We start from the raw sequence: 288358 nt of genomic DNA on the forward strand, positions 1-288358 counted from the left end.
AAGAGAAAGGATAGCAAATTCTAGAGTTGGATTAAAGTTTAAGCTTAGACCATACTATGAAAAGCCTTGATTGTAGAGTCTTTTCAATGGACAAGGAGAAACCATTAAGGCATTTAAGTTTGTGAATAAATGTCAGTGAACCAAGGCTAGGAAAAAAAAGCAACGACCTGAAACTATCCTTTGTAGGAGTTCAGAATAGATGTGACTTTGGGTGAAAAAAAATAATAATTTACAGATGCAATATGTAAACAAAGGGGCACTTCATCCTAGAAAAATGCCTCTTTTGCAAAACCAGAAGCAGTAACTTTTACCCAAAGACCATAGAACTCTCTCTAGTAAAAATGGTTATTTATATCATTAGACCATAGACATAGTCTTGGAGAAGTACAAAACACATAAAACAAATTTTTAAAAGGCTATTAGAGACAGGTCACTCAAAAATTCCCCCTAGCTGATTACATAAAAATATATTCAAGTTAGGCTCCAGTGAGTTACAGTGTGCCAACCTGGTTTGACTTCTGAATGGTCACAACTAAGATGTGCTTTAAAAATAGATTTTTACAACAGATGCTGGAGAGGATGTGGAGAAATAGGAATGCTTTTACACTGTTGGTGGGAGTGTAAATTAGTTCAACCATTGTGGAAGACAGTGTGGTGATTCCTCAAGGATCTAGAACCAGAAACACCATTTTACCCAGCAATATCATTACTGGGTATGTACTCAAAGAATTATAAATCATTCCAATATAAAGACACACGCACACATATGTTTACTGCAGCACTGTTCACAATAGCGAAGACTTGGAACCAACCCAAATGCCCATCAATGATAGACTGGATAAAGAAAATGTGGCACATATACACCATGGAATTCTATGCAGCCATAAAAAAGGATGAGTTCATGTCCTTTGCAGGGACATAGATGACGCTGGAAACCATCATTCTCAGCAAACTAACACAAGAACAGAAAACCAAACACCGCATGTTCTCACTGATAAGTGGGAGTTGAACAATGAGAACACATGGACATGGGGAGGGAAACATCACACACTGGGGCTCTCAGGGAGTGGGGGGCTAAGGGAGGGATAGCATTAGGAGAAATACCTAGTGTAGGTGATGGGTTGATGGGTGCAGCAAACCACCATGGCACATGTATAGCTATGTAACAAACTTGCACGTTCTGCACGTGTGTGTGTGTGTGTGTGTGTATATATATATATATATATATATATACATGTGTATATATAGGATATATATTTCATATCCTAGAACTTAAAGCATAATAAATTTTTAAAAGATAGGTTTTTAAAAATTGGATGCCAAATCAAATAAAATCTCATTAGATACATAACTATAGTGCTGCTAATCTTAAAATGATATATTTTTAAATAAACTAATAAATGGTGGGTGCTTGCATAGTTCATGCTCTGTATGGCACAGATGGTATCACACTTTTCAGTCGCCACCTGCCCAAATGCAGGTAGATGCTCCTGTTACCATTACTGAAGAAGGAACAACTGGAAGGGCCACATCAGATGCAGGTGTGGATCCTAATAAAACAAACAGATCCCTGGTGATCCTCTTCTGAGACGGCCGAACACCCTGTAGATATCCCAATGTGGTTTACAACATGAACACATTCTACATCTTTTCTACCAACTCATTAACCAGTAAGAACATACTAAGCAACTCCCCCAACACACACTTATTTTTACTCATTATTCAAGGCCCAACTCAACTGTTAGTCTTTGGCCTGTTTCCCAAAGCTGCAGTGACTAATTAGCTTTCCAAAACAATCATGCCATGGTCCTTTGACCTTTATTATCAAAATTGCTCTAGCTGTAGACTCTGTCCTTGTTTTCGAAGTGTGGTACTCAAGCCAGCCATGTGGATATCACCAGGGAGGCTATTAGAAATGCGGAATCTCAGGCCCCACCCAGACCTACTGAGTTAGAATCTGCAGTGTGACAAGATTGAGCTGTTATGCATACATTCAAGTTTGAGATGCAGTGCATATTGTCTTGTTCTTAGGAGAGTACATGGTGAAGATCAAATGCTCACATATTTGTAAATAAACATACTTGAAAAAAATTGTTTTGTTTTGGTTCAGTTGGATTGTTGTTGTTTTTGAGAAAGGGTCCCACTCTGCCTCCCTGCATGGATTGCAGTGATGTAATCGTAGCTCACCATAGCCTCAAACTCCTGGGCTCAAGCAATCCTCCTGCGTCAGCTTCCCAAGTAGCTAGGATGGCAGGTGTGCCCCACCATCTCCAGCTAATATTTTATTTTTGTAGAGACAGCATCTTGTGATGTTGCCCAGGCTTGTCTAGAGTTCTTGGACACAAGCAATGCCCTCATCTCAACTTCCAAAAGTGCTGGGATTACAGGTGTCAGCCACTGAGTCGGCCTAAACAGTTTTAAAATTTTGAAATATTAGCAATGTAATATAAAAAATTATGCAAATGTTTTTATATTGAGGAACACCTTTGCCTCTGAGTGGTAAAGACAAATGAGATAATTATATACAAAGCATTTATCCTAAGCAATAATATTTAAGCATCTGGAGTGGCTATCATGTAGTCAGTTAATTAATGTTCGTTAATATTGTTATCTAGATCACTATGCCAACATGTTTCTTTACCTGTATAGTTATGATCTCTGTGTTTTGGTCAATGTATTCCAGTTTAATTTGGTAGAATTTAGCTTTCACTGTAGGGCAGAGAAATGAAACAATATCATAGAGCCATTATTTTAAAAAACAGTAAGAACATGATGCAGAAAGTGAGCTTTTTCTCCTGCAGCAAAATGACTGTGAGCCTTATTGTGAGGAATACAATTATTACGGCCATTGTATAGAATATTTCCTAAGTAGCTACTGGGTATTTGGGAAAATTCAGAGCCCACTGAAAACATATGTTCTATTCATCATAGTGCTATGAGAATAAAATTGTTTAGTTGTTTTGTTTTAAGATCTTCCTTTAGCCAAAGCAAATTTCAATTTTCAGCCATTTCCTTGTAATCTTACTTTTAAAAATCTCTTTAAAAGAAGATATTTCATAAAAGGAAAAAAAAATCCTTTGTGTTGTAAAAAGTATTCACTTCCAATTTTTGAACTGATACTTGAAGTAAGGACCTATGAAAAGATGGAGTACATAGTTTAATTGTCCTTTTATCAGATTGGGGGTGAGGGCGTATGATAAGATTCCCTTTAGCAGCCTGTTGACTCTTTCAACCTTGCCTCTTGAAACCTTTCTGAACATAGGAGCTGATACTGCAGGTTTTATATTTATAATGATTAATTAATTCCGCACTAAGCAATGTTCTTGACTGCAAGAACAAAATCCACTTTAGAAAGCCTAAATGACAGCTTGCCTAAAATAATTAACACCCATACTGATAGAATTGAAATGTTCTTACTTGACTTTACACAGGCAGATTTCAGCAATTTAATTACTACTATTTCTAATTGTTCTAGAATTATAATAAAAATAAGGAGAGTTTGATAAAGCAATAGTGTAGATGAAAAAAAGTCAAGCAAGGGATATAAAATAAGGAACTAACCTATACAAGTGTATACACCTAAGATTGTTACATACAATTCAGGCACAAACATGTATTTTGGTTGCTTGACCTATGAACATAAAAACGGAGCTTGTTATTGTTCAGGTTTTTTGGAAGGTGCTGTTAGGTAACCACTGCTGCTCTCTGGAACTATTAAACATTCTAGTAAAGTATTACATAAGTGTGGCTTCTGAATGACAGATGTTTAGCGTTTTCTTGAAACTCTTTAGTCCTTACTGTCAACTTTAACTATTATCTAGTTCATCATGGGACTTAAAAATCTCCAAATTTAAGAGTTCTGACATCTGATTCTAGTGACCAGTAAATAAAAGAGGAAGAAGCATGTGATATAGTCTTTTGCCTTTTCTCATGAATTTCTGAGTTGAGTTCATAAAAATCACCTTATAAGTGGAAGCTCTCAACCAAAGCAAACTCAACGTAGTGCCTGTCAGATTACGTCTCTATAAATAGTGACAGCTTTGCTGATAAAAGGCTTTGATGACATCCTCACAATTCTCATTCTGCCATCTCCCTATTTTGTATTCCCTAAATATCCGGTAAATGAATTCTAAATGTTTACTTCTGTTCCACATGAAATCCTACATTTTTAAAAAAATGTAGTTACAAAAATAAAAAAAGAACCAAAGTCCTGTCCTGAGTGAATAAAACACTTTTTTTTTCTTTAAGGGCAAAATAAGTTAGCAAGTGCAGTTCAAAATTTCATTGACATGATTAATTCGTGAAATCTTTGATCACATTTTTCCTTTTTGTTATACTATGACAATCTTGCTGTGGCTTCCAACTTCAGTGCCTTCCATAGGCTAGAGAAGCATCAAAATTGACAAAGCAATTGTCTAAAGCTACACAATCCAACATGGTGCCACTGTCCACGTGTGAACTGTGAGCACTTGAAATGTGGCTAGTCTAGACTGACACACGCTATAAGTGTAAAACACATACTGAATTTCAAGGACTAAGCACAAGAAAATAAGGAATGTAAAGTATCTCGTGAGTCATTTTTATATTGAACATATATTTAAGTGAAAATACTTTGGCTGTATTGAGTTAAGTAAAATACATTATTAAAAGTAATTTCACTAGTTTCTTTTTACTTTTTCAATATGGCTACTAGAAAATTTTAAATCACATACACAGCTCCTTTTGGGCTGACATTATATTTCCATTAAATAATACTGGTCTGCAGAGGGTTATATACTTAATAGTTTATGTAATACTCATGCCTACGTGGAGAGGACGCACTGAAATCTCAGAATTATGGATAGATCATTGATATGGTTTGAATCTGTATCCCTGCCCAAATCTCATATGTCATTGTAATACCCAATGTAGGAGGTGGGGCCTGGTGGGAGGTGATTGGATCGTGGAGGTGGGTTACCCCCTTGGTACAGTGAGAGCTGGTTGTTTAAAAGTGTGTAGCACCTCCCTCCACCGTATCTCATGCCTGCTTCCCTTTCACCTTCCATCATGATTGTAAGTTTCCTAGGGCCTCCCCAGAAGCCAACCAGATGCCAGCACCTTCCTTCCTGTACAGTATGTGCAATCGTGAGCCCATGAAACCTCTTTTCTTTATAAATTACCCAGTCTCAGGTATTTCTTTATAGCAATGTGAGAACAGACTAATACAATCATCCTTCTGGGATGTTCTATAGAAGAAAAGCAGAATACTCACCTCACAAGGTTATTATAGACTATAAATAAATAAACTATTAAATATCGATGAGCCAAAGGTGGTACCTGGCAATGTTGCAGGAAAAAGAACATTCACATGTCTAGCTACACAGAATAACATCTTTGAACACATACTTTCCCAGCAGTAAGGTTGTGGGTCGGTTTACTTTTACGCCTCAGTTTTTTTCACCCATAAAGTGGATGTCATAATCCAACCTTGCCAGGTTGTAGTGCTTAATAAATAGAGGTCATTATTAACACATTATCAATCAATGTTTTTTGCTACCATTTTCTGCTTACCAGGTGCCAGAAATTGCTTAAGAATTTCAGATTCATTTTACATTTAATCCTCACAACAACAACAGCAATTCTAATAACAGCTAAAGCCTGTAGAGATGTGACCAGGCTCTTAGTGAAGTGCTTATTTGTGTCACCTTATAACATTGCAATGAGGTAAGAAAATAGACACAAGGTATTATTAGACACACTTTATGAATGAGAAAACTCAGGCTCAGAGAAAAAAGAAACTGCCCAAAGTCACACAATTAGGAGTATATCACGACAGACCTGAGCATCAAATTCATGGATTCAAAAGCCATTCATTCTCTTAGTCACAACAAAGTCCATCTGTACCCTCCTTCCCTTCATGGCTTTGTTCCTTCCCATTTTCTTTCCACCCTATTCTCTCTCCCTTTATGTTTCCTTTTCTTTTACTCTCTCTTCTCTCCAGCCACTTTTAAGATGACAGTGTATATATGCTAATATGATTTTTTTCTCCCAGCAATGTCTACTTTGATGCGTTAACCGACTGTTTTTTAACTGTTTGTTTTTCTAAGGATCTCAACCATAATTGTCTCTGCCTGTGATGTTGTATTTGCACTTTCAGCTGTGAATTAAAGTCTAGTGTGTTCCTTTTCTAGTACTGCTCCTCTAGTATATTAATCAGTGGATCAGTACTGCCATGTAGATACTTCTTGTGAGTTACATTTGAGGAATGTCAGATGTCCAGGCAAAACAGTCATAATAGCACTTCTGGTGAATTCCTAACTGACAAATATATATATATCCCACATTATAAATCATAGAATTCAGTACTAAACAGAACCTTGGAGATGGTCTAGTCTAGCTCTCTACATTTTACAAAGAAGGATATTTTATCCCAGAGATATTCTGACTTGATTTTGTTTTTCACACTGCTATCTGTCCATTAAAGTCTAGATCCAATGAAATGTAATTTTTACCATACTATTCTCGACCCCAGACTTACTTATTTTTAGTAAATCGCTCAAACTATGTTAAATACAAAGCCCCATCTTAAAAAAAAAGAAAATCAGGAAAAGCAAAGCAATATTAAAATTTGTATGTTAAAATTCTATTATTACTATTTTACAATCTGTTTATTTAAGTCTCTTGGCTGTGTATTATCTGTACTTATGTTCCCATAGTCAAGCTTAATTGGAACAGAACTTCAGTATAGAAAAAAGCAACTTGCCTTCTTCCTCATGCTTGACTGTTCAGCAGCCAATGCAAGAATCAATGCTTAGTATCAGAGTTGCAAACCCAGCCTGCCTAATGTTGTACAACTCAAAACAACAAAGATACTATCTTAGTCTGTTCAGGCTGCTATATAACGGAACACCATAGACTGGGTGACTTATAAACAACAAAAGTTTATTTCTCATAGTTCTGGGGGCTGGAAGTTCAAGATCGAAGGGCCAGCAGAGTCAGTGTCTGGTGAAGGCCTGCTGCCTGGTTCACAGACAGCTGTCTTCTCACTGGTCTTCACACAGCAGAAGGGAGGAGGAAGCTTTCTACAGTCCCTTTTATAAGAAGGACACTAATCCCATTTAATTCCTAAGGCCCTATCCCCTAACACCATTACCTTGTGGGTTAAGAGTTAACACGTGAATTTGAGGGGGACACAAACATTTAGTCTATTGCAGATGCCGAGTTGTTTGGCTCACTTCTCAGATGTACTTGTCTACTTGCACAGATGTAAGTCCTCAGTACATGTTAGGTATTATTTATACTCAAGGCCTCGAGTTTTATTGTTTTAAAAATTGTTATGGGAAATTTTTGCTCTGGGAAGGCTCAATGAAACTACCAGCATTTCTCATCCAACCTTACTAATAATTCCACGTATACCTGTATTAAAGCTTTTCAAACATGGGGGCATCATTTCCAGTTTATCTACCCTCAATAGCAGTGAGCCATTGTATCACACCAGGGACTGATGAATATTTGGAAGCAACTTCACAGGTAAAGTTTTCTCAATCTGATAGAATATTCACAAACCCTCACTGTAGCAGCTAACTCCTATCATGTTTTATACAATCCTGCCGCATCTTTGTCACATTCCAGAACCAATTGTTGTTCTGGAAAGGGGACTGAAAGAAGGGGAGAGAAATTAGTGTTTGCTGCCCTACATCTTTAGTATGCCAATGAAACATTGACTACAAATTTATTAATCTTGACCAGACTAAAATAAATTCGATAGAAATAACATTACTTTGTGGCAACCAAGTACATGTTGACATCCCTCTACCCTCTGAAGCTGGTTATGTGTCCTTCTGATCCATGTCTCTAGCAGAGGAATCTCAATCTTTCCCATCTCATAGGGTCATTTGTTCTTGGGAGAGTTAGATATATTTTCCAAATGTACTCTCTAGTGAGTGACTGGAAGAAATCACTGGCCTCGTTATCTTCAAAGAATATCAACAGAGCATCCATCTACAACCTGCAGGATTCTGGGCATCATATAAAACCAGATAGGCAGATGCTGACCTGTCCTCACTCTTGGAGGTAACACAGATGCCCATACTGAGGATACATACAGGTTCCAAGCATATGCCTCTGTTTCTAAATGATGGATACACCAGTCAGTTAAATAACTAAAATATTGATTTTTAATAACATTGATTTTTGTTCTTTATTTATATAGTAAATCCCACAGAACAGCACCAGGAACTCTCCTAAGAAAATATGTTTTCAAAATCTGCGTTGACTACTATTTTGTGTAAAGATTGAGCCATAAATTCAACTTGAATTACAACTTGGTATCTGTCTATAGCTTCCACCTCTCAAATCAATCAAACTTTGGTGCAAGAAGACAGATTTCTGAGGGATATGAGGTGGACGTCCCAGGGAATAAATACTATACAATATATCAGGCATATCCCTTTCATAAAATAGAGAGAATAGCTTAATTGGAAGGAAATAGATCCATATTTCTCCTATTACCCAAGGCCTAATAGCCTGTTTGAATGTGTTCCCTTTGAGGGCAGTCACTCTTGGATGCCTGTTCATCTCACCCACATGTTAACAGTCTCCTGGTTTCCCAATTCTAAATTCTCTATTTCTAGCAGTCCCCAGGGTGGGCCACATGTTCTCATAAAGGGTTTTCTTGTTTCCCTTCAGCATGCTGGTTGAAATCCTATTCCTTTAAACAGCTTCTGCACATTGTTGCCTCCAGAGTTCTCAGTGAGAACAAAGATATCCACCCAGGGGCTCAAGGTGGAACCTAGTTCCATCCTCCCCAAACTGTGAGCTGAGGGGCTTGGGGGTGCCAAGATAGCACTGTGATCCTCTCAGGCCTCATGGAAGTGGAGCAACAATGGTATGTTTTACACAAAAATAGGAAGCCTCAGTTTCCTCGGGCTGGCCATACAAGTGGACTCTGAAATAGTACTGCTCATATCCCAAATATTCCAGAATCCTCTCATAAAGCAAGACAAACCAGTCATGAAGCTGCACCTACCAAGCATTGGTTGGTTTCTCCTCTGCCAGGCTTCACCCCCTCCCTACATCCTCTTACACAAAGTGAGATGATGAAAAATAGATGCCTGACTGTTGAACCACCAACTACAGCTAGGCAGCGATTACCCAGGAAATTGCAGAATAAGGTCTAATGTGTGTTGAGTACCTAAGTTAAACCAGGCACTAAGTAGCTGATGGGCTTGAATCCTGGCTCTGTCACATCTAGCTGTGCGACCTTAGCAAGTTTCTAACTCCTCTATGCCCCCTTTTCTTCAGCTGTAAGATAGAGATAATAATAATAACAATGATCCCTGTTTCATAGGGTTGATGTGAGGACTAAAGGATTCAGATACAAAGCGCTTAAAATAATGTCTGATACGTAATAAGCATGATATTTTCAGCTGTTATTGCTTCTCTCAATAACCCTCTAAGGACTAATATTATTTTCAATTTAGAGATGAGAAAACTAAGGTATAGAGAAGTAATGTAACTTATCCAAGGTAACCCAACTAATTGATAATAGAGCTGGGAGTCAAATGCAAAGATTCCAGCACTAGAGTCCAAGCTCTTCACCACCACCCTCTTGCCCTGTTATGTTCTCCCGCCCTCCACCTCCACCGAAAATCAATTCTATTAAAAGTTTTACATAATTCCCAGTTGAATTTTCTACGTGATTCTCTTCAGTTTCCTCTAGTGGGGCAGAGAAGGAACAAGAAATAGTAAATAAGCCGGGCACAGTGGCTCACGCCTGTAATCCCAGCACTTTGGGAGGTGGAGGCGGGTGGATCACGAGGTCAGGAGATTGAGACTATCCTGGCCAACATGGTGAAACCCCGTCTCTGCTAAAAATACGAAAATTAGCCGGGCATGGTGGTGGGTGCCTGTAGTCCCAGCTACTGGGGAGGCTGAGGCAGGAGAATCACTTGAACCCAGGAGGTGGAGATTGCAGTGAGGCGAGATTGCGCCCCTGCACTCCAGCCTGGCAACAGAGCGAGACTCCATCTCAAAAAAATAAAATAAAATACAATAAAATAAACAACAACAAAAAAGAAATAGTAAATAAAGAGTCCCCACTCACCAAAGCTTCTAGCAGTACCCTTTGCAAAGATGTCTTCTCTCAAGGGCATTTATTATCCATTTTAAAACAACTAATGCTACGTTTCTAACACCTGTAATCACCAGTGACCATTCCTCTAATTTTTTGTCCTGTGTCATTTTATTTATTTAATGTCCAGCACTAACACTGCCTTCCCCTCTGGCTTCCCCACTGTGGCTGGGCGGCTGTCCTTAACTTTGTTCTTTTGGACTTCATTCCATCAGGTAAGCTGTAACCAAAGCTCTGAACCATAAAACTTGGGCAGCCCTCCCCCTAGTGGTGATGCAGAGAATATCAAAAAATTTCGTGGTTTACAAAAGATTCACCATCAAAACCTACCTATTCCTTTGAAAGTCATTACAGAAAGAAGCAGCAGACGAGTGGGGAATACCAAGTGACAAGGATGGAATAGGTTTTGATGCCCCCTAAAAGCTTAGGCACTTCAGTCACCTGGAGGATGAATAAAAAACAAGATTGAAGAGGGAGGGGGGAAAAAGCTCAAGTTTACAAGGGAGGTACTTGTCATACATACAAAGTTCTTAAGTCAAAAGGGAGCAAGTTGTGTTAGGAAGTCGGATGAGAAATAAAGGAAGGCCACTGAGACTGGAATGCAGACAAGAGAGAATTAGGCCAAGCCAGCACATGCAAGCTCTTCTTGGCAAAGTTTCGGATTGGAGTCTCATGCCTAAAAGCAGTAGGAAGCAAGTAAAGGTCTTTAATCAAGGAAGCTACACGACCAGACTAGAATTTTTTGCAGATTCCTAAAATCATATCTAATCATGCTGAGGTAGAAGTAAGAGTCATTTCTAATCCAGTGATTTTGTTTTCCCCATTATCTTCATTTTATATTTCAGGGCACAGGCAAGACTAAACCAACAGCAGTAGAGACCTGCTGTCTTAGCAGAGACACAAAGAGAAATTCTTTTACTGGGAAGCAAGGGATATTTCTAACTCAGCATTCCCTACTAGGTAGCTGTCAGCTCCGTCTGGAAATGGTGAAAGTTACTGATCAGAATAACAAGTAATAATTTCTTGGTAATCTTCCCTTCTGTGAAGGGAAAAACGATAAATGCTTCTCTGTAGTTACAACACATTTGTTTATCCATTTACTTATCCAAATGGCTTGGGAGTCTCAGAGGAGCCTGACATTTGATGGTGCCAAAGCTCTCTATCCATCCTTAGCCCCTTCTCCATGAAACCTTCCCAGCTGTGATCTGCCTCTTTTTTCTCTGCTCTCCTACAGTAACTGCTATCACTGCTTTGAGTCTAACAGTCAAATCTTATTTAAAATGACCAAAAGAGAAACTGTGAGTTCCCCTCCCCACTCAACCTGCTCACATAGGAAGAGCACCAGGTAGAGATGAAGGCAGAAATGGGGCGATGCATCTACAAGCCAAGGGTGGGCATGGATTTCCCGCAACCACCAGAACCTAGGAGAGAGGCAGTGTCCTAGTCCACTTGCGCTGCTGTAACAGAATACGAGTCTCAGTAATTTATGAAGAACTGAAATCTATTTCTCACCATTCTGGAGGCTGGGAAGTCCAAGATCAAGGAACCAGCAGGTTCAATCATCTGGTGAGGGCAGCTCCTCCGGAGGGGAGGAGTGCTGTGTGCTCATGTGGCAGAAGTCGCATGGGACTGAATGCTGTGTGAAGCCTCTACCATAAGGGACTTAATTGCATTCACGAGAGGAGCCCTCAGGGCCTCATCAGCTCTTAAAAGCCTCACCTCTTAATACTGTCACATTGGTGGCCGGGCGCGGTGGCTCACACCTGTAATCCCAGTACTTTGGGAGGCTGAGGCGGGTGGATCACAAGGTCTGGAGATAGAGACCATCCTGGCTAACACGGTGAAACCCCGTCTTTAATACAAATCCAAAAAATTAGGCTGAGGCAAGAGAATGACGTGAACTCGGGAGGCAGAGCTTGCAGTGAGCCGATATCGCACCACTGCACTCCAGCCTGGGTGACAAAGCGAGACTCCATCTCAAAAAAAAAAAAAACAAGTAAATAAATAAATACCATCACATTGGCAGCCCCTCAATTTTGGAAAGGATCCATTCAAACCATAGCAGGCATGAAGCAGATTCTCTCTCACAGCCCTCAGAGGGCATCAGTCCTAGCAACAGACAGCTAGATTTCAGACTTCTAGCCTCTAGAATTATGAGAATAAATTCTGTTGTTTAAGCCACATAGTTTGTGCTACTTTGTTAATATAGCTCTAGAAAGCTAGTACAGACTTTTGTCCCAGCCTCCCACATCTAAGGAAATGTCACCACTCTGTCCAAAAAAACAAGGTCAGAAAGTTAACAGTCATCCTTGACTTGCCAGTTCCCTTACACACACACACACACACACACACACACACACACAGCTCCCCCACAACCAAACCATTAATAAGTAGTCCATCAATGAGTAACATTGACCCTTTCCTTCCATTTCCATCCCTACCCCTTAGTTTAAGCCTCTATTACATTTTTCCTGAACTACTACAAAAGATTGTGTTAGTTTCCTGACTTCCTGTTTAAAACCTTCCAGTGGTTTTCATCACATTTAAAATAAAATCCATACTCATCCTAATGGCCTGCTAGGCCACACGTAACATTGTCCTGTTCATTTCTTTGGCTTTATCTCTTATCCTCGTAACTCCCCACCCTTCAGGACACTAACTCTTTTCTTTTTGGCTAAAGACCATCAAGCCTATTTTCACCTCAGGGCCTTTGCCCTAGCTGTTCATTTGAGTCTGGGGTGTTATTTATCCAGATATTTGCATGGTTGTCTTCTTCTAGTCCTTCAGACCTTGGTTCAAATGCCAATCTCTTCAGTGAGGCTCTCCCTGATTACCTAATCCAAAGTAATTCATCAGTCCCCCTGTGTCACATCATCATTTCACTTTCTACTCGGTACTTTCTGTTACTTGCTATTTTATTTTTGGTCAATTGAAAGTATTGATCGAGCTCCTGCTCTGTGCTGAAAGCTCTTTCAGGCACTTGGGCATATAATGCCAAAAAGACAAACACCAACTTTGTTCTCAAGTTTACATTCCAATAAGAGAAAACACATAAATCACTTTTCCCTCTGTTTTTCTGGTTTATTCACTTTTTAATTGTCTGCCCATTCCTCTTCCACTAGAATATAAACCAGAAGACATCAGAGTCCTTTTCTGCCTTGTTCATCTCTGTGTCTCCAAGACCTTAATTAGGTCCTGGAACATGGTTATTCCTCAGTAAATATCTATTGAATAAATTAAAGCAAAAAAAAAGAATGGATGATATGGTACTTGCAACATGGCATTGCAAACTTAGATCTCAACAGTACCATTGAGCAAACCAGTTTGCATACCAGAATCTCAGTTAACTTATATGCACATTTGGGAATAACTTCTAAGGTTAAGGTTACCATGTGAATAAAAGAAGATTCTGTTTGTAATATTTTGCATGGTGTGCCGCACATGAAGAGTGGGCATAGGGCATAGTAAGTAATTAATGAATTACAATTTATGAAAGTAATAAGGAAGACTTTTTTTTGAAACCTAAAAATTATGACTAGTTTCTTAGGTAAATGTTTAGTTTTACCTAGTGTCTTAATTTCCCAGACATCTTTCCTTTCTCTGCACTGCTCTACAGTACTTCTTCCAGGACTTGTGATTTTTCTAGTTTAAATCGTAGGTATTCCAAAACATGCCCCATCTGTAATAAGAAACCCCTTGAGGGTAAGATCCACTTTTTTTAATAAAGAATTACATACAGCCTTATATTAACTATTTCTCTTGGTTATTGACTATCTCCTCAACCCCATTGCAATCTCCTTGCAGAGAAAATAACTCTCGGCCATCTTTCAGCAGCCATACAGCCAACTCATCACTGCCACACAAAAATCTCCTTATCAATTCTAGGTACATAATTGGTCCTCAGTCATCAAATACTTGTTAACTGAGTGGGACTGACTTTGGTAGGCAGCTTCTCAGATAGCTCTCAATACTCCCCACTGCTTGATATTCCCGACTTTTGTTATCTTCTCCTATTGAATGTGGGCCTGGACCTAGTAACTTGCTTCTAAAAAACGGAATGGGGAAGAAGTGATGTTATGTCACTTCCAATATTAGTTTACAACAAAACCCTGTGACTCCTATCTTCTGCATTCTCCCTCTCCACCCTTCCTCTAGGGAAGGCAAGCTGCTATGTTGGGCAGCCCTCAGGAGAGGCCCACATGACATGGGACTGAGGTCTCCAATCAATATCCAGCTAGGCCTCAGGCCTTATGTCAAGAGAACATGATCCTCCTGACTTGAACCTTGAGAAGACTGCAGCTCTGAAGGACACCTTGATGGCAGTCATGTGAGAGGCACTGAGCCATGCATGCCTAGTGAATACATTCCTAGATTCTGAGATAATGAACTTCTCTTAAGCCCCTAAGTTTGGAGATAATTTCTTACATAGCAACAGATAAGTGATGTAGAGCATTGAGTAGTTGCTCAGTAAATATTCTTAGCGTGATCAAATAAATATCTTCTGGTTCCTTACAGATAATTAAGATGTACAAATTTAGAAACTTAGCAAAGTACCTTCTTCGATTTTATTTTGCAATCTAAAACTACAGAAACATAAATATAGAAGTCAGTGATATTTTAGTCAAGTAACTTTTTGTGATGACAGTATGTGTCAGGAAATGAATGTGATAGTGTCCAACTCCAAAATGGAGCTTCCAATCTAGAAGACACACACTCAATTTTCTTTTATCATGGTTGTCTCCATATGACTCATGTTGCCTGTATCAAGTTCAGGGTAAAAGAAAACTTAATATAAACCTGATAATTATTTTTAAAAGAGGATCAAGCCAGAAAAACCTGTATATAAGTCCTGGCTGTCTACTGACAAAGAGACCCAAAGGAGTGGGTAAATCTCTTCAAGTCCTTAATTTCTTCAACAGGAAAATAGGCGTCATGATACTGACTTTGTTAAGGATTTCTATCCCAGCTTGCAAATTACTAATCCAAAGAAACTAAGTAATATTTATGGTCTCATTTACCATGCCTCCAAAAACGGAATCATCAAATAGGAAAACTCAGGTAAGGTCAACTATGAGGATCCCACAGGAAAGTAAGTAACTTGGGGTAGAAGAACGGAAGTCTACGGGCAGGAATTCCTGGCTGAGCATGACTATAACCAAACCTATAAAATGAATTCCAATATGCATAGGTCACAGACTTTTTCTCCGTATCCCCTAAACACATATGGAAATAAGAATCATTTATAGTTTGAGAAACGTAAACTTAAAACACTAATTAATTCATAAAACAGATAATAAACATAAGAAACTTGTAAACCTGAGAAATGTATGGAATGAAATGAAAATATAGAAATATATAACTGAAGGGGGCTTTAAAAATCCAAAGCTTATCTGAAAACCTTTTTTAAAAAACTCCAGCAAAAGGCAAAATCAGTGTTACAAAGTTTATTCATCAACACTTGTATGTTTCAGTCTTTTGGTGCCCATGTATGTACCTTCAGTTTACACATGATTCTAACAAAGATGGGAATTTGATTTTCCAGTCCTCTCTTGTTTAGGCTCAAACAGCCACACAGTCAGACAAGCTGAAAGTAAAGAGAAGCAATAATCCAACAGAAAAAACATAATTGGCAAAAGCCTTCAAAAGTAGCAATCGGAGGCCATTAGATAAAGAGAAAAGAAGACCTGTATTTCCCAATAGCATCAATGTATGCATCACCATTTTATAGAAGTGGGTAAGTATTCTTATTAAACTAAATGTTTCCAAAAATGCTAAAATTATGTTTTGCATTTTATTTCCCTACACTTGGAAATGTTCCATAACTTTTAAAAAAATGTTCTTATTTGGCCTTGAGAAATATATATGATGTCACATTTCAGTCATCTATTGAATTCAAATATCAATTCTTCTAACTTGGTGGCAGCAGACAAATAAAATATTAAATAAATGCATATAAAGGGATTACAGACACCTAATGAGTCACCGTGGGACACAAGGCTGTGTAAAGTAGGCCCTAACCTTTGATGCTGACATCGAGAAAGATGAGCATGGCTGTGCTCAGCAGTCCCCTTGGGACTCTCAGGCAGAAGGTTCTGCAGTTGGACACATAACCACCTGAGAAAGTAGTTTCAAGCTGCCAGCATCCAGATTTTTCTTTCTAGGTGTGTTGAGAGGAAAGAGAGGGATACATCATGGATTATTTTTCTGCAATATCACACTGTACTTTCCTAGTATAGACGGGGTCCTCAATCAATTTGACCTATGTTGTCAATTGTCCTATTTGCAAGTCTGTTAACCAAGAGATACTTTCCTACCTAATCATTTTCTCCCAGTGGTTTGTTAAGGGACTCACACTGCACGGAAACAATCTGAAGGACATTCTCCACTGGCTTCTAGAGATCTACTCTCTACTCTGCTCTGGGCTCTGAAAGGCTGATCTTAAAAGCCTGCCTTAAAACACATCTGGCTTCCAGGTGGGATAGCCATGAGAGATAGAAGCAACAGAATAGAGGGCAGGAGGGAAGGACACTGGCATCTTGTACCTCTGGTTTTTATTTTCTGAACTACTTGTTGGAGGTGGCTTCTTAATTGTTATTAACTAATCTATTTGCATGCAGTAAAATCCATTTTACTCATACCATTTGATGACTTTTGACAAAAATGTACCCCTGTGTAACCACTGCCACAATCAAGAAAGAAAGCTTTCTATTACCATAAAATGTTTTCTACTTCTTTCTTGCCACAAGTCCCTATCTCCCCAGCCCCGTGCAACAACTGATCTGATTTCTGTCATTATGGATTAGTTTTACCTTCATTAGAATTTAATATAAATGGAATCATAGAGTATGAACTCTTTGTTTCAACATAATTATTTTGATATGTATCTGTGTTGTTGAGTCTATCAATAGTTCATTACATTTTATTGCTTTGCAGTATTCCATTTGGCCTATCACATCAAAGACTGTGACTACTGTCATTAGGTCTTCTCCTACAACTAGCATTCTCCCCACTTCCACCATCCTTGTTGATTGCCCTTCAGTCTGACACCACCTTTGTAAATAGGACCTATACTGAACTCTTCTCTATGATATGTTCTGTCTGTCTTCTGCTGGGTCTTTAACTGACCCACAATCACTTAGGAAATACAGTATTAGAAGAGTATATAAACTTTATTCTCTAAGGAAATAAAAGCTTTTATAGACATTATCTTAGTCTATTTGGTGCTGCTATAATGAAATACCACAGACTGGGGAATTTGTAGAGAGCAAAAATGTTTCCTTATAGTTCAGGAGGCTGGGAAGTCCAAAATCAAGGTACTGGCATTTTGTGAGGACCTTCTTGTTGTGTCCTCACATGATGGAATGCAGAAGGGCAAGAGATAGCTGATTGCTACAGGAAGCCTCTTTTATAAGGACCTTAATCCCATTAACAAGAGAAGAGCCCTCATGGACTAATCACCTCTTAAAGGCCCTACCTCTTAAGAGCATCACAATGGCAACACCTGACTCTCGGAGACAACACATTCAAACCACAGCAGGCATGATCCTGACATCTTTTGTTATGTCCCACTGTGGCAAAGAAGTAGGTATCAGCCTTTTTTTTAACCACAAAAAGAAGAGAAATGTGGCGATATCCTGCTCCTTGCCTGTGATAGTTGGAGGTAAAATGGTCTAAAACCTTAAATGTCTAATCCTTTAATGTTCTTCTAATCATTTAAAAATAGTTTATTTCTTCAGACTATAAAAGATATGTGTGTTAAATGAATATTTTTGATACTTGGAAAATGTAGAAAAGTATAAAGAAAAAATAAAAATCATCCATAAACTCATGATCCTGTAATAAACATAGAATATTTCTTTTAAATCTATTTTTATTTAATGATGATCCATATGCACCTATTTTAAATAAAATTAGATTCCCAGGGTAGTTTTGTATCCTGCCCTTTTCCAACTAAATATATATTGCCAGCATTTTCATTATCATTAAATATTATTTCAGAGCATTATTTTTAATGGCCATATAAATCTTACATTGTCTAACATATGTGCTCGATTACTTTCCTATTGTTTGTAATTTACTGCTTCTAACAGGGATCTAAATTTTGTAGAAAGCAAACCAAGATTCAGTTCACTCTTTGGCCATTATGATGGTGTTCTTTGACATTTGGGGCCAGCCTAGTTCCTAAATAGAATTTAAAATCAAGGGATTTAACAATTGAGAGAAAGGTGCTTGACAGCTAATTGAGGTGAACAGTCATTTGGGGAATATTCACTGGGCCTAACAAGGAAAATCGTGGGGTTCTCAGTCTCCACCTCCAGATAACTTCTAAAGCCTGCCCTGATAAGGTTCAATTAAGATGAGAAAGATCAGGTAACTTTGCAGGAAGACCATAATTCCTGCAATACCAAATGTCAAATGTTGCCATTTTAGCTGTTCTGAGTGACTGCCTTGTTATTTCTGAGGGTTTTAAGGGTAGTATTTGTCAATGGCAGCATCACTGACTTTTCAAAGTAATTAACTTTGTACCCAAAAATAAACTTAATTGTTTAACCACTGGTGTATTAAGCACCACGGGAGGGATGTACCATTTTCTTTGGAAATAAATCTGATTTCTTCAGTCTCCCGAGTTATTTCTCCAGGAACCATGTTATTGTCCTGTAAAATGGTCCACCCCTCCCATTATCTCCTAAGTAGCAGTTAGCTGGGGAGAAAACAGTTATATTGATATATGAAGTTGGAGGCAGATGCCAAGCTAATTGATCTGAGTAGGTTAAATGGGAGGAAATACTTCCAAGAATCAATAGAGGTACTAATTCGACTAATTGTTGGATAGTGTTTCTTTTTTAAGTGAGCGATTTTCCCAATTACTGTTTATCATGTTGATTTTTTTTTTTGCCCTGAATTTATCAGTTTTAACTTCACTAAACCTTCTATAATATTGGCTTCCAATGTGTCTTTACCCCTAAAGTTTTAATTGGCCATCTGGTGACAGATTGTTTTCCTGGATGTGCTGATCTATGGTACAAAAACTAGGCCTGGCCTGTTACCAAGATGACTCCAGCAGAGAAAATTTTCTACCAATGGAATTGAAAACAAAAATGAGAGTTCTCATTTTATTAGAGTTGAAGGACCAAGGAATAGAAGCTTAAGCATACTATTTAAAGTTACAAGGACAACCGATAGACAAATTAAAGATGAACCCCTTATTGATTTACAAACTAGGAAGAGGAATGTAGAAGGGGTGGATAGTAAACTATTTCCATAACTTTCCAGAGGTGTGTGTATGGGGGGGCATCAATAGATATTGCTTATGACTGATGATTCAGAACACGGTCAACAATGGATGCAAGGAGTGGAAGTGAGAAGGAAGGAGGGAGAAAAGGAGAGAGATTTTTATTTTTATTTTTTTAACTCCACTATGTAATTGTATTAGTCTATTTCCATGCTGCTGATAAAAACATACTCAAGACTGGGTAATTTATAAAGAAAAAAATGGTTTAATGGACTCACAGTTCCACATGACTGGGGAGGCCTCATAATCATGATGGAAGGCAAAAGGCATGTCTTACATGGTGGCAGACCAGAGAGAATGAGAATCTAGCAAGAGAGGAAACCTCCTATAAAACCATCAGATCTCATGAGAATTATTCACTATCATAAGAATAGTATGGGGGAAACTGCCCCCATGATTCAATTACCTCCCACCAGGTCCCTCCCACAACATGTGGGAATTATGGGAGCTACAAATTAAGATGAGATTTGGGTGGGGACACAGCCAAACCATATCAGTAATAATTTTAAAATAATAATAACATAAACAAAGGTGTTGGGGGTTTAGAAAGAACGGTGAGGAAATAAGAGCAAATGGGGAATCCTAGAGTCTTATAACATAAGGGCTGAAAGAGGCCTACAAGAACAAAGTTCCATTCTCTCCCTTTACAGATAACGGACTAAGAGACAGATAGTTGAATAATAGAGAATATTAGAAACACCAAAACTCAAAAAAGACAAAAGAGAGTATATTCTACTCATATGCATGATATTTTCTTGGAATAATACTTGGAAAGTTCTTCTTGCTAACCCCCACCTCCCAAGAGTCTAAAGCCTGCTCACTAATGCCTGAAATTCTCTTAAGAAGGGACTAAGCTTTTCATTCCAAAATGAAGGACACCCTAGGGAAAAATTTACACATTAACTCAGGGTTCTGCTTGAGTGATTTTGACCTAAATTGGAACAACAGTTTAAATGTCTTACATTAGAAGAGTACAAAGCTCTGAACACTGAGATAGAGGAAACTCTGTCAATATGAGCTTTAAAAGGGATGGCCAAAAGCACCAGATACAAATATTTTGCATCCTAACTGTTTCCTGCTGTGTTTCCTGCTGTCCACTCTCTTTCTTCGGCCTTCTTGTTTCTATCTGTGAATTGGTCCATGATGTAGTTGTTTCATGGTTAAAATCAGCATTGGAATTGGATTTTCAAATAGCTACTGTTCAATTTTGGCTGGAATCATTGGCAGATCTTCCTACTGGAGTTTTTACTGTCATATCAGGGTGGTAACTTGAATCAACACACTGGCTGGTGGCTAACTGGAAAGAGAGATGTTTTCAAAGCCTTCCCCCAGGAAATTCATTGGTTAAAAGAATCCACAAAAACATCAGGGCATGAATAAATGTATCCCTGCCAGTAATGTGTCAATATTGTCATCATCATCATCATTGTCACTACATTTGGGTTGTCATGGAATCTAGAACAACTTCTTTCACTTCTCTGAAGATCAGCCTGATCCTCTATAAAATGGGGAGACTGAATATTTCTCTGCCCACCTAGTAGAGTTAGGAGACACAAATATGGGAAAAGAAGTGAGGCAAAGATGCACAGAAAAGCCATTAGAAAGCAACAAGCAAATATGAACATAATCAGAAATGACTCCACGGTCATGAGCTCTTTGAGGTCAGCTGTCCCACAGAGTATAGCATAAAGTGCTGCTCATCATGGACATTCAAATGTGCTTTATGTATGTGTAGCAGAGAAAACAGGGCAAAAATAAACAAAAATGGAAATTGACAATGTAACAGATTCCATAAGGCAGCATACGACTAGCCAGGGGTATGTATAGACAGTGCCATAATTTCAGAGGACACTGAGACCTCCAGAGGGACTCTGGAGTAATGTTGTGAAGGAGAAACTTCTGCTGGGTCTTGAAGGACAGAGTGGGTTTAACTAGATACTAAAAAAGAGAGAAGTCAATAGAAGATAAGAGCCCAATATAATTGGCAAATTTATCAAGTGTTTACAATGCATCCAGATATGATTGTCTGGTAGCCCTTTACGTGTAATTTTTAGTCTTCCCAAGAACTTTCTGAGGCATAGGTATAAATCATGTAGATGAGGCCTGCCAGAGAAACTCTCAACATGGTTTTTAAAGCTAAGCAATAGCTTTCAGGATGTGTCACTGACAGGCTTAAGGCCTCGAATGGGAGAAAAGAGAAAAAAGAGGCTGATAGACAATGGTGGTGAAAGAAACAAAATGGAAGAAAGTAAAAAATAAAATTAGCAAGTGGATGGAATAGAAAAAGCAAAATGGATAGATGGAAGATGGGACAGAAAGGAGGTGAAGTGATGTATGAGCCTGAGCATGGTAAAGGGGAACAATGATGCCAAAGGCATCATGCCAAAGGCTCCATGAGGTTACCATTCCCACATGGGCTGGGCCAAGCTCAAGGTTAATTATTAGAAAACAAGAGCTCTGACTCTGGGTTCACTACTAATTAGTCAAGAAGCCCTGAGCAATCTGACCAACCTGCAATTGACCTCCTCACTTTATCCGTTTCTTATTCTGGTATGTCACCTCTCCTAAGCACTGCATTAAATGATTGGGAGAGGAAAATGAGCATATATTATGTGAAAACATTTGGAATTAAAAATGCATCAAGCAGAATATTTCATTGTACTTCAAGAAAGCATTGAACATCAACCAAGATCCATATTAGGTTTTAAAGATTAGAGATACGCAATACCTAGCCTCTACCTTCAAAGACCTCACAGACCACGGATGGAGACAAGATGTATTAACAAATGTATTGCAAAAACAGTATGAAGAGTGTAATAAGAAAAACACATTCCAGGAGTACAGAATGGTTAACTCTATCAGGGGAGGTCAGGGAAAGCTCAGGGAAAGTGTCATAGGAAGAAAATGCGGATGTCAGTATTTGTTTTATGGGAAAAAAAATAAAAGGAAGGTAACGAAGGGAAAGATAAGAAGTAAATAAAATGTCCTATTTTAAATCTACCTAATTCAGTATCAAATGAACAATGTATTTGTTAATGCCCAACTTTCTTTCTCTGCGATTTTAATCAAGTCCAAAACGATACTTAGGAGATTAAATTACCACCCACAAGACCTTGATTTATCCAGGGAAAAATGGACTGTTTGAGCCTCTATCCCCTGAACAGAACAGACAAGCCAATTTTGCCTTGAAAAAATCAACAGGTAGAGGCATAACAAAGGTCATATATTATGAGGCTGCAGATGGAAATTCTGCAGCAGTTACACTGACACAGTTATTACTGTTATTACAGCTAAACATCCTCATTCCGCTGACATTATTAACCAAGACAAACGTGGCCCTGCAGTTTTATTTCATGGGGCAGATCACCTATTAAACCAAGAACAATATCATTGTCTTTTGCAGCACTTCCAAAATTGTTCCCTGCCTCTAAGAGGTTTCCTGGGCTTTTTTCCCTTACCATCAAAATAGACACCATCCATCTCCTACATGCTGTTATATGGCCAAGTTCTGTTTTGCATTTCCCAGTTTATTCCCACAATAGTCACTCAGGTAAGAGGCGTGCAACAGTTGTAAAATGAAATCATTATGAAATCATCAACATGCTCTCTAGCAATCTCATTTAGATACGTACAGAGTCAATCAGTCCCTTAAGAAGCCCAAAATTTATCAGGCTATTTTTTCCCTCTGCCCAAAAATGCAGGCGTCAGGATCCATTAGTGAAATTTATCACAGAACTTGAGAGTGCTCCCTTAATCTGGAGAAAGAGACAAACTCTCAGAGAGGATGAGTGATCTAACAAAGATTATGTGAATATATGTGACTGCACAAAGACTAAAACTGAGGTATCTAAACATATTTTCACCTGTTTATCTAGAGGAAATGGCTACTCTTTTTGAAACAAGAATGCAGATCATTATTTGCTATGTGGGTGATGAACCAAAATTCAAACACCTTTATTGAGCTTATGAGTTGGGCTGATTTTTGCATGACAGTTTTCCTCATTTAATTATACCTTTCTTACCTCAACTAATTTACTGAGTCAATGTAAATATCATTTCCACACTCCATGTCCCTTGGATTTATTTCAATCTGATAATTTTCCCTTCTTGTCAAAAGGGGAAGAAATCCCCTGTAAGCATTGATGCCCCTAGAACTGACATTAGTGACTATTTTTTTATGGAGTCTTAGAAGCATTGTGTAATTATAAACTCGGACAGAAATAATTATGGTAATCATTCAACAGCATCCTCTGTTCTCTTGTGAATGGTAACCTCAAGAGTCAGGGTCCAACAAGAAGTTCGGGACAATGTAATCCTTAAGAAAAAAGAAATAGCTTTTAGGTTTTGTAAAACTCCAAATAATCAAGTCTGTCCAAGGAGATTTGCCATATGGTTTGGGCTTTTGCATGCCTTTTCTTGAAATTTCTTATCTAATAAAATACACTGACGTGTTGCTGTTGAACAACAACAAAATAGCAGGACTCAATGTTCCAGTGGCATCAAGGTCAAGAGCCTGACCTGTGAGGGCCTCTGTGGTCTGTCTCTCCCGTGGCCTCCACTCTCGCGGCCAACCTGGCCGATGGCAAAAGAGATGAGTGGAGGCAGAACCCTGTTGTTTCGGTGGTTTCTCTGGTCTGTGGGCAGTCGGACTGATCCAGGGCCAGACCCGGCTCCCCAGCTCTTTGCCTTTTGGCGACCAGCCACCTGGAGTCTGTTCAAATGAACAAGCTGCCTTTTCTTCCTACATATTGGTTTCTCCTCCATTTGAAAACAAAACTCTTCCCCATCTGCTTGCTTCTGGGATCACCATAATTGCATGGAGGATAATTGGCGGCAACTCAATCTGAGGAAAACCCTGTTGATTCGAAGCACAGTCTCAATAAACGTTTGTGTTTCATCGTTTAGCTAAATGGAGCCTGCGTCCCAGCCAGCTCTGCTAATGCAAAAGTGGAAATTAATAGGAGGCATATGAGAAGGAGGGGAAGCATTCAACAATGCTCTGCCATGACCCCTTTGTTTCTAAGGAGCCTCTATTATCAGGGGATCCATTGATTTGTCTGGATCATGTCCCCAAAACCCATAAAACACCAAAGTAAATGATGCACCCCTAAAACCAATGGGACTGCCAAGAGTAGGGCCATTTTCCTGACTCTGTGTACTAAGCTATGGCTCTGGATCTGAGAACTGAGCCAGTCAACCCCCACAAAAAGGAAAAGAGCATTGCTTCGATACCTAACATTTGCCTTGTAAAATGGTCATTGCCTGCCATGAAAGAAGCCACTAGCGTTTGTGCACAATCTATGAGCAGAGAGCATTGAAGCAAGAGAACAAACTTGTCATTCACATACCTGGGTTCGAGTCCTGCCTCTGATACTTATTAGTTATGTAACCTTGGGCGTATCCTTCAATCAATCTCAGCTTTAGTGTCTCATCTCCGACACTCGGATAAAGAATCATTTCTAACTCATAGGGTTGCTGCAAATAAGATTATTCATGTAAGGATTAGATCAGTACCTGATGCACAGTCAGCTCTGGAAAACTCGGCTATCACTTATAAAGTTGGTGTTTATTCACCCAGCCTTTACTGAGCATTTACTATCTAGCAGACACTGAATTATATGCTGGAAAATCACAAAGAAAAATATGGACAAGGTTTTTGCCCTCACAATCTTAGAGAGTTATAAAGGAGACAGGCAATAAACAAACAAAAAAACCAAATTGTAAACAACATAATTTGAAATAGTAACAATTTCTATGATGAAAATAAAACCAAGTAGATTGGGTAGAGAGAGGCTGTGGTGATGCTACTACTTCAGATAGGTTATTCACGGAAGGCCTTTCTAAGGAAGAACTTTCTGAGCTGCCACCTGAATGCTTAAGCATAGAAAAAACTAGTACAAAGGCCCAGTGATGGACGTGGTCTTGCCATATTCAAGGGGAAAAAAAAAAAAGAAAACCAGGGAGGTTGTAACATAGTGGACAAAGGGTAAATGAGACATGAGATGAAGTCAGAGGGATTGCAGGACTTTGTGGTTCAAGGTACACATTTTTTTGTGTGCAGTTGAAGGCTCTGAAAGGAACTGTTGTCATGTGATTTACATGTTTAAATGTTCAGTCAGGCTGCTTTGCCAACCAACTGGCAAGGGTAAGAGCAGAAGCACCCACAGGAGTTGGCGCAGTGGGTTCAGTGAAAGATGATGGTGACTTTGACTAGGGTGGTAGCAGCGGAGATGAAGAGAGGTGGGCAGCATTCAAGCCATACACCATTTCGGCTATGTAAGTCAGCTCGGCACATGTTTACTTTCACTGATGGGATTAAGTTTTTGTGTCAAACCCAGAGTTCACCTGTACAGCAACACACAGGATTAAAATGAGTTATCTTCCGAGGACTTCTTTTCACTCTGCCAGGCTGGCAGGGTGGGGTAGTGGAAAGTTCCCTGAACTTTTAGTCAAAAGAACTGAGAATGAGCTGGGCTCTGCCATCCACCAGCTGTGTCATTTTGATCAGGTCACTCAACACCCAGCCTCAGTTACCTCATCTGTAAAATACAGGGGTTCTTACTAAACTCATAGAATCGTGAAGATAATATACATGAAAACTGTTCTGTGAACTTCAACATTATATTGGAATGTAAGGAAGTATTTCTAAACAGAGAGCTAGAACAGATGCTTCTGTTCTTGATGTCCCCAGCCCAACCATAAGGGCCAACCGGGCTGCATCCTGTTTGAGTTTCTATATCAGTTTCCTATAGCCATGGTAACAAATTTCACAATTCTCTCACAGTTCTGGAAGCTATAATCCCAATATTGAGATGTGAACAAACCAAGCTCCTTCCAAAGCCTCTAGGGAAGAATCCTGCCTTGCCTCTTGGAGTTTCCATTAGTCCCAGGTGTTCCCTGGCTTTCAGTAGCATGACTCCAGCATTGCCTCCATCTTCCCATGGCCACCTTCCTCTGTGTCTGTGTGTCTCTGTAGTTTCACCTGACATTCCTCTTTCTGTTTCTCTGGTTTCTTTTCTTATAAAGACATCAGTTATATTGGATTAGGGCCCACCCTAATTGTGGATGATCTCTTCTTCACTTGATTACATCTGCAAAGATCCTATTTCTAAATAAGGGTACCAAATACCAAAAGTAAGGATTTTGGCCAGGCACATTGGCTCATGCCTGTAATCTCAGCCCTTTGGGAGGCCAAGGCAGGCAGATCACTTGAGTCCAGGAGTTCGAGACCAGACTGGGCAACATGGCAAAACCCATCTCTACAAAAAATACAAAATTTAGCCAGGCATGGTGGCATGCACCTGTAGTCCTAGCTACCTGGGAAGCTGAGGTTGCAGTGAGCAAACAGCGTGCCACTACACTCCAGCTAGGGTGACAGAGTGAGACCCTGTCTCAAAAAAAAAAGAACTTTAACATTTCTCTTTGGGCAGGACACACACAAAAAGAAATATTCAGATCTAGACTGCCCTGGTGTCTTGCTAAACAGAAGAGCAATAACCAGTTTTAAGTTTCAGGAGGTGTCTTGGCAAGAGGGCAAAATCAAAAATCCAAAGGATAGAATCATAAGGAGATGGGACGAGATGGGCTAAGCATTATGTTAAAACCAAAAATTAAGCTGGAGCCATCTGGTGGCCCCAGGCAGGGAGGTTCAAGGTGGAAGAAATATGGAAAAAGAGAGAATAAGTCGGCATTGTTATCGGGAAAGAAAGCATTAAACTGGTACAACTGGAAATTAAGCTGGTACAACTGGGAGCAGTGAGGGCAGTTGTAGAGTTGTTGGCACACACAATGGATACTGCCTGGGCATTTCATTTGCCCGGCAAAGAGTAGGTTGCCCAACAAGAAACAAAGAAAACGATTCAAAAAAAGCAGTTTTCATGTTCTGCAGGTCCTTAATTGAGCACAGGTGGAAGCCCTAAAGAAATTAGGCTGTAAGTCACTGCAAATCGTATATGTGTTTGACAGTGGCTCAGGCTGGCAGGTAGCCATGTTCCCAGGCAGACAAATTGAAGAATTAAAAATATCTTCTTTTGTTGGGCTCCTTTTTTGTTTGTTTTAATAAAACTTCAATTTAAAACTTTCATTAATATATACTCAATTTTACAAAACAGAGATAGTAAGTAATAATTCCAACATCTTAACACTTTTCTTCCTTAGCTAGGGGAGGGACTCTAATCCTGGGATTAATCAGGTACATTAAAAAAAAAAACTCAAATGGAGCTTTGTGGGATGTCATCTGAAAGAAATTAATTCAAAGAATGTTGAATTTTATGTAGAAAGGAAATAATCAGAATATTCTCTTTCCACAAGAAATCATAGTGGCTTCCAGGGATCAAAGCAGTGGGCAAATCATTATCCTAGACTTGGTGAAATAAAATGTGGACTTTGAATCCATAAAGTGGAACTGACAGTGCTTCTTCCGTGGCATCAAGTACTGCCATGTGAATTTTACTATATACTATTTCACTGACATATGTCATATAAAACCACATTAGCACACATTTATTAGCATCAACACTGTGCTACACTCTTAGAGATATATGAATATGTTAATGTAGTTGTCTGTCTCTGAGTTTATATATTTACTCATCTAGCACTCACACTAGACTGAAAGCCCCCCCCAAAATCAGGAGCTGTCTGTCATCTCCATATCTGTGGACCATCGTGTAATCATAGCCCCCAAAAATACATGTATCTAAGATACAAATAGCTCACTTTTCCTTAAATCTATGAAGAAAAACTCTCCTGGTGAGTGACATTTGAACCGAGGCTTGACAGACGAATAGAAGGACATTCTAAGCAGAGAAAATGAAAGCATGAAAGTAGGGAGTCATTCAGAAAAAAATTAGAAAATGGCAATTTTGATGTTAAGTTCAAAAAGTTAGCTGGTGCCATATGGTGACCCCAAGAGAGTGATCCCAAGCCTGCTTTCCAGAACTCAGTGTCAGTTAGGGTTTAATCTAGAAAGAGAAATAACACCAGGTATTTCCGTCGGGAAGATATTTAATATAGGTAATTGGGAGCTTAGAGAATTTAAAGAGCTGCTGGAAGAGATGGTTCCAGGCTGATCCTCCAGGAAAAGCTGGATCAGCATAGAATTGAGCCACCAGGAGAGCTACTGCATTGGAAAGCACTGGGGCGGTGCCAGGATCAAGAACCCACTTGTATCTATTATCCCACAATAACGGCCTCCAGATGCCCAGGAAGCTGAGAGTGGACAGTGAATGCAGCTGCAGAAACATCTACCTATCCATGCCCTTGGTCCAAGAGGAAGGGCAGAAAGATGCCCTCCACTTCACTGGCACCTCCCAGATATTGCACAGAACCACTCATTGGTGGAAGCTAATTCAAATCCAGAGCCCTATCTAGAAAGAATTCAAAGAAACGCAGTTTAAGATAGTTTTCACCTTTCTAATGTCTCCAACAAGAAAGAAGGTAGAGATTTAAATTATTCAAACCAAAATATCCACAAAACTATATTACAGTATTAAAGCGAAGATGATAAATGTGATGGTTTGGGAATTTTTGCCTGGCTGCCATATGCACGAGGAACTAACCAGAGTCTGAAACAGGGAAACCAATGTAAACAAATAAAAAGGTTTTAATTTATATTGTCAATAAATATTTATCAGATATTTTATTAGATTAAACAACAAAAATGTTGTTTTTAAATATTAAATATTAAACAACAAAAATGTTGTTTTAATATTTTTCCTGCTTTGGAGAGTGTGTGTGTGTGTGTGTGTGTGTGTGTGTGTGTGTGTGTGTGTGTTTTAAGAAAACTGCTTTATGACTGATAAGGGCATTTATCAGTAGGGAACAATGAAATACTGATAAGGAAAAAGCATCTCTCGGCTCAGAAGGGCTGCCCACAGTTGTCATCTTACACTGTGCCTTGCTGAATCCTGGAGCCATCCACGAGATTTCTTGAATTAGTTTGGCCTTTTAAATATTAGCTGCAGTTTTAGGTCAAGCAATGGTTTACATTTCTATGGGATTTGTTCAATATGGTGCCTTAGGTTTGGGTATTTGTGAACTGTCATTGTAATTGTGCATCTAATTTGATGTGACTTCAGTATGGACCTTACACTAAAACCACCCAAGCAGCTTTCAGAATCCCTCATTAGTTTAGGGAAAAAAAATTCTCCATTTAAAAAAAAGAAATAAAAATGGCCACATTAGCAGTAAGGCTTTCAAGATTTGTGACTGTGAGAAAACAAAGTCTCAATCACTTTATGGCTACTAAGCTTCTCTCTAATGCACCAATAAAGCAGCAAGGATGTATGTATTCAAACGGAGCCGGATCCCAGTTCTGTTCCTTATGAGCTGTGTGACCTTGGGCTAGTTACAACAGCTCTAAATCTCAGTCTCCTTGTCTGTGAAATGGACACTTGATAAGGTGGTTGAAGAACTTCATAAGATATATAATTTCTGGGTCCAGGCACAGTAGCTTATGCCTGTAATCCCAGAACCTTGGAAGGCTGAGGCAGGTGGATTACTTGAGCCCAAGACCAGCCTGTGCAACATAGCAAGACCCTGTCTCTAAAAAAAAAAAAATTAAAAAAGATATAATTTCTGGCATATGGTACGGTTCTAATAGATGTTAATAGATGTTACTTCTCTCTCTATCTCTCTCTCCCTCTCTCCTCTCTCTCTTTCACATTTTCTACTCAAGGGTATGTTTAAGGAGCATACCTTGTGTCTCCTTGTTCCTTGTACCTATGTATTTACCTGGCACATAGTAGGTTCTCAATAATATTTTGAATAACTAATTAATGCCAGGATGGGTTGATGAATTGATGGATGCGTGGATTGTTCATAACAGCCACTCTTACTATGATTTATTGCTGGATGATCACCTGGGCTGTGCTTACATCTCTGTAATGCCGTGGTGAGGTTACACTGCACACACTAGCCGATGCTGTGCAATAGAAGCCACAGTCATTTTCATTCCTGACTAAAACCGAACAAGACCCTCCCTCTCACTGCCACGGGAGACTTGACTTGCATTTGAGGACCCAGGAGTAATTGTCCTTTCCAAGGGGCTTATTTCACAGTCGATTATGCAGTGGCAGCCCTAGACATACCATTTTAAACATGGATAGCATGTCCTTGAATTGCCCAATTGCTCTGACAAGATGCAGTCACTCAAAATATTAAATATCACTCAATCTTCAAAACAACTTATCATTTCAGCTCGCCCCTCCTGTGGCAGGATTTGCCATTGTCACAACATAAAATAAAATAAAAATAGCCTGACTTAAAATTTAGGCTTGGAGATGCAATCGGTCAATTACTGAGCCACAGTATCCACAGTGCCAGATACTACCAAGGAAACATCACTTGGTGAAAGGCTCAGACACAGCTGTTTGGCTGGCAACAGCCAAGCAAGTACTCTAAACCAAGTGAATGTAGGGCTCCAGTTTTCTGCAATCTTGAAGGACTTCAGTGTGCCACCCCATCCCTCTGGTGGAAGTCCTATGGCTCACTCTCATCTCTCAGTGCCTCCAAGTAGTATTTTTACCTTGGCTGCCTAAGCCACCGCTGGTATCACTAGTGACTGCAGAAAGAAACACCAGGTCCTCTTCCTTGCTTCCAACTCACTATGGACAATAGAGGCAGGGTGGTTTGAATAACTCCTGGAAAGCAGGCTGCTAGCAGAGGCTTTCTCTCCCCCTGAAAAGTGAAATTATATGAGCCTTTGATCTCACTTTTATGTTCCTTCTCTGAAGTGAATTTTATGCCTGTGGAAAGTGCCAGAATAGGGGGCCAGGAAAATGAAAGATTGTACTTGCCAATCAGAGAGGTCAGAGAGCAAAAAGAATCCCGCCCTTAACGGTCAATTTTGTCCTCCCATGTTTAGGGGGTTTAGGAGAAAGCAGTCTAGTTTGAAAGCTTAGTCAACTTCCTTGTACTGCCTTGATCTTCCCTTCTGTTGAGTGGGCACCGCCATGAGTGTCCTTTTCCTTCCTCAGATAGAGATTTGAGAGTAAAGGTGTCTGCAGGTCTGTAACGCTTCTGAGCTTACCAGAGCCCAAGCATGATTCAATCAACTCAATCAACTGAGAACCAAAGCAACTTCTGGGCAATGATGAATATGCAAGTGCTCACAAAGTTTCCACTGTGCCCTCCAGACTGTGCCCACCTCTGTGTGAAGCAGACAGAGAAGCAGAATGGGATCCTGCCCTCACCCAAGCATTACCTATGCAGTTTCTTGATTTCTCTAGGAATGAAAACACAGAACTATTCAGGAAAACAAAAACAAGCCAACATATAATTGAGTTTTTTTTAAAAAAGTGTAAAACTGACCATAGCCACTTATGCCTTCTAAAGGAGTTGAGAGTGTGGAGAAGTTTAGTATAACTCAATAACTGTAAAGTATTATGGAACTAGCAATTGCATCAAGGGGCTACCGCCGCTAGGACTGGGAAAACTAAGGGGGAAAGTTGGCATCAAAACAGTGAAAGATCCAGGGAAGCTGAAACTCAGACTTTTGAGGAGGGGGCGCTACTTGGCTGGAACTGGTGTCCCTGAAGGTACATAGTGAGGGTGTTCTTGCAAGTTTTGGAAAAACTTCAACATGCATTCAGCTGCTAGGGTGAGGAAGCATCCCCTGAGTGATACTGACATGAACTGAAAGTTGAATAAGCAAAGAGGAAAGAAACAGGAAGAAGCGAATCCCTTCTCCCCTCCAGCATGGCTCATTATCTCTCTCTAGCACCTCCTCTTGGCAGAACTTAGGGAGCAGAGGGCAAAGCCAAAGGTGGTGGCTGAGTCCAGCTTTAGCCCTGCATCACAGAAAGGAATAGAGAAGGGTCAATTTCGAGTGGAGAGACAATTACTTAATAACTGACACTGGGGGTAGGGAGGATAATCAAGGAGAGATAAAGGTGTGTACCACGTTGGAGCTAGTGCTATAAAGATACAGGGTAGAGAATAAAACTCAAGGGAAGCAGAAAACTGGAATGAGAAGTAAGTAGTTAAAAAAAATGTAAGCCCTTGGAATTTACAAGCAAAATTTGAAATGAGATTAAACATAACACAGACCACAAAATCAGGGTGAGGCAGTTGGGGTGCTGGGGGCAGGTGCTAGTGAGCCAGCCAGCCTGCCTGGTGGCAGAGCAATACTCTATCTAAAAAAAAAAAAAAGGAGCATAGACTTTGACTTTGACTTAAATACAAGTTTCACTAATTACTCGATGTACGACCTTGGGCAACTAGCTTAAACTCTTTTTTTTTTTTTTGAGATGGAGTTTTGCTCTTGTTGCCCAGGCTGGAGTGCAATGGCACGATCTCAGCTCACTGCAACCTCCACCTTCCAGGTGCAAGCAATTCTCCTGCCTCAGCCTCCCGAGTAGCTGGGGTAACAGGCATGCATCACCATGCCCAGCTAATTTTTTGTATTTTTAGTAGTGATGGGGTTTCACCATGTTGGCTAGGCTGGTCTCGAATTCCTGACCTCAGGTGATCCACCCGCCTTGGCCTCTGAAAGTGCTGGGATTACAGGCATGAGCCACCGTGCCTGGCCAACTTGCTTGAACTCTAGGCTTCATTCCACATCTGCAAAGTGGGAATTATAATGCTGTCTCTGTCATAAGGTTATTGTGATGACTGATTGAGAAAATTTTGTAAAAGAGCACAGTGAAACACCTGCATAAAACAAGTACTAAATTTTTAAAATCTTTTCAAGTCTATTTATATGTATTATTCATACTTATTAATGATGCTATGGCAGAAACTTATTTGCTCCCCAATATCTGCTTTTTCTTTCAAGCACAATAGTGGAACTTTTAGCTGGGCATATGGCTGCAGAGTAAAGAATTTATTTCCCAGCTATCTTTGTTCTTATAGCCAGGTGACTAAGTTGTGACCAATAAGATATTAAGCCAAGTGATGCATTCAACTTCTGGGTGGTACCTTTAAAAGGAAGGTGCCTCCTCTGCTTCTCCCTCCTCTTTTCTGCTGTCTGGGATGCAGACGCTGTGGGGAGCCATCTTGTACTTTATAGATGAGGACAGCACCCCATGGATGGCAGAGCAACGTGATAAAAGGAATCTATTCACATGACAAGAGCACAGAGCCATTATAGCAGCCCAGACTGTGTGTAAAAATGAAAAAAAATTTTCATCATGTTGAAGTCACTGTAATTTGGAGTGACATAGACTTGATCTCTGCCCTCATGGAGCTTATATTCTAAAAAAAGTGTAACTTTTAAAAAGGTGTATCTGATAGAATGTTTTTGGTTTCAAGAAACATCTTAACAAAAAACAAAGAGGCTTTGAGATAAAGGTTTGCTTGCTCACATAAAAAGGAGTCTGGGTGGCTACAGGGTTCATTCAACAGTTCAGTAATACCAAGGCTCTACATCAGCTTCTCTGTGATGCTCTTTGATCCTCATCCTCATGGTCTAATGATTGCTGCCATAACTCTAAGCATCACATCCTCTGATATGGTTTGGCTCTGTGTCCCCACCCCAATCTCATGTTGAGTTGTAATCCCCAATACTGGGGCAAGGACCTGGTGGGAGGTGATTAGATCATGGGAGCATGTTAATTAGTCGGGATTTTCTAGAGGGACAAAAATAATAGGATATATGTATATATGAAAGGGAGTTTATTAAGGAGGATTCACTCATATGATCACAAGGTGAAGTCCCACAGTAAGCCATGTGCAAGTTGAGGAGCAAGAAAATCAGTGGTGGATCAGTCTGAGTCCCAAAACCTCAAAAGTCGAGAAGCCAACAGTGCAGCCTTCAGTCTGTGGCCAAAGGCCCGAGAGCCTCTGACAAACCACTGGTGTAAGTCCAAGAGTCCAAAAGCTGAAGAACTTGGGGAGTCTGATTTTCAAGGGCAGGAAGCATCCAGCACAGGAGAAAGATAGAGGCCGGAAGACTCAGCAAGTCTAGTCCTTCCATGTTCTCCTGCCTGCTTTATTCTAGCCATGCTGGCAGCTGATTAGATGGTGCCCACCCATATTGAGGGTGGATCTGCCTCTCCCAGTCCACTGACTCAAATGTGAATCTCCTCTGACAGCACCCTCACAGACACATCCAGGAACAATACTTTGCATCCTTCAATCTAATCAAGTTGACACTCAATATTAACTATCACAGGGAGGATGTCCCTTATGCTGTTCTTGTGATAGTGAGTGAGTTCTCACGAGAACTGATGGTTTAAAAGTGTCTGGCAGTGCCCCCTCACTCTCTCTCCTGCTACCATGAGAGACGCGTTTTGCTTACCACCATGCCATGCCTCGCCTTCTGCCATAATTGTAGGTTTCTTGAGGCCTCCCCAGCCATGCTTCTTGTACAGCCTGCAGAACCATCAGCCAATTAAAATTCTTCATAAATTATCCAGTCTTGGGTAGTTCTTTATCACAATGTGAGAACAGCCTAATACACCCTCAGACACATATAAAAAGCAGGGAAAATGGGGAAAGGTGTGTTACCTGTTTGTCTTTCTCTTATATTAGGGCGGAAAGTCTTTGACAACATCCTCAGCTGGTTTGGTCTTAGGTCCTATTGGTCAGGATTGGAACCCAAGCCAATGCCCTGGCAGCAAGGGAGGCCAGGCAAGCAAGGAACTGGCTTTTTAGCCTCTGTAGGCTTTGGAAGGGTGGCTCCACAACATAGGAAGGAGGCTGGTGATGCTGTTGGGTAGGCATCAGTCTTTCCAGTAATTTTTTTTTTTTTTTTTTGAGATGGAGTCTTGCTCTGTCACCCAGGCTGGAGTGCAGTGGTACGATCTTGGCTCACTGCAGGCTCCGCCCCCCGGGGTTCACGCCATTCTCCTGCCTCAGCCTCCCGAGTAGCTGGGACTACAGGCACCCACCACCTCGCCCGGCTAATTTTTTGTATTTTTAGTAGAGATGGGGTTTCACTGTGTTAGCCCGGATGGTCTCGATCTCCTGACCTCATGATCCACCCGCCTCGGCCTCCCAAAGTGCTGGGATTACAGGCATAAGCCACCGTGTCTGGCCACTTTCTGTAATTTTTATGTGGTCAGGTTAGTGCTGAAGTTTTTCTCGAAGTATACATATTTAACTCCTGACTTGAAGTATACATATTTAACTCCTGACTTCCCATTGAATTGTCACTTTGTATTACAGAGGAAATAGGGTAAGATTAATTAATTTTTAGAAAACATATTTGTAACTATTTAATTCAATTCTACCAAGTGTCAGGTTCTGTGTTGAGTACTTGATACACATTATACTATTTAATAAAGCATGGTTTCTGAAAACTGCAGGTCATCTTCTTGTTACCTTCCAAAGCACTGCATTTTAGTATGAATAAAAATAAAGCTGGATGATAGAAAGCACTGTGAATCAATTTTCAATATGCTCAAGAATCAACATTACAGAAAGCAGACATCTTATTATCTTGGCCAAACTACATAAAGTGTTGACTTAGCTTTTAGCTATGGCTTCAAATCGATGCTGATAATGGTGACAGAAAACACAATGGAAAACTAAAACATATCTGGCATTTTCCTGTCAAATGAAGCAAACACTCCTTGGGAAATGAAACGTTGGTCAAGAATTTAGATAAATTCACCAGGACTATTCCAGGACTTATCAAAATCTCTCCAACTCCTTCTAATTTACTTAAATATTTGCTGCAGAAGTAGCGCACTCTGCCAGTTATTTGTAATGCATAAATTGCTGTACATTCTACTTTGGAACATGGGCTTGCCTGTAAATCTGCTGAGCTTAAAGAATTAATGTTTGGAAACTATGTTAAAACTGTCACAATCACATTCCATCACTCTCAAGCAAATGGCCAGACTACAGATATAATAGAAGCTACTACGGATGTAGTAAAGAAAGTTATTGAAGGAATTGTCTAATGAAACTAGACAGATGCCACATCACACACATGGCCAAAGATGGAGCCAGGTCTGTTCTTTAACCAATTGTGCAGGACTTCTCAATACTTGGCTACATCTATACTTCTCGATGTATAGGCTCAATAGATTTCAGCATCCTTTGTTATCAAACTTGGGTGGCCAATGAATAACATAAGGAACATGTGAAAAACAGATTCTTGTAACTTTTTTCAAAATGTCTATTCAAATGTCTATTCAGTATTCAGTAGATCTGTGTTAAAGTAAATTAATCTGCCTTTTTTTTTTTTTTTTTTTTTTTTTGAGATGGAGTCTTGCTCTGTCGCCCAGGCTGGAGTGCAGTGGCACAATCTTGGCTCACTGCAAGCTCTGCCTCCCGGGTTCACGCAATTCTCCTGCCTCGGCATCCCGAGTAGCTGGGACTACAGGCACGTGCCACCATGCCCGGCCAATTTTTTTTTTTTTTGTATTTTTAGTAGAGATGGGGTTTCACTGTGTTAGCCATGATGGTCTCGATCTCCTGACCTCGTGATCCACCCGCCTCAGCCTCCCAAAGTGCTGGGATTACAGGTGTGAGCCACCATGCCTGGCCATGAATCTGCATTTTTAACACACGCTCCATGTAGTTTTGATGTAGATAGACCACAAACCACAATTTAAGGAACACTGGTCTAGCTGCTGCTTGCTTAACATTTGCTTTGCAATTTTAAGTTATAAAATGTCTTTGCAAGTAACTACGAATTTGGCCTAAAAGAGGACTCCTTTAAAACTGAGAGTACAGAGGCTAAGCTATACAATAGTTAGATATCAGATAAACGAAGGTGACATTACCATGTTGACCGGCATGAGGTTTGTACATGCAAGCAAATATACACATACACACACACCAGCCAGGTGACTTAACAGAGGCAGAGGCTTTGTATCTATCCATATTCATGCTGCTAATAAACACATACTTGAGACTGGGAAGAAAAAGAGGTTTGATTGGACTTACAGTTCCTCATGGCTGGAGAGGCCTCAGAATCACGGTGGGAGGCAAAAGCCCCTTCTTACATGTTGGCAGCAAGAGAAAATGAAGAAGCAAAAGCAGAAACCACTGATAAACCTATCAGATCTCCTGAGACTTACTTGCTATCACGAGAATAGCATGGGAAAGACTGGCCTCCATGATTCAATTACCTCTTCCTGGATCCCTCCCACGACACGTGGGAATTCTGGGAGATACAATTCAAGTTGAGATTTGGGTGGGGACACAGCCAAACCATATCAGGCTTTAAGAAAAATCTCATCTTCGACCACGGTGAAACCCCGTCTCTACTAAAAATACAAAAAAATTAGCCGGGCGTGGTGGCGGGCGCCTGTAGTCCCAGCTACTCGGAGAGGCTGAGGCAGGAGAATGGCGTGAACCCAGGAGGCGGAGCTTGCAGTGAGCCGAGATTGTGCCACTGCACTCCAGCCTGGGAGACAGAGCAAGACTCCGTCTCAAAAAAAAAAAAAAAGAAAAATCTCATCTTCATCACTTAGCAAATGAATTATCCAGTGTAACAGAGACATAATTTAAAGAAAATTATAACTATCTTAATACCATCCCAAATTTCTGTAATCAAGCCACCTAATAGTTCTTTACCATGGTATAGCAAAGATAAACCGAAGGCACCCTCTTCCAGAACATTTTATATTAATGTTAGGGTAAATGTTGAATAGCCAAGGACTTAAGAATGCTTACACATTGCCCTGAAAAATATCCCTATTTCCCAATACAGTTTCCAAGAAAGATAAGTGCAAAATATAGGAGCAGGTGTTTAGAATAAAAGAACCACTAAGTGAATGGCACCATGAGATCCTCATTCCATTTAGCTCTGTTTCATGACAGAATTGGAACAAGTAAGCTTTTATCTGGAGAGCTAAACTGGACCTGAAACTTTCTTCCTATAAATCGAAATGTTGAGACAATTATACTTGTTAAATACATAGGAGGAGGGAGGGAGGAAGAGATGCAAGACAGAGAGGAGGGTACAGAGAAGACAGAAAATGAATGAGAGGTAAAAATGGAGAGTAGGCCCTGACCTGAAATACTTGCCATATTCTAAGGGAAATTGAAAAATAAGGAACCTAATTATTTAGGATAATAGGCTCCTCCTATAATAAATCTACTTATTATATAAAGAGAAATCACAGGGGAGAGGGGCAGATGCTATTTCCACCTTTATGGACTTTAGCCATGCCATAACAACAGTGTGGCCCAAGCAGCACTTTAGAATCTGAGCAGTCTTACTTAGCACCTGCTTATTGGCAGCAAGTACGAAAGAGATGGAAAGTGGAAGAGAAGTGCAAGTTTGTTCCTGTTATGGTTTCCTTGATCATTGGTTTTGACATTGAGATGGAATGTCCCATCTCTTTCTTCACCTCTATCCACCTTTCTAAAGCTTACCCATCATTAAGGGTTCAGCTCAAACCCCCTCTTCTGCCTGACATCTGTTCACACACTTTTTTCCAGTCTGATCTATGCCATTCATTTGCCAGCTCACCATTGGACAGATTTTGAGTATTACACTTCGGTGAAAGTAATCTAACCCTTGTATAAATTCACAGAATAATCAGAAGGGGATCTTAGAAATGCGATTATGTCTTGTCTTTTAACTGAATTCTCTATTTCTTAAAGACAGCAACTGTGCTTTGAATATTTTTGTCATCTTTGTATCTCCCATAATGTATAATTCAGACGTTTCCTTTCTTATGAACATTCAATTTACAAACTTTCATAGTCAGAAAGGTTCTCATGAAAAGTGAAGCAATTTGCCAACCAACCATAGCTCTCTGGGTGTGGTCTCCTGAGATGTGACCATCAAGTCCCTTATTAAATAATAGCGGCCGGGCGCGGTGGCTCACGCTTGTAATCCCAGCACTTTGGGAGGCCGAGGCGGGCGGATCACGAGGTCAGGAGATCGAGACCACGGTGAAACCCTGTCTCTACTAAAAATACAAAAAATTAGCCGGGCGTAGTGGCGGGCGCCTGTAGTCCCAGCTACTCGGAGAGGCTGAGGCAGGAGAATGGCGTGAACCCGGGAGGCGGAGCTTGCAGTGAGCCGAGATCGCGCCACTGCACTCCAGCCTGGGCGACAGAGCGAGACTCCGTCTCAAAAAAAAAAAAAAAAAAAAAAAAAAAAAAAAAAAAATAATAGCATATCTAAAGTACGATCACACTGCAACTTACTAGTGATTTCTAAAAATCAAAAAGAAGGAATATTTAGAAAATGTTTTAGAAGGTTAAAAAAATCAGAAATTTCAAATAGTCACAGTTCTTCTACAAAACTTACTTTTATATAAATCGGCTCATAAAGATTGCTTGTAAAGTATTCCAAAACTTTTTATTTTTATTTTATTTTTTAAAATTTTTATTTATTTTTTGAGACAGAGTGTCTGTCGCCCAGGCTGGAGTGCAGTGGCACAATCTATGTTCCCTGCAACCTCTGCCTCTCGGATTCAAGCAATTCTCATGCCACAGTCCTCCAAGTAGCTGGGGCTGCAGGCACGTGCCACCACGCTCGGGTAATTTTTGTCTTTTTAGTAGAGATAGGGTTTTGCCATGTTGGCCAGGCTGATCTTGAACTCCTGGCCTCAAGAGATCCACCTGCCTCAGCCTCCCAAAGTTTTGGGATCACAGGCGTGCGCCACCACCCCCAACCTCAGTAATCCAGGACTTTTAAATAAATAAACTAATAAACAGCCTTTTGGATCCTGATTTGATAAAAAGTTAATGAATATTTGGTACCCTGTACTCCATATAATAATTACCCAGTACATTTGATGTGATTTTATTTTAACTGCTTTGACTCTACAACTACATTTTAATATTTTCAAAGCTGAGCACCACATTCCCTGTTTCTTTTACAAATCCCTCAAAAGACCAACCCCTGTGCTAAACAGCATTGTCAGCCATGGACAGAGAACCAGTTAACAAATCAGCATCAAAACAAGTCCACAGCACATACATGTGTGTGTGACTCTACATGCGAATGCAGACATTCAGATTGGTACTTAATGCATTTCAACAGACCAGAAAATTCAGATTGGTACTTAACACAATTCAAAAGTCCAAGTGCTGCAAACAGCCACCACCTTTTGGGGCCATTTGGAGACCCTGAGTATCAAGCAGATGGCAAGCGGCAGAGTCCCTTACAGATTTGTGTTTCTGGCAACACTTTGTAATAAGGAACAGGAAAGGAATGTTGAATGGCCAATACTTCCTAGAAAGCATTCTGGGACAAGAAAGGAAGGAAAGAACCTTGTGAAGATCCTCAGGCACTCGAATACAGCAGAGTGTGCAAGTTCAGGTCCAACAACCCGTTTTATTCAGCTAGAGTCACCCAGGAAGTGTATCACCTTGGGTATGTACCCTAGACTTTCTGTGTCTCAGTTTACTCTACTATGAAATGGGGGTGACAAGAATAGCAATACCTATCTCATACAGACACTCTGAGGCTTAGAATTGTTTGTGCGTGCAAAATGTTTAGAGCTTCTGCCTGTCACCTAGCAAATGCTCAGTGAGTGTCAGCTACTGTTTTCATGGTGTTAGGTCTAGACTTTAGTCCTGGTTCTGCTGCTATGTTGCCTTGTGACGTATTTTACCTCTCCTGAGAAATTAAAATATTTAAACGAGACGAGCTCTAGTGCTAATTCTAACTTGGGTTATTAAAAAAAGAGAATGCATATGGTATTTGGGAGAAGAATACAGATAAGAAAAAAAACAGAGCAGAATAAATTAATTGACAGAAATGATTCTGCCCCTCTTTCCATAGCCAAAATACACAGCAACTAAGAGAGGAAGTAGGATATAGGAAGAGTTAGTGACAATCTAAAAAGAAAGAAGAGGCCATATTTCATTTAGGGCTCTATTACTTTTATTAACTGTGATATAAATTCACCCAGAACTTTTAATTCTTCAAATAACAAGAGCATCATAAACACCATTACCTGTTTGCTTGTGCCTGTAGCATTTACTGTAATTCCTTGGATTAAAACCACAGCCCCTAATGTTACAGGACAAAGATGGAGTGAGAAAGGCTTAATGCAGTTCAAGATATTCAAAGGTAAAAAGCTGCAAATGAAAATTATCACAATGAGCAAGAATAAAGTTATTATAAAACTGTCACACTTCTAATATTTCATATCACTTCTGACCATAAGCTCTGCAGCTATAAAAGCAATATCTTTTACTCCCCAGTGTGCAGTAGTGATGGTTTGCATTCTTCAATGCTTATGATGTTAAAATGCCTTTAATTATGTTCTGGATAGCTATTTGTAAGGCATTCTTAAACCTCTCCAAGGTCAGTGTCTTTCTTCTCACTGATTCTCAGATCATCACTCTATGATTCTAGCTTCACTGACACAATATTCATTTTATCCCTGGGAAAGACACAATTGCTGGATTGGTCACACTGGCATTCGGGACGGGAGCAACTATTGTCCCGAAAGGTTGCTTTGCTGAGCACTTGATGTCTGCATTGGTCTCCTCTGTCATTCTTTAGAGGTCAGCCAAATAGAAAATTCAGATTGGTACTTAATGTAATTCAAAAGTCCGAGCGCTGCAAACAGCCACCACCTTTTGGGGCCATTTGGAGACCCTGAGTATCAAGCAGATGGTAAGCGGCAGAGTCCCTTAAAGATTTGTGTTTCTGGCGACACCTTGTAATAGGGAACAGGAAAGCAATGTTGAGTTGCCAATCACAGTACTAGGTAGGCACCTTGAAAACTGAAAATGTAAGTCTATCCATAGTTTATTCTGAATTTAAACAATTGCTGGCTATGCTGCATACAGTAATAGACTTTACTCTCAAACCATTAATTTAAATGTTCCGGCACCAAAACCCAAAAAAGAATCAACTTCATGGATCACTGGCCTTGTTAGCAAGTAGAAAATGGGATAAGTTATATTTCAGAAGCACTGGCTCACCAAGTTCTGTGTTAAGGGCACAGCAACATTGGAAATGTCCCTGTTTTCAGGGATTTTCTTTTTATTCACACACACACACAAACACACACACACACACACACACACAAACCAGACATCTGTTTTCCCTGTGTGAAATTTCTGAAAGGCTGTGAAAAGCTCAAAGCCACACAGAAAGAAGACCAAGTACAGAGTGGGGTATAGATACATTTCCAGGGGGCTACCCAGGTAGTGATGAATGACTTTTCTTTTAATAATTTTTAATAATAATTGTATTGTGATTTTTCTGATTATTAAGAAAAGTTTATGCTGACTATAGGAAATTTAGAAAATACAGAAATATTATGAAATAAGTTCTACTACTCAGAAACTACCACTGATAACATTCTGTTGTATCTTTAATGAGTCGTTTTTCTAAGTGTTGCTGCATTGTTAATTTGTTTTGCACCTGTTCACTTCTAGCCTAGCTCTAATCATAACCTTTAATTACTTTGCATATTTACTTGTTTATTGTCTGTTACCCAGCCCTGTCCCAAAACCCTCTTCCTGCACTAGAATGTATGCTCCCAAGAGGAAAAGAGTTTTGTCCTATTCTTTGATTTCACAGAACCAGGGACATATCTGTCACTCAATAGATTACTGAATGTATGAATCAATTGAGATACTATTGAGCACGTAACTTTAGCTCCTAGTTTTCTCTCACAACATTATAACAATACAATGAGTGCATCTTGGAGCTAATGGAGAATCTATATCAATCCACTATCCCCTCAATCTCACCACTAACTCCAAGCACTGCAAGAGTGGCAAGTTCCATGCAGGCTTTGATGGGCTTCAGGCAGGCACAGTTGGAGGGGGTCTCATGCAGACTTTTGCTTCTAGCCTGAAGGTTTCTCTGATTCTACAAACAGGGGCACTTGTGGGGACCCTATGTACAAACCGAAGTTTTGTGCATGAGGCCACTTTTGACCAAAGAGAGGCAGGATCTCCCCATTTTGTTACTAAGGAAGATAGTTCTGACCTCTGTTTGACAAGACACCTCTGAAGGTCCTGGTGGGTTTGAACTCCAGTCAGCCATGAACAACACAGAAATACATCCTTATTTTGGCTCTTTCTATGCCACTCTCTTGTGTTCTGCATACTTGCACCATGGAATCTCATCCTAAAGACAAAAAAAAAAGACCTGCACACAAGCCTTCACCTCAGATTCTCCTTCCTAAAGGACCAGCCTAAGAAAAACAGAATTTTATACATTATTATAAGCTATTCTAAACATAATTTAAATGGATGTATAGTACTATACTAATATGAATTACTATAGCCTATGTAATCATATTTTAATATTTCTGGACATTTAGGTGGTGGATGGCTTCTTAAAAATAAAGTTGTGATGAGAATTTTCACATGTAAAGCCTTTTCCGTCATTTAGGAAATTAAGTCGACAGTAAGAATGCTTTTTCAGCTTTTGATCACATTGACAAATTACTTTTGAACAAAGGTTGTACCACTTCATGGTCTCAGTAGCAAAAATGAGCCTGTTCCTTTTATTGCACTCTTGCCAGTACCGAGTATTATCTTAGTTTTATTTTTGATAATTTGAGAGGGAGAAATAATTTTTATTTTCATTTTTATTGCTCTTATTTATATGATTTTCTCTCTTGGTAATTCTGTTCTCTTCTCAAAGAACAACACTTTTGGAATTTTGTGAGACTCTGAGTTACACATACTCAATGACTTGGGCCAAGTCACCTGGGAGATGACCATCAGAGTAAATGAGGGTTGGAGAGGAAATCTAAGGGAAGTTGTAAGTTGCAACAAAAAGGAGAAAAGAACTCTTCAATTTAATAAATATGGATGCCTACTACATGCTGGGCATATTGGGAGATATTAGAGATCCACAGATGAAAAATGCACAGAACTGTCATTTTGAAGCTAATAGTCTAATGATCATGCTGAAGAGAGAACTGAATGTCTGAACTGAAATCATTTTAGAGGAAAATTACAGAGAAACTTTCATTATGTTTGGTTTGACTGGATAGGGGAAAAACTAGTCCCAAATCCGCCTCCGCACCCCCACCATAGTAGATTAGAAAAAGTGGATTGTTCAGTTTCCATTTAGTTTAGCATTGAAAGAAATTAGATAATGCTGGTGGTTTAGAGCTGGATACAGCTGAGGCTCAAGTGATACCAAAAAGGGTAGAAGGCAATGTGATATTATGATAAGAAAGCCTGAGCATAGGAGATCAGGATTCAGGCAATTCTGGTTTCAAGACTAAATTTAACCACTTCTAGCTTAGGGCCTTGGGCAAGTTAACTTCTCTAGTCTTCTATTTTCTTATCTGTAAAGTGAAACTTATAATACCTTCCTGCTAAGGTTGTTATGAGGCTTTAAATAAGATAGTATGTGGAAGAGATTGGCAAATTTATAATGGCACAAAATAACCAATAAAAGTCATTAAGAAAACAGTTAATTTTCAAAATCAAAGACAAAAAATTCCTCCTAAGGATAAGAACTGCCTTTGTTATACAAAATAGATCAATATCACAATATCAATGTTATACAAAATATATCAATATTTATTTGGGTATTAAAAAATAGACCTAAATCCAGAGGCTAAAAACTGGGGGAAAGACCGCAGAAGACGGAAACAATGAAGAAGGTAAGAAGCAGGAACAAAGAATTAAAAAGGATTGACTAAAGAGAAATCACCCCACAACTTTTTCAAGAATGAAGGATGTAAAACAGCCACTTAAAAGTTGTTTGCTGGGCAATGCTGAGATATAACCCTGCCTTCTTATCCCAAACTACAACAAAATTAACACCTCCAAGAAATATTCTATACACATAGTCTACTACAAGTTAACTAAAATGTACATCTAGAGCGAAGGTTATTAGAAGATCTCTTTTCTTGTAATTATAAAAGTGATGCATACATACCTAAGATATTAGTAGCTACAAATCTTTGGATGTGAATCCAATGTCTTCTCTTCAAATTAAGTTTCTCAAGTTGACTTCCTTGTCATCTTTCTTACATAAACAATACCAGTAATGCAGCATTAATTTCCATTTTGGTTTCCTTAAAGTGCTTATAGAAAGTTAAAACCCAAGCATTGTTTTAAATCTTAGAAGCATTTTTTTTTAATCCAGGTTCGTATTTTCTTTGCCAATAAAGCTTTCCTATAAATTTAATAAACTTCTGATTTATTTGCTTCCAGTCATTTACATGTGCCAATAATGATATCATAAGTGCTCTTAGAAACTTTGTTTTTAGATATAATTTACTTCTTTGTTTTCTTGTCCCCCACCTTTCTCTCTCTCTCTCTCTCTCTCTCTCTCTGTCTCTCTCCCTCCCTCCCTCTCTCTCTCTCTGTTTAATGGTAGATATTTTAATATTATCTGGAACAATGAATGTGGTAGCCACACCATTAATGTGATTTTATCCTCAGTCATTTTATCCATTGACAGGCTTTGCTAGTTGCTGCTTTCAGATCTTTTGGCTTTCCCAATTCTGCAAGATTATGAGTTTCTAGAGCCTCTATATTCCCTTTTAGTGTGCTTTGAAAGTAATCCTATCTCTCCTGAACAAATCGTATCTTTTAAAATATTGTTGTAGGCCTCTGCATACCTAGAGAAGACCTGGGCCCTAGGAAGAAGAATGAGCTCTGGCAGTTAACTGCCCCACTCGAGCTCTTCTTATTTTCTTTAAAACTCTCAACATGCCCTCCTCCCTGACATCACCTTATTAAAATATAATAATAAGTGCTTTTTGTATGGCATTGGTAAAACATTAAGTTTCAAGAAAGAGGAATAGGAGATTAAGATGGTGGATAGGAGATTAAGATGGTGGATAGGAGATTAAGATGGCCGATAGGAGATTAAGATGGTGGATAGGAGGCAGGACTTGCAGCTCCTGCTCTGACAGACATAGTAAACTTCTGCTTTAAGTGAACACACATAGTGAACTTTTGTTTTAAGAATCACCTCAGGAAATACCAGGAAAGCTGAGAGAATCCACAAACCATTTGAAGGAACTGAATTAGTGCTGCAGGCTTGCTGAGGTGTTGAAAAACTAAGTTGGCTTGCTTTGTCAATGGGGAGGCTCATAGTCTGGAGCAAGTTCTCAATCCCAGTCAACAGCTCCCTGGAAACAGACTTGGTGCTGTTGGCGAGCCACAGTGGGAGTGAGACCAGCCTTTGGGACTGCGGGCTGCATGGAAGTGGGGTGAGGTCTGAGACTGCAAGCTTTCCCCAACTTCCCTGGCAACCTCTATGGCTCAGCAGAAGCAGACATAGTACCCCTGGGAATATAATGCCATTGGACTGGGAACCGCATCCCCATCCTCCACAGCAGCCACAGCAAGCCCTGCTCAAGGAGTGGCTGAGCTCAGACATGCCTATCCCTGCCCCCACCTGGTGGTCTTTCTCTACCTGCCCTGATAGCAGAAGACAAAGGTCACAATCTCTTGGGAGCTCTATGGCCCTGCCCACCACCTGAGAAACCTGAACACTTACCCAGATGTCCCTAGGGTAAGTTTGCATCCTCCCTATAGGATCACAGCTGATGAACTCCTGAAAGCACCACCTCCTGGCTAGAGGCCAACCCACACAAAACAGGTGCACTAAACAAAAACACAACCAAAGACCCTTACAGAGTCCACTTCACTCCCCTATTACCTCCACTGGAGCAGGTGCTGATATCCATGGCTGCAAGACCTGAAGATGGATCACATCACAGGACTCTTTGCAGACACTCCCCAGTACCAGCCCAGAGCCTGGTAGCTCCTCTGGGTTGCTAGACCCAGAAGAGCAAAAACAACCACTACAGTCCGGCTCTTAGGAATCCCTATTCCTAGAGGAAGGGGGAGAACACCACATCAAGGGAGCACCCCATAGGACAAAAGAATCTGAAGAGCAGCCCTTGAACTCAGATCTTCCCTCTATCAAATGAGAAGGAACCAGAAAAATAATTCTGGTAATATGACAAAACAAGTTTCTTTAATACCCCCAAAATATTATACCAGTGCACCAGCAATGAATCCAAACCAAGATGAAATCACTGAATTGCTAGAAGAAGAATTCAGATGGTCAATTATTAAGCTAATCAAGGAGGCATCACAGAAAGGTGAAGTGCAACTTAAAGAAATCAAAAACATGATACCAGATATGAAAGGAAAATTCTTCAGTGAAATAGATAGCATAAATAAAAAACAATCACAACTTCTGAAAATCAAGGACACACTTAGAGAAATGCACAATGTACTAGAAAGTCTCAGCAATAAATTCAAATAAGCCAAAGAAAAAACTTCAGATCTTGAAGACAAGGTGACCCAATCTATCAAAGACAAAGAAAAAAAAAATTTTTAATGAACAAAGCCTCCAAGAAATTTGGGGCTATGTTAAACATCCAAACCTAAGAATAATTGGTGTTCCTAAGGAAGAAGAGAAATCTAAAAGTTTGGAAAACATATCTGAGGGAATAAACAAGGAAAACTTCCCTGGCCTTGCTAGAGATCTAGACATCTAAATACAAGTAGCTCAAAAAACACCTGAGAAATTTATCACAAAAAGGTCATCACCTAAGCACATACTCATCAGGTTATCTAAAGTCAAGAAGAAGGAAAGAATCTTTAAGAGTTGTAAGGCAAAAGAATCAGGTAACCTGTAAAGGAAAACCTACCAGATTAACAGCAGATTTCTCAGCAGAAACCCTACAGCTAGAAGGGACTGGGGTCCTTTTTTAGCCTCCTTAAGCAAACAATTATCAGCCAATAATTTTGTATCCAATGAAACTAAGATTCACAAATGAAGGAAAGATACAGTCTTTTCCAGACAAGCGCTGAGAGAATTCGCCACTACCAAGCCAGCACTACAAAAACTGCTAAAAGGAGCTCTAAATCTTGAAACAAATCCTGGAAACATGTCAAAACAGAGCCTCCTTAAAGCATAAATCTCATAGGACCTATATAACAATAACACAACGAAAAAAAAAACCAAGGTATTCAGGCAACAAATAGCATGATAAATAGAATAGTACCTCACATCTCAATACTAACATTGAATGTAAATGGCCTAAATGCTCCACTTAAAAGATACAGAATGACAGAATGAATAAGAATTCACCAACCAACTTCCTTCTGTCTTCAGGAGACTAACCTAAAACACAAGGACTCACATAAACTTAAGGTAGAGGGGTGGAAAAAGGTCTTCCATGCAAATGGACACCCAAAGCGAGCAAGAATAGCTATTCTCATATCAGACAAAACAGACTTTAAAGCAACAGCAGTTAAAAAAGACAAAGAGGGACATTATATAATGACAAAAGAACTAGTCCAACAGGAAAATATCACAATTCTAAATATATATGCACCTAACACTGGAGCTCCCAAATTTATAAAACAATTACTACTAGACCTAAGAAATGAGATAGATGGCAACACAATAATAGTCAGAGACTTTAATACTCCACTGACAGCACTAGATAGGTCATCAAGACAAAGTGAACAAAGAAACGGACCTAAACTATACCCTACAACAAATGGACTTAAGAAATATTTACAGAACATTCTACCCAACAACTGCAGAATATACATTCTTTTCATCAGCACATGGAACATTCTCCAAGACAGACCATATGATAGGCCACAAAACAAGTCCCAGTAAATTTAAGAAAATCAAAACCATCATTCTCAGCAAACTGTCGCAAGGACAAAAAACCAAACACTGCATGTTCTCACTAATAGGTGGGAATTGAACAATGAGAACACATGGACACAGGAAGGGGAACATCACACACCGCGGCCTGTTGTGGGGTAGGGGGAGGGGGGAGGGATAGCATTAGGAGATATACCTAATGATAAATGATGAGTTAATGGGTGCAGCACACCAACATGGCACATGTATACATATGTAACTAACCTGCACGTTGTGCACACGTACCCTAAAACTTAAAGTATAATAAAAAAAGAAAAAAAATCGAAATTACATCAAGTACTCTCTCAGACCACAGTGGAATAAATTGGAAATAAAAACCTCTCCAAAGGAGACAATCAGATATGCATTTATCTCAGTGAGCAGAGGGATGACTTTGAATAGAATGGGAGGCAGGTTGGCCATAAACAGTTCCTAGCTTGACTTTTCCCTTTAGCTTTGTGGGGAGCCCCAAGATTTATTTTCCTTTCACGGTATATACATCTATTCGGATGTGTTCTCTCTGAGGCAGAGAGGAGAGGAGAGAAGACCTAGTAGAATTGAGTGCTCCTGGTTTGATTTATTGTAGGCTGCTCTGGATCTTGGATATGGGTTTGTCTGACAGCAATGCCTGCATTGTTAAGACAGTGTGTTAACTCCCTTAGTACTTGTGCGCATAAAAAATTTCATTCTTTATGGGCTATATCTCTTCCCATACAGCACTTTTCCACCATGAAAAGCAAAGCAACAGGTTACTGTTTAATAAAAAGATGACAGTTAATAAGGCTTGTATTTATTTTAAAGTTGCCTGAATAGTGTCTGCTCAGCCTCTGAAGAAAGCAGGATAAAATAATGGTATACAGTTTAATAAAATATGCAAGGAGTTTGAGCATTAAAATTGTTATTATCAGTATTACCATTATCAGTAGGGAAGTTGTATACCTAATTCTCCATACATTATGTAAAAAAAAAGCATTATGTATAATACAATACCAAAGACAATGTTAATACAAAAATTAACTACAGGAAATTGTTAAAGGGAAAGAATGGAATTTTACAAGGACAGATCTGAAAGATGGTAGCAAGAAGATATTGTCAGCTTCTAGAATTAATACAGAGAGTTCTCTACTATAGAGATGTGAAAAATTTCATTCATGGAAATTCTATCTATAGTCTTTTGCATTTTCATAAGTGATGTGTACAAAGACTAGTTGTTAAAATGGAATATTGACTTTAGGTTGATGACAAATCAACAACTAAGAGATGCCCAAGAACATATTCATGCAAACTATCATAACTTGCCAGACATTTTACTTTGCCAAAGAGAAATACAAGAACAACATGATCAGGATTCCTGCCCAGCTGGATGAGTGAAGAAAACAAGTAAAGAGGTTCCATGTTTGCATAGTGAGTCCCTGTCTCTCAGTTCTGTCTCGTATTACTTGCATAATGAAATTTTAGTTGAATGATGACTATGAGGTTGGTTGGGTCAAAGTATTTTTTTAAATACCAAGGAGTACGTAATATTTGAGCTAAATCTTGAAGGAAAAATGAGGGCATTTCCAAGTGAAGAAATATTTATCTAGCAGGGATGAATGAAGAGAAAGATTGTTTTCTCCACTCAAAGTTTAAGGTAATGCACAAGTGATGAATATGTAAATCCTAAGAAGTTTTGAGTGCTTTCATTGAGGGTGGAGATGAGACTTGGAGGTAGATTGAGACATATTATGAAAGATATCTATTCCAAAATGAAGAGCTTGCACTTTCTCCTACAGAAGATCCTGAGCCTTCAGGGGGTTTTTTGCAGGGAAGTGTTGGATGCAGGTTTGGTTCTTTCAGGAGGAGAGCTCATGGAACAGCATGGAGGATGGATTGGGAGAAGGGTACCACATCCTAGGCCCTGTGTTTGTAGCCACACCAAGAAGAAGACACTGTCACTACCTTCTAGGTACTTACAGCCTAGTGGAAGAAGAAGGTAAAATCAGAGGACAAAATTTTGTTATACAAAGTCTAGTAAGTGTTACGATAAAGGTAAGCACAGTAGTGCTTTGGAACTACAGATAAGAAACACCTACCTTCTAATGGAGACGTTGTAGAGGGTTTCCAGGAGAAAATGTCAACTAAACTGCCTCTTGGAACTTAAATAAAGGCATATATACTGAACTTTAATTTACTACTCCGGCCATATCACAGGGTTAAGAGATCATAACTGAATTGTATTCAACTGCATGTATTTCTTTTGGAACATAGCAGGGTAAAAATACAAGGATAATTAATTTAATACATCATTAAAGTCACAAGAACAGTATTTAATCTTGTTAAACACAGGAATGTTTAATTGTTAATCATGCACAGAAAGTGCTTATCAAGGTCCAGACACCAAAGAAACTTCAAGAGAATTAGCAGAAGTGCCTGAACTGTGGCCGGTGGAATTCCCACATTGGGAAAATTGTTAGAATGGGTGATATACATCTCTAAGCCCCTTTGAGTGCTGATACCTTCCAACTCAAGAAGCTTATAGCCTAATTGGTGAAGCAGATTTCATGCCAGAAAAAATAAAGGGCTATAGCAAGGCTCAAAAACAGCAGGAATAGCTGGGTTGGTACAAACTGAAACTTACATGAAGGTTCTGAGAAACAAACCTAGAAATATAAGCCAAACGGTTTTGGGCAGAGAGAACAGTCTGCACTGAAGATGTTGAAACAAACAAAAGTATGGTTTCTCTTTTTCTCCCTCCTTTTATTCCTTCCTTCCTTCCAACTGATATTCACTGAGCTTAGAATTTTTTTTAAAAATTGAAATCATATTTCTTCTCTGGAAGTGCTTGCAGTTGAGTGAAAGAACACCTGAAGGAAAACCCTCCCCCTCCTAAGCTTCATTCTACCTTCTGGAGACAGGAACAGGGGTCGATCAGGGAGTACATCCCAAAAGAGGTAATGCCCAAGCTAAATCCTGAAGGAGCTTAGAAAGTATTCCAAACAGAAAAATAGCTCATGCCCAAGCAGGATACAGAGTGTGGTGTCTTCAAGGAACTGCAAGGATTTGCCTATAGAAGAAACTTGGAGTGTGTTGGAGAGGGATGAGGGGTAACATCAGAGGGGCAGTTTAATGATAACTTCCAAGACAGGAGAGTGACCTGGCTTGTAGTAGGGAACAGTAGGAAATCAGGTTGAGTAGGTCATTTAAGGTCCTGCTAGCTAGAGGACAGCAGATGGACTTTACATAAAAATGGTTCCTGATAGTCCTTCAGAACTGTGTTTGCTAAGCAGTTTTGCACACTTGAAAGCAATCTGGGTACATTTAAGCCTTCCAACTATAGTTTGTGTTACCTGTAATTATTATTAATTAAGGCAGAGGCTTGTGTATATGAAAGGAGTCTGAAAATCTACAGGGTTCATTTTCGTATTTGTCAACTTTTATTTGAAAACAGCAGGTGAAATTCTGATTTGAGCAACGTTTAGCCTCAAACTATCATGCAGATTGTTTTGGTAACTATGTAATTGCAAAAGACTGCTTTGGTCGAAGCTCCTGAACACTTTTTATTGCTAATTTTGGCAATAAACCTGTTAATTAGTTAATTGTAAAACATTAGTGAATCAAGCAAAAAGAATCCATCTGTTTATAAAATTTCAAAGATCTCTTCTGGGCATAACATTTAAAAACAAGAGCTGGCTTGCCCTGTATTCCCTGCTAACTACAAACCATCGCTTTTGAATATTTGCACAGTCTCCTCCTAGGGATAAAAGGTGATATTTTAATGCAATCATTTGCTGTACTTTAAGGTAATTTTGTAGGCTCATGGTGCTGCAAACAATTTGTTTGGGGACTGTTGGAAACTGAAAAATTGGTAAGAGATATACAACTTCTTCATCTATTTCCCAAGCTGAAACTAGAAATAATTAGCCAAGCAGAAAGGAAGCAGGAGGGGATTCAACATAGAGAAGAACAATTTTAAAAGGAAGGAGAAAAAATGGTCAAAGAACTGTACAAATTCCTAAGCAAACAGTATGTACACCTAGGAGAAGGGCAAGAGAGAAGACAGGTGAACCTGGCAGGAACCAGACTGCGAAAAAGTGGAATTTCCATACTTAGGGTCCTTTCTGCAATTGTGCCATCAAAGTTACGGGAATCCATTGAAAAATCTTCCATCTAGAAAGCATGATTAAGAAAAAATTTTTTGGACTGGGCACGGTGACTCACACCTGTAATCCCAGCACTTTGGGAGGCCAAGGCGGGCGGATCACCTGAGGTCAGGAGTTTGAGACCAGCCTGGCCAACAAGGTGAAACCCCGTATCTACTAAAAATACAAAAAATTAGCCAGGCATGGTGGTGCATGCCTGTAATCCCAGCTACTTGGGAGGCTGAGGCAGGAGAATCTCTTGAACCTGGGAGGTGGAGGGAGGCAGAGGTTGAGCTGAGATGGCGCCACTGCACTCCAGCCTGGGCGAGAAGAGCGAAACTCCGTCTCAAAAAAAAAAAAAAAAGAAAAATTTAAGGAAACGCTGGTGTCAGGCCAATCACCCATTTGGAAAACTGGGAAAAGTTCTAAGGCCTCTTCTTAGTGCCCAAAGGAAAGTATAGTAAAGCTATCCAGGAAAAATCCAAGAATGAAGGAAGGTAAAAAGCCACCTAAATAGAAGCTGGAGATTTGGGTTCTAGTCTTAGCCCTACTGCTAACTAGCTGATGAACAAAGCCACATAACTTATCTGCCCTGGGTCTCTGCTTTTCTTTATAAATTGAAAAGTCTTTGGGGGGCACAATTAGTCTGAGGTTAGAGGGATAGATTTAGTATCTCTATTCACAGTCACTTCTATTGATAGTTAAGTTACTGATAGCTGTCTAGATGTATAAATGGCTTTAAGGAACTCCCGCCACCTAAAGCACCGACTAATCTGACTTTATGACATAAAAGGTACAGGTCCAAGGGTCACATGGCAACATGAGCTGAGACACCCATAACTGAAAGTGTGTAGGCATTAGAAAATAAACAGGGTTTGAAATGTCAGAAACCAGAAGCTAGTCTGTTAAGAATTCTTCCAGTCATCAAACATACAAAATCATAAACAGCAGATTTAATTTTCATGGACGCCTAATCATAATGGAAGTCATTGCATGTGTTATAATCTGAATTTTTTGTGACATTTGCTTCTCAATATCAGAATGATTTCTATTGATTCCTTTTACTGCTGATTTTCATGGCTTTTGTTTTGCATTCCATGATCTGCTTTTTTTCTCAGATCTTTAAAAATGAATTTTAAAATAACAGACAGTACCCTTTAGATGCATCTAAATACAAAAACTTGTTTTTGCTTATTTAAACATTCCAAAACATCTAAATATCTTTGTAAAAGGCAATTAAAATAAATATAGATTAGACTTCTGAACAGGAGCATCCAAGGATTGAAAACCTTTAAACATCTCACCTCTTATTCCTGCTTTCCCTTTCTGTGGACCTTTTCTGTCTTAACGCCACCACTCATGTCAACACCATGGAAGACTTAGTCACCACTATCTCGCATGCTCATATCTCTGACTTTACTATAGCAGACCTACCTACAAGTTGTGGGTCAAAATTACATTTATTTCATTACTTTAAGGTCTTCTTTGCTTTAATATTCCTACCGGGGTTCCTAATGGGCATCTGTTACTAAGAACTGTGATCTGTTCACAAAGTTCTCACTTAACTATTCAGGAAAACTTAAACAAGAAGAGGCACCACAATGTGATGAGTTGGAAAGAGCACTGAGCTGGGAGTCAGGAAATCTAGACTCTAGCAAGTATTAAGAGCCATGTAGCTTTTAATTTTATTTGATCTCTTTAAGTCCTAGTATGTTCAACTCTAAAAACAGACAGCTGGGCCAGATATCATTTTAGGTTCCTTCCAGTTAAAATATTCTGGATTTTATTTCCCAGGTTGCTTTGCGGGGCATCATTTGCTTCCAACCCAGGCAAGCAGAGGCCAATGCTATTATGACTTGACAGCTGGAGCAATAGACAAAGAATTAAAGCTTCCCTAAGTGCTCTTGATCCTCCTTTTTTTCGTAAATAGATGAAAAGACTTCATTTTCCAAAGGAAATCCTAAGTTGCAGATATCATTTTTTTCTTCATGGGGAGGTTAAAAAAATAGCATTTAAAAATATGTCAGCATGTAACATTTCATTTGTTTCCATACTGTCTGATTTAAGGATAGAGATCTTATTTCAACACTGAAAGCAAAACCTCCTAAATTCATCTAGCTCACAGGATCATTTACATATCCAATGAAACATTTACTTTATCTGACCAGAAATGAAGATGATACAACATTCTTGGCGGAGATTAAAAATATATAAGGATGGAATATTGATGGCAATACACAATATAGAGAAGAACAGCCCAGATGATGCACTGTGGATGCTGATAAGAATGAAATGCTTCCTAGCTAAAGTGAAATGATAACCTCAAAAGATATAGATTAATGACAGTAGTCTCCAAGATTGAAAAAGGAGAGGCGAGGATAAAAGAGGAATAAATTTAAGCATTTCAACAAAGGATGGAGAAATTTAAAGGATAATGTTAATTGAATTATGTGTTGTAACCAGATAATACTCTATTATACAAAGATGAAAGCCACAGTCATATCAAACCATCTAGTGGAAAGACGTCAACTTGAATCTGCAAGGGTTATTTTTAAAGTGGCAGACTCTAATAGAAATCTGAATTTCAGAAGCACAATTCTAGTTTAATCTTCATCATTTATAATGGTGATAAACTTAGTTTGATTGCTCAGGAACATATATCTAGATTTATGGCCACATTGGGAAAACTGATTGCATTGTTACTTTTCATCCAGAATTCATTGATTCACTCTGTCTCTCTCTTCATATATATTTGGGATTATAAACACAGAGGGGAATTTTCTCTCCCCACGAGAGAGAGAGAGAGACAGAGACAGAATTCTTCTCTGTGTCTATAATCCCAAATGGTTCAAAGGGTTCAAACAGCTCCATTTTATTTGTTCTTCATTCATTCAATAGACCTATCCCGAATACCTTCTGTGTGAGAAGCACTGTGCTAAAGTTCAGAGCCTAGAAGAAATTAATATGCTTTTTGAGGACATAAGCTATATCATCTTTACCTTTCCATGCCTAGCAAGAGGGCCTAGCCTAATGCATGTACTTGGCAAATGTTTGTTAAAATGAACTAAACATTGTAGGGAGACAGATATACAGGAAAATATTAACTGTTGGTTAATGAAACCAAATACCATCTTACATGTCTAGAATCATTAACTCTAAAAGTCAGAAGAGATCTTACATATCAGTTAATCTGTTGTTTCCTAACATTGTGCAATGGAACGAAAGTAAGGGGTGTTACTACAACCAAAGGGAATGGGAGATTCCTTGGTCAAATAAGTTTGGAGAAAACAAAATCAAACAAATTTTCTTACTTCTTAGAGACTTTGATATGCCAATAGTTTGTGTTTCTCTCAAAATGAAATATAGTAAATACATTTCCAACTTTATTTATCCAGAAGGTACTTTTATTGAGACATATCTTTTGAAATTCATTTTCTGGGAAGAGTTCAACTGGTCCATTTCTTCCTGCTTTATCTCTCAATTCCAACTATCCTTCATCCAGTGTGAGAGAACTAGATAATTCTGCTTAAATAATCCTATGGATAAGGCAATCACCTTATTTTGGGGGTAAACTGGTTCTATCATTGGATAGCCTTAATTGTTAGAGCTCTTTTGAATTCTGAGCTAAAATCTGCCTCACAGTCCACTAGAACAGGTATTGCCAAACTATAATGTCTGTATAAAATCTGGCCTGTTGCCTATTTTTGTATGGCTTTCAAGCTGAGAATGATTTTTACATTTTTTTACAAGCTGTTAAAGAAAATATTCAACAGAGACCACATGTGGCCCATCAAGCTTAAAATATTTATAATGTAGACCTTTACAGAAAAGAGATGGCCCATTTATGCTCTAGGGAAGGGGTCTCCAGACTTTTTGATTATGTGCTGTGTGGTGAGCCGCCTGAAAGATACTCATCAATACAAATATGAGGCTGGGTGCAGTGGCTCACGCCTGTAATCCCAGCACTTTGGGAAGCTGAGGCGGGAGGATCACTTGAGGTCAGGAGTTCGAGACCAGCCTGGCCAACATGGCAAAACCCTGTCTTTACTAAAAATACACAAATTCGCCAGGTGTGGTGGTGTGTGCCTGTGATCCCAGATACTCAGGAGGCTGAGGCATGAGAATCACTTGCATCCAGGACTTGGAAGTTGCAGTGAGCTGAGATCACACCACTGCACGCCAACCTGGGTGACAGAGTGAGATCCTGTCTCAAAACAAAAAACAAAAGCAAAAAACAAAGATGAATGCATCCTTTTATTCACACCCTTGTATAATCCACTCCCTTTGAGCATGGGCTGGATTTAGTGGCACACCTATTCTATCCCATCCCATGCCATCCCATGCCATCCCATCCCATCCCATCCCATCCCATCCCATCCTATCCTATCCCATCCCATCCTATCTTATCCTAATCTATCCTATCCTATTTCTATTCAAATTGCTTCTATTTTATTCTGTTGAATAGAATATGGCAAAAGTGATGTATGCCTCTGCTAAGATTAGTTATTAAAAGATTTTGGCTTCTGAGTTGGATGTTCTCTCTCATTCATTCCCTCTCTCCTCTGTTACCCACTCTGAGGGAAGACAGCTGCCATATTGTGAGCAGCCCTATAAAAAGACAAGGAAAGGAGGAAGACCTCTAGTCAATAGCCAGTGAAGAACTGAGGTTCTCAGCCTATCATCAACAACCAGGTGGGTGAGCTTGAAACAGATTTTTCCCCAACTGAGCCTTCAGTGTGACCACAGCCCTGGCCAGGATTATATGAGAAACCTTGAGCTGGAGGCAGCCAACTAAACCGCACTTGAAGTCCAGACCTACAGAAATTGTGAGATAATAACTGCTGTTGTAAGCTGTTATTTGGAGTTGGGGGGTGGTGGGGCAGTAATTGCTATACAGCAATAGATAACTAATACATATTCCCAATAGTAAAAATTTTTAGAGCATGCATTCTCCTTCCTTCTTCCTGTCTCTCTTTATATACTCTCTCTCTCTCTCTCTCTCTCTATATATATATATATATACATATATATATATCTTTGAGTTAAATATGTGCTAAATATTCAAACTAAATATTAGTAAAGATTGCATCTTTTCTTAATATTATTTTATTCAGCTCTATAAAGGTACAATTGGAAAATAAAATTGCATAAATCTAAAGTGTACAATGTGATGATTCGATATATGTATATATTATGAAATGATTACCACAATAAAATTAGCACATCTATTAATTTAATTACCATTGTGTGTGTGTGTGCATTAAGAACATTTTGTATGTACTCTTTTAGCAAATTTCAAGCATACAATACAGTATTGTGACTATAGTCATTGATTCTGTACATTAGATCCCCAAGACTTTTTCAGTCTTTCAACTAAATTTGTACCCATTTCCCACAAACCCCATCCCTTGAAAACCATGATTCTACTGTGTTTCTGTGAGTTTCACTTTCTTATATTCCACATATATACTCGCTTATTGTGAAGTATTTGACTTTCTGTCTACGTCACTTCACTTAGCGTAATGTCCTCAAGATTCATCCACGTCGCAATGTCTTGTTTCCTTTGGATATATACCCAGAATTGGGATTAATGAATCATATGGCAGTCATATTTTTAACATTTTGAGGAACTGCCATACATTTTTGCATAATGGCTTTACCAATTTGCATTCTTGCCAGCAGTGCAAAGGGTTTCCTTTTCTCCATATCCTCACCAACACTGGTTGTCTCGTCTTTTTGATAATAGCCATTCTAACAGGTATAAGGTGTTATCTCATTGTGGTTTTAATTTGCATTTCACTAATGATTAGTGATGTTGAGCACTTTTTCATACACCTGTTGGCCATTCGTGTATCTTCATTTAAAAAAGTCTGTTTAAGTCATTTCCCCATATTTTAATTAGATTTTTTCTGCTATTGAGTTATATAAGTTACTTATAGTTTTTCTTAATTATTAAATAAAAATGAATATAGAGAAAAGTTTTAATAACTTGTTCTCATACCCACTAAATTGCGTTGTCCATCTCCAGATGTGACCACACTTACTTTGGAGAACACTGCAATAGAGAGGCACATAAAATTATAACAATATCAATACTCCCAAAATTTGTACACATAGGATAATTTTATTTATCTGATTACTATATCCTTCCAATAAAGTCAGATCTCTTTGTCTGAAATATTTTATTTGTTCAGAAGGGTTAGCGCTTCATTTATATTAATCAACAGACGACTCATCACAGATGTCACCTTGGAAGCCTATACTTAGGTCTGCAGAAAATTTTCAGATGTCTTAGAGAGTTTCTTTCTGTCTTAAGGGTTGCTTGGCTACTGAAGAGAAATGTTAACAGCTGTGGGAGAAGCAATTAGTGTCCATTCTGTCCTGATTGACAATTCTGCAAAATGCCCAGTAGCATTTTCTCTGGTTTTACAAAATGGCGACCTTCTGTTTCAGAGTGCTGGGTAGCTATTGAGTTCTGGTACAGTTATCATCATGCGGATGCCCCATGTGGCTCCCAATTAGGGAATCAAGCTTAATTTCACTCCCTGACCAGACTGAAATATTAAAGAGAAAGATAAGACCTTCATAGTGAGGTACGAACAGAGATTTCTGGCAAGCAGAATACATGAATATAAACTTTTAGGAGTATTCAATTAAAAATGCAAAGGCAGAGCTCTTTGAGAAACTGGGAGGCACTGGATGAAAGGAGAGAGATTAGTGAGAACCCGGCAATGAATGCACTGTTTTCATACAATGCCCTAATCAGGAGGACAAGTGGTAGTTGTTATGAAGCAGTAAGATTCAGAACAATGCCTTTCCCAGGGAAGCAGTCACCACAAAACAAGACAATACTGACTTATACACATGAAAGAGAATAATTGCTTAAAGACCTTATGCCTGACATCTGGTGAGCCTCCTCAGTCCAGAAACAAAAATACTAAGAACTGGAAAATAGTGGGTTATTTTTCCTTTGGCTTCCAGACTTCCTATTTTTCTATGTATTTTATATTATCCCAATTATCTTAGTTAGTGCATTAATATAGAAATAGTATGGTTTTCCATTTTCCCTAATTAAGACTATTAGGAAGACATTTCATGCTCTTATTTTTTAATGAAATACAATTTAAAGTCACTGTATCAGATCTTATTAACTACTACATTATAATACATAATATTTCATTGGGGGCGAAGTGCCTAAATCAAAAATTAGATCCAAACCTCAAGAATATAAACTCTGATTGTGACATAGCCATGGTCCTTTGCATATATTTCATCCTGTGTAAAATAAAAACTTTGCTTATGTCAAGTTTTAATCAAGTATGTCCCCAGGAAAGACTAAGACATGGAAGATCTGTAAAGAAATTTCACCATTTTATTTTTTAAATAATAAGGTGTCCAAATTAAAGGTTGCACATATTTTAGGGGAGGATGAGATGAAAATAAAGGAGTTGACCCACACTGTACCATTTTATTTTAAAGAAGCTAAATAGAAGTGTTTATTTAATTAATTAATCAAGTATATGTAAGTGCTGACTGCATGCTGACCGTTGAGCTATTCATACTGGGATGGAGTAGGCAGCTGGAGGCAGACAGCCCCAGTCTCCAGCACATTGTAGCTTCTCCAAACAATATGTATTAATAAATGGACAGAGACCTTGTTCTCTTTGGTTTTTTGTTTTGTTTTGTTTTTTGAGACAAAGTTTCGCTCTTGTTGCCCAGGTTGGAGTGCAATGGCATGATCTCGGTCACTGCAACCTCCGCCTCCTAGGTTCAAGCGATTCTCCTGCCTCAGCCTCCCAAGTAGCTGGGATTACAGGCATGCACCACCATGCCTGATTAATTTTGTATTTTTAGTAGAGACAGGGTTACTCCACGTTGGTCAGGCTGGTCTCAAACTCCCGACCTCAGGTGATCCACCTGCCTCGGCCTTCCACAGTGCTGGGATTACAGGCATGAGCCACTGTGCCTGGCCTGTTCTCTTCTTTAAAGGAACAAATAATCTAGTTGAAACTAACAGATATTATTCCATTAATCTTCACCATACATATGTGAGGAAGGAAATATTTTAAGCTAATTTTGTGAAGGAGGAAACTGAGGCTCTGGAAGGTTATTTACTCAAGGTCAGAGAACTAGAGAGAGATGGAACAAAGAATTCAGCCCCATCTGTCTGACTCTAGAGTCCCAGCTATTGATTTAGACTTGAATCTTACAGCTGCTGATGGGCCACTCTTCTAAGATCTAGGGACTGTTCTCAAGGATCTCCTGTTAATCCTTCAGTCCTTTACTCTTTTAGATATGTTTTCTTCCCTTATCTGTCATTCACTCCTAGAAATGCTATTGAACAATTCAGACTCCTATGGGAAATCTTCCGGCTATAATTATGAAAACACAAGAAAGCATGTACCCCCAAAGCTTAAGGGAAAACCATATTTCAAGTCAAACCTTGAGGGCTACCTGGCCAGTCATTTGGCATTCACCCAGGGCTCAGAACAACCATGACCGGGACAACCAATATGCAGGGATGTTTTCTTTGTCATTGCTGAACAGAAGGAATCTTTCTCAATGATTTTTCGTCGCCACTTGAAATGATAAGTTTTATGAACAGTTTAATGGCCAAATAAAGGATTTCAGGATACCTCATGGAAAGGATTCTCAATTTTGCAGTTCTCCCAGGACATTTCACACATTTGCTTCGAGGACACATTGATGTTCCAATTTTCACCAGCGTTCAGAGTTGCCCATTTCTCCTGGAACAGCTCAGGTCAGGGAGGGCCCAGCTGAGACTAGAGATAAAGCACATTAGATAGTTGACAGTCAATAAAATATGGAACCTTGATTTTAGCTGATAATAATAGAAAGGTTTTTGGTTTACAGTTTAATTTTTTTTCAAAATCCTAATACATTTGGATGAAAGTGACTGTACAATAGGTAAATATGCCAGAGAATAAAAACGGCAGCTGGGATTTTTAAAGCTCATCAATAAAAGTGAGTTGCTTCACAAAGCCAGAACAGCTTGTTTTTGTTTTTGCTCTTGTTTTGGTTTTTACGTCATTTAATACTTAAACAATACCATTCTTTCTTGATACCCTATCACTCTTGAGGGATGTTCAATTATACTTGGCCAGGAGGCTTCATCCATTCACCCAAAATTGGATCAGAGAGCTCTGATTTCTAAAATAACTGACATATTTCCAAAGGCAACAATGACAGGAGCTTCCAGAAGCACCACACAATTGGTCACAAGTAAATTTTTCAGGAATGTCTAATTTGTAGCGTATCAACAGTCACTGTATTCTTCCTCCCACCATACCTGTTGGAGGTCAGAGATTTGCTCTTGCAGCCCTCTAGGACACCCCCAATTTTTGAAAATTGTTCATCAGAGACACTATCCAAACATATATGATTATGATGAGAGCTAAGAAAAAGTTTTAAATCTCAGGTTTTTTTTCAGTTTACAAAATACTTTTGCATATATTGTATAATATATACACTCTCTAGCTCTATGACAATGTTATTGTAAAACGTGCATCCTACGGTTGAAGGAAGACATTTAATGACAAGATTAAAATTAAGATTGTCAAGACATTTATATGGTGGAGCTTAAAGCTCTACTCAGGTCTTCTGATTTTTAGGGCAATCCTCTTTAACCTCCCATCATTAAAGTTAGTTGACTCACTGGCATGCTCAAATGGGCAGAAGCAGCAGCAGCACCTGGAAACTTATTAGAAATGCAAATCTTCTGGCCCCACACCAGACCCTATGAATCAAAAACTCCAGGGTGGGGCCCAGTGACCCATAGTTTAACAAGCTCTCCAGGTGACACTGATGCCCACTGAAACTGAAGACCACTGCATATGCTAAATATAGTAGCTTATCATACTGTGATTGACATACAATTTTATATCAAACTTTCTAGAGACAATCTAAATTAATCTTCCTGCTTTGGTACCATGAAGCTATCATAGAAATAGTTTCGATAATCAAGGCTCCAAAAACCTGACAGTCATGAGGTGTAAAATGTTTCAAGCTTATCCATACAATGTGAAGTGGCCATTGCTGGCAGCTTCTCTTCCCTATATTCCTACCAATGGAAGGTAAAGGAAATAATTTTCCCTTCTAAAAATCAGGATTGTCCAACTATTCAATCTTGTTAGAGTAACATATCTTTACCCTATCCAACTCCTGTTTCAAGGCTTTCAATTTTTTGTTCAGTTCATGGGCAGCCAGATGGGGTGATTCCCACCCCCAACCCCTCGTGCATATCAGGCTTCTGAACACCAACTCTTTCAAGAGCTTTCTTGCACTACACTTGAAAATGTATATGTCTTGGACTTCATATGGAAAAGAAAAGGAACGTTAGGGTCCCCTTGTCATTTGTTCCTTAGCACTCTGTGTTTCTCCTTTACAGTACTCATCACACTTCTAATTAGTCGTTCAATGTCACTGTCTAATTACTTGTTCCCCGCATGTTCTCTATTAAGACTTCAGAGGCCCTAAGCTCTGACAAGATAATGGTGTGTCTCTTCCAACACCAGATGAATTTTGAAATTTTTTTTAAATCAAAACTTGAAAATAAGTTCAAGAAATCCAATAAGGTTTCCATTTTACCCATCGTGAGTGCTTCTCTGCTTTACTCCAAATATCGTATACTAAACTTTATTTTAATGTTTTAAATAAATTTTAGTGTGTATAATTAAGATACATCACATTGTGTTATGGGCTACATGTAGATAGTAAAAAGGTTACTATAGTGAAGCAAATTAACATATCCATCGTCTCACATAGTTACTCATTTTAAAAATTTTATGACAAAGAGCAGCTAAAACCTACTCATTTAGGGTGAATCCCATATGTGATACAATTTTATTATCTGTGGTCCCCGTGCTGCCTATTAGATTTCCAGACTTGTTCATACTACATGTCTGCTACTTTATATCCTCTGATCTACATCTCTCCATTTCTTCCCTTCTCCTCATGCCCCCACTCCTAGTAACTAATTTTTTTAAATTTCACATATAAATTTGAGATCATGCAAATTTGCATGATCTCAAATTTATATGTGAAATTAAAAAAAAATTAGTCTGGGTTATTTAAAAAAAAAAATTTCCGGGTCTGGGTTATTTCACGCAGCAAAATGCCCTCCAGGCTTATCCATGTTGTGGCAAATGGTAAGATTTTATTTTTAAGGCTTGAATAATATTCCATTATGCATATATGTACTACAGTTTCTTTATCCATTTGTCTATTGGCAGACACTTAGGTTTCTTCCTGCATCTTTGCTATTATGAATGATGCTACAATAAATATGAGATTGTAGATATTTTTATGAAGGGGTGATTTCATTTGCTTTGGGTATATTCCCAGAAGAGGGATTACTGGATCATATGGTAGTTCTATTTTTAATTTCTTTAGTCCATACTATTTTCCATAATGTCTATAACAGTCTACATTCCCACAGACAGAATGTAAGAGTTCCCCTTTCTCTACACTCTCACCAACATTTATTATCTTTTGACCTTTTGCTAGTAGCCATTCTAAAGAGTGTGAGGTTGTATTTCATAGTGTTTTTGACTTGCATTTCCCTGATGATATGATGCACAGCATCTTTTTGTATATGTTGGTCATTTGCAAGTCTTCTTGGTAGAAAAGTCTATTCAGGTCTTTTATCTATTTTGTATCCAAGTTATTTGTTTCTTGACTATTGGGTTGGGTTGTATGAGTTCTTGATAAATTTTGGATGTTAACCCTTATCAGATACAGGGTTTGCAAATATATTTTTTCAATTCATAGGCTAATGTTTTATTTCATTGTTTCTTTTTCTGTGAAGAAGCTTTTTGGTTTAATATAGTCCCAATTATTTATTTTTGCTTCTGTGGCCTGAGCTTTTTGTAATGACATCCAAAATATCATTGCCAAGGCCAATGTCCAGGAGCAGGAGTTTTATGGTTTTTGTTCTTATATTTAGGTCTTTTATTCATTTTGTAGTTAATTTTTGTGTATGGTATAAGGTAAAGGTCCAATTTCATTCTTTTCCTTGTGAAAATCCAGTTTTCCCAACACCATCCATTGAAGAGACTATCCTTTCCCCATTGTGTCCATTTGGTACCTTTGTCAAAAATGAATTAACACATTTATTTTTGGGTTCTCCATTCTGTTCCACCAGTCTACGTGTCTGTTTTTATGCCACTACCATTCTGTTTTAATTACTATAGCTTTGCAATGTAATTTTAAATCAAGAACTGTGATGACTCCTACTTTGTTTTTCTTTCTTAAAATTATTTTGGCTATTTATGGTGTTTTATGCTGCCACATAAATTTAGGATTGTTTTTTATATTTTTGTGAAGAATGCTATTTGGATTTTGATAGGGATTGTATTGAATCTGTATATTGCTTTGGGTGTATAAACATTTTAAAAATAACAATTCTTCTGCTCCATAAGCCATGAATATTTTTCCATTTATCTGTTTCTTCTTTAATTTTTTTTCCATCCATTTATTGTACTCAATGCACAGATCTTTCACCTCTTTGGTTAAATTTATTCCCAGGTGTTTTTTTTTGATACTATCATAATGAGATTACTTTTTTGATTTCTTTTTCAGTTAGGTATTTTTGTATTAAAATGCTACTGATTATTGTATGTCCTACTATTTACAGAATTTATTTATTAATTCTAAAATTTTTTTGTGGAATATTTAGAGTTTTTGCATGTAGAATCATGTCATCTGCAAATAGAGGTAATTTCACTTCTCCTTTCCAATTGGGATGCCTTTTATTTTTTTTTCTTGTCTGATTGCTTTAGTGAGTATAGTTGACACCCAAACAACACAGGTTTGAACTGCACAGGTCCACTTACATGTGGGTTTTCTGCTTCTGCCACCCCTGAGATAACAAGATCAACCTCTCCTCTTTTTCCTCCTCCTCAGCTTACTCTATGGAAGTTGACAAGAATAAAGACTTTCCTGGTGATATATTTCAATTAATGTGTAGTAAGTATACTTTCTCTTCCTTATGATTTTCTCAATAACATATTCTTTTCTCTAGCTTATGGATATAATACATATAACATACAAAATATATGTTAATCAACTATTTATATTATCTGTGAAGCTTCCAGTCAACAGTGAGCTATTATTAGTTAAGTATGGGGGAAGTCATTTTCAACTGTATGGGAATTAGTGTCCATAAACTCCACATTGTTCAAAAGTCAACTGTCTACTTCCAGTACTATGTTGAATAGAAATAGTGAGAGTGGGTATACTTTGCTTCCCTTGTACCAGATCTTAGTGGAAAAGTTTTCAACTTCTCTCCATTTATTTTAACACTTGCTGTGGATTTTTTCATAAATGACCTTTCTTATGTTGAGGAACTTTTCTTCTATAACTAAACTGTTGAGAATTTTTATCAAGAATGGGTGATGGGCTTTGTCTAATGCTTTTACTGCATCGATTGGAATGATAAGTGATTTTTAAAATTCTATTAATGTGATGCATCACATTGATTTATTCATGTATATTAAACCAGCTTTGAATGCCAGGGATGAATCTCATTTGGTCATGATGTATAATCTTTTTAATGTGTTGTTAGATTCAGTTTGCTAATACTTTATTGAGAATTTTCACATCAATGTTCATTAAAGAAATTGGCCGATAGTTTTCTTTTCTTAGGATATCTTTGTCTGTCTTAAGCATTTTTATAGTTTGGATATTTGTCCCCACCCAAATCTCATGTTGAATTGTAATCCCCAGTGCTGGAGGTGGGCCCTATTGGGAGGTGTTTGGATCATGGGAATGGATCCCTTAGGGCTTGGTGTTGTCTTCATGATAGTGAGTTCTCACAAGATCTGGTCATTTAAAAGTGTGTGGCACCTCCCCTCCACTCTCTGTGTCTTGTTCCTGCTTTTGCCATGTGATATGCCTGTTTCCTCTTTGCCTTCTGCCAGGATTGAAAGCTCCCTAAGGCTTAACCAGAAGTTGAGCAGATGCCAGCACCATGCTTCCTGTACAGCCTACTAAACCATGAACCAATTTCACCTATTTTATTTATAAATTACCCAGTCTCAGGTATTTCTTTATAGACAAGCAAGAATGGACTAATACAGGCATCAAGGTGATACTGGCCTTGTAAATGTGTTTAGAAGTCTTTTCTCTAGTTCTATTTTTCGGAAAAGTTTGAGTATTGATGTTAATTATTTGAATATTTGATGGAATTCAGCTGAGAAGCCATCTGATCCTGAGCTTTTCATTTTGGAGAGATATTTTACTACTTCTTAACTCTCTTTTATTTGTTACTGGTCTCTTCAGGCTTTCTATTTATTCCTGACTCAATCTTGGTAGATTGTATTTTTCTAGGAATTTATCCATTCTCTCTTGGTTAGCCAATTCGTTGGCATATACTTCTTTATAATAGTCCCTTATAATCTCCTTATTTCTCAAATGTCTGTTGTAACATTTGCTTTTTCACTTTATTTGGGTCTTCACTCTTTTTTTCTTAGGATAGCCGAAGGTTTGTCAATTTTGTTTATTTATTTTAAAGAAACAACTCAATTTTATTAATTCTGTCTATGGTTTTTCCATTATTTGATTTGTTTCTGTTCTAATGTTTATTATTTCCTCCCTTCTGCCAATTTTTGGTTTAGTTTTTTTTTATATTTTCTTGAGGCATAATGTTAGTCTATTTATTAGGATTTTCATTATTTTCTAATGTAGGCATTCTTTGCAATAAACTGTCCTCTTAGAACTCCTTTTGTTGCATTCTGTAAGTTTTTATTCATTGCCATTTGTCTCAAGTTATTTTTTAATTTCCCTTTTGATCTTTTAACCCATTGATTGTTTAGACGCATGTTGTATAATTTTCACGTATTTTAAACTTTTCAAGATTCCTCCTGTTATTGATTTCCATAACATTGTGGTCTGAAGCAATAGTAGGTATGGTTTCAATTTTCTTAAATTTGTTAAGACTTGTTTTGTGGACTAACATGTAGTCTATTCTGAAGGATGTTCCATGTACACTGGAGAAAAATGTTCATTCTACTGCTATTGAATGAAAATATTTTTCATATATCTATTAGGTCCATTTGTTCAAAAGTGAAATTTAAGTTCTGTGTTTTCTTATTAATGTCCTCTCTAGTTGATTTATTCATTGTTGAAAGTGGAGTATTGAAGTCTCCTGTTATTATTATATTGCTATCTGTTTCTCCCTTCATTCTGTTAGTATTTCTTGATGTATTTTGGTACCCTAATGTTGAGTGCATACATATTTACAATGGTTATTCTCCCTTGATGACTGACCCTTTTATCATCAAATAATAACCGGCTTTGTCTCTTGTGAAAGTTTTTGACTTAAAGTCTATCTTATCAGATATAATCATAGTCATTCCTACTCTTTTTTGGTTACCATTTGCACAGAATATCTTCTTCCATCCCTTCACTTTAAGTCTTTGTGTGCCCTTACAGCTTAACTGGATCTCTTATAGGCAGCATATATTTAGATCTTGTGTTTTGTTCATTTAGCCACTCTAGGTCTTTTGATTAAATAATTTAATGCATTTACATTCAAGGTTATTATTGATAAATAAGGACTTTTTATCAATAATAACCTTGAATGTAAATGCATTAAATTATTTAATCAAAAGACCTAGAGTGGCTAAATGAAATTGCTTTTTACTTTATTTCACCTTGATTTCTGAAGTACAGCTTTACTGGATATAATATTCTTGGTTAACAGTTTTCTTCTTTCAGCATTTTGAATATATTATCGCATTCTCTAGTGGCCTGCAAGGTTTCTACTGAAAAATCTGCTGATAGTGTAATGGAGATCCCCTTACATGTAACTTGATACTTCACTTTTCAAAAAATTCTCTTTGCCTTCACTTTTGGACAGTTTGATTAATATGTACCTCAGAGAGGATCTCTTTGGGTTGAATCTATCTGGAGACTTACGAACTTCATGTGTCTAGGTCTTCATATCTGTCCCTAAACCTAAGAAGTTTTCAATAGTTATTTTACTAAATAAGCTATCTGTGACTTTCCCTGTCTCTTCTCCTCATAAAATTATTATAATGCAAAATTTGTTCAATCAATGGTGTTTCAAAGTACTCTAGGGTGTCTTCATTATTTTTCATTCCTTTTTTCTTTTTTATCTTCTAACTGAATCATTTTAAAAGACCTGTCTTCTGGCCAGGCGCGGTGGCTCATGCTTGTAATCCCAGCACTTCGGGAGGCCGAGGCGGGCGGATCACAAGGTCAGGAGATTGAGACCACAGTGAAACTCCGTCTCTACTAAAAATACAAAAAAAATTAGCCAGGCGTGGTGGCGGGCGCCTGTAGTCCCAGCTACTCGGAGAGGCTGAGGCAGGAGAATGGCATGAACCTGGGAGGCGGAGCTTGCAGTGAGCCGAGATTGTGCCACTGCTCTCCAGCCTGGGTGACAGAGCGAGACTCCGTCTCAAAAAAAAAAAAAAAAAAAAAAAGACCTGTCTTCAAGTTCACAGATCATTTCATCTGCTTAATTTAGTCTGTTGAAGTTCTCTTTTTAGTTAGTTAATTGAATTATTCATCTCTAAGATTTTCTTTTTTATGATATTCATTTATCTGTTGAATTCCAGTCAGATCATGAATTGTTTTTCTAACTTTACTGAATTCTCCATTTGTATTCTTATGTCTCACTGAGTTTCCTCAACATCATTATTTTGAATTTCTCTTCAGGCATTTCATAAAGTTCCATATTTTTGAGGTCAGTTACTAGAGAATTATTTTATTCTTTTGGTGGTGTTATGTTTCCTTACATTTTTATTTTTCCTGTACCCTTGTATTAATGTCTGTACATCTGGTGGTGTGGTCACCTCTTTCAAACTTTACAGAGTGGCTTTCACAGAGGAAGACTCCTCTGAAGATGAGCCTGAGGGTGCTGATCATGCAGGGTGCAGTGGCTCCGGTTCTATGTGGGCATAGTGGTGTGGTCTCTATACAGCTTCTTCGGTTGGGATCAACATTGGTCATGACTGTGGGAGTGTCAGCGATCTAGGCTGTAGGAGCTTGTGCCAGTGACAGTAGCTACATAGGTTATTAGGGTAAAGGCTTTAGGGATCCTTTTGTTTTTGTTTCCTCACAGTGAGGCATATTAGCTGATGATATCTCTCTTTGTATTGAGTCTGATACAGCTCATAAGAAGCTACATCAGTACCAGGATCCAGGACACAGGTGCTCAGAGCAGCTGCAGGGCCAGCTTCCTGGGCTCAGGGTCTTGTGAAACTATTGTTGTACCTGGGACTTGAAGCATAGTTTCACTTTCCAAGGCATAAATGGATGTAATTCAGCCACTAAGATAGGGTATGTTGCTCTAACACCCAGGCAGGCTAGAATGCAGCTGTGGATGTAACTCTGGGGTCAGAACACATTACTGGCATGACTCCTGGGTGTAAAGGTGTTCCAGAGGCTCAAGCTGCAGGGAGTAGAGCAGAACTGCAATTCAGGACCCAAAACCAACAGGGCACAGTAGCAGCTCAGGCTCCAGGGAATGATGTACCATGTAGTGGTGACTCTGGACTCTGGGTTGATGGGATGCAGAAGTTGTCTGGGTTCAGTGAGGCCAGGTGCGACAGCAGCGAGGAACCAGAAATAGCATGATCCTGCTGTTGCTGGGACCCCAAGGAGCAGAAAGCAGTGCAGCAATGACTCAAATCCCAAAAGGCAGGTGTTTCAGTAGCTTGGACTGCAGGGGACTAGTTTAGTTCCAGATAGACAAGGAACATGGCTGTTTGGCCTGGAGGCCAGGTAGCACAGCTCACCCAAGTCTGATTTCCTGGGATATGAGGCACTGCATCTGTTTGACCACACAACGTGCAGCTACATGGGTCAGCACAGCCTCTGGATCCCTGGGGGTGGGGCATCATGTAAGCTGTGGTGTTAAAGAGGTATAACTGCTTCAGGGTGCCAGAATATCAGAGCCTTGAAGTGGCGGGGGAACAGGGTGTTACTTTGGCTGTGGCACCAGGGGCATGGCTGTTCCAGTAGTTTGAGGCTCTGGATCCCTGTGAGCAGGGCACCACTTCAGCTCAACCCTAGTAGTAGGGTGCACTAGTGACTGGGTTGGGAAAATGAAGCAGCTCTAGGGCATAGGGTATAGCAGTAGCTCTCCGTGGAAATGATGTGTTTGGGTAGGTGTAGTGAGGCAGTGACTGAATCTCAGGGGTGGATGGAGGGATGCAATGGGTACTCATCCTCAGGCAGGACACACTGTAGCAGTGACTTCTGTTGCAAGATGGTACAGAGCAGCAACAACATGGGCCACAAGCATGTGAGGCACAGCCTCAGCTCCTTCTCTAGGGGTAGCTCAGCATGTTGACTCAAGAGGGCTCTCTCAGATGGGCTCCAAGTCTCTGAGGACTGTAGGATTCTCCAGTAGCAAAGACTGCAGGTGTCCACAGTGGCAATGGGGGCTGCTGGGGTCCTCTTTTTACCTTTCCTCCACAGGGAGAAGTTCCTCCTGGTTCTGAGCTTACCTTAATTAGGGGAATGAAGTGGGAGAGGCATGGTGCTTCCTCCTCTTCTCCGTGCAGCCATCCTGGGTTTCTGCGGTCTACAGGACTTCTGCTGCCTCCTTGCTGTTCTCCGATGCTCTCCTTTAGTTATTTTGGTCAAAATGTAGTTTTTTGTTTGTCGTTTGTTTTTCTGGCAGTGAGGGAAGGGGAGCAGGGAGAGCACTACTAGGAGCGTCTAGTGGACCCTCTTGCTAACATCTTCAAACTTAATTTTTAACAGATGACAGAAGGATGGCTCCTTTTTTGCTATTACTGTAAGCACAGGCTTGGTCTTCCTAATGGACAATCTAGCAATGTTTTCACATAAATTGTAAGTTTCATGAGGACCAAAACTATTTCAGTCTTAGCCACAATGTATTCTCAGTGCCAGCACAATGCCTGAATCAAGATGGGTTCTTAAATAAATGTCTAATTAAAGAATAAGTGAGTGGGTGAGTGGATGGAGAGAAATAGAATGAGGAAAAAAGATAAAGTAATGGAGAAGAAAGGGTGAGAGAAGAAAAAGAGAGGAGAGATAAAGGGAAAGAAGGAGGGAGCAAGGAAAGGCAGAAGAAAATAAACCAGTTGGTTACTATCTTAATTTTGCTATAGGTTAGGAGAGAGACGTGTTGGTCTTAAACTCCCTGGTTCATTGCTAGACCTCAAAGAATCATCCGTTTCATTATTGCTTAATTCTGGAATAAATGTTGCCATCATCCTTTCGTCAAATTATGAATTGTGTCTTTATTTACTTACATGGCATAATTTTCAAATACACGACAACCCATTGCTCATGTTGCCTTTTTCATGGAATTAGGAAAATGTAGCCTAAGTCTTAAACTTGCAGCTGCCATCCAATGAATGAGTAAGGCCTGCTTTGAGGATAGGGCTGCGATATGCAGCATTAGCTATCCAACAGTTAGAGTCCTTGGGACTTCTGAATTCTGTCACCCTAGAAAATGAACATCAGTTGTGCTGACAGCTTTTTTCCCTATTCAGCCCTTTCTAATGAATCTATTCTAAACTGAGATATGTATTTAAATACTTTTTACATGCTATATCAAAACAGCTATGTTAACTTGTGCCTACAAAATCCCACACAAATTACAGGGAACTTACACATTTGATACATTTAGCCAAAATGGAGCTTTTAGATATCAATCTTATAAGGTGCCAATAAATGACAATGATGCAGACCTTATTTTCTACTTTTTTGATAAGAAACAATACAATGCTTTGACATAGCATCCAAATTCATAAAATAAGCAGCCAAGAATAAATTTATTCCACAGGCTGAAGTGGAGAAAAGAAGGCTCATATGCTGTGAAAACAACAACAACAACAACAACGAAAAAAACCTTCTTATATCTTTAGGTCCCCAGATCCTAATGTGACAAGGATATTATAATCCACTGGAGTCATAAAGCCTTTTATAGAGATATTTTCCCCCTTAGCCCTGTTATTTTAATTTGTGCACAGATTTTAACACAGGCAATTTCCTTCTGCAAGGGCTTTTCACTAATAGAATTATACTGCCTAAGCTCAAAATGGCCTTTGGTTCTTAGTCCACTGGGCTCAAAAGATTATTTTCTTGTGGCGGAGAGCTCTCCACACTACCTGGGAGCTCACTATTATCTGCACTGAGCACCCCAATCCTCGACATCCTTCAAGAGGCTACACAGCTGGACCCAGCATGAAAATGACAAGCATTAGAAAGCTCCAAGAGTTTATTTTCCTCTGGCTGGGCATCACAGCTTCTGGATTCCTGTCAATGCCATCACAACGCATGCCTTTCAATAAGAAGTGATCCTAACAAGATTAAATGTAATTTAGAGTCAATAAGGAGAAGTCTGCCATCAGGCAGAATTATAATAGACAGTATGATCAGAAGGTAGAGAATCTGGCATGTTTTCAGGGATGCATTCTATTGTAAAAAAAAAAATGAAACACAGAGGGGAAAAAATGTTCACTCTCAGCCAAACTTTTCACTAGTTCCCTTTTGCACACAAATCCATTCACGGTCTCTATTAGTCCGTTCTCCACGCTGCTATGAAGAAATACCCAAGACTGGGTCATTTATAAAGGAAAGAGGTTTAATTGACTCACAGTTCAGCATGGCTAGGAGGCCTCAGGAAACTTACAATCATAGTGGAAGGGGAAGCAAACACATCCTTCTTCACGTGGCAGCAGGAGAGAGAAGTGCAAAGAGAAGGGGGAAAAACCCCTTATAAAACCATCAGATCTCATGAAAAACTCACTCACTATCAAGAGGACAGTATGGGGTACTGCCCCAATGATCTAATCACCTCCCACAAGGTCCCTCCCCCAACACATGGGTATTAGAATTAAGATTACAATTAAAGATTAGATTTGGGTGGGGACATAGAGCCAGACCACATCTCAGTTTATTTAAGTAACAAGAACTGTGTATTGCAGTTACAGGGAGGTAAAAAGAGAGAAAGACATTTGCAGGAAAAGGAAAACACAGTGTGATTTCTCCAGAGTCATCTTCATTGCTATACAAATGCTAAATAAAATGTTTTCACTTTTGCACGAAATGAAACTCGAACCCACAAAAGGCACATGGAGCCCACTACAGAATTGTACTTCATTCAGGACACCTCTTAAATCATCACTTGAACGGCAGTAGCTTTGGGAGGTGGCCACTCTTCTGGAAGGCAGCCCTTCATTTTCTGGGCATAATAGATCTGGAAAAGTAGCAGTGGAATTGAGAAACTCTAGTCCAAGGAAGAATAAGCCCACACCGCAAGAAGAATAAGATGCTTTCATGGAGCTACCAGTGAATGCCCTTCATTGGAATCAATTGCCCTGGTATAGATGCAATGAATAAGAAAGTAAGGAGGGCATGTAGCAAGAGTTGATTGTCAGTAATTATTTCTATAATATTAGAGTCTTTACAATAAAATTAATGGGAAATAATAATAATAGCTACGACTCAATAAGCATTATAATAAGCACTTAGTGGACAATGTTCTAAGTTATTTTACATATATCATCTAATTTAATTCTCACTGAAGTTTTATAAAGTATTTTTCCGTAACTTTCACTTTACAAATGGTGAAAATAAAAAGCAAAGATATGAGTAAGTAGCTTAATGTCACACATTCCATAAAATGTGGAGCTATAATCACACACTGAGTTATGTGACACTACCCTCATGCTTAACCATCACATCTGTTCAACTGGTGACTGGAAATGCAAAACTTTAATCATGGGAATAATTCTAGTTTGGTCAATGTCACTGCTGGGAAGAGTAATAAGCTTATTAGAAGCCAGGATTCAAAAACAAAATGGCCTGGGTGAATGTAGAAACGAATTAAATAATTTTTGACATGGACAATCATAATCTGAGATAAAAAACATTCCACTATGTGAAATGACTAGCTGTGAGGTATGGAAAATTGGCTGCAGTTTTAGAGACATAGACCATCTTATGATGAAAGGTTGTGGTGTGGCTGTGTCAGGGCAGCCCATTGAAAATAACCAGGAGTCAAGCCCTGGTGCCAGGCCTGGTTCTGCTACAACCTTGTGGGGAAAGAATACAAGGCAGCATATTAATGTCTACAGTCAGAGTGTATGGGTCTCAATATTGGCTTCACCACTTCCCAACTCCATGGTTTACACAAGTTACTGATCTCTGCTCTGCCTCAATTTACTCATCTATAAAATCAGGAAAATAATTGTAGAATTTGTTATAAAGTTTTTGTGAGGATTAAGTGAGTCAATCCACATCTTAAGTTTTCATTGCAAATAAGAACTTGACTACTTAATATCTATTCCATCAGTGACTTAATATGCATTTATAAATTACTTAGATATGCTAAATATTGTGATAGATACTGGAAATATAAATGCAAATACGACTTCAAGTTGTTCACCATTTGGAAGGACAAAGTATCTCAAAACCACCAAAACATTGAAATCATTATGTGTGTATCATATTACATCTGTGAGAATGGTTATTATCAAAAAGACAAAACATAAGTGCTGGTGAGGATGTGAAGGAAAGGAAATCGTTGCACACCATTGTTGGGAAGGTAAGTTAGTCTAGCTATTCTGGAAAATGGCTTAGGGGTTTCTCAAAAATAACAAACATATGAAAAAAAGCTCATCATCACTGGTCTTCAGAGAAATGCAAATCAAAACCACAATGAGATACCATATCATGCCAGTTAGAATGGCGATCATTACAAAGTCAGGAAGCAACAGATGCTGGAGAAGATGTGGAGAAATAGGAATGTTTTCACACTGTTGGTGAAAGTGTGAATTAGTTCAACCATTGTGGAAGACAGTGTGGCGATTCCTCAGGGATCTGGAACTAGAAATACCATTTGATCCAGCAATCTCATTACTGGGTATATACCCAAAGGATTATAAATCATTCTACTACAAAGACACATGTACATGTATGTTTATCGTGGCACTGTTCACAATAGCAAAGACTTGGAACCAACCCAAATGCCCATCAATGATAGACTGGATGAAGAAAGTGTGGCACATATACACCATGGAATACTATGCAGCCATAAAAAAGGATGAGTTCATGTCCTTTGCAGGAACATGGATGACACTGGAAACCACCATTCTCAGCAAACTAACACAAGAACAGAAAACCAAACACCACATGTTCTCACTCATAAGTGGGAGTTGAACAATGAGAACACATGGACATAGGGAGGGGAACATCACACACCAGGGCCTGTCAGTGGGTGGGGGGCTAGGGGAGGGATAGCATTAGGAGAAATACCTAATGCAGATGATGGATTGATGGGTGCAGCAAACCACCATGGCACGTGTATACCTATGTAACAAACTTGCACGTTCTGCACATGTACCCCAGAACTTAAAGTACACTAAAAAAATTAAAAATAGAACTGCTATATGATCCAGCAATCCCACTACTGGACATAAATCCAAAGGAAATGAAATCAGAAGCTAAAAGGAAACTATGAACTCCCATGTTCCTTATAGCATTATTCACAATAGTCAAGATATGGAATCAACCTAAGTGTCTGTCAACAGATGAACAGATAAAGAAAATGTGAGAGACACAGACACATATGTATGGATGGATATAGATATATATATATATATATGGACTATATATAAACTAATATATGTATATACATACAAATCTACACAATAGAATACTATTCAGCCTTTAAAAAAAACAAAATTATGTCATTGAGACAACATGAATGAGCCTGGAAAACATTATGTTAAGTGAAATATGTCAGGCACAGAAACACAAATACTGAGTTATCTCACTTATATGTTGAATCTAGACAAGTGGGTCTCACAGAAGTAGAGAGTAAAATGGTGGTTACCAGGGACTAGGGGTGGGAGTAGAAAGGGGTTGGGTAGATGTTGGTTAAAAAAAATTATGTGTGACAGAGATATAAATTAGTGATTACAGACTACAGGAAGCAGTTAATTTTTAAGTATCTCGAAACTTTAACAAGTACTTTAAAGATATGTTACAAAGAAAAGATAAATGTTTGAGGTAATGGATACCCCAGTGGCCTGAATTTGGTCACTGCACATTATATATGGGTATCAAAATATCACATGTACTAAAAAATTACAATTATTATGTATCAATTTAAAAATTATTAAAATGGAAAAAATACCCGTTGTCTTAATGCACACCTAGATGGAGTATTGTATATATTGGCCAATGTCTATCAATTGGACCATTGTTCGTATTCAGAGCCATTGCTGACCTACCCATTTCCATTATCCAAATATCCAATGAATTATCTTGACTGCTGAAATTTGTCTTTATCTTTAAATGTATTTTTCTAATAATAAAAGAAAACAGAAGCTAAGTATGGAAAACATGGGAATAAATTATAAAGAAGAAAGAAAAATTAGCTATAACACCACAACCTAAAAAAAATTTAGATATTTATAGTGGTTATTTCTTTCCATCTGTTCTCTTTTTGTGTGTGTGTGTATATATATATAAAGAGAGAGGTTATAGTATATATCCTATATCTAATGTATTGCATAAATATATTATTAACTCTTCCATACACATTTTTAATTTTTCATTTTGAAATAATTTTGTACTTAAAGAAGAGTTTCAAGAGAGTACACAGACTTCGATATATTCTGCACCAAGCATTCCCTAATGGTAACTGTCGTATATTTATCAAAACTAATGAGTTAACACTGATAAAGCAGCATTAGTCAAACTGCAGGCTTTATTTGGATTTCCCAGGTTTTCCACTAATGTTCTTTCTTCTGTTCCAAGATCTAATCTAAAAAATCATCTTGCATTTCAGTTCCCATGTACTTTAGACACATTAATTACAAATATAAATTAACTTTCCATGTATGTACTTCCCCCTCCACATAGGACTCCTAACACATCAACTATACTCTACTATAAGCTTTCAATCTGGTTCCTATATCCCACTTCCTTTACTATTCCTCAAAGTGCTACCTATAAATCATCACCATCCTGCTCAGAAACCTTCAACCTCACTCTGAGAGAAAAACCGAAGGCTCATTGGAGAACATTAGAGACTCTCCACATTCAAGTCCCAGCCTGCCTGCCCTCTTCCCTGAGGTGAACGGGCCTAAGCACTGCCCCCAACAGCCCACAGGCTTTATGCTTTCTACTTCCATATTTTTACCTATATTATTTGTATTATCACTCAGGTTATTTTTTAATTGTATTATATTCCCTTGCCCATGAAAGCCATCCCCACCCACCTCACTCTCCTCTGCTTATACACAGTCATGCATCCCTTAATGACAGGGATACGTTCTGAGAAATGCATGGTTAGGCAATGTCATCACTGTGCAAACATCGTAGAGTGCACTTACGCAGATTTAGATGGTGTAGCCTACTACACACCTAGGCTATGTGGGGAAGCCAGTTGCTCCTAGACTACAAACCTGTACAGCATGTGACTGTACTAACATTGTAGGCAATTGTAGCACAAGACCAAGTTTTGTGTAGCTAAACATATCTAAGCACTGAAAAGATATGGGAAAAATACAGTATAAAAGGTTTTTTAAAACGTAAAAAATGATAGGGCACTTACCATGAATAGAACTTTCGAGACCGGAAGTTGCTCTGGGTGAGCCAGTGAGTGAATAGTGAGTGAATGTGAAGGCCTAGGATATTACTGTACATGAAGACTTTACAAACACTGTATACTTAGGTTATACTAAATTTATAAAAAGAAATTTTCTTTCTTCAATAATAAATTAATCTTAGCTTAAAATAACCTTTTTACTTTATAAACTTTTAATTTCCTTAATTTTTGACTCTTTTGTAATAACACACTTAAAACACAAACACATTTTATAGATGTGCAAAAATATTTTTATATCCTTTTTCTTAATTTAAGCTTTATTCTGTTTTTATTTTACTTTTTAAACTTTTTTGTTAAAAACTATGACATAAACACACTCATTGTCCTAGGTCTACACAGGGTCAAGATCATCAGTATCAGTCTTCCACCTCCACACCTTGTCCCACTGGAAGGTTTTCAGGGGCCATAACAGGCATGGAGCTGTCTTCTCCTACGATAACAATGCCTTCTTCTGGAAGACTTCCTGCAGAATCCACCTGAGGCTATTGTTAAATTTTTTTCATTAGTGGAATGAGAACACTTTAAAAGAATGATTAAAAGTATAGTAAACACATAAAACAGTATCAATCTGTTATGATCATTATCAAATACTGTGTATCACACACACTCATATATCCTAGACTTTCATGCAACTGGTACCACAGTAGGTTTGTTTACACCAGCATCACCACAAACACATCTTAGCACAACGCATTGTGCTAAGATTTCATGACGACTACGATGTCACAAGGTGATAGAGATTTTTCAGCTCTATTATAATTTTATGGGACCATCATCGTGTATGTGGTTTGTCATTGACCTAAACGTTGTTATGTGACACACAGCTGTACAACTCTGATTCTCTGAAAATTCACCCAGCATTGTTTGCTATCATTTTAGTCTCTATCCTAGTTCCCCAACCAGTTCATGAACTTCTTTGGAGAACTGTCTTGTCTGCAGTATTGCATCTCTATAAAGTATTGCACAGTTTAGTTTAATCAATATGTACTGATTCAGCAGCTGGACACCTTCAACTCTAATGATATAAATAATGCCATCTCTGGGTGTCCAGTCCAGCACTTAAGGAGCTTGGAAGTTGTCACTCCCATCATTTAAGGAGCTCAGAACTTGTCACTCCCATCCTAACACAAGCAAAACAGCCGAAGAGAAAATTAACATCTCTTTTTAGAGTCATCAGAGAATTAAGGTCATAGGAAAAACCACTGACACCAAAATTAGAGACACGGACTGGCAAAACATGAATCCCAGCTTACCAGGACAGAAACTCATGAACAGATACTTCTGTGGGAAGCAGAAATAGTCCCAGAACAAGAAAAGCCAAACTATAATTGACGAATTGCTGGAGGCTCAGTGTGGACAAGTTTGAGTTTAAAATAATAGCTCGACACTAACTGTGCCTTTACCATGCTTCAGGATATAAACATGTTATATCTATCAGCTTAACTAACTTAATGTCACTTGGATAATAAACATCAGAGCCAGGATCTGAATCCAGGTGAGTTGGCTCAGGAGCCCACACTCTTAATGATGCATTACATTTGCCTGATATGATACAAACAGCCACTCAGCAAGGCCATCTAGGTCGGTCATTGCTCGGGTATCACATTCAGACATTGGGAAAGCCTGGGATCACAGGCCTTGTCTACTACTCTCTTCAAGACACACTCAGCAACTCACATAGTTGGGGGTTGTTCTTTCCTATGGCCGGCCCTACCTTGGCACTTCAACCCCTACCTCCCCATCTTACCTACTGCCGCAGTTAATAAGGTTTATTCTCCCTTCACATCACCATAACCCACATTATGAAAGACCATCATCAAATGTCTCTATGTCACATTTTCCTAATTTCATTCTTTAGGGCTCATGATGCTTTCTACTCTCTACCATGTCCCTCCTCAGACAAGAGCCTAAAATATTCTGATTAGTGATGAATATGTATTCTCCGGGTGAGCCATATTGCTAATAATTAAACAGTATTAATTCTACCAGCTTTGATTATACTCTGCTCTCTCAGTAATAAGGCTCAGTATTCTATTTTCATTCTGCCTAGCATTGAGTAATAGAATTGGTGTTTAAGAATTATCATATAAATCTACTTTTTGGTCAGCCAGTGTTGGAGGTTTTTTTTCAATATATTACAAATGTATTCATTATTCCCTAGTTCATAAAAATAATTAAAAGCTACAGGCCAAACACAAATTCCCAGAACATGAAAACCTGACTGGCATCCCACTGCCAAATACCAAGGTTGCCAGCTTCTGAGTTTATGGGTTTCTTAATGAGAATTTCTATCTTCTCATTCGATAAAGGGCTTAGGTAGACAATTCCTCCTGGTGTTCCTAGTATAATTCCTGATATAACCAGGAGTTGCAAAACTAAAACCCTACACATCTAAAATGAAACTGGGCTACTGTTATTTTATATATGTTTTTAGAAATTCAGAAGTGACTTGCCCTAAAATAAAAACTGTCAAAAAAATTTCTTAAAAGTGATTCCTAGAATGTAAATAACGTGTTCATACTCTTCTAAAAAAGAAAGGAGGAGAATAATAGAGAAGGAAATACAAATAGATCCAATTCATCATTGTGATATCTAGGTTTCTCCTTAGATAAAACAGACATAAAACATGTGCTTTACAAGTCTCAGATGACCTTCAAGACATCTAAGTACAGTATCTATGGATTTTTAAGTATAATTAACAACTCTTGTTTTTCTATTTAAAGAATTTTCATTCTGTTTCCTTAACAGGCAAAAGCTAATCAGACTTGTTCTCAAATGCTAATACAAGTAATTAAAAATAACATTAATTGAAATATTGCAGGGGCTGTTAAATTTTTAGATGGTGAGTTATTTTTTTTCCTTCATCTTAACCTTGTGACAATACTAATTTACAGGACCAATTAGGGAAGCACCCTTTGTATGATCCATCTCTAGGATAAAGAGCTGGCCTTTAAAACCCAGCAAAGAACTGCAGAAGGCCACAGCACTGTAAGTAAGCTTGGGTGCCAGCAGCTACAATCTTTATTTCACCTGGTAGACCAAACATGACAGATCGTCTTATTTACAGTGTGAATATTAATTTTTTGGTTTTGGTAACGAAAATTCAGTGCTCATTTGTATTGTTGTAAAACTTGTAAATATGCCCTGTAGGATAAGTAATATTCAAAGCAACATCCTAATTAAAAGGAAAACTCAGTTGTCTTGCAAGATAATACAAAAGGGCACATAAATTGTAAATAAGATACATGGTAAAAATGAAAAAGACAGGCTGGATAGGAGAGGAATGAAATAAGATTTGGAAATGTGCTTCTTAAATGAACACAAATTGTGAGATAATGTCTCATTGAACAATAAAAATAACAAACCAGTGGCAAAGATGTAATAGAATTTCCTCTGTATACCATTTTAATCTTAATATAATTTTCCCCAGTGCATCCACGTTTATTGAACTACTACAACCATTTCTTTCTCACTCTGTCCAAAGTTACTGAGAGTGTTTCTTTGCTGTAAATAATTCCCTGATTATGAACATGAAAACGATCCAGAAATTGACCACAGTTTATAAAAGAAAAAAAATGACAGAGCATCTGCTCAGGGCCAAAAGCCTTACGAGAATGCCAAAAGCATGTGCAGTTTCCTCAGGGAAGCAGGGGCTGCATGCAAAAAACCATTTTCCCTTCCTCCTGCATAAGGCAACTCCACACCTCTATTTCTTTGTCCCTGTCTTCAGAAAATGCAGAGAAGACTTCCATGGTACCTCAAACTACAGTTTGCCACAATATGAGAATAGGGCTGATGCCAAGGAAGTGTCAAGTCCAGTTAATCAGAACCCAACTGGCTTGAGAAAGATGCACAACAGTACGGCCTCAGTTTCTCAGTCTGCAAAATGGGGATGATCATAGTTAAACCTCTTAGCTTCAAGTCTAATAGGTAACTAGGTGCTTAGTAAAGTCTACTGAAGTATGGATGTGAAAGGCCAAACTCCACATACGTGAAGCATTTGCTGGAGGGGAGACATGGAGGCCAGAAGGAGCCCTGCCTCTACTCCTGACCCCTACCTTAGGAAGTTCAGTAAAATGTCCAATTCCAGTCAACCCCATACCAATCTCAGACATTTCAACTACCAGGGTAATAAATCTCCACCCCACCTTTGCTTACACTGAGGTTGGCCATTCACTTCATTTATTTTTTTCACGAGGTTCTTAAGGGTCTGAACTTTAAAGAAACATGCAAAAGTGGAAATCATGCCCTGCTTATCACTTGGCTTTTAATTTGGCACCACTCTGCCAAATTAGGAATCTGTTTTTTACTGAACATCAACACTCAAATACTTTTTCTGCCATTCAAAGTCTAGTTTATTCTATTATTTTATTATTTTTCAAAAGTTTGTTAGGCAAAAGGGAGATGTACTTGTCCAAACATACAAAATACGGGCTGAATATGTTAACAAATAGATTATCAATTCACTATTTTGTTGAAATGAATGTATAACTGTATAATGTGACTTTTAACTTTGATTTTTTATGTAGAAAAATTATGGATCACATGACAGTGGATCTCCTAAGCAAAAACAGCTTATGGAATTGGAATAATTAAGTTCACAAACAGGTACTCTTATACTAAATGGTCTCCTGTTACAGTTGCAAATTGTGGTTATATTATCTTAATAAACTTTGCTTTTTTTTCCAGAAAAGTATCTAAGGATTTAAATTCATGTTTCCAGGTCTATCTGATTTTACAATATAAAAATCAAGGTTAGTGGTTTTCTCCTCCATTTTTTTTAAAAACCTCATTGATCCAAATACAAATAAAGGCCATTATTAAATACATCATGAGGCATTACATATTCAGACTTTATAATCACAGCTCCACTGATATTAAATGTTGATTACAGAAGTAAGTTGAGATTGCCTGAAAGATCATCACCAAAGCAGATTTCCTTTCCAAAAGCAGATGCCTCTCTTGTATTTCTCATCCATCTTGCCTATAGATGTGCTTCAAGGCCATTGTTTCGGATGATCTTGGCATATTCCTTGGCCGATGTGTAAGGGACTCGGGGTCTAGCTGGGTCTTCAAAATCAACATGGAAGAGACCAAACCGGCTGCTGTATCCCTGGTTCCACTCAAAGTTATCCAGAAGAGACCATGCACAATATACTTGAAGATTGACTTTATCAACTTGGATAGCTGAAATTTAAAAAAAAAAAAAAAAAGAAAATTATCATTTGTGGGAAGGCCTTATGAGAACACAGACAAAATCACTGACGAGTAGTCTGGGTCTCTTTCTCCTTCTCTGCAGGAGATCACAGTGGGAGAAGACAAAACCTCTTCTCTATCCTCCTTTTCCACAAAAAAGAGATAAGTATGTAAGGCAATCCATGCTAATTAGCTTGATTTAGCCATTCTACAATGCTGTACATATATCAAAGCATCATGTTGTACACCTTAAATATATCCAATTTTTATTTCTCTATTTTAAAAATCCTCTTTTCCAGTTTTCTGCTTGAATCGAGCAGGGGCTTAATTCAATAAGTTGTTATATATTATTCTAATTATTCGGCAATTCATTCATTTCAAATTTACTTTATTCATTCATTTACTCAATGAACAATTTTTCAGTACCTATCACTTTTCAGGCACAAAGACACACACACAAGTTCCTCTCTGGTACCTAGAAGGGTATTCAGTAAAGACACTGTTCCATTTGTAAGTACAGCCCCCAGATATTCCAGAAAGTCCACTAGAAAATTGGAAGAGATAACAGAAGCATGCCTGAGGAAGCCTCAGAGCTTACCTGCTGTCCCCATGGTCAAACTGAGACATGTCTTATAATTCTGGAGAGAGAGCCTCCAAAATGAAAAGAGTCAAGAGTCAGCACACAGCTTTAGCCATGACTATATCCTAGACCAAGGGAGTACAAAAATGCTATGGCATCCTTTCTTAGTCTGATAGGGTGGCTATAACAGCACACCATACACTGGGTGGCTTATAAAGAGAAAAAAATTATTTCTGACAGTTCTGAAGGCTGGAAGTCCAAGATCAAGGTGGCAATAGATTTGTTGTGCTGTGTGGGACTGTATCCTGTTCCTAGATGTGTCCTCATGTGGCAGAAGGGGCCAGGGAGCTCTCTCATATCTCTTCTTATAAGGGCACTTATCCTATTTATGAGGGCTCCATCCACATGACTTAATCACCACCCAAAGGCCCCACCTTTGGGATATTGGGAGCTAAGATGTCAGTATGAATTTGTGGGGGTTGGGAGGGACAAAACTTTCCATCTATAGCACATCCCCTTTGCCCCACATCTAAACTCAAAATGGTGCTTAAGCCCTTTAAGAGCCAAAGCAATGGAGCATCTCTCCACTAAGTGTATACATACGTAAATATTTGGTATGATTTTATTTGTGGATGCCCAGAAGCCCATCCACAGACTCCATGTTAAAACATCAAAATGTAGATTCAACACATATAACTATTCTTCACATAGTTTCACACTGATTTCCATCACTTTATTCAGGGAATTCAGCTTACATTTTCTTAGCATTTTAGGCTTGGGAAAACTCTGAGGTCTTCTGAGTCCTTGCATTGTGCATTTTCTTTTTTAAAACCAGAATAAACCCAACCTATGGGATACACTTCCTAAAACACCAAATATCCATTTCTCAGTAGAGAAATTAAATGAAAAGGCCAGTTGCTTTATAAGGTGGATATATGTCTAAATAGGCTGGGTGAGAATAAACATTCATATACTAAATCATATTTTAATTGTTTCAGAGAGTGCTTTCAACCAAAATGACTCCTCTAGCTAAATATTCAGCAAAACAATACCTTTTAATTTTTTCATTGGTGTCCATTTTGTATTTCAGATCTCTTAAAAGCACTATATCTATATTCCACTACGCATGTGTTGCTCTCCAAACATTCTTGGAATTTTTTTCTGTGGATATTCCGTAGACAAAAGGCCCCCAACAGTTTGACGTATAACCCCATCAACATTTGTGCATGGGGGCGTAAGATCTGCTTTGCTTAGAGAGTTTTTTATAAATAGCCTTGAGGCAGGAATTAAGCCAAGCTGGATTGACTCCTTTAATTTTTTTTTCTTTTCTTTTTTTTTTATTTTTTTTATTATTATTATACTTTAAGTTTTAGGGTACATGTGCACAATGTGCATGTTACATATGTATACATGTGCCATGTTGGTGTGTTGCACCCATTATCTCGTCATTTAGCATAAGGTACATCTCCTAATGCTATCCCTCCCCCTCCCCCCACCCCACAACAGTCCCTGGAGTGTGATATTCCCCTTCCTGTGTCCATGTGTTCTCATTGTTCAGTTCCCATCTATGAATGAGAACATACGGTGTTTGGTTTTTTGTCCTTGCGATAGTTTACTGAGAATGATGATTTCCAGTTTCATCCATGTCCCTAAAAAGGACATGAACTCATCATTTTTTATGGCTGCATAGTATTCCATGGTGTATATGTGCCACATTTTCTTAATCCAGTCTATCATTGTTGGACATTTGGGTTGGTTCCAAGTCTTTGCTATTGTGAATAGTGCCGCAATAAACATACGTGTGCACGTGTCTTTATAGCAGCATGATTTATAGTCTTTTGGGTATATACCCAGTAATGAGATGGCTGGGTCAAATGGTATTTCTAGTTCTAGATCCCTGAGGAATTGCCACACTGACTTCCACAATGGTTGAACTAGTTTACAGTCCCAGCAACAGTGTAAAAGTGTTCCTATTTCTCCACATCCTCTCCAGCACCTGTTGTTTTCTGACTTTTTAATGATCCCCATTCTAACTGGTGTGAGATGGTATCTCATTGTGGTTTTGATTTGCATTTCTCTGATGGCCAGTCATGATGAGCATTTTTTCAGGTATTTTTTGGCTGCATAAATGTCTTCTTTTGAGAAGTGTCTGTTCATATCCTTCGCCCACTTTTTGATAGGGTTGTTTGTTTTTTTCTTGTAAATTTGTTTGAGTTCATTGTAGATTCTGGATATTAGCCCTTTGTCAGATGAGTAGGTTGTGAAAATTTTCTCCCATTTTGTAGGTTGCCTGTTCACTCTGATGGTAATTTCTTTTGCTGTGCAGAAGCTCTTTAGTTTAATTAGATCCCATTTGTCAATTTTGGCTTTTGTTGCCATTGCTTTTGGTGTTTTAGACATGAAGTCCCTGCCCATGCCTATGTCCTGAATGGTAATGCCTAGGTTTTCTTCTAGGGTTTTTATGATTTTAGGTCCAACATGTAAGTCTTTAATCCATCTCGAATTAATTTTTGTATAAGGTGTAAGGAAGGGATCCAGTTTCAGCTTTCTACATATGGCTAGCCAGTTTTCCCAGCACCATTTATTAAATAGGGAATCCTTTCCCCATTTCTTGTTTTTGTCAGGTTTGTCAAAGATCAGATAGTTGTAGATATGTGGCATTATTTCTGAGGGCTCTGTTCTGTTCCATTGATCTATATCTCTGTTTTGGTACCAGTACCATGCTGTTTTGGTTACTGTAGCCTTGTAGTATAGTTTGAAGACACGTAGCATGATGCCTCCAGCTTTGTTCTTTTGGCTTAGGATTGACTTGGCGATGCGGGCTCTTTTTTGGTTCCGTATGAACTTTAAAGTAGTTTTTTCCAATTCTGTGAAGAAAGTCATTGGTAGCTTGATGGGGATGGCATTGAATCTCTAAATTACCTTGGGCAGTATGGCCATTTTCACGATATTGATTCTTCCAACCCATGAGCATGGAATGTTCTTCCATTTGTTTGTATCCTCTTTTATTTCACTGAGCAGTGGTTTGTAGTTCTCCTTGAAGAGGTCCTTCACGTCCCTTGTAAGTTGGATTCCTAGGTATTTTATTCTCTTTGAAGCAATTGTGAATGGGAGTTCACTCATGATTTGGCTCTCTGTCTGTTATTGGTGTATAAGAATGCCTGTGATTTTTGTACATTGATTTTGTATCCTGAGACTTTGCTGAAGTTGCTTATCAGCTTAAGGAGATTTTGGGCTGAGACAATGGGGTTTTCTAGATATACAATCATGTCATCTGCAAACAGGTACAATTTGACTTCCCCTTTTCCTAATTGAATACCCTTTATTTCCTTCTCCTGCCTGATTGCCCTGGCCAGAACTTCCAACGCTATGTTGAATAGGAGTGGTGAGAGAGGCCATCCCTGTCTTGTGCCAGTTTTCAAAGGGAATGCTTCCAGTTTTTGCCCATTCACTATGATACTGGCTGTGGGTTTGTCATAGATAGCTCTTATTATTTTGAGATACATCCCATCAATACCTAATTTATTGAGAGTTTTTAGCATGAAGGGTTGTTGAATTTTGTCAAAGGCCTTTTCTGCATCTATTGAGATAATCATGTGGTTTTTGTCATTGGTTCTGTTTATATGCTGGATTACATTTATTGATTTGCGTATGTTGAACCAGCCTTGCGTCCCAGGGATGAAGCCCACTTGATCATGGTGGATAAGCTTTTTGATGTGCTGCTGGATTCGGTTTGCCAGTATTTTACTGAAGATTTTTGCATCAATGTTCATCAAGGATATTGGTCTAAAATTCTCCCTGACCCCTTGTGCTTCCCGAGTGAGGCAATGCCTCGCCCTGCTTCAGCTCACGCACGCTGTGCTGCACCCACTGTCCCGCGCCCACTGTCTGACACTCCCTAGTGAGATGAACCCGGTACCTCAGATGGAAATGCAGAAATCACCCGTCTTCTGCGTCGCTCATGCTGGGAGCTGTAGATCGGAACTGTTCCTATTCGGCCATCTTGGCTCCCTCTCCTCTTTAATTTTCAATTTTTGTGAGTGCATAGTAGGTGTATATATTTATGGGGTACCTGAGATATTTTGATATAGCCATGCAATGTGTAATAACTACATCATGGTAAATGGCACAGGGTACAGTGTCAACCATAAGGCTGTCCTCACTGTGACACCAACCACGACCACACGGTAACTGATGTGATTTATCATGATGTTATTATCACACATTGCATGTCTATATCGAAGTATCTCATGTATACATCCCCTTAAGCATTATCCTTTGTGTTATAAACAATCCAATTATACTTTTAATTATTTTTAAATGTACAATTATATTATTATTGAATGTAGTCACCCTGTTGTGCTATCAAATAGTAGGTTTTATTCATTCTTTCTATTTTTTATACCCATTAACCATTCCCACTTTGCCCCCTCCTACAAACCCTCCACTACCCTTCCCAGCTTCTGGTAAGTATCATTTTACGCTCTGTCTCCATGAGTTCAATTGTTTTAAATTTTAGCTCCCACAAATAAGTGAGAACATGTGAAGTTTGTCTTTCTATGCCTGGCTTATTTCACTTAACATAATGTCCTCCAGTTCCATCCATGTTGTTGCAAATAACAGGATCTCACTCTTTTTTATGGCCAAATAGTACTCCATTGTGTAATGTACCACATTTTCTTTATCCATTCATTGATTGGTGAACACTTAAGTTGCTTCCAAATCTTGGCTATTGTGAACAGTGCTGTAACAAACATGGCCGTGCAGATATTCCTTCAATACATGATTTCCTTTCTTTGGGGTACATACCCAGCAGTGGGATGGCTGTATGGTAGCTCTATTCTTGGCTTTTTGAGGAACCTCTACAGTGTACTCCACAGTGGTTGTACGGATTTACATATTAGCTCTTTTTAAATAAATATTGTTGAGAAATAAGAAATATAGCAATAAGCACATCAAGCTGTGCAGGAATAAAAGCATCACTAGATATCCCTTTTTCTCCTACCTGTCCACATTTGCTATGTGTGTCTCTTCCTCCCTCTGTCAGTTATAATCTGGAAAATATCAACGTTTTATATAATTTATTTTTTAAGAACCCAGTTTAAGTACTGGATGGCATATCTCTAAGAATCAAAATGATCTGGCCAGGTGCGGTGACTCATGCCTTTAATCCCAGCACTTTGGGAGGCCGAGGTGGCTGGATCACCTGAGGTCAGGAGTTTGAGACCAGCCTGGCCAACATGGTGAAACCCTGTCTCTACCAAAATTACAAAAATTAGCTGGGTGTGGTAGCGGGCACCTGTGGTCCCAGCTACTTGAGAGGCTGAGGCAGGAGAATCACTTTTACCTGGGAGGCAGAGGTCGCAGTGAGCCGACATCACGCCACTGCATTTCAGTCTGGGCAACAGAGTGAGACTCCATCTCAAAAATAAAATTAAAATTAAATAAAATTAATAAAATAAAATAAATAAAATAAAATAAAATAAATAAAATAAAATAATAAAATAAATAAATAAAATAAAATAAAATAAAAATAAAATAAAATAAAATATATATATCAAAGCCAAATACCAGGCCAGAAAGCAATAGTCTCTTTTGCCTTGTAATTCAATCTGGGGACATGTGAGAATCTGCATATTTTCTTTCTCATTTGCAGAACTACTGCCCAACAAGAAACCCTGCCAGGTATAAAGCCAGACAGTTTCTGAAAACACACATGGTCCCACTGAGCACATATAAAAGGATTGATTCATGTGCTAAACCACTGGACAAAAACAATGCCTTGCCTGCTTGGAAGGGAACAAAAAGGAAATCTTGACAATTTCATTGTTAACTGCCAGGAGTTCCGCAGCAGGCACTAAACTGCCCGAGTGACACTGGTGAATGTCTGTGCATTTTCACTGCAGGAACATTCAAGTAGAGAATTACTTAGTTAGGACTGAGGAACTAGCCTGCTGGAATCTTCCTCAACTTGCCACCACTGGGAAAAACTACAAAACCACATTGGAACCTGCACGCCTCTCCTCTTCCAATCTCCTCAAGAACCAAAAGACACCATCATTACATTTCTTGCCACCATGATTTATGAGGTACTAAATCTTGCCAAGGAAAAAAAAAACACTTCTATGAGTTCACTTTCTGTTTCTATAGTTGGAATCAAAATAAACACAGGAGCTTTGGGTGAGTATGGAGCACACTAGGATAAAAATGACATGCGTCACAAAGTCAGGGTATGAGTTTGGACTACAAGATCAGTGGAAAGCGACTCACAGTAAGCAGGTCGGAAATAAAAATGTAAGAGAAGTAGCTAAGCCTTGCTAATATGTTATAGCTTCTTTCAGGCTGTTTGAATTATAAATACCCTATGTGGGCTAGGCGCGGTGGCTCACGCCTGTAATCCTAGCACTTTGGGAGGCCAAAACAGGCAGATCACCTGAGATCAGGAGTTCGAGACCAGCCTGGCCAACATGGCGAAACCCCGTCTCTACTAAAAATACAAAAATTAGCCAGGCATGGCGGCATGTGCCTGTAATCCCATCTACATGGGAGGCTGGGGCAGGAGACCTGCTTGAACCCAGAAGGCAGAGGTTGCAGTGAGACAAGATCCAGCCACTGCACTCTAGCCTGGGTGACAGAGTGACACTCTGTGTAAAAAAAAAAACAAAACTCTATGCTAGTGTTGTACTCTACACATGCACACACACACACACACTCTCTCTCACACACACATGAACACATAAGCACACTGCCCAGTTAGCCAGACTGAAAAGGTTGAAGGAATAATATCAACCATAAGACTGTCCTCACTGTGACACCAACCACAAGATCAAGGGTTTGCCAAAACCTCCCTCAGTTTTGGTAATTTGCTAAAAATACTCACAAAATTCACAGAAAACTGTTATAGTCACAGTTCTGATTTATTACAGGAAGAGATAGAGATTGGCTAAAGAAAGAAATGCATAGCACAGGATCTGAGGGGTTCCAAACATGAAGTTTCCATATGCTCTCCCCTGGGAGTCAGATGCATTGTCTTCCTGGTATTAATATGCACGATACACACAGAGAACTGCCAACTAGGAAAGCATGCCTGAACTTCAGTGTCCAGAGTTTTTATTGGGGGCTGTATTAGTCAGGGTTCTCTTAAAGGGACAGAACTAATAGGATATATATGTATATAAACTATGCTTTATATATAAAGTATTAACTTACATGATCACAAGGTCCCACAATAGGCTGTCTGCAAGCTGAGGAGCAAGGAGAGCCAGTCTGAGTCCCAAAACTGAAGAACTTGGAGTCCAATGTTTGAGGGCAGGAAGCATCCAACATGGGAGAGAGACGTAGGCTGGGAGGCTAGGCCTGTCTTGTCTCTTCACGTTTTTCTGCTTGCTTTATATTCATTGGCAGCTGATTAGATGGTGCCCACTCAACTAAAGGTGGGTCTGCCTTCCCCAGCCCACTGACTCAAATGTTAATCTCCTTTGGCAACACCCTCACAGACACACCCAGGATCAATATTGTATTTTTCAATTCAATCAAGTTGACACGCAGTATTAACCATCACAAGGGCTTTATTACAGAGGCATGATTGATCAATTGATTGCCCAAGTGAATTAACTCAGTTTCCTGGTTAACTGATGACAGGAAGCTAAAGCCTCCACATTAAATGTGATTGGTCTTCCTGGTGTGATGAGCTCCCAACCTAAACAAAGACATTTTTTCAATTATGACATAGATTGCCTCTTAGAAGCTGAGTGCAAAAACCAAACCGCTCTTTGGACAAAATTTAATTCTTCACTACACGTGTGTGTATACTCACATACATGGAGACAATATTTTAGAAACTCATTATTTTATTATAAGGGGCAGAATCTTTTTAAGTTACTGGTTTATGAAACATCCTAATTATGCCTGTGTTTGTCACATTACAAAACTCTAGGAATTGGAAGCTCAGCATCAATGGAATTTATTTTTCCGCAATTTATAAACAGAGGTAGTCTTTGTTTTCAGGATGGTCTAGGACTTATATAAGATACTTGTGGATGTGACAAAACTATCAAGCTATCAAGAAAAACCACTCATCCACAGACCCAAGCTGCCATGTCAAGAATCAATGGAAAAATTCAAGACAGTGCAAAAAGCAGCTGCCTCAGAAAGGAAAAAAAGGAGAGGAGTAAAGTGCCAGGAATGAGCAGGGAGAAAAAATATACAGGCCTCTAGATTTTTGTGTTTAGCTAATGGCAAGCCATAATATTCAAGGAAACCTTCCTAAGGAAAATAAGTAAAATGCTGAAAACAATTTTTAAAAATAAATCTTTTTCAAAACAATGGAAAGCTGACAAGTTAGTAGAGAATTAACAAGTCAAATTTGAAAGTGGAATTTGAGGTTGGTAGATATGGGAGCTACTTTTGCCTGACGGAATTTTCCAATCTTAGAAAATCTAAATCTTTTTCTGTTTCCTGGGGTAAAGCTAGATGTCAAAACTCAGAGTCACAGCAGGTGGGAAGTCTAGTATGAGACCCCACCCAGAGAAGACTACGCACTCAAAAGACAAAACACTCAGTGTAATGGTGAGAGAGTGCCAGAGACAAACTAGTCATTGGAAAGCCTTGAGTTTAATCCCTGGTGGTTCAACAAGTGTAAAGTCTGGATCTTAGTTTGAGGTGACGGCATACTGGTAGTACCCCCAAGTACCTGGCAGATGGACATTCAAATTATTTTTGAAAAGAGGGATCTGTATATTCTAAAACTCCAATAGTTATTACAATATTTTAAGCATAATCATCAGCATATAATCAAATATAACCAGAAAGACATGGAAAATTATGACATAAAGAAAAAGAAATAACCACAATCAACAGACAACAGAAGAAACAAATCCACAAAGCACTCAGTTATTAGAACTGTCATACAGACTGTACAGTAACCACATTTACCATGCTTAAGGAAAACAGACAAACTTGAAATGTCTTCAAGGTTAGGAACCCAGAAAAGCTGAGGTGACATGTTTGGAAAGGGAACCTCTATAGGCTTACATTTTAATCCCAGCTGCACCAGTTGCTAGCTGGAAGAAGCCTCTCATTCCTCATGAATACAATGGAAACACTATTATCTACTCCCAGTGATGTTAAAAAGAATAACAATAAAATGTTAAATAAAGTTATATTTTATTTAAATAAATAAATAAAGTGATGTTAAAAAGAAAAACAATAAAATGAAATAATAAGGAAGGCAGAACCCAAGGTAAAATAAATAGGAAGGCACATAGACAGAGGAAAGACCATGTGAGGATACAGCGAGAAGTTAGCCTCTGCTGACAAATGCCATATCTCCTTTCAGAAATGTATGGCGATCACTGAGAAACTAAGATGCTTTGGCTCAGCAGGGCCAAATGCCTTTTTAGCCCACTGCTTAGTTGAAATCCAGCTTCATCCCCAGTGGATCAGGAAAAGTTCTCTCAATTCACCATGTGTGTGGGTTAATGGTGGCCCCTGCAAAGGATAAGTCTGTCTACCCAAAACTTGTGAATGTGGCCTTATTTGGGAAAAGCGTCTTTGAGAATGTAATTCAATTAAGGATCTCAAGATGAGATCATCCTGGAAGACAGTGTGTCCTAAATCCAATGGCAAGTGTCCTTAGAAGATAAGAGAAAGGGCAAAGACACGCAGGAAAGAAGACAACGTGGAGACAGAGGCAGAAATTGGAGTGATACATCTGCAAGCCAAGGAACACCAAGGGTTGCCAGCAGCCTCCAGAAGCCAGTATAGAAGCATGGAATAAATTCTCCCTTAGAGCCTCCAAAAGGAACTGGTCCTGCTGACACCTTAATTTTAGACTTCTGGCCTCCACAACTGTGAGAGAATAAATTTCTGTTGTTTTAAGCCACCAGGTTTGTGGTAATTTCTTACAGCAGCCACGGGAAACTAATGCACCATGCTCTTTTAGAGTGGTTGCCAACTGGGCTCTGAGTCCCAAACCACCCACCTGATCTTCCTGGGGGCTTATGAGAACCTCTCTCAAGGCCTGTCAAAGCTGGAGAAAGAAAGCCTTCCAGGGACCCAGCTTGAAGCCAATTTTCTGGCAATTGCACCCACACTCACTTTGAAAATGGGTTTCTTTGAGTTTGGTTGAAATGCACAAGAGCATTACAATTGGAGGGCATCTCTAGCTGGATAACAGTTTTTGCAAGAAAACTGGCATGTTGGCTATTTTCTCTTCTCATTGGAAAAAAAAAATAAAACAAGATCAGGAAGATCTAAACATAGAAAATGCATCATAAGCCCCCCGCTCCAACTCCAGCTGAATATCAGTGGCTGGACAACATCTGTGAAAATGCCCAAATAATCCCAGTGCAGGAAGCCCCACCTGCAGATGGGAACTCTTAATAGCAAAAACTATGACTTTCTGAAAAGAGAGTCTTTGAAAACCAAAAGCTAATTTTTAAATATTTTATAGGAAAATGCCAATTAACCAGAAAAAAACTGCACAGATTTCTTAATTATCAGTATTATTCCTACTGCTTACATTAGACTTTGGAGAGAAAAGTCTGCAAATAGCAAGTAGTTGAAAGGAATTATATTTTAAAAATCTAAATATTAAAGCTGATCTGAGGCTAGGTTCATGTTCTGGGTCATCTTCCATAACTTCTCTATCAATATTATTTTTATAGTATCTTATCCTCCAGTAGAGAAGTTTCTTTTATGGGAATGAAATTTCTTCTCAGCAAGGGAATTTCTCTTCTATTGGAAAAGCTGCCTTCCTTACCCCGTTCCCTCCCTTTCTCTCTACTTTCCTTTCTTTCTTTTGTTTTTCTCCTCTGGGACTTACTTTCCTCTTCTGCAAAATGGGGTTATAGTATCTTTTTCATAGGATTGTGGTGAGCATTAAATAATGAATAATGCCTAGTAAACACCCAATATAAACTACCTTGTTGTTGCTATTGTTTTTATTTCCCTCAGAGTCTGGGAAGGCAATGAATGAAATCTGTTTTATCTCTTTCTCCCATCTGGCTTCAAACAGCTTTCAGAGGGTATAGAGTCAGCACAAAATGATCGGTGCTGAGAAGCAGAGAAATCAGGGCATAGAGGGAAAGTTCAGCATCTGGGACAGGGTTTGTGCTCTGTGAGAATGGGTCAGTCGTGGGTCACGAGAAATAATCAGCAAAAGCAAGGAGCTCGGGGTGATTCTGCCAGGAACACTGGATACTGCTGAAGCTCCCCTGCTTTAGTGTGCTGGGAGATGGGGATGGCATCATTCAAGGTTTTTGGGATCCTGCAACATCCATCCTACATCTATTAAGTAAATATACATTGTGCTAGGAACTGGGAATACAGTGATGAACAAAATAAGCAGCTCTTCATTTACAGCTTATGTGGAAGGTATATCTAAATCAAATTATCACTCTGTGAGTATTAAATTACTGTCTGTGAAAAGTAGTATGAAAAGAAAGAAGTGGGTAATGTGAGAACATTTTAGTTAACGATTATTGAACATTTAGTTACCACTTTAAGGATTTCATGTATGCATTCATCCATTTAGTCTTTACAATCAACCTATGAGTTAGATAGTCATTATCCGTGTCCCTATTTTATAGGTAAAGGAATGGATATACAGAGTGGTTAGGTAACCTTTGCAAAATTCATACATCAAGCAAGTAGGAGAGTTGACATAGAAACCCAGGCAGAGTAACAACAGCAGCAGCAGGTGAAGCCACCATGCCATACTGAGTCTTGACAGCACACGAGAGTGGAAGATCTGCCCTAATCAGGAAAAGTGGCAGAACAAGGCTAATGGAGCAGTTTCCTGGAGTAAACTAGAGCTGAGTGCCCACAAATGAGTTGGATTACCTAGCACTAACCAGCAGGGCTCTTTCTCAGTTGTAAGCAACAGAAGCTGAAGTTGGCTATTGAAGCGTAGAAAGTGTTGGGCTGAACAAATAGGCTCAAATAAAGCTCTCAGGAACAGTGCTCAGAAGCACACCACAGAACTAGTTGGTTAAAGAAACAGCCTTGGGCCAGGTGTGGTGGCTCACTCCTGTAATCCCAGCACTTTGGGAGGCCAAGGCAGGCGGATCATGAGGTCAGGAGATCGGGAACATCCTGGCTAACAGGGTGAAACCCCATCTCTACTAAAAACACAAAAAATTAGCCGGGAGTGGTGGCAGGCACCTACAGTACCAGGTACTTGGGAGGTTGAGGCAGGAGAATCGCTTGAACCCGGGAGGCAGAGCTTGCAGTGAGCCGAGATCACGTCACTGCACTCCAGCCTGGGCGACAGAGCGAGACTCCGTCTCAAAAAAAAAAAAAAGAAAGAACCTGCCTCAACTGCTAATGACCCAACGAGCATGAGCTTCTGCAGTTCATGTGGCTCCCCAAATCCAACTTTCTTGCACTCCTAGCAGACACCAACATCTTGGCAACTTCTGTACCAGAAACTAGACCTTACAAGGACTATCATTCTCAAAAGCTGGATGTCTCTTCTGCCATCCTTACCAGCACAATAGGTTCTGCCTTCGTCAAGCTGTTCCCTTTGAATTAAATTCACACACAGATGAGTCTGACTGGTGGGACACATGTCTGTTCCCTTGCTCCAGAGAAACCTGGGGTATCTCACTCTCTACCTTGGCTAGACAAAACTCATAATGCTGGATATCTTTCAAATGTAACCAATGTGTTCAACAAACGCTAGACAGCCAGAAACATGACAGATGTCTACAGCACTAGATGAAGAACGACAAGAGTAATCCAAGAAAACAGAATAGCACACCTGAAAGCTCAGCTATGGGAAGGGCTCACAACACATTTAAGGAACTTAAAAAAGACAGTTCAGCAGGATAAATTATAAAAAATTTATGGGGAGAAAGTCGCAAAGTAGTGCCTGAGACATTCAGCTCCCTTTAAAGATTTAAAAATTTTGATCTTTATCCCAACAGCAACAACAACAAAAAATAAATCGAAGGGTTTTAAGCAGGGAAGTTACTTTAGCTAATTTGTATTTTTAAAAGATTACTGTGACCTCTGTGGAAAACAGATTTGAGTGTAGCAAGAACGGAATCAAAGAGAGCATTTAGGAGTGATTGCAGTAAATCACGAGGGAGATGATGAGAGGTTGGTCTTGGATGGCTTAAGTGAAGATGGAGCAAACCAGATGGATTCAACAGAGGAGATATTCAGATAAAAATCAACAAGATTTAGCAATTCACTGACTATCAGTGCAGAAAGAGATAAGAAAGCAAAGTTAGCACAATTTAATGAACGTTGTCAATGTCTGAATTAGAAAATATTGGACATAGGTAAGTTTTAGGGGAGTGGCAGGGAAGATAATGAATCAAACTTTGGTTATGATGACTTTACGTTGCCTTTTTTGACCTCCAAAGAAAGAGCTGAAAAGGTAATTGCATAAACAGATAAGGAGCTCAAAGTAGAGTCCAAGATGGAGACGGAAACTTTGGATAACGATGGGGAGATGGTAATTGAAATCATGGATGTTGAATAGAATTTAGAGAATAAGAAAACAAGACTTTGGTACAAGCCTTACAGCATTCCAGCTTTTAAAGACAGGCTGGAAAAGGGAGACAGAGAAAGAGGGCCAGAAATACCCCCAGACCCTTAAGCTGATAAAATCACAAGAGATGCTTTCTGTGGATGTGATTTTACAGAAGTCACACAGCCAATACAAGGAGAATCTGAGGATAGAACCAAAGGCTGTCTGACTCCAAAGCCCATGATCTTTCCATACGGATAACATTGAAAGATTGCAAATCTAGAACACAAGGACTAGAAGTGACGAGCAAGAGTCAAAGCCACTATGGGAAGAACAATGCTAGACCATGTGGAGAGCAGGAAGTGGGTGGAAGTGGGAGAGGCACCTGGAACACCAGACCCCTAATAACAAAAATCCTTCTATGACCTTCAAGGTCCTGCATGATGAGGTCCTGCTCTCTACTTGCCATTTGCCAGGGACACCGAGATCCTTTTTCTTCTTGGAATGTGCCAGCTCTTGACTATCTCATGGCCTTTACACTAGCTTTTCCATCTGCCTGGATTATTCTGGATCAATCACTTTATGATTCTTTGTTGCCATTAAGGTCTCAGTTCCAATTCAACCTTAGTTAGTCTTTCCTAACTCTCCAGTTTAAAATTCTATTGCCAACCAACCCATTCTCTCTCATGTCATCATGTATTGTTTTCTTTGTGGCCCTTACCATTAAAATAAAGTGTTTTCTTCATGTATTTACTCATTTTATATTATTTTCCCCCAGAAGATTGAAAGGCTCATGAGAAAAAGAGACCGTATTTATCTGTTCTTTTCAATATACCCCACCCTGAGAACAGTAAGTAGCACATAGTAGAGGCTAAGTAAACACTTGCTGAAGGAACAAGTGGGAGAGGGAGGGAAAGAGATATGAGGAGAAGGAATGAAAGAAAGGAGGGAGGGAGGGAGAGAGGGAGGAAGAAAGAGAGGGAGCAAAGAGGGATCATCTTAACATGACTTTAATAGGACTCTGGTCTCACTATTCCCATCTGGGTGGTGGAATCACAGCATCTCCAGGCTGAACAACAAAGTCTTCAGTGGCCATTGATTTCAAGTCCTTATCCAGCATCTTAATCTCTGGATTAAGATGGACTACCACTGCCGGTAGTCCCTGTCTCCCATCACAACCAGCCTCTGCTTCCAGTCCCAACCTGATGATTTCAACTCTCCATCCATTCAGACCAGATATTCCCCATCACTTCCCACTGTCCTGCTACTTTGTGACACTGCCTAAAAGCTCCTCCACTGTCTCGGTGGCTACTACCACACTTCCAACTCGGATTCCCAATGCTTCTCAAGAACTCTCTATTTGGCCCTTGGCTGCAGTCCTCTTGAGTGTTTTCCTCTTGATCTGTTAACTCTGAAAGCTTCAGATATTCTGGGCTAATAGCACCGCACTCTCCTGGGCACAGCATGAAACTTGAATGGTGTCTCCCTGGTCCTGGGAGTCCCTTAGGTTACCATAGTACAGATGGAAGAAAACATTTTCCATCATGTGATTTTATCCCTAGGCCTAAGATACACACTTTGAAATAGCTACCACTTTTTAGTCCATAAGAATATTGATCTACTTGTATATAGAAATACTTCATTTCAGCTGGGCACAGTGGCTCACGCCTATAATCCCAGCACTTTCAGAGGCCAAGGCGGGTGGATCACCTGAGGTCGGGAGTTCGAGACCAGCCTGGCTAACATGGTGAAACCCCATCTCTACTAAAAAGTTAAAAATTAGCCAGGTGTGGTGGTATGCACCCGTAGTCCCAGCTACTGGTGAGGCTGAGGCAGGAGAATTGCTTGAACCCGGGAGGCGGAGGTTGCAGTGAGCCAAGATCAAGCCACTGCATTCCAGCCTGGGCCACAGAGTGAGACTACATCTCAAAAAAAAGAAAGAAAAAGAAAAAAAGAAATAGCTCATTTTTACCAACCAAAGACACCTAAGAATATTCCCCAAAGAAAGTAGCTGATACCCTGGAGAGAAAGATCAGAGTCTCACATTTCTGTACTCAAGTAAAAGGTTAGGTTCTAGGTTCTATGACTCCAGAAATGGAAAAATAGTTACCATGGGTAAATTTTAAAACGGCAACACTGAATGTGGCAGCAAAAGAAAAATATGTAGTTTTACCGTAAAACTAATTTAGGGCTTTCAAATTATAATTTACTAAACTGTAGCCTGAATTAATGAAATAATCTTAACACTTTCTTCTTCTTACTTTCATTCCTCCGTTACATCCACAAATTTTTATTAAGTAATGCTATGGTTTTCACATGTTCCCCAAAAAGCATTTGTTGGAAACTTGATCCCAAATGCCTCAGTATTGGGAGATGGGGCCTAATGGAAGGTATTTGTATCATATTCTCTCTCTCTCTCTCTCTCAGGTCTCTCCCCCCACCCAACCCTCACTACATGATGGCTTCTGCCATGTTATGACATAGCAAGAAGGTCCTCTATCTTGGACTTCCCATCCACCAGGACTGTAAGAAATAAGTCTCTATTCTTTATAAATTAACCAGTCTGAAATAATCTGTTATATCAGCAGAAAATGGACCAAAATAAGCATCTAGTACTATAGACAAGGTATTGTTTCAGGCAGAGTGATTCCTATATAGGAAGAAAGAAATCTGACATAGACTGTTCCTTTAAGGCAAGTAGAATCCAAAGACCACACATAGGTTTTCTTGCTATGTACATTCATTCAATATCTTTCACTTTCTTTTTGTGACATATGTAAGACATAATTAACTATATTTTCAATGTCTGTCTTCTATTTCAGATTCTAAGTTCCAGGAGGGCAAGAATCCTAGGGCTCTTGCATTCTCAAGTCTTAGCACAGTGCCTAGTAAAGGGCAGATGCTTAACGAATATAGTCCGAATGAACAAATGGCTACAAATATATATGATATTGAATATAATGTCAGCAATATAAGAGTAGAGAAAAGACACTTCCTAAAATGGCAAGATTTTCCCCTTGACCAAGATGACAAAATTCAACTTCAACTTTTTCAAATAACCATAAAGAGATATGAGATTTAATCTTCTTTCATTCTGATCAACTCACTGCCAATTTTCTATGTTAGGAAACAGAACATCTTCTTGTGATCACTGGACTTCAAAACCAAGTCTCTTGTCAATAACTGCTATTTGTGTACATATACATATATATGTGCAATAAATACTGAATAAATTATATTAAATGCCTCTTAAAAAGACATTCTCAGAGGAGTCAATGCCACCCTCTGTTACAAAAGGAGAGCCCATGTTAGCATTGTTCTCACCACTACACCACAAAAACACCTCAAGTGTTTATGGACAGCTGTCACGGTAATTACCTAGAGTTGAGAGAGGTAAGAAAATGAGTACAGCTGAGAAGAAAGAGCAATGACACCTCTTTAAAATGCTACTGTGTAAGTTTTCATATTGCTGGCACCAAGTTCAAGCCCCGGTGGGCAAACCTCACCCAGACTGTCCATCCTGACCTAATGTACAAGTCTCGCTAGTCTGCTTTTTAAGGACAAGGAAGGACACTGCTTGGTGATATGGCCACAAGCTGTTCAGGGAAGAGACTTTGCTCAGCACATTTCAGCTACTGGGCAGGGCTGGGCTCATTTCAGAGAGCCACATAAAATAAATAATCATGCAGAAGCATATTCGTTCTGATAGGGCTCTGACAGCTACTCCGAGAGGTAGGTCCTTGCAAGCCCATCTTTCAACAATGAACTGACCCAAAGATCCAGGAAAGCTCCAGACAGGACCATATGGCCTGGAATAAAAACATATTTCAAACTCTGTTTATTATGCATATCTTTCAAAGGTTCACTACTCTGTGATGAAACATTGCACCTGCAAGGCTTTAATAAGCTTCCCAACCAAGTACAATTATAACATCTCAGGCACCTGAAGAATTTGTCTTCTCTTATACTTAGCCATGCACTGCCCACAAATGACTGGTCTCATTATTTTTAATTATATGGGTTTGCAGTATTTTGTAAGCTGTGATCAATACTTATTCAGAAAATAAAACTCCTTATAGGCCTCAGAATAAGAGCCATGATATATATCTCTCCTCCTAAACTTTGGAGACTCCAACATCGCATACGAAACCCTCCAGTCTTCCTGAAAAGAAAAAGAAATGCAACTGTGCAACCCTGGAAAGACAGGAGAGCATTTGACATACATTTAGGCTGGACATCATTCATCAGGAATGTCAGGGGCGGAGGGGATATGAACAGCTTTCCTTCACAAGTGAGCCCTGTGACTCCACATCTGGTCCAAATATGTGAGAAGCAGAGTTTGTTCATTATCACTCCACAAATATCTATTGAGCAGTTATTATGTGCCAGACTCCAGGCTAAGGGTGATGATTTAGAGATAAATGGCATGTAGTTTCTGCCCTCAGCTATAAATAGTCTCATTGGAAAAGTAGACCCAAAAGAACTGGTCTGGAAACACAGAGAAACAAGAGCTATAAAAGAACTTGAGGTACGGGCCTGGCGCGGTGGCTCATGCCTGTAATCCCAGCACTTTGGGAGGCTCAGGCAGGCGGATCGTGAGGTCAGGAGTTCGAGACCAGCCTGGCCAATATGGTGAATCCCTGTTTCTACTAAAAATACAAAAATTAGTTGGGTGTGGTGGCACGCACCTGTAGTCCCAACTACTCAGGAGGCTGAGGCAGGAAAATCGCTTGAACTCAAGAGGTAGAGGTTGCAGGGAGCTGAGATTGTGCCACTGACTCCAGCCTGGGTGACAGAGCGAGACTCCCTCTCAAAAAAAGAAGAAAAAAAAAGAACTTGAGGTACAAAGGAAGGGATCACTTAGCCCTTCTAGGAAGTTCACGGACAACTTTCCAAAGGAAAGGGGATTTGAATAGAAACTTGAAAAGTAAATGAGGGTCTGCCAGCTAGTTATTAAAGAGAAGGTATGAGTTACATTGGGGTTGAAACTATGTTCACGTGTCATTTTCACTGACCTCTCCCAAGGCCCTGGGCAGTGTGATCCACTTTGAAGCCCCAAGTGCTGTTTCCATCTCTGTCTTTAATTAGCTTATCCACGAACAAGACATGTATATCTGTGAGTGTTCACATGATTAAATGACTGGTTTGGAATGGATGATTATTATAGATCCACTGCACTCAAATCTCTTCCCAAACTAAGAGTCTACATAAAATTTGAAACCCCTTTATTTATTTACTCTAAAACAGTGTACAGTGGTACCTGTTAGGATTTTAAGTATGGATTTTATATAAGATGGCTTAGCCTAATCATTATGCACAATGATAGAGTGGCTGAGTCTTGCCTGCTAAGATTCTTTTTCCCCCAAACCGCTTGTTCAACATCAAAAGAGCCTTTGACTTGTGTCATAGAAGGATATCATACTTGTACTATAAAATGAAGAATGTAGAACCAATAGCAATAGATGAAATGAAGATTTTGACTACAAAATTACATGGTAGACCTGGAGATACATAAAAGAAGTAAGTGTTGCTTCCTAGAGGTATTGATGATGGCATCAATAACATGCAAAAAGATGAGCTTCTTTGACTAAGGGTTGTTATTTGGGAAACATATTGAGGGGAGGGGAGGGGAGGGGAGGGGAGGGAAGAGGAGGGAAGGGAAGGGAAGGGAAGAGGAGGGAAGGGAAGGGAAGGGAAGGGAAGGGAAGGGAAGGGAAGGGAAGGAAGAAGGGAGCAAGAAGGGAAAGGTTAGAGGCAGGGAGAAACATTTACTTACACAATCAACAGTATTTCTAAACTCTTTTTATCTCTAAGCTCTCAACAAGTATGTAGCCATGATATTATCTTTCAATGCTTTTCAGATTCAAGGAGAACATCAGAAGATTGACAAAGATGGCACCTGATACTTCCCTTGCACATGATACTTCCCTTGCACATAGAAGAAAGAACAGCTTTTATTTATTGCTAAAACCCATGCTATTCACAACAACCCTTAAAGAGTGATGCTGTTAAGTCCATTATATGGACACAGAAAATGAAGTTCAAAGAAAGTAAATATGTTCAAAGTAATTAGGAAAAACAGGGCTGGGCACAGTGGCTCACGCCTGTAATCCCAGCACTTTGGGAGGCCGAGCTGGATGGATCACAAGGTCAGGAGTTCAAGACCAGCCTGGCCAATATGATGAAACCCCCCCCCCCCCCCGCTACTAAAAATACAAAAATTAGCCAGGCATGGTGGTGCATGCCTGTAGTCTCAGCTGCTCGGGAGGCTGAGGCAGAAGAATCGCTTGAGCCCGGGAGGTGGAGGTTGCAGTGAGCTGAGGTTGCGCCACTGCACTCCAGCTTGGGCAATGGAGTGAGACTCCATCTCAAAAAAAAAAAAAAAAAGAAAGAAAAAGAAAAAGAAAAACGGTAGAGAAAGGATTGAAATCCAGCTGTCTGCCACCAAAATCCATGCTCTTTCTAAGACCCTGTCTTGCCCTTTTGCTGATTCATCTTCATCAGCGTTCATGCCCCAGTTTAAGATGTAAAGGATCGCTGGTATTTTATTTATTGTACTTATGCTTTAAAAGACTGTTGATCACAGCACTGCAGGTGGCCATGGCAAATGAGGTGACACAGGAACTCTAGACAGGTGCCTTGCACTGAGCATGTGACTGACAGTGACATGCCAACTAGCATCTCTCCTTATTTGACCTCCCTGTCTTTTATATATCAGTTATTCTTTTCTGGTTTTGAATATTAAAAAGACAAAAATATTTCTAAAAGGCATCAGCAGAAAGGGAGAAAGATTAGAGAATGTGCATGGGAATTAAAAACCTTGTATTTCACTGTGAACTGCAGGGCAGAGAAAACCATCAGACAAAGGGAGAGGAGATCAACATTTTTTTTTCCTCTGGGTCATGCCAGGACTCTTTAAGTCTGTGAGTTCCATTGTTTTACCTTATATTTACTTTGTTGGATTTTAGTAAATGCATTCTATTATGAGCTACTTCAGTGGGGTCAAGGGAATCCATAGACCAGCTCTCCCACCAATTTCATTGACCACCTCTAATAGCGACTATCTTGAATGAAGGAGTAAGTTTACTCTGATTTTGGGGCTAATAAGACAGTAGAAATTCACACTCACTGGGGTGTTTACAGGATACCAAGCACCAAAGCATTGCTTTAAAAGTTTAATATGCATATTTCATTTAGGTTTTCCAAAAATAAGGAAGGCAGATACTGTCCTATAAGGCAGATACTATTTGTCCCATTTTACAAGTTGAGGAAACTTATGCAGACAGAGGTTGTGTCATTTGCTCAAAGTCATTTATTTAGTAATAAATCTCAAGTAGGGTCTCTTCTTGTTGAGTAGAGCAAATTGGCAATTTGGACACAGTTCTTGAAAGGCAACTACATAATCTTATTTTTTATTAATTATAATGTTTATTTTTTCATTCAATCAATGTTTATTGTTTTTTCCCAACCCACTAGGAATCCAGAAATAAGTAGAATCCTGAAGGTTTCCTCCATAAAGGGACAGAAGCATAAAGGAGCAGCTACAGTAGCATGTGATCAGATCAGAGCAAATACTGGATGCAATGGGAGCAAAGAGGAGGGACATTTAACTCAGCCAGGGTGTTGAAAGTGACTGCCAGAGAAGGTTTCTTTGGAGTAGGTGCTAGATGTAAGATGCTAGAGTAATCTTGAAGGGTACGTAGAAGAGGATGGGAAGGAAAAGACCAGAAAGCACAAGAAAGAGACAAGGACACTGTATCAGCAGGGTTCTCCAGAGAAATGAAACCAATAGGAAATATATATGAGGGAGAGAGAGATTTTTAATAAGGAATTCGCTCATGTGATTATAGAGGCTGAGAAATCACAAGATCTGCAGTCAGCAAGCTGCAGACCCGCGGGAGCCGATGGGAAAGGTCTAGCCTGAATGCAAAGGCAGGAGAAGATGGATGTCACCAACTCAGAGACAGTAAGGCGGAAAGAGCAATTTCTCCCTTACTCAGCCTTTTTATTCTATTGGTGCCTTGGACAAATTAGATGAGGTCCAGCCACACTGGGGAGGCAATCAGCTAGACTCAGTCCACAATTCAAATGTGAATCTTGTCTAGAAACACACTCACAGACACACCCAGAATAACGTTTAGCAAAATATCTGGGCATCTCATATCCTAGTCAAGTGGACACATGAAGTGAACCATAACAGATGCATATTCTGGGAGCTACATTTAATTTGGTGCAACAAAGGTAAAAGGTAACAGCAACCCTAAGGAAGTTAATGGAAGCCATGGCATGGAAGGCCTTGCTTGCCACGCTAAGAAATCAGAACTTCATACTGAAGGCAATGAGGAACCACTAGGGAGTTTTAAGAAAGGGAATGGCAAGACTGAATTTGTACTTTTGAACAATCATCCTGCCAGCAGACTAGAGACTGGAGGCAGGAAGCCAATTAGGAGGCTGCTAAAGCCCTATCTTAAGGAAGTTGCAACGGAATAGGAAGAAGTGGCCAGATGCTAGAGATATCAACAAATCTTAAGGGCCAACTAATTGGAAAAAAGAGCTTAAGATGACTCCTAGTTTAATAGTTGTGTCATTGGGTTAATACAAAAGAGAATTCAACAGAAGAACCAGGTTTAGGGAATTAATGATGATAATGAACATGAAGCTTTACAGTTTGCAAATGAAATTGATAGATGTTAATTATTTTGTGACTATTCCTTTAAACAGCTCTATGAAGTTGGTGTTTTTCTCACTTCGGATGAGAACACTAAGCTGAAGGAGTAAGTGACTTGCCCAAGCTCCCAATCATAGTAAATGGAATTATCAGAACCTGAACTCTTTTCAAAGCCCATTTTTTTTCCACTGCACAATCTGATACAAAGAATAATAGTAGCAAAATAATAATGAGATAGCTAATATGCGTTGAATGCCTACTGTGGCCTGGCCATTCTTCTAAGTACCTTATTTTTATCAACTCTTAACACTCGCAACAACCCCATAGGGTAGGTATTATTGGGCATTATTGTTAGCCCCATTTTATAGAAGAAACACATGGGGTACAAAGAGGTGGCAGCAATAAACTGTGTCACTTGGGACAAACGATCTACATGTTACAGTTTCCCCTTTGGGCAGGATCTAGGATAATGGTGAGTAGTACAACAGAGTGGTAAAGCTGAGTGACTTGGCCCCTTTCACAGGAGGCCGTGCTTCTTTCAGAGTACGTGAACTGAGGGAAAACCCAGACACAAGCCCCCATTGTTTTCACCCATTAATGAAAGGTGAGAACTATTTCCCCCACCCCACCCCCAGCTTAAAAGCTTACACCCTAGTACACCCAGGACCACCTTGCTGGGCTCTGAGTCCTGAGTTGAAAAACTACCTATTGGCCACTATGCTCACTACCTGGATGACGGGATCATTCGTACCCTAAACCTCATGACACACAATCCACCGATGTGACAAACGTGCACATGAACCCCGTGAACCTAAAAGCTGGAAAAAAAAAAAAAAAGAAAGAAAGAAAGAAAGAAAGCTACAGCCAGGCTCTGTTCACACAGTTTGAGTTTTAAATAGACAATCATTTTCCAGCAGCATTAATGTGCTTGGCTGTGTGATCCTGGAGTGGGATAAACAACAGCAGGCTTGACTGCCCGATATGTCAGCCTGAGGAAATAGCCCTCTGGAGGACACCACTCACCCCAAGCCCATTAGCCAATTACTCAGAGCCCGTTTAGTAAATGAGCTCTTTCAGTGTACTAATTGGAGCCCTGTGAAAGTAAACTTGCAGCAAGAAAGAAGCTGGCTCTCTGTGGTCAGATTTCCCTCTCTGATACACCACAGGATCAGGTATGCTGGATGGGCAGGATGGAGTGGTGGCAAAGACCACTGGCGCTAAGCCTGGACTGCTTAGATTCAAATCTCAGTCTCAGTGCTTGCCAGATGTGCAGCCTTCAACAAGATATTCTGTTCTCAGTTTCCTCATCTGTGAAATGGGGATAATTGCATGAGATTTAGCGGTCTCAAATGAGGTAATAAACCTGTGCCCCACATATAGGAACCATTCAGTAAATGTGAACTGATATTATTTACTGTTCTTGCTTATTTATATGCAACTACCCACCTTAACCCAAGAAATGGGATTTAAAAAAAAGTCAGGGGAGAGAATAAATTTACTCAGGTTTGAAAAAAACAAATTTACTCAGGACATCTGTTGTATCCCCTATATCCCTCAAATGGCAATTAAGTTATATTTTATTATTAGTTTGTATTACTATGTAGCTAAGTAACTTTTCATATGCTTTAGCATTAGGTAAGTATTAGATATAATTTTCTCATCAATTTAATTTTATACTCCTTGAAGACAGGTTTCGTGTTTACTTTCATACCCACCAGGATCATCTACTCAACAGATATTTTTTTGTTGACTGACATTCTTGATTAAGTTTTTGTCATTCCTGTTGAGAATCAGCTGGACTGAATATTGGTGAGTTAGCTCTACTATCCATGAGTACAAACTCTTTGAGATTGAATAATTCCAACCATTTAAGCTCTAGTCATGTTTTGGTATCCAATTAGACAAACGTGCAGTCATATCTTATCTTAGTCCATTCATGCACCTATATCAAAATACCTAAGACTAGGTAAGTTATAGAAAACAGAACTTTATTTCCTATAGTTCTAGATCTGGGAAGTCTAAGATCTAGGTGCCAGTAGTTGTTGTCTAGTGAAGGCTTTCTTGCTGTTTCCTCACATAGTGGAAGAAAGGACTGGCAAATAAAAAAGATCTAGGTAGTTCCCTTCAGCCCTTTTGAAAGGTTGTTAACCCCATTCATGAGGGTGGAGCCCTCTTACCTTAATCACCTCCTAAAGGCCCACTTCTTAATACCATCATATTGGATCTTAGATTCCAATGTATGAATGTTGGGGAGACACATACATTTAAACTCTAACAGATCCATGGAACAAAATAGTAATAAAATAAGCCAGGAAAAAAGCCTACCTTCCTCCTGAGCCAAAGGTGGCTTATTTTATGAGGACTTCAAAACAAAATCAAAGTATATGTATACTAAAGCCTCATAGTCTTAATTCCACTGGAGCTGGGCAACAGTTAGCCTAAGAAGTAGAATAGACTCTGAAAAGTAAATTAAAATCCTGCCTGAATTAACTGGAATTGTCACTGAAGCTATGCAACTTAATCAAATAATCTTACAGTCTACAAAAATTTAAGTCTACTTTAGTATATAAGAATACTACACATTTAGTATTATTGAAACAGCATTACTCCTGTAACCATTTCACAAGTTTGAGTAATTGAAGATCAGTGATTGAAAATTATAATTGTCAGGGTAAATATTGAAGATAATAGTTTTATAATGTAATAAAAGCCAATTTTTAATTTATATTTAATCTCTTAAAAGAATAAAAATAGGTTTGTTTAAAGAAAATACAGAAAACATATTATGTCTTCTGTTTAACAATATGTAGCAATTAAATAGAAAAGTCAGAAGTGGATACCTTCAGACTTGTTATTCAAACACATTTCTGGAAAGAGTTAAATTGCTTCTCATTAAGAAGTTCCTACAGAAAATATTTTTGTACTTTAAAAAAAGATAAGAAAACCTTGAAATAGCTCCTCTTCCTTAGTTCGGTCATTTTCCTGATTGAACAAGCAGAAGCAAATACAATGTGACTAGTTAATTCCCAGCTGTGTAAAGATTTAAATCCATGTCTGAAAACTGAACAATCAAATTATATAGTAGCACAGTAGCCAGAAATAAACTCAATACATAAATGCTGTTTATTCAACATTAACAACACAAATAAAATTTACACCTACAGTCCTGTGCATTAAAAATAACTTCTCCCACATCAAATGGCAACGTTTTCTTCTGCCAATCAAATAAAACCACTAGAAACATATGGAAAGAAATCAATTCTATAACAAACCTTTGAAAAGTATGGCATTTATCATGTTCAAGACAGGTTAATTCTATCTCTAAATAAACTTTCTCCTTCCAAATTAGGGCTTTTATTTTGTTTTCTTTCCTTTTCTTTGCTGGAAATGTGCTCAACCCAAACATTCTGTCATCCCAGCCATAAAAATCTTCTTTCTCCCACGCTATGTAAATTAAAAGGGAAAAAACAACACATGCACGCACACACACACACACACAAACACAAACCAAACACACACATAATTCTATTAGACCCAGACAAATCTAAGTGTATTGATTTTAGGCAAAAATGTAACAAAAATCTTATGCCAGGAATGAGAGGCTAAAAATTCTGGTGAGAAGTGTTTACAGAAAGAGCCCTGTCCCCTTGTTTTCTGTCAACAACCTCAGAGACTAACTGAAAAATCACCTCTGCAAATCTCTTTGACTAAACGGAAAGAAGCCATTTTTAATGGCCTTCCGAGCCCTAAACTCCACACGGCTCTACAGATGAAAACTGATAGCCTCAAGTAGAGCCTTAGTCTGAACAATAGGTGCATCATCCACACTATCTGAATCATATTCCTAAATTAGCAGCCTCTACAGCCACCACTAACTCACATTTGAAAGACATAGTCAAGATCAGTCTTCCAAATCATGTCCCACAATAGCTTCATCTGCAAGTTATGAGCAGGTGAACAATACAGATGAGGCGAAAAGGAACAATGTCTGCACTAAATGCACATAGAGTGGAATGGAAGGAAAAGAAATGCACAGGGTATACATTTTAGAGCAAAAGGAGATCTTACCAGTTACCTAGTCTGGTCTTGTAGCTTCCATCACATGAGCGTATGGGAGTAAAAATGTGGAATGCAGTAACAGCCCTACCGGCAAAGAAGAAATGATGTATGGTACCAAATGCCCATAGGGCTTCTCACCATTTGTGCAGCTCCCTAGTTATTCCTTACGAAAATGGAAACAGTCAAAACTATTGTGTCAAAATTAAGAGAGGAGCTGGCTTTTCTGTCCGGGATTTGAAATTTGCATTTGGTTAAAACCAGTCAACTGACAACTATCTGATCTTTGACAAACCTGACAAAAACAAGCAATGGGGAAAGGATTCCCTATTTAATAAGTGGTGCTGGGAAAACTGGCTAGCCATATGTAGAAAGCTGAAACTGGATCCCTTCCTTATATCTTATACAAAAATTAATTCAAGATGGACTAAAGACTTACATGTTAGACCTAAAACCATAAAAACCCTAGAAGAAAGCCTAGGCAATACCATTCAGGACATAGGCGTCGGCAAAGACTTCATGTCTAAAACACCAAAAGCAATGGCAACAAAAGCCAAAATTGACAAATGGGATCTAATTAAACTAAAGAGCTTCTGCACAGCAAAAGAAATTACCATCAGAATGAACAGGCAACCTACAGAATGGGAGAAAATTTTTGCAACCTACTCATCTGACAAAGGGCTAATATCCAGAATCTACAATGAACTCAAACAAATTTACAAGAAGAAAACAAACAACCCCATCAAAAAGGGGGCAAAGGACATGAACAGACACTTCTCAAAAGAAGACATTTATGCAACCAAAAAAACACATGAAAAAATGCTCATCATCACCGGCCATCAGAGAAATGCAAATCAAAACCATAATGAGATACCATCTCACACCAGTTAGAATGGCGATCATTAAAAAGTCAGGAAACAACAAGTGCTGAAGAGGATGTGGAGAAATAGGAACACTTTTACACTGCTGGTGGGACTGTAAACTAGTTCAACCCTTGTGGAAGTCAGTGTGGCAATTCCTCAGGGATCTAGAACTAGAAATACCATTTGACCCAGCCATCCCATTACTGGGTATATACCCAAAGGACTATAAATCATGCTGCTATAAAGACACATGCACACGTATGTTTATTGCGGCACTATTCACAATAGCAAAGACTTGGAACCAACCCAAATGTCCAACAACGATAGACTGGATTAAGAAAATGTGGCACATATACACCATGGAATACTATGCAGCCATAAAAAAATGATGAGTTCATGTCCTTTGTAGGGACATGGATGAAACTGGAAAACATCATTCTCAGTAAACTATCGCAAGGACAAAAAACCAAACACCGCATGTTCTCACTCATAGGTGGGAATTGAACAATGAGAACTCATGGACACAGGAAGGGGAACATCACACTCCGGGGACTACTGTGGGTTGGGGAGAGGGGAGAGGGACAGCATTAGGAGATATACCTAATGCTAAATGACAAGTTAATGGGTGCAGCAAACCAACACAGCACATGGATACATATGTAACAAACCTGCACATTGTGCACATGTACCCTAAAACCTAAAGTATAATAATAAAATTAAAAAAAAAGAAAGAGCAAAAAAAAAAAAAAACCAGTCAACTGGAACTTTGAAATAAGTTTCTTTATTTTGTCTCAATTTTACTATATCCACCCTTAATTTATTCATCTGTCATTCACTTATTAAGTCAACAAGTATTTACTAAGAGCTACCAATTGTCACGTGTTGCCCTGACTGCAGGAGTATAGCAATTAAACAAACAGGAAAAGTCCCTGGGAGAAAACTGTCAATAAACAAGTACAGATATGTATATATCAGGTGGCGATAGATGATATAAAGAAAAAGAAATTGGGGTAAGAACTAAGATTGTCAGAAGATGTTACTTTACATGAAATGTTCAAGAAAGACCTTGCTGATAAAATGACATTTGAGATAAAAGTTATAAAAAATAAATAAAAGGAACAAATCCTGAGAATATGTGGTAAGAGCATTCCAGGCAGAGGAAACAGAAAATGCAAAGACCCTCAGGTAAGAAGCATTTTTGACATGTACAAGAACAACAAGAATCCCAGGTTAGATTTAAATGAGCAGAGGAAGAATGAAACAGCAGGTGGGAGAGAGGTAGTGAGGACTAGATCAGTTAAGGGTCTTGTAGGCCACAGCAATGATTTTGGATCTGATTCTGAGAGTGCAATGAAAAGCCATTAGAAGTGTTGTGAGAAGAGAAATAACATGATCTAACTTGGCTGCCATGCAAAGACTGGACGACTAGGAAGCAAATATAGAACAGGTAGATTAGTTAGGATGCTATTTCAATAGTCCAAACAAAAGATGATGGTGAAGTGGAAGTGTAGTACTAATGGAGATAGTCAGGATTCCAGACAGATTTAGGAGAAACTGATGTGTATGATATAAAGTGAAGAGTCAGTAATAGCTCCACAATTCTTAGCCTGAGCAACTAGAAGTATCATTTATTTGGGCAGAAAAGACTATGAGACAATTCTTCAAATTCCTTGAGAACATGTTACAATTTGAGATGTTTATTAGGACTCCAAGTATAAACGTTGGGTAGGAAGTTGAATGTACAAGTCTGGAGTTCAGGGAAGAGTTTTTGATGGAATTATAGAAATGAGAATCATCAGCTTATAGAGTTACCTAAGGCCATGAGACTGGCTGAGATTATCTTGGGAGTGAACATGGATAAAGAAAATTTCTGGAGACTGAATCCTGATGTAGTTCAGTGTTTGGAGGTCAAGAAGAAGAGAGAGATATGCTAAAGAAGCTGAGAAGGAGCTGCCTGTGAAGCAGGAGGAGAATTAAGAGAGAATAAATTGTGCCTTGGAGGCCAAAGGAAGAAAGTATATCAAGGAAAGGGGGAACAACTAAGTCAGTTGCTTCCTACAGATAAAGTAAGATGAGGACTCAGGAATCACCATTTTATTGGGCAATTAGAGAGGTCATTGGTTTTCTTGTAAGAGATGCTTTATTGAAGTAGCGGGTGCAAAGGCCCTATAGAATGGGTTCAAAAACAGAATGGGGCATAATTATGAATATCTAAGTGTTTTAAAGAAGCTTCCCACATCACAATTAACCTGGAAATGATACATTCTTGAACACACATTGCATTGCTAGCTTCAAAGGAGATCCGAAGAACACACCCACACTCTCTCATATACACAAAGGAGAACTGGGCAGAAAGAAGCGGCTGTAGGAACTGTGACGGCCGTTGTGGGAGTTCTCAGGACACAGGCTGGAATGCCCAGAACCTAGTCCAAAATGCCAATAGTAGGGCCATACAAATAGAGTCAGAATTAGAGCAACAGGAAGAATAAAAAAAGTAGCAATCCAGGCTTGATCTACCACTAAGATTAGCCTGAGATTAAAATACTAAAGTTTCATGATGACCCTGGAAATAGTAACAAGAAAAGGAAGATGAGTCTGAGACTGCATCTTGAGACAAAACTCTTTGGGAAAGAGCTGATATTTCAGGAACAAAGGGACCCCTTGACTGCCAGCAGAGGCAAAGACTTCTCCTTCCTGATGTCTGACTAACCAGCCAAACCCTTTATTACTGCACATGAGCCTGCATATACTTTACTTCAGGCCACTTCTCTTTCCACATCAAGCAGACGACCAGGTAGACCGCCCAAAGCTCTGCCAGTTGGATGGATTTCCCTGTCTTCACATGGCTTTTTCTAGGGCCACTCCTAAGTGGGGCTGTAGTGAAGCAGCCGTCCATTTCAGCTTGCATCTACACATCCAGCCTATCTATCACATACACTCAATTCTGTTCTCAGATTCATCATCTAGGAATCCAAAGATCGAATAAACACTTCTATTTGAGACCCTCTCTGGGAAATTACCCTTGACAACTGAGCTGGACTCTCTTAGCCTTTCATTTCCTTTGTTAACCACTTCAAGGACTACAGTATCACACTCAGGCTTCTGTTATTGTTGGTTGGGTACTCACTAATAAATTCACTAGATGGTGAGCGCCTTGAAGGCAAGAGCTATGTCTTTATTCCTATTTCTTAAGAAATATTATAGTAAATATAGTGGAAATAGGCTCTGACTTCCAAATTGTTGGATATAAAACCTTCAGAAAGTTATGAAACCTCTCTATGCTTCCATTGCCACATCATAAAAACACAAAAAATACTCATCTTGCGGTTCAGATTTAAGAATTAGCAATAATATTCATATAACACGAGTACAAGGCCTGAGAGAAAGCCCAATAGATGGACCCTTATGTTGTTTTGTGTTATTTGAATCTCTAGAACCTAGCCCAGCACTTGGCTCATAGGTTATAGACACAAATTTATATTTACTGCATTAAATCAGAAGGAAAAACATCACTTAAAATACCACATTCGTGGACAGACTGACAAATGGGTACAATTCTGAAGGGAAAACTTGGCAGGCAGAGAGTAAAGTCAGTTTATTTGATAGAAGTTTATTTGATAAAATTATCATCACTTTAAGAGGTTTTAGACCTGCTCGCTTCATCTACACAGGACTTGTATGGTAGGATGGGGTTAGGGGCAAGGTAGAATCTTATTTTTGCAGCAATCATAGTTAAGACCAAAAAGGCACTGACTCCTCCACTTCCTAAGTTTAGAGAACTGTCAGGAGTCAAAGGCAGGCACTTCCCTACAGAGCTTGCTTCATTTGGGAGCTTTGTTCAACACTCACCACCATGATCACCACCTCAACCTCCATCCAGCTCGGTAGATCTGACTAGAATAAGAAGCATAGAGAGGTCACCTTATAACAGTTTTTTGGAGCAGCTGACACCCTTTCTTCTTGGACTTCTCCACCACTGCCTTCTATAATATTGAGGGGACCCAAATGTTCTCCCCACCTCCACTAAGTCAGGGACTGGTGATCATTTCTTGCCTGAAGGGCTGAGTAATGGGATCTTCAGAGTGCTTAATGCTGCAAATATGTAGGACAAAATGCAGGAGTTGGGCAGCAGAGGTAAGGCAGGCAGTGGTACGGGGCAGACTGCACCCTCACAATTAACCATGGCAAGCATATGGAGATTTTCCTATATGTCGATCAGATGTCAGTGTACAGATGGATTTAAGCACTCCCAAAAGGGCCACTCAATGAGCGAGGGGACCCTGTAGCAAGGGGAGACAGGGTGGGTTGCTTGCCAACTGTGGGTTGAAGCTGACAGGCGGAGGTCAAAACTGAGCCATGATTCTGGGCCAGCAGACTGTGTAGGGCAAGTGTGAAGAGGGCTGTACTATGAACACCCAAAAGAAGCAGCCCATTGGGAACCTGCCACACAGAAGAGTGACAGCCAGTCAGTGAAGGAAAGCAAATTACAGGGCTCTGGAATAGCCTGCAAGAAGTCCCTTACCCTAAAACAAATGCCTTTTATGTAATAATAATGTAATTCAGGTTGTAGATCATCAAAGAATTTGCAAATGTAGCTTTCCACACATGCAACCTAAATTGTCAAAACAACTCTGAAAATTTTCTGCATTAAAAATGTCATCATGGGGTGGAGGCCTCTTCATGTCCTCCCTAACTCATTCTATGAAGCCAGCATCACTTTGCTACCAAAACCTGGCAAAGGTACAACAAAAAAAGACAACTACAAGCCAATATCCCAGATGAATATAGAGGCAAAACTCCTCAATAAAATACTAGCAATCCAAATCCAGCAGCACGTCAAAAAGTTACTTCACCATGATCAAGTGGCTTTATTTCTGGGATGCATGGTTGCTTCAACGTATGCAAATCAATAAATGTGATTCACCACATAAACAGAATTAAAAACAAAAGCTATATGATCATCTCAGTAGACATAGAGAAAGCATTTGATAAAATCCAATATCCCTTCATGATAAAAACCCTCAACAGACTAGGCATTGAAGAAACAGACCTCAAAATCATAAAAAGTATCTACGACAACCCCACAGCCAACATCATACGGAATGGGCATAAGCTGAAACCATTCCCCTTAAGGACTGGAACAAGACAAGGATGCCAACTCTCAACATCTGTGTAACATAATTCTGTAAGTCTTAGCCAGAGCAATCAGGCAACAAGAAGAAATAAAAGACATCCAAATGGGATGAGAAGAAGAAGTCAAATTATCTCTCTTTGCTGATGATATGATTCTATACCTAGAAAACCCTAAAGACTCTGCCAAAAGGCTCCTAGAACTGATAAACAACTTCAATGAAGTTCCAGGATAAAAAAAATCAACATACAAAAATCAGTAGCATTTTTATACACCAATAATGTTCAAGCTCAGAGCCAAATCAAGGACATAATCTCATTTAAAATAGCACAAAAAGAATAAAATACCTAGGAATACATCTAACCAATTAAGGGGAAGATCTCTACAAGGAAACTACAAAACACTGCTGAAAGAAGTTAGAGATTACATGAAAAAATGGAAAAACATTCCATGCTCATGAATTGTGAGAATTAATATTATAAAAATGGCCATATTTTCCAAAGCAATCTACAGATTCAATGCTATTCCTCTCAAACTACCAACATCATTTTCCACAGAATTAGAAAAAACTATTCCAAAATTCCTATGGAACCAAAAAAGAATCCAAACAGCCAAAGGAATCCTAAGAAAAAGGAACAAAGCTGGAGGCATCACATTATCCAACTTCAAACTGTAATCTACAGTAACAAAAACAGCATGGCACTAGTACAAAAACAGATACATAGACCAATGGAACAAATTAGAGAACTCAGAAATAAAGCTGCACACCTACAATCAGCTGATCTTTGACAAAGTAAACAAAAATAAGAAAGTGGAAAGGGCTCTCTAGTCAGTAAATGGTGCTGGGATAACTGGCCAGTCATATGCAGAAGAATGAAACTTAACCCTTACCCTTTCAAAATACACAAAAATTAACTCAAGATGAATTAGAGGTTTAAATGTAAGACTTCAAACTATAAATATCCTAGAAGAAATACCATTCTGGGAAATACTATCCTGGACATCAGCTTTGATGAAGAATTTATGACTAAATCCTCATGAACAATTACAACTAAAACAAAAATTGACAAATTGGCTCTAATTAAGCTAAAGGGCTTTTGTACAACAATGTGCAAAACTCTGCTTACTCGATAGCATAATCAGACAACTTACAGAATGAGAAAAATATTCAAAAGCTATGCATCAGACAAAGGTCGAACATCCAGAATCTGTAAGAAACCTAAACAACTCAACAAGCAAAAAAACAAATGACCCTATTACAAAGTGGGCAAAGGGGTGGGCGCGGTGGCTCATGCCTGTAATCCCAGCACTTTGGGAGGCTGACACAGACAGATCATGTGATCAGGAGATCAAGACCATCCTGGCTAACATGGTGAAACCCCATCTCTACTAAAAATACAAAAAAATTAGCCAGGCATTGTGGCACACGCCTGTAATCCCAGCTACTCAGGAGGCTGAGGCAGGAGAATCAGTTGAACCTAGGAGGCTGAGGTTGCAGTGAGCTGAGGTCGCATCACTACACTCCAGCCTGGGTGACAGAGCAAGACTGTGTCTCAAAAAAAAAAAAAAAAAGAAAAAAGAAAGTGGGCAAAGGACATGAACAGACACTCCACAAAAGAATACATACAAGAGGCCAACAAACATACAAAAAATGCTCAATATCACCAATTGTATTAGACTGTTCTCACACTACTAATAAAGACATACCCAAGACTGGGTGATTTATAAAGGAAAGAGGTTTAATTGACTCACAGTTCAGCATGGCTGGGGAGGTCTCAGGAAATTTACAATCACAGCAGAAGGGGAAGCAAACACATCTTTCTCCACATGAATGCAGCAAGGAGAAGTACAGAGGGAAGTGGGGAAGAAAAACCATTTATAAAACCATCAGATCTCCTGAGAACTCACTCACTATCACGAGAACAGCATGCAGGTAACCGCTCCCATGATTCAATTACCTCCCACTGAGTCGCACCCACGACACATGGGGGTTATGGGAACTACAATTCAAGCTGAGATTTGGGTAGGGACACAGCCAGACCAAATCACTAATCATCAGAGAAATGCAAATCAAAACCACAATGAAATACCCTCTCACACCAGTCATAAGGGCTATTAGTAAAAAGTCATAAAATAACAGAAGTTGGTAAGGCTGTGGGGAAAAGGGAATGCTCGTACACTGTTGGTGGAAATGTAATGTAAATTAGTCCAGCAATTGTGGAAAGCAGTTTGGAGGTTTCACAAAGAACTAAAAACAGAACTACCATTCAACTCAGCATTCCCATTACTGGGCATGTACTCTAAGGAAAATAAATCATTCTACCAAAAAGACACATGAACTCATATGTTCATCACAGTACTTCTCACAATAGTAAAGGGACAGAATCAACCCAGGTACTCATCAACAGTGTATTGAATAAAGAAAATGGGGTACATATGAACCATGAATGCTACATAGCCATAAAAAACAATGAAATTATGTCCTTTGCTACAAGTTGGATGTAGCTGGAGGCCATCATCCTAAGCAAATTAACACAGAAACAGAAAACCAAATACCACATGCTCTCATTTATAACTGCAAGCTAAACACAGAGTACTTATGGACATAAAGATGGGAACAATAGACGTTGGTGACTACTAGAAGAGGGAAGGGAGAGAGGAGCAAGGGCTTAAAAACTACCTATCAGGTACTATGCTATCGGGACCAGGGTGATAGGATCATTTATATCTCAAACCTTAGCGTCACACAATACACCCACGTAACAAATATGCACATGTGCCCTCTAAATCTAAAATAAAAGTTGAAAGTATTTTAAAAAAGAAAAAAAATGACATTATCAGAGACTCTGATTAAATAGGAATAGCATAAGTTTTCCTTTTATAGAATTAAATCAAAATAATTCAACACAATTTTTATAACAGTTCTCATTATACAGAGAGAGAGAGAGAATAAGAGTATTTGCTTACTTTATTTTTGTGTTTTTTTGATTATCCAAATTTTTGAAATTAGGCAAAACTATCACTTTCAAAAATTTACAATTTATTTTTAATCATATATGCGAATAACCTAAGAAATGTCCTTGTCTATTGGAGGATAATCAGAATGGTGTTAACCTACCTCTACTTTTTTAACTGTGATTCCATCGGCATGCCACTTAGTTTTTCTGAGGTTACATCTTCATGAAAAAGTTGAAATATAAACAGGGGTGCTAATCCATAGACTTACAGTCTTTGGGGGGAGGATTCCTCCTTACATCTTCTCCTTCCCATTCTGTTATTACCAGAAGACATCCTGGAATCCACTTGTGACTGTCTCACAGGCATACAATGGTTTTGCCTACCTTACACCTATCTTCCAGCAGCCACTCCACATTCTCTGGAAAAACCATTCTGTTCACACTCAGTACACATGATTTCAATGGGCTCTGAGTTCAAGTACAGACGCAAACCCTTTTTCAGGTCTATCACTCTTTTCTAAAACTAAAGTCACAGTGATTGCTCTAAAGATGGACTCCTGACTCAAATTGTCTAATCAGAGCTAAGCCAAGGATTGGCTGGAGAAGTGACAGGAAGTTTTTCCCTTTTCTCTGGTCTTGAACCTAAAGGATATAAGCCTGGATCAGGTAACAGCCACAAAGACAGAGCCTAGGAGTTGAAAATCCACAGAAAAGCTGAGCCATGAGATGGAAAAGAAACATCCCTTGGAGCCTCTGGGTCCTGCTAATTTGAAGAATTGTTCTTGGACTTTTCAGTCACTTGAGGAAATAAATTTCCGTGATTCTTAAACCAGATTCTAAGTTTTTGTAACTGAAAGAGCTGTATCTGATATGTACAGTCTATAGGTTGACTGTTCAGTCTAGTACAAAGATGTTCAAATATTTATAATATATGTAGATAATGTGTTAAATAAAATATGAATTGATATAAATTTTTAAATGTTTCTATTAGGATTTCCTCAACCATATATAGTACAGGAATTACTAGAAAATTTTAGCAGTCCCTTCAAATTCTAAAACTCTATGATGTTTAAGAGCTTTTGCATTACATAAATCAAGGTATAAACCTGCATACAAAATGGTACAGAGGACATTTGTCCTCGATGATTAATCAATAAGCAGCTATGTTCCTTTGCATGATATTGTGAAATGCAATAACTTTGAGACAATGATGTTACATTTTGGGATTTGCAGATTAGAGACATGGAAATAAGATTGTGAATTCTGAATAAGACCAAAAATAATTTAAAAATCCAAAAGATGCCTTTTTTAAAATCCTTCTTTTGATATTAATGGAGATTTCACACTGGGTAACATAAATCACCAACACGCTAATTAAGCTGTGTTTTTCACTTTAAGGTCTTCTTGTGCTTCCCTTAAAGTGATAACAAATGGAACATCATCATTTTCTTGAGATCTGAGATCAAAATGTCCACAAGCAATATACAGTTGTAGTGATACAACAGCAAGCAAAACAAAACAAAACAAAAATCAAAAAATAAAAAAAATGCTTTAAATATCACCTACCACAGACTTGGAATATACAATGTGAAATTTGCAGAGGCATGACTAATGGACTGATTTCTATTTTTTCAGCAACTGAATACCCAGTCCATGAACCAAGCACATATAATACTTAGAAAACAGTCTTAGAGAAAACTGACAGATATATAAGGTATTTTATCTTGTATTATGTGATTTGTAGAAGTAATCTCAACTGGAAGTACTTCAAAGAAAGGCATTAAACAAGTTTAAAATAACTAATCTACAAGTATTTATTAAGCGTTTGCTATGTAGCCAGCCAAATCCAAGGTGATTGAGGAGGAAATAAGAAAGGGAAATCTAAGGACCCTGTTGAGAGTAACCTGCTAACTGTGTCCCCCTCTTTCAGCCTCTTCCACTTCAAACCACTAGACCCATGGCTGCCAGGCTAATTGGCTGAAAGCACAGCTTGATTCCCTTTGATCTTCTATGCAAGTATCTTCAGTGGTCCCTTGCTGTACTACGTACATTCTCTCCCTCTCTCAGGTAGGCATAACATAGTCCCAGCCTTATTTCCAGCCTTATATCCCAGTATTGCTCTTTGAGTGACAATAGATACAGGTTAGCACTTTTATTTAAAAAGAAGTTGGTTCCAGAATGGCTATGACAATGACAACAGTGGCAATGAAGAAGAGGAGGAGAAAGAGGAGACAACATTCTTCGATTGGTTACCATGTGCTGAGTATTATGCATATGCTAAGTATTTAATATCCGTAAGTCTCATATCCCTATAAACTGAGTACTATTATCATCTACATTTTTTTTTAGTGAGGTAAAATTCACCTGACATAAGATTCACCATTTTAAAGTGAATTAGTGTAATTACAATGCTGTGCAACCACCACCTCTATCTAGTTCTCAAATGTTTTCATTGTCCCAAAAGGAAATGTCATACCCATTAAGCAGTTAATTCTTAACTGCTCACTCTTCCCTTCATCCAGCCCATGGCAACAACAAATTTGCATTCTGTCTCCATGTCATCCCCATTTTACAAATGAAGAAATTCAGTGTAAGAAGTTAGGCTACCTGTCCAAAGTCTCACTACTAAAAATAATAGATCTTGGGTTCTGTCTCCTTCCTCAAAATAACTAAGGTATGTGTATTAGGGCTCTCTAGTGAAACAGAACTAATAAGATATATGTACATATGAAAGGGAGTGTGTTAAGGAGAACTGACTCACACGATCACAAGGTGAAGTCCCACGATAGGCCGTCTGCAAGTTGAGGAGAAAGGAAACTAGTGGTGGATCAGTCGGAGTCTCAAAACCTCAAAATTAGGGAAGCCAACAGTGCAGCCTTCAGCCTGTGGCCAAAGGCCTGAGAAGCCCTGGCAAACCACTGGTGCAAGTCCAAGAGTCCGAAAGCTGAAGAACTTGAAGTTTGAAGTTCAAGGGCAGGAAGCATCCAGAATGGGAGGAAGATAAATGCCGGAAGACTCAGCAAGTCTGCTTTCCCATATTCTCCTGCCTGCTTTATTCTAGCGGAGCTGGCAGCTGATTAGATGGTGCCCACTCAGATTGAGGCTGGCTCTGTCTCTCCCAGTCCACGGACTCAAATGTTAATCTCCTTTGGCAACACCCTCACAGACATACCCAGGAACAATACTTTGCATCCTTCAATCCAATCAAGTTGACACTCAATATTAACCATCACAGTATGAAGCTTTTGAAACACGATTTCCTGAAGAATAAACTTACCATGAATACAGGCATTAGAGAGAGGATGAGTGATGCACCTTGAGGACCTAAAACTATAAAAGAGGCAAATTCTCCACTGCCCCAAGGAGAGAGCATGCAATGGGCTAAAGAGGCTTCACTGGCAGCTTTCATTATACTGAGGGCCCCTAAAGTTTCCTTTCTAACCAGCCATGGCCCTCACACTTATGTTATTTATGAAATATGCATTGAGAAGCTACTATGAGCCCAGTGTATGGTTCTCGGTCAGCTACAATCACAGTCTGCTGAATATTATGTGCCTTTAAAACCTTGCAGAAGGGACCAAGTTCACAACAAAACATAAGCCTATACATGCCATGCTTATAAAAACTGTCCATTTTGTTTCTCTCATGTGGGATTCCAGTCCTTTTGTAGAATATAAAATGCCTTCTATGACAGATGTAAATAACCCAATCTATAATATAATATGCACACTGTGATATTATAATTAATATGGAATTACATGTTATGGTCATTTAATAAAAATCTAGATATAATATTAGAGATTTATTTTAAGAAATCAGTTCACATGATTATGTTCAAAATTTGCAGGGAAATGTTGATGTTGCAGCCCAAATCCAAAGCCAGCCTGGAGGCAGAATGCCTTCAGAGACCTTAGTCTTTTTCTCTTAAGGCCTTCAACTGACTGGGCAATTCCCAACTGCATTATGGAGGGTCACCTACTTTACTCAAAGTCTACTGATTTAAATGTTAGTCACATCTAAAGTACACCTTTACAGCAACATCTACACTAGTATTTGACCAGACATCTGGGCGCCATAGCCAAGCCAAGCTGACACATAAAATTAACCATCATACTACCTGTTGTAGATTAAACTGGATCTCCTAGAAATGTATATGGTTGAAACCTTAACCCCCAATGTAATTATATTGGGAAATAGGCCCTTTAAGGAGTTAATTAAGGTGAAATAAGGTCATAAGAGTGAGGTTCTGGGCCAGGCGCTGTGGCTCGCGCCTGTAATCCCAGCACTTTGGGAGGCTGAGGCAGGCGGATCATGAGGTCAGGAGATCAAGACCACCCTGGCTAACACAGTGAAACGCTGTCTCTACTACAAATACAAAAAATTAGCCAGGCGTGGTGGCAGGCACCTGTAGTTCCAGCTACTTGAGAGGCTGAGGCAGGAGAATGGCGTGAACCTGGGAGGCGGGGCTTGCAGTGAGCCGAGATCATGCCACCGCACTCCAGCCTGGGCGACAGAGCGAGACTCCTTCTTAAAAAAAAAAGAAAAAAAAAAAGGAGTGAGGCTCTAACCTAATAAATCTGCTGTCCTTACAAAAAGAAGAAGGGATACCAGGATGCACATGAACAGCGGAAATGCCACGGGAAGACACAGCGAGAAGGCAGCCACATACAGCCTTTCCTGTGCAAGCCAAGGAGAGAGCATTCACCAGACACCAATCCTGCCAGCACCTTGATCTTGAACTTCCAACCTCCAGCACTGTGAGAAAATTAATTTCTGTGGTTTAAGCCACCCAGTCTTTCATACTTTGTAACGGCAGCCCTAGCAAACTAACACACTCCCCAAATCTCTTCCCAGGGGAGCAGCCAGAGATCCACTTAGAACGCACATCAGATTCTGTCCCTCCTCTGCACAAAACCCTCCAAAAGCTCCTGTTTCAAAGTAGAGGCCATTGTTGTTAAAGGTCTACCTGGTCCTCTGGAATCTCATCATCCAGGTTCCCTCTCTCCCACTGGTGACGTCTCACCGCTCACTCATACTCTTCCCCCTTACCCATGCCACTCAAGCCACAGGGGCTCCCTTGCTGTCCCTAGGCCATGTCAAGCCAGATCCCAACTCAGAGACTTTCTTCTGGTGCTTCCCTCTTTCTGGAAGCTTTTCCTCAGATGTCTGTACCCTCAGCTTCTTGAAGTCTATCTTCAAAAGGCCCCTACTAGGTGAAAGGTGTATAACCAGCCCCTCACCTCCAATCCTCCACTCTCTACTCTTAGCATCTCCTGCCTCTTGTCCTTGCTCTTCCTCATTAATCCCCGGAGTAAATGCTATTATTGCCTCTATTTTACAGATGAAGAAACTGAGGGACAGAAGTATTATTAATAATTACCTTGCCCTTGCTTACTAGCCCCAAAGTGGGGAGACCAGGAGTTGAACCCAGGCAGTCTTACTCTAAGTTCATGTTCTTAACTACTCCACTAGGCTATGTCTCTGGCTGTTTTCGGGGAGAGAAGGAAATGCCACTTTCTGAGTAAACAATGCATCAGGCAGAACCCATGCAGTGTAGTTTTGTAAACTATTTATCTTTTTTTAAAGTGATGAATAAAAACTGTATCTATTTATGGTATACAACACATTTTGATATATGTATACATTGTGGAATGGCTAAATCAAGCTGATTAACATACGCATTCCATCACACTTTTCATTTTTCATGATGAGAACACTTAAAATCTACTCTCAGCAATTTCCAAGAACACAATTTATTAACTAAGTCATCTTGTTATACAATAGATTTAACTTATTTCTCCCAATTAATTTTGTATCCTTTCACCAACATCTCCAACCTCCACTCCATCTCCTTGCCCCTGGTAGCTACTCTTCTACTCTTCAAGATATTGGTATGTTCACTGATTGCAGATTGTGGCATCTGAGAAGAAGAGTGTACAGAGAATGTTAGTCTTGGCGAGTGTTGTGGGGTAAGCATATTGCACCTCCTGAAGTGGGTAATCTGTAGAGCAGGAAAATGCAAAGATCAAGTGCCTTAGGTCACCCATGAGCATCAGAAGTTATGAGGCACAGCAAGAGAAGCAAGGCAGAAAAGTGCAGGAAAGAAAAAGAGGTTTTGCTTACTGGACAATTTTCCCTTCTCTGTGAAGCATGAGCGATAGGATGGGCAGGCTAGAAAATGAAAAGAGAGAGACTCTGCAAAAACAAGCATACATTATAGCAATCCTCAGATGGGATGATCCTCCTGAGAATTTTGCTATGTTCTAGCTAATTAGCTAAATAGATAACTCATTTTACTCTTGAGAATCAAGTTTTCCCTGAGGGGGTAAAAATTCAAGGTCTGCAAAAAGAGAGACCAAGACTACTGCAAGTGTTAACAAATACCAAACATCCATCCTTCAAGGTTTGAGCCCAGCAAGGACAAAGCAAAGACAAATTATCTGTCTTTGGGAGTAGCCACTCCCCTCAGACTTCCCTTCATCCCCTTTCATCTAATTTCCCATCCCCTCCCTCAGCATTTAGGCTGGGAGATAACTCATGCTTTGGGAATGCAGATCCTGAAGAGAATTCCTTTTGTTATTGCCAAAATATACATACATACAGTAGAGAGAATCGTGCAGTACGATGTGGATGGAACATAGGCAAGGGGAACAAAAGGCATGCTCAGAACCCAGTGAATTAGAAAAGCATCACCCGTATAAAAATGAGTGAGAGCAGACAACTGCAGAAATCCTCTCAAACAGCACTTTTTTCTAGTACAGGACAGAGCTGACCAGAGCCAAAACGAAGGTACGACTACACCTAAAGGCAGGATGTAGCAAGAGAAAGGAAATGTTCTGCCACCCAAACAGGAAATTGGGAGATTTGTCAATATGTATCCAGCACATCCAAGGACTGGATGCCCTGGGCAACTAGTGCAATATTCTGTGCCCCAAGTAGAAATAACCACAAAACAGAGATGGGTGCATCTGACTACAAGATTACAATGCTTTTAGTCTTTGTCCTGCTGTGATCACCTGGCCACTTTTTAAGTTCGACTTCTGCTCACGTATAGATGTCTTCCAGAAAGATATGCCTAACTGACATAAATGTCCTATGTCCTTGACAGTTGTATTTTAAATCATAAATTTATAAATTGACATTTTGGTTTCTACATCATTGTCTTGAGAGTTGCTAGATATGAGTCTATTTCAGGAGAAACGGATATTCTCTAAGAATGTTGACAAAACTTTAGTTTCTGAGCAAACAAAGCTGAGGATCATGGCTGTGGCCAGTCACAATAACGTCCTCCAAAGGACATTGTCCAACTGTCTGGGTGGACCCTCTAGGTATCATCCCTTTTGCTCATATCCTTCAAACTACCAGAGCCATGCAGGTCATCAGGTTAATTTCATTGCAAAGGATCAACTTCCACTATAACCAGAAGCATAGAAGAGTCCTTTGTAGGTTGAAATACTGTGATTTCTTCATTCAAAGTAGCCAAAAGTCAAAACACTGTATAGAATTTAAGAGCTGTAATGAGCCCCTATTTTACAAATCATGACAAAATGGTCTCAAACGATTTGTTTATGGTCACATCTTTTTGGTCTCAGATTCTTGGGTTAAATCTAAGTTTCTTTTCATTGCATCACAGTGGTCCCCTAAGACCATAAAAATTATCACCACTCCACAAAAAGTCATGTTTCTAACAGTTTTTGCACACACAGTTATTCTTAAGTGAATTAAATTTCAAAACAGTCCATCTCAGTCTATATCCTCCCTCCATCAAATAGTGTAAAAATTTTAGTGCATTTTCAAAGATAAATATACCCTTGTTCTCACTTAGAAGTGGGAGCTAAACAATGGGTACACATGTACATAATCATAGAAATAATAGACACATGGCACTCCAAAAGTGGGGAGGGGAAGAGAGGGTGGACAACTTACCGATCAGGTATAATGTTCACTATTTGGGTAATGGAACTAGAAGCTCAGTTCCTACTGAGAGGTGACAACGTGCTAGCAGCCCTGGCTAGCTCTTGGTGCCTCCTCAGCCCCCGCGTCCACTCTGGCCGCACTTGAGGAGCCCTTCAGCCCGCCCCTGCACTGTGTGAGCCCTTCTCTGGACTGGCTGAGGCTGGAGCCGGCTCCCTCTGCTTGCGGGGAGGTGTGGAGAGAGAGGCACGGGCGCACGGCACTTGCGGGCCAGTGCGAGTTCCGGGTGGGCGTGGGCTCGGCAGGCCCCACACTCGGAACAGCCGGCCGGTGCGGCCAGCCCTGGGCAGTGAGGGGCTTAGCACCTGGGCCAGCAGCTGTGGAGGGTGCACCAGGTGCCCCAGCACTGCCGGTCCAGCCCCACCGCGCTGGAATTCTCGCCAGGCCTCAGCCGCCTCCCGCCTGGCAGGACTCGGGACCTGCAGCCTGACATGCCGAAGCCCCGCCCCCACTGTGGACTCTCGCGGGGCCTGAGCTTCCCTAACGGGCACCGCCCCCTGCTCCGCGGGTCCCAGTCCCATCAGACCGCCCAAGGGCTGAGGAGAGCAGGCACAAGGCGCGGGATTGGCAGGCAGCTCCGTCCACGGCCCCAGCACAGCATCCACAAGGGGAAGCCAGCTGGGTTCCTGAGTTAAGTGGGGACTTGGAGAACTTTTATGTCTAGCTGGAGGATTGTATATGCACCAATCAGCATTCTGTGTCTAGCTCCAGGTTTGTCGATGCACCAATCAGCACTCTGTATCTAGCAATTCTGGTGGGGACTTGGAGAACTTTTGTGTCTAGCTAAAGGATTGTAAATGCACCAATCAGCACTCTGTGTCTAGCTCAGGGATTGTAAATGTACCAATCAGCACCTTGTCAAAACAGACCAATCAGCTCTCTGTAAAATGGACCAATCAGCAGGATGTGGGTGGGGCCAGATAAGGGAATAAAAGCAGGCTGCTCCAGCCAGCAGCAGCAACCGGGTACCCTTCCACAGTGTGGAAGCTTTGTTCTTTCACTTTTTGCAATAAATCTTGCTGCTGTTCACTCTTTTGGTCTGCACTGCATTTATGAGCTGTAACACCGCAAAGGTCTGCAGCTTCACTCCTGAGGCCAGAGAGGCCATGAACCTGCTGGGAGGAATGAACAACTCCAGATGCGCTGTCTTAAGAGCCGTAGTACTCACCGTGAAGGTCTGCAGCTTCACTCCTGAAGCCAGCGAGACCATGAACCCACCAGTAGGAAGAAACTCCAAACACGTCCAAACATCAGAAGGAACAAACTCTGGACACACCATCTTTAAGAACTGTAATGCTCACCACGAGGGTCCGTGGCTTCATTCTAAAAGTCAGACCAAGAACCCACCAATTTCTGATACACTACCTTGCATGGTAGGATGTCCTAGACCACCTTCAATTACTAAAGAATCACCTTCCTTTAGTTTTGCACTTTTGTTTCTAATCTGTTGAATTTCACGTTAGTTTTAAGTGTTCTCTACTCCCATATGAAAGCAAGTAGACAGACTACAAAACACCCATTTAAATTGCAGGAGCTGGCTTGTGGTGTACTTGTAGTGCATAAACCATCTTTTTTTTTTATTCTTTTTTTTTTTTTTTTTTTGAGATGGAGTCTTGCTCTGTCGCCAGGCTGGAGTGTAGTGGTGTGATCTCAGCTTACTGCAACCTCCACCTCCCAAGTTCAAGCGATTCTCCTGCCTCAACCTCCCGAGTAGCTGGGATTTCAGGTGTGTGCCATAATTCTCTGCTAATTTTTGTATTTTTAGTAGAGACAGGGGTTTTGCCATGTTGACCAGGCTGGTCTTGAACTTTTGACCTCACATGATCCATCCACTTCAGCCTCCGTAAGTGCTGGGATTACAGGCATGAACCACGGCACCTGTCCCACCTTTCTTTTTTTTAATTTCAACCTTTATTTTAGATAGAGGGTATATATGTGCAGGTTTGTTACATGGATATATTGCATGATGCTGAGGTTTGGGGTACAGATCCCATCACCCAAGTCGTGAGCATACTACCAGATAGGTATTTTTCAACCCATCCACCCACCCTTCTCATAGTCTGCAGTGTCTATTGTTCCCATGTATGATGGTTAATACTGTCAACTTGATTGGATCGAAGGATACAAAGTATTGTTCTTGGGTGTGTCTGTGAGGGTGTTGCTAAAGGAGATTAACATTTGAGTCAGTGGACTAGGGAGAGGCAGACCCACCCTCAATCTGAGTGGGCACCATATAATTAGCGACCAGCGTGGCTGGAATATAAACAGGCAGAAAACTGGAAAAGAGAGATTGGCCTAGACTCCCAGCCTACCTACATCTTTGTCCCATGCTGGATGCTTCCTGCTCTCGAACGTCGGACTCCAAGTTCTTCAGTTTTGGACCTCAGACTGGCTCTCCTTGCTTCTCAGCCTGCAGAGGGCCTATTGTGGGACCTTGTGATTGTGCGAGCTAATACTTAATAAACTCATATATATACACACACCCATATATATATGTGTGTGTATATATACACACACATACACATACATTCCATTAGTTCTGTCCCTCTAGAAAACCCTGACTAATATAACATGTTTGTGTCCATGTGTGCTCAGTGTTTAGCTCCCACTTATAACTGAGCACATGCAGTATTTTTTTTTTCTGTTCCTGCCACAAACTATCTTTCTTTAAAAATCTGACTCTACTCCTCACTCAGGGCAGTTGTATGGGTGGAGTGTTGAGAAAGAACTGCAGGAAGAACAGCAGAAAGGCAAGTATGACTGGTGTGGAGTGTGAGAGAGAGCAACTGAAGATGAAGTCAAAGAGATTTAATACGAAGGGGACGGTGCCGGACTGTTCAGTTAAGGGTTTGCTATTACTGTACATGAGATGGATAGCCTTTGAAGAGGTCTAAGCAAAACATTTATAAGATATGACTTATGCTTTAAGAGGATAACTCTGGCTGCTGCAAAATGGATAAATGGGAGACCAATTAAGAGCAAATTCCATGAATCCAGAAAAAGACAATGGTGGCTTGAACCTAGGAGTTTGCAGATTAATTTTCTGAGAGTATACAAAAAGAAAAAGGGAGAGAGAGAAAAATGACTCCGAAATTTTGGACTCAAGTAACTGGAAGCTTGGAGCTGTCATTGAATGAGATGCCATGTGAAGGCATTGGGCCATACAGAGATTGCCAAGACTTGGTGGCTCTGAGAAATCTCAGTCTAGGAAGAGAGGTGGACAAGTAAAAGAATCTAAGTAGGCCAGGTGAGGTGGCTCATGCCTGTAATCCCAGCACTTTCTGAGGCCAAGTCGGGCAGATCATGAGGTCAAGAGATTGAGACCATCCTGGCCAACATGGTGAAACCCTCTCTCTACTAAAAATATTTTTAAAAAATTAGCTGGGCGTGGTGGCACATGCCTGTAGCCCTAGCTACTCGGGAGGCTGAGGCAGGAGAATCACTTGAACCCAAGAAGCAGAGGTTGCAGTGAGCCGAGATCATGTCACTATCCTCCAACCTGGCAACAGAGTGAGATTCTGTCTCAAAACAACAACAACAAAAAACAACAACAAAGAATCTCGGTAAAAGAAATTGCCATTTCTTGGGCACTTATTTGGTAACACTTGTTTAGTATCAAGCACTGAACTAAATATTTTGCAAACATAACATAATTCAATTCTCATAAATACTTAATTTGGTAGATATACTTAGCCCTGTTTTACAGATAAGAAACTGAAGCTTGGCAGAGTGAAGTGGCTTATTCAAGCTCTAAGAGCTGAAAGAGGACCAGTCTGCATCCACACCTGTTTAACCTAAAACTTGTACTCTTAACTATTATACTTTAGTCTAACTCTGGCTAAACTTATTCTGAGGCAATAAGGTAGGCAGGATATATGAAGCAAGCCCCAGAGTACATGGAGCAGCCTTTACCTATGACAGAATGATTGCACGCTCACTTTTAATCCATAAAACAAGAAGGATGGACTCTATGATTTCCATGGCTCCTTCCAGCTCTAAAAGCCTATTAATTTTAAAACATGGTGCTGCTTCTTTTCACTAAAGTAAAAATCATTTTTATCCCTTAAGATTGAATAGCATATAACACAATTCTCTTATTTATACAAAACTATTCCAAGTCAGGCTGAATGGTGCATTACAGATAAAAGAATAACAGTGAACAAAGAAGGGTCAATGAGGAAGAGGAAAGGTCATATCAAAGAAAGGAAGGCACCATCACAAAATCAGCAAGAAAAATTAAAATGAGGCTCAAAAAATCATTTTCCCGAGAAATGAAGAATTTTTATATCTATCTTTTATACTGAGATATATTGAGTGCTGACTACAAAGTTCAGCGACATCTGAAAACATATCTTTTCCATTAACAGAAACTTTAATTTTCAGTCTGTTTTACTCCAGATTCCAATGTATAATATCACACCTTCAATTTGTCACCATTGCAATAGCATATGAACATATTTGTATGCAGAGAGAACATAAATCATGCACCTCTAGAAAAAAATCATACAATGTATTTATGTTTGCCTTCTCTTTGGGATATATTTGTGAAATTAAAGTGTGGCCTAGATTTAAGGAATCATAAAAAACAACTTTGGTTTTAATTAGGATTCAACAAGCAGCCTGTTTCTTTTCATTATCATTGCTAAATTCATAACGCATATCCAGTATATATATATATATATATATATATATATATATATATATCCATGTAAGTATGTATGTAGGCAGTAAGCAGCTATGGGGATATTCCATTTGATTTCCTGAAGCTGAAGATAAATGAAGTTACAGGAAAATAATACCAAAGTGTTTGATTAGCATGAACAGAAAAGAAAGCTCTAAACTCTGGCTTTGAAATTGAATTGTGTCTCATGAAACTATAAGAGTATTATAGTTGAGAAGGCAGAACTCCGAGCCCCTCTCCTTCACTTCATTGTCATTTAGCTGTCTTCATATGATGTCACTCATATAATGGCATCTTTTTTTTTTTTTGTAACGGAGGGCTTTACTGAAAAGGTTGACAAATGAAAAGAGATCTAAAACTGAACAAATCTTTTAGTTAAAAGGCTACTTGGAAACAGAATATAGTACCACCAAGTTATAAAAATGCAAAAAACAGCTTGTATGAACTTTCTTTCAACAATGTCATTGTTTAAGAATGTAACTAAATTACTTTTGAGGTATTTCATAATACATGTTGGGTATTTTAAATAGTAAAAAAAAAAATACATATGTGAATTCAGTAATGACTCAAATATTTTCTATTTAGTCTGATAAATTAATTGGCACTTAAAATAACTATACTTTATTCATAAAATATCCAAGATAAAGAATACGCTATATAAAGTAACCAACCATTTAATAGTAACATGCTTACAGTGGCTCAAAGCTGAATGTGACAAATGTACTTCAGGAAAACGTATTTAACAGTGGACCTAGCTATATTCTAATTCTAAACTTACTTTTTTGGGGTGTGGAGGGGTGGAGTCTTGCTATATTGCCCACGCTGGTCTTGAACTCCTGTACTCAAGCGATCCTCCCACCTCAGCCTCCCAAGTAGCTGGGATTAAAGGTGAACACCACCACACTCGGATTAAACTTACTTCTATATGAAAAATAACCAGACTAACTTTTAGGGATTAGTGGTTCCACCAATTCAATTTTAAGACTACTAACAGAATTTTATAATATAAACACCTATGATATGACAGCATACATAAGAAAAATATTTTTTAAAGTTTTAATAATTCAAACCAAAACATGCTGTAAGTTTAAAAAAAATTCACTTAAAAATTAGTTGAAAAAAAAATACACTTAACACTAGCGTACCGTTCTGAAGAAAAAACTTTTTATGACTTCAATGACATGTTATTTTTAAGCAGCAGCAGAGGTCTTAAACACCTTTATATACTTCGAAATACTATTGATGATCTGATTTTCAATACTGTATTAGGTGCCATTAAAGAGACCATTGTTCTTTGAATCAGTCTCTGTGTTGCTGTGGGAAGCACGGTAAGGCAGAAGCACTGGAATCATGGAGGCAAGTTACTGAAACACTGTGATACTGAAATACTGCTGGCTTCTGGAAGAATCTCCTGACATGTGGAATTAGACATCTGAAGTGTCGCTCCAATCAGTCACAGTTACTAAGCTGCTTTTTAATGTGCTTGATTCATTTTCTTGAAGTCCTTCTCCCTTTGGCCCCTTAGGATTAAATGCGCCCCAGGCATTTAGCACATGAGCAAAATGCGGTTCATTTTTCACAGGTGGAGATTCCTTCTGTTCTTTCCCAGATTTTTTTCCCAAAGATATCTCTTCCTCTAGGGATGGTATGTCCCAGTCTTCATCCTCCACATCCGCACACTTTAGTTCTTGTAATTCTTCTTTTTTGATAAACATCTCAGGAACATTAGTTCCACCGACTGGTTTATTCACATTTTTGCGATGTGGAAACATCTTTTCAACTTTTTCAGTAGGTGTTTTAATGGCGGCTCCTGCAGGCTTGGGAGAATCATCAGTGTCCTCGATTTCGCTTCCCTCGGTCTCGTCCGCGTCACTTTTCACTGTGTTCTTCCCGAAGCTGCCCTTGCTTTGCGATGGCAGCACAGGAAGTGGGCCTGGGGATGTGTATGCCCGGATGAGGTCGTCGTCCTCCTGCTCCTCCTCTGAACTAAAAGGAGGGGTCGTAATAGTTGAAGACTTTCTGGGAAAAGGATCTTCCATGATATTTTTCTTAATTTTTGGAACAGATGTCCTATCAGTAGAAACAGCTTTTTGTCTAATCAGTTGTCTGTTTTTGGAAGGAAGTTGTATCATTTTGGGTACTTCTCTAGTTGAAAGGGTATCCATTTGAGAAACACTGCACTTATCTGAAGAGAGTAGTGCTTTCTCCTCAATTTTACAGCTGACTTGATGTTCAAGGAATTCTCGAATTTGATGAAAGTTAGGTATTTCTCTTTCTTGCTTATGTCTTTCTGATTCCATACTTTTTAGTACTCTATGCAATTGATCACTTGAAATGCCATGTATATCTGCATTAATCCCCAAGGTTTCCAGTTTCTCCATCAAGTTCTGCTCCACCATTGTTCTTAGTCCCTTAGTGAGGGAGGAGTTACTCTTCAAAGCTTTCCTTAAATGCATTTTGTTATTTAATTTCTGTTCATTTTCCCTTCCTTTTTCTTCTTCTGAAAGTTCTTCTATTGGTTCCAGTATGTGCGACGAGAATGCCTGTTCATGCGCCATTGGCAGACTTGATTTAGTTTCCAAAGTGTGCATGGCTGGGGCATTCATAGGCACAGCTGGAGCAGCTGGCTGAGATTCAAAAGCCTGCCAGGCTAAAGGATTTCCTTTGGGTTCACTGACACTGTTTAATAGATTACAGGTAAAGTCTTTAATCTGCTGTCTCTGAGTTATAATCAGCTCGTTCTGCTCCTGGAGTCTCTGCCCTAGCTCTTCTATCCTTTTCTTGTAGAAAACATTGCTTGCATTTAGTTCATCTATCATTGAGGTTGGAAGTTTCTCTGTATGTGACAGGAGCCGATCCTTCTCTTTCTTGTGTTCTTGATGAATAGCTTGAACTCGAGCTGTCCATTTGCTTTCCTGACTATCAGGAAGCTGCATGACATTATGGAAATCCTGGGGATATGGAGAACGGTCTTTTTTAAACTCGTGGGCATCTTTTAATGTGCCTATGTTGGACTTGATCTGCATATTGGACTTCTGGATTTCTGACAGTTGATATTCTAATGCTGAATTCTTCGAAGTTAATTCTTTAAATTCCTTCATAAACATCTCCTTGACTTTTTCCATTTCATCAACTAGTTTCTCCTTTTCTTCTTCTTTCCACCTACCAAATAACTTCAAAAAGTCTTCCTCTTTTGCTTTCTGCATTTCATATTCCTTGGAGAATCTGACCGCACTGGCATGGTGTGCAGCCTCTAGCTCAGACCTGGTGAGCTGCAGCTCTTCCTTCAATACGACGATCTCACTCCGGAGCTTCTCAATCTGTGCATTTTTCTGATACTCAAAACGAGAATTTTCTTCAGCGTGGCGGCGTTGAATGTGACTTTGTAGAAAAGCTTGGTTCATAAAGGCCTTGTCACAAAAATGGCACTGGTTGGCTTTGGCCTCAATCATCAGCTGCTGGGTGGAGATCATCTTCTTCCTGCGTTTGCACTCTTCCTTGAGCGTCTTGATCTCCCCCGCCTGCTTGGTGAGCAGCTTCTTGCTCTGCTCGCCGTCGCAGTGGCTCAGGCTCAGCCGCTCCTCCAGGGTGTGCAGCTGCGAGGTGAGGAACTCTTGTGAGTGCAGCAAGTACTCGATGGTGAACTGCGCCAGACGGATGAGCTTCAGCAGCACCGGGTCCACCCCCGACTGGCAGTGTGGGCACTTCTCGTCTCCCAGCTTGCAGAAGGTGATGTTCATGATGTTCTCCTGCAGCGTCAGCACGTCCACGGCCCCCGCCACCTTGTCCACGTCGATGGCGCTCAGCCGCCGCCAGTCCACACTCTCCAGCCGCGGTCTGAACTGGAAGAAGGGCAGGGGCCCCGAAGCCGCGCTGGGGGGCGCACAGGCCATGGAGGCTGCGCCCGCGGCGGCGGCGGCGGCCACAGCGACGTCGGGCCCCTCTGGGCCGCTGGCGAGCGGGTAGTAGACATGCTTCTGGAAGGGCATGCTTGAAAGCCAATCCGCTGCCTCAGCTTGCATAGGAGGAGCCGGGCGGTCTCTACCCAGCCTGGGCCGCCTCCTGGGCCGCCGCCGCCACAGCCCTCAGGAGCGGGAGAAGGCCGGGTTCCTTGCTTCCGCGGCGGGGGCGGCCTAACGTCTGGACGTCCAGGACGTTGCTACGGCAGCGCCCAGATCCGGACCTGGAGCAAACGGCGCGTCCGTCCGCGCGCGGTCAGCGTGCACCCAGAGCCCTTACAAACTTGGGTCGGGGCTGCATTCTGGGTTTTGGAGAGGCTAAAATATTTCTAGCAGCAACTTGTAGACTTCAGGCCTCTCATTTACATGGGTCTTCTGGGGGCCTCCAGTGGTTACCACAGAGATCAATAAGCTGAGGAAAAGCCGGTCATTCCCCAATCCACTGGGGAATTCCTGCTTGGACCAGACATCAGGAATTTTTTTTCTTTCCTGGCAGATCTGTAGACTCTGGACTCCATCCACTGGGCTGCAGGATCAGCGGGAACAAGAGCTGTGGTCTCTCTTGCTCAAGTATATATCCCTAGCACCCCAGCTGCGCGCTCCTGGGCGGGTGCCTGGCGCTGCAGGCGGGCGGGGCGACACAGGGGACCCAGACCCCAGGGTCACTGCTGACGCGGGCCGGGCCCGCGGAGGCCGAGGAGCAGCAAAGCGCAGAGAGGCAGGCTGGCTCCTTCTTGCAGGGTGCAGGATGAAACGTGTCTGGTCTGGGCAAGTTGTGGCGAGGCCGGTCGACTGGTGCCGCTCCAGGGCCTTCCAGACTCCGGACCACCAATGGCATCTTAAAATATTATTTTAAGCTTTAAAAAAGTATGTAAAACTGCAGCCAAGATTATAATGAATGGATTCAATATTTTAAAATATTTAAAAATTGAAGACTTTGTTTCATATATTGGAATCATCATTGTCTCTAAATAACTTCCTGGGGATTGCTGGGTGAAATGGCATTCATTTATTATAACGGCTATTGTTTTTTAAAAAATACACACTAAACACAAAAACCAGGATAGAATGGTCAAATAACATGGACAGAAACCCGACAGAAGAAATTCCAATAAACTAATAAATAAAATATTTTGCCTTCTCTGTAATTTAATGTAAATGAAAATAAATATATACTTTTAATGTATGTATCATGTCAAATTAGCAAAGTCTGTGTTGTGTGCATGTGTGTTTTAAAAAGAACATTCGGTATTGGTGATAATATGTGATATGGTTTAGCTGTGTCCCCACCCAAATCTCATCTTGAATTGTAGCTTCTTTAATTCCCACGTGTCATGGGAGGGACCTGATGGGAGGTAATTGAATCATGGGGGTAGGTCTTTCCCGTGCTGTTCTCGTGATAGTGAATAAGTCTCATGAGATCTGATGGTTTTATAAAGGGGAGTTCACCTACATATGCTCCCTTTGCCTACCACCATGTAAGACTAAGATGTACTTTGACTCTTCATTCACCTTCTACCATGATTGTGAGGCCTCCGCAGCCATGTGAAACTGTGAGTCAATTAAACATATTTTCCTTATAAATTATGCAGACTTGGATATGTCTTTAACAGCAGTGTGGCCGGGCGTGGTGGCTCACACTTCTAATCCCAGCACCTTGGGAGGCCGAGGCAGGTGGATCACGAGGTCAGGAGATCCAGACCACAGTGAAACCCCGTCTCTACTAAAAAAATACAAAAAGTTAGCCGGGCGTGGTGGCGGGCACCTGTAGTCCCAGCTACTCGGAGAGGCTGAGGCAGGAGAATGGCATGAACCTGGCAGGCGGTGCTTGCAGTGAGCCGAGATTGCGCCACTGCACTCCAGCCTGGGCGACAGAGCAAGACTCCGTCTCAGGAAAAAAAAAAAAAAAAACAAAAAAAAAACACAGCAGTGTGAGAACAGACTAACACAATGTGGCAAAATGAATATCCTAACAAGTGTTAAGAGAAAATTTTCTAGAAATCAACTTGATAATATATATCTAAGTGCTTTTAAAAGTGCATACACTTTGAAACAGTCAATCCACAGAATGGCACCAAATATTTGTAAACCGTGCATCTGACAAAGGACTAGTATCTAAAATCTACAAGGAACTCAAACAAATCAGCAAGAAACAAATAATCCCAACAAAAAGTGGACAAATTAGATGAACAGAGATTTCTCAAAAGAAAATACACAAATAATCAACAAACTTGTTGACTATGAGAAATTGCTCAACATCATTAATCATCAGGGCAATGCAAATTAAAACCTCTATGTGACACCACCTTACTCCTGCAAGAATGGTCATTATTAAAAAGTCAAAAAACAATACATGCTGGTGTGGATGTGGTGAAAGGGAATGCCTGTATACCACTGGTGGGAATGTAAATTAGTATAACCCCTGTAAAAAACAGTATGGAGATCCCTTGAAGAACTAAAAATAGATCTACCATTGGATTCAGCAATTCTACTACTGGGTATCAACCCAAAGGAAAAGAAGTCTTTATATGAAAAAGACACATGCATACATATATTTATTGCAGCACAATTCACAAATTGAAAAGATATGGAACCAACGTTAAGTGCCCATCAACCAATAAGTGGATAAATTAAATGTGGCATATATACACCATGGCATACTACTCAGCAGTAAAAATGATGAAATAATGTATTTTGTAGCAACTTCGATGGAGGTGTAAGCCATTATTCTAAGTAAAGTAACTCAGGAATGGAAAATTAAATACCATATGTTCTCACTTATAAGTGGGAGCTAAGCTATGATTATGCAAAGGCATACAGAGGGATATAATGGACATTAGAGACTCAAAAGGGAGATAGAGGGAGGGAGGCTAGAAATAAAAAAACTACACATTAGGTACAATGTACACTACTCGGGCGATGGGTGCACTAAAATCTCAGACTTCACCAGTATATAACCCATCCATGTAACCAAAAACCACCTGTACCCCAAAAGCTCTTGGAAATTTTTAAAAATTAAAAAATAAAATATAAAAAATAAAAGGTCATATTCTTTGACTTAGTAATTTTCCATATAGAACTATATCCTGAGGACGTAAATGTAAGCTGGGTGGAAAAATTACTCTCCAAAGATTTATCATGACGTTAGATAATCTGTTAGTGTGAGCACAAGTAGCTAATTTTCCCAATTTCCATATTCCTGTGGAATATTTCAAAATATATAGTAAGTAAAACCTGTAATACCTCTGAAAACCATAACAGATGTGTTCCGTTTGCCGAAAAATGTAGTTTCTCGTTTGTTCTGCTTGAGAGAGGGTAGATGGCACCAGGGTGAAGGAAGAATGGAGGACGGATCAGCGTGTACAGGAAGTAGAGAAAACTCATGTGAAAGGTAGACATCATCAGCAGGAAAATCACAGCCTGGATCCCTCCCAAATGAATAGAAAAACAATTAGACCCTTGAAAAGCTACTGACCCTCATAAGAAAAAAAACTACTCCAAAAACTTACAGAAAATAATTGACTCTTGTATTAATTCGTTTTCACACTACTGATAAAGACAAAACCATTACTGGGAAATTTACAAAAGAAAGAGGTTTATTGGACTCACAGTTCCATGTGGCTGGGGAGGCCTCAAAATCATGGCAGAAGGTGAAAGGCATGTCTCACATGGCGGCAGACAAGAGAAGAGAACTTGTTCAGGGAAACTCCCATTTTCAAAACCATCAGATCTCATGAGACTTATTCACTATCGTGAGAACGTCGCAGGAAAGACTCACCCTCATAATTCAGTCACCTCCCCATGACATGTGGGAATTCTGGGAATCACAGTTCAAGATGAGATTTGGGTGGGGTCACAGCCAAACCATATCAACTCTGAAAGGGATTTACTGCTAGAAAAGTATACATGTTTAGAAAAATTTTGCCTTTTTATCTCAACAGTATGTGAACTCTTATTGTATTTATGAAACTAGAGTAAACAGTCATAAGATCAGGAAAGAACACATGGGGAAAATAAGTTGCTGGATTAAAAAATCACTGTGGTGGTGGTAGAGATCAGAAAATTGGCCATAGCTGAAAATCAAATCAGTAAAGTGGAAGACAGGGTTGGAAATCTGTCCAAATCTCAGAGAAATGTAAAAAGATTCAAATATAAGAGAAAAAATAGACATGGAGACTAGATAAGAAAAATCCAATAATCTATACGTAAAAATTAGTTCTCAGTTGTAGATCATGGTACAGATGAGGCTGACCTAATTATTATACACATGATGGCATAATTTTTTCCTGAGCTTACAAAAAACCTGAAACTACTGTTGCAAATGGCTTACTGACGGATTATGTAAATGAAAAGACAGAGATCATCTGTATGTATTTCAAGGATAAATATTCTTATAAGCATTCATGAAGACACTTAATCACTTACAAAGAGATAAAAATCAGTCTATCTACAGACTTCTCTTCCCCAACAATAATGTTCAGAAGAAAATGGAGCAAAACTTTAATTAGAAGGAAACAAAAGAAGGAGGAAGAAGAAAAGTATATTTTTACATAGAGTTTGGATTTTCTGAATCTGTTCCTCATGTCTTTTATTTTTTCTCTTGTTTTTAAATCTTTGTGACCTCCTGTGAGGAGGAGAAAGAAGAGGAGGAGGTGAAGAATAAAAAGAATTTCAGACACATATAAATTGCTATTTATGTGCAAAGGCAGCAGAATTACATTCTCAAACAATGCAGTTCGGAAATGCTCTGAAAACAATGCACCTGTAACAAACTCTTCCTGAAGTCTTTTTCAGAAAAATTATCTACCATCTCACAATGGCCCAACATAAGTGAGAATACCAAGTGAAGTATCTCAAAAACTGAGAGTTTTTCAACTCTTACATTCACAGGCAGTCTAGGTTCCATGCAAACGATACTCCACAAATAATAACGGAGAAATTTTTAGATTTCTTTTTAATATTAGAAGATCAAAGCCCTCAAATCAATCATTCTTTGCATTATCTGTATATTAGAATTTCCTGTAGAACTTGTAAAATCCCCAATGCCCATGCAGCACTCCAGACATTAAGATATTTACATGTCCAGCGGGGGATGAAACCCAAATGACAGTATATTTAAATCTTTCTGGGTGATTACAATGTGCAGCCAAGATTAAGAAGCAGTGCTCCACAATGAGATACCATCTCGTGCTGGTTAGAATGGCGATCATTAAAAAGTCAGGAAACAATAGATGCTGGAGAGGATGTTGAGAAATAGGAACGCTTTTACACTGTTGGTGGGAGTGTAAATTAGTTCAACCATTGTGGAAACAGTGTGGTGATTTCTCAAGGATCTAGAACCAGAAATACCGTTTGACCCAGCGATCCCATTACTGGGTATATACCCAAAGGATTATAAATCATTCTACTACAAAGAGATTCTACTATAAAGACACATGCACATGTACATTTATTGCAGCACTATTTACAAAAGCAAAGACCTTGAACCAACCAAAATGCCCATCACTGATAGACTGGATAAAGACAATGTGGCACATACACATCATGGAATACTATGCAGCCATAACAAGGAATGAGTTCATGTCCTTTGCAGGGACACGGATGAAGCTGGAAACCATCATCCTCAGCAAAGTAACACAGGAACAGAAAACCAAACACCACATGTTCTCACTCATAAGTGGGAGCTGAACAATGAGAACACATGGGCACAGGGAGGGGAACATCAGACACCAGGGCCTGTCGGAGGGTGGGGACAAAGGGAGGGAGAGCATTAGGACAAACACCTAATGCATATAGGGCTTAAAACCTAGATGACGGGTTGATGGGTGCAGCAAACCACCATGGCACATGTATACCCTATGTAAGAAACCTGCACATTCTGCTCATGTATCCCAGAACTTAAAGTAAAATAAAATGTTTTTAAAAGAAGCAGTGCCACAAATCTTTACTGTGCACAGAGCAGGAAAAACACAACAAAAAAAAGGAACAATGTAAGGGTACTGTTTTCTCCCTAGTCAGAAGGTGCAAACTTTCATTTTAATATTTTTAATTTGCTAACTATATTGCTTTTCCAGCTAAGATCCTTTTAAAATACTTGCATGTCATACTAAATGAACACTTTGGGCTTTGCTGGCTGATCACCCTTAGCAACTCCGGAGCAATGGCTTGGGAAAGTTGTTTTCATGAAAGACTCCCTCTGTACTACGTTTCTTCCTCAAAACAGAATTATCTGAACTACATTTGAAGAGCATAATTTTAAACTGGATTAATTTCAGAGTCCATAAATGAAAAGCTGACACACACAAAGAAACTTCAGCCAATAGAATAAATAGCTAGGGCCCCAGACTATATAACAAAGGAATAGTTTAAAAGACCACTCAAGGATTTTGTATATTTATGAATATATTAATGAAAGCAAATATTGAATATATGGGGTCTTAGTCTACTCTGGGTCAAAGTGGCTTCAATGTGAAGTAGCCTAAGGAGTGGGCACTTTAACTCTTCAGGTCACTGTGATAGCATGTGCATCAGTGAGCTGCAGAAGCCATTATGTGCATTAATGGGACTCTAACACACTTGTTTCTAAAGTGTGTGAAAGACAGAGAGGCCATATCCATGAGGCAGCCAAGGTCGTGTCTTCAGCATAGGCCAGAGAATTCAGACCAAAACGTTAGCTTCATAATGTAATATCCAGATCTAATCTCAAAACTGTTCCATACATTTATTTATTTATTTATATTCTCTACTGGACTAAAGGAGGTTTCCAAGTCAAACACTTTGTGATTGAGGCAGACTTGACTTTAAAGAATTAAGTGTATTTAGTTATAATTCTATAAAGTCTCCACTTTGTAATTCATGCTTTTGTCATGAATGGAAATTACAGAGATTCGATTCCAATGCAAAAATATTTATCTTGACAAGTTTGACTAAATAAAGCTGACACACATCATCTGGAGCTCAGAAGTTATATTAATTTTCAAGACCAGAAGGAAGTGAACCACAGAAAAGAAACTAACTTTAATATACTGAGATCTTTCACGTCACAAAAGCCAAGCCAAAGCTGAAATCCAGGGACAAAAGCAGGTCTTAGCTAAGAAGTGGTGTTCTGCGCCATATCCTTCCTGCTGGGAGTAAGGTTAGGCATTACCACTAGGCTAGCCACATTGTGAGACCTCATTACTTCAGACCGCTCTAATGTGGAATTTGTGAAAATTTCATCAGGGCCCTGGCTAAAACTCCCTGGGATTCACAGAATTTAGGATTGGAAGATGATCACATCCAGACAGCAGCTGTGCCTACAACATTCCCTATCCCCGATGAAAGCAAGTGCACGGTAGGTACTTAATAAATAGCAGGTGATTGTACGCACTTGTGGAATGACCCTCCCACATGGAGCAGTCATCCTCCCAACAGCATCTTTGGCAGATGGGAATCTGGCATCTGCTTTTCTGCCATCTATTGACAGGCCTCTAATGATCTCCTGAGGACACTCATTCTCTTACTCAGCCACTCTAATTGTTGGAAAGTTCTGTCTTAATGTTGAACTAAAACCTGTCTTCATGTAATGGTCCCCCACTGGCATGAGTTCTGCCCTCTACAACAACATAAAATGAATTTTTTTAGTCTTCTACCTGATAGTTCTTAAAAGAATTAACAGAAGTTAATAGGCTTCTCCATACACACAATCATCGTAGATCCTGTCTTCTGGGTATAATTTAGACTGTGAATATTAATGTTAATGCCCAGTGATTCCCAGGATGGAAAATAGTATTGCAGATATAAACAGAGAGTGATGTTACCACATCTTAATTTAGGCAAATCTTTAATGACCACAACATATATAATTGCTTCCATGAAGAATATCCAACAATTTCCACGAGGCTTCTACTCTTGAGTACTTCCAAATTTAATTTCTAAAGTAAGTTTCCAAAGCAGGAAAGAATTTTTCCTCTACTAACTTTCATAAAGAATAGAGAAGACATTGCATTGCCTGCTGTGGAGTTGTTTCCCTCCCCAGACAAAGCCATCTAGTGAGGACCAATGGAACTTGGACGAACATGAACTTATTTCAGTGTATTGGGACTTACAGCATCAGTCTTTCTGGGAGGCTCACTACCTCCTCTGGATACAATTCAAACTTTCCTTCCCAGAGCAAGGGCTTATTTGTCTTCCCTAGGCAACTTCTCTTCATTGTTAGCACACTGTTGTGTTAGCAGATGGAGCCTGGTAGCAGCCTGCACTGTATACATGTCTGCATAGACAGTCTTGAGGGCTGTATTCTGGAAAGGGGAAAACTGATGGATAAGGTCTCCCTTACAACATCACTTGGGCCTGCCATTGGCCTTGTAACCTGGGAACAATCAAAAGCCTTACACACTTTCCTTGTGTTCTTTACTTGCAACATACCGTTTCTGAAGAAAACAATTTCCCCAGCCCCTGCATTTAGCTAGAAAAACCTCTTATATAGGCTAACCACAGTCTTTTATTCAGATTAGCTTCTAACCTGTTAAACACATTAGTTCGCCCAACCTCTTTATACCCTACAGGTTTCTATGGTAGCATCCCCTACATATAGAACTATTGCTTTTTTTTAATGTCAAAACTTTAAAGAACACTGTTGATATAAAGTCATTGTAAATTTGCATAGTCTTTGCAACCATTTTCTTAAAAATGTAACATTTTTGAGGAAGGGAATCTTCATTCTAATGGTACAAAGATATCATGTGGGCTAGCAGCAGGGCTGCCTCATAAACTCCCATGTAAGAAATGCATTTTCAGCCTATGAGCCACTCAAGGATATTCAGTGCAGCATTGTTTATAAAAATGAAAAAAAGGAAAGACCCTCATACATCCATCAGCAGAAGAAGGGATAAATAAATGTGGTCTCTTCACACATCAGAATATTATAGATCTACTAAAAAGAATGATTTAGAGCTAAAAGGATCAACATGGATAAATCTCAAAGAACATAATGTTGAAAATATACATGTGTATAGTGTGACACCATTTATGTAAATAGTAAAATGCATAAAGTAATATACAGATAGGCCATGGATGTACAAATTTGTAGCAAAATGTGTAGTGCACACACTTCAAGATCAGAGTTAGCCCAAGTGAAGGAAGACGGAAAGGAGATACAGGAAAGATATAAAGGGACTTTCCCTGGGCCAATAATATTTAATTTCCTTTTTCATGTATAATGTGTATGACAAAATATTAGCATGTGTTAAATCTGGGCCACAGTTATATGGGTACCTGTATTTTTCTGTATGTTTGAAATAACTCATTTTTTTAAGTTAAAGAGAATGAAAGTTGCGCTTTATTTCCCCAAAGGAGCTACTACGTTTCTTCCCCTCTGATAATGAGATCCCTATTATTCAGTGGTCTTCCAATTTTCCTTTTTTTTTTTTTAGCACCAGAGTCTTCCTTTCAAATGAAAATTTTTATGGATTCCTAATATACACAACCAATAAAAGCAGAGGTGCCCTGGAGCTCTGCTTTTCCTCCCACCCTCTGTGCATCTAACTGAGTCCCCAAAGATATCTCCATAGATCAGAAAGCTCCAGAGAGCACAGTTTGAAAACCAATGGTGAATTCCTTTTGACCTGAATGCCAGGAAGCTACAAGCCAGTGTTCAGGCTTTATGTCAACAACTACGGTTAGGATATTTACATCCTCCCACCTCCCTCCCTACCACTGATTTATGAGCTGGTATTTCTTTTTATCAAGAACCTCAATGTAATAAAATGGTCCATCTTCAATAATTGACAAAAATTAATACCTCTCAACAATTTAACTGACATTTCTTAATTGTCATCCCTACAATTATTACGAATCACAAAGGTTTTCCAGTACAGTAGTTCCCCTTAGCCACAGGGGATACGTTCCAAGACCCCCAGTGAATGCCTAAAACCACAGGTAGTACCAAAACATATATACACTATAAATGAATTTCTTTTTCCTTCTTCACAATTTCACAGATAGAAGATTCATTCTTACCACAGATCTGAGAAATGTCAGCATACAATTTTTTTCTTTCCTTACTAATTTGAGAACTTTCACTTTTTCCCTTAAAGGAAGGACTTTATGCTTTTCTTTGAAATATCCAAATTGCCAGAATCACTACGCTTGCACTTTGGGGCCATTATTAAGTTAAAAAAAGGGTATCAACACAACACAAGCGCTGTGATACTGCAACAGCAGATCTGATAACCCAGGTGACTCCTAAGTGATTCATGGGCAGGTAGTGTTGACAACATGGATATGCCGGACAGAAGGAGGATTCATGTCCCGGGAGGAGGTAGGGGGACTTTGTGAGATTTCATCAAGCTACTCAAAATGGTGAACAATTTAAAACTTATGAATTGCTTATTTCTGGAATTTTCCACTGATTATTTTTGCCTGGCGGTTGACTTCAGGTAACTGAAACCACAGAAAGTGAAACCATGGTTAAGGGGAAACTACTATGTTTGTGTTAACAAAAAAATATTTTTAAAATAGAAATACAAAAAGAACATTTTCTTAATAAAATATCCCTTAAAATAAAAGAAAGCACTAAATTATTTAGAGTGAATGTCATTACCCAAATTCATGAGAATCCAGCATTCGAAATGTCAAAATTTAAAGAATATGATATATAAATGGCCTTCAACTACCATCCAACACACATTTTTTTTCCATACTCCATGAGTTAGTTTATTTGGAATCCCATGGAAATGATTTTCTTTTTTTTTTTTTTAATTTTTATTTTAGGTTTGGGGGTACATCTGAAGGTTTGTTACATAGATAAACACATGTCACGGAGGTTTGCTGTACACATTATTACATCACCCAGGTATTAAGCACAGTACCCAATAGTTATCTTTTCTGCTCCTCTCCCTCCTTCCCTCACTCTCTTCTCAAGTAGACCCCAGTGACTGTTGTCTCCTTCTTTGCAACACATGTATTAATATGGCAATTTTTTCCTTTTTTTTTTTTTTTTTGAGACAGAGTTTCACTCTGTTGTCTGGGCTGGAGTGGAGTGGTGTGATCTTGGCTCACTGCAACCTCTGTCTCCCAGGTTTAAGCAATTCTCATGCCTCAATCTTCAAATCAGCTGGGATTACCGGTGCATACCACTACACCTGGGAAATTTTTTGTATTTTTAGTAAAGACAGGGTTTCACCATGTTGGCTAGGCTGGTCTCAAACTCCTGCCCTCAAGCGATACCCCCGCCCCCCCCACCCTTGCCGCCTCAGCCTCCCAAAGTGCTGGGATTAAAGGCATGAGACACCACACCCAGTCTAATATGTCATTCCTGTGACCAACAATGTATCTATACATAAAGATAATGTAGATACTTTAACTTCAATTCTGTGAATGTTCTGAAATTTTCACACTTTCTATTAACATAAATTCATTTGTTTACCAGGTGATCTTATGCTATATTTATGAAAATGTCACATTTTTTAAAGAAGTCTATTCAACAAAGCATTGCAATTGATCATTCAAACACAGCACAGCTCAAAATCACAGTTCCCAGAAAATTCAAAATAGCCCAATAATATACATATAGTTTGCCAAATATTAAACGTATTTGCAGTAGCTAAATAGAGGTGTGCCACAGCTAGAGGAACAGTGACTGCTTTACCACTGAGTTGCTGACTTTTAATATTTGTCTATATAACGAAAAATATCACTTTGGGGAGAAATTACACATAGTAGCAGTAACAGGCAACCTACCTGACCAACTGAACTGCAGCTACCCAGTGAGCTCCATATCAGAGAAATCACAGAATTAGAGTAAAATGCTAATTGTTGCTTCCTGGCTAGGCACCCAGGCTTCCGATTCTCACCGGACACCCACCCACACATGACCAAAGAAGGCTTCTACAGTTTGACAAGAGAATCCTAATCAATCCTCCCCTTAGACCAGGCCCAAGAGTTGCCTGGGCTTACAGTGCAAAATTATTTAACAGCTGTTTTTCCCCTTGGCCTCACTCTCCCTTTAAGGGAAACAAGCAGTCTCTGCCTTACTTCATTCACTGAGTAAGTATTGGGGATGTCAGCTGGGATGCGAAGGACACTATGAAAAAGGAGAGTGTCAGGTTGCAAAGAGAGGCTTTGGGATAGGGCAGATATTTAAAGGAAGGCAGAATAAGGGAGACGAAAAGGAACTGATGAATCCTATGTCCTATTGTTGATCGATCAAATGACAAAAATCAATCTGCTTGCCTGAAAATGTACCATAATCAAGATCACAAAAGAACAATAATATGAATGAATTTTTGAAGTGATGCCTTTTAACACAAATCAGGTGTTAAGGCACTTTTTACAGCAACATATGACATTGGTGTGTTGGGGGGAAAAAGACAAATGGAAAAAAAAGTGGAAAGTTCAAAGAACCACAAAAATGATAAAATGCATAGTGAAGTTTTCATCAGGAAGGTTATATAGCCTAAAAAGCCTAATGAGAACAAGTCCAAAACATGATTGGGTAAGAGTAGAGGTTGATGAAACACCAAAATAGATTACTAAAGTCAGCTGAGATGTTCATCTCTAGAAATCCATAGGAAAAGAGCAGACAACCTCAGAGATAGAAGACTTAGATCCTCATCTGCACCAAATCAGAAGTGATGACCAGGACTAGGACCCTGCATCAAAATAACACACAAAAAGGGCCTGGTATAGGTTCTAAGACTGTTTTTCAAGGATGCGTAAAGATTAAATCTAAGATATCCAACAGTCAACACACTGGCTCTGGGAAAGGATAGAAGACTGGTGTGAAGAGATTCCATCCAGCAAATGCCCAGTTTATGCATAGAGAATAGTTTGAGTTCCAACAACCTGCAATAAACTCTTTATTAGCTTGATAGTCAGGGAATGTGGTGCCCCAGCTAATCAAATGTTTTTTGTTAATTGTTGCCACATGCAGAAAGATTACAAATTTTTAAAGAATGAGAATAAATTAAAATACACTTAACACTGAAACTAAACTGATTATAATTTAATCTTTCTCTAATTATTCAGAATGCATTCCAGGGTCATCAGTAGAAGCATAAATTATCAATGCTTGATGACTGTGCAGGAAGTCGCAGTTTTTCCAAAATCCTGGTTACTAGATGCTGGTAACAAATAATTCACTGCAATAGTTATCATTTGGAGGATTTATGTGGTAGGCATTGCTCTAGGATATGAAGTATGCCATTAATCTGCACCAAAAATAAATTTTCAGAGATGATGAACTGATACTCATAGAGGTAGAATAACTTGCCCAAGGTTCACAACGTGAAAGAGTATCAGAGCCAGATTTTGAACATGGATCTGTCTTTAAAGAATATACGCTTTCTGAAATCATGTCTTTTGCAGCAACATAGATGAAGCTGGAGGCCATTATCCTAACAGAAATCACTCAGAAACAGAAAATTAAATGCTGTATGCTTTTACTTATAAGTGGAAGCTAAACAATGGTACACATGGACATACAGAAGGAAATTAAATAGACACTAGACATTCTAAAAGTGAGGAGAGTTGGAGGATGGATGAGGGTTGAAAATTACCTATTGGGTATAATGTTCACTATTTGGGTGACATACAAGAAGCCCAAACCTCACCATTATACAATATATCTATGTACATCCTGCACATGTACCCCCCTGAATCTAAGTCAATCAATCAATCAATCAAAGAATATGCTCTTTCAGTATGTCAAACAAGCAAATCCTTGCGGCATAAAAGTATTCATAAAGTTATCTGCCTGTCTGTACAAAACTTTTACACAATCAATGGGTCAGGCTATTTGTTTTTCTAGGACTGCTAAAGGATTTTTCTGAACTATTCTTGACATTGTTACTATCTATTCATGAGGGCAGCAAACTTTGGCCATGAAATATTTTTGAAGCTTCCTTTAAGGCCAACTGCTCGTTCAAAGTATCAAGAACATATCCTGAACATCTTTGGGAAAAAAAAAATGTTTTAAGGAACTAAACTCACAGAGCCTCAACCACATAAAAATGATCTACTAATAAATGTATACCTTACAATAGACTCATTTACTCATATTTTATGTGCTGATCTAATTTTTTATTATTCTCCTCATTTTCAACTATGAAACATATTTGACTTGACTCTGACTCATAAAAGAATATGGTCATTTAAAATTATTTGAGACTTTGAGATGTGTCTAAATATTAAAGAAATGAATTCCACTTGTTGCCAGGACAGTAAAAAAGGTTATTTCATCAGCAAATGTTAAACATTCCTCCTCCTACCCTACTCCTATTATCTATTGTTTAGTCCCCACTCATTAATGTTTTCACCTGAATCATCGATGGCTTCTTGTTCATCTTCACTCACCAGCACCAATTAAAATTCTTCAGGGTTCAAATGCCTTTTCTTCCTCCATCCACAATAGCTTCACTTATTTTTAAAGCAGACAGTGATTCCTATAACAGACTTTCACAAACAAGGGGGGAAATGTGGCCAAGCTTTAGGATAGCACAAACTAATCCCAGGCCATGATACTGTTTCATTAGCTAATCTCAACACACAGGAGACTTTGCTGTTGATGAGATGACCCTATTGAATGAGACGGGCCTCCCTCCCCCATCTCTGCACATAGCCTTTTCAGATAAACCTTAAGAACTACTTTCTAAAAGAAACTATTTTCATCTCTAGCACCAGAGTGATATTTTCATTGTATTGAAGAAAATCCTACCTAAACAGTAACTTGAGGTAAAAGCAGTACTGATTGGAATAAGCTCTACGCTCAAAAGTCAGAATAGAAAAACAGACTGGCCTATGTGAAGTCTCTGCACAGACTTATGATGAGACTGTAATTCTGAAAACGCTGCAACATAATCCCTCCTTCTAATTCAGGATCTTACCCAGAAACAAAAGTTTAGAGTTCAAGTTAAATATATGTAAAGTTAAAATTACTACACTATCTAATTGAATTAAATTATGCATTTATGGCAAAGTTCAAAAACGCATACCTAACTATCTTAAAATTTAATAGATTAGGTGCCTCTTGCCATAATCGTGTTTTGAAAGGTGATTTTACTGCTGGTGATTGTAACTGCTGTGAAGTTGTTCAGCTGGGGATTTTATACTAATGCTTTGAAATGAGTTGGCTCATCCAGTTTCCTCTCTGAGATTTTATGCTCTCTACAGTAACTTTGTTAAACTTGAGTCTGAAGTGCCCTTCTGACTCTATGAACTCCAAGGGAAAACTTTCTCAAGCAAAGAAAGGTGAGGTTCATTTTCAATGTGAATGAATAGAAGAGGAAACACTCAGATTGAAGGTCAAGAAAATGTTACCTGGAACCTGAATCAATATCAATAGAAACAGCGCATTGAAGAGCAAGGTCTAATTTTATGTCCATATAAGAAAGGTGTTAAATTTCGAATTAGGTAGCTGGGTAAGAAGAATGAAGAGAGGCTTTTTTTTTGTATAAAAAAGACCATTAATTATAATTCCTTGGACTAAATTTTATAGCCTAAGAAATTATCAAGAGTTCTAATAAAATGTGATCCGTGACATACTTCTGCAGAATGACTATCTAGAAGGTCACAAAATTCTTAGGCTGGCAGTATCCCAAAAGATCAGCTAGTTCAGCCCTTTTATTTTCAATTAAAGAAACTGAAGCACGGAGAGCTTAAGAGAATTTATACATGAGAGCTTTAAAACTCTAGCATATATTTAAATTATTGTTGTCCCAAACAAAGTTTAATACCAAAAGGACATAATTAGCTTTCATGCATATTCCAATACATACAAATTGTTTATAATAGAATAAATAATCTGCCACTTCTTTAGAAGTCAAAAAAGCACAATGGTGGCATAAGTCTAATATTTCATTGAAATTCCCAGAAGTAAGTCAGTTTTTCTGCTAATCTAGGCTCAATATCCTTTCAGTTATTAAACATTTACTGAGCACTTACTGAATGCTGAGTATATAGCTCAAAACTCCAAAACTTTATTCTGGTGAGAATTTTGTCTTTAAAAATGGTGAATAAAATCTTTAGGTACACTTCTTCTGCCTATTAGTTCTTTTACCTTTTAATAACTTTCATTTTCTCCTGAAAATGCTCTTCTTTTTTTTTCAAAGATTATCGTGGATATCATCTTCAAGAATCAAAGTATCTCTCAGGTTCCATATATTCAATTGTCTTATTCAACAAGTATTTGTTACAATACTGCAGTTAGAAGCCTATGCAGTGGTCATGGCATCAATTTTTAATGTTTTTAGTCATAATATTGCTGATTTTTGTCTACATAGTATCAGGCTCACTATTGAAAAAAATAAGATAGGAGGTAGTGAACCAGTAATTCACACAATTAGGAGTCTGTGAAAGTTGGCAGAAACAATATTTATATCACTGTAGAGCAACTGACCAATATAAGCAACATTGAAGCTATAAAAAGGTAAGATGAGAAGACTACAGAGAGGAAGGTTATAGAACTGGTGAGATCAGCACCGCCTAAGGTCTGATAATCAGCACCGCAAATCCATCATTTCATTTTTTTTTCACTGCACCAAGAGCTAATCCCTACTAATGAACAAGATTTTTATTTGCAAAACCTAACGTCAATGTATTAATTTACAATGAGGAATATCTCTTTCCAAGCATGGGAAAACTCATATTAAGTTTCATGAGCAGAAATAGATATCATTTGACCATCTACTTCTTTTGATTCTTTCCATGAGCCCATAGCTATCCAACAGAATCCTTAACACAGTTATCCAGGCAACACCTGTGAATCACACTAAAGTTGAACTCTACTGGCTTCATTCAAAGGCAGTGCTTTTTCACTCCCAAGATGACTAAGAGGCAGATAGTAACCAGATTATTCTGGAGATCAGGGAATAAGAGCTAATGTAGACAGATGCTTGAGGACCATTTCATCTACACTCTGGGGGAAACCTGAGAAATTCACCTTGCTTCAATTCCAGTAGCCCTCTAATCACTAAAATATTCCAACATGGCTCTCTCTTGGAACGGTTTTTAAAAATCATTATTGAATCCTCCCTGAAGCTATCTAGGGAATAGAAAAAAAAATAGATAAATCAATAAATAATAAAAATCATTATTGAATTCTTTCTCTTCTCCCCCTTCCCCTTTTTCTAGTTTCCATTCAGCCAACTCTTCATATTGGAAAGGCTAATTTTTTTCAGATAAATAACAATTGTTTTCCTTATTGGTCTTTTTCACAGTTGTGAAAACAAAAACTGAGCTTCTGCTTCCGCTTCCTGTTACACTATACATTTTCATGAAGAAAAGAAAGGTTACGGCCGGGCACAGTGGCTCACGCCTGTAATCCCAGCACTTTGGGAGGACAAGGCGGGCAGATCACGAGGTCAGGAGATTGAGACCATCCTGGCTAACACGGTGAAATTCTGTCTCTACTAAAAAAATACAAAAAAAAAATTAGCTGGGCGTGGTGGCGGGCACCTGTAGTCCCAGCTACTCAGGAGGCTGAGGCAGGAGAATGGCATGAACCTGGGAGGCGGAGCTTGCAGTGAGCTGAGATCGCACCACTGCACTCCAGCCTGGGCAACAAAGTGAGACTCCGTCTCAAAAAAAAAAAAAAAAAAGAAAAAAAGAAAGGTTAGTTTGAAATCATCTGATTTTTTTTTTAAGGCTTTATTGTATTCTTAAAATTCACTGGACCTGAGATGGTGGGAGACTTTAGGTATCACTTCAGAGTAGTCGAAACTGAGTTAAAAAGCCCAAAGTGATGTCCATCAGTTGGGGCACAGCATAGATATTGGAATACTACAGACAGAGAAGATAATTGTTTCCAGTTAAAAAGCACAAGGAAAGATTCTCTGATGTGTGATCAAGCTGCTTTTCACATGGGCAACTCCATGAAACCTGTTCTTGTGAAGCAGGTATGCCAGGTTCTATGTTTCTAAGAGAACGTGCCTGATAAATGGTTTAAGTTTCTGACCACATCAATATATGCCTCACCAGACAAGTGTGGTGAAGTAGCTCATCAAAAAACTTACATAAACTTACACAGATAGGTAGCTAGAGACACACAAATTATATGTGTGTATATATATATATATATTTCTGTGTATGTGTGAATGTGTGTGTGTATGTGTGTGTTATTCTGGCTTTATTAAGCACTATATTAATCACTTGGTCGTAGTACATGTTCTCTAAAAACCCTTAAATTGGTCACAATGTTATAGCAGTATAGAAATGTGCAGGAAAATAAATTCATAAAATCTGAGAATCTAGACTTTGAAAAGACCCAAATAATGAGCACCAACCCCTTTCCTTGGCAGTGGAGAATGTTGAGGTCCAGATAATGTATTTTGACCAGAGTGATGAATTTCCTTAAACAGAAGCATAAAGTACGTATATCAAATATGAGAATAACATCTAACAGTCTAAGGTGTTCAGAGCATATGTAGATATAAATGATCTCATTTTATTTTCACAACTGTCTTTGGATTAGGCAGAACAGCAGTTAGCATTAGTCCCATTTTACAGATGAGGAAATTCACATTTAGAGAAATTCATCATTTTCCAATGGTGACTTACCCAAAGACACACCACTAGAGCAGAGAACTCTGTTCATCTTTCCTCTCCAAAGCCTTCAGACTTTCTACTTCGATGCATTCTACTCTTCCATGCTTACCAGTGGGAAGGAAGGGCAAACGACAAGTATGCCATGGGTGGAAGTAGTAGGGGGAAATAAATGAGAAGGGCATCTGGCATATCCCTTTTTAAGGTTAACTCTGTAAACCCTGGCTGAGTCTAAGTGTGGCCTACATATGTAGACTAGTGGGACACAAACATAAGAAATTATTTTCTTCATGACTTTTCAAATTCCACAAATAAAACTACCATGTATCCAAAGGAAATGAAATCAGTATGTCAAAGAGATATCTGCATTCCCATGTTCACTGCACCATTATTCACAATAGCCAGGATGTGGGATCAACCTAAGTGTCCACAATGGATGAATGGATAAAGAAAATGGGGAATACAGTGTCATTTTTCACAGATTTAGAAAAATATTATTCTAAAATTCATATGTAATCAAAAAAGATCCCGAGTAGCCAAAGCAATCTTAAGCCAAAAGAGTGAAGCTGGAGAAATCACATTACCCAACTTTAAACTATGCTACAAGGCTACAGTAACCAAAACAGCATGGTCCTACAATTGGACCTTAAAAAGAATAAAATCCTGTCATTTGCAACAACACAGATGAACCTACAGGACATTATGTTAAGTGAAAGAAACCAGGCACAGAAGGATAAATACCACATGATCTCACTTATATGTGGAATCTAAAAAAGTGGATCTCATAGAAGCAGAGAGTAGATGGTGAGAATAACATCTAACATTTTAAGGCATTCAGAGCATATGTAGACATAAATGATTTCGTTTATGGGGCTGGGGAACTCAGGAGATGCTGTTTCAAAAGAGACAACATTTCAGTTGGATAGGAGGCACAAATTCAAGAGATTTATTGTACAACATAAATGATTATAATTAATAACAATCTGTTATATTCTTTTAAATTACTAAAAGAGTAGATGGTAAGCATTCCCACCATGAAAAAAATGATAATAGGTGAGGTAATGCATGTGTTTAAGGCATTTTAGATTGTATACATGTTTCAAAACAACATGTTGTACACAATAAATAGATACAATTTTTGTCAATTAAAAAAATTAAAAAACAAAAATTGCACACTCTGTATAGTAGCACCCACTAGCCATTCTCATGCCCAGCCTTCAACCTCATTCTTCCTCTGTGTTCTGACCTGGCCCCTTGTGGCTAGCAGCCATCCAATGCAGCCAGGAGCAGCCTTCTTAGCAGTGCTGAGTCAATCCAAATCCCACCCCACGTGGCCCCAAAGCCATACAGTTATGTTTAACAGGAGTTACGACATGAACTGCTTCCTAGGGGCCAAGGTGACAAAGATGTCCTCTGAGAAGCAATAAAACAATAGATACAGAGTGAGAATCTATATTCAGGTATTTGGGACACTATTCTGAGCTTGCAATAGATTTTTAATTGGCTGGTGTTTCTAAAAGGTCACCGTATTAACCTTTGAGATCTTTCCCTAATGCTTAGGATTTTTTTCTAATGCACATTTAGAAAAACACAGGTGCTTAACACATTTTGTGCAGTTAAATGGGCCTCTGTGATCTGAAATTGGCATAGGCAGGTGGCTGCCAGGTCTGCACTACTTTGGGAAATAGATGTATTTCTCCTTTACCTGCTCTCCGTGGGAAGGGAAAGACGTAGGGGGAGGGAGAATGCTGACAGACAACAGCAGGGTGATTCTGTGCTCAGCATCTTGTCTTGGTGGTATATCCAAGCTGCAAGATTTATAACCTTCTTGTTACAATGTATCAGCTTCAACACTTTCAGTGAAGTCTTCAATAACTTCGATGACATCTTGCTGAGGGGTTTTGTCATTAAAAGCCGAAAGCTGGTCATTAACAAACCTTCTCTGCAATCATCTACCGCTGTGCTAACTCAGGCATGGATCTGCCTGGAAAGTTGGACTGGCTCAGAAACTTTTCAGAAGGCTGCATTTTTTTTTAATGTGTGGGGTATATTTTTTCAGGGAAAGAAAATATGCCTCCCAACCATTTAGTCATTTATTTCTCATTATTCATTATCTAGCCTTTCCATGATAGAACCAAATTCAACAAATATGTGTATAACACTGCTATATAACAGTCATGGTGCTTAGAGTTGAAGATTTAATTATAAAAAAAAGACAAAGCTCCAGCCCTCAGAGAATTCACAGCACCCCCACCCCCCAAAAAAATTAATCATTTCCAGAATCCTTAGGAAATGTGCCATACTTTTTTTAGGCATCATAAGCATTATCTTGCTCATTTTTCACCACTCTTTAGAAGATCAATGTTCTTATTATCCCCATTTTAGAGATTAGATGACTGAAGTGGTTGCCTGTTTCAGAATTTTCCCAAAAGTTTTGGGCTCATAATGGGCAGAATCAGGTCTCAAACCTATGTTTTCTCTGACTTCAAGCACGCTCATCTACTTCAAACAAAAGTGGGCCAGGAAGAAAGCAAAGAGCATGGCATTCCAGATGGAGGAAGGATCATAAGCCAGGCTAAAAGCACACATGTGCTGGGTGGGTATGAGAAACAGGTTGAGCACCGCTTGGATCCCCTTTCAAGATAATTTAGGTGATGGGGGCAGTACCGGCCGTTGGAGCAATGGCCCCTGGCTCCTCATCCTTCCTCATCTCCATGAAAGCATTTAGACTGGAGAGGTATCCATTTGTATGCATCTACATGTGAAGCCAAAATTGCCCATTGGCTCTGAAGTATCGAACAGTGGCATAAATGTTATGAATATAATAAAAATTCCTATGATACAAGAAAATTTTAACTATTTGAATGTCATTGAATCCTAAACATATACAAAGATTCAAGTAGCAGAACAATTCCCAGTTGCTTGACAGCAGTTTCCGCTGTCAATGATTTGACTTTTCACCTAATCTGGTCACCTCCCACAGGGAAATAATGAATGGAGGTGCTGCTTTCTCCTCAGTGCAATTCACACTAGAAAAAGCCAGAGGACCAATGTTATAACACACATCCAGAAGTTCCTCAACAAGGAAGAGAAACACATAAATATGGGGAAATAGTCTGCTATAATTTGTGGGGGGGATAGAAAAATAATAAGTCTTGGAATGGCATTTTTTTAATAACGAGAATAACTTGGAGGTAATATATATGTTTTTAAGAGTGCACATTTTGTTAATAATAATAACTGTTACCATTGGTTAAGGAGCTACTGTGGATCAGGCAGTTGCTAAGGGAATTTTACACATTAGCTCATGAAATGGAATCTCAATATAACCCCGCCAGGAAAAAAAAAAACATTATCCCCATTTTTATAGATAAACAAACTGAGGATTAGGCAGATTGAGCAATTTGCTAAAGGTCCCTTATTGAATAATTTGCAGATCTGGAATGCAAATCTAGTTATATGTTATTTCAAGTTTTTGGTATCCTTTACTCTCACCTGCCTCTACATTACTTAAAATATAACCTATTAAAAGGTGTTTAATACAATTAAGCAATGCAAAATTTAAAAGGCACTAGCTGATTTCTCTCTTTTTATTCTAAAATGACTTTTTTTCTCTTTTTTTCTCATATTCCAGAAGGAAACAGAAACATTAGCATACCTTTTAATCCTCGATTAATTGCTGCGGGAATCTACCTGAAGAGATCAGTAAGACCTCCAAGTGGACCCATTGATCCATCTATAGTGTCATTATGTGCCTGTCCATATGTGTGATGTCAGAGGAAAGGCTTTGTTCCTGGGAATCACAGAGCCATCATCCATCTGACTCCCTGGGTTTTGGTGACTTCTCACCTGCAGCGCTTCCCAGGAATATCTTCCTTGGCTTGTTATTATTTTTAATTGCTCACAGGGTGCTTCTTAATATTAAAGTTCTTGCCAACCAAGATCATCAGCATTACCTCGGAGGAGTCTCAGAAAATTGATTAGCAAGGTCAGCTCTGCTCTTTTGATGAGAACTAGGATATGGGGCGTCTGAGCTTTGCTCAAGGTCACAGAACCTGTCCGCTCTTTCACAGAGAGCATGAAGCACTTTGAAAGAATACATGCAAGCCCAAAGTAACCAAGCATAAGGAAAAGTTTCTGTGTGGTGGGACAAATAAACACTCTAACTCAGAGAGGCCTGAACTCACAGATTATATCTCACACCAGATAGTTAATAATAATAATAATAATAATTACATGCATTCAGCCTTGTTCCAGGAAATACTACTTAGTGCCTTTATAATCTTTAGCAAATAATGTAGCCTCTTTGAAACTCAGTTTCCTCATCTATAAAGTAGGAGTAATGACTTCATATCATTGTTTTGAGAAGGAAACGTGATGATGGTATCAATTACAACTCTTTTTATTCAAGAGTTAGAAGTCCAATTAGAATAAGATTAAGCACAAACAGCACTTTATTATGATGAAAGTAATGTCTCTCAAGAACTTGCATGCAGACAGATCTCAGGAAAAATGAAAAGCAGAGGCTCCAGTGCTGTCTGGAAGTTCTCCATGTTTACTTTCCCTTCCTTTAATGCATGGATATCTTCCCTTCTCACTATGCCTAAGCTTACAGGGTAGAACCGAGTCACCAGTGGCTCACAAAGCTACATCCACCCAACCCAGTCCAAGAGATTAAGAAACTAATTGGTCCACGTTCTAAGTCCCAGGGAAGAACTGAAATTGTCCCAGCTCACGTCCTGTGCCTACGTTTGGACCAGTCAATTATCTGCTCAAGGAGGAGGATTGTATTCCACTTGCATGGATGTCCCTGTGGTAAGCATGTAGATGGGGAGGTGAGTATTTTATAGAAGAAAGGGGAAAGAGAGTTGCACCACAGCAGAAATAATTGGTGTCCACTACGAGAATACATAAAAAAGTTACCACACCACAGTGGGGCGCAGTGGCTCACGCCTGTAATCCCAGCACTTCGGGAGGCCGAGGCGGGCAGATCATGAGGTCAGGAGATCGAGACCATCCTGGCTATGGTCTCTACTAAAAATACAAAAAATTAGCCAGGCGTAGTAGCAGGCGCTTATAATCCCAGCTACTTGGGAGACTGAAGCAGAAGAATCGCGTGAACCCGGGAGGCAGAGCTTTCAGTGAGCCAAGATCGCGCCACTGCACTCCAGCCTGGGTGACAGAGCGAGACTCCATCTCAAAAAAAAAAAAAAAAAAGTTACCACACCACTATACCCAGTCCAGAATAAATACATTTATGCATATGTTTTTCTTCTCAATATATACATTTCTACACATTTTAAAAGTCTAGTTTTTTTAAAAGGCAAAACAAAAATAGTATGTGTCTATTACAGTGAATATAGCTAGCCTACTGTTAAGATTCAGAAGAGAACACAGATGCTGTAGACAACAAATGTTTTATATGCCTAATAAACCTCTCATCAAGTAATTTGAAGACAAAATAGAAGTTCAACAAATTGAGAAACATATTTTTTGTCCTAACCCTATTCTCTCCTGTCTCTTAGAAACCCAAATCTTTTCTCGTTTTCCACTCTTACCTTCTGTTACTTTTCTATCCTTGAATCACCTTAGTTTGGGGTTGATCATTAAGCGTTTAGCATTAAAGATGTAAAGGATGGTATAAAGTACTTGAAGCTATTTGAAAAAACAACAAAATGCCTCTATATGATTAGGGCTGAACAGAGTACCAGGCTGGGAATGGAAACAAAAAAAAAAAAGCAATTTCTCTTTATCTCTCTTTTCCCAAAAATACACAGAGCAATTTTAGGCAAGTCATTTGTGTTCCCTGTAGCCATCCATAAATCTGCCGGGTAGTAACTAGCCTATCTGTTCTTCAGGATAAAGCCTGGGAATATCAACAGATTAACTATGAAAAGGACCCATCTACAGGGAGAAGTGGAGAGGAATCTCAGAAAGCTAGAGATTTCCCTCTCTTATCAGAAGATGAACTCCTACCCGGAAGAATCTATTTTGTGTGTAATACAAAATAATTTCTTCACTTGGGTCAAATTGCAAGAATCCAATTGCTCTCTGCCAATAAACTCCAGGCCTGAGTGAAGGATCCAGTCAATAAATTTCAGGTTTTGGAAAAAGACCACTTTGTGTCACTTTCCAGAATTCCTTCTGGTTATTACCAGTGTAATACTGAATAATTTTAGAAAGAATAATGTCGGAACCTCTCAGAATGATAAGAAATAAGTGTGGCTATCATGGTTTAAAAAAAAAGGAAATTTAAAGTCTCATTTTACATTGGATTTTGTTGCTATGACATGATTCCTTTTTAAGAAGGAGAAATTGGTCAGGTGCAGTGGCTCATGTCTGTAATCCCAGCACTTTGGGAGGCCAAGGTGGGCAGATCACGAGGTCAGGAGATCAAGACCATCCCAGCTAACATGGTGAAACCCCATCTCTACTAAAAATACAAAAAATTAGCCGGGCATGGTGGCGGGAGCCTGTAGTCCCAGCTACTAGGAGGCTGAGGCAGGAGAATGGCGTGAACCTGGGAGGCGGAGCTTGCAGTGAGCCCAGATAGCACCACTACACTCCAGCCTGGGTGACAGAGCAAGATTCCGTCTCAAAAAAAATAAAAAGAGGAATTAAATTTGGGAAGCAACAAATAATAGGAGAGGAGGTGCTAACTTGCCTAGAAATGTGTGTTACCAGTTAAAGATTATTCCTTCATGATATGGATCATATTCTTTTCAAATATGATAAGAATTCATATGAAAAGAATTCCATGGAGGAAAAAGAGGTACTAAAATAACATTATCTTAAAACACAACTCACATTTTCCATATGACAATAAAAATGTTTCTAACTGGGCTGCTTGGTTACAGCTTAAATGCAACATACATTGATGGAGGACTTATGCCATTTTTAAGTTTATTGCACAGGTGCTTAATTTGGGTTCTTTAAAAATCCTGTCATTTCATTTTCTTTGGTAGTTAGGATATTAAAATATGCAAATAAGCATGTTATAGTTGATCAGTGCTAATCTTTTTTGTAATAACTGATGTTCTCTCCCAACAGCCACCACTCTTTCTGTTCTTGTCACCTTCACCCGGGAGTCACAAAATGCTGAAGACAGTCGCTTTTTACTTGATTCGATTTCAGGAGGTGGTAGCTAGGCCAAAATCCTCCACTTCCTCTTTCCTAAATACTTTTTTCCCCCTCTCCTAATTATATGGCTTTGCATTGATTTACATGGATTTCAGCTTTCAAACATTATTAGTCTTTGCTGAATGCAAATAAGCAAATGGGAAAATTATATTAAGTTTGCACAATTGATCTTTCATCATTTCAAACGGTACCTCTGAACAGTTCCTGAAATGTTTGTCTGAAATACTCCCAGCGTTGAGTGTCATCAAGAGGCGCTGGGTCACTCTGGGGAAACCCATTCTCAGTGATATAAATTACAGGGTTATTATATGTATCCTAGAAAAAAAGAGCAAAAGTTTTATTCCAAACAGATGTTTTAAAAAAAGAAAGCTCATAAAATCAGGTACATTACCCTCTATCTTCTGTAAGCTACAATCCCAAAACTAGTTTTCATCAAATTGCACTGACCCTATTAACTTAATTTTCCATGCACTGACCTTTTATAACTAACAATGGAAACGCAAAACTGTCCATGAAGACAGTCAAATGACTCTTACTATAATGAGAAGACAGAAATATCTTTCTTCCATCAGCATCTGTTGATTGTCACTGCTCCTTAACCCCTCAGTCCTGCCAGCAGCTACATTCTACATCTCCCACAGGAGGGGTCCTGAAAACCTGTACTTGAAATTTTAATTTTAGCTAACTGGATGTCATCCAGTATAGCTGAGACTCAAAAAAAGGATCCAGTTGTCTCAATCCTTAAAATGTCTTTTATAATCATAGTTGTGACATCAGATTGAAAAATATGTCCAAATTACTTCTATAGCCACAAGTAACTTTAACAACAAATCCTAGACTTTGACCACTGCTTTTGAAGCCTTTACCAGCTAGTTACCCCTCATCAACTCAAATCCTCATCTGCTCTTCCCAGGCCAGCAAATGTATATGCTATTACCTAAAGTAATTCTTTTTTCAGGTCCATATATATATATATATATATATTATATATATATATATATATATATATATATATATACACATATGCCTGTCTTGCCCACCTTCACATAATTGGGTGTACATGGACACACAAAAAATCATACATTTACCTTAATATATTTCAGTAGTTTACGTACTCCCCATGGTACCACATAGATCCAATCCACATTTTTCCAAGATGGATCTGGAAAAAATTCAATTTCCGCATCCTGGAGAACACCTAGTTCTCCTTTCTTGTTCTCCTGGTACTTGATTAAGCGAGTTGTATAATACTGCACAGCAAAAAAATCAGCAGTGCCTTTGATCATTTTCTTCTCTTCTTCAGTGAATTCTGGAAGCCTCGATGATGGATAGCCTTGCTTTTGACTCATGGAGGCAATCTGAGACTTGACAACTTCAGGATAATCACCATCGATGAATATGGGTTTAGCAAATAAATCCAGATGGAAAGTGATGGCTCTTTTAGCAGCTTCCTGGTCAGACACTGAGTTGGGATCTGCTGGTTCCAACCAGACCGCAAAAAGTGATAGGGACACCATACCTTTCTGCTCTTTTCGAAATAAGGAATCATAGCTGTGCCAGGATCTGGCATGAGCCTTAATCAAATTATGAGCTGCCTGATAACCTCCAGTTCCAAAGTGAGGGATACCCGGAGGAAACATACCTAAGTCATATGACATCACAGAAAGAACATTAGCTTCATTTATGGTGATCCACTGCTTGACACGATCCCCAAAGGTACTGAAGCAAAACTGAGCATATTTGTCAAAGGATTCAATGATTGCCTCTGACAACCAGCCTCCTTGGTCTTCTAAAGCCTGAGGCAAATCAAAGTGGTAGAGTGTCACAATGGGAGTAACCCCATTTTTTAACAAATCATCGATGATCTTGTTGTAATAATCAATTCCTAGGAGGAAAAAAAAAAAGTGCCCTAAGAAGAAAAGTTATTGGAGTATGTTGGCAATAAATTTTAAAAAGAGAGAAGATCAAAAACAATTTTCTGAATGACTTTTATTCAAAACAAGTTTTATTACTTCCTTGATATAATCAACGAAAGACTGAGAGGAAACATTGAGAATTCCAAAGAGTAGTTGATCAAGAAGTAGGAGTTTAATAGGGTGACATGATTGAAAGATAAACGTATTGAAATGGATACATTTAGGCAGATCACTGTTATCTAACTTTGTGTTATTTTCATACTTATTGAAATTATTTCATGCATTTGCATGTATGCTCATCTCTGTCTCTTAGCCCCACTAGAATACAAACCCCATGATAGCAGGGGGCTTGTTTAATTCACCTCTGGATCTCCAAATCCTGGGACAGTACCAGAAATTTAGAGGTTAATAAATATTTGTTTAATAAATGCATAGATCCAATGGTATTAAATATAAAGCAAAGGAATTGATCCAGATGACTGCCTTAATGCTTTTCCAGGTCTATTAGTCTCACAAGTCTAGGAAAAGAGACCTAATGAGAATGAACGAGAGCTCAGCATCTGCCCCAGAATCTGGGTTACAAGGACAGGCAGCCAGAGGCTTAGGACATTAAAAGTACCCAGTTGGAGGTTTGCTCTAAAATTCCAACATAGTTCATGGGGATACATAGCCACCTCTGGCTCTCATCTGATTTTTCCAGGACTGCAAGTGTGTAAGAGAGAGTTTTTAGGCTTGCTGCAGAGTTCAGAAGAAAGTTTCTAAATTGAACATGCCCTGGCTCAGAATTTATGTCAAGAATTCACTGAGTCTAGCTTAATGATGACGATTAGCTTGGAAGAGGCTTTCTGGGAAGAGGCTGATGTTAGTATTTCATGTGGTTTTATATTTAAAAATATGGAGGCAACCTAAGCTTAGACAAGAGAAGCTGCCCTGTTTTAAGAAGTTGTTTCCTGGATAAAGATTATGAAGTCATATGTAGAAGTGTGTTGCATTGAAAGTTTGCCTAAGGAAAAGGTCACTTTCTTTTTTCTTAACTTAAGAGCCTTCAATTTTTAAAAATAACAATTCACGCTTTTGTATGTATTTCATTCATTCGATCGTTTGTTAATTCCTTAAATACACATTGATAGAGAAACTACTATATGATTGACATACAAACATAAGCAAAACAAACACCACCCTTGTCCTCAGGGAGCTTAGTAGCAGAGACTACAGAGAAATTCATAAACAATTACAATAGAGTAGTAGATAAATTACAGAGTCCTATTTAAACATATGAGAAGGGATATCCATCCTAAGCTCAGGGTATTTGAAAATATTCTGAAAGCAATGTAGCATAATTGTTTCAAGAGTGAATTATGGTGCCAGACCACCTAAATTCTGTCCTAAGTCTTTCACCTACTAGCTCTGCAACCTTAGGCAAGATCCTTAATCTCTCGGAATTATCTTTTCCTGTATGAGAAATGTGGATAATAAGAGAAAACTTCTTCAATTAATTGTTGTGAGAGTTTAATGGTTGATAAATTAAACATGTTTAGAACAGTTCTTGGCATATGGTAAGGGCTCAGTACAGGTTAGCTATCACCGAAATAGTAATTATTATTGTTATTAGTGACATCTAAGCTGATATTTAAAATATGAATACAAGTTAATCACTTAAGGTAAGGAGAAAAATGTGATCAAGGAAGAGAAAAAGAGGAAACAAAAAAATACACAAAGGAAATGTTAAAATAAAGACCACTCAAATGAGAAAAACAGACTATTTACTCAGAGTTTGCTATAGCAAGAGAGTCAGCCACCAATACTTGCATTTGGCAGGTATTCAAATACAGTCAGGACAGAGGAAAAGCTTTAGAGTGCAAAAAAGAGAACTCTTGGGTGTGCCCTGATTAAAGGGTGTTGGCCTTGGGAAGCTATTGGAGAGCTAATTAGAAGCAGGGCATCCTTTCTGATTAGTTTGGGGAGCACATTTGGTTTTCTCAGGTTGCTCCTGAGTTGGAAGCAGGGAGCAGGGGTTAGAAAATAGAGAAGGTATCAGTTGACCACATTGTGACTATTCTGGGCTGACTGCTGCAGAGGCTAAAGTTTGGCTTCCTGGGTTTCCTTTATCAGTCTGAGTTTTATTATCATATATGACCTGGCCAGTGTTTGTATATTCAATCACTTTCGGGGAATAAAAAGTTCAGTATAAGAAGAGTGTGACAAAAGAGGAATAGAATGGTGAGAGATGAGCAAGGTAAGCAGAAGCCAAATTATGCACAATCATGTGTTTTCTCTCTGTCTGGGTAAGTGGGTATTTTTGACACCAGCTCATTTATTTTGCTAACTGGAATGTACTGTGAATCATGCATAACAACTCCATATTTGGAAGACACACTTCTGTGCTATTTCTCACTTGGTAGCAGAATAACTCATCCTCCCCCCAGAGATGTCCATTCTCTAATCCATGAAATGGGTGAACATGTTACCTTCCATGGCAAAAGGGACTTGGCAGATGCAATTAAGGTATGGACCTTGAATTGGGGAGAGTTCCCTAGAGCGTCCAGGTGGATCCAATATAACCACATGAGTTTTTAGAAATGGAAGAGTAAGACAGAAGAGTGGGTCAGAGAGATGCAACAACGGAAGAAGAGGAGAAGTGGCAGCTTGAGAGAAACTCAACCCACTATTGCTGGCTTTAAAAATGGAGGAAGGGGGCAGGGCACGGTGGCTCATGCTTGTAATCCCAGCACTTTGGGAGGCAAAGTTGTGCAGATCACAAGGTCAGGAGTTTGAGACAAGCCTGATCAACATGGTGAAACCCCATCTCTAAAAAAATACAAAAATTAGCTGGGTGTAGTGGTGCGTGCCTATAGTCCCAGCTTCTCAGGAGGCTGGGGCAGGAGAATGGCGTGAACCCAGGAAGCGGAGCTTGCAGTGAGCCGAGATAGCGCCACTGCACTCCAGCCTGGGCAACAGAGTGAGACTCTGTCTCAAAAGAAAAAAAAAAAAAGAAAGAAAGAAAATAGAGGAAGGAAACCTACCATGAGCCAAGGAATGCAGATGGCTTCTCAAAGCTGAGAACAGTCCTTAGCTGATAGCCAGCAAGATAATAAAGACCTCAGTTCTACAATCACAAGGAACTGAATTCTGCCAACAACCTGAATGCACCAAGAGACAGACTCTTCCAAAGATCCCTCAGAAAGAGACACAGCCCTGCAGGTATCTTGATTTCAGCCTCACAGACACCCATGTCAGACTTCTGACCTACAGAACTCTAAGGTAACAAATTGTTGTTGTTTTAAGCAGCTCATATGTGATAATTTGTTACAGTAGCAGTAAAACTAATATACTCATGAAATTTTATAAACTTTCCTTTTTTCTCTCAATGAAAGAGTATTTCACCATCCCACCCCTGGACCCCTGTAAATCCACATTTCTACCTTTGTAAATGAGATATCTAAAGATAATATGATAAAATAATCTGGATATTGGTATGTGTGAGGGTTTTCATAGCCAACTCTTTCCATTGACTTTGAACGTGAAAATAATATTAGCTTTCATTTACTGAACTTGTACTATATGTACCAGATGTCATGCATTTTGCCAAATCCAAGCACTGAGCTCTAGAGATGGGTGTTTTTGTTCCCATTTAAAAATGAGAAAACTGAGATTCAGAGAGTCTCAGCGTTGACAAATGGCATGGCCCACATTTAATCCCAGTCTGTCTCACTACAAAGACTGAGCTGTTCTCACTATGACATCCCACTTCTCATGTTTACTAATGTTCCTGAACCAGAAACATGTGACTATTTCACCAGCCTTCATGGTCACCTACTTCAGACCTGATCACAATAACAAACTCCTTTTTCCCCCCTTTGTGGAGAAGTCATTAATGATGGCCAATCAATGTAATTCAAACCACATGATAGCCGTCCGTTGAAATGAAGATAAGTGAATTTTAAGAAAATTTTTTCTCACTCATCAGCACAGCAGAGCAACAGAGCATTGCATAATTAATATTCACTATCCCAGAATTAAGCACTTCACTTCTCGATCGTACAGTTTATACAATATTGTAATGAAACTTTTCCATGAAGTGGCGTGGGAATTTTTTTGTTTTGTTTTGTTGTTTTTTGAGATGGAGTCTCACTCTGTCACCCAGGCTGGAGTGCAGTGGCGCAATCTCGGCTCACTGAGAGCTCTTCCTCCTGGGTTCACGCCATTCTCCTGACTCAGCCTCCCGAATAGCTGGGATTATAGGCACCCGCCACCACACCCGGCCAATTTTCTGTAGTTTTATTAGAGATAGGGTTTCACTGTGTTAGCCAGGATGGTCTCGATCTCCTGACCTCGTGATCCACCCGCCTCAGCCTCCCAAAGTGCTGGAATTACAGGCTTGAGCCACTGCGCCCGGCCAGAGTGGGATTTTTAAGAGGGGAGCCCCAGACTCAGAAAACTCAGTCAAAGGATCTTGGACAAATCACTTGGTCTCTCTACACCTCAGTATCCTCATCTGTAAAATGGGAATGTTAATACTGCCACCTTAGGAGCATGTGAGTATTGAATGAGAATAAATCTGTCAAAGGGTTATTTAACTTTGTTTTTCAGAACAGTGTAAGTCACTGATAAACAAATTCTCTGAATAAATGTGTATTTTTTAAATGATCACCTGTTACCAATCTAGGGACTTTGAAACTTTGAGAGGTCATTTGGATCCCATTCTGCTTCTGGGTATTTAGGACAGAATTGATTATTTTAAGGATTAAAACTTCTATAGCTTTCTTTCATAGTCAATATTATCTTCTCTAATTAAGCTCATTTCTGCTTATTTGATCTTAGAAAATATGAAACATATTTGAGGTAGAGGTCTTTTGGATACAAGAAAAACCAACCAACCCAGATGAACTCAAATACAAAGGTGGCATTGGGGGCAGTTGGGTAGTAGATACAGATGCAGTGGACATTATTTTAAATGACAGAAATAGATCAGGGACTCAATGACAGAAAATAACGGCAAGTGGAAGTCAAAAGAATTGAAGTTGGGAGCTGAGAAAATCTTTGCTTCTCAGGGAAAACTGATCTCTTCCATCCCAGCTTCTCTCAACACATCTGCTCCATTTCTTCTTTCAGAAACAGCTTTCCCTTCTGATTCAAGCAGCAGAGACAAAACCGAAAAATATATACTTAAGAAAGAACCAGTTTTCTTTACACACTCAATCTGCCATGGTCTCAAAATGGCCGTCCCATCTGCCAAAGCTACTTCTGAGCCCCAGTGCCAACCACCAACCAACTCAGCCTCTCAGTACCTCAATTCCAAACATCCTTGAGGGAGGAAAACAATGGAGCAAGCTCATATTTTTCCATAAGGTCACAGCTCATTATAAATCCAGGGGAAAATGTCTTTCCTTTATCCTGTCAGCTGTGACCTGGAGTCAAGCAGGATTGTATAAAACAAAGATATAGGGGAATTCCCCTAGAAGAGGGCGTGGCTGGAACTTTCCAAGATGATGTCTCAAATTTAAAAAAAAAATTGATCTAGAATGCTCCTTCAACAAAAAAAGTAACATAGAATTCATTTTGATCTCATGGCTACCATGCATCAAGTTTACACCTTTCTTTGGTTCATACCTTTCTAGATTCACACCATTCACACCATCAGTTTCTTTTCTTTTCTTTCTTTCTTTCTTTCTTTCTTTTTTTTTTTTTTTTTTTTTTTTTTTTTTTTTGACAGAATCTCGCTATGTCACCCAGGCTGGAGTGCGATCTTAGCTCACTGCAACTTCTGACTCCCTGGTTCAAGTGATTCTCCTGCCTCAGCCTCCCGAGTAGCTGGGATTACATGCACTTGCCACCACACCCAGCTAATTTTTGCATTTTTAGTAGAGACGGGGTTTCACCATGTTGGCCAGGAGGGTCTTGATCTCCTGACCTCGTGATTCTCCACCTCCCATCAATTAATTTAATTGCTCCTGTGTTCTCTTGCCACACTGCCTGTATTAGTTTCCTATTGCTGCTAAAACAAACTACCAGAAACTTAGTGGCAGGACCAAGACAAATGCATTATGTTACAGTTCTGGGGGCCAGAGGTCCAAAACAGTGCTTATTGGGCTAAAGTCAAGATGTCAGCAAGGTTACATTCCTTCTGGAGGCTCTCAGGTGGAATCCATCTTTTTACTTTTCCAGGCAGTACAGGCCACGTGCATTCCTTCCCTCATGGCTTCTTCTCCCATCTTCATCCTCACCTCTTCTCTTTGACCTCTGCTTTAATCATTATCTCTTTTACCTCTTCTCTCTGACTGTGATCTTTCTACCTTTCTCTTTTAAGGACCCATGTAATTATACTGGGACCACACAGATAGTCCAGGACAATCTCCTCCTCTCAAAATCCTTCCCTTAATCACATCTGTAAAGTTTGTTTTACCATGCAAGCTAATATACTCACAATTCCTAAGAATCAGAACATGAACACCTTTAGAGGGCCATTTTCAGTCTATTATAGTGCCCAACATAGAATACAATATTAATGCTTGTTTAGTTAATTTATTTAAACCATTCCTGCTAAGAGAACTCATATTTTAAATCTTAAAGTGAGCACTAAATTCTGCATAAATATTCCCCTTTTTTTAATTTCCATACTTGGGCTTCCCACTAATCACCTGAAATTTACATTTGTGGCAGATATAACATGTACTTGAATAGTTGAGAAATACAGGAATATGTGATTTCAGTTGCCAACCCAATCTTTTCTTGTTAAACCTTGAAAAACTGACATTTGAAAGAGACAGTCTGTAACAATTCCACTTCATAAAAACATTCTTCTAGTTTGGGGACACAGAATTTTACAAGTTTCCAAATGTCCTGTAATCAAGTATTGAAATGGATAGTCAAACACAAAAAGGGGGTTCCTTGGGAAGAACAGTGACAGGGATTTTCTAATTCTTTGCATGCTTTTTGAGAAAATATTTAAATGGGAAAAAAGAGATGGCCTTTCCAAGTTAAAACCATTCCAACTGCTTCAACAGATCACCGCACAAGAATGAACAACTGCTTATTGAAATTCCACCTCCTGGATGCACCTCCAGTGCCCTCTTGTTCAAAGCAAAGTCTGTAATATTAATCAGCCATGGTTTTACCAAAGCTAGAGCCAAACACAAAAATCTCAGTGCTACGGGCATGTGATCCCCACGTGAGATCTGCACGAGCAATTTCTCCACAATATTCAGGTGGTTTCCATGACTTCAGTACCACCACCCCCACTCTCCAGTGGTTTCGGTTTCCTTGCTCTTGGATTGCTGATCTACAGTGTGTCTCTATGAACTTCTGAGTATCTCAAGTTGGTTTTCAAAGCTTAATATGTCGACATATTGGTACAGGTACATAATCTTGTGTCTGAAAATCTTAGGGGCATATGAGTTCAGAATGTTTTAGAAAGGAAACACAGAGCATATACCATATATTAACGCTCTCAGTGTATCTGAGTCAGTATCTCCTAATATGTCTGTAGTAAAATAAATAAATATTCTCACCAAACAGAATATATATTCACAACAATTCAAGTTAGCTTTTGCCGCCAATTTAATTCTAGAAAGATTTAGTAATAAGAGCCTTTTGATTTTAGAACTTCAGATATGGCATTGTGGACCAATACTACAAGTTGGTGGGTTTTTGGTTTTTGTTGTTGGTGGTGGTGTTTACCATCCAAATGGAAGCTCAGTAAAAACTCCAAACTCCTAGAATGAGTGCAAGGAGTTTTTGTACCATGAGGCCTCCACTTCGTTTAACCAACAGGGAAACTGTAGCGCAGAGAATTCAAGTGGTTTGGCCAGACTGACTGAGCTCTAGACTAGATGCAAGATTTTTTATGTCAGACAAGCCTAGGTTGAACCTAACTAAATTTGTCATCTTGGCAAATTTATGCCTAACCTTATTTCCCATATTAGCATTATTCCTTCTGTTTAGAGATGCCCCTCATTCGTATGACTGTTATGAACATTAAATTAACAAAAATATGTGCAATGTGTGCATGGTGAGCTCTGTACATTATATGCTCAATGAAAGGCAAGCATTACTACCCTTAGAGTTATTTTTATGATTGTTATTGACCTAATTCAATTGAATTAAATAATTTTTACTGAATCCCTTCCATGGATGGTGCTGGACTAGATTACAAGGGTAACAAGGCAGAATTATCTACCCATTACACTGTAAACAATTCCAGGGATTCTCTAATGTGAATGTCATGAGGACTTAGCACAGTCCCTGACACGATAGACATTCAGCACACTTTGGTTGAATTGAATTAAACTTAAGGCACCCATAGTCTAACATGGGATATAGTAACAGTTAACAATGAAGAATGCGAGAAATATCTTAAGAGCTTTGCAAAGTGTCATGAGAATAAAAAAAAAAGAGATTTTTTTTCTGGCTTAGAATAGAGAAATACTATAAAGAAGAGGGCAATTGTGCTAGCTCTGAACAGCAGGACAGGCCTTCAGCAGGTATAGTTGGGGTTAATGAAAGCCCATTCTAGGCAGAATAAAAAGCTTAAACAAATTCCTACAAGGTGGAAAACTGCATGGTATGTTTAATAAGTAGTGGGTTACTTATACTTACAGATAAAAGATTATAGACCTGTGCCAATGTGTGTTTGGGATATTGCGTGATCATACACATGGGGTAATCACCTCCAAAACTGCAAAGTTTTTGGAGTTTATATTGTTTTGGACTGTATATTGAGGCTTTGGGTGACTAAATTATTATTATTATTATCTGAGACCAAATTTCACTCTTGTTGCCCAGGCTGGAGTGCAATGGTACGATCTTGGCTCACGGCAACCTCCATCTTCTGGGTTCAAGCGATTCTCCTGCCTCAGCCACCCAAGTTGCTGGGATTACAGGCATGCACCACCACACTCAGCTAATTTTGTATTTTTAATAGAGATGGGGTTTCTCCATGTTGGTCAGGCTGGTCTCGAACTCCCAACCTCAGGTGATCCGCCTGCTTCAGCCTTCCAAAATGCTGGGATTACAGGCATGAGCCACCACGCATCTTGCTTCATTTTCAGCAGGAGATGATCCAAACCAATATGATTTGGGTCAAGCTTTAGGAAAATTGTTATGATGGCATCTTATAGAAAGTAAAGGACAGACACAAGGTGAAAACAGATAGATTCATCAAGGATATATCAAAAAGTCCTTGTAAGAATGATAAATACCTAAACTAGGGCAGAGGCAAAAAGAGGGATTAGAAGATAAATTAAAAAGTCATAATTAGAATGGACCATATTCAGCAACCCATTAGATGGAGGAAGAAAAGACAAGAAAGGATTCAAAGGTTACTTTTGTTTTTTAGACTTTGGAGTATGGTGGTGCCAGAAAGAAGGGAGAATATAGATGTTGGATTAGGAAGATTGAAGATAATAAGTTCACTTTTAAACTGAACAACAAATTACCTTCCATTCAACATAAAAAATAAAACTAGTCAGAGATGGCAAGAAAGTAGACATCTAATCAGCAGCAACTGGTCATGGGCCAATGTCTTTAGAGTCAGGGAATGAGCCTGCTGATCCTAAACTGTCCCTATTTTGGGGACGCTGCTCTAAGGCTGATACTACATGTGAGTTCATGAGTTGTAATTCTATTTCATGATGTGAAGATTATCCCACCTTAAATAAAATGAGCTTTTCTTTTCAAGTGCACAAGCCCATCTAGGAATTGTCATCAAGGGTTGTTCTATATAGGCAATCACATAAGTTACTCATGAATAATGCCTTTGTATTAATGAAGGTTCTTGGGGTGGGAAGTATGGCGAAGCAAGCAGGTGTTCTCTTAGGTCATGCAAGTGAGGCTTCTCCTTTAATTAAAGAGGCTCTCCTTAAATTTTATGCCCTAGGCACCCCATTGCTTCACCTAGTCCCAGCCCTATGGACAGTGTAAAATCTTTTCTAAGACAAAGTAGTAATAAAGTGTCTTCATTAAGAAACCATATGTTGTATTGCAAGGGTTGGCAAACTTTTCCTGTAAAGGACCAGATAGCAAATATTTGAGGCTTTGCAGGCCATATGGTCTCTGCTCTAACTACTCAATTCTGCCATTAAAGTGGAAAAGTAAACGTAGATGATGCATAATGAACAGGCGTGGCTATGTTTCAATCAAACTTTATTTACAAAAATAGGTGACAGGCCACACTTGACCTTCAGGTCACAGTTTTCCAACCATGTTTTGTAGAAAGAGCTAGCTAGACCTTAGGTTTAAATAACAGATTGGCCATTTGCCAAATATGTGGATTTGGACATACACCTCTGTAAAATATGATCACTATGCCTTCCCTACTGTTGATAAGAATTAAAGAAAATGGGTGAAAATACCTCATAAATAACAGGCATTCAATAGAGCAATGGCTGGTCCTTTTACTTACAAGGCATAAGAAGAAGAATAGCTAACACTTACTAAATGCTTTTGAAATGTTAGCTACTGTGTTAAGCACTTTACAAAGATTATTTCATTTAACCTTCCAACAACTCTGAATTAGTCACTATTACAGCATTCTTTTCTATTCATGGGGAAACTGAGGCACTGAGAGATGCCCAAGAGATGTTTATATAGATAGTAAGTGATGTAGCTTGACTTAATCTTCAGTAAGTGAACTCCAGGGGCTTTGGTGTTAACCCCATGCTAGTTAATTAGCTCCACTAATTCAGCCCTAATTGAAGTGCTTAGAATCATCTCAAGTTCTTCAGAACTTTTCATAACTCATCACAGGGTTACACAACTGAAAATAGTTTAATACAAATTTTTTAAATTTACCTTCAGATTAACACTCATGTTACATAATAAAACACTTATTCTAACCTCCCTCCCACTCACCATCCCCAGAAAAGATCTCAAGAGTCAAAGAAAACCAAAATATTACTGTGAAAACTAATGCAAACCCATTTCAAAAAATTTATCCCATAATCACTCTAAAAACTTGTAATTTGAAAGCTACATTGCAGAATAGCATACTGGATTAATTATGCCAGACTGCAGCAATAACCTTGAATTAAAGCTGCAACCTTCTATTTTTAAGAAACACTTGCCTTTCTGGTTGATGAAACCTGTCGTCCCATCAGGTAACAGACGTGACCAGGAAAGAGAGAAGCGGTAATGAGTCAATCCAAGCTGTTTGATACATTTCAAATCTTCCTCCCACAGAGTGTAGCTGCCACAAGCTACATCGCCAGTCTGGTTCTTGAAAACTCTCTCTCCTCCCTGATGAGTAAATGTGTCCCAGACACAAGGGCCTTTTCCATCTGCATCCCAGCCTCCTGAGAAAAAGAAGAAAATGAAACAGTTACACTCTTGACATCAAGAGGCATATGTGGAATGTAAATATTTGTCACCAAAAGAACATACCTCATTAACTCAATGTACCATATTTATAACTTTAAAATATGCCTTTAAAATAACATGCATGAGCGGGTTATGTGTTTAGCTGTCCTTGATCCCTGAAGCTGACTGGTGGCAAATGAAAAATTATTGCATAGCGCCGCTGCATAGCAGGCTTTCATGGTTCATTATCTGAAGATCTCCCAGCTGGTAAACAGAGGCAGGCCCTGGCTTATGAATATCTGAGTTGAAAACATCTCCTCCTTGCAAACATTCTCCCCCTGGTCATGACTGACACACCTTGTCCTTATGCATGACAGGATCTTGGGACTTTATGTGTGGCCCTTGACATTTAAACCCTATTCTCCTATTCTCTGACAATGGAGGCTGTGCTGGTCCAGTCCATCTCTGGGGGGGAGGGAGCCCTGGTTTCCACCATTGTTTATATGATATTGCTATCTGAAATTCATTCATTCGTACTGCCCTTGATTCAACAAATGTTATGTGTCAAACAGGATACCAAGTCCAGGGGATACCAGAGTGAACTATGCTGTGTCTTATGTTTTGGGGAATTTACATAACAGCCAACGTAAATGCCCTTTCTTTTTCAGAAACCAGGGAAGGGCATTTATCCAAATGTGGGCTGGAGTCAGAGGAGGTCTCTTTCTGCTCAATTTTCCTGTAAGCCTACAACTGATCTAAAATATAAAGTCCATTAATTTAATAAAAGAACATATCCAGTATGTTTATCATATTTTATATATTTAAAAATATGTATAACAATCCACGTATGTTCTGAGCATATACATGTGAGGTAGAAATATCACATGCCTGAGAATGATCAGTTCAGGTGAGTGATTACCTTTGAGGAAAACAGAAGGAAGTGGAACCAGGGAGGGGTCTACAGGGCCTTCAAATGCATCTCTTATGTTTCACTCATTAAACAAGGTAGAAGGTATATGAGGGGCTGTTTATTACATTTTTCGCAATCCCTTTTTATAAGCCTAATATATAATATCTTATAATTATTATGTAAGAAAAGAGGTCACAGCTAGAGTAAAATAGATGAAAACAATCACCTCATTGAGCATCTACATACTCATATTTTGTGCACAGATCTAAAAGGATTAGGTATATTCTCCAGTTCCAACCTCAGGACAGCAGGAGTGATAAGAAGTCATGGACGGCACCATGAGGATACAGAAGAGGCTGCTAAAAGAAGGAGCTCTGACAAAAGCAAAAGTGGTCATTGATATCGAGGTAGAATACTAAATATCTATACAAAAAAAAGCTATGAATATTCAAAAGTATTTTACTTTGGAGCCATGTAATTATAGAAGCAAACAGTGTTACACATTCCAATGACTCTCAAGTTATGTCTACATATGGGGCTTAGAGGAATGGGGATAAAAGAAGAGTGGTATTCATAGAATGAAATAGGAACAAACACAAAACCAAAATTTTTGAAGTATGATGCTCATAGGTTTGAATGATTGATTTAATAAATGAAAAAGCTTAATCTCAGCCTAAGCAATGGTGTATTGGTATATATTTAATTGGCTACATGTTAAAAAATAAGTATAGACGTATATGTATATATGTTTATCATCAATTTTGCTGATATAAAGTATGTATAATACACAATTTACAAATAATAAACTATGCAATGCCCTTTTCTGTGAACTCCATATAACCAACTGATTCTCATAGGATGCTCTTTTAGATTTTTGCCAAAGTCATATTGGTAGCTGTATTAGTCTGTTCTCACACTGCTATAAAGATACTACCTGAGACTGGGTAATTTATAAACAAAGGAGGTTTAATTGACTCACAGTTCTGCATGGCTGGGGAGGCCTCAGGAAATTTACAATCATCGGGGAAGAGGAAGCAGGTACTGTCTTCACAAGGTGGCAAAAAAGAGAGAAGTAGTGAAGGAGGAGCGCTTCCTTTCAAACACTTATAAACCCATCAGATTTCATGAGAACTCATTCACTATCATGAGAACAATGGGAGAAACCACCCCCATGATCCAATCACCTCCCTCCCTTGATGTGTGGGGATTACAGGACCTTCCCTCAACACATGGGGATTACAATTCAAGATGTGATTTGGGGAAGGGTGGGGGGCACCATAGAGCCAAACCATATCAGTAGCCAACCTACAGTTGTAATTTGACAAATGCATGTAGTTATCATATGACTTTTGGTTAATATTTTTCCTTATATTCACAGGTAGAAGGAAAAGAAGACAAAAGATGTACCAGAACTTCACTTTTTACCACTGACATGAGCTACTTCTTTGTTGAATCAGGTAACAGTTTTCAAACACTGGTAACTGTCTCCTCAATTTTTGGTGCTACTCACAACACCACAGCCACAGACATGACACACTTTTAAGTTGAATCCGTATTATTAACATGTTTCCTATCACTTTCTAAGGTCTAGACAACTAGCAAACAATAAATCAAATAATGACTTCTAGCATCAGCCAATTTATGCAACCGTGATATTAGTGAAGGCAGAGCTGGGAAAAGACGAGCGGTAGCAGCACACCATATTACAGTGTTTCTCCTATTCAGATACAAGAGATATAAATTACCTCAAGGCCATAGAAAACAGTGAAATTTGGTAATTAGTTAAGTAATGACTTTAAGGATTTACTTTGCTTTTGATATACATTATTTACCTATAAGCTTATATAAATAATTTTTAATAAAGTCTGTGTTAAAGAATCAGCTCACACAAACTCAATAGGCTCTTGTGAGCCAACACAAGCTGGCTTCACCACATCATTTACAAGTAACTTGAATAAGATCACACCGTTAGTAAGTAACAGTGCTAAGATTTGTATTCAGATCTTAGAAGTCTAAGATTCTGCCATTGGACCATGCTGCTCTTAGTAATAATTACACAGAATGATGAAGAAAAAGTCAACTGATGACCAAACTACTTCATTTATCAAGACTAAGAAGTGCAAAACATAATTTATACAATTGGAAAGCAGTGCAACTAACATACTAAAACAAGTTTTGACAATTTTAACAGGTCAGTGTCACTTAGCAGGAACACGTACTGAGGTGGAGTCGCTCATTCTCCACAAGTACTAGCTAGACCAAGCAGAACTAAACAACATTGTTTCTACAAAAAACTAATATTCAAATTGATAACTAACAATTATAACTGAAATTGGATAAAAATCATTTAAAGGCCAATATTTGTTAGCACTTTTCATGTAAATCTTACTATATGAATGATATTAATAACTCATTTGTCCATTAGAAATTTTCTCCCGTTGCAATTATGCCCACATTCTAAAAGCATGATGTCCTTTATGATGAATAAGACTACTGTTTCCAGGTGGACTGCATACTCAGAGCCATCCTCCAAACAATTATGATTGTTGTATTACATATAGGAAATACACTTTTTAATGCATTGTTACTCTAGCAGGAGGTTAGGTGACCCAAAAACAAAAGGGGAGGGGTAATTCAGAGGCATAAGTGAGTAGTGATGCAGGCTTTTTTACTGAGAGTGTCTGCTAAGTTCAGACCATCCGAGCTTTCATTTTAACGGCTTGTGGAACAAGGGAGAAAGGAGACAAAGTCTAAGATGCATCAAAGATGAAAAGTATAAATAGAGATGGTCACAAAAAGCTGGTATGCAAGGACTTCATATCCTGTGCAAAAAAAAAACTCGAGACAAACCCAACCTGCAGAAAGAGAGAACAAAAAAATTAGCTTGATTCAAACTTGGTCCTGGAGAGGGGAAATTACTCCTCAATATTTGTAACCACAATTCAGCCATGAAACCATTAAGTGTGAGAATGGGAAAAAGATATTTTCAGATATAGGAGCTCTCAAAAATTTCCTCTCTTTGGATATTACTGGAGGATAAATTTTACTAAAACAATGACGTAATCAAGAAAGATAAAGATCTAGGATCCAGGAAAAAAGAAATTCAGGAGAAGAAATTGACAAAGAAAATCACAGTGATATTGTATTACTCTGTTCTCATGTTGCTAATAAAGATATACCTGAGACTGGGTAATTTATAAAGGAAAGAGGTTTAATTGACTCACAATCCCTCAGGGCTGGGGAGGCTTCAGTAAATTCACAATCATGGCAGAAGGGGAAGCAAACATGCCCTTCTTCACATGACAGCATCAAGGAGAAGTGCAGAGTGAAGGTAGATGAACTCACTCATTATCATGAGAACAGCATGGAGGTAACCGTCCCTGTGTTTCAATTACCTCACACCAGGTCCCTCCCATGACATGTGGGGATTATGGGAACTAGAGTTCAAGATGAGATTTGGGTGGGGACACAGTCAAACCCTATTAGATATCGACTAAATTGTGGCCCCTCAAAATTTATATATTAAAGCTCTAACCCCCAAAGTGACTGGATTTGGAGATAGGGTCTTGAAGGAGGTAATGATGGTTAAATGAGGTTATAAGGGTGAGGGTCTAATCCAAAATGTCTAGTGTCCTTATAAAAAGAGAGAGATAGATCAGGAATGTGTGAACACAGACAAAAGGTATTATGTTTTGGCAGTCCTGGCAAACTCATGCAGGAGTATAAAGGCAAACGGAAACTTCCAGGATGATGGCTATGCAGCAGACACAGGGAGTACCCAGTCTGTTTGAGCAGGCGACAGGCTGTGAGAGCTATTTCCTCAAGAAGATGATACAAATAGAATATCTAGTATGTTGTATTAGTCCAGAGTCTCCAGAAAAGCAAAACCAATAAGGTATAGATATATTTTTATTATAGTAATTGGCTCACTCAATTTTGGAAACTAAGAAGTCCCACAGTCTTCTATCTGCATTCTGGAAAACCAGGAAAGCTGTTAAGCTGGTGGTATAACTGAATCTAAGTCTGAAAGTCCGAGAATCAGCAGTGCCAATGTATGAGGGCAAGAAATAAGTGTCCAGCTCAGAGCAAATTTTCCCTTCCTTGCCTTTTGTTCTATTCAAGCCAGCTGATTAGATGATGCCCACCCACATTGATGAGAGTAATCTTCTCTACTCAGTCTACCAATTCCAATGCTAATCCATTTCAGAAACACACTCACAGACACACTTAGAAATAATATTTTACCTGGTATGTGGGCATCTCATAGCTCAGTAAAGTTGACACATAAAATTAACCATTACATAAGTTCTATTTAAAAAAAATAAATTATCATGGGACTTTCAACAGTCATAAAAGTAGAAGAGCATGAAATCCATGTACTTGTCACTCATCTGCAGCAGTTTTCAACATTTTGCCAATCTTTTTTGTCTGAATCCACCCAAGCTTCCTCATTCAATCTGTAATATTTTAATGTGCATCTTGAACTAACAAAAATATTGTTCTAATTATGGTAAAATACACAACATCAAATTTACCATCTTAACCATTTTTAAGTGTATAGTTCTGTGACATGAAATATATTCATATTGTTTAGCAACTATCAACACTATCATTTCTCCAGAGTTTCTTAAATATTCAAAACTAAAACATTGAAAAAATTAAACAATTACTCAACATTCCTTCCTCCTCCAAGCCCCTAATAACCACCATTCTACTTTCTGGTTTTGACTACTCTAGGTACCTCAAATAAGTGAAATTACACAGTATTTGTCTTTTGTAATTGATTCGTTTTGCACAGCATAATGTCCTCAAGCTTCATTCATGCTGTAGCGTGAGTCAGAATTTTCTTTCTTTTTAAAGCTTGGTGAAACTTCATCATACGTATGTACCACATTTTGTTGATCCACCATTTCTCAAGAGACACTGGGTTATTTCCAGTTTATTCTGAATAATGCTACTATGTACATAATATGCAAGTATCTCTTCAAGACTCTACTTTCAGATCTTTTGGGCATACACCCAGAAGTGGAATGGCTAAATCATACGGTAATTCTCTTTTTAATTTTTTGAAGACCCACCATACTGTTTTCCATAGCACCTGCACCATTTTACATTCCCACCAACAGAGCACAAGGTGTCCTATTTTTTCACGATCTAGCTGCCAGTTGAAATTTTCTGTTTTCTCTTTTATTAATAGTAGCCATCATATTATGTGTGAAGCAATGTCTCATTGTGGTTTTGATTTGCATTTCTCTAATGATTAGTAGTGATAAGTACATGAAAGATTCCTTACATCACTAATCACTAGGGCTATCTAGTATGTTAGAATGAGAGAAAATGTATAGAAATAAAAAATATTAGATTTAGCAATAAACACACAGAAAACAAAATGAACAAATAGAAAACAAGTGTTAACTTTGTGTGAAAATGTTGTTCTGGAAAATAAAAATAATGATAGTATACTATGTGGTTCAGGTGTAAATAAGTTTCAGTGGTTACAATGAGGTAAACCCTGAGCACCGATCTAAATACAATTAAAATCTGATTATTTGGGGAGGATTATGGTGTTGGAATCTTTCACGGAGTAGTGAAGGTAGGAAGATAGAAGGAAAGAAAACTAACAAAGAGATAAATCCTCATCTTTCACAATGAGAAGTTAACTGATTATGCCTACAGTAGAAAACATCAAGAACTAGTAATATTAGCATGTTAATTTAAAATTCAGAAGTCAATGGTAAAAAGATGAATTGAAAGAGTTAAAAGAGTTGCCTTCTAGAGAAGGGGACATGAAAGTGGCAAGATATTGATGGTTTCGGAAACAATCTTGTTTTGATTCTTTAAGTCATTTTATTATATTAAATTTAGCATGAAAAAAATTAAGAAAATGTATTATATTAAACATTAGAAAAGACAGAATAGTCAAAAAAAGTAAATTTGTAGATAATCTGAACAAACTATTAACATATAAAGCAATAATAAATTTTCTATTTTGTGAGAATTAAAAAGAGCAACAAGTAGATAAAACTAAAATACTATAGCAAAAAAGAAAATACCCTAGAAATCAAATGGTAAAATATCAGAGTTAAAGTGTTCTCAGGCATTTATATTGTTAAGAAGAGGAAAAAAGATATTGATTAACATTTTACTTTGTTACATTTTGTACTTAGGTCAAAATTTATACTAAAGCACTCTTAGAAATGAAACTTGTAGTTTTTAAAGAAAAGCCAAATAGCAAGTTCTGTGCCAGGCTCCATTCTAGCATGTTATACATATTAACTCCTCACAACAACATTATAAAGTAGCTGCCATCCTTTTTTAGAAAAAGAAACAGAAATAGAGAGGTTAAGTAACTTGCCCAGATTAGTAAGCGCTAAAGCTAAGATTCTAACTGAGACAGTTGGATCTCAGAGCTCATACTCCTAACCATCATGACAGTTGGGGAAAACTAAATACATCAAAAAAAGAGCAAGAAAATAAAAAAATGAAAAATACATAGTTAGCAAAATAAAAAGCATAAAGTAAGATGGTAGGACACAATAAAATTGATCCATTCTAACAATATAAGTCAATGAAGTAAACTTGGGGAAAAAACATTGTCGGACTAAATTTTTTTTTCAGCTGTTAGTGGTTTATTTGCCTCAGTACCATATTTATTTTTTTTATTTTTGTTTTTCTTTATTTCTTCTTAAAAAAAAGGGATACACGTGCAAGAACATGCAGGTTTGTTACATGGGTATACCTGTGCCATGGTGGTTTCCTGCACCTATTGACCTGTACTCTAGGTTCCCTCCCCTCACCCCCCACCCCACAACAGGCCCTGGTGTGTGCTGTTCCCCTCTCTGTGTCCATGTGTTCTCATTGTTCAGCTCTCACTTATGAGTGAGAACATGCGGTGTTTGTTAAACTTTAAAAATCCAATGATATGCTGTTTACTATACTCACACTTTGAAAACATGGAGATATAGGAAAATTGAAAGTCAAAATATGATACCCTGCCCCTCCACGAAATAAAACAACATTAAAAAAGACTTAAAAAGCATTACTAGAGAGAACATGATTCACTACATAATGATAAAACTATTTTAAATGTGTATGCACCTGAGAATGTGGCTTCAAAATATGTGAAGCAAAAATTGACACGACTGAAAAAAAGTTGTCAAATCCACCTCCAAAATGGGAGGATTTAACTAATCCTTTCTCAGCCACTGAAAAGAGTCAGACATTAACAGATTTGATCTAATTGATATACATAACATTGCAAAATAACAAACACTATAATTGAAGAATACATACTTTTCAAGCAGACAAAAAACACTACAAAAGTTGTGCACAAATTGTTCCATAAACTCTTCATAAATTTCAAGTTTGAGGAAATACAGATAACTTCTGACCAACTAAGTTAGAATTCAATAAATAAAGATAATTAGGAAACCCCCAAAAGTTCAGAAATATGAAAATGCACACATGAAGAACTTAAGGGAAAAAGAAGGAATAAATAATAGTAGTTACCAAAAATATAATAAAAACTAAATAACACAAAATATTAAAACATTGTGTCATCTGGTTTAAGCGGTACTTAAATAGAAAGCCTTGACAAAACAGAAAGCCTTAATGTATGTATTAGAAAAGAAGCAAACCTCAAAGTTATTGAGCAATCACATAAAAGAGGAAGAGGAAGAGGAAAAATAAAAGAAGGAAGAGAAAGATGGTAAAGAAAACAGAAGGAGAAACTAAGAAACAGGAAGAGAAAAACTAAGGTAAGATTAGAAATAATAAGGTAGAAAAAAACCCAGGATAGAGATTAACAGAAGCAAAAGCTGGTTTTTAAAAAAAGTCTAAGAAAATAGCAAGTCCTCTGAGGTGTGTATGTTTTTAAATGAGGAGGTAAAAATAAATGTTAGAAATGCAAAGGGGAACATAGCTAAAGAAGCTGCAGAGATTAAACTGACAGCATCTATATGTTATTTTAAAAACTTTATAAAATACATTTGAAAAGTTAGATGGAAATGACTAATCTAGAAAATTATAACTTATCAAGATTGGCTCAAACAGAAATGAAAAACTTGAAATTTTTGACAATTTAAGAAATTAAATCAGTAGTTACTAATTATTGATAGTAAAACCTTCCACAAAGAAAATGCCAGACCAGTTGGTTTTACAGCTGAGTTCCAACGATTATTTAACAAATGAAACAAACAAAAGATTCTACTCTTGTGCAAATTCTCCCAGAAAATAAAAAATATATATATTCTCTTCATTTTATGTGACTAGTATAATCTTGATACCAAACCAGAAAATGGTACTACAGTAAAGGAAAAAGTATAAGCCAATCTCACTCATGAACACAGTTGCAAACGTGTTAAATAAAATAATGGGTTGCCAAATTGAACAGGTATAAAAAAGAATGTTTTACAAATCTGAGTTATAGTCCAGGTATACAAGACTAGTTTATCATTAGAAAATTCATTAATGTAATTGAACACTGATTAATCGATAAAAACCCATGTGGTCATCTCAATACATACAAATGTTAATTAACATCATATATGTATACATGAATAAAAGTGTTAGTAAATTGGAAATAAAAGACAATCTCCCTATTGTAGTAATTAATAGTTACAAAAAACCTACATGCTAAAAAACATTCTTTTTAAGATCAAGAAAAAGTCAAGGATATCTGCTATAATCAATTCTATTCAACATTACATAAGGTTTGTTAATTAGAGGTACACTGAAATAAAACTAACTAAATAATATAAGCCCTAGAGAGGAAAAAACAAAACAAAACAAAACAATCATTCGTTAACTGTAAGATTACCTATGTAAAACCTCCAAAAAAATGTAAGGATGAATTATAAGAATAAGGGTTTACATCAATGACAGACTGGATAAAGAAAATATGGTACATATACAACATGGAATACTATGCAGCCATAAAATGGAAAGAGATCACGTCCTTTACAGAGACATGGATGGAGCTGGAAGCCGTCATCCTCAGCAAACTAACATAGGAACAGAAAACCAATGCCACATGTTCTCCCTCATAAGTGGGAGCAGAACAATGTGAACATATAGACACAGGGAGGGAAACAACACACACAGGGACCTGACTGGGGCAGGGGATATGTGGGGAGGGAGAGCATCAGGAAAAATAGCTAATGCATGTGGGGCTTAATACCTAGATGATGGATTGGTAGGTGCAGCAAAACACTATGGCACATGTTTACCTATGTAACAAACCTGCACATCCTGCACATGTACCCCAGAACTTAAAGTCAAAATAAATTAAAATAGAATAAAATTTATAGAGTTTAGCTCAGTACTGCTTGATACAAAATTAATAAAGGACAATGCATTCTATACACAGTAACAGTTATCAAATATAACATTTATATAAATAGCAGCAAAAATACCTAAATGTATATATAATAAATGAAGTATAAGCATGTTGTCTAGAAAATTATAAAATTTTATTGAAAGAAAAGAAAGGAAGTAAAATTTTCTTTCAAGAATATCTAAGTAGATGAAGGAATACCATGTTTATGAATACAAAGTTCAATGTCATCCAGATTCTGAATCTCCAAATAGTGACGTATAAATGCTATGCAATTCCAACCCATCCTAACAGTTTTTTTAAGGAACTTGGTAAGTTGATTTTAAAATTTGTATGAAATATAAATGGGCCAAGAGTATTTAAAATCTCTGAAAAAATATTGTATGAAACTTATCTTAAAATATACTAAGATTTAGAATAAATGTATAATAAGTAGCTTAGTGTGGCACTGGCATAGTCCTTTATAGATCAATGGACTTAATAGAGACCCCAGAATAATACCATGCATATTCAATACACAAAATTCAATATACAAAAGAAGTGGCATTCTAGTCAGTAAAGAGGCACTTTTCAGTAAATAATGCTGGGAAAACTGATTTATATATTTTTTAGTGAAAATGGATGCTCACCTCACTACACATATACACAATAAACAGATGGATTAAATAGGAAAACTCTAAAATGTTTAGAAGACAACATAGAATATTTTTGTAGCCTCAGGTTAGAGAATAAGATCTTTAAAAGACTCAAAGAGCTTAGACCTAAAGGGGGAGAACTCAGCAATTCAACTACATTAAGAAATAGTATTTACAAAAAGAAATCATTAAGGAAATTAAAATGCAAGGCACAAAGTAAGAGGATATATTTGCTACATACATGACTAATAACAAACTTTTATCTAGAACACATAAAGAACTCCTAAAAATCAATACAAAAGATCTGAATGTCTTCTCTCTGCCAAGATGTAGTAACAGGGTCTAGATTTACTCTCTCACCTAAAACAACTGAAAACCAAACAAAATATAGGACACAGTGAAATTGAAGACATTTGGCCTCAGACAACAAAGAACAGTGATCATCCACAGCCAGGGAACAAATGAGCCCTACGACTGCTCCATTGTGTTACCTTGTGAAGTTTCCAGGACACAGCACAGAGAGGAGAAACCCAGAGTCTGGCAGACTTCTTAAGCTGAGGAGACAAAGCTGAGGACCCAGGGAGACCTAGATGTCTAGAATTCTTAGGGCAGAGCACCAAAAGGAAAGAGTTCCAAAGAGAGGGAACAAAAACCGTAGAAGGTTGCACTTGAGCATGCAAAATACTTATCCAGGCACATGTGCAAAGAAACCATCTGAGTTTGATGGAAAAATCACCCAAAGGATTAGAGGTGACAGTACTCAGAACTCACATAGGAGTAGTGCCCTAACAATCTTAAATGTTTATCCACGAAATAACAGAGTTTCAACATACACGCAGCAGAAACTTACAGAAATGCAAGAAATCTGCAATTATATTTGAATATTTCCGTTAAAAAGGCCAATGAGACTACAGAAAAATGGATAAAAGACGTGAAGAGTTTCTTCACAGAAGGGAAAACACATGGCTAGTAAACATTTCTTTAAAAAGGTAAGAGAGTGTTAAAAATTTGGAAAATGCAAATGAAAGCCACAACGAGATACCATTCTACACCTACACAGTTGGCACACATTTAAAAGTTGGGCAGTATCCAGCGTAGGAGAGGTTGTTGCTGAGCAGGAATGTGTATACGGTGCTGGTGGGAGAACAGTATGGAATCATCTACTAAAATTGAAGAAGCACATACACCAAAACCCAGTAATTCACAGACCATTGTATACCCTGTTTCTACAACGGACCAGGAGACATATATATCCATGAATGCAACAGTCAGGGAAAAAAAAGAAGAAGAAGAAAAAAAGAAAACCATTGCAAACAACTCAAATTTCCTTTGTTGGGACAATAAATCAATAAACTATAGCATATTTCTATAATGAAAGACTGTACAGGAGTAAGACTGAACTACTTCTCAGATCAATGTGCATAAATCTCCCAAATATAATGAGAGAGAAAAAGCGAGTTGCAAAAAATACACATAATATGTTGCCATTTATATAGTGTCCCAAAGCATGTAAAATTAAATAATGAATTATCGAGCTATACATTCTCATGTAGCAAGACCATATAAGCAAAAAATTGATAAATGCAAAATTCACTTTCCTGGATACCACTGGGCAGAGGGCTAGAGAGGCAATATTGGAGGAGGTTCTGGAAATGTGGTGAGTAGGTGAATATCATTTTTAATACTATATACAGACATTATAAATATTACCTTATCTATTGTGCATCTAACGAAATCAATTTTATAATTTCACTGTTCATAGTAGAGACCATTTATTGAGCACTAGTTTTCTGTCAACACTACACCAACAGCTTTACTTCAACCAGCCTATTGTTTGCCTCACTCTAACCCTTCAAAAATGCACTATGATTATTCCAAGTAAGTAGAAAGGGAAACCAAGGCATGTAAATATTGAGCTGATTTCCCATGATCACATAGCTGATAACCGAACAGCAAAATGTGATACCCTTAGAGTCTTCCCTTATCAACACCAATAGATTAACCTCCTTGAAGACTATTACTAATACTTACAACTTAGGTGAGGTCTCATTAAGGGTCTCACAATCTAGTTGATATTATACAAAGAAATTCTTAGACTACATTAAGAGTTATATTAAAACCTGTTTAAAAAAAAAACACTGTGGGAAAATTAATGAACAGGCACTCAATAATTAATTCTGTTGTTGGGAGTCAGGTATACTTGCCCAAGAGAAAACATTTTAAGCCAGGGTGTTCAAAGATGAGTAAGAGTTCTCATCGAGGGAAAGCAAGTGCATAATTCAAAGGCTGTGCTGGGGTGATTGGAGAAAGAATGCATAGAGACCCAAACCAGACCAGTTAGCTATATTGCAATATGTTTGGCAAGAAATGGTAAGATCCTGTGTTTTATTTTTAGTAATTTCGAGGAAAATAAAATTGTGTTTGAAATTATCCTATTAGAACATAGAAGAGATTTCCACAAAAAAGTAAAATACCGGCATTTTATCAAATATCAAAGACTTCCCAGGTTGCAAAGGATTATGAAAAAAGCATAGGCTCTGGAGGCAGGCATAAATGAGTTTATGTCTTGTCTCTACCCCTTACTATTTACATGACCTCTCTGTGTGTAAAATAGGAAGATATTATCTACTTCATAGGGTTCTAGTAGCCAAAGCAAAAATGCTTAGTAGTGTACATGGCAGATATTTAATAATATGTGCTCAACGAGTGTTAGTTCTTTTCTCCTCCCTTAGGCTCAATGCAAATGACCAGTTGTTGTTTTTTTCTTCTCTCTGTAGCCTCCCTATTGATGCCAGAATGCACATGTAGAAAACACTCTAACTGTTAATATTTGCATACTTGCCTGTGGTTAAGAATCAATGTCTTGGCTTGTATAACTTGGTTTGTAGGGTCCTCAGCTTCCTGATATGGAAAACATCATTACAAATGGTATCATATCACTTTAACAATTGCCATGACAATGCCTTTGCGAGGTCACAGACCTAATAGACCCCTGCGCAAAGGAAATCATGTCAAGTAAGAAATAAATGACTAAGGGGGATGGGGTACATGTACATGTGTATCTGTCTGTTTATTCTTCCTTCCAAACCCAAAAATGACATCACCACATTGCCGCCTTTTGGCAGCATTTCTGACTCCCCACCATTATCAATCACATCCTCCTCTGAACACCCACCCTGCAAATAACACAGTGCTAGAGTCTTTTTTTTTTTTTTTTTTTTTTTTTTTTTTGAGATGAAGTCTGGCTCTGTCACCCAGGCTGGAGTGCAGTGGCGCGTTCTCGGCTCACTGCAACTTCTGCCTCCGGGGTTCAAGCGATGCTGCTGCCTCAGCCTCCTGAGTAGCTGGGATTACAGGCACACACCACCACACCCAGGTAATTTTTGTATTTTTAGTAGAGACGGGGTTTCACCATGTTGGTCAGGCTGGTCTCAAACTCCTGACCTCGTGATCCACCTGCCTCGGCCTCCCAAAGTGCTGAGATTACAGGCGTGAGCCACCGTGCCTGGCTGAGTCATTTTAAAAACATTTTTCTTTGGCCTCCTTTAGTTTGAGCTCTGCCAAAGCAGGGTCCATGTTTTACTGACCTGTCTGTGTCCCTCCAGTAGTAAGAATCATGTATCAAAATAGTGCATGCTCAGTAAAATGCTTTTTGTGGGGTGTGCTTCACATAAAATAGGAATATTGGTGTTTACTGTCTCACTGCTTCACAGACATGTGCAGAAGTTATCTTTGTCGTGCTCGTAAGTAATTGAAAATTCTTTATTTGAAAAGTAAAATGTGACTAAAAGTTAACATCAATGCCCGTCTAAGTTGTGATTTGGTGTTCTTTCAGAAGAAAATTTTGTTTATTGTTACAACTAACATTCATTAAGTGTATTACGCATAAGTACGGTATGGAAAGCTTTGAGGCTGTGGTAAGCAAAGATGCCTTGATCTAGAAGCAGCACTCTGTGCCCTAAACTAATCCTGACAGGACAAGAGCCTCCAAAGTCACAAGGGAAACCACCACACCACATGGAAGCACATTTTATTATTATGTCACAGGAGGATGGAAGTTTCCAGAAGGATCCCTCCAAGAAAAGAAAAAGAAACAGAAAGTTTCTGATGTGTTTGAGTCAATCAAGATGCAATTTACATTTCTGGCAGACAGTGGGCAAAAAATTAAGAAAAGGATCAAATAAAAGAAAGACAACAACAAAAACAAAGACAATTATTAACTCAGACCAAACAAGAACTCTACTGAAAAAAATTAGTCTTACGACATTAGTGGCTCGGTTGTGCACAATATTTACATTAAAAATGATGTAAGAACTGAGTCACAATTTAAACAAAATTTGTTAAATAACCAAATTAGAAAAATGGAGAACAGAAAGTTTACTTTGTATAATGTTGTATTCAGACTAGAAAAAGAAAAAATTTATCGTATATAATAGGAAGTCAATATGTCATGTTTTCAACTAGAAAAATCAAATAACTATGCATGTATTTACATAGAAGTAAATACAATTAAAAGTGTTGGCATTCAAGAACATAAGAAGTAGAGTGATAAAAAAGATGATTCTTTGCTATTGGGTGGTATGACTCTCAATGTTCTATTTCAATTTTTAAACCATGCACCTATATTACAGAGACAAAACTAAACATTCAGTTAGAAAAATAAAGATAACCACAAGAGAAGAGAACTCACTACTTTTAGATCCCAAAGTAGTGAGCACCTATTTGTAGTTCAGAGTGGTATGACATACCTTGGAGTCATGTGGAAAGGAACAAGTGTTGTTTGGTTGTCCCAGTGACTGAGATGCTACTGATATTTAGTGGCACAGCCAATAATAAAGTGGAGAGCAGCCAACACAAACAAGAAATGGCCATGTTGAACGTCAATAGCACCTCTCCTAGGAAACACTGCACTAGATGGGAAAAAGAGTAAAGCAAAACATAATGACAGGGGAAAAAGCTAGAAGAGGAGAAAGAAAATACAAAAGGAAACTATAGCATTAGAAAATATACCATAATAATATGGCCAAAAGAAGTTGAAACATATTGGTATGCACAAAAATTACCAATTCGTTAAATACTCCTGTTTGAACAAAGGTAAGGGTTAAGAGAAAAAAATATTTACCATGCAAGTATTTTTTTAAAAGTACATTTAGCAATATTAATAATATTTTAAATTAATACAATTAGAAAGCATTAAATTGAATGAATAGTAATATTTTCATATTAAAAGTTACAGTGTACTAAAACTATACAGTAATAACTTTTATGCATCTAACAATTGAGTTTTGAAATCTACAGGTAAAAACCTCCCTAGATGCAGGAATATGTTGAAAACTCCACTAACACAATGAGAGACTCTCAGAAATTGACAAAGAAAAAGGGAATTTGATTAAAATAGTTTGTAAAGTTATTCTCTATGGTACACACATAAGCGTATATATGTCTATGTATATTTATATGTGTATGTATGTGTATACTTACACACACAAATGATATACCCACACGTATGAAAGAATGAGAGAGACAGGAATTCACACTCAACAACAATAAAATTATTTTCAAACACCCATTTATAATCGATACAGGCTACACACATATGTGTATATATGTCTATGTATATGTGTATGTATGCATATACACGTATACAAATGACACACACACATATGAAAGAATGAGAGAGACAGAAGAAATCCATACTCAACAATAATAAAATGATTGTAAAATTGTATGGTTCACACATATGTGTATACATGTCTATGTATATTTATACGTGTATGTATGTGTATACACGCATACAAATGATACACATATACATATGAAAGAATGAGAGGGACAGAAATTCATACTCAACAATAACAATAAAATTACTTTCAAACACTCACATATAATTCATACAGGCTACATTATCTGACAACCAATCAGAAAAGAGGGAACAAAAGAAGAGATGGAAGGAGAAATAAAAGAAAAGTAGGAAGAAGGAGAGAAGGGAGAGAGGGAGGGAAGGAGAAAGGAGGAAGAAAGATTAACAACAAAAAAATAAGTCCACGTAATCCCAGCACTTTTGGAGGCCGAGGCGGGCAGATCACGAGGTCAGGTGATCAAGACTATCCTGGCTAACGCGGGGAAACCCCGTCTCTTCTAAACACACACACAAAATATTAACCGGGCGCGGTGGCAGGCGCCTGTAGTCCCAGCTACTCGGGAGGCTGAGGCAGGAGAATGGTGTGAACCTGGGAGGCGGAGCTTGCAGTGAGCCGAGATTGCGCCACTGAACTCCAGCCTGGGCGACAGAGCGAGACTCCGTCTCAAAAAAAAAAAAAAAGTCTACATACCACCTTCTCCAATCTATGTGCTTGGAGTTTTTAAAAATTTTAACTAAATCTTAGATTAAGCAGGAAATAAAAGCAGAATAAATTTTTAAGGAAAATTGTGTTACTAACGTTATTGTAAGAAAATAAACACCTCTAATGCAGCTAAATGCTTTAAAACGGACTTTCCCAAATTGGAGAGTTTACTGTCCAGATTTTCAGAAATTTCTACTTTAGAAAATAGATAAGAGTTTGATTAGGCATATTGTGCCTGTTCGGTCATCTCATTCACAAAGACACAGTGAAACCCTAAAATCAACTCAGCATTTCAAGAATCTTTACACCAGGAATGGTCCTAGACAAATGACATGACTCAAGATTTCTCTGCTAAGAAATAAAGCTCCCCAGTCCTCCTAAGACCAGTATCTCTAGGACTTGAGAAGTAAATTACATTCCCAGGATAAAAGACTCAAGCTTAGTCATACTTGCTTTTATCTCACTGTGGAACTTAGCATATGGAAGGAGTTGGAATTCAGTTTTGTCACTAAGTTTAATTATTTCTTCAAAGTATGGGTGACTGAGTGACTGTCTGTGAAATTAGACAACTTACATAGTTACTTCATGAGATATAAGTGTCCAAACTCGTCTTAAATATTTTGAGAGTATTGACTTGATGGACTAACTATTTGTTTAAGATTGGCCTTTCCCTGTTCTGCCTACCAGGACATTCCCTCCTACCACCCTCCCTAACACACACACACACACACACACACACACTCCCTCTGTAGACATAGCTATAACCTGTTTGTTTTAAAAAGGATCACTAAAACTGACCAAACTGAAATAAATATTTATTAATTTAATGCATTATCTAAATAACTGGTTTCCTGACATTAAGAGAAATATAGACTAGATGGCTGAATGACTTTACTCTCTCTCTCTCTCTTCCTCTCTCTCTCTCTTCCTCTTTCTCTCTTCCTTTCTCTCTCCTCCTTTCTTTCTTTCTTTCCTCCATTTATTCACTTAAGTACTTAACAGTATTTAAGTGAGACTCTGAAATGAGATTTTGAAAACTGAGTTGAGATAAATCAAAACAACTCTAAGATGAATAATACTAAGGAATACTAAATACGTAAACTAGAAGCATAGATATAACTAGTACAACATACATGTAACAGATGACAAAATAGAATGTCAACTACAGCACCAAGGTAACAATTAGTGTTTTGGGTGCTGATCTAAGCTGCAAACACAAATGCATTTTCCCCAAACAGGGGTCACAACACCTGACTCTCTCACCCACATCAGGGGTGGAGATTAATGAGGATTTTCAAGAGGTATTTTCCTTGAACAGAACTGCCCGTGTAATGTGAGTTTCATGCCTCAAAGAAAATGGGAGGATGATTACTTTCCTTTCACTTCAACCTAAAAGAGGACACTAGCTATGGACTGAATAGTGTTCTTTCAAAATTCATATGTTGAATTTCTAACCCACAATACCTTAGAATATGACTATATTTGGAGATAGGGCTTTTGGAGAGGGAACTAAGTTAAAAGGAGGCCACTAGGATGGGGCCCTAATCAAGTATGAGTGGTGTACTATAAGAAGAGGAAGAGACAGCAGGGATGCAGGCATAGGACAAAGGCCATGTGAGGACAGCGAGAAGGTAGACGTCTGCCAGCCACGGAAACAGGCCTCTTGAGAAAACAAGACTGCTAGCACCTTGATCTTGGACTTCTAGCCTCCAGAATTGTAACAAAATAAATTTCGGTTGCTTAAGCTTCCCAATCTGTGGTATCTCGCTAGAGCAGCCCTAGAAGACTAATTCAGCACTCAAATGAACTACTCAGAGGTCATGGTATGAGTCCCTTCAGTTAAAGGAATATGATGAATTGGAGTCTTAACTTCTACTAAATGAATCAAGAACCCAAGAAGAGAACAAGAGGAAAGAAACAAAGAAGATGAAAGAAAGAAGCAAAGGAAAACTGAAGCTGGGTTGGGATCTTCCTGCAGCCCTAGAGACTGAGAAAAGGAGGTGCTTATGTTTCCCCTGGACAAGACACGGCACAGGTGAAGGAGTAATCACAGTGATGCCTTAGCATCTCCCCAAGGAGGCCTACAAAGGCAAACAGAGTTTGTATTCATGTCTTAATGCTGCTGTAACAAATCACCATACACTTGGTGACTACAGACAATTCAAATGTATTCTTTCATAGTTGTAGAGCCCAGAAGTCTGAAATCAGGATGTTGGTGGGGTTGGATCCTTCTGCAGTCACTGAAGTAAGAATTTATCCCATGCCTCTTTTCCATCTGCTGCTGCAATTCTTGGCATTTCTTGGCTGCTTGATGCATCACTCCAGTCTCTGCTGTTGTCTTCTGATGTCCTTCCCGCTTGTGTCTCTGTGTCTTCTTTTTTTCTATCTCTCATAAGGGACACTTATTGAATTTAGGGCTCCTTCTAAATCCAGGGTAATTTCGTCTTGAGATCTTTATCTTAATTATAACTGCAAAAATCCTATTTCCAATGAAGGTCACTTTCATGGGGACCAAGGGTTAAGACTCAGACCTATCTTGTGGGGGTCGCTGTTCAAACCACTGCAGACCTCAACAAATGGAAGCTAGGGTAAATGGCTAGATGCCCACAGTACAGAGAAAGTGATGAACTAAAGAACACAGCATCACCTGCATCTAAGATACTAGAGTACTCCTCAGCAGTGGGCCACACAAATGTCTGTAAGAAAAAGAATCAACTCTAAATATCTACCGAAATCAGAGCATGTGATGCCACCTTAAGAACTTTCCATTTTATTACCTCTCCGGCAACTAGGTCAGAAACCATGGTAAACAGGCAGAAATAAGTGGGGGCAGAGAAAGAACCATGGCCTCACTCCCTCTTCCAATAGAGCTAAGAAAGACTTAATTCTAAATTCAATTTGGAATTTTAACTACTTCATAGTCAGATTATTCTAAGCATCAAAATTAGATGGTATTTTGCAACTTAAAGTGTCTATATGCATCAGCCAAGGTCCTAGCAGGAAACAGACAGCACTCAGACTGGGTTATTGAAGAAAGCTTAAAAAAAGACTGTTCACGATGGTGTGAGCAGGGTTCAAGGAAAGCAACAAGGGATAGTGCAGTACCTCAGGACTTGCAACAGCAGGAAGTCATTGCCGCCCATGAAGGGGCTGGGGTAGAATTGGTTTACAAAACCTGCAGAGAGTAGCAGTTTGCCAAAGGCTGCCTAGCACAAGAGGAGGAGTTAGTCGAGGGACACAGCCAACCCACTGCAGTCCAGCAGGAAGGAAACCAGCAGGATAAACACTTTGGTTTCTCTCTCCACCCACTTACCTTCCTATCTCTTGCTAATGCTTCCCATTGATCAAGTCCAAATGGAAGATAAAGAACAATGGAATCCATTGATGCCAACCCACATGGGTTGGCCCAGAGCAAGGAAAAGTAGAGACTGGATATGGATAGGCAAATAGAAAATATCCAGTACACAATAAAATTTAAGGTGACCAGAGAAATAGAACCTACCTACATTTTCTTCTAAATGGAAGGGAAGAGTTATCTCCACCAAGCAAGTGTAAAGGGATATTGAGAAACAGAAACAAAGTTCCTTTTATAAGTATTTCCTAAAAGTCTCATTTGTTGACTGAACCAGTATAATACATAACAGAATGTAATTATAATTTAACTACTGACCTGGTAATTTAGAGAAGTGATAAATTCTGACAGGAATATATCAGTCTTGGTTCTGGGACTTGTTCTTCTGGACTCCAGCCTTGCACTGGTGTTTATTTTCTTATGATCTTTTGCTACAAAGACTTCTCAAACTCCCTCTTCATTTATTTTCACTCTGTTTAAGACAGGCGGCTTTTTGTCATAGCTGCTTTTGCCTCTGCTATTCTACAGCAATTATTCTTTTATCTTTCAATTAAGCCTCTTTGCATTCAGTCATTTATGCATCGAATCACGCTATCTAATGAAAGACACTTTGCTCTGTCTTTGCAACAAAACCTCGACTCTTCTTTCCATCCATCAGAGCATTGCTAAGGAATACTAAATACGTAAACTAGAAACATAGATATAACTAGTACAACATACATGTAACAGATGACAAAATAGGATGTCAACTACAGCACCAAGATAACAATTAGTGTTTTGGGTGCTGGTCTAAACTGCAACATATAGACTGGATATGGATAGGCAAATCCATCCATCTATGTTGGTTTCAGCTACTGATCGCTCTATGTTGGTTTCAGCTTCTGACTGTCACTATGCTAATCTAAGCTCCATTTGGAAGGATGGAATGGTATAATGGAAAAAAACATCATGATAGTAATAGTAGCTATCATTTATTGAGCCCTTATAATGGGGTAAACACTGTGCTAAGCACTTTACATGCTTCATAACTACTCATGTTCCCTCCCTTCCATTTAAATATGAGGAATCTGAAGTTTCCTTGAGTTCAAGGATTTAGAGAAGGTCATAGATCTAGCAGTTGGCAGAACTAAAATTGTAAGTCAGATGTGACTGAACAAAGTCTGTGCTCTCCAGCCTTTCAATCAATATTTCCTATACATTAATTCACCTCTGTAGCTTACTATCTCTGTGACCTTAGGAAATTCACTCAATCTCTCTGTGCCTCAGTTTCCTCATATGTAAAATGAGAATGAGAATAACACCTGGTCTTCCTGTTTGCCAAAATTACTGAGAAAATTTGTTGAATTTAAAACTGACTTGCTGGGGGGCAGTACATAAATGTTATTGTTAATTAACAGTTTTTATACCTACTATACTAGGCTATATTTGCTCATGGGCTGCCTCCCCTTAGAACAGATCTCACAGTAACTAGTCCTTGAGGGAACTGACCCTTATCTAGCTAGTCTACCAACGACTGCAGTCCTGGTTTCTTTTTCTAGACTAGCTGGTGGCCTGGCTGCAATGCCTCGCCAGCTCAGTGATCTCTCAGACCTGTGGGTGTGCCCACTGAATCTTGCCCATACATCTCTGTGTTTCTTCTGATGCGTGTAGTCAGTCATGACTCTGGGCTCTAAGAACCTTGAGAAGGACATTCATCCTGTTCCAGAGCTTTCGGACAGGAGAGAATGACTCCTGTACAAAAATGTACTGCAAAATCTGTCCCCAAGGGCAGCAAGTATTTTTCTCAGTAGACGTTTTTTTCTGTTTCTCTTTTAAAGAAAAATAAAGTTGTCTTATTACATAACTGTAGGACAAGAGTTCAAACATTAATGCTTAAAATGCAAAAGGTGCCCTACATTCAAACCTCTGTTACCCAGAAGAAGCACCCTTTGCAACACTTAAATCCTTTAACACTTTCATCCCTCTGCTACATGAACATTACAAAGTTCTATTGATCCGTAACTTCTTGGTGACGTCATGTGAAACATAAAATACCCCAAGAAACCTCAACTCCTAGAAATCTGCCTGGCTTGATTGCAAAAGCAAAAGAATTCAAGAATTTTATAAGCATTAACTCAATTTTCACTATTTTCTTATCATTCATAAGTCAAAGATTTTCTTTGTACAAACAATTAAGCACAAAAATTGACTCCCCGAATCTATTCTATGAACTAGGCATGGTAGATTGATTCTGTTTGTTAGTTAAATATGAACATCTTATTTAAAATAATTCCATTTTAATATATGTTTTCTAGAATACACATATAAATTTTACATTCATGGAAATGGGCTAATTCCATCCTCTTTTGACTAATGAGTATCACAGGCATTAGGGGCAATTGTATCTTTCTTTTATCATTTCAACTAATATTTATGAGGCACTACAGTGCTGTAGATACTGAGGCATAATTCTGAGGTTTAAATCCTAGTTTCTATTTCTCAAGAGAAGAAAGAAGGGCTGCGAACAGGTAGATTTGAAGAGCTGTACATGAAGAGATATGGGTTATACCCTGATATTAGCGCCTGAAAAAATTATTCTAAACGCATCAACTAAAGAGGCAAGAATTCCTGACTTGCCTAAGCAGGAATGTGGGTTTGTGGAGTTTTTTCTGTAATTCCAAAAAATTTTTTACATCTTCCACATACTAATTCACCCTGGACAACTTTACTTCTTTGAGTCTGTGTCCTCCTCTATAAAAAGAGAATAATTATCTCCACCTCACAAAGTTTTTGTAAGGACATGTGTACAATGTCCGGCATAGTGACTGGCAAGTAATAGTTGCTTTTTTTAAACGGCAGCTATTGTTGTTATTATTCTCATCATTATCATGATGGTGAGCTTTTTCTACGTGTGATTTTTATATTTTCAAATATCTTATTAAACTTGTAGTATATTTCGATCCATGCAATATATCCAAATGCATTTAATGACAGGCTATGGCAAAAGGCAACTCTGGTATAGTTTTTGTCTTTTAGAAAAATGCTGTTCAGAATCAATGTATCATAGAAATTAAAAGCCCAACTTGAGATATTATTGTGTCATAGTCCATTGCTTGAGAACAGAACCATCCATCCTCCACAGACAGGTCTGCGCTTGGTACAAATGGGTTGCACTAGATTTGTATGTGCTATAAGTTTTGTTATACTTGAAATGGTTAATTAGAAGAGGTAGGGGAATCTGAAATGTCACAGCAAGTTCCTCTTGGCCCACTGTCACGTTTCATGAATTCTTTTGCTGAACCCATTTGGATTAAGCAGTGACCCAATCCAAACAAATTGCTTTTGTGCCTCTTATCTCCTATACCTATTTATGTTCCAATACATCTGCATAGTGTGGCTCAGTAAGATCCATTAAGTCCTTGGGCAGTGCTTATGGCTAATTTTTTTCTTCTTTGAGGCTCTGATCTCTCACAATAATGTGATAGAAAACTACTGTGCAAGAGTAAGTAAAATACTTTTTTAGAAGAAAGGGAAAGAAGTATAACATATGCAATTTCAATCTGGGAATTCTCTGAGCAACCTTTTGGATGAGAGACAATCATTTCTTGTAGATTTTAGGTAAAGATATAATTTACCTCTATTTGCAGACCCAAAACTCTAAGAAAACATTACTTGCCATCAATGCCTCTGGCTTTAAAAATATTTATGAGGTTGAAATAGTTACCTGGAGGCAGACATTTCATTTCAATGTCATAGGTCAGGCACATTGGCTAACACCCCAGATAATATTGATGTACCTTCAAATTTTAAAATAATATTTATACCATTTATTTATTTATTCATATATAGAGCACCCATCCTGAAGTATCTGGGACACTGAACAAGGTTTACATAAATCTGACTGTTTTTTCCTCTGGGCCATTTGGCTCAGTCTGGTAGACCATAAATATTCAATAATACTTTACAATGACAAAGCATCTTTTATGCAAACATCTCTAAGCACATTATTCACTAATATTACAATCTCCTTTTTAACCTACTGGTAAAGTCATGGAAACTAATTGACTTTCTTCAAGGTCCCAGCACAAATTGTTTATTTTGTAGATTAGAGTCCAGGTGTTCTGATTCTAGTTATAACTAAAGGGAGAAACAAACAAACAAACACATTTTTTAGGTGCTTAAGCTGATGACCTACACTAAATATTTCTAAATTGACTCTATTAGGCAAGATGTCTTCCTTAAAGATGTTAAATGTTGTGATGCATCCAACTGAGTTTTATAACTTTTGTTCTCATTTGCCTAAGGCCAGTTACCATTTTCAGAGCCCCAAGAATGACCTAGTTTAATTGAATCCTGTTTCAAACACTTAAACTTTCACACTCTAATCAAATCAGGTTTCTAAAGAGAAATTAAAGTTGGAACAAGAAAATAAAACTTTTCGTGGAAAGGTGCTGTTGACGTAATAGCAGAGCTGTACCAGAATATTCATGCAAATTAAAAAGCTGAACAGTTACTGTGAGATTTGGGCAAGTCTCAAAAAGTTAACGCTACCCAAGCAAAAGGAAATATTTTTAAGTATTTTACTTCTTCCCTCAAATATTAAATAATGCAGGTTAAATATAGATAATTAATAAAATACCAAAAAATGGGATATTTTTTAATCACCCACAATTCTGTCTGTGACACTTATAGAAACACACTACACAAACCTACCTCCAAGCTCAGGGAGCATAACTGACTGAGCCCTCAGCCACTGAGCATTGAAACATGTCATAGCATTTCTACTGACACCACAGTTTCCCAGGCTGATCACAGTCAATGCTGAGTGTGGCAAAGCTAAGAAAGTAGGCCTGTTCCTGGAGGATGTGCGACTCTTCTGACAGGTGACTTTGGACCAAGGACTCTCCAAAGATCCTGATGAACTTCTCTTTGAATTGCACTGTAGTCTAAATGGTTCACCTCAACTCCCTTTCTTCCTTTACTCTCTCCTTCACTTGTCAGACATGCATGATAGCCTTTCCTGGCTCCCTCCCCGTTTTCCCTGATATTCATTTCCCTGAATAAATTTCTTGCACGTTCAATATCATCTTGGTATCTGTTTCTCAGAGGATCCAAACTAACATACCACCTGATGGCAATAATGATGAAGATGATGAGAAGGATGATGATGATGATGATGATGATGATGATAACGGTGGTGGTAATAGTGGTGATAAAAATTATGATGATAAAGGTTAGCATTTATTGAAGTTCTGTTTTAAAAGCCAAGCCCTGTGTTAAGAGACTGCCTAAATTATTTTATGCTGCCAATAAACTCCAATAAACTGCCAATAGGTGTTATTTACCTGAGAAAAGTAAGCCTTAAAGATACTAAACAAGAACAAGACCATATTACTTTTGAAAATAAGAAGTCAAATTTGGAATTTTGGTTTTCTTATTTGAAATTTTGGTTTTCAGTAGAGTGTAGAATCACTGGTACTAAAAACCACCAGTTTATATTACCTCTCTGTATTAGTATTTTGCAGTATAATCGTCCAGTTGTTTTTCTGGGTAGTTATTCTATAATTATAGTTAACTCAAAACACAGAAGTAATAAGTAAAACCTATTTTGCAAGAAATTGAACTGTGATCTTATTTTGGGTTTTGTCGATTTTTTTTCCTTAGATCTGGGGAAAATCTTTGCTTCTTTGTTACATGGGTATTACATACATAATGGTGGGAGTTGAGCTTCTAGCGTACCCATCACCCAAATATTGAAGATTGCACCCAGTAGGTAATTTTTTAACGCTTATCCCACCCCACCTCCGAGAAACTGAATTTTTACTTGAAGCTTTTGGTTCTTCTAAAATTTGCAGTTATCAACTTCACTTTGATTGCATAGACCTAATCTAATCATTTGAATATTATTAGTAAACTTATTCTAATAAAGTATTTTCAGATTTGTATCACATATATCAAGAGCCACTATATCAACTCGGTATAGTTTGGAGGAATTTTTCCAGATCATTAAAACAGACAAAGGTCAAGCAAATAAGCCAAGGCCAAGCAACTTAGACAATTGAGATCATTAAAGCATCTAAAATAACAATGCCTAGTCTCCAGTTTTAGAATTTATTGACACTATTAAATAGACCACTTAATAATAAACCAATGGGCTTTTTCAAAATGAAACAATTGGTACAATGAAATGCACTTAAAAAGATTTACATCCCATAGCATATTTCTAAGAAGGAACACTGGCTTGGAACTTGTAGCAGCTTATTAAATTAAGAACAGAACTCTCTGGTGGCAGCAATGCCATTTAGGATAATTTGAGGTTCCTTTGACTCAAAAATAAATTGACTTTCCAAAAATAAATTATTGGGTCGGTCTTTAGTCCTGGCAGATTTCTTCTGGTGTATCAACATGGCTACCTGAATGCAGTTTTCTGAAATTTTCATGCTAAACACTGATAAAGGTAGCTACATATGGTTGCTGCTATATATCTATTGTCAGCATAAAGAAGGGTTCCATCGGCAATGATCGAGAAGACCTAGTTAGATTTGCTTGAAAACTTGGTTTTGCTACGTCAAAACACATTTAAAAACCACCAGACTAGAAATGTTCTAAAGTTATTTCTCAGTCATTCTAAGGTTCTGTAAGAATGTCAGTTTTGTATGGGTTTCCCCTGAGACTTTTCAATTCTTCTACAGAACTTAATCCAGACATTGCAATCTTGCTCATCTTTGCTTCTCTTCTTGTTTCCCTCTATCACCCTCTTTCAAGCATTCTATTTCATTATGACTTTCACCATCAGCTGTGGCTGTCTACCAGAAAATCCAACCTGAAATGGAGACAGACATTTTCAGCTGCCTCCCAGACAATTTTCTATAAGTACCCTAAGGAATCTCAAATCCAAATTGAAGCTGTTAAATTTCTACCACACAACCTCCAAGTCTGCTCCTTCTCTAGTGTTTTACTTCTCTTCATGGCATCCTCAGCCAGTCAGTTACCTAAACCATAATGAGAAAAGTCACCTTAGTCTTCCTCCTATTTCCTTTATGCCCTAAATTGCATTCATGAACATATCCTTTTGGTTTTCCCTCAATGTTTCTTTACTCTTTTTTTCTCCATTCTGTTCCTGACACCCAAATTCAGGTCTTCATCATCATCTGCCTCATCTATGGCAATAACCCGACAACTTTTCCCACGCTCCGTATCTCCTTCTTTCGGTTTATTCTCCACACTGCTGTCAAAACTCTTTCAAATATACAGACCTGACTGTATTACACCCTTTGACTAAGTATATTTTATGGCTGTCAAATAGCTAATGCACATGATGCTAACACTAATTCCTTAGCCTAGCACTTTATGTGCATCACAACATAAGGCTTCAGGTTCTGCCATTAACCCTGTCATCAGAAAACACAGCCTATAGCAGGCTTTATCAAAGCATGAGCAATCTACAAAACAATCATATAGGCACTTACAAAAAATATAAATTCCTGGCCCTCATCTGTGAATACTATTATAGTTTCATATGAGGCCCCCAATCTACATTTTAACTAGAACTCCAAGTGATCCGAATACATCCTAAAGTATTAGAATTCTAACTGATGTGCCTACTTAACTGTACATGACTACACCATTCCAAAAATACAACAGAAGTATTTATACTTTAATGTCTCATGTCAAAATATTTTTTCTGCTGATATGCCTTTTCTTGTGTCTTTTCCTGAAAACAAAACAAAATAAAACAGGAAACGTGTCTTCATAAAACCCAATTTAGATACCCCAAGTAATCTCACACACTTTATTATTATTATTATTATTATTATTATTATTTTGAGATAGAGTCTCTCTCTGTTGACCAGGCTGGAAGCTGGAGTGCAATGGCATGCTTGGCTCGCTGTGACCACCTCTCGGGTTCACTAGATTCTCCTGTCTCAGCCTCCCAAGTAGCTGGGATTACAGGTGCACACCACCATACCTGGCTAATTTTTTTCTGTATTTTTAATAGAGATGGGGTTGCACTATGTTCGACAGACTGGTCTTGAACTCCTGACCTTGTGATCTGCCTGCCTCAGCCTCCCAAAGTGCTGGGATTATAGGCGTGAGCCACCGCATCCGGCCTCACACACTTTATTCTTATTTCCCCATCCTGCCCACCTTTGCTGCAAAACACCCTTTTGTCTGTTCTATTGTTGGGGCTGTCACATCCTACTGTAGTCATGTACCTGCCTCTCTCCCCACCCAGAATGTCAGATTCAAGTGATCATTTTGTTCACCTTTATACTGCCAGGCTCTAGTACTCGCAGTAGATAAATTTCTAATTGGGATTAACTACTAGCTACATAAAAAATAAAATGTAATTTAATTATTCATTTCATGCTAGGGAAGCCAGGTCTCCAAATACAACATGAGACAGAACTTTAAATTCTAGAGAACTTAATCCAGACATTGCAATCTTGCTCGTCTTTGCAGATGCGAATCTTTGGGACAGAACTTTTCTGAATCTTCTTACGTAATTTTCTCCAAGCATGAGAAAAGTCATTATCCAGCAACAAGTCAGCCACGTCATAGCTTTAGTATGGTTGTATCTGGTCTTTATTTCAGCCATGGAAAGTGTACTAGGATGACCCTAGGGGGATATTTGGTCTCAGCTGTATAATATCTATGCTGAGAACCTCTCAGTTCTCCCTTCATCAAACCACTCGGGAACAAGAATTTATGTGTGCCTACATTTGCCAAGTTCTCAGCACTATAAGGAACCAAAAGATACACGAGAGTCCCCATTACCTCCATTACTGTATCCTGCTCTTCACACAAACGCAATAGGGAATGAGCAAAGCCCCTTTGTAATATCTCACCCTGTGAAAGAACCTTAGTCTCCCACACTGTTACAGAGTGGCTGACGTGCAGCCCTAACCTGTGTCTGCAATCTAGTCCTGGATAATAACTTAGAAGATAAATGAAGTAATGGACCATCAAGAGAAAATGTTGCTTTTCCAAAGATCCCCAAGTATGCATCTGCATGATGGACTACAATGACTCCAAGGAAGATTATTGTCTTTAGAGTAAATAATATGCTTTTTTCCCCAAGTCTCAAAGCCTGTATTTAAATGATTATTCATAGGTGTTGTGGGAGACGTTAAGGCTGAGCTTGGCAATTCCCAACGTAAAAATGGGTAATGTTTCAAAAACCTTGTTTATGAGTCACCTGCCCAGAAACTCACCATTGCCTCTTACATTATGTTTCAAATTCCCAGGCCAACCCCCAAATCTATTTATCCTCTTTACAGACATGAAGAGTATTTAGTGACACCTACCCCCGTTTACAGCATTGTTCCATTGGGAAAATGTCCTCTCAGTTCCCAGTCAAATGGCATGCAAATACATTTCTACCTGCATTTGGAGGGGCATGGGGCATGGGGGAAGATGAAATAATGAGAGGTGAATTTGATCATATATTCCCAGAAATCAGAATTCTGTTCATCTTATACATACATTTTTAAATGCCTGTCTCTAAATGATTATTGTTCACTAGGAGCAAAGAATTGCAGCCTCCACTATCAAGAGAGAGATTTTCAGAGTTTGAAAGTGGCTCCTACCCTCTCTGTTACCTTGATGAAATATAAACATGATTATAAGAAGATTTCACATTGAATCCGAAACTTCCAACCTCGTCTGTATGTTCCATTTTTCCTTTAACTCCATTAAGCGCATATTGTAATTAGTATACATTTTAAATAGGTTTTAAATGGGTGCATCATAGGAAATATTTTCCTGTTTTGAAGTAATTTAAAGCCAAATAAATTTACAGTTTTGAAATACAAAATAAGCTCTTTCAGATTCAAAAAAAACTTTTTTCTATTATTAAAATGTAAAGGATTTTTAAAATCTCATTTATTTTGTCAATTGGTTCTGCTTAACATTCTTCAGCCCAGTCCACTCTCAATTATCCACACTAAGGAAGGGGGATCAGTGGCCTGGATAATCTAAAACAGCAGACGATTTTAAAAGCCCTTGTATTTGGCCTGGGCATACTTTACAATCAAATTCTGATTATCCACGCTAATGAAAGGAAGAGCAGGCACCTTGAGAAAGATCCAAAGCCAATATAGATCTGCTCGTCTGGTTGAGGGTGCCCCAAGGAAGAGGGCCACATAGTAGAACAGAAGGAAAACAGCAGGGCCCCAGCTGCTGCTGACGGCACCACCTACGACATGCAAAATACAAACACACAGCTGCAATAGTCATATCAACACTTCTCATGATGTTAGTCCTCTTTAGATACGCGGAGTTATGTTCAAACGCCTCCAGGTAAAAAGGCGTATTATCCATGCTGTTCCAAATTGTTAATGTAATGTTTGTTCATATATACTAAATACCTCTTTTAGGGGTTCCCCTTGCCCCATCAGTCATCGAGCCCTTTACTACCACTGCCAAGTTCACAGTAACACACTTGGGAGAGTAGCATAAAAGATAAAAGAGGCAGTGTGCTGGAGTAGCTCAAGCTCCAGCCTGGAAGTGAGAAAGGCTGGATCTTTGTCACCTTTTAATCCCTGTTGATGCCAATAGTCATGTATATTCAAACAAAGGGAACAGCATGTGCAAAGGTGCAGAGGCATGAAGGTCATGGCACATTTAGCGAATTCCATATGCTTTATTTTGGTCAAAGAGTAGGATACAAATAGAGAAGCAGCAAGAGGTGAAACTGGAGTTGTAGTCAGAGAGAAAATTGCAGGGTTTTTTTCTGCTATTCAAGAAGTTCAGAAATTATCCTGTAGAAGGTCAGAAGACATTTCAAGTTTTTAAATAATTGTTGAAATTTACTGAACGGTTAAGATTTGCACAGCATTGTTCTATGCATTTGTTACTTATGAACACATTTATATTTACAATGATCCCAAGATAAGCACTATCACCATTCTCATTTTACAAATAAGGAAACGGAGGCCTGCAAAGCTTAGATATCTTCCAAGATCATACAATTGGTAAGTGGAGTCAGGGTTTAAATCCAGTCTGTTTGATTTCAGAGCTCATCCTCTCTCTCAGAAAATGGAATAATGTGGTCAGATTTGTAAAAGACCATGCTAGAAGTAATATGCAGGAGAAATTGGAGAGTGGAGAGGAAAGAAGGAGACTTTAAGAAGATAAGAAATGCTAAGTTCCAGAAGTAAAGGAAAGGTAGTAGGAATGAAGAAGATGGGTATAATCAAGAGGTTTAGAGGAGATAGAATAAGAAGGAATTGGTAAAATAAAGGAAGGAGTAAGAGGAACAGTCTAGCATATTTCTGGTTTGGGCACTTGTGTGACGGTCTAATAATTTTTAAAGATTCATTTAACCTTGTGCACCAGTGAACTTAGCTAGGAAGCAACCCCTACCAGATGGGCAAGCCGAGGAAGGAACAGCACAACCAACACCTTTTTTTCCTCCAGTACAAGGCTGGCACATATTTATTCAAGTAAACAAATGTCCTCTCTTAACTGACTAATTTGGTAATGACAAAAAAATTCATGTATGACTGTGTGGTCCAACAGATAGAACCCCTACACCAAACAAATAATTAGGACACAGTTATTTTTATCTGGTTTCTCAAAGTTAAATATATTGGCTCACATTTAGCTTTCTGTGTAACATCCTTGTGCACTGTAGAAACACAGATAAGGGAGAGAGGGAACAGGAAGAGGAGAAAGGATGCAGAGAAATGTTATAGCTTATCAAGACATTTCTAAGTGTGTTAAGAAAACCACAACCATTTACAGAATGCTCTTATCACAGAAATAAGTGTATATGTACATGTAAGTCTATGGATACATAGAAAAATACTGAAAATACATATTCTAAAATTTTAAATATCTACTGGCTGATTATTTTATTTTTGGCTTGCTTGTATCTTTTAAATGTTCTAAAATTATCTTGTATTCCTTTCATAATACAAAAAAAAATTTCTAAACATATGTGATTAGCACCCACTCTACTCAGAACCTTGCTGATACAAAAGAATACACAGCCAGACACGGTGGCTCATGCCTGTAATCCCAGCACTTTAGGAGGCCAAGGCAGGCAGATCATTTGAGGTCAGGAGTTCAAGACCAGCCTGGCCAACATGGTGAAACCCCGTCTCTATTAAAATTACAAAAATTAGCCAGACCTGGTGGCAGGTGCCTTAATCCCAGCTACTCAGGAGACTGAGGCAGGAGAATCGCTTGAACCTGGGAGGCAGAGGTTGTGGTGAGCCCAGATCATGCCACTTTACTCCAGCCTGGCGATAGAGTGAGATTCCATCTCAAAATACATAAATAAATAAACCTTTCCAAAAAAAAAAAAAAAAAAGAAGAATATACAAACAGGGGGACCAACTCTTATCAATAAATAACTTACATATACACATAGGGAGGGCAGCAGATATCTTTCAGCACTGCCCATGAAGCCAGCTGAGGTACTGGAAAACTTGGTAGATGCAGAATCTGTGTTCAGGAATTGAGGGAGGTAATAAATTATGAAAAATGCAAATGGATTGGATCAGCTGACCTCAAAAGCAGATGACGAGACGTGTTCTTTCTTGGTCATAGTCACCTCCCCCTACTATGACTTTTCTCACAGTATCTGAATATTTTGCTTTCTCTTGTTATACTGTCTGAAATTCCATTAATTCCACTTTAGCTCATTTTCTTAGTCCATTCTGGCTGGTATAACAGAACGCCATAGCTGACTGGCTTATAAAGAACAGAAATGGTTCAACTTGGTTCAACTCGAACTTATGAGTGAGAACATGTGGTGTTTGGTTTTCTGTTCCTCTGTTAGTTTGCTGAAGATGATGGTTTCCAGCTTCATCCATGTCCCTGAAAAGGACATGAACTCATCATTTTTTATGGCTGCATAGTATTCCATGGTGTGTATGTGCCACATTTTCTTTATCTAGTCTATCATTCATGGGCATTTGGGTTGGTTCCAAGTCTTTGCTTTTGTAAATAGTGCTGCAATAAACATACATGTGCATGTGTCTTTACAGTAGAATGATTTATAATCCTTTGGGTATATACCCAGTAATGAGATTGCTGAGTTAAATGGTATTTCTGGTTCTAGATCCTTGAGGAATCACCATGCTGTCTTCATCACACACTGGGGCCAGTCACAAGGTGTGGGGGAAGGGGAAGGAGAGCATTAGGACAAATACCTAATGCATGCAGGGCTTAAAACCTAGATGACAGATTGATAGGTGCAGCAAACCACCATGGCACATGTATACCTATGTAACAAACCTGCACATTAATCACATGTATCCCAGAACTTAAAGTAAAATTTAAAAAAAAGAAAAAAAGAAAAGAAATTTATTCCTCACAGTTCTAGAGGCTGGAAATCTAAGATCAAGGTGCCACTACAGTCAAGTTCTGGTGAAGATGCCTTCTTGGTTGATAGATGGCTGACTTCTTTCTGCATTCCCACATGGCTGGGATCTCTTTTATTTAATATGAGGCAGAATTCCCATTCATGAGGGCTCTGCCTTCCTGACTATATTAGTCTGCTTTCACACTGCTGATAAAGACATACCCAAAACTGGGTAATTTATAAAGAAAAGGAAGTTTAATGGACTCAGTTTTACATGGCTGGGGTGGCCTCACAATCATGGCAAAAGGTGAAAGGCACGTCTTACATGGTGGCAGGCAAGAGAGAATGAGAACCAAGTGAAAAGGGAAACCCCTTATCAAACCACCAGATCTTGTGAGACTTACTCATTACCACGAGAACAGTATGGGGGAAACTGCCCCGCCCCACGATTCAATTATCTCCTATCAGGTCCCTCACACAACATGTGGGAATTATGGGATCTCCGATTCAAGATAAGATTTGGGTGGGGACACAACCAAACCATCTCACTGATTAATCACCTCCCAAAGGCCCCACCTCCAAATACCATCACATATGGGGATTAGTGTTTCAACCTATGAATTTGAGGGGAACACACACATTTAGTCTATAGCACTCATCTTCTTTATTAAAAAGCACAGGACTAGAAAACTTCTAGAAGTTGGATATATTAGTGATGACAAGGAGGATGACAATGGTAAAAGGGGGCAATTCATTCATTAACTTTGAATAGAACCTCATGATTTATGAGGCACTTTCAAATATTAATGCATGTTAATAAAGACTTCCACATAAGTTAATATTATATTAAAGTCTTTAAAGATTTCCAATTCAAGGTGGGGAATACAGTGAACATATTTAATTCCTTTTCCTCTCACAATCCCATTGAAATAACAGTAAATAAGAGAAGGAATCCACAACTGAGCTGAAAACAAACAAATAAAAAAGGTCCCAATAGAACAAAACATTTACTAAAGTACTTTTCTGGGCCAACCAATTCGGAGAGAAGACCAGGCCTCAGAGCAATCATTATGGTAATTAAAGGATTATCTATCTTATAGCTGGCTTGATGGATTTTTCTTCTCCATAAACAGGGTCATTGGTTCTGCCTTTACCCCATGTTGAAGTCCTAAGAAATACTTCATAAAAGTGAGAGGTGTGACTGGGAAGGACTCCTATCATGGGTACTGAGGCCATAGAAAAAAAACAGAACAAACTCTAGAGCTAAAAACATGAACTTGAAAGGACATGCAGAAAGGAAACACAGAAGTTAAAATCAAGCACACTCTTCCTTGAAGTCCTTGCTATATGGCAGTTATCAAGGTCTAAATTTTGGCTGTTTCCACTCATGCCCATAATCTTTTGTGAGATGACTGACTATCAATAGATCCCACCAACTTATACAGAACTCTGTTTTCTTATAGAGCCATCCCTGACTCAGTTCATAGAACTATCTAACTTCAAAGGAAGCCTAAATCAGTTACTGATATTAATCAAGATAATCATTCATTCATAAACATCATATGGCATTTGACAAAAAACAAGTAACCCGAAAGATAAGGACCAAAATTCTTTGATACACACAAAAAAGAAAAAGAAATTAATTTTAAAAGTTTTTATTGTAAATTGGTCATTTATAATTATGTATATTTACACAGTATGAAGTGATGTTATTATTTATGAATACAAATTTTAAAAATTAAATCAAGCTAGCTAACATATTCATCACCTCAAATACTTAACATTTTTATGGTGGGATAATTTGAAATTTGCATTCTTAACAAACTTGAAACATACTATATTATTAACTATATAGTTAATAATTTTTTGAGATGCAATAGATCTCAAAGAAAAATTTTTTTCTCCTATCTGACTGAGGTTTTTTACCCTCTGATCATTATCTCCCAAGATTCCCCCTACCCGCTAGCTATGTAACCACTATTCTGTTCTCTGCTTCTATGAGTTTGATTATTTTAGATTCTACATGTAAGTGAGAACATGCAGTATTTGTCTTTCTGTGCCTGTCTTATTTCACTTAGCATAATGTCCTCCAGGCTCATCCACATTGTCTCAAAGGACAGAATTTCCTTTTTTTTAAGGCTGAATAGTTTTTCTTTGTGTATATATTCCACATACTATTTATCCATTCATCTGTTTATGGACATTTAGATTGATTCCAATATAGATATTGTGAATAGTGCTGAAATGAATATGGAAATACAGACATCTCTTTTACAAACTGATTTCAAATCTTTGGGGTAAATACCCAGATGTGAGATTGCTGGATCAGGAACTTAATTTTTTAAATTAGCATTATTAAAGAGATTTGAGAGGTGACAACATCCAGAAAATAAAATATGGCTCCTGAAACAGAAGCAATTAAATAATTCATTCCTAAAAATTAGAAATACGAGTGCCAAAAATAAATATTCAATAGAGGAGTTGAAAAATAGAATGAATTCAGCTAAAGTCCAAACACAGTTAAAGTATCGTCATTTGGAATAAAAAGTTGAAGAAATTAACCAAGATCCAAAGAAGCACAAAATGTAAGAAAAAGGTCTTCAATATTCATCCAATGAAATTTTTTCAAAAGAGAGAGAGATCAGCATTAGGAATTTGCAAGTGAGAAATTGGAGACTTAGAGAAGTTAAATAATTAAACTATCTAGTAGTCTATAAACAGAGTCCGATATATTTTAGATGTGTCCCCCTCCTAAGCCCAAGGTTGAAATTCAATCAATACATCTAAATGTGGCCTCAGTAGTTTGTATGGCTGACGTCCACTCTGACCGGTCAATCCAAATGTCAGTCTAGTCTATGCCTACTATTTACAGTTGGCATCTGATTGGTGAGCATGGGGAGTATATTTGTTGATTAATATTTGAATATCATCCCTCTCTAAGCCTATACTCTTCCAATGATGCCTACATCATCAATTTCATGGTACAATGAAAAAGGGGGGCAATATTTGATATTTTTGTGAATTTCAAATTTGAAACTGGGGGAAAGAAATAAGAATGGTTTCTGTCATGTCAACTTTTAAGCTACGATAAATGTCATGGGTAAATGCCCACTTCTCTGCTCCCTGTTTCCTTACATACCGAGAAATAAATGACCATGCTTTAAGTCTGCTTCCCTTCCTTCTTTCTTAGGTGGTCCAGACAAGGAGCAAATCTGCCTGGATATTCCTCTTCTTGAAGAGTACCAAGAGCAGCCAAGAGATCAAGTCTCAGACTGCGATGTTTAATCCATGGGATTTGGCAGAAAATACAGACCAAGACACACAGTTAAAATCCACTGAGTGAAGAAAGCAATCAGGAAGTGGTCTTAGAGAAATATGGGGCTTGTGCTGACATTTACAACGAGTAGATGAAGTGTGTCTCCAGCTCAGGTTCATGTGAATCAGTTGAGTTTTTTTATAAAAAAGGACCAAAGAAAAAACAGCCTATATAGAAACACCATAAACTCAACTTAAAACCAAAAAATACAGCTGCCATGTGCTTTTTCCAATTTTTTAAGGGAACACACACATACACACACACACAAATGTCTTCACTACAAGAATCCACCTTTAACGTATGGCAAATAGAGATGGCCAAAGTCTGAGGCAATCCCCAATTTCTGCTGACATAAAACCAAAGTCAAACTTAAAATCAACTGTTATATTAGATTAATATCAAGGACTCACAATGGCATTCATAAAACTGAGGACTTTGGCTCCTTAAAAACCACAAACTCAGATCCCACTAGGAAGCATTAACACAGTAGTTTAGACTTTGCTTAGGATTTGTGGGATTTTGCAAAGCATGTTCGCTCCTTAAGAGCCTTCCCTGAAATCACTGGGAGTTGGAAGCTCTTAAGAACTGTAGAATTGGGTCCTCAACGTCATTTTCCTATCTCCTCCGTGGCCTACCATCAAAGTAAACAAAATGCCACAGAGCTACGTGATGTTTTTGCGCCTCACGTTCCCTCCAGCCAAACACAGAGGACAGAGTCAGCTTCACAAGGGGTTAAAAACCATGGGAATTTTTCTCTACTTAAAAATATTGCGGGAGACTCACTTCTGTATGTATGATGATTTTTTGCACTTTCTTCCCTGCCTCTTAGTCTAACAAATACATTTTATAGGTTTTACACGGTTCTTTACAACTCACCTAAAACACATAATTTTCCTCCTGCTTATACCATTTATTTATTATTCATTTATTAGATTTATACTGCGCTTTCTTCCAAAAGGCTCAAGGCACCATGCAGTCAACTCTTATGTAATAAACATTAAACTCTTCTCTAAGACCATAAACAGTGAGATAGCCAGAGGAGAGGAAGAAAGGATCTGAACAAGGACAAGACAAAGGAAAGGCCGTGATTCCGGCAAAATACGCAACCAAGTAGTCAATGTGTTAGGAGACATGGTGATAAGGCCCAGTCCCTGCCCCTCTCAGTGGGCCCCACCTGCAAAGACCCTGACAGTATTTTCTATATGGAGACAAAATATCTCCATTTTTGCAGTGAGGGTAAGGGAGAGTATGCTTGTTATTCTTCAGGGATTCCAGGAGAGTATCTGAAAACAAATATACCTATACAGACAACTGTATTTTGAAATACAGTGGAAAGAGAGACAGTAGAAAGAGATACGTGGTACTGTTTTACAACAAATCTTTAAAAGTGTTAGATTTTTTTTTACAAATACAATTCAGGCTCAGTCTTCAGTTCTGCTGAGTGTCTCCTGACTTCCAATGCATCTACAGACCTTCCAAGTCCAGGGCAGCACAAAACTGCAAAGATTAGCAAAATCAAAAAGAAACAGGCTGTTCTCAGCTTTTAAATCCAAGCCATGCTGATTTGATGAAGCCACGAGTGAACTTCCTGCACAGTAACCCAGTCGGTGGTGGGAGAAATGGTTAAACAGTAACTCTCCTGGCAACTGCTGGTGAAGTAGTCAAGCATGAGCAAGGAGGGAATAGATTCTAACTAGCAGTCCAAACAAGAAATGACCATTCCCACTAAATGGAGTAGACAGTGTAACTCTCCTTCTCTCAGAGTGCAAGAGAATACAGCCAGGAGAAAGAAAAATAATAATAGTATTGGCATTAATATTAGTATTTGGTGAGCACTACATGGGGGCACTCTTATACCACAGTTACATATGCTTACCTCTTCAGTCCCTAGAACAAATCTACAGAGAGAATATGACTATGTTTCAAATTTCACAAATAAGAAAACTGAGGCTTAAATAGATTATTTGCCCAAAGTCACTCTGCTAGTAAGTGCTTGAGCTAAAATTCACACACAGCACAAAAGGATCAGGAAGAGCTCCTAGGGTGGAAGGCAAGCAAGCATGCAAAAGTTATTCTGTGAGTTGACAAAAATAGCAGGCTGATGGCTCTTGGCAGAGCATGCTGGATCAAGTACCCTACCTAGTAAACTATAGATAGAAAGTTAATAGCAGGTTAGAGGCCGCAAATAAAGACCTCAAAATATGGCAGAAGCAGGCCTAAGTCTGAAGAGCATAGGACAAACTAGCTCCAAGCAGACAGAAGAGATGCAACAGTATTGAGATCATGTGAAGAGAGGAGCTCAGAATGGGCCAGTTAAGGTTACCTCCAGGTCCTAAGTGGGCAGGAACTGAAAGTTGGTAGTTGAAACCCACTCTATTGTCTTGTATAACTAACTGCATATTTATGCCAAGTTAACTGTAGAGTTCCACAGTGAATCATTCTTTGTAATCCTTTTGTGATCCTCCCAGATATGAATATGATGCATCGAGCACTTACTAAATGCCAAGCACTTAACACACATTATCTTATTTAAACCTCATAGCTGTGCTACACAGGAGACACCATAATAATCTCCATCTTACAGGTGAGGAGGCACAAAGCAGATGAGTCATTTGGCCACAGTCACAAATCTAGTAAAAGGAGAGATCAAATCCAAGTCTAAAGAGTCTTCCCCCAAAACTCATCTTAATAATCACCAATGCTTTGTTGCTTCTAGAATCTGATTCTATTTACACCATTCTGATGCTCTACCATGATTTCTCGGATTTTTCCAACCTCTCTTTTGAGAAGGAAACTAACCAAGATCATTGCTTTTGTTTTTATTCCTAGAGGGTCAGCCTATTCAGTCACCCTCTATGACAAAGTGGAAATTATCTGGAAGAAGATGAAAGAAGATCCCATGTAGTGAGAAAGGTGGCATGGAATTTCAGCCAACCAGGACATTGTCAGATGTTCTTTTAAAACAGCCTTGTATCACAGATCATATATGTGCAATAATATACATAATCCCCCAGTGAGAAATGTCTTCTACATGGCAGTTATCACAACTGTGTAGTAGAGATTCCTCCTTCCCATTCTAGAGGATGGGGAAATAGCAATTGAAGCTGGGAATCACAGGCAGCATGGGTTGTACCAGGATCAACTTGTCCTGTTTCTTTGTCTAGAAAGATCTCCCCATATTCAAATGGCACTCTCCTCCTCATACCTTAAGTTTAGAAAGAATGATGCTAGTTCACAAAGATCCTCCTTGATGACCCATCCTGAAGAACTGGTTTTCACGTGACCCTTTCCACAACATCCTATTATCACCATAGCACTTACCATAGCAGTCATTATTTCATTGATTGATTGACTTGTTTTTCTTGGTGTATAAGTTTTCTAAGGGTGCTGTAACAAAGTGCCACAAAATGAAAGGCTTAAACAACAGAAATTCATTCTCTCACAGTTCTAGAGGCTGGAGTTCCAAAATCAAGGTGTCAGCAGGCTCATGCCCCACCGAGTCTCTAGGTAAAATCCCTCTTGCCTCTTTCTAATTTCTGGTGGCGACTATTGCTGCTTAGCTTACTGTAACATTCCAATCTCTCTCTCATGCACATGGTGTTCTCCTTGTCTCTTTGTCCAGATTTTCTTCTTTCAAATTTCCGAATTTCTCAGTGCCCAAATTTCCTTCTTAGGACACCAGTCATATTGGATTGCATATCTGCCCTACTCCAATATGATCTCATCTTAACTTGGCTAATTACATCCTCCAGTGGCCAATTCTGGCTTCTAGAACTGTAAGAGGATAAATTTATGTTGTTTAAGCCCTACAGTTTATGATATTTTATTATGGTAATCCTAGGAAGCTACTACAATAACTCACTTTGCTTTGTTTAATCCAGGGTTTCACATACTTATTTGACCAAATAAATATTTTCTCCATGGTAACTATTAACAATCTCTAATTCCCTGCAGGAGGGAAGTGGGGACAAACGTGTTTTAGAAAAGTAAAGCTAATCTTCCTATTTCACAGATGAAGAAACTGAGACTCAAGGAGGACAAAGAATTCACACACTCGTGTGTGGTAGGATGAGGACCAGAACTCAGGCTCCACAGCCACTCTGGGTGCTTTTTACTATTTGCTTCGATTTACTTCTCAGCTGCCCCAGGAAATATGGTGGCCTACAAGCTTAGGCTTGGCTTGGTGCTCACTAAGAATAGAACAGGGAACTTTTCCCAATTAATGAGGGGCTCTTTGAAAAAATCGACCCAATATTTTTCCAGCCAACAGAAAAAAATGATTCTCCTTTGCAGAGGAGTTGGGACAAATGGATTCTAGAAATCAATTATAAATGCAGTTGGCCCAATGTAAACTGATGTCTCAGCTGAGTTTGGACTGACTGAAAATCCAGCCACAGCTTGGTTTTCACCTCTTCATCCCTCCACCCTTCCTTGTGCCTAAAGAAAGAGACAAGAGAATGTGAGCCTCCATCCCTGACATGTTTGAAAAGGGAAACAAATTCATTGATAACATTGTGGAGTGTTCAATTCTTTGCTTCTTTTCTTTTTGCCTCCTTACGCCACCATCTTCCTCAGGTACACAGAACACACCAGAAATAAAGCATTCCCACCCCAGTGAAGGGGAGAGTGTCCCCTACCTTCTACTTGATAAGCTGCAGTAGCTGCCGCCCATCCAAATCCCACAGGGAAAGCCATGGTTTAAGAAGCTGTCTACTGGGATCCTCAGCTGCCAGAAGCAGAGCACCCTTTGGCCAGAGGAGCCAGGCAATTGTGCAAACAGAAAATGAGCTCTCACCCCAGAATGGAGCCTCAGAATGCAAATATTTATGCAAACAAGAAGGAAGCAGGGGCAAAGGACACTTGACTGCCACAGCCTTGATAAGAATCCAAGACACTTTGTACTTGGATTATACTTTCTACCCCCAGCACTCCCTGATTCTTAACAGAGTTGATAACCCTGGGTGCTAAGTCCCCGATTTGGCAGGGCACCCATTTACCTGATGTTTTGCCTTTTAAAGTAACATGAACATTGTTTTAAAAAGTCATATAATCCTACTAGAATTTTCACTTAGTTGATTCATCCCAATTCCTGATCCATACTCTGTAGAGGTGACCACTTTTAACCATTTCTTCTGATATTTAATCCCATAGTTTAAATAATAGGGTGTTGCTTCTTATTTTTTTCAATTTTAGATAATTATTGACTTCTGGGTATAGCGCAGAGGATCTAGCGCTCTCTCTCTCTCTCTCTGTTCCTCCTCCCTCCCTCTTTCTCTTCCACCTTCTCCCATCTAGCCAACATGATAAAATTACCTTTTAATTTAAACGAATTCAATATTTATATTACTATGAGTCTGTATGGCTCAAAGCTGAGCCATATAGTATACATACCATGCTTCCATGCAACTTTTAATTTTCTCTAGGGTTAATCCACTGCCTGATCTTTATGTTTATTTCATTTTCTTTATACCTATTACTAATTCATCCCCAAACACTCTGACAGAAGAATACATCTCTGAGTTGTTCAAACAACTCTGTCTTCCTGCTCCATTCTGCACTGTTTATCTTTTAGGACACCACGGAGCTTTGACCCACGATCTCCTTCACATCATTCAGAGAGGCTCCTTTGCTTCTCCCCTGGTCTTTCTCTCTCTTTGTTTCTTTTCCCACTTTAGAGAAGCATATCCTCAAATAACTGTCTGATAAAGAGGGCATGGGACATAAATATTTCAAAACTCTGTAGTTGCTCTGGAATTGTCTTTGGTCTAACATTGCTCTTAATATGCAGTTTTGTACAGGATTTTATGATGAAAATAATTTTCACTCAGAATTTTGAAGGCATTGGTTCCTGGTTTTCTAGCTTCTGGTGTGGCTACTGAGAAGTTTGATGACAATACAAGTCCTGTTCTTTTATATGTAAACTTTTTTGTTTCCCCAGCCCACCCTTGCTGACCCCCAAGTTTCTATTTCTGAAATTTCAGTCATGTTCATTGGTGTGGAACTTCCGTCCATTGTGCCAGGCACCCAGTGGGTATGGGTTTCCACAGAAATGTACATGTTGACAGTAGGGGAAACTGGATGGGGGCTATGGGAACTCCTTGTACTATCTTTGAAGCTTCTGTGTAAATCTAAAATTGATCCAAAATAAAAAGTTTATTTTAAAAAAAATGACTATGGATTGGGAGGCCAAGGCGGGCGGATCACTTCAGGCCAGGAACTTGAGACCAGCCTGGCCAATGTGGTGAAACCCTGTATCTACTAAAAATACAAAAACTAGCCAGGCATGGTGGCAGGCGCCTGTAATCCCAGCTACTCGGGAGGCTGAGGCAGGAGAATCGCTTGAACCCGGGAGGCAGAGGTTTCGGTGAGCCGAGATTGTGCCATTGCATTCCACCCTGGGCAACAGAATGAGACTCCACCTCAAAAAAAAAAAAAAAAAAAAAAAAAAGACTATGGAAATAGAGGAGGTATATATAACCAAAGTGAGGAAAGTTACTTATTCAGTTTCTCTACATTTCCATTAAATCATTCTACATTGTGTAATGTCAGGAACATAAAGTTTGAAACAAGGTATAAGTAGGTTGAAATCCTACCTTCTCCAGTTATCCTAACTCTAAGAAGAAAGAAGAGATTATATACAGAAAGAAATGGGAAAAGACATTGAAGATACTTAAAGTACATGTTTGGTGAAATAGCCTAAAAAATGCATGGCAAACTATTAAATTTGGCTTATGTTGTCATTCAGTTCTGAAGCAATTGTAAATTGAGAGAAAAAATAAATATTGAAATGTTTTCACGATAGAACGCTAGATGGCAGTATTGCAATTTTTTTAGGTTTGCAAGTTGCAGTATAAAGTGGTATTAAAATTCAGTTATTTCACTAATGGCTGTCTACACCAGTCGCCCCTGGCTAATTACTACTGCTCTTCTGAAGATACTTCTCCAGAAGAAACAATCTATCTTCTCAGTGCTTCACATACTCTGAAGTTATTAGTCCACAAGTGGCAGAATTAATTTCTCTCAACATTGATTGGGTTGTTGTTCTAATCCAACATTCTCAAGCTTTTTGGTGTCAGGATCTCTTCCCACTCTTAAAAACAATTGTGGTTCCTAAAGAACTTTGTTTCTTTCATGTGGGTTATACCTATTAATATTTGCTGTATTAGAAATTAAAACCGATTTTTAAAAAATATTTATTGTTGACTTCATTTTAAACAGCAATGAAGGGCATGTTAACAGAAGTTACTTATTTTATGAAAAATAACCATATAACCCTAAACAAACAAAAAAATATATATAGTGAGAAGAGTGTCATTGTTTTACATTTTTACAAATCTCTTGCATGCCTGGTTTAATAGAAGACAGCTAATGCTCCTATCTGCTTCTTATTCAATTTGTTATCTCTGGAAAACTCCACTGTACACTCATAGAAGAATAACAGACAAGAGTGGAAAAGGCAAATCATATCTTAGCATCATTATAAGAAGAGTTTTGACCTGGTAGACACCCAAATGGGTCTTGAGGACCTCAAGGAGTCCACAGAACACATTTTCATAACCATAGTCCTCCTTGAACTCACTTTCCACCCCTCTCCTAAGACCTTCCATTGCAACCCAGCACCTCTCTGTATCTTTCTCACGTTTCTGAGAGCTCATTTCACTCATCTGCCCTGCACTAGGGCCCAAATGGCTCTAAGGCATGAATCTTTAGCCATCATCTCAGGTAAGAAAGAATTATTGTATTTTAGATTTTTCTGTATACAAAAAGTAGTCTGACTTCATGGTCCCATCCAGGAAGATTGGCTGGTAATTTAATTTGTCATTACTGTATTTGGGTCCCCTCCACTTCATTTTAGGGCCACACAAGAAAATTTGGGTCTCATGAAGACCAAAATTCTTTGTAATACCTAGTGTTTCTATTCCCCTACCTCCCAGTGTTGGTCTGTACCAGTTAATGCCAAGATGCCCACTCTCCAGTCTCCTATGGTCTCTCCAAGTCCACTGATTCTCGGGGCTCAAGCCTTCTCCAGGGGTGAATCTCTGAAGTTCTATGTTCAACTGCCGCTCATTACAGCCACACAGTAGTTCCTCTGACGTCCTGCTACCTTCTGAAGGTACTGCCTCAGAACAGCACTACAAACCTTTTTATTCACCAGTGTCACCAACCTCTGCCTACTCCCCAAGCTGAAAGCAAACGTAAGTTACTTCCATTATAGTTTTGTCTACAGTTGTGTTCTTTCTAGAAGTCCTGGGACTGCTAAGTATATTAATCCATCCTTATACTGCTCTAAAGAACTACCTGAGACTAGGTAATTTATGAAGGAAAGAGGTTAAATTGACTCAGTTCCACAGGCTATACAGGAAGCAGGGCTGGGAGGCCTCAGTCATGGCAGAAGGATGAAGAGGAAGTAGGCATGTCTTCATGTGACAGCAGGAGAGAGCAAGTGAAGGGGGACTACACTTTTTTTTTTTTTTCTTGAGACGAGTCTCGCTCTGTCACCCAGGCTGGAGTGCAGTGGCGCAATCCCAGCTCACTGCAACCTCCGCCTCCGAGGTTCAAGCGATTCTCCTGCCTCAACCTCCTGAGTAGCTGGGATTGCAGGCATGCATCACCACACCCAACTAATTTTTTGTATTTTTAGTAGAGACAGGGGTTTCACCATGTTGGTCAGGCTGGTCTGGAACTCTTGACCTCATGATCCGCCCGCCTCAGCCTCTCAAAGTGCTGGGATTACAGGCGTGAGACTATACACTTTTAAACAACCAGCTCTCATGAGAACTCACTCACTATCATGAGAACAGCAAGGCAGAAATCCACCCCCATGAGTTAATCAACTTCCACCAGGCCCCTCCTCCAACACTGAAGATCATAATTCAACATGAGATTTGGGTAGGAACACAGAGCCAAACCATATCACGAAGAGACTGTAAATTCAGGGACCTCTAGGTAAAAAGGAAAAAAAAGTCTTGCAGAAAACTTTATTTGTTAACTGTAAAACAAGCTGTTCTTTAATAAGAATTCAGCCCTATTAGTCATGATCTTGACCCTCCCAATTTGAATTGCTGAGATTCAAAAACTCTGGCATTCAAAATATTCCTGCATACCTGTGTAGGAGAAAAAGTAAGATTCTAAATGAACGTTTGTCTATCTGTAGCAAAGATGCTTGTGTGTTCTAGCCGCCCTTGTTTCCCTTTCCATCTTGCCACACTTTTTGACTACATTTTTCAGCAACTTTGCAAATGGTTGTGGCCACATGACTATGTGTCCTGGCCAGTGGAATGTAGGCAGAAGTAATGTGTACCACTGCCAGGATGGGACACTACAATCTGCCTGCATAATCATTCATGTTTCAGCCACATATCATCATTCTTCTTTCATCCACTGGCTGGATATACAGGCTCCACTGGAAGACTCTAAGACCCTAGGAATTCTCAGACGGAAGGACCCTGGTTCTCTGTATCACAGCATGCAGCAGAGCCACATAACAGCCTGTGAACAACCCACTTTAAACTATGGTGTAAATAAGAAATAAACTTTTATGTTTCTAAACTACTGAGAGTGGAGAGTTGCTGATAAATACAATCTCTGAAAACAAACTGCTTCCTTGAGCTTTTTTTTTTTAACATAGTTAAATGACTTCAAAGTATTTTCTTCCAGAGGACAGCCTCTTCAGTGATACCATGTCATTGGAGAAGAAAGGAAGTGGAAGGGAATGTGAAGGAGGGGCAGGTGCAAAGGGCACATCTACTTGCAATGGTTTGTGCAAAGTGCAAAGGATTATTCATCATGATTTCCTGCATTTACCAAGAAAGATCTAGCCAAATTTTGACCTAAGAAGGCACATTTTACAAAATTGCTTCTCAAAAAGGCCCCCGACTTCTGCAAGTAATCTGCTATTTTTAAGATTTCAATAATTCTAATTATAACTGTACATTTACTTCCTATAAGGTCTCCCAGGCTACCTAAAACATCAATTGTATTGCTTTAACATTGGCTGGAATTACATAAACACATTGTGGTAATACCAGCTTCTCAGGCATGAAAATGCAAAAATGAATGAGTTATCATATTGCTCTCAGTTTCTTAGTAGACAGAATATGTCAAAACGAGGTGTAGAAAGTAATTCAGTAACAAAAGGAATCTTTGGTTGTGGAAATTCTGACAGTGTGTTGTGTGTGTGTACATGTGCAGGAGCCAGGGGTAGGAACATTTATTAACATGAGCCACCCAAGATTCGGACAACCTACCTCTTGGTAACAGAATTTGATTTTCCGTTGGGTATTTGCCTTTTACCCCATGCAGCCTAAATGTTTCTGGAAAATCTGACCCTGGGCTCCACGTAATAACTCGTCAGCTCCAGGGATTCATTTAAGGCCATCTTCATATTTCATCACATTGGTTACAGGGATTAAATTAGTGATGGGCTTGAAACCCAATTCCAACAATAAAAAATGAGAGGTCTGTTAAGATTTCTGAGAAAAAAGCTTCCTCACTTTTCCAAAGAAGCTATCCAGAAAGACATACTCTTCCTGCTACACCTCAATACGGACGTTTTTAGCAGCCATTTCACAAACATAAAGAGGATCAACCTTGGGACACAGAGGAAAGAGGTAATGAAATAACCTTTGTGAAATTATGGATTCCTTTTACGGTTTAGGTGTATTTGAGTTTGTTTCCTGTTACTTGAAACCAAAAATTTCAAATACAGTAAACATGTGAGTGTGCATATATGTGTAAAGATGTGTGTGACATATTTATATGTGCATGTGTTACATCTATCCATGCATGTGGTATTATGCAGATGTAGATGTGTGTAGATGTGAAAGCAGATGTGTGCATACATGCATGTATGTGTGTATGGTTCACACATGTCTATGTATCATAAATCCCTCCACATAAAGGAACTTCAAAACCTTTACTGGATATTTTTTCTAGCTGTGTTGAATGCTGGCCCACATCACAAGCCTGGAAATGAAGATATATGTGAGATAATTAATGGCAGGCTCAAGTGGGATTCGATTGCATTATTTGCATTTAGTTACTGAAGGCTATACACCCCATAAGATTTAGCATGAAAGAAATCTAAAACAACAGCAGTACATCACTCAACCTTTCAAAAAGCCATACTGTTGTATAATTAAGGATTTGCTATTGAGTAATTTTCAAAACAAACAAAAAATGTTCTGCCCTTCAAGGTGTTGACAGGCTGACACTAACAATGGCAAACAAGTAATCACAAAACCCACTCAATACCACACGAAGCTCAACTGTTGAGCCTAGTGCTTTAAGAATAAACGGCAGTCAGTAGAGGCAGGGCCCTTGGAATCCCTTTTGGGGGCCTTCCAACAAACACCCATAGCTGTGGAATCGAGTTCCAGCAGCAGCATCTTTCAGGACGTTATTCACAGTGCAGCTGCTAGAAACTCTATTTCATCGATCTGATTCGGATTCCTCAGATATGTTGTTTCCACAAACTTGGACTTAGCCAATTAGGTCATCTTCCCAATTAAAAAACTCTCCCTTGAAACAAGCTAACTCCGTTGTCTTCCTACAGAGTATCCGGAGAAGTGTTCAAATGAACTGAGATTATGGTGAGACAAGTAAGGCGCCTCGGGGACAAAATTTAGGGAACTGCACACTCTCACTGCAGCTCCAGCATTGAATACCAGAAAGAGAATACTTAAGTTCAAAGGTCTTGTTGTAGACATGAACTGGTGTTATTTCTGAACTATTTGTGGCAACGCACAGGTGTGCCACATGCCTCGGGACTAGGCTGTAGCTAATCCACCTAAGTCCCATGAGGATTTGCACACTGGAGAGGATCTTTGATTATTAATCTTGCTTCAGGGATTGGATTTGGAACTTCAAAAGCACTTTCCTCCCACAGTAAATCAAGCAATGCACTGGAAGCCCATGATCTGGCAAGGAAGCATAAAAGAATGAAACCAAGCCAAATAAAGTATAAAAACAGAGTGAAACAGAACAATTTCGGTGACAGTAAAATTATTTTAGATCAACTAGATTGGAAAGCCAGCACAGCTTTAGAACTGGGAGAACCTGCCCAGACCTTCCTCTCTTGGGTCCATAATTAAAGACTGCTGCAGAGCCTGGATGCCATCTGAACCCTTCATTTATCCTCCTCCTGCTTCCTGCCACCTGCAACTCCCTTACAAACACTGTGGACTCTGATTCCTTGACATGTCTGGTGTATGTCAATTTACCTTCATTTCTGTGGCCTCTTCTCTAATCAAAGTCAAAAGAAATCCCTTCAGGGCTGGAAAGGTTTAAATAGGCTCCCAACTTCCAGTTTTGTTCACATCCAACATATTCTACTGCAGCCTGAGTCCTTTCCAAAACACAAATTGTTCAGTGGTTGCCTCTGTCCCTGAAGTTCAAACTTCTTGATATCAGCAAGGTCTGCATGATCAGTTTCCTGTCTCCTTCTATTTACACACAGACCAGTGTTCCTCCCATAAGCGTATTTAACTTTTTTCAGCTTTTCAAATCTACCGTGATCCATGCTCTTTCTTGGGGCTGATTCTTCACAAATGATGTTTCCTGGTCTGGAACTTTTCTCTCCCTTATCTTGGCTAATCCTTACTTATCTCCCATTGACCAGTTCAAGGTTACTTTTTTAAGAACAGATTCCCCAGGACAAGCCAGGTGCCCCAGCACTGTGTTCCCATTGTCCCTTTTATGCCTTTTTGCATAACACTCATATAACATTTTGTTTTAAAACTTGCTTAGTTGCCTGTCTTCCTCATTAATTCATAACTTCTCTGAGAGTAGGGATTGCCTTAATCAGGCAAGCTAAGAATTAAAGGCTCATTTGGGTCTTTTTTTCCCATCAATTCATTCACCAAAAATATATGGAGCATTTACTATGAGCCAGGAACCCTACTAAACTCTAGAAAGATGATGGTGAACCAAGCCAACCCAGTTAGTCCCTGAACATATGGTCCACATTTAAGTCCACTTATAGTCTACTAATTGAAGTTCCCCAGCTTTGTTTTAATAGCATCCCATTTTTACTCCTTGTTACTTGGGGAAGAATTTAAGAGTAAGTAGACGGTTACCTCTAGTTTTCCTAGAGGTAATGCCTCCTCCCAATACCTTATCGATTCGGAGTAGAGAAATGAAATGGAGAGGCAGAGGAAAGAATATACCAAAAACTATGGGATGTTGCCTTGCTCTGTTGTGTCCATGAGGTCGTTAATGGGGAAAGGAAACCTCTGAGAGCACTGACTGAAGTGAAATCAGGATTTAGGCTCAGGGAGCAGATAAGGATGCTCCTCAGAGGACTTCATCAGAAAAATGGAAGGTTCCTAATCTTAGCGTAGCTGATGTAAAGCTCCATCCACCCAGTGTGGTGTTCTGATGGTGAGGGGCATCTCCCTGGCTCTGCACCCAACAGAAAGTCTCTCCTCTCCATCTTCTGTAAGACAACATTGTACTGTACTCACATTCCCTTTTTTGGGGGGGGCTCTGAATTGCCCAATGGCACATGGCACAATAACAGCCCTGAACTTAACGTTTCATTTCCATAACATTTGGAGCTACCATATAATCTGTTTATTTTAGTGATTATAAAAGATTATTATATTCTCATCTCATGTGTGTTGTATGTGTTTGCATTCTGACTAATGATTTTTTGCATTGTAATGTTCACATACAATAATCAAAATTCACATGGCATAAGCCATATATTTGTATTCTTCTTGAAATCAAGGTGAGGTCATAAAATATGCAGTGGCAGTCAAAGTCAGTGGGAGGGAGCTTGTGACAAATGCGGATTACCTTGAAAGCTTTGTTTTATGGCACACCTCTCATGTGATTAGTGGTTCATTGAAAAGACAGACATTGCACACAACAACAAAAAGAGAAAACACAAAGACATTAAAACTGGGATAAAAACAAAAGTTCTAGTTTCTTACAATGGCAGAGTAGCTTGATGATGGCAGATTTACCCTGTTGCCAACATCAATTACAAACTCAAAACGTAACACCAAGAACAACTTTTCGAAGGACCTGAAGACTGTGCAAAAGTGGGTAGAAACTGCAGAAGTTTCAAACCATGAAAGAAGGATTGATCATTTTTTAATTGGGAAAGTGATTTGAATATTGAGTTAGTATTTTCAAATTACAGGTGACATTTCTTTTCTAGAATAATGAGGGGTAGGGGCATAGGCTTGGGTATCAACTGACAAGCCAGACATGAGGCACAGTTTGGTTGTTTTCTAGATATGACTTAAGCTTGGGTGCATTCCTTGACCACTCTAAACCAAAGCGTTTATGTCTGTAAAACAATGATCATCACTCCTTATTCACAGGATTGTTGCTGGGATTAAATGAGATGATACATTCGAACCCCTGAGAATAATGCCAGGCCCACAGTTGGTACCTTGTCAAAAATAGTCATGGGTAGAGCCTTGCTATTTACTCAAAGTAGTAGCTTGGCTTTCAGATGATTCTGAAGAGAGTATAACCTGGGTTAGACAAGGATTCTTTTCCTAGGAATACAACAGCTAAAATAAGCCAGCTGACAACAGGGTACGATAGGATGGTAACGAACTAGGGGAAGATTAGCAAGTTCTGTTTGTTCATACTTTTCGCTGTGTTCCTGAGTCTTCTGAGACAAGGACTTTTTTTCTCTTGATATTAGAGGGGTGCCCCTCACATGAGGGCCTTATGACCTACTTCAGGAAAGAAGTGCAGGAAAAGGTCAGAGAGTGGCCTTCCCAGATTTTATGAACTGCTTCAGGGGAGAAGGTTGAGGGGAAGGTGAGAGTGACTTTCCTGTGTCTCCTGCTTTCTCAAATGTCAAGGGGTCATATTTTGAAATAGTATTGTCGATCAGGGTGGAGCCAAGATGGCCGAATAGGAACAGCTCCGGTCTCCAGCTCCCAGCCCCAGCGACACAGAAGACGGGTGATTTCTGCATTTCTGCTTGAGGTACCGGTTTCATCTCACTAGGGAGTGCCTAACAGTGGGTGCAGGACAGTCGGTGAAGCACACTGTGCGCGAGCCGAAGCAGGGCGAGGCATTGCCTCACTCGGGAAGCGCAAGGGGTCAGGGAGTTCCCTTTCCTAGTCAAAGAAAGGGGAAACAGACGGCACCTGGAATATCGGATCAGTCCCATCCTAATATTGCGCTTTTCCAACGGGCCTGGAAAACGGCACACTAGGAGATTGTGTCCCGCACCTGGCTCGGAGGGTCCTATGCCCACGGAGTCTCGCTGATTGCTAGCACAGCAGTCTGAGATCAAGCTGCAAGGCGGCAGCGAGGCTGGGGGAGGGGCGCCCGCCATTGCCCAGGCTTGCTTAGGTAAACAAAGCAGCCAGGAAGCTCGAACTGGTGGAGCCCACCACAGCTCAAGGAGGCCTGCCTGCCTCTGTAGGCTCCACCTCTGGGGGCAGGGCACAGACAAACAAAAACTCAGCAAGAACCTCCACAGACTTAAATGTCCCTGTCTGACTGACAGCTTTGAAGAGAGTAGTGGTTCTCCCAGCACGCAGCTGGAGATCTGAGAACGGACAGACTGCCTCCTAAAGTGGGTCCCTCACCCCTGAGCAGCCTAACTGGGAGGCACCCCCCCAGTAGGGACAGACTGACACCTCATTCAACTGGGTACTCCTCTGAGACAAAACTTTCAGAGGAACTATCAGACAGCTGAATTTGTGGTCTCACGAAAATCCGCTGTTCTGCAGCCACCGCTGCTGGCACCCAGCCAAACAGGGTCTGGAGTGGACCTCTAGTAAACTCCAACAGACCTGCAGCTGAGGGGCCTGTCTGGTAGAAGGAAAACTAACAAACAGAAAGGACATCCACACCAAAAACCCATCTGTACATCACCATCATCAAAAACAAAAAGTAGATAAAACCACAAAGATGGGGAAAAAACAGAGCACAAAAACTGGAAACTCTAAAAAACAGAGCACCTCTCCTCCTCCAAAGGAACGCAGTTCCTCACCAGCAACGGAACAAAGCTGGATGGAGGATGACTTTGATGAGTTGAGAGAAGAAGGCTTCAGATGATCAAACTACTCTGAGCTACGAGAGGAAATTCAAAACAATAGCAAAGAAGTTAAAAACTTTGAAAAAAAATTAGAAGAATGGATAACTAGAATAACCAATGGAGAGAAGGGCTTAAAGGAGCTGATGGAGCTGAAAGCCAAGTTTCAAGAACTACGCGAAGATTGCAGAAGCCTCAGTAGCAGATGCGATCAACTGGAAGAAAGGGTATCGCTGATGGAAGATGAAATGAATGAAATGAAGAGAGAAGGGAAGTTTAGAGAAAAAAGAATAAAAAGAAATGAACAAAGCCTCCAAGAAATTTGGGACTATGTGAAAAGACCAAACCTACGTCTGATTGGTGTACCTGAAAATGATGGGGAGAATGGAACCAAGTTGGAAAACACTCTGCAAGATATTATCCAGGAGAACTTCCCCAATCTAGCAAGGCAGGCCAGCATTCAGATTCAGGAAATACAGAGAACACCACAAAGATACTCCTCGAGAAGGGCAACTCCAAGACACATAATTGTCAGATTCACCAAAGTTGAAATGAAGGAAAAAATGTTAAGGGCAGCCAGAGAGAAAGGTCGGGTTACCCACAAAGGGAAGCCCATCAGACTAACAGCCGATCTCTCAGCAGAAACTCTACAAGCCAGAAGAGAGTGGGGGCCGATATTCAACATTCTTAAAGAAAAGAATTTTCAACCAAGAATTTCCTATCCCGCCAAACTAAGCTTCATAAGTGAAGGAGAAATAAAATACTTTACAGATAAGCAAACATTGAGTGATTTTGTCACCACCAGGCCTGCCCTAAAAGAGCTCCTGAAGGAAGCACTAAACATGGAAAGGAACGACCGGCACTAGCCACTGCAAAAACATGCCAAACTGTAAAGACCATCGAGGCTAGGAAGAAACTATAGCAACTAACGAGCAAAATAACCAACTAACATCATAATGACAGGATCAGATTCACACATAACAATATTAACGTTAAATGTAAATGGGCTAAATGCTCCAACCAAAAGACACAGACTGGCAAACTGGATAAGGAGTCAGGACCCATCAGTGTGCTGTATTCAGGAAACCCATCTCACATGCAGAGACACGCATGGGATGGAGGAAGATCTATCAAGCAACTGGAAATCAAAAAAAGGCAGGGGTTGCAATCCTAGTCTCTGATAAAATAGACTTTAAACCAACAAAGATCAAAAGAGACAAAGAAGGCCATTACATAATGGTAAAGGGATCAATTCAACAAGAAGAGCTAACTATCCTAAATATATATGCACCCAACACAGGAGTACCCAGATTCATAAAGCAAGTCCTCAGTGACCTACAAAGGGACTTAAACTCCCACACAATAATAGTGGGAGATTTTAACACCCCACTGTCAGCATTAGACAGATCAACGAGACAGAAAGTTAACAAGGATATCCAGGAATTGAACTCAGCTCTACATAAAGTGGACCTAATAGACATCTACAGAACTCTCCACCCCAAGTCAACAGAATATACATTTTTTTCAGCACCACACCACACCTATTCCAAAATTGACCACATAGTTGGAAGTAAAGCTCTCCTCAGCAAATGTAAAAGAATAGAAATTATAACAAACTGTCTCTCAGACCACAGTGCAATCAAACTAGAACTCAGGATTAAGAAACTCACTCAAAACCGATCAACTACATGGAAACTGAACAACCTGCTCCTGAATGACTATTGGGTACATAATGAAATGAAGGCAGAAATAAAGATGTTCTTTGAAACCAACGAGAACAAAGACACAACATACCAGAATCTCTGGGACACGTTCAAAGCAGTGTGTAGAGGGAAATTTATAGCACTAAATGCTCACAAGAGAAAGCAGGAAAGATCCAAAATTGACACCCTAACATCACAATTAAAAGAACTAGAAAAGCAAGAGCAAACACATTCAAAAGCTAGCAGAAGGCTAGAAATAACTAAAATCAGAGCAGAACTGAAGGAAATAGAGACACAAAAAACCCTTCAAAAAATTAATGAATCCAGGAGCTGGTTTTTTGAAAGGATCAACAAAATTGATGGACCGCTAACAAGACTAATAAAGAAGAAAAGAGAGAAGAATCAAATAGATGCAATAAAAAACGAAAAAGGGGTTATCACCACCGATCCCACAGAAATACAATCTACCATCAGAGAATACTACAAACACCTCTATGCAAATAAACTAGAAAATCTAGAAGAAATGGATAAATTCCTCGACAAATACACCCTCCCAAGACTAAACCAGGAAGAAGTTGAATCTCTGAATAGACCAATAACAGGTTCTGAAATTGTGGCAATAATCAATAGCTTACCAACCAAAAAGAGTCCAGGACCTGATGGATTCACAGCTGAATTCTACCAGAGGTACAAGAAGGAACTGGTACCATTCCTTCTGAAACTATTCCAATCTATAGAAAAAGAGGGAATCCTCCCTAACACATTTTACGAAGCCAGCATCGTCCTGATACCAAAACCTGGCAGAGACTTAACCAAAAAAGAGAATTTCAGACCAATATCCTTGAAGAACATTGATGCAAAAATCCTCAATAAAATACTGGCAAACCGAATCCAGCAGCACATCAAAAAGCTTATCCACCATGATCAAGTGGGCTTCATCCCTGGGATGCAAGGCTGGTTCAACATACGCAAATCAATAAATGTAATCCAGCATATAAACAGAACCAAAGACAAAAACCACATGATTATCTCAATAGATGCAGAAAAGGCCTTTGACAAAATTCAACAACCCTTCATGCTAAAAACTCTCAATAAATTAGGTATTGATGGGACGTATCTCAAAATAATAAGAGCTATCTACGACAAACCCACAGCCAATATCATACTGAATGGGCAAAAACTGGAAGCATTCCCTCTGAAAACTGGCACAAGACAGGGATGCCCTCTCTCACCGCTCCTGTTCAACATAGTGCTGGAAGTTCTGGCCAGAGCAATCAGGCAGGAGAAGGAAATAAAAGGTATTCAATTAGTAAAAGAGGAAGTCAAATTGTCCCTGTTTGCAGATGACATGATTGTATATCTAGAAAACCCCATTGTCTCAGCTCAAAATCTCCTTAAGCTGATTAGCAACTTCAGCGAAGTCTCAGGATACAAAATTAATGTACAAAAATCACAAGCATTCTTGTACACCAATAACAGACAAACAGAGAGCCAAATCATGAGTGAACTCCCATTCACAATTGCTTCAAAGAGAATAAAATACCTAGGAATCCAACTTACAAGGGATGTGAAGGACCTCTTCAAGGAGAACTACAAACCACTGCTCAATGAAATAAAAGAGGATACAAACAAATGGAAGAACATTCCATGCTCATGGGTTGGAAGAATCAATATCGTGAAAATGGCCATACTGCCCAAGGTAATTTATAGATTCAATGCCATCCCCATCAAGCTACCAATGACTTTCTTCACAGAATTGGAAAAAACTACTTTAAAGTTCATATGGAACCAAAAAAGAGCCCGCATCGCCAAGTCAATCCTAAGCCAAAAGAACAAAGCTGGAGGCATCACGCTACCTGACTTTAAACTATACTACAAGGCTACAGTAACCAAAACAGCATGGTACTGGTACCACAACAGAGACATAGATCAATGGAACAGAACAGAGCCCTCAGAAATGATGCCGCATAGCTACAACTATCTGATCTTTGACAAACCTGACAAAAACAAGAAATGGGGAAAGGATTCCCTATTTAATAAATGGTGCTGGGAAAACTGGCTAGCCATATGTAGAAAGCTGAAACTGGATCCCTTCCTTACACCTTATACAAAAATTAATTCAAGATGGATTAAAGACTTATATGTTAGACCTAAAACCATTAAAATCCTACAAGAAAACCTAGGCAATACCATTCAGGACATAGGCGTGGGCAAGGACTTCATGTCTAAAACACCAAAAGCAATGGCAACAAAAGCCAAAATCGACAAATGGGATCTAATTAAACTAAAGAGCTTCTGCACAGCAAAAGAAACTATCATCAGAGTGAACAGGCAACCTACAGAATGGGAGAAAATTTTTGCAACCTACTCATCTGACAAAGGGCTAATATCCAGAATCTACAATGAACTCAAACAAATTTACAAGAAAAAAACAAACAACCCCATCAAAAAGTGGGCAGAGGACATGAACAGACACTTCTCAAAAGAAGACGTTTATGCAGCCAAAAAACTCATGAAGAAATGCTCATCATCACTGGCCATCAGAGAAATGCAAATCAAAACCACAGTGAGATACCATCTCACACCAGTTAGAATGGCCATCATTAAAAAATCAGGAAACAACAGGTGCTGGAGAGGATGCGGAGAAATAGGAACACTTTTACACTGTTGGTGGGACTGTAAACTAGTTCAACCATTGTGGAAGTCAGTGTGGCGATTCCTCAGGGATCTAGAACTAGAAATACCATTTGACCCAGCCATCCCATTACTGGGTATATACCCAAAGGACTATAAATCATGCTGCTATAAAGACACATGCACACGTATGTTTATTGCGGCACTATTCACAATAGCAAAGAGTTGGAACCAACCCAAATGTCCAACAACGATAGACTGGATTAAGAAAATGTGGCACATATACACCATGGAATACTATGCAGCCATAAAAAATGATGAGTTCGTGTCCTTTGTAGGGACATGGATGAAACTGGAAAACATCATTCTCAGTAAACTATCGCAAGGACAAAAAACCAAACACCGCATGTTCTCACTCATAGGTGGGAATTGAACAATGAGAACTCATGGACACAGGAAGGGGATCATCACACTCCGGGGACTGTTGTGGGGTGGGGGGAGGGGGGAGGGACAGCATTAGGAGATACACCTAATGCTAAATGACGAGTTAATGGGTGCAGGAAATCAACATGGCACATGGATACATATGTAACAAACCTGCACATTGTGCACATGTACCCTAAAACCCTAAAGTATAATAAAAAAGAAAAAAGAAAAAAAAAAAAAAAAGAAATAGTATTGTCCTGAAATTCCATCATAACCTAAAACAAACAAGCAAACAAAAAACATTTGTTGCCATCACTCATTTTCATATTCCAAACAATATTTGCCCTGAAGGGTGACAGAATGTACCACCTCATAGTATGCCACTTTGGCATAAGGATTATTTTGATCTAAAGGCACTTAAAAAATAGCAGAAGCAAAAGGACAATCGGCCCTCTCTGTACCAAGAAAAAGGAAATATTCTTGTCACTGGAGACAGGAGAGAACACCCATGTGAAAGATGCCTACCTTCTACCAGGAAAGAAGAAACATTTTTGTCACAAGAGACAGGCAGTCAAGGCTGAGAAAAATCTGTACAAACAGATCTTGCTATAACTCGTATCTTCCTTTAGACTCCCTGTACATTTTAGCTACTTTTACACAATTGCTATTCTTTGTTCAACCTAGTATATCAGCACTCAGGTTTTGCCACATCTCTGGGTCTTCGTTTCCTAACAAGGGCTCCCATGGACATGTAAAAATCTGCATGTTTTCCTCCTGTGAATCTATCTTATGTCAATTTAATTCTCAGGCCCAGCTGGAACCCTAAGAGAGTAGAGGTAAACTTTCATCTCTCTGCACTACCCTTGCTGCAATTAAATTTCAGCCCTACAGTACAGTTTGAGAAATTCTTTATATGGTTTTGTCATGGAGTTTTCCTAATATCCTTCAGTGAGGCAATCTGAGCTATAAAAATGAGGGACGATAGGGGATATTCAGGAGGAGGTCGACCCCTTCTATTCTAATGCGTTCAGATATTATTTTTGGAAAGACCAAAGACCAGTCTGTGTTGTCACACTTATTTCTGGATCACTTTCCCCAGCTTGAAGATAGCTTTTGTTCTATTTTTTATTTATTTATTTTTTTTTTGAGACAGAGTCTCATTCTGGCACCCAGGCTGGAGTGCAGTGGCACGATCTCGGCTCACTGCAACCTCTGCCTCCTGGGTTCAAGCGATTCTCCTGCCTCAGCCTCCTGAGTAGTTGGGATTACAGGCGCGTGTCACCAAGTCCAGCAAGTTTTTGTATTTTTAGTAGAGATGGGGTTTCACCATGTTGGTCAGGCTGGTCTCGAACTCCTGACCTTGTGATCCGCCTGCCTCAGCCTCCCAAAGTGCTGGGATTACAGGCATGAGTCACCGTGCCCAGCCAGCTTTTTTTTTTATTTCTGCCTCTGCTGCTCAGAAACGTCCAAGCTTCAACTAAAAATGAAAACTTTGTTTTATGGCATAAATGCTAATGCATAAAGTTAATATTTAGTTTGAAGGGTTTTTTTCCCCCTCAAACCAATTGACCCTTAAATCAATTTTTAAAAAAATAATTTGATTGTCAATCATTAAATGACAAACATTGTTGGCCAAGTGTGGTGGCTCACGCCTGGAATCCCAGCACTTTGGGAGGCTGAGGCTGGTGGATCCCTTGAGGTCAGGAGACTGAGACCAACCTGGCCAACATGGCGAAAACCCGACTCTACTAAAAATACAAAAATTAGCCAAGCATGGTGACATGCAACTGTAATCCCAACTACTTGGGAGGCTGAGACAGGAGAATCATTGTTTTATTTTTTATTTATTTATTTTTTTGAGACAGAGTCTCAAATTGGAACCCAGGAGGCAGAGGTTACAGTGAGCCAAAATCACACCACTGCACTCCAGCCTGGTTGACAGTGTGAGACTCCATCTCAAAAAAAAAGAAAAAAAATATATATATTTTTAATAAATAAATGACCAACATTATTAAACTTCCCTAAATTGTCCTTTTTTCCCCCACAGTGTTAATTTATTTCATTTCACCTTTGGTCAATTGAGCTATGTCCATACTATTTTTTCTTTCTAGCTCCCTCTCGTGGTATTCTTTTCTCTTCTCATGCACACAGATCTAGACTTCCAAAAACTCTAGTGACTGGAATTTTGTGGCAGCAGAAAGCAGGACACTCACCAGAGATGTTTCTCCTTCATGGCAACCACCCATATACATCTCCACTAAAAATAAAAAGCCTCACACATTTAAGAGAACTGTGATTATTTTACCTAATTTTTTGATGCCTTAAACAGAACTGTCTGTTTTGTCAGGCTGAGGAAAAAAAGATATTTTTATTTGCAATATCGTCCACAAATATGCTATATATGGTTTTTATAGCTAAAAACTCATCTTCTCCTCCAGGTGTAAATATTTTCTTGGGATGAGAAATCCAATAAAACCACAGATCCCTAGCCTTTGTGGTTGGTATAAACAAGCCCTGCTTTTTGAACTTTCAGTCTCCAAATGTGACAGCCACCGATTTGATTTTAAAGGTTACTCTTTGCATTTTTAAAAAATGTGTTTGCGAGATTTATTCATCTGTGGTTAAATGTTTCCGTGTCTCTGAAGTCACCTGCTAGTACCGGCCCCACTTTACATATGGGAAATCATTTACGGGAAGTGAACAATATTTCCTTTGTAGCTTTAACCACAAGCTGGCTCAGCCTCACCTTCACAATTAACTGAGTTTCCAAAATTATTTTCCTGGTGTGCACTGTGATTCTTTTCTTCTCTAAGAAATAGAGAACAGAATTGCCTTATCCCAAGCCCATGCTGTAGCTTTTAAATGTCAACAACACTTTCACCCTTCTGAAATGCTTAGCTGAGCCCCTGAGGAAGTGCGCTGTAGTATAAAGAATCCGTAGATGCAGCAAAGGTTACTTCTCCAGGTCTCGATTTTCATATATATTCATTTCCTACCACCCTTTCCCCTTTGGCTTTTTACAAGATATATTTCCAAAATGTGGTTATGTCTTGGTATTGAGGTTATGACAATATTTATTTTCATTTACATTTGTGTTTTTACAAATGTTGTACAATAAGTAGGCATTATATGTCAGTAAGGGGAAAACATTTTTCTTCAAATAAGACCACATGAAGAGTAGATAAATTCTACAGAACCATCAACAGACCCTGATTCTAATCACTAATATTTTTCAAAGCAGGTTTAACGTGCATTTCTCTTCACCCAACTAGAAGAGAGAAGAAAAACAGCTACACAGGCTTACTGTTCTCTCTCGAGCACTTGCAACAACTGTTTGGAATGGCAACATAGATGCTTTGAGTAATAAAGTCACAACTGGCTGCCAATCATTTTGGGCTAAATAAAGCTAACATTCCAGAAGCTCTTGCCCTTCTACTACTCTTTTTTTGTGCACTTCAGCACATCATTTTATTTATTTATTTATTTATTTGTAAGGGGAAATGTTTGTAGTGCAGCTGTTCTTTGTGTCATATGACATAGCAGTTAACTACCCACAGTGTCTTGCCAGGACTCTCTGCCCCTTTTATACAGTGGTCAAAGGAAAGGAACACCTTCATTCAGAATCATAAAACATAGCACTAAAAAGGCTCTGTTCATGGAATTTGGAGAGGAATCCTTAGTTAGAGTCATGGAGTCTTTTGAGATGGAAATGATATTAAGGGTCATTTAGTAAGGCACAACATTTATAAAGGAAGGAGAGAACCAGAGAACTGCCTGAAGGAGCTCTGTAATAAGTCAGCAAAGCCAGCACTCAAGTCCAACTTTTTTCATTCCAAGTCCTATCTTTCTTTCCAGCATTTTAATTCCCCATTCAAAGACAGAGTCTATTATTATTCTTGCAGGCAAAGTATATTTCTACCTTAGAGTTCATACACCAGAAGAGCTTTGCCCAAATTTACTTTGATGTTTTAGCATGCTGGGACATCAGAGAATTCTATATTCCTTTTTATAGGCACATTCACTTGGTGGTTCACTTTCCAATAGGTGTATTTCCAACAATAACCAAAGGAGCACAAAAATTACACTCCTGGCCAAAGTCTATTCACTCCATTCCTATTTTTTTTTTACTCCTGGCCAAAGTCTATTCACTCCATTCTTACTTTGTTTTTTGTTTTCTTTTGTTTTGTTTGTTTGTTTTTGAGACCAAGTCTCACTCTGTCACCCAGGCTAGAGTGCAGTGGCATGATCTCAGCTCACTGCAACATCTGCCTCCCGGGTTAAAGAAATTCTCCTGCCTCAGCCTCCAGAGTAGCTTGGACTATAGGCATGCACCACCACACCCAGCTAATTTTTTTTGTATTTTTAGTAGAGATGGGGTTTCACCATGTTGGCCAGGCTGGTCTCCAACTCCCTCCTCTGCCCACCTTTGCCTCCCAAAGTGCTAGGATTACAGATGTGAGCCACTGTGCCAGCCCACTCCATTCCAAGAAGAAAAAGGAGGAGAGGAAGAGGTAGAAGAAGAAGAAGAAGGAGGAGGAGGAGGAGGAGGAGAAAGAGGAGGAGGAGGAGAAAAAAAGGAGAAATTACTGCCTCTACTTTTTCCCTTTCTCTGGTATAAAAGTAAAAGTAGCAAAGAGAGAAATAACTCTGGAAATATGTGTTGATATATGCTTGGCACTGGATTTAATAACCACAGTGAAGAAAACCTGTGATATTTTGGTTCACTCAAAAATAATTGGTAGCACATTGAGTAGAAAACAGTAGACCAGGTTTCCAAACCAAGAGGGAGATTTCAAGTGAACAGCATATTTTAGGCAAATATCTCTTGCCAGGGTCAACATACTACCAGAATTCTGGCACTCCATTTTGTTGGATCAGCACTATACTTAAAGAAGAGAACACTACCAAAATGCTTTTTTAAAAAAAAGTTCCCATTATTTAAATGATGTTATAAAAAGAAGACAAAGAATCTACTTGGGTTAATTTACATAGCTTAGAATAATACTTTTTGAAGATAGCTTGCCTTTGACAAGGTGTGGAATGGTGTGATACCTTTTCTACCCCATCAAAGGGTCATGACTGACAGTCTTATGAGAAAAGGCAGATTAAATGGATGGAACTGGAGGGACATTATGTTAAGTGAATTAAGCCAGAAACAGAAAGTTAAACACTGCGTCTTCTTACTCAGATGTGGAAGCTAAAAAAAGTTGATCTCATGGAAGTAAAAAGTAGAACAGAGGATACTAGAGGCTGGGAAGAGTAGGGAGAAGAGGTGGGGGATTGAGAGAGATTTGTTAAAAAATAAAAATTTCAGCCGGGCACGGTGGCTCATGCCTGTAATCCCAGCAATTTGGGAGACCGAGGCAGGTGGATCACGGGGTCAGCAGTTCAAGACCAGCCTGTTCAATATGGTAAGACCCCCATTCCTACTAAAAATTACAAAAATTAGCCAGGCGTGGTGGCACATGCCTGTAGTTCCAGCTACTCGCAAGGCTGAGGCAAGAGAATTACTTGAACCCAGGAGGCGGAGGTTGCAGTGAGCTGAGATGGCACCACTGCACTCCAGCCTGCGTGACAGCATGAGACTCCATCTCAAAAAAGTAAATAAAAAAAAATAAAAGTAAAAAATTATAGCTAGATAGGATAAATTAGTTCTAGTATTCTATAGAACTATAGGATGACTATACTTAACAATAATAATATCAAGTCTCAAATAGCTAGAAGGAGGATATTGAATGTTCCCAAAACAGAAAAATGATAAATATATGTTAACTACCTTGATCTGATCACTATACATTACACCTATCAAAACATCACTATGTACCTCAAATACATACAAATATTATGTGTCAATTTTAAAAGCTTATTTTAAAACACAGGTTAATGAAAGTATAACAAATTTATTTAATCAAAGTTTTATGTGACACAGGAGACTTCGGGTATAAAGACTCAAAGACCCAGGAAAAACTGACATTGTTTTATGTTTAGATTAAATGAAGAATGGACAGTCATGTAGAAATATGATTGGACAAAAGGGTATGATCTAATGGTAACGGGGAAACCTAGCAAGGCCAGACTATTCAGATACTTCTTGGTCTCCCTATGTAGCATTTCTTCCTCTTGGGTATGGGATAAGATCCATCTGAAATGATTTGCTTCAAAGGAAAAGAGGGAGTGTGCCTTGTTTAGGTTTTATGACTTGCTTTGGGGAAGATGAGTTTGTATGACCCACTTTAGGGGAAAAGAATATTGCTTTCTATGAATCAATTCTAAGGGAGAAAAAAACAGGAGATAGGAGGATGGGAAAAACGCAGAAAGACTTTGCTTCTGAGGCCCTTCCAATCTACTTTAGTTCAAAGTACTCAGTGCACCAAGTTGCTGTACTTTGGGGTATCACTTCCTGAGCCCCAACAACAGTCATGCAACAACAGGCAGGAAAAAAAGTCATGTTTCTCTACACCAGCTCAAGTCAGCTCCAGCACTTGAGTTTTCCACCTCAGCTTAAATGTCACATTCCAGAACACAGCTCGAGTCTAGAGACCAGCACTACAGGGTGAGATGTGGATAAAAGATAGAGTAGATTTTCCAAGCCAAGACTTGACCATTTATGCCTCTTTTTCTTTAACACCTAATTCATAGATAAACTACAGATGACTTGAGGAAGAAGGAGAGGTCAGAAAAACAGACAGGCAGCTATGTCATTCTTTCAGTAACTGTTGACAATATGTGTGGGACTTGGGTTCACAATGCCCAGGCCTGGGACAGGTTTAACCACTTCTGTTTATCTTAAGGCTTTTCTCATTCTTCATAGTGAAACCAGATATTCATGAGGAAGGCAGAAGGGAATCACGTGTAACCAGGCATTATTCTACCCACTTTGCAAAGCTGACTTAGTTCATCTTCACAACAGTCCTAAAGGCTTGAAGTCTTATTTTCTTTTTACAGATTCAGAAATGGGAGTTTATCAAGACTAAGCAATCTGATGAATTCAAAGCTAGAAAGGAGTGGAATCGGGATTTATCTGACAGTAAAATCTATTGGCTTCGGCACAGGTCATGACTCTTCCTTAAACCACTAAACACTCAAAGCTAAGCTCCAGTGTGTGAAGAGGGGTGTGAAGATTTTGGCTCTTCACTCTGCAAGAGGACAACCATTGCAGCCCCACCCATTCTGCCTTTTGTGAGGCTAAATTTTTTTTTAAAATCATCATTTTCCATTTAGGCAAAATCCAGACTTTCCCTAACAAAATGTGGCTGAGAAGGAAGAGGCTTCCCATAGAAGTAAGATTGTGTATTTATATCAATAGGTGAAAGGAAAGTTATTTGGAACGTGGGAACTGTGGTTTTATTGTGTGGGAATCACTAGAGATTAAAACCCAAGTACCATCCTCCTTTTCTTCTGGACACTCACGGAAGCATAAATCACCTTTGTTTGGGGCTCTGACTTCTGACTTTCTAGACTGTTACCACCTTTATTTAAAAGGTTATACTAACAGACTGTTTCCTTTGTCTAAAAGAGGTTGCAGCTTCTTTTCACAGGTAGATTTTAAGATCCTTGAGTACTTGGGCCCCATGTTAACTATTGTGATATCTACAAATTACCTGTCCTTGCCCTCCTGGGATTCTCATTGAATAAGGGAAGCAGGGAGGGAAGGAAGGATTAGGGGAAAAAAGTAAGGTTTGGTGAAAAAAAGAAAGAGAGATAGAGAAAGGGAAGGAAGAAAGGAAGGAAGGAAGGAAGGGAAGGAAAGAAAGTGAGAAAGAAAGAGAGAGAGAGAGAAAGAAAGAAAAGAAAGAAAAGAAAGAAAGAAAGAAAGAGAGAGAGAGAGAGAAAGAAAGAAAGAAAGAAAGAAAGAAAGAAAGAAAGAAAGAAAGAAAGAAGAAAGAAAGGGAGGGAGGAAGGAGGGAAGGAAGGAAGGAATTAAGGAAGGAAGGGAGGGAGGGAGGGAGGAAGGGAGGAGGGGAGGGAGGGAGGGAGGGAGGGAGGAAGGGGGGGAGGGAGGGAAATGGACTCAAACCCAGCTTTCTACAGCTCTGCCACATCTTTGCATGTCCATCTTCCATGAATCATCTTAGTCATTCTTTCTCATCTTGAAGCCTCCCTTAATCTCTCTAAAACCCATAAATTGAATAGACAATCACTTACTCATGGGTCAAATGTACTTCATCAGCAGAAGTTAATTTTCTGTTGGTGAACAAGCCCAGGCCCTGAGAGCTCACAATTTGTGACCTGTTCATGATTTATAAGTCACTCTAAAAAAAAAAAAGTTCCACCAGCTGCATCTGATACCCACGGCAAGCATCACAGCAGCGGGTGGAGGTACCTTTTGCTGTAATTATATGAAGACAAAGCAAAGAAAGGTAAAATGTTGGTTGTTTTTATTTAAGATCAGAAAGTATCTTAGAGAGTATTTCCGCTTGCCTTAGTTTATAAATTAGAAATTTAAGACAGGTGTTGACAGTTATAAGATCCATGGGAATCAGTCCCAGAATTAATTGCTTTCTACTTGCTCTTAACATGAACAATGCTAGGTCGGCTGGAGGGTGCTCATAAACGGATTAGAATGCTACAAAGATCATCTTCACAGCCACTGGGAAGCCTGTAAATTTGAATTATTACTTTCACATAAATCACTGTATAGATTTGCATTGTGATTGTTATTATAAAGCATTGTTATAGATATCCAGTCAAGCCCAGAAATAATTCTGTTATCTTAAAAATGTCACTTATTTTGCATTTATATTAACTATTAAAATAATTAATTGGGAGGCCACTAGGCTGAGACAACTTCAGTGCCTTTCGTTTCTACTAAACAGACCAAAACCCAAAACATGCCAGGGCCAACCATGAGGATACTCAGAAAATTCCCAGCCCAGAGTCAGATCTGAATAACCATTAGGAACAAAGTGGGCTTGGGAACATTTCCTAAGATTTCTCAAGTTTCCTCAACTGCTTGCCACTTTTATTGTTTAAGGATCAGATGAATCCTACAATCTGTTATAAAATAAAAAACATTATACACAGGTAAAATTGGGTTATTGGTTTTAATGCTGATTTTGACAAAAATTAATCTAACAATACTTTTTATTAAAGTTTGTTATAAATTAATTCTATATCAACTTCCAACTTCTTAAAACACACTTTTGATTATAGGTTCTGTCAGTGAATCCTCCAGGTAAAACAAAACTCCTTAGCCTAGAAGTCAAAGCTTTCCTAGATTTGGCAGAGCATCTTTTCTCAGACTCATATACCTAAGTCTGGTCAAACTGAATGACTATTCATGATTTATATTCACAGACTGAATATTTATTTATTCCTTTTCTAATGTTGTTTCTGCTGTGTGGAATACTTTTTCTTCTCCATCTCCATTTGTCCAATTGTTACTCATCCTTCAAGTTTCAAACATCATTCCTATGAGATTCTATCTAATTTCCCTAGAGTCAACATTATTTTTTTCATTCTCTGAACTAGTATTTTATTTATATTATGTGAAATCAAAGCTCATCTGACATGTCACTTCATGTCAGCAACCATAGCAAATGATTCTCTCTTGCCCAAATCAACTCTGCTTCTCTCTCCCAGGTGTGCTTGCATATTCTGTCTCTACAATCTATGATGCCCTCAATCTATTCATTCACTTGGTGAGCTTCTTATCCTGCAAGCCTCAGTCCAAGTGCCACCTTGTCAGCCAGGACTCCTATAGGCAGTTGAAGTAAATTCTCCCCACCGTACCATAGCACCGAACTGACTTCAAGAAGTAGTAGAAGAGGGTATAGTTATTTTGTGTATGTGTGAGTGTGTGCGTCTGTGTGTTTTATTTTTAGAGATAGGGTCTTGCTGTGTTGCCCAGGCAGGAGTGCAGTGGCTATTCACAGGTGCAATCAGAGAACACCACAGCCTCAAACTCCTCGCTTCATGAGATCCTCTTGCCACAGTTTCCTGTAGCTAGGACTACCAGTGCGTACCACCACATTCAACTAAGAAGTTGTATTTTTTAACACATGACAACACTGTATTTCAATCCTAGCTCAGTCACTCACCAATCTGATTATTTTGATTAAATCTACTCTAAACTCGTATTTTCTCCATTAAAAACTAAGGCAGGAGAGAGAGAAAAAAATTAACATACTAGAGAAACTACAATAGCTTACAAAATCATGAGAATGTGTGAACAAAACACATGAAAAATTGAGGAAATAAATAAGCCACAAATATCCACATGAATCTGTGTTCATTCCTATCATAATACATCACAATGACTTTTATATTGATGCTCTCTCTGGACCATGGGCCCCTGGAAGGTAGCTCTCCTAAGTAGCATAGAACTTTGGAGCTTGATAAATACCTGGGCTTGAATCAGCTCTGTGGTTTACCAACTGTGAGAACAGGAAGCAAGATACTTCATCTCTTTATGCCTCAATTTTACTACCTGCAATATGCATGTACTAAAATTGGGTGGGTTGTTGTAAAAATCAGGTAGGTATAAATAAGCTCAGAAAAAAAAAGATACTTCTCAAAATATAATTTATTATATTAGTAATTACAGTAGCTAATTGTAGGACATAGAAGATGCTAAATAAATGTTTCATGAATGAAGAAATGAGAAGTCTATAAAGCACTATGCAAAGATTAAGAAGTATTTTGACTGCTGACTTGATGTTATTATTTCAACTCTAAGATCCAGTTCCCACCTAATGAGGTAATTTGTTTATTTCTGTGGTTAGCCTGTAAAAGCCTGCTCCTCATGCTGCTAAAGTGAAGCTCTCTGAACTTCTTCCAGTTTTGAGTGCTGCCCAGTTCATAAATTTTTTATGTGAAAATAAACTCTGTTGAATTTATTTTGTGTGAAGTTTTTCTTTTAACATAACCAAGCCCCCCTAACACCCTTGCTCTTGAACAATAACAACAAAAACCAGTAAGGTGTACTGGTTACAAGCACATGCTCTGTTCCATGAGTTGAAATTCAGGATCTGGTACTCAATAGCTGTAAGTACTTAAAGTCAAACTGTGTTTCAATTTCTTCAACTACAAAACAGAGATAGTACATATTTTTTAGAGTTATTACAATTGACTTATTTCATTTACAGGGAATATTTAGAACTATTTCTGATATATAATCATCATGAGTGATTATATACATATTTATTTCATATGTATAAATTCATCATTTATATAATGGATAAATATGATTTCATTAATACTCCAAGTGTTTGTAAATTTAACTCCAGGATCCAGATAAAAGAGATTTCATCTCTTTTTGAAATGTGCTGGGAAATATCTCTACATGAATGATTAAAGTTTATTTTTGGGCAATGAGACAATCTACGTAGGAGACCAAAGCATTCTTCAGCAGGCTTCTGTGGGTCAAAATAAAGAAAGTTGAATTTTTATCTTCTAGAGATTATTTTTCCTAAATATCCTTCTCAATCCGTACAACCAACATGCAGACATTAGTTAAGAGTCTAATATTTGGCATTTGTAAAACAAGAGCTTTGGAGTTAACTAAAGTTATAAGATTCCTTTAAGGAGTAAGGTGCTCAGCGTTTTGCTGCATTCCATGAAAAAATGAAGTATTAGGCATGTTCCTTTCCTACAAAAAGCATGTGGTATGCAGAGCAAATATTCTTAAATTAAATAAGAAAGAAAGAACTACTGAGTAGAATAAAAGCCTATTTGTCTTGGCTTAAAACTGAAAACACAATGTATTCTTACTCTGGGCTATTTTTTTGTGTGGCCTGAATCTTCTGATTCTCCATCATTCTATACATTGCAATATATCATGTACACAATTTAAACACCCAGTTTTACAGCAAAGGCATTTCCATGAGTCATCTCTTGACTGCTTCTTGTTTATCTCATGCACGCTTCTGACAGCCTAACAGCATCACCTTTCTGAGATGTTTCACTCTCTTCAAGCTCTCATGTCTTTCCCAGCATCCACTTTATCTTGGACATGTGCCTGTTCTCTCACTTCAAATATGTCAGCAGTAAAGGTGACAGTGGGTTTTGGTGTCAAAAATGGAGAAATGAAGCATACTTTTTACTCTCATTGAAAGAGCTTTTAAGATCATTTAGTTTTAAAGTTTATGAGCTGTAAGAATTCCCCATTTCATAGAATTTATGCCGCTATGTATCTTCCTTAACATTTTCTTAAATAACTGATTCTTTGTATCCCTTTCATTTTTAATTTTTACTGATATAATGCTAATTTAATATAAACTATTTTACATGATTTGTACGTCTATCCTATCTCCCCTAAAAACAGCCAACAGTTTTAAGTGCCTAATATATATTAGACACTATTCTATGTCATTTAATCCTCCAAAAATAACTACCTGAGAAAGGTATTATTATTAACTCCATATTATAGATAAGAAAATAGAGGTTAAGTAAAGGCATATAATTTGGCCAAAGACTTATAGTCAGGAAACAGAAGAGCAGGATTGGAACTCAGTTTTTCTGACTCCAAGCCCTGAATCTTTCATTTCTATGTCTTAGCAGCTTGAGTATGTCTATGTCTCTGGCAGTTTGGGTATTCTTTAGAACAGAAGCAGTGTATTGCTCTAATTTGCATATCTCTTCCTAACACTCAGCACAGAGCCTCTTGTGTAGTAGCTTCTTACCAAATATTTGAGAAGAAGGAGGAGGAGGAAAAAGAAGAGAAGAAATGAAAGAAGAAGGAAGGAAGGAAGGAAGGAAGGAAGGAAGGAAGGAAGGAAGGAAGGAAGGAGGGAGGGAGGGAGGGAGGGAGGGAGGAAGGAGATGGATTCCAAGAATGGTATAATGACTGTAAGAAGGTTGTCTTTCTTAAAGGTATCTCCCTGCTTTACAAAACCTTGAGCTCCAGCCAACAGCACCCACTCACCATTCCCAGCTTCCTGCGTAGGGGATAATAATGGGAGGTGAACAGGCAATGCGTTTCTAATTTTCTGCATGGATGCCTTAGTTACTATTAAGATATTGTCAAAGGGAAGTAATTTCAAAGAAAAGAAGCTAGCCTGATTAAGAACTTCGATTAAGATTTACTTTTGAGAAAATATTAAAAGCTTAAAGAAAAAAAAGATTAAGATTGGGAGCCATTAAAGGACCCCCTCAGATATCAAAATGGCAGAAGACAACTGCTCATTGACACAGCACAAGGCCTTTATATTGACATCTTTTATAATATCAATCATAAGCATGCATTTTCAGCATGTCCAAGGCCAAGCATACCCATATTAGCTGCAATTCTAACAAGCTTCATGTTTCACTTCAAAGCCTGGAAGTTCTCTATTTAATCATACAAGTCTCCCTGCCTTCTCTTGCTGGACCACTAAGGGCTTAGGTCCTAATCTTAGCACATGAAATTAGCCTAGTCCCGCCCCTCGAGATCCTGTGAATTAAATTTTTTCTCTTCTTAGAGATTTGCTGAGACCAAAATAACTACCCCAACCACCTCTTACTTAAGAGATCGTTACTTTTAACCAAGAAGCACTATATGTCAAGCTCCTTGCCTGTGGAGTCCCCCGCAGACCATCATATCATTCAAAACACACTTCTCGAACACTTGGACACAGGAAGGGGAACATCACACACCTGGGCCTGTTGTGGGTTGGGGAAGGGGGAAGGGATAGTATTAGGAGATATACCTAATGTAAATGACGAGTTAATGGGTGCAGCACACCAACATGGCACATGTATACATATGTAACAAACATGCACGTTGTGCACATGTACCCTAGAACTTAAAGTATAATAACAAAACAAATATATATGTATATATATATATATATATATATATAAGCACTTCTCTTCCTGCCAGTGCTACCCTATAGTTGATGGTCTGGCATTTGGCCTCAGGAGCATAGCCAAGAAAGGATGTCAGAGACTGGTCTTCCAGGAAGATCTGAGATGGGTCCTCTGGTAATAGCTGACATCTGTATTCCTTGACATTTACAAATCCTATTTCTATGTCTGGGTTTTATATCTTCAGCAGAATTTGAAAGCTGTCAAATTTACTCAAAATGGGCTCTGGCCACTCATTCTCTGGCCAGTTCAAATATTCTCTCACATGGCGCTCCTAACACTAGCTAAGTAAGGAGAAAGCTGTCAAGGTGACTACTGGCAGAACAGCAGCCAGTAGGGAATGCCTCAACAAGTCTACTACAATTGAAATATTTGAAGTCCCTGGGAAAGACAAGGCATAAGAAATTGAAATTACCAGGAAAGTAGAGGGTCCTTTTAATTTTTTTTCTTCCTAATTTTCCTTCAGGGTAAGAAGCAAGTTCTCAAATTTCAAAATCCCACACTTCTATAGATTAAAAAAACATAGTGGTATTGCCACCCAAGGATTTTATAAGACAAATGAAAGCTTTCATGTTATTGTACACAAGTGTGTGCTGAACATTTATAGAATATCTCAGTTGGTTAGGCAGAACAATGTCTTTCTCAATTTACAGGAAGAAATGTGAAACTGAAAGTGACAACAGTTTGCAACTTTCCACTTCCCACCAAGATCTATGTAATAATATTCTACTTTTAGAAACCCCAAAGTGTACATATGTTTGAGGAATTCAGGAATATGCCAAAAAACACAACATGTCTTGGAATTAGACATTAGAATTAGGTTATGTTCTAATGTTACATCTCCTTTTCTCAACTCAGTAAACTCCCAAGAATTGCAAAATAATACTATTATAATACTTTTGGGTTCATTTGTATGTAAATTGTATTCCATTTAAAGTAACTTTTACTTTTTTGTCACTAAAATAATGAAGAATTATTGTAGATATGTTAGAAAGATTAGAGAAACAAAAATAAGAAAATAGGAATCACACACTCCCAGAGGTAATTAACATTTAACATCTTGAAGTACATCCTATCAGTCACTGTGTTATGTTTTGTTCTTTTAAACATGAGAACCTCCTTTTATTACATAATTCTTCACAATGTTCCTCTGTAAGTCAGAAAATGGCTATTTTAAACCCATTTTTAATATCTGTATAGTAGAGCTGAGGGAGCAGAAAGATGGGGCATAGCATCTTTATGTATTTTCATGTGTATAAAATCCAAGAAAACTTTTTAAAGCTAAAGGCTACTTAAAATTAAATATGGTTAAATGAATATTCCTTTACTTTGTGTTCAATCCTTCTTTCTAATAATCTTAAAATAACAATGTGAGGATAAATTGACAAACAGAATGAGAAGAGATAACAAAGTGTGAGAAACTGGAAAGCAATTGGACAAGTATTAACAGACTTAGCAAAACAGAGAAAAACAAAACCAAAGCTACCAGTAGCAGACAGCGCAGAAGCAAGCTGGCAAGCTGACTTAGCCCTTGGAATTCCAAAATCTAAAAATGATATTGTAGGTAGGGTTGTGCAATGAAGGATTTATCAAAAATGTGTCTTATAAGCAGCAAGGTAAGATCCAATGCTGCGCTGGTAACCAGCTCCCTACTCCACCCCACCCCCAATAAAAAGCCCTGTTTGCCAATTTTCATGATGTAAATATTCCCATCATGGCCAATTTCAAGCTACCAATATAATGTTACTCAACACAGAAGTGGGAAGACAGCAACACATGTCTTCCAGAGAGCTGGCTCAAGCCAGCTCCACCACACCTCTTGTTTGACCCTATTAAGCAGTAGAGGAATTATCCTTTTTTTTCGGCAACCAGAGAATGGCTGCTTATTCTCCGAAGAAATGTCAGAGACACAGGACTCAGAGACATGAGGTTTAATTAAGAAGAAGTTACAGCATGAAAAGGGTGACTATATGGAAATGTATTTATGGTGCAGCCTCTTTCCTTTCCTGCTTTCCAGAACTGTCTACTGGCTGGAGATTAGAGAATCTCTTTATGGGGGAACTGAAAACAGAAGAAAAATCAAGGGATAATGGCATTTGAGGGTTCCTCAATGACCGCCCAGCCACATCACACCAGAGTGGAGCCCCAACCTGAGAGGCTCTTACCCAGAGCTTCCAGTTGGCATTTCAGTGGATCACTTTTAAAAATAAATGGTGACGGGGTGATGGAAATGCTACCCCCAAAATATGACATCTTGGAATACTGAGTATTTTAAGTTGAAGGAAATTGAGAAAATTGCAGAAGCGGAAAGGTCTTTGTGATCTTCTCTTTCTCTGATTTCTCCTACCTTTCTCTCCTGAGGTCATAAAAAGAATTCTCTGACTTACTTCCCCTCGAAGTATGTGGTGTGACCTGATATGACCCTCATTCCAGATGGATTCTGCCTTATATCTGGCAGCAAAGGAGAATCTGAACAAACAGGCCTTGCTAAGTTCCCCCCTAGTTTATATCCATTAGATCATACCCTTTTGTCCTCCAATCACACTTCTGCACAGATCCATAACAATATTTAGTTTTCCCTAGGTCTTTAGATCATTTCTGAAGGCTCTTGTGCCATGTAAAATGTCGATGAAATTAATTTGTTATGTTTTTCTCTTGTTAATCTGTCTTTTGTTAGTGGAATGTCAGTCTTGAATCTTGTGATGGGTAAGAAAAGGAGAATCCTTTTTCTCCTTTACAATGGAAAGTTATATTGGTGCTGGTATTACTATTATTGAGATAGGATCTCACTGTCACCAAGGCTATAGTGCAGTGGTGTGATCTCGACTCACTGCAGCCTCTGCTTCCCAGGCTCAAGTGATCCTCCCACCTTAGCCTCCCAAGTAGCTGGGAGAACCATAAAAGAACAACATAAAATTAGCCACCATGCCCAGCTAATTTTTCTATTTTTTGTAGATATGGGGTTTCACCATGTTGCCCATGTGGGTCCAGAACTCCTGGGCTCAAGTGATCCTCCCACTTCGGCCTCCCAAAGTGCCAGGATTAAAGGTATGAGCCACTGTGCCAGTGCCGGTAATATTAGCCTTCTTATTCTGACACTACTGTGTATAATGTGGGATGAGCATACATGTAATTTTGAGATATTCTATCATCCCCTGCGTCCTTAAGACCAGAAAAAGGAGGGTAAATGTAACATAGAAAGACTTCAATCCTCACATTTATAGTCAATTGATTTTTGTCAAAGATGTCAATGACTTGTCATCTTTGAGGTAAGGCAAATGTCAAGACAACTGGATTTTTATACACTGAAAATATAAACTTTAATTCAGACCTCACACCATCTATAAAAATCAACTCAAAAATGGATTATAGACTTAAATACTGGAGCTAAAGCTATTAAACATTTAGAAAAAAAAAAGAAGATAATCCTCATGACCTTGGATTAAGCAAATATTTCTCAGATATGACACCAAAAGCAAAATGTGTTAAATGAAAAAATGATAAATTGGATATCTTTGATAAATTTTATCAAAATTAGAATCTTTTTACCTTCAAAATACATAGTTTAATAATGAAAAGGCAAGACACTGACTGGGATAAAATATGTGCAACATATATAACTAAGAAAAGACTTGTACTCATGGTAAAAAAAAAAAAAAAAAGACTTTTTATAACTCAGTAAAAAGCCAAACAATCCATTTTTTTAAAAAAAAGACAAAAGATTTGAATAGACATAAAGAAAAATGCAAACGTGATTGAGAAGTTCATGAAAAGATGTTCAACATGAGTAATCATCAGGACAAATCAAACTAAAATCACAATGAAATACTACTTCACAGCAACTCGAAAAGCTATAATCAAAAACAATGACAATACCAAATATTGGCCAGGATTTGCTAATGGGAGAACACCTTGAAATTTTGGAAATCAATATGGCTACTTCTTAAAAAGGTAAACAGAAACTTACCATACAACGTAGCAATTCCATCCTAGGCATTTACTTGAGAGGAATGAAAACTGATGTCCACCAAAGATGTGAATGATCATGGCAGCATTGTTTATAATAGCCAAAAAGCTGGAAGCTTCTCAAACAGCCAACAACTGGTGAAAAGATAAACACAATGTGATCTATCCATATAGTAAGATAGTAGTCAATAACCAAAAGAAATGAATTACTTTTTACATACTACAACATGGATGGGCTCAAAAACATTATGCTTAGTGAAAGAAGCCCAACATAAATGATTGAAAATATTAGATTATTTATATGGAATTTTCAGAAAAGCAAATCATAGAGACAGAAAGCAGATCAATGCTTGCCTGGGGCTGGGATTGGGGGTGGTGATTGCCTTCGAGGGAACCCTTTGTGTTGATAGAGAGGTTCCAAGGCGGGGTTGCGGTGCTGGCTGCACAACTTTGTAAATTTACTAAAAGTTACTGAATTGTGCAGTGATAATGGGTGAATTTTATGGTATGTAAATTATACCTCAATAAAGCCATTTTAAAAATAGAGAGATTCACAAAGGTTATTTAAAAAGTGAGCAAGAATGAACTTTGGTGTCTCTCATGCACACTTTGGTGGTGAATCTACACAGGAGTAAAAGGAAGTGATTATTACCTCATCTTTCATTTTATATTTATCCCAGATTACTTTAATGTTCATCATCCCATGGGTAAACACGATATACTAACAGATGGTCCAAATTTCCTCATTTCAGAACTATCTGTTTCTGTGGGATTTCCTGCTTCCTGTAAACTCTTCAATAGCTAATTCTAGAAGTCCATGTGAGTGTCTCACTGGGTTCATAAACTGAGCTCTCAACCCAAATTATCTCATGGGATCAACTATGTTCTTCCTCCCATTGTCCAACTCCTTTTGTTGATATACATGTATAAGCTATAAAATATAAATTACGTAATTTTGGTGATTCCACATGTGAGTTAAATGCTCTTATAGTTGAATTTAAAATTGGCATTGCGCAATATAAAGACGAATGATAAAGCCTATGCTAATAATTAACTTTTTCAAGTTATGATGACATGAAATGGCAAATAAAGAACCATAAAAGTTTGAGAGAGCCTGCAGAAGAAAGAAAATAACTTTATATTTAAGCATCTTTAATACTTTTCTTCAGCTTTTTCAAAAGGGGTCTTACATTTTCATTTTACACCAGATCCCAGAGATTTGTAGCTGGCTTTAACCCAAAGGGAGCATTTTGATTCAGACAATGATGCTTAGGTATGACAAGTTAGGTCAGACACTGATAATTAGAGAGGGTGTCCAAATATTTTGGTTTTTACCTAAGACCTAGGACTTAATGCACAGGCCTGCCACCTACACTGGCAGAGTACAGGACAATAGCAAAAATGGACAGTCATATGCAATATGGCTAAATATCCAAAGATATAAGTCATGTTAACAAACTCAAATAAAATAAAATATGTTCTGCTCTTTCACCTTGAAAAAAATTATTCCTATGTTACAACTGGAAGGCCAGACACAGATTTAGAAGTCTAAGACTTCTTAGAATTCTGTTTCAGGATGTGAAAATGTGGGGATCAGCATCCCTGACCCCCAAGCCCCAGCTGTGCCATGTGCGCATTTTCTCTCCACCTCTTGCTTCATCCCATACCAAATGGGCCTCATGCTATGTGCAGACACCAGAGCCCGCACACTTTTAGACAACCAGATCTCTCGAGAACTTACTTACTATCATAAGAACAGCACCAAGTGGATAATGCTAAACCATTCACAAGAAATCCACCCCCATGAGCCAGTCATCTCCTACCAGGCCTCACCTCCAACACTGGGGATTCACATTTTATATTTCAACATGAGATTTGGGTGGGGCAACATCCAAACTAGATTCTATTATTTCTCAGCATTCTATTATTTCTATCTAAACAAGAGTATCAAATTGCTTATTTATTTATGTAGCTGAGGGAGAATGCTAAGATACACACAAACACACACACACACACATACACACACTGCATTTCAGAGAACAATCTTGTCTTGACAGAAAGAAAGATAATGATATCCAATGGGTCTTTTCCATTTCTAATTTCAGTCACTCCATGGTCTTGCAATTACTACAGTCAACTAATCAACTAAACGTAATTATGCACAATTCCAAACATATTATGAAGTAATAAGGCCTTTATTTTTCATGGTGCCCTGAATGCTTATATCATTGAAGATGTAAAACCAGAATTTAATTTGGGCCTACAAAATGTAAAGTCAAAAGGATGAAAGGGAAGATAAGAAGGCCTAAGTTTTTTTTTTCTTTTTAGCTTGGAAATATGTAAACACCTGGATAATATTTTAAAAGGGTATGAATAGCCTCACAACTGCCAGATCATGCGTAAGACTCACCTTCTTCAAGTCAATATTATAGGAATTTGATCCCTGAATTCTTTGATGACACCTGTAAATAAGTATTGGAAGTCTTTGATGGAATGCAAATGATCAAATATGTCCTGGAAGAACTGAACACTTCCGTGCCCAAATCATCTGACTTGTTCAAATTGTCCCACAGGCTGGCAAATGTGTCTAACTCTGTGGGTTTCTAAGGTCAGACTTGTATGTGAAAACTGAAAATGTTATTTCAGAAGTATATTAATGAAAAGCAAGAAAGAGCATAGGTTTTTACAAGGTAGTTACATAATTTCTGTAGCATATCATTAAGGGACATAGGGAATGCCCTTATGCTTTGTAATGTATAAAGTGGTGGACTAGGTAGAATCATTATTATTTAAAATGACAAAACCCCAATAAGGTTCTCATAATTGGCCACACGGAACCAAGTTATGCATCTCAAAAATACAGCCTGATGGCTACCAGCATATGCTTTGCAAAGGAAACCAAGCAAAACAATACATGCACTTTTATAAAGAAAAGAAGAGAAAATCTCACAATTATTTAGGGAATTGTTTTAATCATTCCTTTAAGAATTAGAAGTGGAAATATGATACCAAGCCCAATCTCCAAAAATTAACAAAACTACAAGTTATTTTAAATTCTCGATGTATTATATGTCACTGTTTCTGCTGTAACCTGCTCTAATTTTAACCAACACAAGAGTTTGAGCTGTGTCCTCTCAGGTCTCTTTTTATATTTGTTATATAAATTTCCTTGGCAAACACTGAGCATAACCAAAAGTTCATTATTCTCTAGGTGAAACCACATATGAATGTGGATTTGGAATTTTGTCCCTTCTATTTTACCCTATATGGACATGCATTAAAATCCTAGCTGAGAGTACTGTCATGAATAAGACAGAAAAAATTATAGTATTTAAATCCAACTAGTTGGAGCTGACATTTCAGAACTCAGGAAGGTAACATACCATATTCTTCACCTCAGCTCTTTAATTTTATGTATCTTCTATTATCTTAGAAATTAGAAGAAGAATGTTGAGCTTAACATTGAAGACAGATTGCCCTTTAAAAGAAACATCTATCAGAGAAAACATTAATTGGTTGCTGGAAAGCACGGCTATGAGAATAAAAGAATCTGGAATGAAATGAGAGATAAAAGCTGGAAAACATAGCTAATGAAGAATGGAATTTCCTTTTATGCATGTGGGAGCTTGCACGCATGTGTCCATTTTTCCCAAATATCTAAGATGTTTAGATGAGCAACAACATGCCATTCGCATTGCCAGGCAAGTTTCCCTCTGCCTTTTCTGGTTTGTGTGATAGGAGACCTTTTCTCCCCTTATCCTCCTGATGAAGTTTTGTATAAATTCTGCTCCATGTTGCAGAAGGCCCACACTGCCACTCATGCTCTGACAACTGCAAGCTGGGGATACAGAGGAGTGAGATACCCCACATGCACACATGTGAAGTGACAGAAGATGCAGGAAGAGAAGCAAAAAAGCATGAAGACTGCTTTTTGTCCTTTGAGGAGAGGCCAGTCTCCTGACGGCAGATGTAGGAGTTTCACCTGGGTTTACTTGTCCCCAGTCTAATACACCTGAACCCTGCACACAATCGTACCCATGTAACAGTGGAGTGGGGTAGGGTGGATACAGACTGGAAGGACAGCAGCCTGTTGGAAGTTCTCAGGAAGGTGGAGTGGAAGGAACGTCAGCAATCCTTGTTGCTTATTAACTTCTGACTCTTTGCTTAATAAAACCCCCCAAAAAGGGATTAGGGATCAAAGAACCAGACACAAAAGAAGTGAGATAAATTACTTCCTTTACTCCAGCGTTTTCTAATTTTTTTCAGCACCAGAGACTGGTTTCATGGAAGACTGTTTTTCCATGGACCAGGGATGGTTTCAGGATGATTCTAGTGCATTACATTTATTGTGCACTTTATGTATTTACGGTTTTTCCATGGACCAGGATGGTTTCAGGATGGTTATGGTTTTTCCACGGACCAGGATGGTTTCAGGATGATTCCAGTGCATTACATTTGTTTTGCACTTTATTTCTATTATTATTACATTGTAATATATCATGAAGTAATTATACAGCCCACCATAATGTATGTAGACTCAGTGGGAACCTTGAGCTTGTTTTCCTAGAACTAGACAGTCTCATCTGGGGGTAATGGGAGACAGTAACAGATCATCAGGCATTAGATTCTCATAAGGAGCACACAACCTAGATCCCTTGCATGCACAGTTCACAATAGGGTTAGTGCTCCTCTGAGAATCTAATGCTGCCACCAATCTGACAGGAGGCAGAGCTAAGGCAGTAATGCAAGTGACTGGGAGTGGCTGTAAATACAGATGAAAGTTTGCTCGCTAGCTCCCCGCTCACCTTCTGCTGTGCAGCCAGGTTCCTAACAGGCCACGGACTGGTACCAGTCTCTGGCCTAGGGGTTGGGGACCCTTGCTTTACTCTATCCCTCCCTTTGCCAAATTTCAAGTCATCCTAATTATTTTCTGCCCTTTACAACTCCCTTCAAAACATACACATACTGATAGTGTTTGGGGATACAAAATTATTCAAGAGACCTTTTCCTTGCCAACTCTCCCACTTTCCAGAATTTCTCTCACCTAAATTTGAGAGATTTCATGTCCCAGAGGTCTTATCCTTGATATCAATAATAACAATAATAATAGCTAATGCTTATTGAACATTTATTGTGCATTAGGCACTACACTTGGGGTTCTTTACTCTTTTAAATCACATATCACCCAACAATCCTATGAAGTACATACTATAATTGCCATGGTCTTAATGCTTGTGTCCCCCCCAATTCATATATTGAAACTGTCACCCCCAAGGTAATGGTGTTAAAAGGTGGGAACTTTGGGGGAATGATGAGGTAATGAGGCTGGAGCCCTCATGGTTGAGATTAGTGCCCTTATACAAGTGGCCCCAGGAAACTTGTTTGCCCTTATCTACCATGCGAGGACACTGTGAGAGGTGCCATCTATGAATCAGAAAGTGAGCTCTCACAGACACTAAATATGCTGGCATTTTGATCTTGGACTTCCCAGCCTCCAGAACTATGAGAAATAAATTTTTATTGTTTATAAGCTACTAAATCTATGGGGTTTTTTTGTTGTCACAAAACAGACTCATATAATTATTATGCACATTTTAAAGATGAGAAAACTGAGGATTAGAGAGCTTTTGAGCCAATTGTCTATGATAACAGAGCTTACATGTTGTGGGGCAAGGATTTGAACCCCAATCTCTTGACTCCAGAATTCACACTTTTAATCATTACTTGTTATCAATATTCCTATCCCTATCTCCTCAAAAAAACTTAATGTCCTATCAGCTATCATAAATGAAACTGGTTACGTAAAGCTCCTAGACTGTGTCTGCCAATACTCAGTCTCTATTAATATCAGTGTCCCTTCCCCGTTCCCTATTCTCAACAGTAGATTATAATATGAACTAGCCTAGACATCTTATTTAATTGCTCAACATCCCCAGAATAACAGTGCGCTAAATCTTTTTAAGAAATGGAAAAGATACTGAAACCCTCAGGCATCTTGGGAGATGGAAGGAGGGATTCTTTTAGAGCCCCAGTCTAGTCCTGGTTATAAACTTTAGAGGAGGCATGAACACTGCAATGAAATGGGGAATATCAAATGACTGTGAAGCTTTATTTTCCTAATACAGAGGTGTCATTGTTAAAGTGGAAGCTTAGTTCAGGGCCTCTATTCAAGCACAACAAGATGCTAGGTACCAGGGTTTATTAATGAACAAAACACACTGTCTGGGCTCAAATGATTTTTCAGGGGGGCTAGATAATTAAAGAGGCAGTATAATGAAGTCCCAAGAAAATACCACCTCAAACTATATTACTGTGTCGCAGCATTGATGTCAACTTTACATAAATTAAAACAATAACCAAGGGCAATTGTTTGAAGTTTCTGAAACAGTTCTAGCTGGTGAAGTAAAGAGAAAACAGAGACATTTTTAGAAAAAGAAGGAGAAAAAGTACGTATTATCTTGAGGTAGGAGAAATGATGGCATGTTTAGAAATAAGGAAAAACCAATGAGATCAGTGTGTGAAAGCAAGTGGTAGAAGGGTTCAAAGAGTTGTTATTCTAGTTGTTTTAATTCTTATCCATTTATTTGTTCAAATCATACTTACTGATCTTGGGGCTTAATTATGTCTAGGTCTGTCCAAAGAACTTGTGGCTAGTGTATCCTGAGCACATTAGCCAAGTCCCCTAGCATGTATTTTAGGGCATAAGGGTGGCGAAAAAGACTGAAGTATCTACCTCAGATTACTTTAACTCATCACTTAGACTCATGCCTAGCTTTCTGGAGAGAACAGCTCCAGAGAAAGCTAATAAACTATTTATTTAAAGGATTCAGATTTGGGGCCTAAAACATATTGCAAGTTCTTTCTAAAGAAGTAATACTCCAGGTATGAGACCTGCAGTAACTTGTCTCAACCATACACGTAATGTATTGAAGGAGACATCACAGCAAGAAAGACTCTATCTTCTTCTGCACTCCTATTCTTGCTAATCAAATATAGTTGACCCTTGAACAACCCAGGATTAGGGATCTTCACCCCCCATGCAGTCAGAAGTCTGGATATAACTTTTGACTCACCAAAAACTTAACCATTAATAGTCTACTGTTGACTGGAAGCCTTACTGATAACATAAACAGTCAATTAACATACATTTTGTATGTTATATATATATATCATGTACTATATTCTCATAAGGTAAGCTAGAGAAAAGAAAATGTTAAGAAAATATTAAGGAAGAGAGAATATATTTACTATTCATTAATCGGAAGTGGATCATCATAAAGTCCTATATCTTCATCTTCATATTGCAAAAGCTGAGAAGGAAGGAGAAAAGGAGGGGTTGGTCTTGCTGTCTCAGGGGTGGCCGAGGCAGAAGGAAATCTGCGTACAAGTGGAACTGTGAAATTCAAACCCATGGTGTTCAAGGCTCAACTGTAATATGGCCCTTTAGAATAAATGTCAAGAACACATATCAGAGAGAACAGGGTTTGGAATATTTTCTACACGTAAGTCTCCCTTGAGAGCAGATAAAAAATAAAGGAGCTAGAATAGGCTTAGACCTCAGCAAGAGGGATTGCTAACCTGAACCCAGTACTTTCCAGGAACCCTTCATATCATAAACTCACCCTTACAACAATGTGTAAAAGAGCATATGGGTCATCAAAATTTTTAAGTCATCTTTATCATAAAATAGAATTTAAAAAACGAAAAGGCATGTCAGAATAAGAGAAAGTATGCATTACATATATACACATGCACACATATATAATACATGTATATGGAAATATGCATTATAGATGTACATTATGTGTATGTATACATAAATGCATATATATGTGTAATGTATATGTCTATGTGTATGTGTGTGTGTATATATATAATGCCCAAAATATATAAAGAATTCCTACAAATCAATAGTAAATGACAAATAGCCTAATTATTTTTAAATGGGAAACAGGTATGCACAAATATTTCACAAAAGAAGATACATAAATGGCCAAAAAGCATATTGTAAGGTGCTCAATGTCAGTAATCATCATGGAAATGGACATTAAGACCAAAATAAAATACTACTTTATATCCAGGAGATTGGCCAACATTTTTTTAATGCAATTTCAAGGGCTGGCAAAGATGAGGAGCAAAGGGAACTCTCATACAAAAATGGTACAACCACTTCGGAAAACTATTTGAAAGTTCTTTAATAAAGTTAAACATGTTTCTACCCTATAACTTAATAATTCTACTCTTAGGTATTTATCAAAAAGAAACATATGTCCCTACAAAAAATTGTGTAAGGATCTTTTTTGTTCATAATAGCACAAACTGGAAACAACCAAATGTCCATTAACAAGGGAAAGGATGAATAGACATATATTATAATAAATATATATTATGCTAGGAATTTTAAATATAAATTTACATAAGTTATATGTATTCAGCCATAAAAACTACAGACTACACAAAATTAAAAATGGATTAATCTGGAAAACATTGCATTAATCAAAGGAAGCTAGACACAAAATAGTACATACCATATCATCTCATTTATATGAGGTGCTAAAACAGGCAAAATGAAATTCGAACAGTAGTTACCTCTGGTTATAGAGATTTACTAGAAGGAGACAGACAAGGCCAGGCATGGTGGCTCACGCCTATAATCCCAGCAGTTTGGGTGGCCAAGGCGGGTGGATCACTTGAGCCCAGGAGTCCGAGACCAGCCTGGGCAGCATAGTGAGACCTCATCTCTACAAAAAAATAGAAAAATTAGTCAAGTGTGGTGGTGCCAGCCTGTAATCCCAGCTTCTTGGGAAGCTAAGGCAGGAGGATCAATTGAGTTCAGGAGATAGAGGCTGTAGTGAGCTGCGATTGCAGCACTGCACACTCCAGCATGGGTGACAGAGTGAGATCTTGTCTGGAAAAAAAAAGAGAGAGAGAGAGATATTCCGCGATGATGGAATGTTCAATATCTTGATTTTCGTGTTGGTTAAATAGGTGTTTACATTTGTCAAAACTCATGTAATTTTATATCTAAAATCTGTACACTTTATTGTAGTAAATTGTCACAATTTTTTTAAAAGCTTTGTATTAAAAAATATTATCTACCAAAAAAAGATATCCAAACCCAAATTTGTCCCATTAGAAACATTTTTTCTCTCCTAAAACAATGAGTGTGTCTGTCATTTAATAACTGGTTCCCAGAACAAGCAAGGTAGTATGTACATCGCTAAACATCACCTTTGTGACTAACACCATTCAGTCCTCAGAGAAATACCTATGTTCATTCATGACCTATCTTACCTAAATAAAAAGTAATTATGTTCAAATGCTGTGGGCTGGTGGGTTGCGCCACTGCCAACGATAGAGACAGGTAGGGATCCAGAGTAAGCAGATAATTTGAGCAGGAGAAGAAATTCAGCAGGAGGAAATATGAATTCATTAACTTGAAAAGGCATTCCCTTCCATAGCATGAATACAATAGATTCTTGCATATAAGTATAGCTTACACCATTTATCAATATTCTTGTTTGTCTTTGCGATCCAGTTCATAGTTGCAAATTAGCAACTATGAATTAGCTATGTTTTTGCAACCATTGCAAATGGGGGTAAAGATCATTCTGAAATGCTAAGCAATCACAATACACTTAAATTTGTATAGATATAGGTCTAGATGTGACATTCATAATGGGTATTACTAATTCATTACATTGGCAACTAGATGGATATCAAATGCCAGAACTGAAAAAATAATGAATGCCAAAATTAAAAAGAAACATACATATTTAATACAATTTCAATAAAGCATAATTAAACTTTGAAAGATTAAAAGTTTAGCTTCATTTAAATAATTTGTCCTAAACATTTGATATCATTGATTATAATTTAATAAACATAATTTGATTTAATTTTAATAGATTATGTAAATATTTTAAAGGATAACTATACGTGAAAAACTGTTTCTTTTAATATTTGCTTTACATTCTTAATGAGAATATATTTAATTGTGTACAAAAATTAAATATTAATTTGTTTTTAAATCTTTTAGATTACGGTCAACAAACTATGGCATGTGAAAATAAAGTCTTATTGGAACACAGTCACATCCATTTGTTTCCATATTATCTGTATCTGCTTTAGTGCTATAATGGCAGAATTGACCTGTTGTAACAGAAACAATATATCTGGAAAAACCTGAAATATTCAGTAACTGCTTCTTTAAGATGTTCGCCATCCCCTACTTTACATTATTCCTGCCAAGCAAACACAAATCATGTAAAAATGTGATGACAATATAATTAGTGATTCTGCTGAAATGCAGGTGACATATTTTATAAACTAAACATATAATGTATATATTACATAAATATTTATTATTTATCTGTAAATCTTTGATCTGTCAGTGGAACATCTAGCCATTTGCAAAATAATAAAATCAGTCATCTTTGATACATTTAGCCAACTTTCAGTCATCTGAAATTCACAGCTTTACACATATTTTTCCATTTTGTCATTATGAAAGCACATTTTTTCCAGGTAGGAAATAACTACATGTTTTATTTAATGATTTGTTATTTGATTTATAACTTTCAAACAATTAGACAATTGGCATATGGGTCTCCATTTGTTCTTGTGCCCCAGGCTCTGCACTCGTAAAGGAAAAAAAGATGAACACTCTCATACGCCTGTAACCCAGAGATCAGCCTCTCTACTGCAAATATCCCTTGGTAGAGAATCTGTGAAACGATCTAGTGTTCGCTTTGACAGGAGAGGCCTTGATCTCTTTCTTGTCCCTAGACTAGTGTAAGGTGAAATAATAACTCTTCATTCTTCCTATAGGCTTCTGGTCTCCCATGACCAATGCAAATACTTGCTGAGAAGAGATGGAAATGGAGCTGAGGAGTATTTTCATTTTTTTAATTCACTTTATGCATTTTGTTACTCAAGTAATCAAATAAATTATTGCATAACAAGGACAATAATTATTTATGAGTAAGTGAATCTCCAAAGGTTTCCCAGCCCAGAATGGAGATAACACTTTCCATCATTATGCAGACTTTCACTCCTCATTTTTTCCTCTTCCTTCTCCAGCCCAAATGAAGGGTTCAGAGCTAGGAGGAGGATATTACTGTTCCCAATACAAAGAAATGGTCAAGGTTTGAGATGATGGATGTGCTAATTACCCTGATCTATCACTATATATTATATGTATCAAAACATTACTATGTAGCCCATGAGTATGTACAACTATTATTAGTCAACTTAAAAATGAAAAAGAAACTGGGACCCTTACAATGACTTTCCCTCTACATGTGCTCATCATTCTTAATTCTAGAAAGCCTCAAGAGAAGCTTAGAAATTTGTTTTTTCTTCTATCTCAGTCTGCATCAAATTTTTAGGCAAGGTTTCTACCTACCAATGTTCTTTGTAACTTTGGGGGTAGGGAGACAGTACAAAGATTTATTTTCTCACTTTTTATGTCATTATGGATTTTGTTCATTTTTCCAGATTAGTATAATCCAACCAAAAATAAAAAACACAGTTGTTTTCATTTGTTTGTTTTTCTCTTGCTGCCTACATTTCTAGCCCTCTAGATCCACATAATCCTGCTTCTGACCTAATACTGTTTGAGGCTCGCAAATTCACCATTTGTTGTAGGGCAAAACGTTGCCTTGAACAGAATGGGTGCCTGCCAGAAGACCTACTGCAAATCTGGATTTACTGGGAGCTGATGAAGCTTACATCCATGTGTATTTCAAAAGCCTGGGAAGGCCCTGGCCATCTATTAATATAATTAAGCTGTTGCTAATTTCCCACTGAAAGAACTCTTGCCTACTGTGCAAACCCACCCAGCATGATAAGGTCATGGGCAGTAGACTGCATCATGGTATAATGGTTTCATAATTTGTATTTTTGGTCATTCATAGTGAGTAGTTATTAAATGCTTACATATCTAATTTTACATACATAATTTGTATTCTTTATCTTAAAGAATGTCTCCCATAATATATACGGTTCTGGCCCCATAAAAGTCAGATTCCTCCCAGAATTTTGTTGCCAAATGCAAGAGGTTTGGCCTAGGCCTTGTTGCTCACTGCACAGAAAACCAATCACTGAGATAACAAGTTGACATGGTTTGGCTGTGTCCCCACCCAAATCTCATCTTGAATTCCTGCATATTGTGGGAGGGACCTGATGGGAAGTAATTGAATCATGGGGACAAGTCTTTCCTGTGCTGTTCTCGTGATAGTGAATAAGTCTCATGAGATCTGATGGTTTTATAAAGAGGAGTTCCCCTACACAAATTTTCTCTTTGCCTGCTGCCATCCATGTAAGACATGACTTGCTCCTCCTCACCTTCCTCCATGATTGTGAGGCCTCCTGGCCATGTGGAACTGTAAGTCCATTAAACCTCTTTCTTTTGTAAATTGCTCAGTCTTGGGTATGTCTTTATCAGCAGTGTGAGAACAGACTAATACACAAGTATTGCCAAGGAAGAAGGCTTTATTGCAAGTGACATCAAAATTATGGTAATTTTGTCCCCAGAAAATGGGGGCAAGTTTTAAATCCATTCTTAATGGATGTTTAGTAAATGTTGGGTGCAAGAATGAATAACCTTCCACAATCAGATACACTTCAATTAAATTTCAATAAAATTTCAATTTATCTGATATCTTAAAGTTCAATTTGCCTGAAATAATATCTTAATTTTATTTACAATGTAAGGTAGTTAAATGAAATGCCTGAATCTTTAAAAAACAATAATATATTGGAAAGAGGTCAGTAAAAGCATGCACTTTAGAGTCAGATAGAAATGGACTTACATCCTTTCTGCTGGTAGTCTAAACCTGATCAAGTGTTTAATTTCGTTGAGCCTCTTTTTCCCCATCTGTAAAATGATGATACACTTCCTTTGCAGAACCATGCTGGGGATTAAATGTGATGATATATGTGTACCACCAAATCAGCCTGCTGAATATGCAAAAGGCATCTGAGGAGCATTAGGAGGCATAGTGTGGAGGCTGAACACACAGACTCTGAAATCAGATTACCTAGTTGAAATCCTCACTCTGCAGCTAGTTAGCTATACAATCTGGGACAAATTGTTTAACCTCCCTGTGCCTCCCTGTCCTCATCATTAAAATGGGAATAAAAGTGATATCAATATTAGAAGGTGGTTATGAAGATTAAATGAGTTAATATTTCTGTAGCACCAAGAACTTGTCTTTGGCATCCAGGACGCTATATAAGTATATATTAAATTGTGAGCTATTTATTTATTGAAAATCTTTATTTCACTAGACCAGAACTGTTCTATTAGGTATATGCTATAGAAGAATAACCATAGCATTATCTCCGAAAATGTGGGAAGTTTGTTCTAATTAAATCCACATTTCATTGTTTGGGTTTCTTGTAGCTGTAGATTTATAGACAACTTCTTGAAAAGTCAACATTTTGAATCTATGGTAGCATGTTCTGTCTTGTTCCTATATATCCAGACTCCAAGTATACTACTTGGTTACGACCTTCAAAAGTATTTTTGGTAATAGCCGAACAAAAAGAGTTCCAAATATATATATATATATATTGTTTTCTCTGGAATCCAAGAGAGTTTAATTAAAATGCCAACATCATCAAGCAGGCTAAGAATGTTTTCTAATTATTTCAGTTAAGAGTTGGCAAGATTTGATTAATATTATACTGAGTGCTTGGGGCTCTGGCAAATCTGTATATTTTCATTTCATTATTCATCTCTAGTATATCCTATTAATTATCTTTCTTTCTCTCTGCCTTTTTCTTCTTCAATAAAATCATTTTTTTAAATGGTCTCCAAAGCTTCTTCCTTAAAATAGTAAGATTTTAAGTGCTACAGTTAATTTTAGTCAAAATTTTGAACACCATTTGAGTTAATTCATATCCCAGATTCTTCATATAGAAGGAATATGTGAGTTTTAAAAAATAGAGCTTTCCCAAGCTTGAGACAATTTACTATGTAATTCAGTGTCTACCAGAGAATTAAAATGATTATTTATGTTCCCCAGACTCAGAGCATTAGGAAAACATTGAACTGTGCTGATTTCTTAAAACACACAGTTAGAATTGTTTAGTAATGCTTCATTTGTATGCAGAAATCCCAACACATATTAAAATAGGTATTCAATTTTGTGTTGATTTCAAGGAAATGAAGGAGAGCCAGTTTATCATCAAAGCTCATATATTCAATACCCACCCAGAAATTACATAAATGCAGTGCCCCATATGAAATACTAAATAGACAGAAGTCTAAAATCCAAAGCTACAAATCCCAAAGAAATGATCACTTGTTCTTTTATATATTTGAAATATTAAATTCCTGGCTTAATATGTAAATCTGAGTAGGTGTGTGAAATGGTTTTCTTTGAGAAGATACCTAGTTAGTGCTCTTTTTCAGCCTGGTAATTGTGTTGGTATTTCAAAATATGTTATTATACCCAGAGGTTTTGGAAATGGTCGTATGTTTTATAAAATATGAATAAATGTGAAATAGAATTATGCTGCAATTTCTGTGAAAACTATAATTCTGAATTGAATGCCTTTTGTGTTTTTAAACCTCACCTTTATAAACATGAAAATAAAATGAGTTTTAAAAAGAAGGGTATCTGTAGTTCTTTTAACGCAGTTAGTTTCATGCTTATTTGTGTGTATATATATATATATATATATATGCACACACACATATAAACACAAGTTTTTTTCTCTTCTATTAAAAAAATCCCTAAAAAGTTACAGTAACATTAAGACAATATATTAAACACAATTCCATAAAGAGTTTCTGCTTTTTATCCTTGGGTTAGTTTCTCTCTCTCCTTTCTCTCTCTCATTTCCTTATTTAAAATTTTTAAAGACAAAGAAATATGCACATACTCTTCCTTCTATACCCACTACCATCGGATCTGGAAGCTATCACACTTGACTCCTTTCTTCTTCCACGTATCAATTTATGTTCCTGGAAGGTAGCGTTCTTGATAGCGCTTTTATACACAAAATGCTTTTTCACTGTCATTTATCTAGGCTACATTAAGTAAAAGATGGGAATAATTATTATGATTATAATTATTATAATTCTACATAATAAAAAGGCTTATTTTATCCAGATTTTTATTGATGATGTAAAGAGAAGAATTATAAGTGATGAAATGTATCTTTTATAAGAAATCAAAAATTAATGCTCTTAAATGAGGAAAAATCCACCCATGAAGAGAATCAAATGCAGCATTCTGATTCATTCTTTGATGACAAAAAGAAAAAAAACAACATGATTTGGTGATACTATGATCATTTTATTGCAAAACTGATACTATTACATTTTATTGCAAAATTGATGAGAACCTGTCACTAACTGTGTTCTATACTAATTCTCTTTACTGTGCTAGGCATTCTTTACCTTGTTTCAGGTTTAAAGTGAAACAAACAAACTATACTTTTTCCTGGGTGGATGACAGGCCTCAATGAAATAATTCACATAAAAGATTCAGTTAATGCCTATATACAGCGTGTGCTCAGCAAATGGTTATATCTATTTCAAAACCAGATTTTTAAAAATTATTTTTAACCATTTCTATCTATTGATATCTTTTCTCTTTCAAATTTTTACTTTGACAATTAACATAGAAAAGAGATAACCCACAGAATGGGAGAAAATATTTGCAAACCATACATCTGATAAGGGGTTAATATCCAAAATATATAAGAAACTCACAACTCAATAGCAAGAAAATTAAAAAAAAAAAAAAACAATTCAAAAATAGGCAAGAAGTCAGGCACAATGGCTCACGCTTGTAATCCCAGCACTTTGGGAGGCTGAGGTGGGCGAATTGCTTGAGCCCAGGAGTTCGAGACCAGCCTGGGAAACATGGTGAGGCCCCGTCTCTATAAAAAACTAAAAAAACAAAATTAGCCAAGTGTGGTGGCTGGTGGCTGCGGTCCCAGCTACTCAGAAAGCTGAGACGGGAGAATCGCTTGAGCCTGGGAGCTGAAGGCTGCAGTTAGCTGAGTTTAAGCCACCGCACTCCAGGACTACAGCCTGGGTAACAACAGAACAAGACTCTCTCTCTCTCTCTAAAAAAAAAAGGAAAAAAAAATTAAAACGTAAAAATTTTAAAAATTTAAAAAAAACACCTACGCAAACATTTCGCAAAAGAAGACATACAAATGGTCAAAGTATCACTGGTCATTAGGGGAATGCACATCAAAAATACAGTGAGATATCACCTCATGCCTGTTAGAACAGCTTTTATCAAAAAGATACCACATAAGAAGTGTTAGCAAAGATGCAGAGAAAGGGGAGTTTGTGCATTGTTGATGGAAATGTAAATTAGTACAGCCATTACGGAAAATGGCATGGAGGTTCTTCAAATAAATAAAAACAGAACTACCATATAATCTAACATTACCACTTCTGGGTATATAGCCAAAGGAATTGAAATCAGTATGTTAAAGAGGTATCTGTATTTCCATGTTCATTGAAGCATTATTCACAACAGACAAAGTACAGAATCAACATAAGTGTCCATCAATGGATGAATGTTTAGAGAAAATGTGGTATACACACATGATGGAATACAATCCAGCCTTTAACAAGAAGAAAATTTTGTTATTTGAAACAATGTAGTTAAGCCTGGAAGACATTATTCTAAGTGAAATAAGACAAAGACACAGAAAGACAAATACCACATGACTTCACTCATATGTGGAACTTAAAAATGCTGATCTTACAGAAGCACAGAGTAGAAGGATGGTTACCATGGTCTGGGGAGGGGCAGTGAGGAGCAAGGAAATGGGAAGTTATTTGTCAAAGGGTACAAAGTTTCAGATAGCAGGAATAAGTTTTGAGATCTATTGCATGCAGGGTGACTATAGTCAATAATAATATTTTGCATATTTCAGAATAACTAGGAAAGTAAATTTCAAATGTCTCACCACAAAAAAAATAAGCAAGTAAGGGCTGGGCACGGTGGCTCATGCCTGTAATCCCAACACTTTGGGAGGCAGAGGCGGGTGGATCACCTGAGGTCAGGAGTTCTAGACCAGCCTGGCCAACATGGCGACACCCCATCTCTACTAAAAATACAAAAAAATTAGCCCAGCATGGTGGCGGGCACCTGTAATTCCAGCTACTCTGCAGGCTGAGGCTGAAGAGTCACACTTGAATCCAGGAGGCAGAAGTTGCAGTGAGCCGAGATCACCCCACTGCACTCCAGCCTGGGCAACAGGAACAAAACTCCGTCCCAAAAAAAAATAAAGTAAAATAATATAAGCAAGTAAGAACATGGATATTTTAATTAGCTTGATTTAATTATTCCACATCATATACGTATACCAGAACACCACATTTTACTCCATAATGTATATTTTTATGATTTGTCAATTAAAAATATTAATTTTATAAAACTTATAACTTACTTCCAAGCTTATAATACACAACAGTGTTTCTAAATAAAATATTTAAGTATTTTTCCATGATTCCTTTAAATTTTACTATTCACTTGCTTTTAAATTTGTACTTAAAAAAAGTACCCTTTTCTTCCCATGATGAAACAGACTTTTATACACTAAATGTGTTTTGAAATCAAGCTCCTCTAAATATGAAATCTTTATCATTTGCAAATTGTTTTTAAGGAATCTCCTCCTATTTTATCAGCAGCTGCTACATCTACAAATGACAAAAGTATTAAACCACGATTTTTCCTTAACCATGAATTACTGACAACATAAAAAGGTTACATAATTTAAGTTTCTTTATAGATTCTTAACAATTTTTTTTCTAAGAAATAAACATCTTGTACCACAGCCTCCCGAACACCCAACGATTAAGGTAAAACTCAACCATTTTGGAAAGAAAATAAAATTATGTTTAAATTACAAAGTTACTTGGAATTAAGAACATGAGAAAGAAAATTTGAAAGTAACAATCGGTTGAACTTTACTGCGTCTCATCTTTGTCCCTTTGTGATGGTGCTTAATTTTAACTATGTAAATTGCATTCAGGATGCATGAGCTCCTTTATCTAATCATAGGCTGCCAAGAATCTGTTTAGACATTCACCTGGGTTAATACGCATATTATTGTTCTTCAGTTTGGAAAATGAAGCTTCAGACAGAATCCATTATCTGCGCATGTTGGTTTGCCTGAGCAATTGTTTCCCAAATGCGTATTAATTTTAATTTTATTATTTTTAGCTCTCTCCATCTGGGTCCTTGTGTCCTGAGCCACAGCTCAGTACTTGGGTAAAAATAACTGTGACAAGTTGTCGGGTCTTGAAATGGGTTTCCAGGGTCTCAGATTGTGTAACCTTGGGAGACCTTGACCTTCCAGTGAGTAATACTGGGTAGCAATCAATGGAGGCCTTCCAAAAGTCTCTTCATTATACACAGAGAGTTCCCACAAGCCTTGTTCCCCAAAATACTTAGAAATAAGAGCAGCCTGTGTTCACAAAATTGGGGAAAACCGTATACCATAGCCCCGGTGGAGAAACAAGTTGTCCATTAGTGATCATATTAAAGTCCTGAAAAGGCATAAAAGTCTAACTTTGTTTAACCCCACACTTCCCAAATCTATTTGAGCATGCAACCTTTTAAAGAAAACAGCCAGAAAGACTTTTTCCTTGTTCCTTTTATCTGTTTTTCAAGTTTTCTGCAATAAACAACTATTACTAAAAGAGAAAGCAACAAATACATGGAAAATGAAACAGTTAAAATTGCCATACTAATAGGCTAGAACGCCTTGAGCAGTCTGTAAGACCTTGATTTTCCTCATCACATTTTTTCCATACCTGAAGCACAACAAAAATCACAATCTCTGATCTATTTGTTGTTAGAGCAGCATTTTTCAAAATAGATTTTACAGACCATTAGTTCCCAGAGATATTAGTGAATGATTCACAAAAAAGAATTTCAGTGTAAAAAAAAAATTGGGGATGTGCAAAGTTGTGACTGGACTTCTGAGAAACTTTAATATTGTAATGCACATCGTGCATTTCCCAAAGGGATAAATTTACCGTGTTTTATCAAATTTATTTGATCCTTTTGTTAGTAATATCTTCAGTTACTTTTTTCTATCAAATGCATTTTGGAGAACACTGATTTAAAATTTTAGCTCAAGAAATATTTGAAGACACAGGGATAACACGGATTAAAATGCTTTTCAGCAGTTGACCTAAGACCTTGGCTGAACTCTGAGGTTTTGCCAAAGGAAAAAATTTTACATGTTTGTGAGATATATCTTGGAAACTCAGGGACTTTGATTTTAAATGTTAATGAAAGATAGGTAAATTAGAGATAGAAACATACATACATACATACATACATAATCATAATAATAGTGGATTTTTCACATGTATAACCAAAATATATTTTCCTGACTAAATGAAATGTTCTGTGTGTGTGTATACGTATGTGTGTGTGCGTGTGTACACATTTCCTTTCATTTGGTCAACCAACATTTATTCAGCATCAATTCTGTTCCAAAAAGAGGTGCCATACTAAACACAGAAAAGTGCTTAGGTAAGTCCATGACCTCTGAAAGTTTAGTCTCATTGACAAGGAAGCCATGCAAATAAACCCAATAATGCTATGACAACTGTAGGGACAGAGCTACATCTAAAGAGCCATGGGAGCCTAGAAAGGGACTCAGAGCTTACAGAGACGAGGTTCAGGAAAAGTTTCTTAGAAGAGCAAATTCCTGAGCTAAGACCTCTAACTCCTGTTCCACCCAGTTCCCACCATTGCTTCCACTTGAAGATCTTATAAAGTATGAAACTGTATCCTATAAATTTAATCTTCTTTTTGTAGTTCTGACAACAGTTTGACAACAAATGGCAATCTTTTCAAATTTTCACTGAAAGCCGTGTTTACACAGTGGAAATAAAAGTGTCATTAAAATAATAAATGTGACCTACTGTGCTTAATATAGTACAAGAAATTATCACTAATGAAGATAAAAAAAAATATTGGCTCCAAGAATGAGGTGGAACTATCATTCAGATCATCCATGTTGAATACTGAAAATCCTCTTTTTTTGCCTACTGCAATCTGCTACTAAATTCCTTTGAACCATTGAATCCTTAATTTTTAAAAATCACATTTTGCCAGCCAATTACTCAGCATTCCATGACATGATCAATGATGTTAAAGGTTTTCAGCTCATTGTATTAATCAATTAAGCACAGAATATAAACAAACAACAACTGTCAGCTGATCTGGATCCACTGCAGATGAACTGCTGTTTAAAACAATTAATAATGAAATAATGCTTGAAAACTAAGGGCAAAGGCCTAATTGATTTTTCAAAAGTAAGAACACTCTAAATGCTCAATTAGTTAATAATTTGCCTACTAATTGATTTCTTCAAGGTGTCTGACTGGCAAAATTGAGAAAGGTTCTATAATCGCTATCCTTCTACAAAAAGCTTGTTTCTAGGCATCTAGGAAGGTTAGAAGATCAGTTCAGACTCCCATTAATATTGTAGAAAACTTTCTCCAAGGATAAAAAAGCTACTATCATCAACAAAGAAATTATCAACTAATAAAACTCTGGGGAGCACTTCAAGAAACCAACTAATTTCATGAAGAATATTAGTAAATTAGATAGGAAAAATGATAAAATGATACAAATATCTATTAGAAATAACAGACATTTACCAAATGCAAAACAACAGGTTTGAGACTGAGAGACTTGTGATTAAAATGTTTTTAATTGCAGGTAATGAACTAAATAAAGAGAAATGAACATACGAAGATGTTAAGAATTCTTCTAATTACTTGTTATTTCCTAATTCTGTATTTTCACTTGTTAAATCAAGTTTAGCCTAAAGCTGTCTCCTTACAATATTTTAAGTTCAGCCTAAAAATTTCTCTGTACATAGTAAACTATAACCTAAATAAAGGTATAAGCAGACTATAGCCCACACTCGCACCAATCACCAAGATTTGGGCAAAGGGGGCCAACTGTTCCAACCACATTCAAATATGGCAACGGCTGAGCCGTAACCAACCCAGCTGTTTCTGTCCCTCACTTCCATTTTCTCTATCTCACTTTCTTTTTCCTGTCCCTGAATCTCCTTCCACCAGATGGCTGTACTGGAGTCTCTCTGAGCCTACTCTGGTTAAGGAGGCTGCCGAATTAGCAAATTGTTCTTTACTCAGTTAAACTCTGTTAAATTTAATTTGGCCAAGGATTTTCCTTTAACACACTGTACAGGGTAGGTTACATAACCTTTGGTAATGAACCTGATGAATGTTATGCAGATGATATAATAGAGATGATGTAGTTGGGATACTGCCCCACCCAAATCTCACAATGAAATGTAATCCCCAGTGTTGGAGGTGGGGCCTGATGGGAGGTGATTGGGTCATGGGGGCAGATTTCTCATGAATGGTTTAGTCCCATCTTTTTGGTACTGTCCTCGGGATAGTGAGTGAGTTCTCCTGAGGTCTGGTTGTTTAAAAGTGTGTGGCAGCTCCTCCCTCTCTCTTGATCCGGCTTTCACCATGTGATGTGCCTGCTCCCCCTTCATCTCCTACCATGATTACAAGTTTCCTGAGGCCTCTCCTGAAACCAAGCAGATGAGGGAGCCATGCTTCCTGAAAAGCATGCAGAATGGTGAGCCAATTAAACCTTTTCTTTTACAAATTACCCAGTCTCATGTAATTTCTTTATAGCAATGCAAGAACAGACTACTACAATAAATTATAGATGCTAAAAAAAATCTGAAAGCATCTTGAGAGTAGATTACAATGCTCACAGTATGAATATTAGTAGCTAACATTTATTGGACACTTTCTGTTAGCCACTTCGCTAAGCATTTTACATAGATTAACTCGTTTAATCCTCAGAAATTTCTACAAGAAGAGAAATGTCTTTCCAGCTGGTAAACAGTATGTCTAGTATTTGAATCCAGACAATCTGGTTGCAGGATCCATGTTCCTAACTTCCTTATTATCCTTTATCAAACCATGCCCTGTTTTAGCACTTTATATAAGCTTTCTTACTTAATCTCACCACAATCCTATTGTTAGATACTCTGTATTAGATACCACATACTGACAAAAAATTCTAATTGAATAATTGCTCAAGGGTCACTGGACCAGTATATAGTCACTTAGAAATTTACAGGACTGGTATCAGAATACACGGTCTTTGGGCACAGGTATGAACAGACAGGTTGAGGTCTTCCTACTGAGTATCTGGTGACCTTTGATTTTTAATTGATCCTCACTACTTCACTTTCCCCCCTCCTTTCCGCCCCAGTATTAACCTAGCCACATGACTTCACTTATTTTTCAGGGGTGCTATAAAAAGATTTTTAATAAGCACAAATTGAACATAAAAATTACTAAGTAGGAAGACATTTGCATTAGTAGAAATATACATATACATTTATGTGTTTAAATATTATAAGTTCAGCAGTGTAAGTTCCCTTACATGAGGACCAAAAATCTAACAAAAAAAGAAACAATGTTAACTAAAACATCAAGTATACATTAGTTGCTCAGCTAATGACCAGGAAATGATTTCCACTTAAAGAACCACCTGGCAAGGTGGGATCCAGTGGACCAAGAAGCTGGAGAGAGAAGGCACATGGGAGTTCACTCTAAGTGTAGGAACCAGACTTGAGACCAAGAGCTCAGGCTTTGGTCTCTAATTCCATAGTCACCCTCAGTGGGCAGCAGTTTCTCCAGTAAACACCAAATGATCCAAGGCCCTATATAAAGGTTGCAAGCCTTTTCTTCTCCCCTTTCCTATCTTTTTGTTTATCCCTTGGGTAAACAGACATGCAGACAGAGTGAAGCAATCAACCGAGTTTAAAGAATCAGGAGCACCACCTTTCTTCTTGGTTTATTCCTAAATAATCTTGAGTTGAAATTGTATGATATTAATAAAAGATATGATGCTTAATTAAGGTTTTAAGGTCCTATTTTTTTCTTATTATAAAATTGGAAATCAACATTCTTTCTACCTTCTGTCAATGTGCGGATCAATAAGATAATGTATCCAATGTGCATAGACCTGGCAGGTGTCAGTGCATGTTGAACCTCCTTCCTTCCTGCCAATCCCCCATAGCACCATGAGCTCTCCTTCCCACTTAACATCCTCACTGCATGGAAGAGAAAATCGTGGTACCCAAGTGTTGAAAGCCAGTCCATCCCTCTCCATGCTCAAGTCCCAGTCACACAAATCAAATCCTCCAAGCTATACTTTTTCTCAACTTCTCTTCTCCTTCCCATCTATAGTTATCTTTGGGTCACCCAGGCTTGAGTAAAAACCTAGAGTTCATTATCCTTTTTCCCTTTAACACTGCCCCAGTGCAATTAACTATATGTGTTGTTTGAGAGAAGGGATTATATCAAATAGAGAGAACAATGAGTTAACTGGTATTGAAGTACCAAAATTGTTTTAGCAGTTAACTTATGGGCATCTAGGTTTTTTTTTTAGTTTCCCTTTTCCCTCTCTTTATATTAAAAAAAAGTTGGATTTTATGTATGCAAATCCAAGCTTCAAAGGAATGGGGTCACAAAATGTGCCTCCAAACAAAAGACCAGGGACTAAACAGTTGAGGAACCAAAATGTAATCTGGATTACTGATGGTTTTCTTCTGAGAGAAGTATGCATTTCTAAGGAGGTGTGGCAAGCAATGAGGGGAAGGTAGATAGGAAGTATGCTGAGTTTAGGAGAAATCCAAGAGCAGAAGGGCTTCAGCCAATAAAACCCACTTTGTAGAGAGTCTTAAGAAGACGTCACCAGGACAACCAGTGGCAGCACCAATACCCTGAAGCAGCATCAGGAACATTGGCATGATGTATGCAGGCAGAGAGAACCTGAGCCTACACTCAGGCTTTTGTCAGCTCCAAGGAGCATGAAAAAAAAAACCATCCAGAAGTGTATCATGATCCTGAGAGGATCAGGGAAGTATACGAGAAGTGACACCAAACCAGAAAAGACCTTTCGTTGGGTAAAGCAGATCTTCGGTAAGTGCATTCATCTGTTACTAGCAATGATGGAGAACTGCATAGATTTTTCTTCATATAGAATGGCAGTTCAGGACAGTGTTTACACATGTCATTTTTTTTCCTTTAAAAATTTTATGTTGCCAACAATCATATTGAAAAAAACTTCAACATCACTGATCACTGGAGAAACGCAAATCAAAACCACAATGAGATACCATCTAACACCAGTCAGAATGGCTATTCAAAAGTCAAAAAATAACAGATCCTGTTGAGATTGTGAAGAAATAAGGAACATGTTAGTGGGCATGTAAATTAGCTCAACCATTGTGGAAGACAGTGTGGTGATTCCTCAAGAGAGAAATACCATTCAACCCAGCAATCCCATTATTGAGCATATGCCCAAAGGAATATAAATCATTCTGTTATAAAGATACATGCATGCATCTGTTCATTCCAGCGCTATTTGTGACAGCAAAGACATGAGATCAACCCAAATGCCCATGATTTGGATTGGATAAAGAAAATGTGTTATATACACACCATAGAATACTATGTAGCCATAAAAAAGAATGAGATCATGTCCTTTGCAGGGGCATGGATAGAGCTGGAGGCCATTATCCATAGAAAACTAACACAGGGACAGAAAACTAAATACTGCATGTTCTCACTTATAAGTGGGAGCTAAATGATGAGAACACATGGACACATAGAGGGGAACAAAACATACTGGGGCCTTTCAGAGTGTTGGGAGTGGGAAAAGGGAGAGGATCAGGAAAAATAACTAACGGGTACTAGGCTTATTACCCGGCTGATGAAATAATCTGTACAACAACCCCCAATGACACAAGTTTGTGTAAGTAACAAGCTTGCACTTGTACCCAGAACTTGAAATAAAAGTAAAAAAAATATATATGTATTTTTACACCCAGCTTTATGGTCTATAAACAATTATGCCCTCCACAATGGAAAGGGTTTAATTCAAGAGCTGTTTAAGCCTCTCCAGATCCACCAAAATGAATTGGAAATTGTGTTGCAATGAATAGTCCATCTGGCTGCTATAACAAAGTAACATAAACTGAGTCAACAGAAATTTATTTCTCACAGCTCTGGAGGCTGGGAAGTCCAAGATCAAAGTGCCTGTATCTGATGAGGGCCTGACTTCTGATTCATAGATGGTGCTGTTGAGCTGTGTCCTCACAAGGTAGAACAGGGAAATGAGCTCCCCTGGGGCTTTTCCTTCCCTTTTTTTTTTTTTTTTTTTTTTTGAGGCAGAGTCTTGCTCTGTCATCTGGGCTGGAGTGCAGTGGCACAATCTCGGCTCACTGCAACCTATGCTTTCCAAGTTCAAGCAATTCTCCTGCTTCAGCCTCCTGAGTAGCTGGGATTACAGGTGCACACTACCATGCCCAGCTAATTTGACCAGGCTGGTCTCAAACTCCTGACCTTGTGATCCACCTGCTTCAGCCTCCCAAAGTGCTGGGATTACAGGTGTGAGCCACCGCGCCCAGCCAGGGCTCTTTCAAAAGGGCAGCAATTCCATTTATGAAGGTTCTGCCCTCATTACTTAATCACCTCCCAAGCTTCTATCTTCTAATATCATCACCTTAGATGTTAAGATTTCAACATATAAATTTTAAGGGATCATAAGCATTCAAACCATACCATTGACTAAGCCTGATGTCAACTTGTATATTTTTAGTATGTCAAAAATAAAAATATTTTGTGGAGCACATCCATGTTTGTAATAGTATTGTTCATAATGGCCAAAAAAAAGATAGAAACAACCCAAATGTCTACCAATGGATGAATGGCTAAGCAAATATTCATTTTTTCTCAGAAATATCATTTTTTTTCAGGTGGAGTCATATTCTATTGTATGCATACACATATTCCATTGTATATTCATATGCAATATATCCATATACAACATATATCTATATACAATATCAATAAACAACTCACATACAATAGAATATGATTCCACCTGAAAAGGGAAGGAAATTCTGACACATTCTACAGCACAGATGAACCTTGAAGACATTATGTTAAGTGAAATTAGCCAGTCACAAAAGGACAAATACTCTATGATTCAGTTATATGAGGCGTCTAGAGGTCTAGAGTAGTAAAATTCATAGAGATAGGACAGTAGAATGGTGGTTACCAGGGTTAGGGGTAGCAGGAAATGAGGGGTTATTTAATGTTTAATGGATATAGAATAGAGTTATTTAGTGTTTAAGGGCTATCGAGGCTCAGTGTTGCAAGATAGATAAGAGGAGTTCTGTGGGTGGATAGTAGTAGTGATGGTAGCACAACAGTGTGAGTGTGTTTAAACACTCACACTGTTAAACAGTATACTTAAGGTTATGATAGTAAATTTTATCATAATTTTAAGAAGAATTAAGGCAGGCAAATATTGTGTGGAAATACAAGGAACTTCTTTTGTCTTTTATCTACACAGCTTCTCCTATAAATATTTAAAATATAACATTCCTCTATGCAAGTAAGTTATAAGACTATCCAGGGCTGTATAACTGACAAATTCATACCTAGTTCTCCTGACTTCAAACCTGGTGTTCTCTCCATTGTACTCTAATAAACGTACCCTTGAGTATATGGCAGCAAATAGCACATACACAATCATACAAATAAAACTACTATATATATTATATATATATATACACATATATATAATTAATTCCAAGGATTAGATCTTATGCAGTGTGTGTAGCTCTTATTAGTAGACAAAAGTAGACAAAACAATAAACGCATTTTGCTGGGCATTTTAATGTTACCTTCAATTTGTGAATTTCAGACCAATTTATTTGTAAATAAAAAATATTTTCAGTGTCTTTGATGCTTAATTATTCTACTAAGTCTATTTACAGACTTTGTTCTTTGAAATAGTAAATCAAGTTTACTAAGTATTTAAAACTAAGTGGTTTGTTTTTATTCTAACTCTAAACCAACAGAAATTTATCCTTCTCTGCTTCTTAAAAAGTATATATGAATTTTATGTGCTGCCCATTCTTATCAAAGCCTAACAAAAAAATCTATTTATTCTATGCATATATAAAATTGGAAATAGATGACTTTCATTAAAATTAAAAATTATTTTGATATTATACAATATTTGGACATCATTAAAAAGGACTCATAAGTTCCAACAAACTAAAAGCTTATATTTAAAGCGGCACGATGAATAAACATGTATTTATGATCGTTTATTTAAGGGCTTATTTTATTACATGTTGTATTCATTTGAGGTTTTATTTTGCTGCGGACTTAAAAGGAAATAGGATCTTTTTTTCCCCCTCAGTCATACTTGGAAGGGAAGCAGCGTTTTATGGTAGAAAGAGTATGGGCATGGAAATTTGGCATTCAGGTACTTCTGCTGCGTAAATTTGAACAGGTCATTTCACCTCCCTTGAACTCATTTTTCGTCCCAATAGGGTAAAGGACTGAGAGTAGCTGGACTCTCGGCTTTTCTAACTCTTATATTCGAAGACTCAATGCTTCTGAGCCTTTGATGTGCACATCAGATACATTGGCTGTACCCAACACACCTCATACCCAGTCAACTTATTATTCTTCCTTTAACCAACTTGTGCTAAACCACCTTGAATCAATTTATAATTCCTGAGGGACTTTATTAATAATGATGATGACGATGATAGTTAAGATTTCTTGAACACACACTACGTGCCAGGCAGCATTTGCAGTACATTGCTTTTAAAACCAATGTTTCTGTAATTATCCAACAAAATGTTGTAATTATCCTAATTATCCAGCCCCCAACTTAATACCCAGGCTCTTTTCAGCTTCCCAAATTATGAGATGGAGTCTATCTCCCCACCTTTTGAATCTGGGCTGGCCTTGTGGCATGCTTTCGTCCATAGGATGCCATGGGCATAATGGCGTGCCAGCTCTGAGCCTGGGCCTCCATGCTTGCTCTTGGAACTCTGCCGCCACCCTGAAAGTAAGCCCAGGGTAGCCTGCCAGAGATCAAAGAACGCATGAAGCAAAGGCTTTTTATAGTCACAGCTCCAGACATGGGAGAGAGCCCCACCATGACTGGCAGAGCTTCCTAGCTGGACCCCAGCTGGCCACAGATGCATGAGTAAGCCCCGTGAAGCCCAGCTCATTTCAGCAGAACCATCAAGCTGAAATAACAAACGGTTATTGTTCTTAGCCACAAGTTTTGGTGTGGTGAATGCAGCATTCCTGAGTCAACAGATAACTGTCACTCTGCTCTAAACACATCGTTTAGTTTGCTCATTTACTCCTCATTACAGCCTATACAAGAGGTATTATTATCCCACTTTAGAGACGAGGAAATGAAGGCACAGAGAAATTGATAAATTTGCCCAAGATCGCATAGTTACTATATTTTACAAATGATAAAATACCATTGATTATAATATGCACCATTATGTACTGCTAAGAAAGAAAAACAATGAGACTTAAAAAAATGCATCCTAATTTGTTAGGGAAAAAAAAGTGGGGAAAAAAAGGACATCTTAGAACAGATGAAATATGGGAGTAAGTGGTGGGGGCCAGGCCTTTGGCTTGGGAAGTTTCACTTTTTTGAAATAATTTGAGATACTTAAGCATTTAACTGGTTGTTTAGGAATTGTATGCACCTTTTACAGTTTTCTAGGATGTCAGATGATGTGCAAGGAACTTGCTCGTCTTAAAAATTGTTGTTAGTGCCCTGGGCTTTTATGTCTTTCTCTGCCCACTTCTGTGCATATTGCTGAATCCCTTATGCTCTAACTAGAACTCCTCTTCTTTGCCATATACTTCATTGCCTGCATTATTTCATTAATATTTTCTCTTCCTAAATCCCTCTCTGGTTGGTTGGTCTTCTAAAAATTCCTCCAATTTATCTATGTCTCTTAAAAGAAATTAGATGCTCACTTACTAAATATAGTATTAATGAGACCTAATCACTTGTGCTGAATTAGATTAATTACCTTGCTTGTTTTGAATGTGACACTCATCGATCAATTAATATTCCACTATGTGTGATCACCCCACTGTATTTCTGAAGACAGATTAATCTGACAATGCCTTTTGGAGGTAGATAGACCAAGATCAAATATTGCTTCCTTCTGCCACTTGCTATTTATATAACCTTGGACAAGTTACTTAATATCTTTGAGATCTAGTGTCCTCATACAAAAATGGATATGAGCACATTCCAGCGTGTATCATTCAGGATTTGTTCTGAGAAGGTGAATTAGTGGAGAGAGGAGAGGAGAGAGAGGATTCTATATGTGATTAATTCCAAAGATTTGATCTTATGCAGTTGTGAGAGCCAATTAGATCATCAAGGTGAGGCTGCGGTTGGGCTATAGCCTGAAGTCATCAGGTCTAGCACTCCAGAAGAGATGTACATGAAGGACAAATTGTAACCTGCAATGCTAAACAGAATCAACTAGAATGTTCTGGAAGCCATGTAGGTGTCTCACTATCTCCCAGCCTCCAGTATGAACGATAGGGATGTCCTGCTCAGTAAGTTGCTCTCTCCATCACAGAGCTACACACACACCTGGCCCCACTCACCTGGCCCATGCTGGAGGCCTTCTGAAGCTGAAGGATATGGCAATTGCTGGAGGTGTTCTAGATCTGGCTGCTTCCCCGGGCTGAAAGATGACCCACTTATCCACAGCGACGTGCCTGAGCCACAGCAGTGCCTGGTGCCCTGCACTTAGTGTTGCCAGTTTCAGCAAATAAAAATAGAGACTGTTCAGGTGTGTCCAGAATTGGTGGGTTCTTGGTTTCACTGACTTCAAAAATGAAGCCGCAGACCCTCTCACAGTGAATGTTACAGTTCTTAAAGATGGTGTGTCCACAGTTTGTTCCTTCTGATGTTCAGACGTTTTCAGTTTCTTCTTTCTGGTGGGTTCGTGGTCTCCCTGGCTTCAGGAGTGAAGCTGCAGACCTTTGCAGTGAGAGTTACAGCTCACAAACGTAGTGTGGACCCAAAGAGTGAGAAGCAGCAAGATTTATTGAAAACAGCTAAGGAACAAAACTCCCACAGGCTGCAAGGGGACCCCAGTGGGTTGCCCCTGCTAGCTCCAGCAGCCTGCTTTCATTCCCTTATCTGGCCCCACCCACATCCTGCTGATTGGTCCATTTTACAGAGCGCTGATCTGTCCATTTTACAGAGAGCTGATTGGTACCTTTAGAAACTTTGAGCTAGACACAGTGCTGATTGGTGCATTTACAATCCTCCAGCTAAACATAAAAGTTCTCCAGGTCCCCACCGGACTCAGGAGCCCAGCTGGCTTTCCCTAGTGGATCCCACGCCTGTGCGCTGGCATTCCTCAGCCATTGGGCGGTCGATGGGAGCCCGCGCTGTGGAGCAGGGGGCGGCGCTCGTCGGGGAGGCTGGGGCCGCAGGGGAGCCCACCAGGGGTGAGAGAGTGAGGGCATGGCAGGCTGCAAGTCCCAAGCCCTGCCCCGCGGGGAGGTGGTTGAGGCCCGGCAAATTCTTGCGCGGCACGGGGGACCCGGCGCACCCTCCGCAGCTGTTGGCCCGGGTGCTAAGCCTCTCACTGCCCGGGGCCGGCAGTGTGGGCTGCTGGGAGTGCAGGCCCCGCCGAGCCCGCGCCCAGCTGGAATTTGCGCTGTCTTGCTAGCGCGGCGCGCAGCCCCGGTTCCCGCCGCGCACAGCCTCGGTTCCCGCCGGCGCCTCTCCGTCCACACCTACCCGCAAGCGGAAGGGGCCGGAGGCGGCCTCGGCCGGCCGAAAGAGGGGCTCCCACAGTGGAGCGGCAGGCTGAAGGGCTTCTCAAGCGTGGGCGCCAAGACCGAGGAGGCGCCAATCGCAAGTGAGGGCTGCTAGCACGCTGTCGCCTCTCACAGGTACATTTAGATTTGAGATAACAAATAATTTGTAGGCACGTATAAATGTGTCCCAAATATTGCATACAAATATTCTTTTAATATAAATATGTCATGCAGTATTGGGACATACTTATACTAAAAAAATTATTTTTGTTTATCCCCATTCAAACTTAATTAGGTAGTCTGCATTTTATTGGCAACCCTAACTTTCAGGAAAAAATGATGGCTTCTACTTTGTGTCTGACTTGCAATTCAAGTAGAAAAAAAGTGTCTTGTGGGCAAATCAAGACCACAATGACATTATCTCAAGCCCATTAGGATGGCCACTATCAATAGAAAACAAGTATCAATAATGATACGAAGAAATTGGAACCCTTGTGCACTGTTGATGGGATGTAAAATGGTTCAGCCACTACAGAAAATGGTATGGAGTTTCCTCAACAAAAAATTAAAACAGAATTACCATATGATCCAGTAATCCCACTCCTGGGTATATTATTTCATAAAAAGTGGAAAGGATTTGCTATCCTAACAGTTCCAGATCCCCTCTTAGTGAGTAAACCTTTTGGGAAAATATCTTGTAATAAGAATCAAAGCGATATTAGAGCATGACCAAACTTCAAAAGAATTGAATGTTAAATGATTCTACCTAAAAGAAAAAAGAAAAACTTGATTGTTTTGGAAAACGGGAATGAGAAGTAAAGCGGGGGCAGAGAAACAAGGGGAAAAAGAGAGAAGTCAGGAAGGTAAAAAATTCTAGAGAAAAGTGAGGCTGGGTTAAGGGAGCTGAAGGACTTGCTTAGTTAGAGTCATGCGGTCTGATATTCCATTTGAATTTTCTCTTCTTAGTTGAATAGATTCTTCTCTGTTTCCTTCCACTTTATACACACACACACACACACACTGTTCACTACCATCCTACCTACACCAGTCACAGCCTTCAGTTTTGCCTACTACACTCATGAATGGAGAGGGGAGATTGTTATTGTTGTTGTGACTGTTTTCGAAGAAGCTGGGTGTCACCTTTGTGCACAAAACAGAGTATAAATTCAAAGGAAGATGCAGCCATGAGAATATAAGGTACCTGGGAATTCAAACATACCTAGAATAAGGTAATGGAGTTTGCCACACAGATTTAAGTCAAGTTTAAGATAAATTTATCCAGTCCTCAAGGAATTGGAAGAATCTGACAGGTGGATTACATTTTTTTTTTTTTTAGCGTTAAAATGGCCTCTCAGTAAAATGGTGGTCACAGCTGTTCCTTTTAAAGTGTTATTCTAATGTAGTCTCCCAATTTAAAAACGATTGTCATAATGCTTTCTAGGAAAGCATTATGACACACACACACATACACACACACACACCCCACACACCCCTACCTAGAAAACATATTGTGAAAGAATTATATACCAAATTGCTCACGGTTATTATGTGGAAATACAAGGCCTATTCAATCTTAGCATTAATATATTTTTGTATTTTTATAACTATAACTGAGTTTTTTATAACTAATATATATTGCTGTTGTAGTTGGGATAAATGAAGATTTGTAAAATCGCTTGATAAAAGAAAATTTACAAGTAAGTACCTCATCACAGTGAGAAATTTTAACATACTCCTTCTCAGCAATTGGCAACTAAAACAGACACACACACAAAAACTGTATAGAGGGCATTTAAACAACCCAATTAGAAAACTAGATCTAAGAAGTACATGTAAAACACTGCACTTAACAAGTACAGAAAACACTGAATGTTTATAAACATTTCACCATATACTAGACCATAAAGCAAATACCCACAATTTTTAAATAATAAGTATCACACAAACCACATTCGTTGATATAATTAAGATGTAAACAAATGACAAAAATTTCAGTAACCCATAAGAACAAAAATAAATTATAATTGAAATTAATAAACAAAACTTCACAATAAAAATAGTATGTATCAAACATTGTGGGAGATAGTTAACGTTATGTTTACAGAGGGAATTTATAGCCTAATATGTATATATACAGGTTGAGTATTCGTTATCCGAAATGCCTGGGACCAGAACTATTTCAGAATTTGAATTTTTTTCACATTTGGGAATATTTGCATTATATACTTACTGGTTGAGCATTCTGAAACCAAAAATCTGAAATCCAAACTGCTCCAATGAGCATTTTCTTTGAGTGTCATGTCAGTGCTCAAAAGAGTTTCAGATTTTGAGCATTTCAGATTTTGAATTTTTAGAGTAGACTCAGTCAGTATTAGAAAAACAAATAACTTGAAAATTAAGCTCTAAGCATCCAAAATAAGAAGGTAAAGAAAGAACTGTAATAAGTTCAAAAGGATAAAAAGAAGAAAATAACAAAGATAGGAAATGAAATTAATAAAATAGAAAACAAGTATACTGACATTCAGTCCAGCCAAATGTAAGTTATATGCAAATAAAACTAACAAAATTATGAACCACTGGAAAGATGGATCAGGAAAAAAAGAAAGCAACAAGAAACAATACTAGAAATTTAAAGGAAACACAACTAAGGATGCATTAGGGATGAAAACACCACAAGGTTTTTAAAACTCTTGGCCAATAAATTTTAAAACTTAAGTGAGAAGACAAACTCCTAGAAAAATACTGAATTACTGGAGCTGACTCAAAAAGAAATCGAAAACTTAAATGATTAATGACAAAATCACTCATTTTAAATATTTCTACAAAAAAGCACCATATTCATTTTACAGTCATGATCTGTCACATTTTAATTTCAATATTATACAATTTCTATGAAAGAATAAAAGGTGTGGAAACAATTCCCAAGTCATTTCCCAAGGTTAATATAACATTGACACAAGTACTAGACAAGGACAGTACAAGCACAGAAAATTATAGACACATCTCACATGTGAACACAGACACAAAACCCCCAAAACAATATTATCATGGCAAACCAAATAAAGCAATGAGTTTAAAAAAAAAAAAAAACTGAAAATAGGTCATAACCAGTTTGGGTTTCTTACAAGACAGGAGTCTGGTTCAACTTTAGAAAATCTTGTAATGAGCCATTTCTGGTGATATGGTAGGCTGGGTTTGCATACTGACCCTTCCACTAAACCCAACCAAGTTCAAAGTAAGTCCGTGTGCAGTGGCTCATGCCTGTAGTCCCAGCACTTTCAGAGGTCGAGACGGGTGAATCACCTGAGGTCAGAAGTTCAAGACCAGCCTGGCCAACATGGTGAAACCCCATCTCTACTAAAAATACAAAAATTAGCCAGGCGTGGTGGCGCACGCCTATAGTTCTACCTGCTCAGGGACTGAAGCAGGAGAATTGCTTGAACCCAGGAGGCAGAGGTTGCAGTGAGCCACTGCACTCCAGCCTGAGTGACAGAGTGATACTCTGTCTCAAAAAAAAAAAAAAATTAAAATAACATCTTTTAAAAGTCATCTTACAAGCATCAAAGGGCTGGCTAGAAAGTAAGTAATCCTCTGACCAGAGATCAAAGGGAGGTGGATTTGATAAATTTATCCAGAATTTTGTAATCAGAACTGTTTTAAGAAACTATTTGAACTACAACATTGTTTCATGTTTTATAGTTTCTTCCCTTCTTAATTACACGTGGATGAAGAGACGAGGAAGTAGAAAGTGGATCACTGTAATCTTTTCAGTGTTGAGGGACTCAGAATTCAGCCTCTGGGCAGAGGCTAGATCATGGGTCTTTTACTCTGTGGAGGATTTTGTACTTTATCTTAAAGGCAACTGTAAGCCATTGAATGACGTTAAGGAGAGAAAATAACATAATAGATTTGCTTTTCTAAAGGTCATTCTGACTGCTGTGTGGAGGATTTATTGGGAAGTGGGAAGGGGAGGATGAGAGACTGGAATACAGAAGATCCGTTAGAAGAAATATTGCAGCTGATCAAGAGAGCTGATAAGAACTTCAACTAGGGCAATGATGGCATGGAGGAAAATGGACTGGATTCAGCTTAGTAGTTGACTTAGTAGTTGACTCAACCCACTAAATTTGCTGACAAAGATAGGGGACTTGTCAGAAATGATTACAGTTAGCTTTCAATTTAATAGTAATTAAATTGTCAGGCCACCGCTTCTACTGGACGTGTGAGATTATGTAATGGAAGTCTTTGTTAACTACAAAGCACTGTACACATGCAAACTGGGATAATTACCCACAGAAATCATACCTCCAAATTCCTTGTGCCAGAGGCAAGCTCTGAGGGTTGGAAAATGAGTTCATGTTTATTGGCGATCAACAGCAGGATTGCACATGTATTCCTGAACAATGAAGTTACTATTCATTCTCAAGTGCTCATTACAATGGAAATTAGTAACACTTGAATGATAGATGCGGCTCTGTTCTGAATATGCCACTTAGCAAATACTTGCTGCAGCTAAGTGTCAAGAATTCACACATTGATGGATCCTAGACATGAGTGGCTATTTTTTGTGAATGGAATGAAGATGGATACCTCACCCTGAAGAGTAAGCATCATGTCTACATGGGTTAGGAGCAAGATTTTTTATAACTTGGTATTTAGGTATGAAGGACTTTGTCTGGTTATGCATATTTATGTTTTTGGCCTTGTAAAAAGAAACCCTTGGCTCTTTCTTACCAATTTCTTTTTAAGTCAAAAGCCTTTAACATGTAAAGCCTTTAACATGTAAAATTCAGCCTGTAACCAATTCTAATTTCCCAATCTACTTCTTAACGTGGGAAACTAGAAAAAATGCAATAATCCAACTCTGCTATTAGAGAATGTGAATATAAGAAAAAGGGAGCCTCCTGTGGCTCCATGAACATCACAGAACTCTCCTCACATATTTAATGATCATTTCTATATAGATGATATTGATCAGCATGTTGAAGAAAAACTGAACAAATGAAAAAAGCACATATATTCTTTAAGATCACTTACATTCTTTCTGCACTGGGATTTAGGACATAGCATATTTAGGCTTCATTTTGGCTGATGGGTTGCTAAGAAATAATCCCATAGCCTCTTTCATACCTCTTTGCTCATTTTCTGCCCTTGGTAAAATATTCATTATGAACTCTTACAAATTATAAAACCTTTTTTTTTCCCCAAGAAAAGTGTGGACTTTCTTTTTTAACAGATTTAGCATGGATAGAACTGCTTGCCTTAGGCTGCACTACCAGTAATTGAATCTGCATGCTTAAGTGATAAACCCTAAGAATTTTTAGAGGAAGGAAACATGACATATAAAAGAAGTAAAGGCAGGCTGATGGAGAAGGGAAAATTCAGTGTTGGGCAACTTCCTGATTCCAGTGTGTGAATTGTTGAATAATCGAACATTATAGCATGTACTGAACATTAATTCTGTCAAAGTTTCCAGAGTAAAGAATAAATCTGTAGTCTACTCATCTCTCTTATCCTCCAATTTATAATCATTGCCATTATTATCCTCCATGGGTCAATTTTATTATATAGTTGGATTAAGCACTGGTTTCTTACAGTCAATAAGAATGTATTGTGAATCTGTTACACCTCTAGGCACTAGGGATTGTAATAATTTATTACATTTGCCTCTTCCCTTAAAGGAGCTCATAGTCTTCTTTGGAAGAAAGACAAGTAAATATATAACCATAACAAAACATCCTAACTCTATAGTGAAGGGTTATATAGAAGCACAGAGGAGACACACCTAAGCTTAACAAGTAGAGCAGGTAGGGAAACAGAAAAGGCTTCCTGGAGGAAGGAGTATCCATCCTGTCTTAATGTAGTCTTGATGAACTCTGGGATATAGCTTGAAAGTGATGAAAGTAGATCCAAGTTCTTTAAAAGCAATTGAAAAATACATGTCAAAAGTCATTAAAAAATATTGAGACCTAGAATTTCTCATTTGTGAATCTTAAGTTTAAAAACAATCTGAAACACAGAAAAAATACATTTAAAATGTTAATTGTAATGTAGTAACAATATGGAAACCAGCAATTGAGGTATTTTTAAGGAAATTATAGTTTATCAACTCAATGGTCTAGAGGGCAGACACACATGATTTTTGCTAAGAATTTATCATAGGAATTGGTAGTCTATTCCACAAATATTTCTTGAGCAGTTTACACCAAGCACTGATCTACTGATCTGGTCTCTATGTACAAAAAGTCAAATAGACATGGCTCCTACTTGAAGGAGCTCATGGTAAAATAAGAAATACAGACAATTAACTCTTAGAAGAAGAAGAAAGAGAGATGGATTCTAGTGCCAGAAACATGTCATTAGAATGCAGATGAGGCCTTGTAAATCAAATCAGCAAAACATGGGGAGCTACCGAAGGAAGATGGGGCAGAACATGAGTTTTGAATGATAAGAGGGCAGAAAAAAATGGAAATAAAGGAAATTTCTTATTTTACATTATGTGGGAAACAAAAGCAGACTATAACATTGGATATGCAGTTTGTCCATAACTATATAAAACCAAATATAGTTTTTTCCATATACGCATAGAAAAAAACAAAGTGAAAAAATAAACTAATGTTAATAGTGATTGTCTTGTGGGTGATGTTTTTCTCACTTCTCCTTTTTGGCCTTCCCCAAATATTCTATTATAAGCATTATTATTTGTAAAATGAAAGAAAGATGCAAGGGGTTGCCAGCAGGAAGATAAAAGGCACAAAGTGTTCACATTTTAGAAGAGAACTATTTATGGTCAAACTCTCACAACAAAATAGGATGGGCATATTTCCAAAAGGCAATAGCACAGAGTAACATGCCCAAGGATAAAAGAC

The 288358-nt window shown here is 38.5% G+C and overlaps 2 protein-coding genes across 3 annotated transcripts; both read right to left on the bottom strand.

Annotated features, from left to right (window-relative positions):
• Nucleotides 1–82985: 82985 nt before the first annotated feature.
• LOC100588339 (cytosolic beta-glucosidase) lies at nt 82986–217048 on the bottom strand. Of its 2 annotated transcripts, XM_003258535.3 has the most exons (5): nt 216889–217048; nt 174835–175062; nt 162947–163743; nt 162050–162173; nt 82986–83841 (listed from the first exon to the last, which is right to left on the bottom strand). In XM_003258535.3, exons 1-5 carry the CDS (start codon nt 216944–216946, stop codon nt 83639–83641), a joined length of 1410 nt encoding a protein of 469 aa, XP_003258583.1. In that variant the 5' UTR covers nt 216947–217048; the 3' UTR covers nt 82986–83638. The 2 variants fall into 2 exon arrangements, with proteins under 2 accessions (XP_003258583.1, XP_003258584.1); XM_003258536.3 differs by lacking the exons at nt 162050–162173; nt 162947–163743.
• On the bottom strand, nt 132548–137022 carry LOC100588017 (zinc finger protein DZIP1). Its single transcript, XM_003258534.3, has one exon. It carries the CDS (start codon nt 136260–136262, stop codon nt 133665–133667), a length of 2598 nt encoding a protein of 865 aa, XP_003258582.1. The 5' UTR covers nt 136263–137022; the 3' UTR covers nt 132548–133664.
• Nucleotides 217049–288358: the final 71310 nt, after the last annotated feature.

This window comes from Nomascus leucogenys, chromosome 20 (assembly GCF_006542625.1).
Source record: "Nomascus leucogenys isolate Asia chromosome 20, Asia_NLE_v1, whole genome shotgun sequence".
Lineage (NCBI taxonomy): Eukaryota > Metazoa > Chordata > Mammalia > Primates > Hylobatidae > Nomascus > Nomascus leucogenys.

Excerpts from the sequence above, each read along its gene's own strand:
- LOC100588017 (XM_003258534.3), bottom strand. The coding sequence starts at position 136,262 with ATGCAAGCTGAGGCAGCGGATTGGCTTTCAAGCATGCCCTTCCAGAAG.
- LOC100588339 (XM_003258535.3), bottom strand. The coding sequence starts at position 216,946 with ATGGCTTTCCCTGTGGGATTTGGATGGGCGGCAGCTACTGCAGCTTAT. Across the intron at positions 175,063-216,888 it reads TGCAGCTTATCAAGTAGAAG|GAGGCTGGGATGCAGATGGA; the intron begins GTAGGGGACACT and ends TCTTTTTCTCAG. Across the intron at positions 83,842-162,049 it reads ATTTCAGGAACTGTTCAGAG|CTATCCAAGTTGATAAAGTC; the intron begins GTACCGTTTGAA and ends TTTAAATTTCAG.